This window comes from Marmota monax, unplaced genomic scaffold (assembly GCF_021218885.2).
Source record: "Marmota monax isolate L192 unplaced genomic scaffold, Marmota_monax_Labrador192_F-V1.1 WCK01_AAM20220418_F8-fsc00012, whole genome shotgun sequence".
NCBI classification, from domain to species: Eukaryota; Metazoa; Chordata; class Mammalia; order Rodentia; family Sciuridae; genus Marmota; species Marmota monax.
Genome location: NW_026695227.1, coordinates 23775824 through 24064181, shown reverse-complemented (window position 1 = coordinate 24064181; position 288358 = coordinate 23775824). Strand labels below are relative to the sequence as shown.

General features: G+C 37.3%; 2 protein-coding genes and 1 non-coding gene across 12 annotated transcripts; 2 read left to right on the top strand and 1 right to left on the bottom strand.

The window, feature by feature from the left end:
* Positions 1-2309: 2309 nt before the first annotated feature.
* On the bottom strand, positions 2310-2443 carry LOC124087500 (small nucleolar RNA SNORA70). The gene has a single exon (XR_006850089.1). It is a non-coding gene; the product is annotated as a small nucleolar RNA SNORA70 (small nucleolar RNA).
* Positions 2444-51668: 49225 nt separating this feature from the next.
* Yaf2 (YY1 associated factor 2) lies at positions 51669-123233 on the top strand. 9 transcript variants are annotated; one of them, XR_006850030.2, is made up of 6 exons: positions 51669-51880; positions 52307-52432; positions 53999-54377; positions 75271-75342; positions 75436-75535; positions 120639-120777. XR_006850030.2 is itself a non-coding variant. In XM_046436136.2 (5 exons), exons 1-5 carry the CDS (start codon positions 51855-51857, stop codon positions 121668-121670), a joined length of 615 nt encoding a protein of 204 aa, XP_046292092.1. In that variant the 5' UTR covers positions 51686-51854; the 3' UTR covers positions 121671-123233. The 9 variants fall into 9 exon arrangements, 2 of the variants coding, with proteins under 2 accessions (XP_046292092.1, XP_046292094.1); XR_006850029.2 differs by having other exon boundaries at positions 75210-75342; XR_009225951.1 differs by lacking the exon at positions 120639-120777 and adding an exon at positions 119853-120621 and having other exon boundaries at positions 75210-75342.
* A 9040-nt stretch (positions 123234-132273) lies between these two features.
* On the top strand, positions 132274-176246 carry Gxylt1 (glucoside xylosyltransferase 1). 2 transcript variants are annotated; one of them, XM_046435997.2, is made up of 8 exons: positions 132274-132536; positions 143120-143212; positions 151551-151722; positions 154547-154672; positions 155769-156020; positions 160772-160895; positions 161173-161345; positions 170069-176246. In XM_046435997.2, the coding sequence occupies exons 1-8, from the start codon at positions 132316-132318 to the stop codon at positions 170228-170230; spliced, it is 1323 nt and encodes a 440-aa protein (XP_046291953.1). In that variant the 5' UTR covers positions 132274-132315; the 3' UTR covers positions 170231-176246. The 2 variants fall into 2 exon arrangements, with proteins under 2 accessions (XP_046291953.1, XP_046291954.1); XM_046435998.2 differs by lacking the exon at positions 143120-143212 and having other exon boundaries at positions 132275-132536.
* The last annotated feature ends 112112 nt before the right edge of the window (positions 176247-288358 follow it).

Here is a 288358-nt window from a genome sequence, read left to right as displayed (position 1 = left end):
CCAATCCAAAAAAAAAAAAAAAAAAAAAACAAAGGCTGAAGGTTCTCTCTGATAACTGAATGCTGATCCATAAGAGGGGGCGGCGGCATGGGAAAAATGGAGGAACTTTAGGCAAAGGGGAGAGAGGAGTGGAGAGGAGGCATGGAGGCAGGAAAGATGGTGGAATTAGAAGGACATCATTACCCTAGGTACCTATATGACTGCACATATGGTGCAACACTACACAGTATACAGCCAGAGAAATGAAAAGTTGTGCTGCTATTATGTACAATGATCAAAATGCATTCTGCTGTCATGTATACCTAATTAAAATTAATTAGGTATATATGACAAATGTTGCTGGGACAATTGTATATCCACACACAAAAAGTTAAATTTAGACCCTTATCTCATATGAGTTATAGGGACTTAATGAACAACTTGAGCTCTATTGAAACTCTGGAAGGTCCACACCTTATGAGTAAAAACCAAGTTCCTAAAAAAGGATATGTGTCTCAGGACAAGTCCTAAGTGGACCTACACTAAATAAACTGGTAATCAAGACTCCAGAAGATCAGCCACTAATCTAGTGCTGAGATAGAATGTCCAAGAAAAACTACACCTCAAACTCCTGCCAGCAACGGGCTAAGAGAACATAGCCGTAACTCACCAGATGACACACAAATCTCTCTGTTGCCACATGAATGGAACTTTCTAGAAATCTACAAATTTACTGGAAATCTGCACTCTAAGATTTTAGGGAAAGTTGTTTTCCAGGAGGCACTCTGCTATAAAGCTATCCAAAAAAGAGAAGCTGCTGGGCACTGGCCGCTGCTGGCCAACATGCACTGTAGGAACCTGGTAGTGGAAAGAGGGCAAGGGCCTGTGGCTGGAAAAGCCGAGCACACTGCAGGAGTTTCAGGAGTAAGCGCAATGGAGTCAGGAAGTAAAAATCCTTTTTTTTTTTCCTGTAATGGTTCTCTAGCACCTTCTACAACAAAGTTTCAGTGCCATTTGACAAAGGAAAACTATTGGAAAAGCCCAGAACCGTTTTCTCAGAGCAGGAAAAATGGGTGACTTGGGAACAGAGTGCAATACTAAGCATCTCACGTATATATGAATACATACGAATATATTTGTATATATGATAGGATGGGTACAAGCAGGAATGATGGGAGTTCCCGGGGACACAGTCACAAAGGGAATAGAAAAGCAGCTATCTCAAGAAAATAGGATGCACAGTCAGCTCTCTCAAAAGAACAAGATGTCTCAACCCTGATCACAGGCAGGGGAGTCTACAAACCACAAAGGCAGAACAAGGACATCCCATACACACATCCCCACATGCAAGACAGGTTTTAAAACATACATCAGTCAACAATTATCCCCATGCAAATTTAGCATTTAAAAAGGGACCTATGAGGGGCTGGGGTTGTGGCTCAGTGGTAGAGTGCTCACCTAGCATGCCTGAGGCACTGGGTTCCATCCTCAGCACCACATAAATATAAAATAAAGACATTGTGTCCACCTAACACTAAGAAATAAATATTAAAAAAAAAAAAAAGAAAAGAAAGGACCTATGAACATACCACCTTGGTTTTTCTCAATTAGGTCCACAGGCCTGACAAAACCAGGAACTATGTAGATAGGATTCCCAGGAACACAGGTGCGGTTCTCATTCTGGAGACAGACCTTTGGGCATCTATGCCGAAAGTATTTTGACTTTGAATATACCTCTGATGTGTACAGCTGTCTCTGTGTGTGTGCATTCATGTGTGTGCATGCATGCTCTGTGTATGTGTGTGTCGTCAGTTATCGTGATAGATCGGAATGCATGAACCGAGAAACTCCCTACCTCCTTCAACATTCTCAGAATCCCCACAACATATATCAGTTGCACCCAGCCTCTACCCGGGCATTGAACCCAGAGCACTTTACCACGGAGCCACATTCCCAGGCCTTTTTACTTTTGGTTTTGAGACAGGGTCTCACTAAGTTTCCCAGGCTGATCTCAAACTTATGATCCTCCTGCCTCAGCCTAAGCAGCTCGGATTACAGGCCTATGCCTCCTCCACCCCCTGACTAGCCTAGCTGACCATTAAACATGCTGGTGACCTTGTTCATCTGGGTAGATTCTTGGTCTGTGGCATAAATGATGCAGTTCCTGGCGGAGCATTGCTACCACAAACTCTCTGGCTCGGTTCTGCATGTCCAGGGCAGTTCTAAATGTCAAGGCAGCTGCTCCTCCTGCCTCCTCTAGGAGCAAAAGCAGAAAAAGGAAGCAGGGCATCTCCTTCCCACAGAGATATCTCCAAACTTCTACTTTAATGGGCTGTCTCCAGGATCCCTTAGGGTAACCCATATAAGCAACAGGATGCCAATACTAGGGAGAAGGCTACTGTTTACAGCCATAGCATTCCAGATCCCCAGGACTAAAAAGGAGCCCCAAGTTGTATCTCTGTCTTTGGTTTTATATTCTACATATTCTCTTACAGTTTTGTCTTCCAGATCACTAATTATTATTTAACTTTATCAAAATTCTGTGAAACCCATGCACTGAGTGTTTAATTTTGATAAAAATGATTTTCTTTTTTATATATTTATTTTTTAGTTGTAGTTGGACACAATACCTTTACTTTGTTTATTCATTTTTATGTGGTGCTGAGGATTGAACCCAGGGTCTCGCATGTGCGAGGCGAGCGCTCTACCACTGAGCCACAATCCGAGCCCCAAATGATTTTCATTTCTAGAAATTTTTTTTCATATCTGTGGTTGATAAAGACAGCTGCAAAACCAGCATGGTGGTGAATACCTTTAATCCCACCTATCCAGGGGGCCAACGCAAGGAGGTGGCAAATTGGAAGCCATCCAGGACAACTTGGTGAGACCTTATCTCAAAATAAAAATGAAAAAGAGCTGGGGTGTAGTTCAATGTCCCTAGGTTTAGTTTGTCTGTCTGTCTGTCTGTCTGTCTCTCTCTCTCTCTCTCTCTCTCTCTCTCTCTCTCACACACACACACACACACACAAAATGCAAGGATAGCTACGAATTCTTTGTTACTCTTCCAATTCCCCTCTCTTTGAATCTGGACTGACTTCAGTAACTTGCTTGACCAATAGCATGCACTGCAAGTTATGCTCTGGACTCAATCACAAGAAATTTGTGACTTGTCACGGGGTTTTTAAAACCTTGCTCTAAGAATGCCAGCACTCAAGATGCTCCCTTTAAGAGCCCAGCCATCATGCAATAAAAGGTAAAACACAGAAAGTCACTTGTCAGAAATTCTAGGTGGGCTACCAACAGAGAGCCTGCACCAAATCTGCAAATAACCATAGCCCCAGTAGACAATTCCAAAATTTGTAGTCAGACTTGAAAATAGATTAGGATCAGTGCTTCTCTTTCATGCCATCTTTTATCTATCTCCTTTTGTCTTATAAATTCCCAGAATTCTGTCCCTTTTGCTGCCACTCTTTTTCGCTTGTTTTTGATTTTGGTATTTTTGTTTGTTTCTTTTGTTTTCTGGAGGCAAAGAGGATTGAACCCAGGGACATTTTATCCGTGTGCTATATGCCCAGTCCTTTTTATTTTTATTTTGAGACAGTTTCTCATTAAATTGCTGAGGCTGACTTTGAAATGATTATCCTTCTGCCTCAGCCTGAGGAGTCTCTGGGACTACGAGCATGTGCTACTGTGCCCAGCTTGCTGCCACTTTTATTATTCTTTTTCTGGACATGAAAGAATCCATTCTAGACTATAAAGAGGGGATGGGAAATGGGGCTAAATGCATTTTCATACAATTGGAATTCATAGAAGAAAAAATTTACATAGAATGTGCAAAAGATTGAAAAGAGTAGCTTTATTTTTTAAAAGCAAAATTTACAAAGTTATCCTACAGAGTTAATAATGAGTGATTTATAACTTACACAATCTAGAAAAATAATTATGCCAATCATACTGATGCAGTGTGTTACAAATCACTTGCCTTACCAAACATAAATAAGCAGAAATTGGTATTGGGGATAAAGATGTGTTAGCCTAACACAATAATATTTGATTTTCAGGGACATATTATTTGACCCATATTATAATGAAAGAAATAGGGCTACCGGGTATAGCTTATTGGTACAGCTCATGCTTAACATATGTAAAACCCTTTGGGTTTAATCCTTAGCACCAAAAAATTAACTTATTAATCAATGAGGTGTTGTTTTAAGATGAAACTTTTTTTTTTTCAAAATATAATTTCTTGGAAGAAATAATATTACACATGCATACAAATCTAAGTTCTAACAAGCTATTTTATAATGGAGTTTTCACATACTTATAATCTACAATGAAAGGGTTTTTTTTTTTCCTTATAGAAGACTTTTTAAGGAGCTTCTTGATTTGGGAAGAAGTTAAAAACAATGAAGTATATGAATTATCACTAATTTATATATTATGTATAACATCTTAATCTTATTATATTTTGTTTTCTAAGGTTAATGGGCTTTAACTGTATATTAGTGAGTGTTGTCTTAATTGTACATTGAGTATTTTTCAGAATTTTTATTTTTATTGTTTAGGAAACATAAAATGCTTTCTTTGAATTTTAGGTGGGTAAATTCTAAAACAGTATGCCCTTTATTGACATCCATATGACTATGTAATAAGCCATTATTCCCCATACACTTCTACTTCTACTGATAACATATATTGTACATTGAGTGCTTACTATCTACCAAGTACCATTCTAGGCACTTTAAATTTATTTTTAAATTTAGTCTTCACAAAAACCAAAGTAGGGAGCTGTGGTATAACTCAGTAGTAGAGCACTTGCTCAGCATGTATGAGGCCCGGGGTTGGATCTCCAGCCTGGAAACAAAAACAAAAAGAATCAAAGGTGGCATGTCCATTCTACAGATGAGGAAAACAAGTCACAGATAAGTCAAATAACCTATATGTTTTGGCAATATTAGAAGATGCTTAAGCCAATACAGAATCCATATAAATAACACTTCTTATTTAAACTTTATGTTAGATTGGATTTTATCTTCTCTCCTTTTCTATTACCTTTATTTTAGTAACTTAGGGCACTATAGTTAACTTCAATGAATGCCAGGTGCTAACACCCAGAGGTTATGATAGCTTTAAAGATCAAATTGACTTATTGGGAAAGACTAGCCAATAAAAAATTTCAGAGTAGTGAAGAAATATCTTATAATCCTGATATATCTTACTGGACTAGTCTTTTAGAACTTGCATTTTCAATAGGGTGTGGTGGCACACACCTGTAATCCCATATACTCCAGAAGCTGAGACAGAAGAATCACAAATTCAAGGCCAGCTTCTGGCAATTTAGCAAGAACCCATCTCAAAAAATAAAAAGGGGTGGGGCTGTCACTCTGGTAGAGTCCCCCTGGGTTCAATCCCTATTACAGCCAAAACAAAACAAAATAAATCCTACAATTTCATTACCATCACAAACATTAGGAATTCCAAAGTTGGACTTAAATGTTCTATGACCACACTATTACAGATAATAATCTATGTACAGTTTCTTTCAACATTCTACATTTGTTTTATACTTTCAAAAAACATAATTGGTTTTTAAAATTGCTCACAAAGATATGTATCTGAATTTTTTTAATATTTACTTTTTAGTGTTTTAGGTGGACACAATGTCTTTATTTTATTTTTATGTGGTGCTGAGGATCAAACCCAGTGCTTTACGCATGCCAGGCAAGCGAGCTACCACTTGAGCCACATCCCCAACCCCATCTGAATTTTTATATTATACGTTGTCTAAATGATAGTTTAGCCTGGAAAATGTCAAGCCACTACCTGTGCCTCATTTTACATAGGAGAAAACATTATGTTCTTGTATTCCTTCACTTCATTTTCATCTGATAAACCCAGGTATATATCTTTAGATAGTATATGCCCTCTCCACCACACCACTTAAAATTTGAAAGAATTGGGGCTGGGGTTGTGGCTCAGCAGTAGAGAGCTTGCTTAGCATGTGCTAGGCCCCGGGTACAATCCTCAGCACCACGTAAAAATAAACAAAATAAATGTATTGTTTCCAACTACAATTTAAAAATTTTTTTTTTATAAATTTGAAAGAATCAAATTGCAGAAACACATGTTCATCAAATCGTGAACTGTGTCGGTATTTTGAAAAGAATCTTTACTTGAATAGGCTAGAGAGATGATGATTCATGCAGTAATTTTATCTCATGAAATGATAGCAAATCTTTTTTGGCTAACATCCCAGCCAAACTCCAAATATGACTTAAATCAAGATGGATCATAACTGTCAAATGCTGTATTCATTTTAAATTTTTAAGTCTATGTCCACATACTATATGTGACCACCTGTAACCACCAATTACAGACAAAACTGAACATAAAATCACTTTCAAATTTTTAAATCTTAGTAGTTAATCACTTTTGCTACAATTCTGGGAGATGTGATTATTATATCAAGCAGCATATAATTTTCATTTTTTCATTCATTTTTGTGTGTTTCTATATCTAGTGTATAGGATTCCCTTTAAAAATAATAGCAAAACAGAGAAAAATAGCTACAATTTCAAGTCCTACTGTGTGCCATGTACACATTATTGACAATCATCTTCACCATCTTGGAAGATAGGTATTGCTCATGGGCAAAGGTAGCACCCTCTGTCTTTTGATCTGATGATCCACAATTTTTTTTCTCTCTCTCCCTTTTTTTGGGGGGGCGGGTAGTGCTGGGGATTGAACCCTGGGCACTTTACCACTGGCTACATTCCCAGCCCTTTTTATTTTTCATTTCAAGACACAGTCTTGCTAAGTTGCCCAGACTAATCAAACTTGCATTCTCCTGCCTCAGTTGCCCAAGTTGCTGGGTTTACAGGTGGGTGGCACAATCCCTGCCCACAAGGAATAGTTTATTTGGTTTGGTTCGGTTTATTAAATATCTCATTGGCCATAGTTGACAGCATAGTGCATGGCCATTTATCAAATATCCTAACAAACTGTGAGACCAGTAAGAGCTTTTTCTGTATCTTCAAACACAGCCAGTTATTTCTTTTCATTTTAATTCTTTGCTCTTTAGGTGGTGGAGGGAAGGTTTGGATCCTGATAGAAGCCTAAGCCTCCTCCTCTTTCTAAGGGCTCATTTTGTCTTTTTTCACATAATCAAGGTCTGTGTCTTACCATAGCTTGGAAGGTTTGGAGTGGATAGCTCTATGATCAAGGAATACTTTTTTTCTTATTATTTTTTTCCTTGTTTTCTAACTCTAGCAGGTGACATTTCCATACTACTGGCATGGTGAATTTCAACATTTGAGTGTGAATGAGAAGATGAGGAAGGAAGGAGACAAAAAAGTGTCATTTGACTGGCTTTGGGTATTGATGTTTGAGTCCTTCAGCCAAAGAAGGGAATTCTCCCTTTCTGGTTCAATTCTCTTGGGCTTTATATTAGGGTTTAGAGACAAGATACAGCTAACAATAATTGTTTGTCTTATTTTGCCCCTACTATACATATAGTGCCCTCAACATTATCACATATAGGAGTAATCGGCCCAAGACCAAATTCAGATATTACTGGCTAAAGATCATCCAGCACTAACATGATAGTAAGCCATTATTATGATTTTAACAAATTATAATAGCTAAAGTATTTACTGGCTTGAATGTAGGTCAGTGTTAGAATACGTGCCTATCTTGTGTGAACTCTGGGTTCAATCCCTAGTACCTCAATAAAAAGTCTGTTATGTATTGGGCTCCATTCCAATTGATTCATCTTCACCACAAACACTTTGCCTCTGAAATGAAAGAATCTATTAAGAGCTTGAAAAAACTACATGCTGAATATTTACAATAGTGAAGGAGTTAAAATATATAAAATGTTAATTTGTAGAAATTCAGGACTTCTTCACGAACAGTTTTAGCTGAGACAAAGTGAGAAAATTATAAAGTCACCTCCCTAGATGTATGCATGGTGTCATTAATAACTTGAGGGGAAAATATAAGGTTTCCTTTTTTGGATTTCTATCTCTTAATAGAGTTGTCATTCCACATTTGTTTTGTGGAATAATAACTTCAATTTTTTTTAAAAGGATACTTCAACTTAAATTAGTTCAGTAAATTAAACACTTTCCACCACAAAAGACTTAGCATTCATGTTAGAAACATTAAGGATGGGAACTGAGGTGATAAATGTTATTTTCTTTCCATCCTCATCACAAGATTCTTACTTAAAGAGCATAATCCAAGGCTGTCAGCAAGCCTCAGCTAAAAAGTCTACAAATGAAATCATTTTAGTAGACAGGAGGTCATGGGGGCTAACAAAACCAGCTAATACCAATCTAATGTATCTGTCTATATATTGTGTTGTATTGTAGATCAAGGTCTCTACAGACTGTCAGGGAAGAGCTAAAATAAAAGCAGGCCAAAAGTTGAAACTAGATACAAAGAACACAAGTAGGTCAATGAGACCTAGTAAAATAAGGCAAATGCAGAATCAGAGATGTGCCAAGGACAGAAATCAAGTTGCCCAATAAAAACCAGTGGAGATAAATAGAATAGGTAGAGGGTCCTAAAAGATAATTATGATCTAGATCAGTTTAAGCTAAAAGAATTACGGGCGAACAGAAAAAAGACCTCTGTGGAATCTAACAAAGATGTGCTGTGGCAGCCTCCATTTTGGAACATAAAGTCTTACAGATGTTCCTCCATTGCTTTTGAAGGCATAGTGCTCCACGCTGACCTTTTTTTTTTTTTTGGTGGGAGGTGGAAGGGGTGTGTGCATACCAGGGATTAAACCAAGGGGCACTCAAACACTGAGCCACATCCCCAGCCCTATTTTGTATTTTATTTAGAGAGGGTCTCACTTAGTTGCTTAGCATCACACTTTTGCTGAAGCTGGCTTTGAACTCGCTATTTTCCTGCCTCAGCCTCCTGATCTGCTGGGATTACAGGCATGTACCAACGTGCCTGGCTAAGCCTGACTTTAATAGAGGCTAACATCAGACTCCTGTGGGTCATGTGACTTGGTTTTGCTCTCTAAATATAAACCTCACCCTTCTGTCACTTATACACATTCAGGTGTGTGCAAAACCTCTGAGCCAGAAAGCACAAGAGTGGGTGTAAATCTATCTCTGCTAATAAGAAACAACTCAAGGCACATGATCCACCAGCATTAACAAGAGCCCTAATTTGTATTATGTTACCAAGAGCAGGAACTGGCTCATTTGCAAGGTTTCTGCCAATTGGCTCTTCCTAAATGTAGAAAAATATTTATCACCATTCTTGGGATCATTTGGATTATTGGCTCTGACTTCAGATAAGTAGAATGAAAAAACCCTAATTTCAGTGGAAACTACTGCTGCATTCTTCCATACTGGGCTCTCACAGCTGATTCTACTTTAGAATGTCTAGTGGATTACCTATATTTGCTTATTTGCTATTTTCATGTGTCTGTCTTCAAAAATACCTAGTCTGATGAACAGCATTCAATGCTGTCACTGAATATATTTTCAATACTATTTGCTTTATTTTTGGCAGGACTAGTCAACTCACTGGCAAATAGGGTTGCCCATGGATTTAATTTTGATGTAGTTTGGAAAATGGTCAAATACTTAGTTGACATTTTTAAAGCATCAGTGAATTATTTATTTAAATAATTTTTCTCATTTTAGCTAACTTATATGGGGGGATGGGAGAGAGGGACCAGTAAATAGGCTGATTTCACATGATTTTGCCAACAAAAATTACAACATAGGAAAAAAACAAAAGAGTATTCAGATTTTTTCTTTCTTTCTTATTTATGTATTTGGGGAGGGAAGGCAAGGGTACTGAGGTGCTTTACCTCTAAGCTACATCTCCAGCCCTTTTTATTTTATTTTTGAGATAGGGTCTTGCTAAATTGCTGAGGTTGGCCTAGAACTTGCAATTCTCCTGTTTCAGACTCCAGAGTTTCTGGAATTACAGCACCATGCCCAGCTACTCATGAACCTTTGAAATGCAAAATGAGCATGCATGAGCAACCCAGGCCATTCCTTGATCTGTGCCCTTGACCCATGCCTCTGCTTGCAAAAAAGTAACATGAGAGCAATACTCGAGCAAGTGCTAGAAAACCTGGCACATAATTGTAGAACTCTGCCCTGATTCCACCTCTAGTTCAGCCCCTATTTACTGTCCCTCTATATTCAAATATTCATACTGTAGACCAAGGGTTTGCTGTCTCCCCTCTGGAGATGTCCCATATTCTCCCTTAAATGTGTATGTATCCTTTGCTTTACCCCCAAAACTTTGTTCTCTCAACGTGGATATGGTGTTTGTCTCTTGCTCTAACCCCAAAAGACATCTGTCTTTCAAGATTGCCTGCATTTTTCCTTGAATGTGTATCTGCTTTGCTTAATAAATCTGTCTGTGTGTCTGACTGAAGTGTTTAAATTCTTTCCTGTCATGTAGCCAAGGACCTCACTTGTTCTGAGTTCAGGTCCCTTTCTCCAGGAACTCTTCTGGTATAAAACTGATTTTTTTTATTTTTGCTCATTTTTTTAATTGATTTTATCTTTTTAAATACATGACAGCGGATTGCATTACAATTCTTTTACACATATAGAGCACAATTTTTCATATCTTTGTGTATAAAGTATGTTCACACCAATTCATGTCTTTATACATGTACTTTGTTTTTTTTTTCATTACAATTCTTATTACACATGTATACCACAATTTTTCGTATCTCTGTTATAAAACTGATTTTTGGATTTAACAGGAAAACTTCAGTAAGTGGTAAAGGGGAAAAGCAAAATATAAAATTTTAGAAGGTAACAAAAGTTGACACAATGGAGACATACTTAGATAGACATATCTATCTAAGTATAGATTCTTTCAAGAGGCTATAAAGGTGTTGTAGAGAGCTTCTAAGATGACTCCCAATCATCCCTGGCACCTAGAGTTCATGTTTTTGTGTAATATCTTTCCATCGACTCTGAGATGGATTTAGTGACTTGCTTCTAATAAATATAGTCAAATAGAGTGTCGTTTTCAAAACTGGTTTACAAAACACTGGATTCCATCTTGCTTGCTCTTTGTTGCACTCTTCTCTCATTGTGATGGAAGCTAGCAGCCATGTTGTGAAGTATCCTAGAGAAAGAATAACATGGCAAATAAATGATGGGATGGAGACTTGTAGCCAATAGGGTACTGAGGCCCTCAGTCCAACTGAATCCTGCTAACAAGCAGATGAATTAATTTGGAAATGGATCTTCCCCTAAAGAACCTTTGCAATGACTACTGCCTGGCTGACTCTTGATTGTGGTCTTGGGAGACACTCTGAATCAGAGCACCGAGCTACGGTATGCCTGGATTCTTGATACACAGACACAGCTATTTTTAGCTGCTAAGCCTTAGCATAATTGTAATGCAGCAATGAATAACAAATAGAGAAAGCAAGATGTGAGACAGGGTGATGACTTAAGAAGAAAAGATTTTGGAAAGGACCCTCTTTTGTAGTGGTGGATATCAAACCAGGGCCTTGTGCATACTTGGCGAGGGCACACCACTCAGCTACATCCCCAGCCCTTTTTTAAAATCTTATTTTGAGACAGGATCTTGTTTAGTTGCTCAGCCTGGCTTCAAATGTGCAATTCCTCCTGCCTCAGCCTCCTAAATAGCTGGAATTACAGGAATGCATCATTTTTTTAGATAAGAGAATTTTGAATATTTTATGTGCTTAACAGCCAGTAAAGAGAGTTTGAAAATCAAGAATAAATGATCATTAGGAGAACAAAAGGAGATGAGAAGAAACCAAACAACAAACTTTCTACTCAAGGTGTATTTTTGTGGGCTAGTGGCATTAACATCACATGTTACAAATGCACAATGTCAGGTCTCCCCTCAAAACTACTGAGTCAAAACCTGCATTTAAACTAGAAGCCCTAGTGACTCATATGCACTGACCCAGACCACAGTGAACAGAATAGATTCATCCAGGAGTACAATAATTTCACTTGAGACTAGAGGAAATAGGGAAGGAGATGGGCACATTAATACATTTATAGATGGAACTGAGAAAGAAAGAACTTGGTCACAAAAATCACTTTAGTATTTTCTATGAAATATGAATTTATTCAGGGTACAGAGCTTGAAATGAATGGCAAAGAATGACAATAGCTACTAAAGTGACTGAAACAGGGAAATGACCTGAGAAAATATATAAAAGAGGCACTAGAAGTCCAGCTGAGTTTGGAGACCAGGTATTTGCTAGGTGTAGGGGTAAGTGATTTTTCTTCAGTATTACCCAGCAGTCTGCTATAAAACTAGAAAAGGCAGATACTGCTATCTGGAAACGGTACAGGAAGTTAAAATAATGTGCTGCAGTGTTTTGGACAGAAAATAAAGGGTATCCAAGCTGGGAAAAATCAGAGGGTTTAATGGGCTGATGGCTAGAAGTTTAAATGAGGAATAGTAAGTAAGAGTATTGGAAAAACAGTAATTTTCAAAAACCAGAACAAAGGAATATAAGGTTTCAGAGACAAAAAGATTGGATTATTCAAACACTCTACCATCTTCTCCATTTTAAATTCCTGGTAATAACAAAACAGATGTAAGAATAATAACCATGTCATTTAATAAGCCCAACCTAAGGACTGCATTTAATAAACTAATTTTATGCATTTGACCACTGGATCTTTAATTTATTAAATGAGAGAAGAGATTTGCTGGCCCCTGGAGAGTTCCAGGAGACCACTATGACTTTCTTTTTTCCCCTCTTTGGGTACTGGAGATTAAACCCAGGGGCACTTTATTACTCAGCTATATCCCCTAAACCATTCTAGCCCTTTTTAATTTTTTCCCCCTGGTACTTGGGATTGAACTCATGGGTACTCTATCACTAAGCTACATCGCAAACCCTTTTTATTTTTTGAGACAGTCTCACTAAGTTGCTGAGGCTGGCCTCCAGCTCATGATCCTTCTGTCTCTCAGCACCACTCCCCCAGTCTCATGTCACTGAGATTACAGGCACATGCCACTACACTCAGTGTAAATTTTATTTTGAGATGGGGTCTCACTAAATTGCCCTGATTGACTTTGAACTTTCCATCCTCCTGCCTCAGCCTCCTGAGTAGCTGGGATACAGAAGTGTGCTACTGTGTCTGGCCCCCGTGACTTAGGTTTCTCTTAGAAAACACTCTTCCATTCACTTTCAGCCACAAAATATAGCTAAGTGCAATGGTGTATGCCTGTAATCCCAATTACTTGGAAGCTGAGGCAGGAGAATTGCAGGTTCAAGACAGCCTGCCCAATTTGACAATGACTCTATCTCAAAATAAAATTAAAAAGGATGGAGTTGTGGCTTGGAGATGGTCACAAAACACAGTCTGAAAGTGGAAATTTGTGTGACCAGTTCTTTTTAAGAATCATAATGAAAAAAATTGATTTAGAATGAAATCCAATCCTCTCCTGCAGTCAGAGCCTGCATCATGCAGCCTTCCCACTCCTGGAAGAGGAGAGGAAACTCTTTTTCTCCAATTCTCCTCCCTCAGCTAGATACTCACAGCTTCTGAGCCCCTTGAGGGCTGTAGCATCAGGAGATACGAAAGAATAGGGGACACAGAAACACAGAAATTCTTACCTGCCCAATACTGTTATGACATGTTCTCTGGGCCTCACAAGTATTTAGAGCAGACAGGTTTTTGTTTGTTTGTTTGTTCAGGTTCTGCACGTGTGTGATGATTCACTTTTCCCAGAAGCCACTGCTTCTCCTGTTGATTCTCAGTCCACTTACACAGACCTTTTCTTGAGGTGGGGAGCAGTCTCATTTGGCAAAAACCCTATTAATCTGGAGCACTTTCTTTGGTAGGGAGGCAAGTATTGGGGATTGAATCCAGGGCTGCTCTACTACTGAGCTACATTCCCAGCTTTTATTTTGAGACATCTTACAAGTTGGGGAGGCTGGTCTTGAACTTGTGATCTTCCTGCCTCAACCATCAAAGTCATTGGAATTAGAGGCATGCACCACTGCACCCAGCAGGCTGCAGTGCTTTTAAAATGACCCTTTGCTGATATTTGTCCCAGGAGTTCCACATCTTATCCCTGATAGCTATGCACTCTGCTTTGTGCCAGAGATGAATACAGTCACTTCTTAAAGCAAAAGTGTCTTTTTTACTTGATACCTCCATGGCCTTTGTTTCATGGGGTGTGAGAAGATGAACAACCCCTTCTCAATTGTAGTTGTAGTCAGCATATGTGTGATAAGAAGGCAACTAGTTGAAGACAAAGGGAAGAGGAGGCACATCCAGTAGGGAAACTGAGATAGAAAGTATAAGCATTAGATTTGACTTTGGTCATGTATAACATAATCTCATGCTATAGCAGATTAATCAAATTAAGGAATTTATTGATCTTATGATATAAAAGTCTAAGAATAAGCATTTCAGGGGTGTTATTGTTGAATCTTTCTGAGAAGATCAGGGAAGAATCCTGCTTACTTCCTGTGACATCATTCTTGAACTGTGGCTTTCACAGTACCAAGATGACTCCCCTAATGCCAGCCATCCTGAACAGGAAGAAGTGAAAGCAAAAGGGTGTGCATGCTTGAGTCTTCCCCTCTTAACAGTAAAGTGATAGCTTTCCTGGAAACTCTGAAATAAACTTCTCTTTACATTTCATTTACATATCAACAGACTACCCCAAGCTTGAAGGGAGGCTGAAAAGTTACAGTTGTTTGATATGAGGCCCAATAATGTTTCAAGTAAAATGAGTGTTCTGCTAGGAAAGGAGAGGTAATAGATTTTGCATAGGCAATTAGTGCAAGCACTCGACAATTCACTTATTATAATTTCATGTTTTTCTAAAAAGTACCATGGAGGTTTTACAAAGATGTTAACAACATGATGAGTTTAAAAAAAATAGAGGACTGGGGTTGTGGCTCAGTGGTAGAGCACTCACCTGGCATGTTCAGAGCCCTAGGTTCAATCCTTGGCACCACATAGAAATTAATAAAATGGAGGTATTGTGTCCAACTACAACTAAAAAATAAATATTTTTAAAAAGTATTAGAGATAATGCAAAGGAACAAGATTATAAGATGGAGAAGGAAGCAGAGTTCCTTCGCAAAAGTGGCCTTAAGTTTTCTAGCAGGCAATTCAACTTTTTTTTTTTTAATTGGGGATTAAACCCAGGATTGCTTTACCACTGAGCTACATCCCCCGGCCTTTTTCATATTTTATGAGATAGGATCTTGCTAAATTGCTTAGGGTCTCACTAAGCTTCTAAGTGCCGCAGTCTGTTGAGAGCCACAGCCGAAGGGGCCCCAGCAAACTTCCAGCTGCCAGCAAACTTCCAGCTGCCGGCTGATGATTGGCTCACAGCGGCCCAAGCAACATCTAGCTGATTGGCTCCTCGGCCCCAGCAACATCTAGCTGATTGGCTCCTCTGCGGTGATGCTCATTGGGCTGTTTCCCTGCCCTTTCAGACCACGGAGCTGCTCATTGGGGGAATTTTTTGGCTCCGCCCATGTGACTCAGCCAATCGGCCTCAAGAGCAGGAGGATAGTGGGAGGTGGAGAGAATCTTGTGTGGGAGAGAGAGGCTTGTGAAAAGCCGGTGGTGGCAGTTGAGGCTCTGAGGGTTTTTCCTGAGAGGCTGTTTGTTTGGCGTGTGTGGTTCTAAAAATAAAGTTCGTTTCTTTTGACAAGTGGCTCCTGATTGTGCCCAGACTGCGGCATTTGGTGGCTCGCACGGGGAGCGACTGAGGGTAAGTGAACTGCTCGCCCCTGAGGGCAGGGCGAGAGGATGGGTAGCCATTTTAAGATTCTTCTTTTGTTATTTTGTTTCACTTTTGTTTTAAGTTGCCTGTCCCTGGAGATGTGTAAGATGGAAGAAAAACCGCTCACATCTGAGGAACAGATAGGGAGAAAGGATGGATGGACATTTCAGGAGGCTATTATAATGATTTTGTGTTGTTCCAATTTTGTTTCACTCAGTTTCAGTTTTGTTAGGCGTTATCTTGTTGGGTTGTATTATAGTAGAAATATGGGATCAGACATTAGTAAAAAACAAACTGAAAGAGTGTTAAGTAAATTGTTAGAGGAAGGAGGCATCTCAGTAAAATCAAGAACAGTCAGGGCATACGTTGATACAATACAAAAATGTAGCCCATGGCTTTTTAAGGAGGAGTTGTTAAATATATCACAATGGAACCATCATGGTGAAGATTTAAAAAGAATACAAAAGAAAAGCCCAGGGACTCTGCCAGATGGCACATTGCCATTGTGGACGTTCATATCTTGTTTGCTTAGTCCAAAGCCTTCAGTTCAGACAATGGTAGAGGAAGGAGAAGACATAATGATTCAAGTAAAAGAGAAGGTCTCTCAAGTTAGTCAGACAGAGGAAAAGATTCAAGTAAAAGAGAAGGCCTCTCAAGCTAGTCAGACAGAGAAAGAAAGTGTAAAACAGAAAAAGCCATCAGGGGGAAAGTTACAACAGGAGACTGCTACTAACACCTTTCTATCACCAGAGGGTGTAAGTGTCCAACCAACAGCACCACCTCTACAGGAGACTGCTACTAACATCTTTCTATCACCAGAGGGCGTAAGTGTCCAACCAACAGCGCCACCTCCATATGCTGAGAGGCCCCCAATCCCCGCAGTTGATAGTTGGGATCCTGAGACAAGATCTCAAATATTAACATGCCCTGTATTTGAGGCAGGAGGGCAGCGATTTTACCAAGTTTTAAATTTCAAAACAGTGAAGCAGCTAAAAGAGGCTGTAACAACCTATGGTCCTCAAGCACCCTTCACTGTAAGCATGGTCGAATCCATTAACAACTTGAACATGACGCCAGCAGATTGGGCTAATATGTGTAAAGCTGTGCTAAATGGAGGACAATACCTGTTATGGAAGGTTGCCAATGAGGAATTTTGCAAGGAGACGGCTAGGCAAAATGCAGCAGCTGGTTATCCTCAGAGAAATCTAGATATGTTGTTAGGAAAGGGACCTTATGAGGATCAGCAGCAACAAATTGCATATGATCCTGGCGTATACGCACAAATTGCTGTAGATGCAATTAAGGCATGGAAGACTTTACAAGGACATGGAGGTTTACAAGGTCAATTATCTAAGGTAATACAAGGAGCTAATGAACCTTATGCTGAATTTGTAGATAGGCTTATTCAAACAGCTACCAGAGTTTTGGGGAATACAGAACAAGCAATGCCATTACTAAAACACCTGGCTTATGAGCAAGCGAATCGTTGGTGCAGAGATATCATTAGACCATGGAAACATGAAGATTTAAACACATATATTAAATTATGTAGAGACATTAATGAACAAGAGCAAGTCGTGGCAGCTGCAGTCAAACAGGCTTTAGATGCCAGAGACATTAATGAACAAGGGCAAATTGTGGCAGCTGCAGTAAAACAGGCTTTAGATGCCAGGCCAAGAACATGCTACAATTGTGAACAAACAGGACATTTTAAAAGGAATTGCCCCATTGGAGGAGGGTTTAACAAAACTAGGTATCAAAGGAGTAGAATACCAGGTATTTGCCCACGATGCCGTAGAGGGAGACATTGGGCTAATGAATGCCGTTCTCAAACCACCATAGAGGGTACTCCATTATCAAAAAACGAACAAGGACCAGGTGTTTATCCACGATATCGTGGAGAAAGGCATCGGGCTCCATTGCCAAAAAATGGACAGGGGGGCCCAATGCTCCGGGGCCCAAAACCACAAAAATACGGAGCACTGGAGGAACCCAGCAACCCCATCAGGGTAGTGCCCAGGACACATTGTCCATCAGATCCCTCATCAGACAAACCAGAGGGAGCGCAGGGTTGGACATCTGCGCCTCCGCCAGAGCAGTACTAACTCCAGAGATGGGAGTTCAAATCATTCCCACAGGGGTGAAAGGACCTCTTCCCAAAGGAACAGTAGGCTTATTATTGGGACGCAGCTCTTCTACTCTAAAAGGACTTATGATAAGTCCTGGGGTAATTGATCCCGATTATGAAGGTGAAATAAAAATTATAGCCAGTTCTCCAAAGGGTATATCAGTAATTTCACCAGGAGATAGAATAGCACAGTTACTAATAATACCCAGCCTACATGATAAATTTTCCAGTCGTACTGTAGAAAGAGGTTCCAAGGGATTAGGCTCCACAGGTGTAGATTGGGCTATGCTTTCTTTAAATTTAGATTCTCGCCCCATGCTAAAACTAAATATTCAAGGACATGAATTTAATGGGCTACTGGATACAGGTGCAGACCTTAGCATCATCTCTCGTCAAGAATGGCCAAAACATTGGCCATTACAACAAGCCACTCAAACGCTTCGAGGCCTAGGAGTGGCGACTAATCCCCATAGAAGTGCAATGGTATTAGATTGGAAGGATCCTGAAGGATGTGAAGGAACTATACAGCCATATGTATTGGATCATCTTCCCGTAAATTTATGGGGACGAGATGTCCTAGATCAATTAGGTTTGACATTAACAAATAACATCAACCAAAATGCACCCACTATTATGACTAGACAAGGTTTTAGGAAAGGAAAAAGATTAGAAAAACAAGAACAAGGTATAGCAGCACCAATACAAATAGATCAAGGAACAGAAAGACATGGGTTGGATTTTCAGAAAGGGCCACTGAGACAATAAAAATTACTTGGAAATCAGAAAGACCAGTATGGGTTCCTCAGTGGCCCCTGACTAAAGAAAAGATACAAGCAGCCCATGACCTGGTCAAACAACAATTATCGGAAGGACATATACAACCTTCTGTATCTCCCCATAATACTCCCATTTTTGTCATCAAAAAGAAATCTGGTAAATGGAGATTATTGCAAGATTTAAGAGCCATTAATAATGAGATGGTTATTATGGGACCTGCTCAATCAGGGATTCCTCAGTTGTCTGCTTTGCCAAAAACCTGGTATGTTTTAGTTATAGATATTAAAGATTGTTTTTTTTTCAATTCCAATTCATCCTGAGGATAGTCCACGTTTTGCATTTACTATCCCTGCACTGAATCATGAAGGTCCTGATCAGAGATATGAATGGAAAGTACTCCCTCAAGGGATGGCTAACAGCCCAACTATGTGTCAAATTTATGTTAACAAAGTAATCCAGTCACTTAGAAATCAAAATCCTGAACTACAAATATTTCACTATATGGATGATGTATTATTAGCACACAAAGATAAAAACACATTGCTAGAATGTTATGCCACACTTACAAACTTATTAAAAAATTATAATCTAGAGATAGCAATAGATAAAGTACAATTAAATTTTCCAATTAATTATTTAGGAGTTCTATTATCCTCAACCATGGTCCGTCCACCAAAAATTCAAATACGAGTAGATCAACTGAAATCACTTAATGACTTTCAAAAGTTGTTAGGAGACATAAATTGGATAAGGCCTTATTTAGGTATACCAACAGGAGAGTTGGGACCTTTATTTGATATCCTAAAAGGTCCATCAGATCCAAATTCACCCCGAATGTTAACGCCTGAAGCAAGAAAGGCATTAAAAATCATTGAAACATATATGGAAAATATGCATTTGGATAGAATTGATATAAGTTTGCCTTTATTATTTATTGTACTACCAACAAAAAATATTCCTACAGGAGTATTTTGGCAAGAAGGTCCATTATTATGGATACATTTATCTTATTCTCCTAACACTATTCTTACTAGGTATCCTGAGGCTGTAGGACAATTAATACTCAAAGGAATAAAAGCAGCAAAGGGAGTGTTTGGAATTTCTCCCAATAAAATTATTACTCCATATACTATGAATCAAATTGATGAGTTACTTAATGAGTTAAATACTTGGGCAATAATCATGTGCAAATCTAATGTTTCATTTGATAACCACTTACCATCTAATCCTTTATTGTCTTTTTGGTCATTGCATCCTGTAATTTTTCCAAAAATGACAAGAAAAACACCTATCATGAATGCTCCAAATATATTCACTGATGGGTCAAATAATGGTACAACAGCAGTAGTTACCCCTGATCAAACTTTTACATTTTTAGTACCCAAACAATCAGCTCAAAAGGTAGAGCTTAATGCAGTTTTACAAGGTTTTGTGATGTTTAAAGATTCTGTATTTAATTTATTTTCTGATAGTCAGTATGTAGTTAATGCTATAGTATCTCTTGAAGATGCTGGTAGGATTTCCCCTTCTTCTACTGTTTTCTCTTTGCTTTCCACTATACAAAGTCTAATCTGGGACAGAAAAGATCCATTCTTTATAGGACATATCAGGGCACATACAGGATTGCCTGGAGCCCTTAGTTTGGGCAATGATTTAGCAGATAAAACTACACATGACATACATATTTTCTCTACACTAGAAGAAGCTATAAATTTTCATAAAAAGTTCCATGTCAATGCTAATACTTTACAAAAGCGTTTTAAAATAACTAAGGAACAAGCTAGACAAATAATAAAACAATGTCAAAATTGTGTGACCTTTTTACCACAAGTTAATCTTGGAGTCAATCCTAGAGGATTGATACCTAACCATATTTGGCAGATGGACGTCACACACTTGCCAGAATTTGGAAAATTAAAATATTTGCATGTTACAGTTGATACTTCTTCTGGATTTTTGATGGGCTCCCTTCATGCCGGAGAAAAAACTAAAGATGTTATAGCTCATTGCTTACAAAATTTTGCCACTGTGGGTGTTCCAAAACAGTTAAAAACAGATAATGCCCCTGGTTATACTTCTACCTCTTTTAAACAATTTTGCTCAACATTTGGCATTACTCATATAACAGGAATCCCATACAATCCACAGGGACAAGGCATAGTTGAAAGAGCTCATCAAACTATTAAAATGTACTTATTAAAGCACAAAGAAGGAATTGGGATGGGGTATATATTCCCCAAAGATAAACTTAAAATAACCCTTTTTACTCTAAACTTTTTAAATTTGGATTCATCAGGACTTAGTGCTGCGGAAAGGCATATGTGTCCAAAAAATGTGCATAAGCCCAAGGTACTTTGGAAGGATATTCTAACAGGACAATGGAAAGGTCCTGACCCAGTAATTGTCTGGAGTCGGGGGTCTGTTTGTGTGTTTCCACAGGGAGAACAGCAGCCGATTTGGATTCCAGAGAGATTAACCAAGGTCCTGACCCAGTGATTGTCTGGAGTCGGGGGTCTGTTTATGTGTTTCCACAGGGAGAACAGCAGCCGATTTGGATTCCAGAAAGATTAACTAAAGCGATTTCTACAGACCAAAAAGAAGATGATTTGGCTCAAATCCATAACAACTGATATCCAAAACTCCAGTTTGGCTATTCTTACATCTGCAACAGAACCAGGATGCTTTTTTCAATATCTATTTTATTATTGCCCTTTGCCATATCATGAAGTTCTATTTTGTTTTTTGAGCTCATACAGACCTAGGTTAATGTTTTGCTGATCAGTTCTATTTTTTGACTATAGAGTTTTTAAACATTGCAATGGAGATTTCACCTGTAAAAAGTTATAAGGCCTTTACTATAATGTTATGTGTTGTATGTATTATATTATGTGTGCACACTTGTGTTTTGTGTTATATGTTTGAATGTACGTATGTCCATATATCATATATGATGAGCGCTCATGATAAAATGGATCCAAATATTTTTTTTTCACGTGATTTATATGGTTTAATTTAAATTGGGTAAACAACTGTTGAGGATTGTTTTAATATGTAAACAAAAAAGAAGGTTAACAGATCTGTTTGTTTACTTTCACCTATCCTTTTCATTATATTTAATAATTCTCTTAAAGATAATGTAAATTGTTAAGAAAATTGTTTTCTTTTAGTGCCTTCTGGAATGTTACATAATTTTTTCTTTAGCCATTATTGCCAGAATTCCTATCTTCATCCCAGTGCTGGTGAAGTCAAAGATAAAACCAATCTACAGCTTCTACAATAGCCATCACTGAACTGCTTGCAGAACTTGCCTGGACACATTGTGAGCTCACCTGTATGCATTGTGAACTATCTGTTGGTGCAGCGACTTGTGGTAGTGTTGGAGTATTTTTGCTGATGATGTCATTGGTGGTACAATTTTTCCAAAAGGAGCCGTCAATTGGCTTGGTGTATCTTCCTCCCTTCTGCTTGTCATGATCGTGCAGCTAAAATTTGGGGGCCAACAGAGGTGAGGCAAAGAACCTCACCCCCCCGCTGGTACAAAGACCTCTCCACAGGTGTGGCTGTATACTGGACCGGTAGTCAGTGACGGGTAAGATCCAATTGCAATGGTACCAACCTAAGGACCATATGTACTATTGGACAACCTAAGGCAGGCATGGTCCCTAAGCCACATGCTTGTTGTTTAAACAGAGAGGGGGAGATGTTGAGAGCCACAGCCGAAGGGGCCCCAGCAAACTTCCAGCTGCCAGCAAACTTCCAGCTGCCGGCTGATGATTGGCTCACAGCGGCCCCAGCAACATCTAGATGATTGGCTCCTCTGAGGTGATGCTCATTGGGCTGATCTCAAATATTAACATGCCCTGTATTTGAGGTAGAAGGGCAGCGAATTCACCATGCTTTAAATTTCAAAACAGTGAAGCAGCTAAAAGAGGCTGTAACAACCTGTGGTCCTCAAGCACCCTTCACTGTAAGCTTGGTTGAATCCATTAACAACTTGAACATGACACCAGCAGATTGGGCTAATATGTGTAAAGCTGTGCTAAATGGAGGACAATACCTGTTATGGAAGGTTGCCAATGAGGAATTTTGCAAGGAGACGGCTAGGCAAAATGCAGCAGCTGGTTATCCTCAGAGAAATCTAGATATGTTGTTAGGAAAAGGACCTTATGAGGGTCAACAGCTGGGCACAATCAGGAGCCACTTGTCAAAAGAAACGAACTTTATTTTTAGAACCAAACACGCCAAACAAAACAGCCTCTCAGGAAAAACCCTCAGAGCCTCAACTGCCACCACCGGCTTTTCACAAGCCTCTCTCTCCCTCACAAGATTCTCTCCACCTCCCACAATCCTCCTGCTCTTGAGGCCGATTGGCTGAGTCACATGGGCGGAGCCAAAAAATTCCCCCAATGAGCAGCTCCGTGGTCTGAAAGGGCAGGGAAACAGCCAATGTTTTGGCCATTCTTGATGAGAGATGATGCTAAGTTCTGCACCTGTATCCAGTAGTCCATTAAATTCATGTCCTTGAATATTTAGTTTTAGCATGGGGCGAGAATCTAAATTTAAAGAAAGCTTAGCCCAATCTACACCTGTGGAGCCTAATCCCTTGGAACCTCTTTCTACAGTACGACTGGAAAATTTATCATGTAGGCTGGGTATTATTAGTAACTGTGCTATTCTATCTCCTGGTGAAATTACTGATATACCCTTTGGAGAACTGGCTATAATTTTTATTTCACCTTCATAATCGGGATCAATTACCCCAGGACTTATCATAAGTCCTTTTAGAGTAGAAGAGCTGCGTCCCAATAATAAGCCTACTGTTCCTTTGGGAAGAGGTCCTTTCACCCCTGTGGGAATGATTTGAACTCCCATCTCTGGAGTTAGTACTGCTCTGGCGGAGGCGCAGATGTCCAACCCTGCGCTCCCTCTGGTTTGTCTGATGAGGGATCTGATGGACAATGTGTCCTGGGCACTACCCTGATGGGGTTGCTGGGTTCCTCCAGTGCTCCGTATATTTGTGGTTTTGGGCCCCGGAGCATTGGGCCCCCCTGTCCATTTTTTGGCAATGGAGCCCGATGCCTTTCTCCACGACATCGTGGATAAACACCTGGTCCTTGTTCGTTTTTTGATAATGGAGTACCCTCTATGGTGGTTTGAGAATGCCCAATGTCTCCCTCTACAGCATCGTGGGCAAATACCTGGTATTCTACTCCTTTGATACCTAGTTTTGTTAAACCCTCCTCCTATGGGGCAATTCCTTTTAAAATGTCCTGTTTGTTCACAATTGTAGCATGTTCTTGGCCTGGCATCTAAAGCTTGTTTTAGTGCAGCTGCCATGACTTGCTCTTGTTCATTAATGTCTCTACATAATTTAATATATGTGTTTAAATCTTCATGTTTCCATGGTCTAATGATTACTCTGCACCAACGATTCGCTTGGTCATAAGCCAGTTGTTTTATTAATGGCATTGCTTGTTCTGTATTCCCCAAAACTCTGGTAGCTGTTTGAATAAACGTATCTACAAATTCAGCGTAAGATTCATTAGCTCCTTGTATTACCTTAGATAATTTACCTTGTAAACCTCCATGTCCTTGTAAAGTCTTCCATGCACTAACCGCCTCTGCAGCAATTTGTGCGTATACACCAGAATCATATGCAATTTGTTGCTGCTGATCCTCATAAGGTCCCTTTCCTAACAACATATCTAGATTTCTCTGAGGATAACCAGCTGCTGCATTTTGCCTAGCCGTCTCCTTGCAAAATTCCTCATTGGCAACCTTCCATAACAGGTATTGTCCTCCATTTAGCACAGCTTTACACATATTAGCCCAATCTGCTGGTGTCATGTTCAAGTTGTTAATGGATTCAACCAAGCTTACAGTGAAGGGTGCTTGAGGACCACAGGTTGTTACAGCCTCTTTTAGCTGCTTCACTGTTTTGAAATTTAAAGCATGGTGAATTCGCTGCCCTTCTACCTCAAATACAGGGCATGTTAATATTTGAGATCCTGTCTCAGGATCCCAACTATCAACTGCGGGGTTTGAGGGCCTCCCAGCATATGGAGGTGGCCTTGTTAGTTGGACATTTACGTCCTCTGGTGATAGAAAGGTGTTAGTAGCAGTCTCCTGTAGAGGTGGTGCTGTTGGTTGGACACTTACGCCCTCTGGTGATAGAAAGTTGTTAGTAGCAGTCTCCTTTTGTAACTGTCCCCCTGATGGCTTTTTCTGCTCTAAGCTTTCTTCCTCTATCTTTGTCTGAACTGAAGGCTTTGGGCTAAGCAAACCAGATACGAACGTCCACAATGGCAATGTGCCAACTGGCAGAGTCCCTGGGCTGTTCTTTTCTATTCTTTTTAAATCTTCACCATGATGGTTCCATTGTGATATATTTAACAACTCCTCCTCAAAAAGCCATGGACTTCATTTTTGTATTGTATCAACGTATGCCATGACTGCTCTTGATTTTACTGGGATGCCTCCTTCCTCTAACAATTTACTTAACACTCTTTCGGTTTGTTTTTTACTAATTTCTGATCCCATATTTCTACTATAATACAACCCAACAAGATGACGCCAAACAAAACCAAGACAGAATGAAATAAAAATGGAACAACAAAAAATCATTATAGCCTTTCTATCCTCCTGAAATGTGTATCCGTCTTTTCTCCCTATCTGTTCCTCAGACGTAAATAGTTTTTCCTCAGATGTGAGCGGTTTTTCTTCCGTCTCATTCATCTCCAGGGACAGGCAACTTAAAACAAAAGTGAAGCAAAACAAAAGAGGAATCTTAAAATGGCTACCCATCCTCTCGCCCTGCCCTCAGGGGCGAGCAGTTTACCTTATCACTTACCCTCAGTCGCTCCCTGTGCGAGCCACCAAATGCCGCAGTCTGGCTGGGCACAATTCAGGAGCCACTTGTCAAAAGAAACGAACTTTATTTTTAGAACCACACGTGCCAAACAAAACCACTCCTCAGGAAAAACCCTCAGAGCCCCAACTGCCACCACCGGCTTCCCACAAGCCTCTCTCACAACCACAAGCCTCTCCACCTCCCCCACTCCTCCTGCTCTTGAGGCCGATTGGCTGGGTCACATGGGCGGAGACAAAAAAAGTCCCCCAATGAGCAGCTCCGTAGTCTGAAAGGGTGGGGAAACAGCCCAATGAGCATCACCGCGGAGGAGCCAATCAGCTAGATGTTGCTGGGGCCGCTGTGAGCCAATCATCAGCTGGAAGTCTGAAAGTTTGCTGGGGCCCCTTTGGCTGTGGCTCTCAACAGCTAAGTCTGTACTTGAACTTGGGATCTTCCAGAACTTGCCTCTGCCTCACAAGTTGCTGGAATTATGGACAATGTGCCATCATGCAGGCAATTCAAAGAGGAAAACAATTTACAGGAAATGCAATGTTCTTGAGAAAAGGGTTTACTTGTGGAGAATGCTCCAAAAGTCACAGTAAAAGGGGTTAGAGTGGGTGGGAGAATGAATTACTGGGGAGAAAGTATACTTATTCCTTGATATCCCTGAGGAATTGGTTCCAGGCCCCCCACACTTGTGGATACCCAAATCCATGGATGTTCAGGTCCCTTATACAAAATGTCATGGTATAGTTTGAGCATTCCTAATCCCAAATGCTTGGGACCATAAGCATCAAATTTTGGATGTTTTTTTTTAGATTTTAGAATATTTGCAAAACATATAGTGAGGTATCTTGGAGATTGCACCCACCTAAAGATGAAATTCATTTATGTTTCAGATGCACTTTGTAGCCTGAAGGTAGTTTATATAATATTTTTAGTGCACCTGTGTTTTGACTGTGACCTGTCAGGTGTGGAATTCTCCACTTTTGGCATCATATTAGTATTCAAAGTTCCAGATTTTGGAACATTTCAGATTTCAAATTTTTAGATTATAGATACTCAGTTTGTATTGTGTATAACCTATGCATATCCTCCTGTATGCTTTTTTTTTTTTTATACTTTGTAGCTCTGCCACTGAGCCATATCCCCAGCCCTTTTTATTTCATTTCATTTTGAGATAGGGTCTAACTAAATTGCCCAGGAGGCCTTCCAACTTGCAATACCCAGCCTTAGCCTTCAGAGTCACTGGATTTAAAAGGCCTGGCTCCCCAAGAAATTTTGATCTACAAGTGGTTGAATCCAAAGATTTGGTATCTGCAGATAAAGAAGATCAACTGTAAAAAGCAGTGGTATGACAGCAATATTTTGAAAGAGAGTATAGAATATAAATGTTGGTATAGGAGGTAGATCTTGATTTGCAATTATGAAGGTGGTGAAGATGATAGAAATGAATCAAATTTTAGGATTAATTGGCTTTGAGATTCAAAACAACACCAGGGCTAAGACCTCAGATAATGTCAGACCAGATAAGGCTGTCTTTATCACTGTCAAGAGTCTTTTATTTTTGCATGGTTCATGGTTCCAGGTCTTCAAGAAAGATCTGGCCATAGCCAGACATGGTGGTGCATGCCTATAATTGCAGAGGCTCAATAGGCTAAAGCAGGAGGATTACAAGTTCAAAGCTAGCCTCAGTTGTAAGACCCGTCTCAAAAAAAAAAAAAAAAGGAGCCAGGGATGCAGGGATTTGGCTCAGTGATTAAATGTCCCCTTCCTTCAGTCTCTGGTACCAAAAAAAAAAAAGAAAGAAAGAACAAAAGAGGGGCTGAGATTGTGGCTCAGTGGTAGAGCGTTTGCCTAGCATGTGTGAGGCACTGGGTTTGATCCTCAGCACCACATATAAATAAATAAAATAAAGGTCCAATGACAACTGAAAATTTAAAAAAAAAAGAAAAGAAGGAAGGACACAAGGAAGGTCTGGCCAGATGGGAATGACATGGCTCTAAAATGTTCTTTCACTGAGTGGCTGAAAGGGGAGGATATATTAATTTGAAGAATGCTCATCCTTCAACATTATTTGGGACCCAACATGACTGTCTGTCCAGAAACCAAAGTTTTTGGGTACTTTGTACCACTTCTGTATTTGGTGATGATATAAGTACTATTGCATCTAAAGAGCCAGGAACTTTTTAAATTTATCTAACTGGTTGTTTTTTAAAAAATATTTTTTAGTTGTCGATGGACCTTTATTTTATTTATTTGTATGTGGTGCCAAGAATCGAACCCAGTGCCTCACACATGCTAGGCAAAATCACCCCAAAATCAGTCAAAATCTCAGCAGGATTTCTTGTAGACAACAACAAGCCGATTCTAGAATTTATTTGTAAAGGAAAAGGAACTAGGATGGCTGAGACAATTTTGAAAAAGGAGAAAGTTGGAAGACACACTATCTGATTTCAACATTTACGATAAATCTACAGTAATCAAGACAGTGCGGTTTTGGCAAAAGGATAGACTCAAGATCAATGAAACATAACACTGTCTAGCAATAAACCCTCCAAAATGTGGCCAATTGACTTTGATAATGGTGAAGAGGCAAGTCAATGGAGAAAGAATGGTATTTTCAACAAATTATATGGGAACAAATGGATCCATGCAAAAAAACATAAACTCGATCCCTACTAAAACATCAAATAAAAGTTTGCTTAAAATGTATCATATGCTTAAAGGTAAAACCTTAAAACACATAAGAGAAAACCTTTATGACATAGGGTTAAACAGAGTTCTTAAATGTGGCATCAAACCACAGTCCTAAAAAGGAGACGGATTCACTGGACTTAATGAAAATTAAAATTTAGTCTGCCCCCTTTTTTAATATTAATTTTTTAGTTGTAGTTGGACACAATACCTTGTTTCACTTATTTATTTTTATGTGGTGCTGAGGATCGAACCCAGGGTCCCACACATGCAAGGAGAGCACTCTATTACTGAGCCACAACCCCAGGCCTTCCCCCCGTTTTTTAAATCCTACAAAACTGGGGATCAAACCCAGGCAGGGTCTCAAGCTGCCACTGAGTTATACTACCAGCCCTAAATGAATTCTTCTTTGAAAGACCTCAAGGAAAATAAAAAGACAAGCAACCATCTGGAGAAAAAATTTACAATTATGTATCTTATAAGGGACTTGTAAATATAACATAATAAAGTTCTTAAGATCAATAATTAAATCCCAGTGGGATATTATTCAGCCATAAAAAGGAATGCAATTTTGATATAAGCTACAACATGGATGAATTTTGAAAACATTGTGTTCAATGAAATGAGCCAAACGTAAAAGCCAAACATAAAAGTATTGTATGACTTCACTTATGAGTTGCCTAGAACAGGAAAATTACTGGAGATACAAAGTAGAATAGAGGTTATCAGAGATTGGGGAGAAGGGGTTATTATTTAACAAGTACAGATTATTGATGGGGATGATTAAAAAGTTGATACGGATAGTTATACAACATTAGAAATGTATTTAATGCCACTGAATTATATACTTACAAATGGGTAAAAAGTTAAATATTATGCATATCTTATCTCCATTTTTAATAACCTCAGTGATAAAAAGACAACCTAATTTTTTTAGGTAAGAAAAAGTTTTGAATAGATATCAAACCAAAGAAGATACACAGATGGCTAATAAGCTCTTGGAAAAATGCTCAACGCAGTTTACCATAAAGAAAATACAAATTAGCTGAGCATGGTGGTGCAAACCTGTAATCCCAGAGACTCAGAAGCCTGAAGCAGAAGGATCACAAGTTTGAGGTCAGTTTCAGTGAGTTAGTGTCTCAAAATAAAAAATAAAATGGATTGGGGATGTTTAAAATGATTGTGGTAAATGTTGTAAAATAATTCAATAGAAGGAAGGAAGGAAGGGAGGGAGGGAGGAAGGGAAAGAGGGAGAGAGGGAGGGAGGGAGGAGAAAGAAAAACACAAATTAGATATCACAATAAGATACTACTACATATCCATAAGAATGACTATAAAACAAAACAAAAAAAGACTAACAGTACTAAATGTCAGTGACTATTTGGAACATTTGGAACTCTCATACATAGCTGGTAAGAATGCAAAATGGTATAGCTAGTTTGTAAAAAAGTTTGACAGTTTCTTATAAACCTAAACATAAAATACTATGTGACCCAGCAATCCCACACTAAAGTATTTACACAAGAGCAATGAAACCTTATATTCACCCAAAGCCCTACATACAAATGCTTTATCCATAATCACCAACTCCTGGAAACAACAAAGATGTCCTTATACTGGGGAGTGGATAATCAGTAGGGTGCATACACATGGTGGAATATGACTCAGCAACAAAGGGGAACAAACTACTGATAGAAGAAACAACATTGAAGAATCACAAGTTCATTATTATAAGTTAAAAAAATAATCACAAAGAGGAAAAGGCTACATTCTCTATGATTCCATTTGCATGACATTCTGGAAAAGGCAACTAACTCTTAAGAGTGGAGAACAGATCAGTAGCTGCCAATGGTTAAAGCTAGGGGAAGACTTGAGCACAAAGCAGCAGCATGAGCAAAGGTTTTTGGGTAGTGGAACTGTTCTATATTTTGACTGTGGTGGTGATTACATGACTGTGTGCATTAGTCAAAATTTATAGAAGAGGGCTGGGGCTGTAGCTCAGTGGCATAGTGCTTGCCTAGCATGGGTGAGGCACTGCGTTCAATCCTTAGCATCACATAAAAATAAACAAATAAAATAAAGGCAATCTGTCCATCTACGACTACAAAATTTTTTAAAAAAAATCATAGCAGAGAGCTGGGGATTAGCTCAGTTGGTATAGTGCTTGCCTCATATGCACAAAGCCCTGGGTTTAATCTCCAGCACCGCACACACACACAAAACACACACACATACACACACACACAAAACAACAACAAAAAACCCATAGAAGAGTGAATTTTATTATGTTGAATTGGTATATAATTTTTTGAAATCCCATTTGTGATAATGACAGCTGGATTAATAATAATCTCGGAGACTTATTAGGATGACTTGTAAAACAATAAATATATGATGGAGAAATTTATCAAAACAGATGTTTCAGAGGAGATGAAGAGATGCGCTTTTGTATACTAGTATGCCAGGCATGATAATGTTGTTTTTCACCAAAAAGTGTCTTTCAAATATGCATTGTAGCTAGGCATGGTGGTGCATGCCTGTAATCCCAGCGGCTTGGGAGACTGAAGCAGAAGGATCTACAAGTTCAAAGTCAACCTCAGCAACTTAGTAAGGCCCTAAGCAACTTAGAGAGACCTTGTCTCAAAAAAAAAAAAAGGGGGGGGGCTGGGGATGTGTTTCAGTGTTTAAGTGACCCTGGATTCAATCCCTAGTACCAAAAACTAAAAATAAATATGTATTGCAAGTTGATCCCTATATTGCTACAAAGTTAAACCCAAGTCATAGTACTTTAGATTTACCACTACATGATATACTAGGAACCATAATAATTGATGAATGAAGTTTGCCAATAGATTAGTCATTCTTCTATTTGATAATAGTAAAGATGCAGTGAAAAAATGCCTTGCTATTAAAAATATCATGGAAATTTATTGGGGGTTGGAGAGTATGTGACTCTGGCAGAGGAGCCAAAAGCAAATGTGGAAACTCAAAACCATCAAAGTAAAGCTGCTTATCCTCCTAGCAACTGACATGACTTCATATACATGAAATCTAACTTGAACATCTTATCAGCTAGAAATGCTTTGATGTCAGTTTGTAATCAAGGACTTCTACATGCTTACCAGAGATTCCCATCTCCACAAATTATTATTATAAAGCTCTTCTATTAAAATAAGACTGGATTGATTATATAAATAATCACATCTTGCATTTGTAAAATATAATAACTCTACAAATAACTTTTAGATACATATGTATTTCCTCGTTTAAACTTAAAATGTGAGCTTGGATTTGTAAAGAGTTTAGACGCTTTCAAGCCTATAAAATTTTGTTATTTCAAAGTAATTCAGGAGTTTTACATCAATTTAGTCATAGAAATACATATATTCAGACAGTAGAATGAAGTGAACATAACTTTCCTATGTTTATATATGAATACATGACCAGTATAACTCCACATCATGTACAAGCTCAAGGATGGAAGTTAAACTCCATGTATGTAAAATATGTCAAAATATACTCTATTATTGTGTATATAGAAAAAGAACAAATAAAATGAATAAAAAAGAAATACATGTATTCATAAAGATCACAATTTATTTTTGGTCATTTTCTTCCCCATAACAAGAAATTAAAGGATTTGTTGAGAATTACAGTTTAATCAGCTGGTACTAACAAAGGTCTTGATTCAAATAGAAAACTAAGATTCCATCTGACTCTGTTTCTCAGGACACACCACACCCAAAGACCATGTATCATGTAGATAGAATGCTAGAATTTTAGGATTGTATAACTGGACGGGACATGAAAGATTTTTGAGAACAATCTTCTTCAGCTGTTTCTTCTTCCTCTCCCTCTTCTTTTTCCGCTTCATCATCTTTTCTTTCTCGTTTGCTTTTGTCTTTGCAATACTGGGGATTGAACTCAGGGTCACTCTACCACTGAACTACATCCCAAACCCTTTTTTTTATTGTTTGTTCAAAACATTACAAAGCTCTTGACATATCATATTTCATACATTAGATTCAAGTGGGTTATGAACTCCCATTTTTACCCCAAATACAGATTGCAGAATCACATCGGTTACACATCCACATTTTTACATAATGCCATATTAGTAACTGTTGTATTCTGCTACCTTTCCTATCCCCTTTTTTTAATATTTATTTTTTAGTTGTAGATGGACACAATACCTTTATTTATTTATTTTTATGTGGTGCTGAGGATCGAACCCAGGGCGTCGCATGTGCTAGGTGAGCACTCTACCACTGAGCCACAACCCCAGCCCATCCCAAACCCTTTAAATAATTTTTTTAAATTTAAATAGGGTCTCACTAAGTTGCCTAGGCTGTCTTCAAACTTCTGATCCTCTTGCCTCAGCCTTCCAAGTCATCAAGATTATAGCCATATGCCACCAGGCGTGGAATATAGTTGTTTGTTTTAGTTGCTTGGAAGGGGGAATAGGAGACCCTAGGTAGAAGAATTCTGGCAGTTGGCTACCCCATGCTGCATTCAGTGGGTTGAGGGGAATGGGCTATCTAATAATTCCACTAAACTTTGGGCTTTCATGACTCAGGGGAACAAACAAACAATGATTTTTTCAAACCGAATAGGCACTCAGGTGAGCAAGGAAGGACTGCTGGCAAAAGCAAATGTTTGTGTAGAACTTACTGTGTATACACCAAATATTTCATGTATACAAACCCATAATAATTCCAAGAGGCACATACTATTATCATGCCCAATTTCTATGTAGGAAAACTGAGGTACAAGAAGGTTAAGTAACTTGTCCTGTATTATTTAGATAGTAAATTGTGGAATGGAGATTAAGAACTCTATCTGGCTCTAGTCATTCTTCTGAGCTACCTCAGAAAAACCCCTGGCACTTAGATATTATTTATGAGTGCTGGGCATCGTTTCTGATTACTTTATATATACTAGTTGGTTTAACACTCGTAACAATCCTATAAATATGTACTGTTATGAACCCCATTTTATAGATGTGAAAGCTGAGGCATACATTAAGTAATTGCACAAGGTTACAAAGCTAGTAACTTATAGAGTCAGAATTCCTCCCCCATTCTTGGTATTGCATGGAGGAGCTCTCTACCACTGAAGTTACATCCCCAGCCCTTTCCTTTTTTTAATATTTATTTTTTAGTTATAGGTGGACACAATATCTTTATTTCACATTTATGTGGTGTTGAGGATCAAACCCAGTGCTTCATGCATGGTAGGTGAGCACTCTACCACTGAGCCACAACCCTAGCCCATCCCCAGCCATTTTTACTTTTTATTGTGAGACAGCATTTCCTTAAATTGCAGAGGCTGACCTCAAACTTGCAATATTCATGCCTCAGCCACGCAAATCGCAGAAGCATGTGCCCCTGCACCTACTACTAAAGTCAGAATTTTTATCCAGGTAATCTAGTTATAGACAATGCCCTTAACCACTGGATCTTGCTCAAAATTTTATTTATATTAAACTTATTTATCTATTTATGTGTTTATTTATTTAATCTGAGAAATGTTAAGTGATATATAACATGCAAAATTTTACTTGAGCTGGACACAGTGGTATATGCCTAAAATCCCAATGGCTCAGAAGCCTGAGGCAGGAAGATCACAAATTGAAAGCCAGGCTCAGCAACTTAGCAAAGCCCTAAGTAACTTAGCAGGACCCTGTCTCAAAATTAAAAAAAAGGATGGAGATGTGGCTTAGTGGTTAAGTGCTCCTGGGTTCAATTCCTGGTACAAAAAAAAAAAGTGTGAATTTTTTTTACTTGCATGATAAAAATATGTTTGTTTCTAGAATACAATATAGTAATGAAATGTATTATTTGAATGGCAGTGTGTTTGTTGTAAGAAATTCTTATAAGAATCACTGGAGTTTTATTTATATTACTGCAAAAACTGATATTAGTTCCATCTTTTTCTTATGAAGATATATCTGACAACAGATTGAAATTTCTCCTTAAATATCACTCTCCAAGATTATATCTCAAGGAAATATTTTCCCTACTGAGAAATTTGATATTGCAGCTGTGTTTGTGCTATTTATTGGCAGAGAGATTTTAGATGCTTACAAATTTTTCATATGTGTTACAGTAGACATTTTTGAGTCAAGCATATTCATATAAGAATATTTAAAATATATTTGACCTTACTAGGGGTTCTAAGGGTAGCTACAATACTTAAATTTTGTGCTGGAAGCTTATAAAATCACTTAATATATCATTAGGGATAAAATCTTTATAACTAGAGTTTATTAAAATGCTGTTTTTTTTTTAATAAGAAACACACCACCATTAGCTTTCTTGGCTGTGGGATTTGTACACAGAGTTGCTCTCCCTAAACTCTAAAATATCTAAACATGTAAATTTACCAGGACACTCAGAGTTGGTGATACAGTGTAATTATAGAAAACCAATAATTTTTCATTTTAAGACCCTTTTTGATTTTTAGGGATATTGAGCTTATAATTTTGGACTTCTCAGCAACTAATCTAACTATACTATATTACATATTCACATATACTAAGGTTTTTTCTTTTTCCATTGGGATCCTATAGGCTATACAAGGATAAAGATGAAAATCTGATCCCCAGGGCATGTGCTAAACACTTTAAATGGCACTAATACAAGGTAATAGAAATAAACTGTAATTAATAAGAAAATGCAGAGAGTGAGAAAGAATAGGAAACCTAAGGAGAAAATGGTGTGTTATATAGAAAAACCATAAAAAATATGGAAAAGATCAATTGAAAAGGCAAGAAGAGTAAAATACAAAAAATTCACATAAAATAATAAGAATAACACACAAAAATAGACTTTTGATCAAGCTCAGAAGATAAAAGAACATAGTTTTAACAAAAGATTTCCAACACGAACATAAAAGTTACTAGTGAGAATGGTGATACTTAATATTCAAATAAGGATGCACATAAATTCACTTTATTACATAAGCAGATATTCTTGCACCAAATAAATTAATAGTGTAGACTTTAGGGCTTTGGAGCAAATCTATGTCTTTTCTACAGAGGGCTCTCTTCAGTTGTTGTTGAAGATCGAATGCAGGCCTAAGGCATAGGTAGGCAAGTGCTCTACTACTGAGCCACCACTGAGCCACATCCCAGCCCCAGATGACTGACTATTCTTTTAAGACAAGCTCACATCTTCTTATTTGCCCAGTGTAGAGACTGAATGCCTGACCTGGGGATATCAATTCAAGTGACCATAATAACTGAGCTTTGCTTTCTGAATTGGGAATTATCTGAACCAATCCATAAGTTTGCATGTCATGGAAGCAATCTTCCATGGAAAAAATAGATAAGATCTCAGACATAAGAAGAAATGGAAGGCAAATAATTGCATGAAGGATCCATAAGGAGTGACCCTTCCTCTTCTTCAGTCCATATCTATTGTTTTATAAGGAGTTTTACGACTGATTGATTGAGCATGGGGAAATCCCAGACCTGGTTTACAAATGGTTCTGCACGATATGCTGCCACCAGTCAGAGGTGGTTCCAATGAGAAGGAAAATTCTCCCAAGGAGCATAATTCAGAGCAATTTGTCTACTTTGTCTGGACTGAAACATGGTCAGAAGTATGCATCTGCACTGATTCTTGGGTGTTGCTAACATTTGAGCTAGATAGCCAGGCAACCAGAAAGGACAAGATTAAAAAGTTGATAGCAGGTGTTCAAAAGAGGTATGTGAATGGATCTTTCAGAATGGGCAACAGAGTGTGAATGTGTTTGTGTCCTATGCAACTACTTACAAAAGGACATCATTTGAAAAGAAATCATTCAGTGATTAATACTCTCCCCTCACCCCCAGAAACTGAACCCAGGGACACTATACCACTGAGCTACATTTCCTGCCCTTTTTATACATTTATTTTTATTTTGAGATAGGGTCTTACTTAATTGCTGAGGCTGGCCTAGAACTTGCAATTCTCCTGCCTCCCCAGTTGCTGAAATTAAAGGCATGAGCCACTACACCTGGCATGATTCACTTTCTTAATGTCAGTCAATCACTCTCCTAGTCTCTCTGGTCCTTTCTCAATGGATTCAGGCACTAAGTGGTTGCGTTATTCAGAATAGAGGCTGTGGGAAGACATCCACGAACTGTGATTGAGCTAAAATGATGCTGAAGCCATTAGGCAGGAAAGCCTAGTATCAGAAACTCCTAACAGCAACCCTGCTGGTTTGAGAATGCCTGGTTCATGTGGCTTCCTACCTAACTCCATCACAATTTCAGTACAGCACTAGAGATGAGGCGACCTACTGCAGTCACACAGCCTCTTAGAGATGGGTGTGGCTTGCCAAAATGCCAATCAACCTGTTTACTGCAAGCCCCCTGCAACACCGAGAAGCAAGTACCAAGACTCCTCCTGCTGAAACCTTACCCCTGACTTTGATGTAGTTCCCCTTAAATAAAGAATCTGGGGCCCTTTTTCAGTTGTTCAGTTCCAGATCCTGTCAGGACTGGAAAACCTATCAGGTGCTCCCCTTTTTATCTAATTTCTGCCTCTGTCTTTACTTCTTACTAATTATTTCAGACTTTTTACTTCCCAGACAGCTCACACCTCCTGAGCAGAAACCTACCCTGGTGAGGTGCTGGTTACCCGACAATAAGAGGCTTTGCATGGGCTACCTAATACCATCTTCTCTCTAACACTGAACACTGAGCCTCCTATTTAGTGCCCTTCCTTGAAGGATACAAGCCAGCCATCTTGTGATTGGTTGATTACATTGAAATATTTCTATCTTGGAAGGAATTTCATTAGAACGAATACAGATTCTGGATATGGATTTTCCTTCCCTGCCTATAATGCTTCTGCTGGCACTACCACTCATGGACTCATAAAATGCCTTTATTCATTTTCATCTTATTCTGCCCAACATTGTTTCTGATTAATGAATTAATTTCACATTAAAAGAAATGTAGCGTGCTGTGGTTGTGGCTCAGTGCTAGATTGCTTGCTTAGTATGTGTGAGGCACTGGGTGAGATTCTCAGCACTGCATATAAATAAATAAAGGTCCATTGACAAATTAAAAAAAACACCAATAGCTATAATAAAAGAAAGGAAGGAAGGAAGGAAGGAAGGAAGGAAGGAAGGAAGGAAGGAAGCAATGGCCTCATGCCCAGAAAACTTACAAGTCATACCATATACTCCATCTACCAGAATTACCTGGCCTAAAAGAACAGTGGAATGGTTTACTGAGGATACAGTTGATTTGGAGAAAACATCCTGAAACAAAGTGTGATGCTGTTTTACAAGATGTAGTGTATGTTTTCAATCAAAGGCCAATATGTGGTGCCGTCTTTCCCATGGGCAGATTAAATACAGGAATCAAGAGATGGAAAAGGGAGGGAGTGACTCTTCTCACTATTATACCTACTTATAAAATTTTTGCTTTCCATACCTTCAACATTGAACTCTACTGAGATTTTGATTCTCAAGGATGAGATGCTTCCATGAGTTTTCAACAACAAGATTCTATTGAATTGGAAGCTGGTCCCCCCAAACTCTGTACTGGGAATTGAACTCAGGAGCACTTTACTACTGAGTTTACATCCCCAGTCCTTTTTACTTTTTTAAAATTTGAAATAGGGTTTTGCTAATTTGCTGAGGCAACCCTTGAACATACCATCCTTCTTCCTTAGCCTCCTAAATTGCTGGGTTTATAGCCATGCACCACCATGCCCAACAATTTTGGAAAATAAAACAGTTACTTGGATATTTAGTGCTCCTTATACTACTGAACCAACAGGTAAATAAGGGAGTTGCTTTATTGGATGAGGTGGTTGAACCTGACAACCAAGATGAAATTAGAGGTGGCTCACACCTGTAATCTCAGTGACTTAGGAGGCTGATGCAGAAGGACATCAGGTTCAAAGATAGCCTCAGCAATTTAGTTAGGCCCTAAGCACTTAGAGAGGCCCTGTTTAAAAAAAAAATTAAAAAGGGTTGGGAATATGGTTCATTGATTAACTACCCCTAGGTTTAATCTCTAATACAAAAATAAAAAAGGTAAAATTGGCTTGCTGATATCCTGCGAGGGTAAAAACGATTATGTCTTTTGCCCAAAGGGTTCCTGAAAGTACCTCCTAGTACTTCAATGACGAGTAGTAAAAATTAAAGAGAACTTTATCAACTAAAGCAAGTCAGGACCACTGAGCATTCAAACTCTTCAGGAATGAAGGTCTGGGTCATCTCATCAGGTAAAGAACTCAGTCTAGCTAAGTGCTTGACTAAATGAAAAGAAAACATGGAATAGCTGGTGGGGAAAAGTTTTACATATCAACTATAGTCCCATGATAAGTTACAGAAAGGAGGATTGCAGCAGCTACATACATTTTCTTCATCACTTTTTATGTATGTGCATGTACAAGTATTTGTAAATATGAACTCTTTTCTTCTTCCTCTTTTTCCTTTTATTACTTAATATAAGTTCTGTTAGAGGTTACTTTGAAAATTTAGTCCTTAGGTAAGAGAAAACAAGATAATACTGTAGCTGAATTTAAAAAATAATTAAAATAGTGTAGAGATGGATGATGTGGTTGCTTCCAGAGATGGGTAGAATGACTATTGGGATGTAGTGTCTCCTTACTTTGGTGAGTAGGTGAAAATGCCTTTATCCATAGGATGGTTGCATATAGGGGGAAAGGTAGAGAGTTCATGTTCTATAGAAGTGCAAATACATGTAGAAAAGTTTGTGGGGATGCTGAGCAGTCACAGAAAGTCATCTCTGCCCCAAGCCCAGCCTCTACTCTACAGTCCACTTGGTATGGTAAAGGCTGGTGCTCTGCTTTATGAATTTGTTCCTTCTGACTCTGCCAGTAGCAGGTGTCAGAAGTAGACAGTAAAGTTGGAGAAAAAAGGGTCTATGCTTCTTTGCTATCTGCTTCTTTTTGGCTTTCAGTCCTTTTCCTGTTCCTTGGAGCATCCCCACAGCACAGCAATTCTCTCTTTGGCAGAAGCTGCTTTCTTTTGCAGTTTGCAGTTTTCCCCATACTTGCAATACAGGCTTTATATGACACTATCTGAGATATCACCACCAGTGGGTCAGTGCTCCTTCTTTATAGGTGTGGGGTAAAGTCTTTTGGGGGGGTGGGGTGGGTAACCAGGGATAGAACTCAGAAGCACTCTACCACTGAGCCACATCCCCAGCCCTTTTTTGTATTTTTTAAATTTAAAGTCAGGGTCTCATTGAGTTGCTTAGTGCCTCACTGTTGCTGAGGCTGGCTTTGAACTTGAAATGCTTCTGCCTCAGACTCCCGAGCTGCTGAGATTACAGGCATACACCACTGCACTTGGCTAAAGTCTTGAAACAAAGTCTCCCAACTCTCTGTTCAAGGTAACTTTCAGTGATGAATATTATGTCCACTTCACACTACTTTCTGGATTTAAGCAAGGCAGATAAGAGCCAATTATGTCAATAAGAAACTATCTTGAAGCTAGGGCTGGGTTGGTTTGTAGTAAAGAGGAAAAGCAGGAGGAATGCAAACCTGGTCTGTGATGTTGTTAATTAAGGCCAGACCCTGGGGTGAAATAGAGACCTATTAGAAAGGAGTAGACTACAGGGAGAGAGGGAGTTAAGAGTAAAGAAGGTACAAGGGCTGGGAGCAAACTTCAGAATAAAGGAGTCTTAGTGTAGTGAAAAAAAATCAAGAGACTGACAAACTACCATAGTATCTTAGTGTGTTTTCTTGTGAGTTTTTTTGCCGCAGTCTGGCTGGGCACAATCAGGAGCCACTTGTCAAAAGAAACTAACTTTATTTTTAGAACCACACACGCCAAACAAAATAGCCTCTCAGGAAAAACCCTCAGAGCCTCAACTGCCACCACCGGCTTTCCACAAGCCTCTCTCTCCCACACAAGCTTCTCTCCACCTCCCACAATCCTCCTGCTCTTGAGGCCGATTGGCTGGGTCACGTGGGCGGAGCCAAAAAAGTCCCCCAATGAGCAGCTCCGTGGTCTGAAAGGGCAGGGAAACAGCCCAATGAGCATCACCGCAGAGGAGCCAATCAGCTAGATGTTGCTGGGGCCGAGGAGCCAATCAGCTAGATGTTGCTGGGGCCGCTGTGAGCCAATCATCAGCCAGCAGCTGGAAGTTTGCTGGCAGCTGGAAGTTTGCTGGGGCCCCTTCGGCTGTGGCTCTCAACATCTCCCCCTCTCTGTTTAAACAACAAGCATGTGGCTTAGGGACCGTGCCTGTTAGGCAGTCCAATTCAACATATGGTCCTTACCCGTCATCGGATGAACTGACCTCTAGGCGTCAGCCTCCTGTCTTAGGTTGGTACCACTGCAATTGGATCATACCCGTCACTGACTACCGGTCCAGCATACAGCCATACTTGTGGATAGGCCTTTGCACCTGTGGGGGGGTGAGGTTCTTTGCCTCACCTCTGTTGGCCCCCAAATTTTAGACCATCACTAGTAGAGGAGGATGCAAAATGCCATGACATTAAGCCTATTGAGGGCTCCTTTGAAAAATTGTACCACCGGTGACATCATCAGCAAAAATACCCCAACACTACCACAAGTCGCTGCACCAACAGATAGTTCACAATGCATACAGGTGAGCTCACAATGTGTCCAGGCAAGTTCTGCAAGCAGTTCAGTGATGGCTATTGTAGAAGCTGTAGATGGTTTTATCTTTGACTTCACCAGCACTGGGATGAAGATAGGAATTCTGGCAATAATGGCTAAAGAAAAAATTATGTAACATTCCAGAAGGCACTAAAAGAAAACAATTTTCTTAACAATTTACATTGTCTTCACCGGCACTGGGATGAAGATAGGAATTCTGGCAATAATGGCTAAAGAAAAAATTATGTAACATTCCAGAAGGCACTAAAAGAAAACAATTTTCTTAACAATTTACATTGTCTTCACCGGCACTGGGATGAAGATAGGAATTCTGGCAATAATGGCTAAAGAAAAAATTATGTAACATTACAGAAGGCACTAAAAGAAAACAATTTTCTTAACAATTTACATTATCTTTAAGAGAATTATTAAATATAATGAAAAGGAAAGGTGAAAGTAAACAAACAGATCTGTTAACCTTCTTTTTGTTTACATATTAAAACAATCCTCAACAGTTGTTTACCCAATTTAAATTAAACCATATAAATCACGTGAAAAAAAAAATATTTGGATCCATTTTATCATGAGCGCTCATCATATATGATATATGGACATACGTACATTCAAACATATAACACAAAACACAAGTGTGCACACATAATATAATACATACAACACATAACATTATAGTAAAGGCCTTATAACTTTTTACAGGTGAAATCTCCATTGCAATGTTTAAAAACTCTATAGTCAAAAAATAGAACTGATCAGCAAAACATTAACCTAGGTCTGTATGAGCTCAAAAAACAAAATAGAACTTCATGATATGGCAAAGGGCAATAATAAAATAGATATTGAAAAAAGCATCCTGGTTCTGTTGCAGATGTAAGAATAGCCAAACTGGAGTTTTGGATATCAGTTGTTATGGATTTGAGCCAAATCATCTTCTTTTTGGTCTGTAGAAATCGCTTTAGTTAATCTTTCTGGAATCCAAATCGGCTGCTGTTCTCCCTGTGGAAACACATAAACAGACACCCGACTCCATACAATCACTGGGTCAGGACCTTGGTTAATCTCTCTGGAATCCAAATCGGCTGCTGTTCTCCCTGTGGAAACACACAAACAGACCCCCGACTCCAGACAATTACTGGGTCAGGACCTTTCCATTGTCCTGTTAGAATATCCTTCCAAAGTACCTTGGGCTTATGTACATTCTTTGGACACATATGCCTTTCCGCAGCACTAAGTCCTGATGAATCCAAATCCAAATCCAATCCGTCATCATCCGATGACGGGTAAGGACCATATGTTGAATTGGACTGCCTAACAGGCACGGTCCCTAAGCCACATGCTTGTTGAGAGCCACAGCCAAAGGGGCCCCAGCAAACTTCCAGCTGATTGGCTCTTCGGCCCCAGCAACATCTAGCTGATTGGCTCCTCTGCGGTGATGCTCATTGGGCTGTTTCCCTGCCCTTTCAGACCACGGAGCTGCTCATTGGGGGACTTTTTTGGCTCCGCCCACGTGACCCAGCCAATCAGCCTCAAGAGCAGGAGGATTGTGGGAGGTGGGGAGAAGCTTGTGTGGGAGAGAGAGGCTTGTGGAAAGCCGGTGGTGGCAGTTGAGGCTCTGAGGGTTTTTCCTGAGAGGCTATTTTGTTTGGCGTGTGTGGTTCTAAAAATAAAGTTAGTTTCTTTTGACAAGTGGCTCCTGATTGTGCCCAGCCAGACTGCGGCATTTGGTGGCTCGCACGGGGAGCGACTGAGGGTAAGTGAAACTGCTCGCCCCTGAGGGCAGGGCGAGAGGATGGGTAGCCATTTTAAGATTCCTCTTTTATTTTGCTTCACTTTTGTTTTAAGTTGCCTGTCCCTGGAGATGAGTGAGACGGAAGAAAAACCGCTCACATCTGAGGAAAAACTATTTACGTCTGAGGAACAGATAGGGAGAAAGGACGGATGCACATGTCAGGAGGATAGAAAGGCTATAATGACTTTTTGTTGTTCCCTTTTTATTTCATTCTGTCTCGGTTTTGTTTGGCGTCATCTTGTTGGGTTGTATTATAGTAGAAATACGGGATCAGAAATTAGTAAAAAACAAACTGAAAGAGTGTTAAGTAAATTGTTAGAGGAAGGAGGCATCTCAGTAAAATCAAGAACAGTCAGGGCATACGTTGATACAATACAAAAATGTAGCCCATGGCTTTTTAAGGAGGAGTTGTTAAATATATCACAATGGAACCATCATGGTGAAGATTTAAAAAGAATACAAAAGAAAAGCCCAGGGACTCTGCCAGATGGCACATTGCCATTGTGGACGTTCATATCTTGTTTGCTTAGTCCAAAGCCTTCAGTTCAGACAATGGTAGAGGAAGGAGAAGACATAATGATTCAAGTAAAAGAGAAGGTCTCTCAAGTTAGTCAGACAGAGGAAAAGATTCAAGTAAAAGAGAAGGCCTCTCAAGCTAGTCAGACAGAGAAAGAAAGTGTAAAACAGAAAAAGCCATCAGGGGGAAAGTTACAACAGGAGACTGCTACTAACACCTTTCTATCACCAGAGGGTGTAAGTGTCCAACCAACAGCACCACCTCTACAGGAGACTGCTACTAACATCTTTCTATCACCAGAGGGCGTAAGTGTCCAACCAACAGCGCCACCTCCATATGCTGAGAGGCCCCCAATCCCCGCAGTTGATAGTTGGGATCCTGAGACAAGATCTCAAATATTAACATGCCCTGTATTTGAGGCAGGAGGGCAGCGATTTTACCAAGTTTTAAATTTCAAAACAGTGAAGCAGCTAAAAGAGGCTGTAACAACCTATGGTCCTCAAGCACCCTTCACTGTAAGCATGGTCGAATCCATTAACAACTTGAACATGACGCCAGCAGATTGGGCTAATATGTGTAAAGCTGTGCTAAATGGAGGACAATACCTGTTATGGAAGGTTGCCAATGAGGAATTTTGCAAGGAGACGGCTAGGCAAAATGCAGCAGCTGGTTATCCTCAGAGAAATCTAGATATGTTGTTAGGAAAGGGACCTTATGAGGATCAGCAGCAACAAATTGCATATGATCCTGGCGTATACGCACAAATTGCTGTAGATGCAATTAAGGCATGGAAGACTTTACAAGGACATGGAGGTTTACAAGGTCAATTATCTAAGGTAATACAAGGAGCTAATGAACCTTATGCTGAATTTGTAGATAGGCTTATTCAAACAGCTACCAGAGTTTTGGGGAATACAGAACAAGCAATGCCATTACTAAAACACCTGGCTTATGAGCAAGCGAATCGTTGGTGCAGAGATATCATTAGACCATGGAAACATGAAGATTTAAACACATATATTAAATTATGTAGAGACATTAATGAACAAGAGCAAGTCGTGGCAGCTGCAGTCAAACAGGCTTTAGATGCCAGAGACATTAATGAACAAGGGCAAATTGTGGCAGCTGCAGTAAAACAGGCTTTAGATGCCAGGCCAAGAACATGCTACAATTGTGAACAAACAGGACATTTTAAAAGGAATTGCCCCATTGGAGGAGGGTTTAACAAAACTAGGTATCAAAGGAGTAGAATACCAGGTATTTGCCCACGATGCCGTAGAGGGAGACATTGGGCTAATGAATGCCGTTCTCAAACCACCATAGAGGGTACTCCATTATCAAAAAACGAACAAGGACCAGGTGTTTATCCACGATATCGTGGAGAAAGGCATCGGGCTCCATTGCCAAAAAATGGACAGGGGGGCCCAATGCTCCGGGGCCCAAAACCACAAATATACGGAGCACTGGAGGAACCCAGCAACCCCATCAGGGTAGTGCCCAGGACACATTGTCCATCAGATCCCTCATCAGACAAACCAGAGGGAGCGCAGGGTTGGACATCTGCGCCTCCGCCAGAGCAGTACTAACTCCAGAGATGGGAGTTCAAATCATTCCCACAGGGGTGAAAGGACCTCTTCCCAAAGGAACAGTAGGCTTATTATTGGGACGCAGCTCTTCTACTCTAAAAGGACTTATGATAAGTCCTGGGGTAATTGATCCCGATTATGAAGGTGAAATAAAAATTATAGCCAGTTCTCCAAAGGGTATATCAGTAATTTCACCAGGAGATAGAATAGCACAGTTACTAATAATACCCAGCCTACATGATAAATTTTCCAGTCGTACTGTAGAAAGAGGTTCCAAGGGATTAGGCTCCACAGGTGTAGATTGGGCTATGCTTTCTTTAAATTTAGATTCTCGCCCCATGCTAAAACTAAATATTCAAGGACATGAATTTAATGGGCTACTGGATACAGGTGCAGACCTTAGCATCATCTCTCGTCAAGAATGGCCAAAACATTGGCCATTACAACAAGCCACTCAAACGCTTCGAGGCCTAGGAGTGGCGACTAATCCCCATAGAAGTGCAATGGTATTAGATTGGAAGGATCCTGAAGGATGTGAAGGAACTATACAGCCATATGTATTGGATCATCTTCCCGTAAATTTATGGGGACGAGATGTCCTAGATCAATTAGGTTTGACATTAACAAATAACATCAACCAAAATGCACCCACTATTATGACTAGACAAGGTTTTAGGAAAGGAAAAAGATTAGAAAAACAAGAACAAGGTATAGCAGCACCAATACAAATAGATCAAGGAACAGAAAGACATGGGTTGGATTTTCAGAAAGGGCCACTGAGACAATAAAAATTACTTGGAAATCAGAAAGACCAGTATGGGTTCCTCAGTGGCCCCTGACTAAAGAAAAGATACAAGCAGCCCATGACCTGGTCAAACAACAATTATCGGAAGGACATATACAACCTTCTGTATCTCCCCATAATACTCCCATTTTTGTCATCAAAAAGAAATCTGGTAAATGGAGATTATTGCAAGATTTAAGAGCCATTAATAATGAGATGGTTATTATGGGACCTGCTCAATCAGGGATTCCTCAGTTGTCTGCTTTGCCAAAAACCTGGTATGTTTTAGTTATAGATATTAAAGATTGTTTTTTTTTCAATTCCAATTCATCCTGAGGATAGTCCACGTTTTGCATTTACTATCCCTGCACTGAATCATGAAGGTCCTGATCAGAGATATGAATGGAAAGTACTCCCTCAAGGGATGGCTAACAGCCCAACTATGTGTCAAATTTATGTTAACAAAGTAATCCAGTCACTTAGAAATCAAAATCCTGAACTACAAATATTTCACTATATGGATGATGTATTATTAGCACACAAAGATAAAAACACATTGCTAGAATGTTATGCCACACTTACAAACTTATTAAAAAATTATAATCTAGAGATAGCAATAGATAAAGTACAATTAAATTTTCCAATTAATTATTTAGGAGTTCTATTATCCTCAACCATGGTCCGTCCACCAAAAATTCAAATACGAGTAGATCAACTGAAATCACTTAATGACTTTCAAAAGTTGTTAGGAGACATAAATTGGATAAGGCCTTATTTAGGTATACCAACAGGAGAGTTGGGACCTTTATTTGATATCCTAAAAGGTCCATCAGATCCAAATTCACCCCGAATGTTAATGCCTGAAGCAAGAAAGGCATTAAAAATCATTGAAACATATATGGAAAATATGCATTTGGATAGAATTGATATAAGTTTGCCTTTATTATTTATTGTACTACCAACAAAAAATATTCCTACAGGAGTATTTTGGCAAGAAGGTCCATTATTATGGATACATTTATCTTATTCTCCTAACACTATTCTTACTAGGTATCCTGAGGCTGTAGGACAATTAATACTCAAAGGAATAAAAGCAGCAAAGGGAGTGTTTGGAATTTCTCCCAATAAAATTATTACTCCATATACTATGAATCAAATTGATGAGTTAGCTAATGAGTTAAATACTTGGGCAATAATCATGTGCAAATCTAATGTTTCATTTGATAACCACTTACCATCCAATCCTTTATTGTCCTTTTGGTCATTGCATCCTGTAAATTTTCCAAAAATGACAAGAAAAACACCTATCATGAATGCTCCAAATATATTCACTGATGGGTCTAATAATGGTACAGCAGCAGTAGTTACCCCTGATCAAACTTTTACATTTTTAGTACCCAAACAATCAGCTCAAAAGGTAGAGCTTAATGCAGTTTTACAAGGTTTTGTGATGTTTAAAGATTCTGTATTTAATTTATTTTCTGATAGTCAGTATGTAGTTAATGCTATAGTATCTCTTGAAGATGCTGGTAGGATTTCCCCTTCTTCTACTGTTTTCTCTTTGCTTTCCACTATACAAAGTCTAATCTGGGACAGAAAAGATCCATTCTTTATAGGACATATCAGGGCACATACAGGATTGCCTGGAGCCCTTAGTTTGGGCAATGATTTAGCAGATAAAACTACACATGACATACATATTTTCTCTACACTAGAAGAAGCTATAAATTTTCATAAAAAGTTCCATGTCAATGCTAATACTTTACAAAAGCGTTTTAAAATAACTAAGGAACAAGCTAGACAAATAATAAAACAATGTCAAAATTGTGTGACCTTTTTACCACAAGTTAATCTTGGAGTCAATCCTAGAGGATTGATACCTAACCATATTTGGCAGATGGACGTCACACACTTGCCAGAATTTGGAAAATTAAAATATTTGCATGTTACAGTTGATACTTCTTCTGGATTTTTGATGGGCTTCCTTCATGCCGGAGAAAAAACTAAAGATATTATAGCTCATTGCTTACAAAATTTTGCCACTGTGGGTGTTCCAAAACAGTTAAAAACAGATAATGCCCCTGGTTATACTTCTACCTCTTTTAAACAATTTTGCTCAACATTTGGCATTACTCATATAACAGGAATCCCATACAATCCACAGGGACAAGGCATAGTTGAAAGAGCTCATCAAACTATTAAAATGTACTTATTAAAGCAAAAAGAAGGAATTGGGATGGGGTATATATTCCCCAAAGATAAACTTAAAATAACCCTTTTTACTCTAAACTTTTAAAATTTGGATTCATCAGGACTTAGTGCTGCGGAAAGGCATATGTGTCCAAAAAATGTACATAAGCCCAAGGTACTTTGGAAGGATATTCTAACAGGACAATGGAAAGGTCCTGACCCAGTAATTGTCTGGAGTCGGGGGTCTGTTTGTGTGTTTCCACAGGGAGAACAGCAGCCGATTTGGATTCCAGAGAGATTAACCAAGGTCCTGACCCAGTGATTGTCTGGAGTCGGGGGTCTGTTTATGTGTTTCCACAGGGAGAACAGCAGCCGATTTGGATTCCAGAAAGATTAACTAAAGCGATTTCTACAGACCAAAAAGAAGATGATTTGGCTCAAATCCATAACAACTGATATCCAAAACTCCAGTTTGGCTATTCTTACATCTGCAACAGAACCAGGATGCTTTTTTCAATATCTATTTTATTATTGCCCTTTGCCATATCATGAAGTTCTATTTTGTTTTTTGAGCTCATACAGACCTAGGTTAATGTTTTGCTGATCAGTTCTATTTTTTGACTATAGAGTTTTTAAACATTGCAATGGAGATTTCACCTGTAAAAAGTTATAAGGCCTTTACTATAATGTTATGTGTTGTATGTATTATATTATGTGTGCACACTTGTGTTTTGTGTTATATGTTTGAATGTACGTATGTCCATATATCATATATGATGAGCGCTCATGATAAAATGGATCCAAATATTTTTTTTTTCACGTGATTTATATGGTTTAATTTAAATTGGGTAAACAACTGTTGAGGATTGTTTTAATATGTAAACAAAAAGAAGGTTAACAGATCTGTTTGTTTACTTTCACCTTTCCTTTTCATTATATTTAATAATTCTCTTAAAGATAATGTAAATTGTTAAGAAAATTGTTTTCTTTTAGTGCCTTCTGTAATGTTACATAATTTTTTCTTTAGCCATTATTGCCAGAATTCCTATCTTCATCCCAGTGCCGGTGAAGACAATGTAAATTGTTAAGAAAATTGTTTTCTTTTAGTGCCTTCTGGAATGTTACATAATTTTTTCTTTAGCCATTATTACCAGAATTCCTATCTTCATCCCAGTGCTGGTGAAGTCAAAGATAAAACCATCTACAGCTTCTACAATAGCCATCACTGAACTGCTTGCAGAACTTGCCTGGACACATTGTGAGCTCACCTGTATGCATTGTGAACTATCTGTTGGTGCAGCGACTTGTGGTAGTGTTGGGGTATTTTTGCTGATGATGTCACCGGTGGTACAATTTTTCAAAGGAGCCCTCAATAGGCTTAATGTCATGGCATTTTGCATCCTCCTCTACTATTTTTTCTTAGGCTTTTTATATACTTTAGTCTATCTTGTATATTCAAATGCACATTCTGCATTTCACAAAAGAAGCACTGTCTTTATTACAAATTCTTCATTTGTGTGTGTGTGTATGTGTGTGTGTGTGTGTAGGTCTGAGGACTACCAATATTGTTTTTAATGTCTGCTTAAAATACAAATTTTTGTTAGATCATAATTCTTGTACTGTGTAATTATTCCCCTTCTAATGAGCATGCAGGTTATTTTCAATGTTTCTTAAAATAACTGCAATGACTATTTCCATGAAGAAGCTTTATATGACTTCTGGTTGAATCGTTAGGATTTATTTACCATGAACATTTTTTGGACATTTTAAACCTTAATCTTTTAAATCTTAATTCTTCCTTAAATTCTTATAGATCCACAATCCTTTAATTCAAAAAGCACTGAAAATTGAAAGCATTTTTATATTTTACCTGACCCATAATCATTTAGCAGCAAATCCTAAGTAGAAATAATGTGAGGAAACTTATGGGCTTTAATTTTCCCATTTAGTGTGAATATTTACATTTTCTCTGAAATATTTAATGTGTCAATTATTGGGCACAAACTCAGAACCCACTCAAAGTGTTAGATAATGATGTAGCATTTGTACTACCTTTTGAAAATCCCCAAATGTCTTACTTACCAAATACATCTAGCTCTAAGGGTTTCAGATGAGCATTGTGAATGTCACAGGAATGTGCTAGATATGTTAATTTAAAAAATATTTGTTGATATTTGAACTTTTTATATTGATATTATAGGCTGGACTGTAATATAATTTCTCCAAATTCATATATTGAATCCTTGCCCTCAGTACCTCAGAATATAACTATATTTGGAGACAGGGTCTTTAAAGAAGTAATTCAATTAAAATGAGGTCATTAAGGTGATCCTAATCCAATGACTGTTGTCTTCATAAGAAGAGATCAGGACACAGACATGCACATAAGGGAGAGCATATGAAGACAGAGGGCCTCTCCCAGCCAGGGAGAGAGGCTTCAGAAGAAAACAACCCTGCTGATACCTTGATTGTAGCCTCTAGAACTGTGAGAAAATAAATTTCTGTTATTTAAACCACCCAGTCTACAGTGCTTTGTTATGGCATTCAAGAAAAGTCACTTAACCCTGGCCCTAAGTTCTTTGTCTTTAAAATGAAGGGTTAGACTACTTGATAACATTCAGTAGGACTCTAAGCCCTTTAAAATGTGCATTTATGTAAGATATACAAAGTGACACACAGTGCTCCAAAAATGTTATTTTATCAGTAAGCACACAACCACCCCCAATAGATGAAAAAGTCAAAAATTACAGAAATTAAGCAAACTTTCCAAGATCTGTCAGGGAACGGAAGAAACAAGGCTAAGAACATGGGACTTCTGGTTGTACTATTTCCTTTTCAATTTAGCTACCAATTATTACTTTATAGGAATGTGAACTTGATGTAAAAACAGAGAGATTGATGGCAATGGAACAGACAGAAGAAGGATATGTTTTATGCAGAAGTAAGCCATATGCAGGAAGGAGGTAGATGAGATTCATCTAGTCTTTTGTCAGAAGGCAGCTTGTCTGATAGCAAGGTAAGTAAAATGCATGTAAGGGTTTTGAGTACCAGGCTGAGGAGTTTGGGAGCCCTTAGTTCTTGATTATAGTGGTGGCATAATGTTAACTGCATTTTAGTTTTAATCTGGTTGTGGATTAGTGAATGCATTGGGGAGTCTGAACTGGAGCTTCTGAGGCCAGTTAGATGGTCGTTATGAGTCTACTACAAAATGAAGGCCTCCAGCATGTTGAGGTAATGGGAGCCAGGAGGAAAGTATTCTTTCCGTTGTCTACACACAGCGTTCAGGGCATATGTAAACTCATTTTAAAGGATTATGAACACTCATTTTCTTTTAAAAGACCAGTGAGGCCAAAAAAAAAAAAAAAAAAAAAAAAGAAGAAGAAGAAGAAAACGCTTTTGGGATTAAAACAGGGTTAAGCGCTTGGCTTTGTCATTTTCTAATTACGTAACCTAGGGAAAGTCACCTAATCTCTCTTGAGCTTCGGTTTTGTTTCTTCTAAATTAAAGATGACAATCCCTACTTGATGCAACACTCGTGGGCATAAAAGCAGACAGCTTTTGAAAGCATTTGGCAATGGCGCTCAATGTGGGTTTTGCCTTCCTTCAGGTGTCCTTGAGTCAGGTCCTGAGTAGCCAAAGGCGGCTGAAGTCAGGGAAGCGTTTCTACCTGGAGATCCTGCGCGGGCACTCCTGTCCCGAGCTGGGATGGCCTCCAAACGCCAGCCTCTCCTCCTACCAAGCTTCGCGCTGGATGACAGAGCATCCCCAATCACTCTCGGGACAGACGCTTCGCCCTCACAAGGGCGCTGGAGCACGCCGCAACCCGGCCAGCGTGGGTGCGAGGGGAAGCCGGGAACTGGGCAGCAAGCGCTGTGGCGCCCGAGGCCGCAGCGGCCACCCCCGCACGGTCCGCCCACTCGCCCGCTAACTCGCCTCGGGTGCTGAGCCGCGCTGGCCGCGTTTGAAGTCTCCGGCGCGGCCGTTGGTTGGCCGGCGCGGGTCACGTGAGCCGGGCAGGAGTTTCCCCGACAGCTGGAGGCTGCGTGGGATCCGGCGGCTCCGGAGCTCGGCGGTGCGGCCTTCCCCGCCCCCCTTCTCTTCCCCCGCCCGCTTCCGCCCGGCTTATTATCCTCCGTATTGACAAACAGAGCGGCCGCAGCGGCGACTCTGGGCGTGCGTTAGTAGCCGAGCGATGGGAGACAAGAAGAGCCCCACCAGGTAACAGCGCGTGGGCCCCGGGGCCCGGACTTGCAGGCCGCGGGGCCTTCGCGCGGGGCTCCAGGCGGCCACTTCGCTCGCCGCCCGGGCACCGGGGCGAGAACGGGGGCGGCGCCGCTGCTGCGCTAGCACTGCCGCGTGAGGGGCCGGCGTCGGCCGCCCCACAATGGAGCCGCGATGGCGGCGGCAGCTGCCCTAGCGGCAGCCCCCGGTGTCAGAGCGGTGGCTGCCGCGGCGAGTGCGGCGGGGCTCCAGCCCTCCCCTTTCCTGGTTCCCTCCCCCTCCGAGACGGAGCGCTGCGCGCCGGGGACCTGCGGGGCGGGGGTCGCAGAATTGGGGCGGGGGGCGGGGGCGGCCGGGGCTCGGGCGCCGGGCGCGGCCTGCTGATGACCCCGCGCTGCGTCGTGTCCGGGTTGTGTCCTGCAGGCCGAAGCGGCAGCCGAAGCCGTCCTCGGATGAGGGTTACTGGGACTGTAGCGTCTGCACCTTCCGGAACAGCGCCGAGGCCTTCAAGTGCATGATGTGCGATGTGCGGAAGGGCACCTCCACCCGGTGAGTCCCGGGCCTGCCCCGCGGGCCGCCGGCTGCCGGGGTCGCGGCGCACCGGACGCCCCTGCTGCTGCGGGCCCCTCCCGTGACACTCGCAGACCCGTCGGGAGCGGGCGAGACCGAGGTGGTGGCCGCGATAGGAGTCGGGTCACATCGATCGCGACCCACGCGATGGTTTGCGGCGAGGGGTAATTGAAGAGGCTGTAACGTTTTTTTCTTTTTTCCTGCCAAGGGAAAATAAATTATTTAGGGAGGCATTAGTTCCTGCGATTTAATTCGTATCGCTGGGTATAATGTCTCCTCCCCACTCCGGGCATAAAAATGTTGACTGCATTGTTGTGTTAGTGTGCGGGGATCAAGAAGACTGAAATCCTCTTTAGGAGCAAAGGATGTAATTTAATTTTGATCCTCATAAAAAAGTATCTTATTGTAGAATACATAATAGATTAAACCGCTTTTTAAAAACGTGTACGTGTGGAAGAGTCAGACCAAGGTTTTGTTTGGTGTGCTATTCCAGTTCTCTAATATTTTCTAAGTAAGTATTTGGAGGTAAACCCAGTCACAGGAACACATTTTTACGCAAAGTATCCAAATATCTTTAGTTTGATTAAATAGCAGCCTGTTAAAAAAACAAGATAAAATGATATCCGCCTATTTTCAGTCTTAGTTTATGGTTTGTAAGCTTATAGTATTATAACTCTGTCTTTTAAAAAGCCACTTAAATGAATTAAGTGGATAAAGAAAGTCATCCAGGAAATTCAAAGTCAGGCGTTCTTGATATGCCAGCACTTAGTTAAAAGAGTTCTTGGCCTTTAGAGGAAGGTGGCCTTTGAATTAATTCATTGTAATCCTGTGATTTATAGCTTAACATTTAGATAAGGTACTTATTTTGATATTTCAAAGTCTATTAGAATCTTAAATTCTCACAGTAAGCACATTAAGTTTACTGTTACTTTTAAAATAGAGAGTCTTTGTAATTTTGACATTATAAATATTCAGTAAAAGTTAGATTTCTAAAAATAAGATATCCTGATGATTTAAACACTTTATTAAATTTTTAAAACATAGGACCAGAAGTCTCAAATTTTAAAGATTTTCTGTGTGAAACGACCTGCTTTTGACATGGTTGTCTTTTTGTAAATCTTAGACTTTTGTAGATGAATTTTCATTTGAATTGGATAAAATATTTTGAACATTTTTCAGGATAACTATTAAAAAGCAAACTTTTAAACATTTGCTAAATTCAAAGGAAAATGAGAGAACATTCTAAAAGAAAAAAAATTACCTACTTGCTATTTTTGGACCCGTGTTTTAAGTATTTTGAAAAGAAGAGCATCATTATGTCATATGAGGTTGGATTTGGTTAAGTGTATACTCATATATCTTTATAGTACTTTGTATTTTAAAAAATTCTCAAGAAGCACCATTTAAGAAATTTCTTTTTTGGCGGCAGGAACTTTAAATCTTAATCTCTGGTACTATATTGTTGCTTTTTGTTGTTCCCTCTCTATTTTCTTGTAGCAATTAGAAAAATACTGAAACTAGAAGAGCCTATATGTTTATTTGCAGGGACAGCAAGGAAGGGGGGAAGCTGTTGTCCTACTCCACAGCCAGTCTTGGGGTTAGAGGAACCCTGAGAAATAGAGTAGGTGGTGGCAGCTCAGAAGAGAAGAAACAGGCTGAATACCTGGCACCTGGAAGAAGAAGGATTATAGTGCACAGGGGAGTTGGCCCAGGACAGAGAAGTGAGCCTACTTTTAAAGAGGCTTGAGGCCCACATGGGAGCCCCTGACATTTTTTTACCAGTACATCTGAGCTCTTGTAGATCCCATTTTTAGTGGTGGAAACATTACTTGAGGAGCACTCAGAGAAGCATTGTCATTTGGATTGAAACTGAAGAGGCTCTGGGCAACCCACCAGAAGTCTAAGGGACACTCTGTTCCTAAAAGTAAGTGTTCTGCACTGTGACACCCTCTAAGCTTCTTCCTTCCTCTCTGAATTGTCTCTTTTCTTTTGACTTTGGCCCTGAGTTAAACCTAAGAGCTCTCATTTCTCTGTTATCTGTTACTTTCCTACTGTTGTTTCTGAAATTAAGAGTGGAATCCATGTTTGGGTAGAACAATGGAACAGGGCATTGTTAATAAGGCAGATATTGATTACACTGCAAAATACTTCCCTCCCCAGTAATGTTAGGAAGACAGGAGTAAAGGACTGCCGAACACTATTGAGAAGCGAAAGTTTCAGTAGTTGAAAGAAGTAATTCTCCATAGCTGACATGATCATTAGCTATGAGGTGATTTCAAGGATAAGGTTGTGGAGAGCCAGAGCTGGGCCTGGATAGCTATACAGCAGAAGGATGCAGTTTGCTGAAGACTTGTTTATGTGACAAACCGCCAGGATTTGAATCCTTTGGGTCAGACTGACCTCTGAACTAATTCTCAGTTGCCAAATATGAGGCCAAGTCTAAGTCATCCTAGACATTTGAAACATTTTTTTTTCTTTTTAAACCTTCAGAAAAGATCGAGTCCATGGTCTCTCTTTAAAGTCTTTACTGACATAATATATATATATTTTTCTTTAAAGAATACCTAGTTCAAATGCTTCACATTCCAACAGAAGACCATTTCCTTTGCCTATATCCTAGGGAGGTCATGTCAAGCTGTAGAATGAGGTTACATTCGTAGCATGTCTGTCAGAATAAAATATGATTTGACATAGTTTCAATTCCTCAATTGTATTCTCAATTATATTCTTTTAAGTTGATGCCATTTCTGTGATTGAATTTCAATTTTGTATTTGGTGGCCTTTATTTAAATTTGGTTAATCTCTTTTAAATCTAGAACCTAAGTGTCCTGAAATTTTCTACATTGTCCTTTTGTGAGAAACAGTAATAAATGTCAAACTGATAGGGTATATTAAAAAGAAAAAGCTATAGCAACAGATTATCATCAAAGGTGCTGCTCAGTCTTCAGAATCTGAAGTTCTTTTTAAGGCAATAAGTGTTCCAAATATAAACATAAGAAAGTAGAAAATTAAGAGCCATTATGAATCATCAGAGAAAATGAAATATTTAGTGTAGTCTGTGTGAAGGTAGAAATGGATATATAACAATTAAAACTGGTATCTTATTGTGTCTGCATTTAGGAATGGAAAATTATTGCTTACTTCACAGAACATATATTTAGAAGTTAAAATGATAGAATTGTTTGTTTTGGTTCTGCACTGTGATCTAAATGCAAACCTATAAAATAAAACCTAGTCTATAGCAGGTTTTTAAGTATAACAGGTAGTGTTATATTTTCTCAGGGTATGCTGTGATAGTTCCATTAGGTTTCTCAAAAGTGTTATTTTAGAAAGCCGCGGAAAAGATGACTTAGAAAGCACTAGGTCTTGTACTAGAAATCTGGTAACTTAAGCTTATATCTCAGAACTACTACAATAGCAAATATTTATTGAGCATCTTATACAAGAGTTGAGCTAGGTATTGGACATACAATGACGAACAAAATATGTTTTTTTTTTTTGTTTTGTTTTTTGCTTTTGTAAAATTTAACGGTTTTCTTGTCAAATGAGAAGCACTTTGAGCTGGGTAAGGTGGCTCCCAGCAGCTCTGGAGGTTGAGGCAGGAGGATTGCTAGTTCAAGGCCAGCCTCAGCAATTTAGCAAGGCCTTAAGCAACTCAGTGAGACCCTGTCTCTAAACAAAATATAAAAAAGGGATAGGGGTTTGGCTCAATGGTTAGTGCCCCAACTTCATTATAAAGTGTTGTTTACAACTTAACACAGTGTTATGGTAAGGATTTGATTATTAATGAAAAGAATTACTTTACCTTCTGTAAAATGAAAATAAACTGTGAAGCTCACATTTCAAAGAATCCCTAAAGAAACTATTATCTGATGAAAATCTTTTCATTATCACCGTTTTCTTGTCATACTTGTTTTCTGTCTTTTAATTTGAGGTTTGTTACTAATTCTCCTAAATCCTTGGTGTGAGAATAGGATTTAAAAAAAAAAAAAAAAAGAGAGGGCCATCTAAATAAGCCTGCCTTTTTTTTTTTTTTTTTTTTAAAGAAATACCTAATTCTGATTCTCGATCTTTTTTTTACCCATCTGAGCTTTCTTACCCATCTGAGGAACCTTTCCAGCAACCACTGATTTGTTTTTCAGAGATTCCTTACTTGCGGTGTGTGTGTGGGGGGAGGTTTCTTGTTTGTTTTCTCTCCTCCCTTTATCTTGGGTTAGAATACTCACAGGTTCATTGTTTATAGGAAAATGTGAAAGTGATTAGTGTTTGGAAAGTCTGTGGTAGTTGTTTTTGAAGTGTGGAATGAGGAACTGTAGGGGTCCCTTAAGCCCTTTTAGTTAATTTATGCATTTCAAACTGTTTTCATAAGAACATGGGGCCATAATTTTCCTTTTTCACTGTGTCCACACATGTAGTGATGGTGCAAAAGCAGTGGTAGGTGAAAACAGCATTTTAGCATGAATCAGGGCAGTGGCACTAAATTGCCACATTCATTCTAATCTTTACCACCATGCCAGTGTAGTAAAAATAATGCCAGTTTCCCTTAAGAATATCCTTTATGAAACGAAGAGTTAGTAGTTTTATTAAGTCTTTGTCTTTAAAATATTCTGATGAAATGAAAAGTGCATGTGAAACACTTTTGTGGCATCCCAAAGTGCAGGGGTTGACTGCAAAGGGAAAGCACTTGAGAAGTTGCTTTTTTTCATAGAATCCCAAAGTGCAGGGGTTGACTGCAAAGGGAAAGCACTTGAGAAGTTGCTTTTTTTCATAGAACATCATTTTTTTTTTGAAAGGCCATCTGACAAACTGGTTATTCAAAATTGGATATTTAGGCTAGGATATATAGCTCAGTTGGTAGAGCACTTGCCTGGCATGTACTAGACCCTGGGTTTAATCCCAGCACCATGAAAAAGAAAAAAAGTATACTTTCAAAATTGGATATTTAGCAGTTAGTGTCTTAAAAATGGATACAGTAAGTTTTTTACTTAAAGGGAACAATTTATACTATTTGTTGTCAATAATAAAAATGACAAATGTAAACTAGAATTTTTGAAAGCTTTTAACTTCAACAGTGAGTTTTAGAGCCTCTGAGTCCTTTCTGTGTATTTTTGTATGTATTTACTGTTTTTGCTGTATTGGGGATTAAACTCAGGGCCTCCCACTTGCTAGGCAAGTCCTCTGCCTCTGAGCCACATTCCAAGCCTTTAAAAATTTTTTAAGTTGCCCAGGTTGTTCTTGAACTTGGGATCCTCCTGCCTCAGTCTCCCAAGTTGCTAGTATTATAGATGTGTGCCACTGGGTCCTGCTCTATTTTTTCATTTTTTAAGTTGTTTTGTTTTTTTCTTTTGAATACTTTAATGACTTTTTCTGATTAGTGGTAATATCAATGAATGTAATTTCTGATATTTTATCATGAAATATGTCAACATTAGGAAGGGCTGCATAACTCTGAACCCATATTTCCTAAAAATCAATATGTGAGAATTCAAAACCATGCATAGATAATTCCTTCAAAACACAAAATAGCAAAGGGTTTTAGGGGAATACTATGAAAACTTTGTTGTGTAGTTTTGGATTTCAAATTGCAACTAAACCTTTGGGGGGAAAAAACTGTCTTTAGTATCAAAGAAGAATATTTACAATTATTTAAGAAAAGGCTACTTAAATACCTTCTCCCTTTTTTTGACTACGTATCTGTGGGAGTCCAGATTTTCTTCATATTCTTGAACCAAAATGACATATTGCAAAAAAAGTGAATGCAGAAATAGAAATGACAATCCAGATGTCATGTATTAATCCTGATGTAAGAGACTAGCAAAAATATACAGTGTCAGAGGCTGGGGATATAGCTCAGTTGGTAGAGTGCTTGCCTCTCCTGTATAAAGGCCCTGGGTTCAATCCCCAGCACCACCAAAAAAAAAAAAAAAAAAAAACAGTGCCAGTTTCACCCAAAATTATTTTTGGAAAATACAGATTTTTTTCAAGAAAGTATCATTTAATTAATGTGATGTTTTATTGTTTAATTTTTTTTTGATTGGAACCTAGGGCTTGGTGCATGCTAGACAAGTACTCTACCATTGAGCTTATATGCCCTTAACCCCTGTTTTTGTTTCCAGTATAATAATGATAGATAAAATCTAAAGAGAACTTGAGTGTGTATGAAGTGATGGTTTAGAATTTTATTAGCTTAGCTTTTTATACAGAAAAAATTGACTTCACCAGGCATTCTTTTTCTTTCCTTTATTTTTTACTAAATGAAGTTTCTCTGATAACTGGTGTTCTTCCTAATTGTTAAACTCATTGGCTGAATCTCAGTCTTCTTTCAAAGTCAACTCTATGGTGTTTGATATTGCTATCTTTGTTTTTAAATTGGAACACTTCTTCTGAATTTTCCTTTTAAGTTTTTTAAATCAATTTCTGCCTAACCATGTTTTACTTCTCTATATTCCTTATCCTGTATGTGGCATAAACTTCTTTCTGGAACCTAAGCTGAAACTATCATTGTCTCAGCTTTGATTCTAACTTCTTGTCATTCCTTATATACATCTGTTTCTCCATCTCAAATCTATTCTTTTTTGAGTTTTTGTAGCTGTAGTTCAGAAGTCATATATTATTTTTTTAACTGAACAAATTGATCTCTGGAATGCTACTAATATTTTTTTTTGAAGACTATCTGGTAATGTTGGTCCCTACATATTAAAAAAAAAGTGGTCTGCTGTGGCTGCTGAATAATGATGAACTTCTAAGCATGACGTTCAAGGCTGTAATAATCTATCCCCAAATTGCCTTTTTGGTGTCATTTCCTGCTGCTTATCCTAATCAGTCCTGTGCTATATCAGCATTGAAGTATATTTATCAGATGATACTCCTAAAGAAACCACCTGGAATTACCCTCTCCCTAACTCCAGTTAGCATTCATGTTGTTTCTATGTACGTATGTATGTATGTATATGTAATTATTCCTAGAGGATCTATAAGTTGTAGTATAATTGTCTAGATTTTTATCTACTCTACAGGGCAGAGACTCTGATTCATTTTGGTATACCCCAAACTAGTAAAGTACCTGGATCATTATAGGTATATAAACTTTTTCAATTAATGTTCCTTTAGTTTTGATTTTCTTTTTTGATGCTGATATTGGTTTTCCAATAATTTTCAAAGATTGTGTTTGAAAAATACAGGCTATTTTGTTCATAAGTTGTAGGTTTATATTAATTGTTTTAGCATTATTTCAATGATAATGTTGTATATGAATTCCTTAGTACTTTGAAGGTGCAGCTTTGGAAAGTTGTTGTTATTCTTATGATCTCATTTGAAACCACATAGGTCTTGTTATGAAATATAATTGTTGACTAAATTGTAAGTTCTCTTGTGAATGACTTTAAATTTAAGATAATTTTCCTTGAGAGCCTATCAAAAACTAAAATATTCTGTACGTAAATTTGTGGTATTTGAGATTAGTTGAAAAATAGCATTTGGATTTTATATTTGTTTGGACTGTACTGAATTTAAAATAAAATTGGAACTAATGGAATTTAATTATAATTAAAATGAAACTAAATTTTATGATTGAGGTAGTAATGTTTTATCTATAAACTTGTACTTTCTTTATGAAGTACTTCAAACTGAACCCAGGGCCTTACATTGGCATTACCTCTGAGCCACATACCCAGCCCCACATTATCGTTCAGTTACATGTATTCATCCATTTCCTTGCTGCTCTTTGAGTTTCTTACGTGAAATTGGAGTTTTTTGTTACTTTTTTGAAGGTGCTTGGCAGAATGCCTTGGAAATAATAAGTGTTCAATAGAGGTTTGTTGAAGCAGGTATATATAGATATTAGGAAAAAACAGGTTATTGGGTTTTTAAAAATACAACCTTTGAAAAAGTGGGAATTCTGATGTAGGATATATAAGTCACTATTTGCCCTTCCATACATATGAGTGCATTATTGGAAGTGGTAATGACAAAATCGTAAAATTCTGCACAAGCTTATTGGGCATATATCAGAGATCATGAACGATGCTAAGATGATAGAACTATGGATGACTCTGTTTTAGGCCTCTAAAGAGTTTGAATTCTGGCACGGACGATAAATGGTATTTGCAAATGATACACAGAAAGAGTTTAAAATAAATTTTCAAACATAGTCCTAGTTTTTGAAGAAGACCCATTCTCAGATTAAGTATGAAATCAGTTTTTTTGACTGATGGAATTAACACATGCCTGTAATCCTAGCAACTCTGGAGACTGTGGCAGGAGGATCAAAAGTTCCAAGCCAGCCTGGGCAGTTTAGCCAGATCCTTTCTTAGCATCATGGCCAATATGCAGTTTGGTTGATTACCTTTCTCCCCTATGAAATTTCAGCCAAATGATAGTCTTTGAAAGGGCTGCTATTTCATTGCTGGTTAAAACTTTCTTTTTTGTATACAAATGTGTGTATATTTCAAAGAAACTGTTATTTTTTTAAGATGATAGTTGTCATATAATTGAAGTAAGATTTCAGTAGATCAAAATTTTCTGCCAAGTGTATTGCCCATATATCTAACCTTGAAGGAAAGAGGAATAAGCAAAGAAACTTTACCCAAGTAGGCTAATCTTAATAAATCTCTTTGTTGAAGAGAAAAGGATCCAAAAATAAATTAGTATTCAGAGAACCTGGGTTTAATCTAGAGTCTAATTCCTCTTCATCATCAGCCATATAGAGTGGCTTGAGGCCAATAAAAGGATATATAGGAGTGCATTTTCAACACAATAAAGCATTACATCAGTGCTTTGCCTATACTAAATTTACATACTAAACACTTTAAAAATAATCTCACAAACCATCCTTTTTTTAAAAAAAATTTGTTTTTTAGTTGTAGTTGGACACAATACCTTTATCCCATTCATTCATTTCTATGTAATTCTGAGGATCGAACCCAGGGTCTCACACATGGGAGGCGAGCCCTGTACTGCTGCGCCACAACCCCAGCCCTCACAAACCATCTTTGAGAAATAATTTTATAATAGGATTACCTTGTTAAGTTTAATGCCTCTTTCTTGTTGGTTATGTTATCAGTCACCTTCAATATGCTATTCAGGAGTTTGGTTTTGTTTTCCTTTTCTTTAAACATAATTATAAGGCCTTTTTATCAGTGGCAGTAAATGGTGACCTTTGCCATTAAGGAATATATTTGAACAATTATTGTTATGTTAATTTTCAGTTATTGTAGTTTGGGGGGGGAGTAGGAATTTACTTGTGTAATGCTTCACTGTGTTCAGGGTGGGTTCCTATTTAGCCTTCATTTGCTTATCAACCTCCCTATGCAGCTAGTGAGGAAGCTGGTCATCTAGTCACAGAAATATATTAGACCCTAGATTGAAACCCAGGTTGTCACAACTACTGGTTGATCTTTTCACCCTTTCTTCCCTGGTAAAGAGGTTTATAAAATTATCCTACTAGGTGAAATGTTTCTTTGCTTATTCATCTTTGCTTCAAGGTCAGATATGGGCCATTATATTTGGTAGAAACATTCTGTGGTGTATCAAGTTTTCATTCAAGGATTTAAGTGGGATTTTCAAAACCATGTATTTCCCTTTAGTAATTATCCCTTTAAAAAAAGTATTAGTAAATAATTCTTTACAGCTTATAATTTTAGTGGTATTGCAAGTATATAAAATATTATGTAATTGTGACTTTATTCATTAAATCAAATATTTGTTGAATACCTACACTGCTTCATTTATCAGCTTTCATGATTACTACTTAAACTTTGTTATGTGAGCTGTGATTAGTAACAATTTACTTTAAAAGATTCTGTATCCATTTGGTAATTTTGTTTATTCTAGAAAGTTATAGAATTATCATTAGAGAATTCTCAAGCAAAGGAGCTTTCCAAGATTCTCCAGAGTGGTCATTTCCTGAGATAGACTACTTACTTTACACATGAAAAAGGATGAACATCCAGAAGCAGTAACACACACCTGTAATCCCAGTGACTTGGGAGGCTGAGGCAGGAGGATCTGTAAGTTCAAGGCCAGCCTTAGCAATTTAGTAAGACCCTACGCAATTTAGGGAGACCCTGACTCTAAATTAAAGTGCCTGTAGGTTCAATTCCTAGTAACCCTTCCTTCCCACCACCAAAAAAATTAAAACAGTCTTCAGAGGGTGGACTGAGGGGTTTGTGGTAAGAATATTGGTATTAAACGTTCAAAATGGGTTGAGATCACTATTGTTTGCAAATCCTTCTTATTGGGATTTTCAGCTACCCTGGAAGATTCTAGTGGTAATGTTTTAGCAATCTTCTGGGTGGGATCTTCTCTGGGTTTTTTTTTTTTTTTTTTTTTTTTTGGTGGGGGGGGACTCATGGCTCTACCTAATGTCCTATTTATAGTAAAAAACACAGGCCAGAAAGATTGTGGCTTGTTCAATAGCTGGTTAATGTGAGGTTCACATATCTGATTAGCCAGTCACTTTTATTATCTTGCTGTGGTAGGAAGTAGGTTTGTCTAGCAAGTATCTCCTTAAGGATTTTTTTTTTTTACAATTTTCCTAAAACTTGATCTAGTGTTGTACGTTTTGATAACTTCTAAAATTAAATCCACTGCTTAGAATAAGAACTACATTGTTCAAATCTGTGAGCAGTATGATAAGTGAAGAACAAAATAACTGTTTTCCCTATGTTAATTGATATTTTGAGTTTAAATGTTAACAGACTTCATTTTGATGTCTTTTTCTTCATTATTATTATTATTATTTTTATTTTTGTAGTGCTGGGGATTAAACCTGGGACACTTTACCACTGAGCCATATCCCCAGCCATTTGACATTTATTGTTTTTGAGATAAGAGTCTCATTAAAGTGCCCAGGCTGGCCTTGAACTTGAAATCAAGTAGCAGGGATTACGGGCATGAGCCACCATGCTCTGCTCACTGGTTTTCTATCAACTTTACATAGCATTTTTCTGTGATGTTCTTTGGAAATTTGCACTATAATTTAATCTTACCATCTTTCACTTAATTTAATGCAGGGTTTTATTATACATTCAAGTTTTCAGTGCAGGAAAGTACCTATTTTACTTGTACATATTTGTTTTTAATTTTTTAAAATATTTTTTTAGTTGTTGATGGACCTTGATTTTATTCATTTATTTATATGGCATGGTGAAAATTGAATCCAGTGCTTCACACATGTGAGGTAAGCACTCTACTACTGAACTACAACCCAGCTCTCGTTTTTAATTTTTATGTGTATTCATTATGAAAATGTAAAACAAAAGAGCAAAAGCAAACAATTTCAAATTTTAGGAGTTCTCTACAGTTATGCGTCATTGTAGTTAAGAGTGTGGACTCTGGAACTCTATTCTGTGGGTTTAAATATTGGTTTCACCATTTACTAGCTATGTAATCTTGTAAAAGTCACACAACTTTTTTTTTTTTTTTTTTTAAAGATAGAGTGAGAGAGGGAGGGAGAGAGAGAGAGAATTTTTAATATTTATTTTTTAGTTTTCGGCGGACACAACATCTTTGTTTGTATGTGGTGCTGAGGATCCAACCCGGGCCGCACGCATGCCAGGCGAGCGCGCTACCGCTTGAGCCACATCCCCAGCCCCCACACAACTTTTTGAACATCAACTGTTTTTTAACTTGTGAAAAATGAAGGTTATGATTACGCCTTATAGTTATTATGAGGAACAGTGTACTTATTATCAGCACAGTGTGTGGTATATAGTAAATCCTCAAAAAACTGTTAGCTAAAGCAATCAAATATATTAGATGTCCATGTAGGGGTATATAACAGTCCAGATTGTAAAACATTTGGGTTCTAGTGGGTAACTTAAAAACCAAAGCATAAGAGTAAGTGGTTTTTACTAAAAATAGAATTTTCCACAAATTGCTTCAAGGATATTTTTATCTTCATCCTCCTTTATATACACCCTGCTTATCACCCCGCCCCCCTGTGTGTGTGTGTGTGTGTGTGTGTGCGCGCGCGCCCCACATGCCTGCTTGTGTTTGTGTGTGTTGCCTAGTGTCCTGATATGGACTGTCACATAAACTCTTGGGCCATATTAGTAAGTTTTAATATGTAGGAAGTACAGTAGGAGTGGGAAGCAGTGTAATGAGTAGACTTAAGAATTCAGCAGGTGAAAGCACCATGTCTATGTCTATTTATTTATTTATGATAGTGGAATGTATTGCAATTCTTATTACACATATAGGGCACATATCTCTGGTTGTATACAAACTAGATTCACACCAATTAGTGTCTTCATACCTGTACTTTGGATAATAATGATCATCACATTCCACCATCATTAATTACTCTATGTCCCCTCCCTTCCCCTCCAACCCCTCTGCGCTATCTAGAGTTCGTCTTTTTCTCCCATGCTCCCTCTCCGTATCCCACTATGAATCAGCCTCCTTATAAAAAACAAAAAAACAAAAAAAAACAAAAAACATTCGGCATTTAGTTTTTAGGGATTGGCTGACTTCACTTAACATTATCTTCTCTAACTCCATCCATTTACCTGCAAATGCCATGATTTTATTCTCTTTTATTGCTGAGTAATATTCCATTGTGTATATATGCCACATTTTTTTTTATCCATTCATCGATTGAAGGGCATTTAGATTGGTTCCACAGTTTAGCTATTGTGAATTGTGCTGCTATAAACATTGATGTGGCTGTGTCCCTGTAGTATGCTGTTTTTAAGTCTTTTGGGTATAGACAGATGTTGAGGACCACAACCAAGTCAAGATGGCGCCTGGCACTTTGCCAGGAGGAGTGGTTTGTGAAGTAACACCAGCGAGCCATTAAGATGATGAGGATTCCTTAATGACTGACTGCTGTATCTAGATGATGTTAATTAAGTTAAGCTGTGTATAATTAATTGGGTATATATACCTCTGCTGTCCCATAATAAAGCGGCTCCCGCTGTTTCAATCTTCACAAGTTGCTTGTCACCTCCCGGTTATTTGCCCAGCCAGACTGCGGCAGACTGAGAAGGACAGCTGGGTCAAATAGTGGTTCCATTTCTAATTTTCCAAGAAATCTTCCATATTGGCTGCACCAATTTGCAGTCTCACCAGCAGTGTATGAGTGTACCTTTTCCCCCACATCCTCACCAATGCTTATTGTTGTTTGTATGCATAATAGCTGCCATTCTTACTGGAGTGAGATGAAATCTTAGAGTGGTTTTGATTTGCATTTCTCTTAATTGGTAGTGATGATGAACTTTTTTTTATATATTCGTTTATTGATTGTATATCATCTTCTGAGAAGTGTCTGTTAAGATCCTTGGCCCATTTATTGATTGGGTTATTTATTTTTATGGTATCTAGTTTTTTGAGTTCTTTATATACTCTAGTGATTAGTGCTCTATCTGATGTGTAAGGGGTAAAGATTTCCTCCCAAGATGTAGGCTCTCTGTTCACCTCACAGATTGTTTCTTTAGCTGAGAAGAAACTTTTTAGTTTGAGTCCATCCCATTTATTGATTCTCAATTTTAATTCTTGTGCTATAGGAGTCTTATTAAGAAAGTTGGGGCCTAATCCCACACGATAGAGATTAGGGCCTACTTTTTCTTCTATTAGACGCAGGGTCTCTGGTTATATTCCTAAGTACGCAGGGTCTCTGGTTGTATTCCTAAGTACGCAGGGTCTCTGGTTTTATTCCTAAGTCCTTGATCCATTTTTAGTCGAGTTTTGTGCATGGTGAAAGTTTTGTTGCATATGGATTTCCAGTTTTCCCAGCACCATTTGTTGAAGAGGCTATCTTTTCTCCAATGCATGTTCTTGGCACCTTTGACTAATATAAGATAACTGAAGTTTTGTGGGTTAGTCTCTGTGTCCTCTATTCTGTACCATTGGTCTACCTGTCTGTTTTGGTGCCAATACCATGCTGTTTTTGTTACTATTGCTCTGTAGTGTAGTTTAAAGTCTGGTATAATGATGCCACCTGCTTCACTCTTTCTGCTAAGGATTGCTTTAACTATTCTGGGTCTCTTATTTTTCCAGATGAATTTCATATTTGCTTTTCCTGTTTCTATGAGGAATATCATTGGAATTTTGATCAGAATTGCATTAAATTTGTATAGAGCTTTTGGAAATAGGGACATTTTGATAATATTAATTCTGTCTATCCAAGAGCAAGGTAGATCTTCCCATCTCCCCATCTTCCCATCTTCTTTGACTTCTTTCTTTAGGGTTCTGTAGTTTTCATTGTAGAGGTCTTTCACCTCTTTTTTTTTTTTTCTTTGCAGTGGTGCAAGCCTTTATTTTTTTCTTTCAGATTAAAAAAAATTTTTTTTTTTGCATTACAGTTCTTAATACACCTTTACACCACAATTTATCACCTCATTTGTTAAGTTGATTCCCAAGTATTTTATTTTATTTTTTTGAGGCTATTGTAAATGAGGTAGTTTTCCTCTTTTCCCTTTCTGAGGATTTGTCACTGATATACAGAAATGCCTTTGATTTATGGGTGTTGATTTTATATCCTGTTAATTTGCTGAATTCATTTACTAGTTCTAGAAGTTTTCTGGTGGAACTTTTAGGGTCTTCTAGGTATAGAATCATATCATCAGCTAATAGTGCCAATTTGAGTTCTTCTTTTCCTATGTGTATCCCTTTAATTTCTTTTGTCTAATTGCTCTGGCCACCATTTCAAATCCGATGTTAATAGAAGTGGTGAAGGAGGGCATCCCTATCTTGCTCCTGTTTTTAGAGGGAATGCCTTCAATTTTTCTCCATTTAGAATGATATTGGCCTGGGGCTTAGCATAGATAGCCTTTATGATGTTAAGATATGTTACTTTTATCTCTATTTTTTCTAGTGTTTTGAACATGAAGGGGTGCTGTATTTTGTCAAATGCTTTTTTTGCATCTATTGAGATGATCATATGATTCTTATCTTTAAGTCTATTGATGTGATGAATTACATTTGTTGATTTCTATATATTGAACCAACCTTGCATCCTTGGGATGAATCCCACTCGATTGTGGTGTGCGATCTTTTTGATATTTTTGTATTCGATTTGCCAGAATTTTATTGAGAATTTTTGCATCTGTGTTCATTAGAGATATTGGTCTGAAGTTTTCTTTTTTGGATGTGTCTTTGCCTGGTTTTGGAATTAGAGTGATATTGGCCTCATAGAATGAATTTGGAAGTGCTGCCTCTTTTTCTATTTCCTGAAATAAATTGAAGAGTATTGATATTAGTTCTTCTTTAAAGGTCTTTTAGAACTTGGCTGTGTATCCGTCCAGTCCTGAGCTTTTCTTGGTTGGTAGACGTTTGATAGCGTCTTCTATTTCATCACTTGAAATTGGTATATCATCCTGATTCAATTTGGGCAAATTATATGACTCTAGAAATTTGTTGATGCCTTCAATATTTTTTATTTTATTAGAGTACAAGTTTTCAAAATAATTTCTAATTATCTTCTCTATTTCTGTAGTGTCTGTTGTGATATTTCCTTTTTCATCATGTAAGTGATTTGAATTTTCTCTCCTTCTCTTTGTTAGCATGACTAAGGATCTGTCAATTTTATTTATTTTTTTAATTTTTTTGTTTTATTTGCTGTAGTTAAAAAAGTAAATGTCTGTTTTTAAGGTAGGGATTGTCAGAACATGGTAATGGTCTTTTCCAGACTGCTGCATCTTCTGTATTATGCTGATTCGTCTGTCCTTTATTCCCCTTTCACAGATTCTTTCTAGGTCTTTATGATTGCCTAGGCATTATCCATCTCAGAAAGAGCTCTGTCCCTAGGCCAGAATAAATGCCTTTTAAATTAATCTTAAAGCATTTTATAACAAATGATGATTGTATTTACACAGTGTACTGAAAATATATTGGTCTTGTTTCTTTTTCCTCCCTGAATTGTTCTTTCTGAGGCTAGTACTCACTAGTCCAAGAATCAAATTTCATTTACACCCATATGGCTTTTTGGCAATGATTAAAGGTGATAAATGATACAGTAAATATAGTGTAAGTCTTAGTTAATCATGATGATTGTAAAAGTTCTCAGTGCCTGTGTCACAGTACCTATCAATGTCATAGGTACTGATAATGCTTAACTGAATTGCAAAGACCTTTGTTATTTATTTGATTCTGCTGTTGTTTTAAACTGTTTTCACTTCTGTTTTTTCCTAAGGAACATTTATCAGAATTAAGTTCTTTCATAATCCTGTGAGTTGGAAGGAGTATATTTAATTGTGCATTTCATATTTGGTTAAAATAACTTACATCAGCCTGTATTACTTGCATGTTCAACTTTTTGGGCAGTTTTTAAAAAAATTTTTTAGTTGTTGATGGACCTTTATTTTATTTATTTATCTATATGTGGTGCTGAGAATGGAACCCAGTGCTTAACACATGCAAGGAATTCACTCTGTCAATGAGCCACAACCTCAGCCCTTCAGCAGTTTTTAAAATGTTTTCTTTTACTATCAGTGCAATGCATGATTGGAACTACCGCCACTAGCATTTAATTCTATCTTATGTCATTCTTCCTTGTTTGTTGAAGCTTAATTACAAGCAGAGAAACCATTTACTTGTCATTTAGTACTAGTAGTAGTAAGCAATTGCAGCAAGCTAGTCAGGAGACAGGAGTGTCCTGAGCAAGGGTAATGCCAGTGAGGAGAGGGAAATGAATGTATTAGATGTGTCTAGGAGAAAATTTATAGGATTTGATGGTTGATTGGATATGGTTATAAAATGTAGGAAGTTGGGTTGTATAGCAGGGAAGAATCAGGATGAGTACAGGATTTTGGCCAAATTAAGTAGGAGCTTGAATCATGGTACTTCTTATTGAGATAGGCCTGGGAGAAGGAAACAGTTCACATTTAGATTTGTTTAATTTTTTGGTGCCTGGAGGAATTTTGAGAGGGAAGATCTCTGAGTTGGTTAGATATGTGGGGATAAAGATTGGGAAAGAGGACAGGGCTATAAATACTTATTTGGTAGTCATCAACATACATATTTGAGTTAAAGCCAAGGGAGTGGGTAAAATAGATCAGGAATACAGTGGGCTGCACAGCATGAGAAGAAAGACTTGGGATGAATATTTGAGAAATATCACTATTTTGGTTGGGGGGGGGTGATAAAAGATGAATGTCCCACAAAGAATAAAAAAATGGATGGAAAAAATAATTAGGGAATGGAAGTACAGGAGAGTATAATATTATAGAAACAGAGGAAAGAGGATGTTTTTAAAAGAAAGGGGGATTATTTAGCCATGTAAATGTCCTTTACTTTGATCAGAGAGAATCTTAATTTTTCTGTCAAGTTTCATGTTATATTTAATAGGTGGACATTTGGATCTACATTTTAAGTTGTAACAAGATAATAATCCTGCATAGTGTTTATCCAAATTTTTTTCTGAATTCTATTTGTAAGTTAAATAAAGCTTTTTAATATTGGTAGGTAAAGGTAAGTAAAATTATGTTAGTGACTAACTATTGCCCAAGGAAGAGTGCTGTAATTAATTATATAGTAATATTTATCTTTCAGCTTGTACTTTGAAAGTTGGCTCTTGATTGTAGCTACAGAATGTAATTGATGAAAAAGATACTTAAAATATTGGGTTTATCTTGGTAAGAATATTTTAAGGGCCAAGGGTATAGCTTAGTGATAAAGTGCTTGCCTAGCATGCAAGAGGCTCTGGGTTTAATTCCTGGTGCTGCAAAATTTATTTTTTAAATTGGTAAGCAAATATATAGTAACTTTTAAAATCTTGGAAAATTGCATAGTTACTTGTGAAGGATCATGTATGAAGAAACTTATCTTCTCTTTTTAGGAGGGGTGAATCATAGAACTCTTTATTGATTAACTAAGCACATCATGGTACATTTTATAAAACCATTTTTGATCTATAAAGCAATAGCTGTCTCTGCAGGACACTGAATTTTGATATAATTTATGATGCTTAAAGGTTCAGGTTTTATGAGTGCTAAGTAAAAAGCTATTTACAGCATAGGCAGTATAAGAGGGAAGTAGCTAAGACTCTAGAACTGAATATCACTGAGGGGTTTGTGAATTTTGAAAATAATTTAACTATCCATTAAAATGGAGATTATGGGGCAGATGATAGGCTAGGTAATGGAGTTAGAAAGGAGAACAAGATATCCCTGCCCTGTTGGAATTTAAGTCCGAATACAGAATACAAGCAAAATAATTGCAGATTTTGATAATAATGGGAATTATTTGAAGTAGGTAGATTACTCTGAGGGGGTGTCATAAAAGCTGAAGGTAAGAGATTTTGTTCATGAAAAGAGTACTGGTTAACAGCATTAAAACCCTTTTTTTTTTAAAAAAAAGAAATTTGTTTTATATGGAGCAAAGACTAACATGTGGTAAGGCAGGGGTGAGTGACATCAAACAAAGCCAGTGAAGTAGGTAGACTACAGATCACAATTTAGTCATAAATGATAATACCTTTAGATTTTGTTGGAAATGTAACAAGAAGCCATTGAATAAAGAGAATGGACTGGAAGGATGCAACAGTGGAAATAGAAAGGTGAGTTAGACTGTTCCTCTAGTTAGGTGGGAGATAATGGAGCATTAATATTTTGAAATTAATTTAGATACAATGGGTTTGTACTTTACTATTATTGATGCTTTAGTGTATGGTTCCATGTAAAAGGTGATTAATGAACATCCATTGAAGATTTTTGAAAAGTGCAGCACGTATATGTACTTTGTGTGAGAGAGAGAGTAAGAGAAAGGGAGAAGATAGATAGGTATGTACATACATGCACACATACATACATACATGCATGCTGGGGATCAAACTCAGGGACTGCCTAGCATGTTAGATAACTGCTCTATCACTGAGCTACCACCTCGAACCTTGCGTGCACTTTTAAAGTGATACTGCAGTTAATTATTTTAAAGTTATTATTAACAAGAGCCTAGTGAAGTATAATAGAGGAATTGCTGTTTTAAAGTTTTTAAAATTCATTTGGAAATGAAAAATGAATAACTTTTAAAGGAAAGAAAATGAGGCATTTAGAGCTACTCTTTAAGTTATAGTAACTATTATTGACTTAAGACTAGTGAAATTTATTATTACAGAAGAGAGCTATTGTTTTATAAAATCAGTCTTACAGAGAAAATATTTTACTCATATTTTAGAGATGATTATTAGGAATTGATTTGAAAACTAATGCAGGGCTTCAAAATCTGGACAGATTAATTTTAATATTATATTGTTTTTCCTATCTTTTCTCTCACGAGGCTGCAGTTCAGGTGTCAACCAGAGTTGCAGTTAACTCACGGCTCACTTGAGGGCAGATCCAATTTCAAGCTCACTTAAGTGGATTTTAGCAAACCTTAGAACACATGTTTCTGTCTTACGTGACTGTTGACAGGTTTGGCTGTTGGTCAGAGACATCAGTTTCTTGTCACATGGGCTTTTTAATAGGGCTTCTCTGAACATTGGCAGCTTGTTTGCCCTAAAGCAACGTATCTGAGACAATAATGCACCCCCTCCCAAAAGGAAGTCACTTTTTATCTACTTTTGGAAATGATAGCAGTTTGGTTTCTGTCTTATTCTAAAGGAATGCTTTCTTGTTGGTTAGCATTATTAGAATTCACACAGGATAGATTTGAATACAGCATCTTAATCTCTGGAATTTTTTTCTAAGCTATTCCAGTAAAATTCATTTTAGCTGGTTTTGTGGAATGAAGACAACCACAAGATGTACTTTTCAGTGCCAGTTTCTAAGTGACCCTTTTGGTTATCTGTGTCTATTCTATAAATATAAACAAACATGTAAGATCTTTGTGCCACATACTTACTCTTCAGTGATTGGAAGTTAAGGAAGAATCTAATAGAAAAATTAACTAGATGACTCTTTTTTATATTTATAATTGGAAATGGAGGTCTTTGTATGGATTAGTCTGTTTCTGTTGTTATAGTGAAATGTTTGGAGCTTGGTAATTTATAAAGAAAAGAGTTTAATTAACTCATAGTTTGTAGGTCAAACATCTATGATTGGGTGGCTCCATCTGTTTGACCTCTGGTGGGGCCTCATGGTAAATTGTATCATAATGGCAAGAACAAGTGCAAAAGAGATCACGTGGTGATATAGGAAACCAGAGAGTAAGGAGGGGTCAATCTTGCTCTTTTTTCTTTTTAATTTCATTCATTAACTTATTTATTTTTAATTTGTTCTAATTAATTATATATGACTACAGAATGTATTTTGACACATTGTACACAAATGGAGCACAACTTCTTCATCTGGCTGTACATGGTGCAGAGTTACACTGGTAATGTAATCATACATGTATATAGGGTAGTAATGTCCCTCTCATTCTACCATCTTTCCCATCCCCACAGCCCCTCCCCTCACTCCCTTCTGCACAATCCAAAGTTCCATCATTCTTCCCTACCTCCCCCCCCCCCCATTATGGATGAGTATCCACTTATCAGAGAAAACATTTGGTCTTAGGTTTTTTGGGATTGACTTATTTTGCTTAGTATGATATTCTCCAGCTCCATCAATTTACCTGCAAATGCCATAATTTCATTCTTCTTTAAGGCTGAGTAATATTCCATTGTGTATATATACCACATTTTCTTTATCCATTCATCTGTTGAAAGACACCTAAATTGGCTCAGTAGTTTAGCTCTCGTGAATTGAGCTGCTGTAAACAGTGATGTGGCTTTGTCAGTGTGGTATGCTGAGTTTAAAGTCTTTGGGTATAAACTGAAGAGTGCGATAGCTGGGTCAAATGGTGGTTCCATTCCAAGGTTTCTGAGTAATCTCCATACTGCTTTCCATAGTGGCTGTACCAATTTGCAGTCCTATCAGCAGTGTTTGAGTGTACCTTTTCCCACACATCCTTGCCAACACTTATTATTGCTTGTATTCTTGATAATCACCATTCTGACTAGAATGAGATGAAATCTTAGATAGTTCTGATTTGCCTTTCTCTAATTGCTAGAGATAATGAACATCTTTTCATATGTTTGTTGATCGATTGTATTTATTCTGTGAAGTGTCTGTTTAGTTCTTTAGCCCATTTATTGATTGGGTTATTTGGTTTTTTTTTTTGGTGTTAAGTTTTTTGAGTTCTTTATATGTTCTGGAGATAAGTGCTCCATCTGAGGTGCATGTGGTAAAGATTTTCTCCCATTTTGTAGGTTCTATCTTCACGTTGTTGATTGTTTTTGCTCTTTTTATAACAACTTGCTCTTGCAGTTAATCCCCTCAGAGGGCACCTCCCCCATGACCTAATACCTTTCCACTTGGCTCCATCCCTTAAATGTCCCATTACTTTTCAACAGCTCCATACTAAGGACCAACCTTCCAGCACATGAACCCTTAGTTCATATATACTCAGACCACATCCAAAGCATAGCACCCCTTTTGGAATGAATGAATCATTTAAAAACTAATGGTTTTTATTATAATACTCTTCAACCCAGATTTATAGAAATATGAATACACTTTTACCCAGAGATGTTTGTATCTTAAACTAAATAGGAATGTAACAATAATCTTGACAAGTGTGTGTCAACCTTTTTAAAGAACAAATATTACCTCATAACAAGATTAAAATGTAAAAATTTCCTTAGAATTATGTTTTGAAGAATGATGACTTTATAGACCATTTTATCCCCTTACTCTTTTTAAAATTTTTTTAGATGTTGATAGGCCTTTATTTTATTTATTTATTTGTATGTGGTGCTGAGAATCTAATCCAGTGCCTCACACATGCTAAGCAAGCACTCTACCACTGAGCCACAACCCAGCTCCTATTTTGTTCCATTACTCTTAAAGGAAAAGCTAGACATTTTCTTTAATTTGTTTCCATAGAAAGAAGAATCATGAAACTACAAGTTTCTCAAAGATAGGGGATAACTGTCTAGCTGGATAATGATAAAGGATTATTAAAACATGTATCTGCATCTAGTACCTACTGTGGCAATGACATCTTTAAAATAATGTGATTAATATACACTGAGTTAAAGGCAATAGCATATCTTCATGTAAGTTTGAAGAGAAAATAAAATTCTGTTGAGGAAGGTTTTTTTTTTTTCCTTTAGGATATTTTTCTTGAGTGCGGTGGCACATGCTTGTAATTCCAGCAGTTTGGGAGGCTGAGGCAGGAGGATCTCAAGTTCAAGGCCAGCCTCAGCAACTTAGTGAGGTCCTAGAAACTTAGTAAGACCCTGTCTCAAAATAAAGAAAAAACAAGGGCTAGAGATGTGGCTCAATGGTTATTCATCATCAGCTGACGTACTGATAAATAACTTTATATGCTTTAATGGTTGGTTTCTTGATAGGTGACAGATGGTTAAAAACTTAGTGATAAATGGGAATTGTACTAATACTTTTAATCTGTAGTCTAAAAAGATTGTTAGTTCATTTTGGTAGCTTCTATATAACAATTAAGTAAATGTTAATGACAAGAGCTAAAAAATGGTAGATTTTGATCAGGAGGAGGAGGAGGAAGAGGGTTATTCTTATGTTAATATTAAAAAATAATGGTGGCATTTCAGTGAAATGGAATAGTTTGATAGCTAATATTTTTGTATGTTAAAACATAACTGTCTTTACAGTGAACATTCAAAAATGAAACTGCAAATCTTTGTGTTTCTGATAATGCTAGAAGTTTCTGTTGATGCTCTGGTTTGCAAATTGTTTCTATGTTTACTTTTGTGTGTTCATATATAATAACCCAATGAATTTTTATCTTTTTCTCCTGTAGTTCTATATGTATTAATTATCTCAAATAAAATTAAATAATCTTCTTATTCTGATAGAGAAGAAAAACCTGGATCACTTACCAGTAACTGGAGTTCTCCTATTGGGTAATCTCCACAGATCCACATTCTTTGAAGTTATTGTGAATGCTTCGAGGACCAAGGAACCGTTGAAATTTCCAATTTCAGGAAGGTAAGCAAGTGCACTGACGCATGTATCTAGCATCTTCCAAATCCCCTACCCCCAACTTTCTTACATATACATCTGTACTGCATGCCCCCTCAGTTCCAGTGGATGCCCATCAGGAAGATTCTCATGCTGGACAGAAGGGCAGGAGAGGTGGATCTGTGAGGGAAAAGACCCAATAGGATAACTCAAGTTACTGGTAAGTAATCTAGTTTTTACAAACTTGAGAAATTTTTCTTCTCAAATTTCTTCTCTTTAGGAGGAATTTGTTTAATAGAAAGGAACTTGTTTGAGATAGTTTTTTTTTTTTTTTATGTCTGTGGATTTTGAAAACTATTGTATGGAGTATATACTGAACTATTAATGGACATATGAATAAAAAGTATGATGGGTATTATTTACATAGTAATTGTTTCTAAAAAATGTATGTTCATTAGCTTTGGTGAATAGGGTAGTTCTAAAGCAGTGTAGAGATATTCTTTCTTTTTTCAGTGCTGGGTATCAAACCCAGGGCCTTGTGCATGCTAGGCAAATACTCTAACACTGAGCTACATCCCCAGCCCCTATTAAATTCTTGTATAAATTTATTTATTTATCATGTTACTTTTATTAAAGTAAATACTGGTATTATAAATTTAATGCACATACCAAATTTAGTCAAATTATTTTTGTACAGTAGTACTGAACAGTAAAAGTAGTTTTATATTAATTGATGGGCATGTCTTCTCTTTTCAGTGTTGCATATTGAACCCAGGTTTTGTGCATGCTGAGCACACATTCTGCTACTGAACTGCATCCCAAGTCTAACTACTAACTAGCAGGGTTTCGTTGTTGGTGGTGGTTTTTTATTTTTGGTGGTACTAGGGAATTGAACCCAATGGGATTCTACCTCTGAGTTATACACTCAGTTCTTTTAAAAATTTCATTTTGAGACAGGTTCTCACTAACTTGCTGAGACTGGCCTTGAATTTAAGATCCTTCTCCCTGAGCCTCTCAAGTAGCTGAGATTACAGGCATGTGCTTCCACATCTGGCTGACTAGCAGTTTTAATGACATAATTTTCAGTATACCTTTAAACTTCATTGAAGATATAAATTGTTTTTCAAATATATCTACCACTTCCTTGTTCCTGACAAAAGTGCTTATTGATTTGAAGTGTAGTAGAATTGGTTCAGTTTGAGTTCTGTGATTCTTCAGGTGACAGTTTTTTGAGTTGGTATATAAATGTTAGCATTAGCTAATTCTTTTCTTTTGGTTTCTTTCTCATTTAGTAGTAGCATCAAATAATTCTTCTAAAAGCATTTTTAGCACATAAAGCGTGTAGGGTGTCCTGCTCCAGCTGTTTTATAAACTTTCATTTATAGTAACTGAGGCCTCTCATAATTCAGTTCCATTCTACTTAGCCATTTCTTCAACTTGAAACTCATGTTTTGATATTACTTGGGATAGTTGTCATATTTATGCTTTGATTGGTTCTTTCCCATTTTCTTGAAATGACCTTCTCCCCATTCTTCTTTTCTGTACTTTTAAAGTTAAGGCATGCCCTTACTCCTATATCAATTCTTTCTCGCTAGCTGTGTTTTCCCAGTGAAAAAGAAGGGTTTCTGTGGCATTAAGTTAATCTATGGAATGTTCCTAGTACAGTTCCTAGCAGCATATAGTAAATGATCTTGTTAGTATTGTAAATAATCTTGTTAGTATTTGATTGTAGCTTGATCTTAAACATGTCTTTGGTTATAGTTATCTGTATGACACAGTTTATCTCTTAACTATTAATGTTAGGTTATATTACTATTTTGTGTGTTCCTTGAAAGGGTTTTATAGTTTTTAATTTTCTTCATTTCTTAACATCAGTGATTAAGATGAAATAATACTCATTGAAAAATTAGTTTTCCGTGTAGATTGATGAATATACTTAGTTTTTCATGTATGAAACATTCTTTTCCCTTGTCAATCCTATGTATACTATATTTTTTGAAAAACATTTTTCCCTTGAAAAGCTTGTATAGTGAAATTCTCATTGGTTGGATTTCTGTGGCATATAAAAAGGAGTGTCTAGTTTTGAGAGTGTTAATTATACTGGCTTCACTTTAAGCTGCTACACAGTGTAAGAAGACAGCCTAGAAGGTGGGTGTGGTGGTACTCATCTGTAATCCCAGCTTCTTAGGAGACTGAGGCAGGGAGATCACAACATGAAGGCCAGCCTGGGCAGTTTAGTGACACCTTCAGCAAAATTAGTGAGGGCCTATCTCAAAACATAAAGAGGGCTGCGGATGTAATGTAAGCTTAGTGGTAAAGTGCCCTGGGTTCAATTCCTATACCTAAATAAATAAAATAAAATAGTGAAAACAATCTGGAAATCCAGATTACTTGATATTTGAGGTTTAATATCCTAGAAGATTATTGCTTGATTTGCAGAAATATTTGTTTTTTAAGAATACCTGTCAAGTGAAGGAGTAAATGAAATTTATTTTGAAGGTCATGGAGGGAAGAAAATGTTCTTTGGTGGATTGTCTCATGGAAATAATCACCAGAGAATCAGTTCAGGTCCAATCATTAGGCAAGCCTAGATAAAAAACATTTAGTCAAATGACTTAAATACTAGCTTTGAATCTGCTATTGCAAATCTGTGTAATATTCTATTAAAGCTCATAGTTTGTATGGTGTTGTAATAACATAATGGTTGTACTGACAGTGTCCTTATTCTTTGAAGATAAATACTAAAATATTTGAATGTGGTGTATCTTAATGGGTTCAGAAAAAAAGGTATATGAATATTTGGATTTGGTGTGTATATGTATATTTAGAGATAAAAGGAAAGATAAAGCCAATGTGGTAAATATTAACAAATTTGAACCCTGGTGAAAGGTATAAGGTATTCATTTTACTGTGAACATTTCTGTGACTTTGATATTAAAAAAAAATTGAGGAGAAAGTACCTTAAAGAGAACTTTATTGTGCTTCAGCTCCTCTAATTCTAAATGGAAATAACAGAACCTGTTCTTTCCATGCCTTGCTCCAAGTAGGCACAGTGGGATGACATTTGGCAGAATAACAGCCAAGAGAACTATAAGAAGTTTTTTTTTCCCTTTTGTCATTAAAAATGAGCTTCAAAATGGATAAATTTTAAATGGAAACTTTTGCCTAAAAGTTTCTTAACTTAAAATATGTCTATTTTAGCCAGACTGCTTGGCACATGCCTGTAATCTCAGCTATACAGGGGACTAAGGTAGGAGGGCCAAGTTTAAGGGCAACCTGTTTAAAATGAAAAGTAAAGAGGATTGGATATGGAGTTCAGTGATGAAAGGCCCCTAGATTCAATCCTCAGTACTAGAAAATATTATTACCTTTTTAAATTGAGGTCATATTGAATTATATTTAAATAAGAACAATTATTTAAAAAATAGTAATTATAAGTTGATATGTAAAGAATTGAAATCTTGAAAATAAAGAATATGATTTTAAAATAACTCCATAAATGAGCAAATAGACACAGCTAAAGGGAGAAGTTAGTAGTTTGAAAATGGAAGTTAGAATTCTTCCAGAACAGCACAGGATATAAGAGATGAAAAACAAGAAAGAAAAACTAAGATATGTTAGAGGACAGGTTGAGAAGCTCCAACATATGTCTAAGTGGAGATTTAGAAGAGAGAATACAATAGTGGAGAAGCAATATTAAAGAAAAAAATGATTAAGAATTTTCAAGAATTAAAAAATGTAGAGCTGGGCATGTTGGAACACTCATGCAGTCTTAGTTACTTGAGAGGCTAAGACAGGAGGATTGCTAGAGCTAGACATTGTCTCCTAAAATAACAATAACAACAACAAAAGGAAATTAATTATAAAATAATTAGAATAGAGTTACAACAAAAGCATTGTATCAAAATTTGAGGGATGTTAGAAAAATATATTGCTTTGATTATATTAAAAGATTGAAACTATTTTGAAAATATTCAACTGAAAAAAAGAAAACAAAAACACTAAAAAAGAGCACAGTAAAACCAAAGAAGGAAGGAAGAAAGGAACTAAAAATAGAATTTGGTGAAGTAGAAAATTATTAGACATAAAAGCAGTATTATGATTAAAGCAAATCAGATCTGGTTCTTTTCAGTTGATTCTGGAACTGTTCATCAAGAAAAGCTATAATAATAAGTAGTAAAATTTAAAAAGTATTACTACAAATATAATAATGATTTTAAAAATAAGAAATCACCATTAAATTTATATGCATATAAATTTTAAAATGAGGATAAATGTTTTTTTTTTTTTGGTACTGGGATCGAACCCAACAGTCCTTAACCATTGAGCCACATCCCCAGCCTTTTTTCATTTTATTTATTTTGAGGCAGGGTCTTGCTAAGTTGCTTTAGGGCCTCCCTAAATTGCTGAGGCTGGCTTTGAACTAGCGATCGTCCTGCCTCGGTCTTCTGAGTTGCTGGGATTACAGGCATGCACCACTGTGCCTGGCACCATTTAGGCAATTGAAGTTGTAGTAAACCTCCTCAAGTTAAGAATAGTTTTTTGTTTGTTTGTTTGTTTTTAATAATAGGGCTGGGGGTATAACTCAGTGCTATAGTGCTTGCCTGGCACGTGGAAGGTTCTAGGTTTGATCTTCATGCCACTAAGTAAGTAAATAAATAAATACAATTCATACACCTTACAATTTTCCCAGTCAGCCAGGTATGATAGCATATGCCTGTAATCCCAGCAATTCAGAAGCCTGAGACAGGATGATCATAAAACAAACAAACAAAAAATCCTGGGATATAGCTCACTGCCAAAACAACCTGGGATTCCATCCTCAGTACTACAAAAAATAAAAAAGAAAGTACAATTCAGTGGGTTCTGTTTTTTACTTTTTTTTTTTAATCTTGAGACAGGGTCTCACTAAGTTGCCCAGGCTGGCATTGAACTTGTGAGATTACCGGCAAGCACCACATTTCTGACTGGCTGACTTTCTTTCCTTCTTTCTTTTTTACAGACTTGTGCCATGATTACCATTCAGTTTTAGAAATTCTTCATCTCCCTAAACCTTCTATCCTTAAGCATCTACTAATCTACTTTCTGTCTTCTATAAATTCATCTTATCTGGATGGTTCTTAAAGTTGAATCATACAATCTTGGGCCTTTTGTGATTGGTTTCTTTCACCTAGCATAATGTATATAAGATTCATCCATTTTGCAGCACATATTAGTGCATTTCATTCTCTTTTAAAGACAAATAATATTATTATATTGTGTACAGATAATATCATATTTTGTTTATCCATTTGGATTGTTTTTCACTTTTGGCTATTGTGAATAGTCCTATTAGGAACATAGTATAAGTTTGTTTGTTTGTTTTTGGATGATGCTAGGGATCAAACACAGAGAAGCACTCTATCATTGAGCCATATCCTCAACTTCTAGGTACAAGTTTTTGTGAAGATATATGTTTTAATTCCCTTTGAGTATATACCTAGGAGTGGATTTGCTGGCTCCTATGGCAACTCTTTAACCTTTTGTGGAATTGTCAGATTGTTTTCCAGAGTAACTACATCATTTTACTTTCCTACCAATAATGTATAAGGGTTCTGGTTTTTCCATACCTTCACCAAAACTTTTTATTATCTTTTTTTTTTTTTTTTTTTAAGTACCAAGCATTGAACCCAGGGGCACTTAGCCACTGAATCACATCCCCAGCACTTTTTCTGTTTGTTTTTTTTTTTTTCCCCCTTGAGACAAAGTGTTGCTAAGTTGCTTAGGACTTCACTGAGTTGATGAGGCTGGCTTTTAACTTGCAGTCCTCCTGCCTTAGCCTCCTAAGCACACTAAGGTGTGTGCCACTGTGCCTGGCTATTATCTATCTTTTTGACTATTGACATCCTAGTTTGTGTGAAGTAGAATCCAAAGAAATAGTATTAGTAGTCATATTTGTAATCATGATTACAGATATGCTTTGGGGAACACACCCCAATTCTATACAAATTGACTAGAGAACTAAAAGAGGGAAAGCAACCTTGACTTTTTTTTCGGTACCAGAAATTGAACTCAGAGGTCCTTAACTACTGCACCACACGCCCAGCTGTTTTTATTTTTTGATACAGAGTCTTGTTAAGTTACTTAGGGCCTTACTGAGTTGCTGGAAGTTTTGCATTTGAGATCCTCCTGCATCATTCTGCTGAGCTGCTGGGATTACAGGTGTGTGCCACCTTGAGTCTCCCCCCCCCCACAATACCTTTATTTTATTTATTCATTTTTATGTGGTGCCGAAGATCAAACCCAGTGCCTAACATGTGCTCTAGCACTGAGCCACAACCCTAGCCCTACCTTGACTCTTTTTTTGTTTGTTTGTTTTGGGTACCAGGGATTGAACTCAGGGGCACTCAACCACTGAGCCACATCCCAAGCTCTATTTTGTATTTTATTTAGAAACAGGGTCTCACTGAGTTGCTTAGTGCCTTGCTGTTCCTGAGGCCAACTTTGAACTCATGATCCCCCTGTCTCAGCCTCCTGAGCTGCTGGGATTATTTATAGGCATGTTCCATTGTGCCCAGCCCCAACTTGACTTTATTTATTTTATTGACTTTTAAAACAATGACAGCAGAATGCATTGCAATTCATATTACACATACAGAGCACAATGTTTTATATCTCTGGTTGTATATAAAGTATATTCACACCAATTCATGTCTTCATACATGTACTTTGGATAATGATGTCCATCACATTCCACCATCATTGCAAACCCCTGCTCACTCCCTTTCCCTCCCACCCCTCTGCCCTATCTACAGTTTGTCTATTCCACCCATTCTCCCCCTCCCTACCCCAGTATGGATCACTCAGCCCAATTGTTAATAAGAAAAATTTAACCTTGAAACCTAGACTGGAAAGAATATACAAAGGAAAATATTTTGCAGTCAATCTTATTTATGGACACAGATATGAAAATTTTAAATGAGTTGAGAACATAAGGATGGTTCAGTATTTAAAATTGTGTTTATATAATTTGTAACACTGGGAAAAATCTAGATGGATTTCATAAAAGTATATGATAGAAACTGTGTATCCATTCATGTTAAAAAATAGATAAATTATTTATGTATTTTTGACACTGGAGATTGAGCCCAGGGGCACTTTATCACTGGGTTACATCCCCAACCCCTTTTTATTTTTTAAATCTTGAGACAAACCTTCGATAAATTGCTGAGGATCTCACTAAATTGTGGAGGCTAGTCTCGAACTTGTAGTCTTCCTGCCTAAGTCTCCAGAATTGCTGAGATTGCACTTGTATGCCACTGCACCCAGCAGTAGATCACCTTCTTAAACCCTAAAAGACAAGTGAACTTTTTTCTTCCAGTAAAGTTTGCCTTTTAAACTTTCTCAAACAGTAACCATCGTGCTCTATAGTGAAACCTTATACACATTCTTGTTAATGTCAAGAGGAAGACAAATATATCTCTGTCAGTGTGTCAGTAAGATGAGCAAAAATAAAAAAATACAAACAATAAAACCCAAAAAAGATTGGAAAGGAAGAGAAGTTAGAACATTTCCCTAGAAAATGTAAGAGAAAGGAACACACTGTAATAATAAGATAATTCAGTGTTCCTGTATACAGGGTTAACATTCATATTGGCAGCAGCCATTTAGAAAATAAAAAAGATATTCTTTATAGGGAATTATATGAAATACCCCCAATTTTATTGAAGGACATAAAATCTGGTTCGAATAAAAGGCGGAATATGCTGTTTGTGGATGGGAAGTTTGTTTAAAATTTATTTAATAGAAAATATTACCAAAGTTACTTCTATTATATGTAGTTTTAAATAATAATCCTGATGGGATTATTTGTGGAAAATGGCCTTCATGTGCAAAAGTAAGGGCATAAGAATAGTGCAGAGCCAGGCAATGTGGTGCAGGACTGTAATCCCAGCTACTTGGGAGGCTGAGGCAGGAGGATTACAAGTTTGAGGTCAGCCTCAGCAATTTAACAACCCTGTCTCAAAATAAAACATAAAAAGAGTTGAGGATGTAGCTCAGTGGTAAAGTGCCCCTGGATTCAGACCCTCATGAATAAATAAATAAATAAGGTAGTTCTGGAAGAAGAAAAAGAATGAGAAGTAACTTGTGTTTGATATTAAGACTGATTGTAAAATTATGGTATTTAGAATGGGCTGTTACATACTGCATAGCAATAAAAAAGAATACTACTACATCAACATAATTTTCTTCTAAACTTAATTTTGTGTGGAAGAATTGAGATAAAATATTACATATTGGTGATTTATTTGCAAGAAGTTAAAAAGCAAGACTAATCTATGTTGAAAAGAGAGGAAGCACGGTTATCTTGGAAGCATGGTACTGATTAGAAAGGGTCACGAGAGAGCCTTCTGGAGTGTGAGAAATGTTAGTACTTGGTTTGGGGTGAAACACATAGTGCTATTTGTGCTTAAAAATCAAGCTGTATGTTTAGTGTTTTTGTATTTTACTATATGTAAGTTATATCCTAATGTTTTAAAAAAACTGTGGGATTTGAAATAATGTAGTATTTATACAGGAAAAGATAGATAAATGTAACACAACAGAAAGTTCAGCAGTGAGTCTCTGGTGAATGCCAGAAGTAGCATTTATTAGTATGAAAAGAAAAAGTAGATGTTGAATTGATTTTATATATGGAGAGAAAACTACATCTCTCCTTCAAGTCACATGCAAGGGCTGAGGATGTGGCTCAATGGTAGAGTGCTTGCCTAGCGTGGGTGAGGCCCTGGGCTGACTTTCAGCACCATATCAAATTGTATGCAAAAATAAATTCCAGTTGAACTAATCAATGTGATACCCTATTTTTTAAAATTTTATTGTGTGTGTGTGAGAGAGAGAGGGTTGAACCCAGGGCTGCTCTACCACTGAGCTACACTCCCAGCCCTTTTTATTTCTTATTTTGAGTCAGGGTCTCACTAAGTTGCTGAGGCTGACTTTGAACTTGTGATTCCCTGCCTCTGACTCCCAAGTAGCTGGGTTTACATGTTTGTGCCACTGTGCCTGGCTGAAAAATTATTTTTTGAAAAGAGAAAAGTGTAGAGAAAGATGTAATTTTGGAATATGGAAGTTTTTAACAAGTCAAGAGGAATGAGCCATCAAGGATAAACAATTTTACTCTTTCAAAAAAGAAGAACTAAAAGATAATTGGCACGACTAGGAGCAGCTGTGTACAGTATCTATAACAGCCAGTGGATTTTCATCCAGGTCTAAAAATTGAAAGAACATGACAGAGATAGAAATAAAATGAGCAATGATATAAATGCACTTTGTAGCAAAGGTAACTGGAAATTGGAATGGCTAATGAACTGAAAAGATGCATACTCTCATTTATAAGGAAATGTAGTTGAAAACATGAACTGTTTGTTTTCATGTATAGAATTGCAAAGCTCAGAATGGGGTTTTGTGTAGTTGAAAATGTGTATACCCCAGTGTCCTGCAATTAACAGCTAGTTAAGATATTAGTCTACTGAAACTTGCATATTTTCTCTAGGAAATTTGTATATGAGTATTCATTTGGAAGACAAAATGTAAATGTTTCTCAGTAGAAGGACATTTAAAAATAATATATAGAATAATTGTATCATGAAGAATTGCCTAGACCTTTTTAGATCATTATCATTAATGATTATTTTAATAAACAAATTACACTTTCTATGCCACTGTTGTTTTAAGTACTTTATGTACATCAATATTTTTAATCCACATGAAAACTGAGAAATAGGTGCTATTATCATCTCCTTTTTAAATATGGAACTACTAAAGCATGTAAAGATAAATAACTGTACTAGTCTTCTCTGTTGCTGTAATAAAATACCTGAAGCTATGTACTTTATAAAGATAAGAGCTTTATTTAGCTCATAGTTTTGGAGGTTGAATTTCTATGACTTAGTGTACCCATCTGCTCTACTTGTGGTCTCATGGTGGATGACATCACAATGGCAGGGCATGTGTGGATACGATTTTATGATTAGCAGCCAGAGAATGAAGAAGGATCTCTTTTTTTTCTTAAATAACTTGTTCTTGAGAGAACACACTCACGCTGTGAGACTAGCATTAATTCCTTCTGAGGTGATAGCCTTGGTGACCTAATTACTTCCACTTGGCCCCCTCTTGAAGGTTTCACCACCTCCAATTTTTTTCTGTATGGTACTGGTGATTGAACCCAGAGGCCGTCCACAAGTGGGAGTTCGGATATGAACCTCAGTTGCCTGATTTTAGAGTTCACCGCGCCATGTTACCTTTTTGTGTGTGTGAATATGGAGGGGCCGTCTTAAAAATGTAAGGAAAAGTTAAATTGCACTGTGTGATGTCATTTACAACACACTCATGATATTGGTTGCTTCTGGATGGGTTTTGGAGGTGAGGGGAATCTGGTGATAGTAGTTGAAATAAAATTGTGGGCTCTGTGTTTTTCCTTAAAGAATATGTGTTATAGCTTTTTTTTAAAAATATGTTTTTAGTTGTATATGGACACAATAACTTTATTTTTATGTGGTGCTGAGGATCGAACCTAGTGCCTCACATGTGCTAGGTAAGTGCTCTACCACTGTGCTACAACCCCGGCCCTTATGTTTTATTCTTCTTATTTTTTAAAAAATAATAACTTCATTTTATTTATTTTGAGTGTGTGGTGCTGAGGATAGAACCTAGTGCCTCACACGTGCTAGGCAAGCACTCCACCACTGAGCCCCAGTCCCAGCCCCTTATTTTCGATGTTAGTCTGTAGTTGAAAAAAAATAATAAAAAAGCAATGGCTCTGATACAATAGCTTATAGACTAGCCTGGTTCTGAGAATGAGTAGCAGATAAATGGTAGGTGCTAGGGAAAGGGAGATGAATAGGTTTCATCCTCTCTTTAAGGAGTTCAGAGAGTTACAGGGAAAGAGAGAAGGAAAATTATTTAATTCAGTTGTTATGTGCATATCTCTTTCCTTCTTCTTCCCTGTATCTCTTATCATTGCCTTTTCCTCCAAATACAAATATAAGAGAAAATACCTTGACTTGAGGCATGAGAAACAGCCACTGAAATATTGATGGCAATATAATTTTAATAATATTTAATTACATTAAATATTATAAAATTAAATGATTATATAAAATATAATATGTACAAAATATATAATATATAATTTAAATAACAATAATATTTAATGATATTAATAATATTGATGGCACTTCCTGTTCTTTTACAAAACTACCAAAGCATAATCTCTGTAGTGTATAGCTTGTTCATCATTTTATCTCTAAAATTTAGTGTAATTCCTTGTGGTTAGTGGACTTCTGGATGCTTGAATGAATAACTTTCATACTTTATTTACTTTTAGCTTTTATACTTTACTCTCAAATTAACTAGCACCTTAACCAACATTTTCCTTAAACTATTTGGTGTATCTTCTGTGGGTTCCATTTACTTCCACTGGTTTCCAAGACTAAGGTAATTTGAATGAGAACACTATATGAAAACTTGAATTGTTTTGTGGGAAAGAACTCTGACTTGAGTAATATTTTAATCTGTAGGAAATTTTGAATATCAAACGTTCATTTTAATTTCATTTTACTAAGTCCAGTACATTTTTTAAAACTAGTACTCTTAAAATCTCATGATAGTACAATTTTTGTTCTCAGTGTTATTGTATTCTCTTTTAGTCAGTGTTGTCTTATAAAACTGCTTATGTTCTGTATTTTATTTCTGAAATTCTTAATATCCTAAAACCACATTCTTTCAAGTTTCCAGATGGACCATGGACTGTTTCCAGATGATACTAGTTTGTTTGTAGTAATAGAAATCCTTTTAAAATCTGTCATGGTATCTCATAAATAGTGGTGCTGTTATTTCATTTCATCTTAGGGAGAGAGTTGTATTTTCTTTGATGGTAAATTGGATTGGAATTAGCGTATGTGAGATCCTCCCCAAAAGGCAATTTTAAGTATCTGAACGTTGTCAAGAAGGGACAAATTTGTACAAATTATAGTGAACAGTGCTTGTAAAAAATTGAATTATAATGGAGAAGAACCTAAAATAAAGCATGTTATTATGCTGGATGGATGTGAAGTTGGTCAACTCCTGTTCATGTGTATATGGTGCTTTTTTGTTACTGTGTAACCCTTTTACCAGAGATGATATGAAGGGAGTGTGGTTACCTTTTGGTTGGAACAACGCTGCTGTCTTAAGTCTCTGTCCAGAAATTTTGATTGTTCTCTTTTTTGACAGCCTGATAAGATGTTTTCACCTTAAAATCAACTTATCCAAGATATACTCAAGAGGAACTTAATATTAACTAAAGAAACAAACAATATTAAATTCAGTAAAAGTATTAAAATAGCCATATGCATTTAAGACTTTACATTAGTCATGGCTAAGTTAGAGTGGCACTGTCCAATACAAATATAATGCAAACTGCAACTAGAGTTGTAGCTCAGTAGTACAGTGCTTGCTTGCCTAGCATGTGTGAGGCCCTGAGTTCAATCCCCAGTACTGCAAAAAACTTTGGTGGGGGAGCCATGTATGTAATTTAAAAAGGTAAAGTGGAACAGGTGAAATTACCTTATTTCCCTGCATTTTTTTATTCATACATTATAGTTGTACATAATGATGTAATTTGTTTTACATATTTGTACATGCAATATAATTTGCCAATATCACTTCCTAGCACTTTGCCCCTGTTTTCCTGGCTCCCACCCCTTGGTCCCTTTTCTCTGCTGATGGCCCTTTGATTTTCTGTGTTCTGCCCCCATCTCTCTTTTCCTTTTTCTTCTCTAGCTTTTGCATATGAGAGAAAACATAGGAACCTTCACTAGCTAAGTCTAACAATTTCAGTTAACATTTGGTCTGTAGTTCCATCCATTTTCCTGCAAACAACAATTTCTTTTTTCTTCATGACTGAATAAAACACCACATTTTCTTTATCCATTCATCTGTTCATGGATACCTAGACTGGTTCCATAGTTTGGCTGTGGTGAATTGTACTGCTGTAAACATGGATATGTATGTATCATTGTAGAGATGACTTTAATTCTTTAGGGCAAGTACCAAGGAGTGGTATAGCTGGGTCATATGGTGATTCCATGCCTAGTCTTTGAGGAACCTTCATACTGATTTCAGGTGAAATTATCTTTAGTATTATATTTGTTTAGCTCAAAGTATCTAAAATGTTCTTTCAGTTATTAGTGAGATATTACAATATTTATTTCATACTGAATCTTTGAATCTGGGATGTATTTTACATCTAAAGCACATCTGATATTGATCAGGCATGTTTTAAGTGTTCGGTACCCACTTGGTTTCTGTATTATACAACACAGATTTAAGAGTGTCTGAAAAAGAAATGTGGTTTTATTTTTGCCTATTAACTTCTCATTTAAGATGCTTTATATATCTTTTTTTTTTTTATTGCTTCACCTGTTCATGGATACCAGCTCTACTGTTGATCACTGGTAATCTGAAATTGTGCTGTTTCTGTACTTGATAGCACATTTAAGTGCTATCAGGTGGTCTGTGATATCTAGTCTACTTAATTTCTTTATGTGAAGTTTATAAGCTTTTGGAATATTGGCTTCTACTTTTTATCAGAATATCTTGACTCAAACCTCCATTAGCTAGAGAATGTAGGATAATTGTATATTATTATTCACTAATGGAGCAGGATAACAAATCTCTCTTGGTTTAAAGTCATTCCTCCAAATCAGAAGGATTCCTTTTATAATGATTTCTTTTTTAAAAAATGAGATTCAACACTTGCTTTATAGGGATAGGGTTTTCTTTCCCTAGTTACTAAATGCTTTTCAGAGCAACTCATTTTTCTCTACTTTTGTCCCTGGTAAATATTATTTGAAAGTTAGTATATTGTGAAATAGAGCCCTATGGTATAACACATATGCCTTAACATTTTGATAACTTATTGGTTTCATCTTTCTTAAGGTAAAGGGCATTTAAGAGTATTATTCTCAGTAAATTAATTTTTAACCTCTAATACTGTTTATCCCTGTCTCTTAAGTGAAGAATTTCTATAGACTGTGTGAGATTTTTCTCTCTCTCTCTCTTTTTTTTTTTTTTGTGGTGGGGTCTCCCTATTTTATCTAGGTTGGCCTCAAACTTTTAGGCTCTCAAGTGATTCTTCTTCCTCAGTCTCCCCTGTAATTGGGAGTACAGGAATATGCTACCACACTTGGCTACTCCTGTGAGATTAGTTGCAGTCTGGATATATAAATGTTTAGATTTTGAAGTTTGTTGGGCCACCTGTTTTGTTATCTTAATTATTGCTTAATTTCTATACCTGTTCTGAGTTTCCAGTCTTTCAGCCTGCCTCCTTGTCACTCCACCTCCATTCTAGCAGAATCTCAGATATTACCCTATTATTCCTTCTGAATCCTGCTGTCCAGGCATATCCAATATTGTTGTCAAGCACTGCCAACCACAGTCAGTGCAGCATTTGTCTGTTGGTAATCCCCAATAAGATAGCAATTTTAGCATTAGTAATAACCTTAAAATGTAGGGTATGGAATTAAGAGTTTCTGGCTTGGAGTTGAAGTCAATCAAAGAATTTTCTTTGCCTGTTCACTGTGAGCATTCATTTTATTTAATTTCATTGCCCTAGCCAAATGACAGCTGATAGTTGCTTATAGTGGTCATTGGTGAGTTGCAGCTAGTTATATGGCCAAAGAAAGGACACTAGGTAGCATAGACAGACTGCTGGACAGCATGTGCTTGCTAGCAGCTGAGAGTGAGCAAAACTAAAAACCTGTAGAAGAGCAAATTAGTTTTCTTATCTACTGTCATGACACTAATTTTCAGAAAATTCCAGTTTTTACTTCATTACTAAACATTTGCTGAGATCAGTTAAATGTGAGTTACTTTCTCAGAAGTGAACAAAATGGTCACTGTGACTTGTCAGGCTTTGGTTACTTGTCATCCCTGTTTAAATCTTCAGGAGCATCCATCTCTGTTTAAATCTTCTCCTTTCCCACTCTGTCAGAGGTTCTACAAGATCTGGTGGTACCAGTTTGGCTTATAGTCTTGTTTGTTTGGTCCTCTCAATCATTGTTGACTTGTGCCATGTTTTGAAGAAATGTATTTGCCATTATTGAAAAAATCAAGAATACCTGGGATGTGACTCAGTGGTAGAGTGCGTGAGGTCCTGGGTTCAATCGCAGTACTGAAAAACAAAGACAAAAATAAAGACAAATAAAAACATAAAGAGATTTCTCTTGAGACCTACAAAAACATCAAGAGATTTCCATCTTCTTAAGATTAGCACACTAAGTTACATTTATTCGCTGCAATAATTTGCCCAAACTTAGTTATGGCTTGGTTTCCACCTTTCTCATAATTTCCTGTTTTTTTCTTATGCTTGCTTCCCTTAACTTAATGTTTATTACTAATCTAGTCTCTGAAGATAGTTCTTCTTACAACCCTTGTTCTAGATAATCTGGTTCCTTGCTACTTTAAACTTCCTTTTTTAAAAGTTGTGTGTGTATGTGTGTGTGATGTATTACAATTCTTTTAAACATTTAAAGCACAATTTTTCATATCTCTTGGTTGTATACACAGTATATTCACACCAATTTGTGTCTTCATACCTGTACTTCGGATAATAATGATCATCACATTCCACCATCATTAATAACCCCTAAATTTCTTTTTTTTGTGTTATGAGACTTTTCGTACAGCCTAGGAGACATTCTTAGGATAAAGCCCACACTCTTTAAAGTGTATTACATATCCTTTCGTTGTGTGGTTTCTATTTATTTTTTTAGTCTTCACTCTTGCCATGCACTCCTAAAAAGTTATACCCTGCCAAATTACCCACCCCATTTCCCCACCCCCCATGGTCTGTTCTTTCTGGCCTTTGCACATGCTTTAATCTCTGTTTTATCTTTTCTCCCATTTTCTGTCTCTCAACCCCAACCCTGACCTATTCCTTCCTCCCAGTTTAGTTAATTCCTATTAATTTCATGTCTCAGTTTAGTTGTCAACGTCTTTCAGAAAGCCTTCTCTAGGGGATCTGTCTAGGTAACTATCCTGTATATTTCTGTAGCTGTCTGGATTTAACTCTCTTTAACACATCATGACTTCTTTGATAATCCATACTTCACACTGTTTTTTTTTTTTTAATATTTATTTTTTGGTTGTAGTTGAACATAGTACCTTTATTTTATTTATTTATTTTTATGTGGTGCTGAGGATTGAACCCACGTGCTAGGCGGGCACTCTACTGCTGAGCCACAATCCCAGCCCCACACACTGTTTTTTTTTTTTTTTTTAAATGTATTTTTTAGTTGTTGATAGATCTTTATTTATTTGTGTGCAGTGCTGAGAATTGAATCCAGTGCCTCACACTTGCCAGGCAAGTGTGCTGCCACTGAGCCACAGCCCTAGCCCCTTCACACTGTTTTGTAGACATTTTAAAGACAGATGACATTGTCTTCATTTTTGATTCCCAAATCCTTTAATAAAATGAGTACATAGTAAATATTTTTGAATGGATGATTCATTTCTCTAAGTCTTTTAATAATTCCTAATTCTGAGTATTTGTTTATGTGGTTTCTATTGTATGGAATATTCATTTCACCCTTCCAACTCATATTCATTCTTTTAAGTTTCAGCTTTTGGGATATATCCCTAACAGATTTTTTTGGCCTATTTCAGTGTCTTATTTACTTTTTTCAAGTTTAGAAATACTTTTTGGAAATTTTTCATTTTAGCATTCGGCATTGTTTTATGAATGTTTCTTTAAATTAAAGTTGTGTTTAAAGCCACGATTTCATTTTAAGGTGTTAAAATTTGATTTATTTAATAGTAGAGAGCTAGCTAAAATAATTTATTTGATTATATTCATTCATGAGTTGAATCTCTATTACTTTACTGATTATTCTTCCTCATTTCTTGAACACTCTTAACATCTAGTCAAGTTTTTATATTTACCTAAATTTCTTAATCTAATTTAGACTTATCACATAATAGAATTTAATGCATGTATTTTAATCACTTGTGAATTTTTCTATTTTTTCACACTAAATTGAAGATTGAAACTATGTGTCTTGTGTTAAAATTATCTGTCATATTATTTTAACTAATATTGTTATTTTGAAGATCTCGTTACTCAGTGTATATGTGTTTCTATTTTCTTTTTCTTTTTTCTTTTGGTACTGGGGATTGAATTCAGGGGCACTCGCCCACTGAGCCACATCGCCAGCCCTATTTTGTATTTTATTTAGAGTCAGGGGCTCTCACTGAGTTACTTAGTATCTTGCCATTGCTGAGCCTGGCTTTGAACTTGGGATCCTATTGTTTCAGCCTCCCAAGCCACTGTGATTACAGGCGTGTGCCACTGTGCCTGTCTTGTGTGCATATTTAATGTGTGACTGAAAAAAAGTGTTTTCAATGAGATATGTTCAAGAAATGAACCCCATTTTTTTCATATGGGAACTACTAGGCAGTTATTTAGGCAACTCCACTTGTATGTCTTCTAGGTGTTAAATCTAACATGTAAAATGGAACATAGATTCCTCTCCCAGTTTTCCTTTCTTGATCCTCTTATTTAACCTTGTATTTCTCATTCATCTGCAAATCCTGTATGCTGTACATCTAAAAATATACTTCATCAACCCTCTACTTTATCATCCTAATATAAACTACTATCATCTCTTTCCTGATTATTGCAATAAATTGGTGATAGTTTCTGCTGTGACACTCATCTCTCTGGATTATCTTATCTCAAAATAGGTGCCAGGTAATTTTTTTTAACATTTTTTTTTGTTGTTTTACATGGACAGAATATCTTTGTTTATTTATTTTTATGTGGTGCTGAGGATCGAACCCAGTGCCTCACATGTACCAGCCATAACCATAGCCCAGTGCCAGGTAATTTTTAACTTTCATCAGATCATATTATTCTTCTGTTCAAAACCTTTCCATTCTAGTTTAATTTCCCATCCTAACTGGAATAAAATTCCAAATTATTTCCATTGTCTGATAGGAAATCCTTATAAAATTCATTCTTGACTGCTTCTTTAAACTATTTTTACCATTTTTTTCTCTCACTGCAGTTCAGTTTGTCATCTTAGTGTAGCTTGAATATGCAGGCCTCTTGCCTCAGGGCTTTTAGATTGGTCTTGCTTCCCTGCACTGTTTCACATCCAGGTTCCTGCATGAATTATTACCTCACTTCATTCAAGATTCTGCTAAAGTGTAATCTTTTCAGAAGGTCTTTGTTTGTTTCCTTATAGAAAAATAGCATTTCTGTGTAACACTTGATTCTCATTTCCTTCCTTATTTTTCTTCCGCTACTACCTAATATGTGTGTGCATTTACCTTTATTTATTTATTTTACTAACACGTATGCTTCCATAAAGGGATATTTCTCTAAACCTGTAGCATGGGGCCTGGAACATAGATGACATTTAGTAAATATTTATTAAGTGAATTAATGACTACATAACACCAAAAATTTTTTATATTACTGATTTAGAATATTATTGTAGGACATAATCCGATATATAAGAAGGCTTAGCTTTGTTTTGTTTCATAACTTGTGAGCTTTATAGGGCTAGGGTTTTTTTGTTTGTTTGTTTTTTGCTATATACCCATTCCCAGATCATTATTTGTCAATAATTATATACTTAGTAAATATTTACTGAATAAATAAATTTATGGAAATGAACAGATGTCTTTATTATATAAAAATTGTACTGTATGTAAAAATAACTTTAGAACTACAAGTAAACTTCATAACTTAACAATTGAGTTTTAGAAGAGCTAGACTGAATAGTAACACTTTGATTAAAATCATTGGATCTATTGGCTTCAGCCCATTTATTATTTGTCACCTACTCCAAGCAACCATCATTTCTCATCTGAACTACTCTAATAGTGTATTACTCTCCCATTCCCAGTTTTATATGTGTCATCCTTCAGTTTATTCTCTATACAACATTTTAAAAATAGAAATATAATGGAAGTCACTTTCCTCTTTAAAAGTATTTCAGGGTACCTGTTGTATCTAGATTAAAATCCAGGTTCTTTAACATGACCCATAAAGTTTTACCTCTGGCCCACCTACCTCTCAGTTAGTTATTGCCCCTCATTCAATATTTTCCAGCCTTATTTTCAGTTTCTACAATATGTCACATAGAATCTTCCTTCACCTTATCCACTGCAGCTCCTATTCCTGTTAGAATCTGTCATGCTGTTGGGGTGGGATGGAGAAGGCCTTGCACATGTTAGGGAAGCACTCTACCACTGATCTATAGTACCCCCCACTTTTTTTCTTTAATTTTGAGACACGGTCTTACTAATTGCCTAGGCATGTCTTAAATTTGCAATACTCCTGCCTCAGACTCCTGAGTACCTGGGATTACAGGTGCATGTTACCATTCTCTGCTTGAAAAAAAAATCTTTATAAGTAGGTATATTATTTACCACATATTCTACAAAGAAATTTTACATTAATAGCAAAAGCAAGAGCTGGAAAGTAAACCATAAAGTCTTTCCAAACCTTAAAACAAAAACCTCAGTTTCTTGAGTTGAGAAAATGTGAAAATATTCTCCTTAAAAAAAAAAAAAACTCATATAACTCAAAGCCAACCTCAGCAACTTAGTGAAGGCCTAATTAACTCAGAGAAACCCTGTCTCAAAAAAAAAAAAAGCTTACATCAAAGTTCTGAAGATATTATAAACTGATAGTTGCAGTCTTGTTAGAAAGTAATTACAATAAAAATTAAATACATAAAATATATAAATAATGTAGGTCATGAATGAAATTTTCCTAATTATTTCATTAGTAAAACAATGAAAATAAGTTAAATATTCAGCTAAAGAATTTAATAAAAGAACAACAAAATAAACATAAGGTAAAAAAAGCAATTAATAAAGATAGCAAGAATTAATGAAGATAGCAAGTAATGAGTTAGAAAAGAGAAAAAGTGGTTGAATAAAACAGAGCTTTGCTGAGAGCCATTGCCAAGTAGGTATGACGCATGGCATGACCCAGGTCATTTGCAGTGACATTGCATGTAAGGTGACCTTGCTCAAGGACCAGGGCGGATCCAGGTTTAGGGTGTACCCTGCTGGGAATAGGGCGTATCCTGCTGCCTCAGGCACACCCGCTCCTTGAGTTTCTTGAGTTCTCCTGGGATTCAGAGAGTATTTGGGATTCAGAGCCCGGTGGAGTGTGTGGATTTTGCCCAGAACGTGTGTGTAAAGTGCCGGTGACAGTTCGAGAATAAAGAGTTGCTGTTTGAATCTACAAGGTGTGTGGTGGCTCGTGATTTTGTGCCCAGCCAGACTGCGGCAGAGCTTATTCTTTGATTAATCAAGGAAGTAAGAAGACTCACATTTTTCTTTTGAATCAAAGTAAAAAGCACAAAATGAATTTAGGATTATGAAGCAGGATGCAATGGTGCACTACTGTAATCCCAGGGTGGAGTCAGGGGTCTAAGGCAGAAGGATCACAAATTCAAGGTCAACTTGGGCAACCTAGTGAGACTCTGTCTCAAAATAAAAAATTAAGAGGGCTGGGGATGTGGGCTGGGGATGTGGCTCAAGCCGTAGCGCGCTCGCCTGGCATGCATGCGGCCTGGGTTCGATCCTCAGCACCACATACAAAACAAAAGATGTTGTGTCCGCTGAAAACTAAAAAAAATAAAAATGAATATTAAAAAAATATAAATACATAAAATAACGGCATTGTATTTAAAAAAAAAAAAAAAGGGCTGGGGATGTAGCTCAGTAGTAGAGTGCCCCTGATCAATCCCTAGTGCTAGGAGAAAAAAGGAAAAAAAGACGATGAAGAAAAAAAACACTTTGCGTGTAATTGCACAGTTAATCTACAATAAAGTGCACAGATCTTACATGCTTGGTTCATTTACATTTAATTTTGAATATTAATGTGATAGTACCCTTTATTTGCAATCCTCAGAGTTCTGTAATCACCTCTTCCTCTCCATCCATCTTTCCCCTGCTAGGTTCTGAAGTGCACCATGCAACTCTAAAAATTACAACTCTGTTCTTTTTAGTAATTTTGTTTTCTGTGCCATAGTCTGTAATATTAGTGTGAAAGAACTGTTTTATAAACACAATCGCCAGTTTGATAAGATCTTTTTCTTGGCAACTTTAAAGTTCTTTTCTGTTATGATAGATATTAAAAGCAATTTGGGTTTGGTGTTGTGAATGGGATGATGAAGGTTGCGAAAAGCAAACATACAGAAAAGTAGTATCAGACGGCAGGCTAGGAGGCAAAAGAATCACGGGTAGAGTGACACAGCCTTCTGGAACTGCCATTTTAGATAAGGCCAGATGGCCCCAAACATCTTAATGTGACTCTAGAGAGAGGTTCCAAATGATGGTTCTTAGTCATCAGGACAGCACAGCATTGTGACATGTAGGATGGACTTTAGAATTTGTCATATCTGGGGTTGAACAAGAGTTGGAACATGATCATGGCAAGTTTCTTGAACATTTTGGCCTTAGTTTCTTCATCACCTAAAATGGAATTTAAAATTAATGTGAGCTAAAGAGCTCACATGAAATGTGAAGCTAAAGAGCTTAGTATGATCCTTTGTACACAAAGACACCCTTCAAAATTAGTAGCTCTTGTGTATTATAGTGTTTACTAATGCAGTAAAGCCTGTAACACCTTCTAGGAACAAAAAATAAAGGTTTGGTTTTTAACAGTTTATACTTTGGCTTATGGGAATCCATTTTATCAACACTTCTTTTTTCATTACTCATAATTGAAGTCTTGCTATGTTTAATAATAACAATAATAACTTTTTGTTGTTGTTGTTGTTACCATCATAATGGTACTAGAGATTGGATCCAGGGGCATTCTACCAGTGAGCTACATATATCCAGCCCTTTTTATTTTTTATTTTTTGAGACAGAGTTTCATTAAGTTTCTCAGGCTGGCCTCGAACTTGAGATCCTCCTGCATCAGGTTCTCAAGTAGCTGGTATTATAGGTGTGTGCTACCATGCCTGGTGCTACTTAAATTTTTAATTGACATTAGAAAACACATTGTATGGCCAAGTGTGGTGACACAAGCCTGCAATCACGCAACTTGGCAGTAGGGTGTGGTTTAGGGGGAGTCCTGAGGCAGGAGGATCACAAGTTCTAGGCCAGCCTGGGCAACTTAGAGAGACCCTGTCTCTAAATAAAAAGTAAAGAGAACTAGGGATGTAGCTCAGTGGTAGAGTGCACGTGGGTCAATCCCTAAAGAGAAACAAACAAAAAAGACAACGAAAAAAGAAAACACATTGCATGTATGCATAATTAATCTACAATAAAGTGCTCAGATCTTACATGCTTAGTTTATTTACATTTAACTTTGAATGTTAATATGGTACTATTCTTTATTTGCACTGAAACTGTGTATTAGTGAGCTGATACAGTTGATAACTGAAATAATTTAGTTAATATTATGTTAACAAAGCTTCAATAGAAAGCAAATATTATTTCAAAAAATTTGAGTTAACATTGTAGACAATGTTGGTCTGTATTAACTGAGTAGCATTGTTATTTAGCATATTGTATTTATTTGTGGCCTTGTCTAGTAAAATTTCTGGTTACAACTTCCATGTATTAGTACATAGTAAATATTAACAGGTGTCCTGTGTAAGATTATGAAGTTTGTCCTAAATTTCTCTTTTATATCATTTAGGGAACCTAATCCTGGAACGGTTCCTTACTATCTTTGGAGAGAGATGTTGAACTCTAACAGATAATGTCATGTGTCATTCCTCTATTAGGACTCTGTTCATCAACAAAATCTCCTTTCTATTCTTTTTCTCTACTTTGACTTTAGATAAACTAATTTTAATGCATTTTGTTTATATCTGATATTTAAGCCCTAACTCCTCCTTTTCAGTTATTTTGAAATGTTTCATTATGACTCATTCATTCAAAAAAAATTTTTTAAAGAAGTTTTTTTTTTTTTTAGTTGTGGATGGGCACAATACCTTTATTTATTTTTATGTGGTGCTAAAGATTGAACCAGTACCTCACAGGTGCTAGGCAAGCACTCTACCACTGAGCCACAACCCTAGCCCCCTAAATTAATTTAGTTCACTTCTCTACAACCCAAGTTGGTGACTTATTAGTTTGTGGTATAGTGTAACTAATTAGAGCTACACCTGTTATAGCAAACATAAATGTTTATTTTCATTTAGAATATTGTTTTTATTCTAAGAAGTATACTACTTTGTTATAAACTTAGTATATAACTATTGATCTGGAATTTCAGAGAAGGCTGAATTAAATCTTTTCTTAGCCAAAAGATACCTATTTGTTGATTTCTTATGATTCTTAACTGTGAAAAATTAAATATATAGTATAATCAAGCCAGCTATGGTGATGCATGCCTATAATCCCAGCTACACAGGAGGCTGAGGCAGGAGGGTCACTTGAATCCTCACAATTTGGAGTTAGCCTAGTCAACATAGAAAGACTTCATATCTTTAAAACAAGAAAGGTTTAAATTTAACCCTCTCAAAATTAAAGGTAGCTGCTTTTATTATTTAGAAAGCAAAAACTGTAGTAATACATACCAAAATTAAAGGTAGCTGCTTTTATTATTTAGAAAGCAAAAACTGTAGTAATACATACCAAAATTAAAGGTAGCTGCTTTTATTATTTAGAAAGCAAAAACTGTAGTAGTACATACATTACTATTATTTAAGTCTTGAGATTGATTATTTTATATGAATTATTTAAATGTTCTACAGTAGGGTAATTTCCATCTCATACTTGGCATGTATTTATCTTCCCTATCTGTAGCGTACACCATCAGTTGGTACTTATGAAAGGCCATCATATATTAATATTAACCTAAGAAACATAAGGATCTCTAAAGATTTTAAAACTGCTGCAAAACATATATATTTTATAATAATATATCTAATATCATATTTAAACATTACGTTACATATAGATACGTTTATACAGGTAGTTTCCATTTTATGATGGTTTGACTTAATTTTTTTTTTTTAACTTAATGACAGGTCTGTCTGGATGTAATCTATTGTAAGTCACATCTGTGTCTGTGTATGTGTACACACACACATGTGAACTCACAGATGCATACACAAGGCCAAATACCCAAATCGAACATTTCTGCTATTGTGGTATCATTGTGTTCTCAGGCACCTAACAGTTGTTGTTCACATCTGTGCCCAATGTCCTTGCATTATAAGCCATGAGTATTGAAAATGGACTGAATTTTTAAAACTTTTCATTATAGAATATTAGAAATATATGTAAAAATAAAATATTTCTTAAAATCCCTATATGGATTAAACTTATGATAACTCCCCGAGTCCTTCAGCATTGAATCCAGGTTCCAGGCTCCTTAATGTATCCAGCTTAGCTGGGTAGTTCTGGCTCTGGATTTCTTCTGAGGTTATTATTAAGATGTCAGCTAAAGCTACAGTCATTTGAAGGTTTGACTCAACTGGAACATCTGCTTCCAAAATGGTATGTTCACTCTGGCTGTTGTTGACAGGAGGCCTTATTAGTTCCTTGCCATATGTACTTCTCCAGAGGGCTGCTCAAGTGTCCTTGTGACAGCAGCTGGCTTCCTACAGAGTTAGTGACCCAAGAATGAGCAACATTAACGTGACTTTTATGATCTAGTATCAGAAGACTCACTCTCATTTCTATAGTATCCTGGTAATCAGGTGACAAATACAAATAGCATTTGTCTAACCCTTACTCTGAAATTGGGAAGCACAAGTAAGATGGAGAAAACAAATAGCTTTTATTTTTTCTCAGATTGTGACATTAGTGTAGCATTGCCATTTTGTTTGCAAATGACAAAATTTGACTTACTAAACTCTTACAAGATGCATTCTTAAGTCAGGTTTTAGTAACATCTACACATATTTACCTTCATATTTTCATACGCTCAATTGATAACCTTAAGAAATAAAAACAAATAATTGTTTATTATTTATTGATATTTAGTAACAGGTATGCATAAGAAAATGTATTGAGGCATTTATACAATGTGTAGTTTTTACTCCTCATAATGACTGTCTTATAAATGAGACTCTTTTGGGTTTTGTTTTTGCAGTAATGGGGATTGAACCCTGAGTCTTGAGACTGCTAGGCAAATGCTCTACCATTGGGCTACACCCCCAGCCCAAGAAATGAGATTTTAATGGAATATTAGAGTATGATTAGAATCTAGTGATTCTTACTTTGGAATCAGACTCTTAAATAATATGCCATTATATCTCAATCATTTAGTATCCTTGTAACAGAAACTAGATAAATTTAAAAAATTATCACATCAACAGTAATAAAAATAAAGAAGTTATTATTCATAATAAACCATATCTGTGAAAAGAATATTGTTTACTGGGTTCTGTATAGGACTCATGAGTTTGAACTATAGATCAGGTTCTCCATTAATATATTTATTTTTTGTCTTAAATTCTACTACCTTATATGCTAATTTAAGATTATAGATTGCTGAGTTGGTAGCAAGTACTGGCTTGCTAGATAATTCTGTATATTCAGATTGGACTTGCCCTGGAAATGTAGGATAATTTCTTACTGAAGGCTGTTTCTTATACTCTTGGACTTTTGATGAACTTTGTCCCATTAAAGTACTGGAAGTTTGAGGCAGTGGCAAATGTTGTGTTAATCAGCTTTTTACTTATTCTTGGCAGGAAAGTCACTAAGTGGTAATCAGCCCTAATAATTTACTGCTTTAAAAAAGTTAAGGGCTGGAAGTGTAGCTGAGTGGTAGAGCACTTTCCTAGCATGCATGAGGCCCTGAGTTAGATCCCCAGCACTTAAAAAGAAAGAAAAATGTAAAATTATTGTATTATGCCCATATTGATGCTGTTCCAAATATTGTTCAGATATGAATACCACTTGAGCAAGGCTCTAGAAATTGTAGAAGCGATCATTTCAGATGTTATCAATGTCCTGACACATGAATACATTTTCCTGCAAAAACTAGTTTATACTAAGGTGGGAAATTGAATATTCAGTAATAGTTTCTTTGTGTAGGGAAAAAAAAACCCACTATGATCTTTCTTACTCCATTGAGTCAAAACTTGGAGGTGTATTTTTGATTGCCAATAACTTTTTATCTCCATAGATAGTATTTTATTAATATTGATACTAGCCCACTTAATCCAGTTGATATTAAATTTGGTCTGTTATAGTTTTACTGTACTGGAAATACCTTATGTCAGTGATAAAACCAACAAAAAGTTATTGATTTTCCTTTTAAATAGATTGCCTATCTAATGAGCTGTTGGCCATTTTTCCACATTTGTGGCATTTAAAACAAATGATCTGCTAGTGTGCACATGCAATAGTTTTAACTTCTCCACATTTTATGATACTGACAATATACAATGCCCAGCCACATCAAATTAAAAGAATTTTGTGTCTTCTGCTTTCTCATCAAATGTGTTACTAACTTTGTGATATTTTTTTTATAAAAACTTCTCTTTCAATGATGTCTTTGTAATTTTCATTTGTTTTTGATGACAGAAATCATCATTTCTATATAGAAAAAACTGTTTTGCTCTTGTTTTTTAAAACTTGTTTTTTCAGAGAGATGCTTATTTTTAAAAGTTATTCAGAAGCTTTGATGCTTCATGTCACTATTTGGGATTGAGGCTGAAAGATGGTATCAATATACTTCCCATTTCAGATACTTATCAATATCCTCCCATTTATACTTTACCAGTTAACTTGTGCATAAACATTATCTTGCAGATTCATTGATACCAGTTGTACTCATTAACATTCCAGATTGCATTGATGCTCTCTTCAGAATTTTACATCATTGTTTTACTTTCTGCATTTGTGGAATTCTTTTCACTCCTTTTATTTTTTAGTACTGAGGATTGTCACTCCACCTTTTATGAGTTAAAATAATTTTTATGGCTTTAGATTACACATTGTACAATAGCAAAGCTCCATGAAAAATCATAATTACTTTTAAAATTTGTTATTATACCAGGTTGCCTGTGGAACACTTGGTACACTGACAGAGCCCACTAGTGAGTGGTGTACAGATCATGCTTTGAGAGTGTTGCACTTAGCTCTTCCAGGAGCAGTTATTAAAGAGCTATAGATCTTATTTATTTATTTATTTATTTGAGGTGATGGGGATTGAACCCAGGACCTTGTGTTTGCTAGGTGAGTGCTTTACTACTGAGCTACATTCCCAGCCCCTAGATCTGATTATTATACAAGAAGAAACAGGTCTGTCTGATAGAAAACAGTGGAGTGTTAGAATGAAAGGAGCAGTGCCACTGCCTGCTGATAACTATGAGAACTAATATCTTACTTAACCATGCAAAGTAGTAGAGGAAAAGGAATAGTGCAAGTACTAAGGAGTGATAGTACAAAGTAAACTCTGTACAGGAATGAGCACAGAAAAAAAGGTGGACATTATAAAGGAGTAAAACACATACTGGAACAGCTGTATTAGAAGTAATACAGTAATGGGCAAATCAGATATTTACTTTAATAACTTCAACCAAAACATAACTTGTCCTACACTACAAGTACTCTAATCTGATGGATGATTTGTTATAGTACAATGTAAATTATGTGAGTCCTATAACTTCTGTGTAACATATAAAGATCCAGTTGACCAGAACTAGGTGTATAAAAGAAGCCATCCTCAGTGCATGTATGAGTTATCTACTGCTGCATAACAAATTATCCCAAAACTTAGCTGCTTAAAACAACAGCCATTTATTGTCTTGGTTACTGTGGATCAGGAGTCTAGATCCTCTGATTAGCTAGGTCTTAGCTAGCTTAACTAGGTCCTCGATTCAGGTTTCTCATAGGCTGCAATCAGTGTTGTGACTGGGACTGCAGTTATCTCAGGGACCCAGGGAGGGGGAATTTCTTACAGGCTTATTCAGGTGACTGTTGTCAGGCCTCAGTTCTTCGTTGGCAAATGGACTGAGGAACTCATTTCCTCATTGATCTCTTGGTGGTAGGGTTCATTCAGTTCTTTGCTATCTGACCCAGTCAATAGGGGAGTTCACAAAGCAACAGAGGATAAATAGTTAATTGAATTGAAAAGGCAGGTAATTCTGTGAGCAAGAGTTCTTCATTCAGCATTTCTTCATTCACTGTCCAGTATGTGCATAGTACTTGTGGGAGATAAAAAAGTATAAGTAGTTTAAAAGCAGGGGTATGATAGGCTGGGGATGTAACCCATTGAGGCCCTGGGTTTGATCCCCAGTGGGAGGGAATAATGGGAGTAAGCTATATTTCATCATAAAATTTGGGTGCTCTTAACTTTTCTAAAAGTTGTGTGTGTCTGTGTGTATTTTTCCACATATGCAATACATTTTCAAAGAGGGGATTGAGGATTATAAAATAGATAAAAAGGAATCTGAATGTTAAGATAGCACAAAGCCAAATGAAGTGCTTTGCTTCACCTGACAGATCCAGATCTTGGGGTCTGATATGGAGAAAATTGACAGTTCAGGTACCATTTGATCTTATTTGGTAGACCATTGACTGCACAATAGGAGCAACTGAAGAGCTTTGAAAAATACCTACACCAGGCTATTCTTGTACTGTTTTATGTCAGGTTAGGGAGCTTCTCTGGCAATTGGCATTTGAATAGAGATCTGGAAGAAATGAGGGAATGAGTAGGCCCAAGGGACAGCAGGTGAAGCACTCTTGGAAGAGATAGATAGCCAGTGAAGCTGGACACTGTGGATTAAGTTGTATCTCCAGACTTCACATGTTGAAACCCTAGCGCCCAGTGTGCAATGTAACTATGTTTGGCGATAGCCCCCTGCCTTTGGTACTGGGAATTGAATCCAGGGACACTTTACCATGGAGCCATATCCTCAGTCCTAGTTTTTAATTTTGAGCCAGGGTCTTACTAATTTGCTAAGTCTAGCCTTGAACTTGATATGCTCCTGCCTCTGCCTTTGAGTCACTGGGGTTATGGGCAGGCACCATTGTGCCCAGCTTAGAAGATAGGGCTTTTAAGAGGCAATGGTAAATGTGTGAAGAGTGAGATCCCACTCCCATAGAATTGTAGGCTTACAAAAAAGAGGAAAAGAGACAAGTCTTTCTCCCATGCGTGCACTGAGGAAAGGCCATGTGAAAACAGGTGTTCTGCAAGCCACTCTCATCAAAAACTAAACCCTCTGGATTTTGATCTTGGACTTCCCAGCCTCCAGAACTGTGAGGAAATAAATTTCTTTTAGTTAATCCATCCAGTCTATGGTATTTTATTATGGCAGCCAGAGTAAAGACACTGGAACAGAGTTCCAGAGGGGAAAGTATAGATCAGGTGGGGACAGAGTTTAAGTCATGTTAGGGACTCATGGACTAGAGTAAGAATTTTGGATTTTCTTATTGTTGTGTACTCTGGTTGCCAGAGTACAAGGAATGGGGGTGGTGGTTTGGTGGAGAGGAAGAGTGCATTTGTGATGGTTAATCTTGGTTATCAACTTGACTGCATTAAGGGTTGCCTAGAGAATAGTAAAGAGAGAATGGTAAAGCAGACTTCTGGGTTTGTCTGCTATTTGCCGAGAAGATTGGCATAACCCAGTAGGGAAGCTCTGCTCTGCATGTGGGCAGCATCATCCACATGGAGTAAAAAAAAAGAAAAAAAGGAGAAGCTAGCTCTCAGTTGTTTTCTCTCTCTGAGAGGATGTGTTTTTCTCTTGCTGTCTCCCATGGAAATTAGACCAAGTTCTTTAGCCTTTGAATTAGAACTTGCACAAGGAGCTCTCTCAGACTTTGATAGGGGCTGAATCATTGTTATCTTTCTTGTTTGGTGGCTTTTAACTTCTTGAACTGAGTAGTTACTGATTTCCCTGTTTCTCCAGCCTGTATGCAGCCATTGTAGGACTTTGAAGCTTCTCAATTGTATGAGTCAATCTAATAAAGTTTCTTATAATGATATATACTCTGTTGGTTCTGTTTCTCTGGATAAACCTGGATAATACACTATTGGATATTTTAAACAGAAGAACGATTTAGTCTGATTTACATTTGGAAGGATTAAAGTGGCTGCTTTGTAGAATAGTCTGTTGTAGAACAATAGAAGAACATTAGTTTTGAAGAATAATAAGGGTGATTATCAGTGGAAGTGGTAATAGATTATTAGTTTCTGGATATATTTTGAAGGAAGGGTGGAAAGGATTTGCTGGTGAGTTACATGTGGGTCTGAGAGAAAAGGGGATGAATACTACTTCTAAGAGTTTGGTCTGAACAACTGGAAAAAAGTGCTGTTTACTAAGATAGGAAGATGTCAAAGAATGAAAGGTGTACAAAGGGAGCAACTATGAGTATAATTTTTTAACCAGGTACATATTATTTTGAGGTGCTCCTGACATCCAACTGGACTTGTGACACAAGTACAAGATATTAGGATTGGTGACAAAAATTTTGGAGTATCAGTGTATAGTTCAGTTTCCCAACCTTGGATGCACATTAGAATCAGTTTGGGAACTATAATAAAATTTGAGCCTGGTTCCATATCCCTTCAGATTATTCAAGTGAGACCCAGTATTTCCTGTTTTAATTTGATTAGCAGTTAGGTTAAACATGTTTTTAGACCATTTTAATTTATGTATAATTGACATAACAAATAACTGCACAATTAAAGCATGCATTTTTGATACGTTTTGACATGTAAATACACCTATGAAACCATCACAACAATCAAGATAATGAAATTATTTTTCATCCCCAGAAGTTTCTTTATGCTGCTTTTCAGTTCCTACCCCTGTCCCTTGCTTACCTTGACTTTCATCCCCATCACTAGACAACCACTGATCTCCTTTGTCATACACATTAGTTTGCGTGTTCTGTGATTTTACTTAGATTCATACAATGTTTTCTTTTTTGTCCGGCTTCTTTCACTCACATAATTATTTTTCATCTATGCTGCTGATGTAGTTGTCCTGGACAAGGTATCCAGTGGGCAGAGAGGGATGGTTTACTTAGGAATATAGATAGGATGAAGTATTTTAGTTGCATAGCTTCTCTTTTATCTGTGAAACATTAAGTTTACCCTTGGTAAAATGGAACACAATAATAGTAAATTTTGTCTACTTTCTGTCCCTAATACTTATAACAGTGAATGGAATATAATGAGTGCTTAATAAACATTTTTAAATATACTGAGGCAAGGAAAAATAATCTTGGATTGAAGGGGAGAATAGGTAAAGATTAAGGTAGGCAGTATAGAGGCTGCTTTGAGGTTAGGATAGGGTGGTATTAGTGGCAATGATAAGGAGGAACTGTTCCAAAATAGGAAAGAAACTTTGAAAGGACTTGATGTTTATTTGGCTAAGAGAAAGGAAAATTGAGAGTGTCCTATTTATAGTTCTGAAGATTGTCTTTCTTTATTCAAGTTAAGTAAAAAGCTAATACCGCTCTGGGATGCTGTTTAAGGATGTTAGAGAGTTTTCAGAGTTAATTGCTTAACACTAACTTAGCTTTTATAAAACCGATCTAAGGGGCTGGGGTTGTGGCTCAGTGGTAGAGTATTCGCCTAGCATGCGTGAGGCCCTGGGTTCGAGCCTCAGCACCATGTAAATGTAAAATAAAGATATTGTGTCCACCTAAAAAAACTAAAAAATAAATATATATTTTTAAAAACCTGATATAAGTAATCTATTTTGTGTGTGCTCACCAAGGACTATTCCAGTGCCAAAGAATGGAGTCTTCTTTACTACCATGTAATTTCCCAGGAATTTATGGAAAATTGTGTTCTGGTCTTCTGTAAAAGTGTTTGGAGTTAAAAATTACAATATAAATAGGAGTTAAAAATTACAATATAAATAGGAGTTAAAAATTACAATATAAATTGGAATAAAAACTCTTGTGAGTATTCCAGCATAGGTTCTTGAAATAGCAAAAGAGATTCTTCCTTGCATTCTGTCAGTACACTTAGGCAATTGACAAGAAGGAGAACTGTATTGAACCTGAGGGATAAGTTTAATTGCTACAGTGTGGTTACCTTGGATCAGCAGTTTTCGAATTGTATTCCACAAAATCACCCCTGAGATTACTGAGAGATGTAGGATAGGTACCAAGTAAGTGGGGACTCAGAGATCGATACCTCAGCTTCATGTGTAAGGTTTTTTTTTTTATAAGTTTTATATATCGAGAATTCTTATAAAATTTTGTTAGCATAATTCTGCTGCAAAAATAATAGTTTAAATATTGCTACTATATATTTGTTTGATTTTTTTATGAAAGCCAATAGTGTTAATATTAACAGAAATAATTTCGATATTTGTAGGTGGAGAAATGACTTATGGCTTTTTAGTAATCAATTTTTATGAAAAAGTAAAGATGTTCCTTAAATCATTCCATTTTCATGAAGTAGTGACTTAAAAACAAGGTGGAATAAACAGTTTTTTCAAGAATGGATCTCTGAAAGTTGGCACTTAAGTAAGTGTTCACATTATTAACAGCTGTATTTACACATTATATTTAACTGATATTTATTATGATCATCAATATCAAGAGATGTTTCTTGAGCATCTAATTCATGTAAGATGTGCTGTATTAGGTGCTGGGGTACAAAAGTAGGTAATATATAATCTTTAGAGATTAGATCCCAGATGGTAGGGAAAGAGAAAACAACCATAAAAGACAAATACAAAGTACAGGAGTATGCAAGACTATCTCTTCTGCAGAGATTGTACAAGGGTCCTGCAAATGCACATTTCTTTTCTAAATATTTTTACCATTAAAAAAAAAAGGGGCGGTAGGGGGTGTAGCTCAGTGGTAGAGCACACTTGCCTAGCATGTGTAAGGCACTGGGTTTCATCCTCAGTACCACATTAAAAAAATAAATAAAAGTATTGTATCCATCTACAACTAAAAAAATTAAAAACACAACAGCCAGGTATGATGGCACATGCCTGTCATTCTAGCAACTCAGGAGACTGAGGCAGGAGAATCACTAGTTAGAGAAAGCCTCAGCAACTTAGACCCTGTCTCAAAATAAACTTTAAGAAAGGCTAGGGTTGTAGCCCAGTGGTACAGCAACCCCCAGGGTTCAATCTCCAGTACAAACAAATAAAAATAAATCAAAATAGCATGTTCTATAAATGTGTTCTGTGTACCAAATTTTAACATTTATAGTGGGAAGCCCACTTAAGCTAATTAATATATTTTGCAGATTAATTAACTTAAAATTAAAAAAAAAAGGAAAGTAGCAAATACTTTTTCAAGCTTGTTGAAAAAAGACAACCCTGGCAAAATAAGTTTTTGTTTGTCTGGTACTTGGGATCAAATTAAGGGGGACTAATGCTTGCTAGGCAAGCAGTCTACCACCGAGCTACACTTCCAGCCCATGGGTAAAATATTTTTAATAATTGTCTTCCACATCTGCCCTCATACCATAGTTTTGCTCTCACACTCTTCAAATCCTCTCCAACCCTACAACAAAGCAAAACTTCTTTCAGCTTTTCTTTTAACTTCATTTTCTTTTGATTTTCTATCACAAAAATCTCGGAATCTGATCTATCAAAAAAGATACACCTCAGGTTGGGGCTGCAGCTCAGTGGCAGAACATTTGCCTAGCATGTGTGAGGCACTGGGTTTGATCCCTAGCACCACATAAAAATGAAACAAATAGAGCATGCTAGCCATCTAAAGATGCACTTCAGAAAGTCTAGGAAAGGAAGACACTGAGGCCAAGTTAGGATGGTGTCTGAGGGGAAGGGAAGCAAGAAATCCAAGACATTTGATTGATTAACTTGGCTATTGTGCATCCAACGATGCTTGTTAACCCTTTGTAGGCTGGTTGGCACTAAAGCCCTGTCTCTCTTTAGTTTAAGGGGCTCCAAATGCAGTTTTAAAAACAGCTTATTGAGATACAATTCACATACTGTAAAATCCATTTGAAGTATGCCATTCATTGGTTTTTAGTTGGTTCATACAGTTGTACATCTACAATCCAATTTTAGATCACCACAATCTAATTTTAGAATATTTTTGTTGGCCCAAAAAGAAACTCCGTATCCACCAGCAGATCCCTTCTATTCCCCAACCCATTAGTCCTGGGCTACTACAGATCCTACTCACTATTTCTTGGATTTACCTATTTTGGACATTTCATATAAACGGAATCATACAATATCTGGTCTTTTGTGACTGGCTTATTTCAATTAACATATTTTCAAGATTTATTCGTGTTGTAGCATCTGCTAATTCTCCATTCCTTTTAGTGACTAAATAATATTCTATTTTATGAATATATGCCATAATTGATTTATCTATTCATAAGTTAATGGACATTTGATTACTTCCACTTATTAGCAATTATGGATAATATTGCTATGAACCTTTGTGTGTAAGTGTTTAGGTGAACATATGTTTTAATTTCTTTTGGGTATATGCCTGATTAGTTTATTACTGTGCAAACCTCAGAATAATATTTCTGCTATTTCTGGGTTCTGTTTTTCAGTCTCTGAACTATGTCATTAGTTAAGAATATCTTAGCACTGTGCTAGATTTTTTTTTTAAATTGGAACCCACATGGCTGACAAAATCATGTGGCATATAAATTAATTCACCCCTGTAGCATACACATGCCTTAGTCAAAGCACATTTGAGAAGGGTTTAGTCCATCTGTTGATGGTTCCTGCTGTCGTCATGGTTTAGTGGCCATATATATTATAATGGATGAATTTAAAATATTCCAAATCATGATAATTCATAATTTTGTATGCCTGTTGTTATTTATTATGACAAACACTATAAGTGGTATTGATAACTTTATACCAAACTTATAGCAACTTACAACTTTTAAGAAAATTGTCTCTATTTTTCCCCCCAGACTTCTAATTTACTTTAATTGAAATGCTTCCTAAGAGTCAAAGTGAAATAAAAAGATATAGTTGTTTTAACTATAGTAGTCCCAACCTTATTCATGATTCTACTTTCTGTAGTTTAGGTTACACATGGTCAACAATGGTCTGAAATTATTTCAATCTCATAAGATATTTTGGGAAAGAGGGGGAGACTATAGTCACATAAATTTTATTGTAATCTGTTCTGGTTATTCTATTGTACATTATTCTAATTATTCTGTTTTATTGTTAATCTCTCACTGTGCCTGATTTATAAGTTAGACTTTATCATAGATATACAAGGTTTAGTACTGTCTACAGTATTAGGCATCCCCTGGGGTATTGTAACATATTCCCCAAGTATCAGGAAGGACTACTATATTTATAAGGACTTCCTCAGCACTATACAGCTAAAACACAGAAAGAGCATCGTGCCTTGGAGTAGCAAAAACCACAGAGAACATTAACGTTGACAATACAGTTAAGAGGCTGGTTTGTTAAGGAGCCTGAATGCTTGTTTTAAAACATTTGTTTATTTAAAAGAATCATAGAACTTGCTGATAAATACAGGTTTTTGGGTTCTATGCCTGAGAGTCAGGTTCCTTCAGACTGGAATGGGACCTGGGAATCAGCATAATGAACATTTGCAATGCTGTGAGGACTGTTCCTATTGTTGAGCAGAACTGATTTGATACTAGTATATAGAAAATGACTGGATTTCCATCAAATATGAGATTTATGTTCATTTTTCTGGTACAGGGGATTGAACCCAGGGCCCTGGGCATTCTAGGCAAGTACTCTACCAGTGAGCTACATCCATAGCCCCTTTTTTTAAAAAAAGTTTTATTTTGAGATAGAGTCTCCTAAGTTGCCAGGGTTGGTCTTGAACTTGTGATCTTCCTACCTCAGCCTCCCACATGGGCTAGGTTTACAGGTTTGTGCCACCGTGCATAGCCAGATATGAGATTTTTGTAACTAGAAACGGACAGGAATAATATACCTAGTCCTGGCTCTTTTGCTTATTGTTTGTAAGAATTATAAGAAATCAGTTGATTTTATTTTAAAAATTAAGTATGTAAGTAACACATTTACCTACTCTAAAATATTAGACTATTTTGGATAAAACTAAATTATTGCTTACTTTTTATTGCCTGCCTCCAAATAAAAAAGACTGGGAATGTAGCTCAGTGTGCAGGGCTCTGGGTTTATTTCCCAGTACTGCAAAAAAGAAAACAAAATAGAGAACCAAAAATAGTTATTCTAATATGGTGGCATTTAAAGAATAGTTTTAGAGAATGTGTATTGTTTCTAGTTTATAGATGCACAAATGTTTTTTTTTTGTTGTTGTTAAACTGGGCCCAGTTTTAGCTCTTGAGTTCATTTTGAGAAGTTCTGTTTATAAGGATTGGTTTTTATGTTTTATTCTTTCCTTGAAGTCTTCAAAGGATGAAAAGAAAATTTGCTTATTTTTTATAATTACTATGTGGATCTTTTGGGACTTTTAGTGGCTAATATGTATAGTAAATAGGATTTTAGTAATTTTATTTTTTTCTCTGTCATGGATTAGTTTGCTATTTCATCATCCTAGAAATTATTTCTTTCATCTTTACCTATCAGTTATTCCCAGCTATATTTTTTTAAAAAGACCAAACTAGTACAAAAACAGAAAAATGGTAGAATAAAAGGTTGATGCAGTTGTGAAATAGCTCATAGCTATTGTTATCATCTTTTAAGAAAATAGCAAAGAAGTCTAGAGATACTGTTTTGGTAGTCTTTGTTTCTATTATCCTTTAATTTTCTATGAACACATTTGAGAATTCACATTTTTTTCATTAACAGTTTATAATGACAAAGAGAAGAAAATCAACAAAATAAGCTATTTCACAGTTATTAAATAAATTAGATGAATACAAAGAGATTGAGGTTAACACCCAAGATTATAATGTCAAAATTAACCATATAAGGGAAATCTCAGATTATGAGTCTTCAAATGACAATGTAGGTCAGCTTTTCTCAAACTCAAGAACTGATAAATGAAGAAATACTTCTGAGGAATATATTATATATTATATATATATATTTTATATATATATATATATATATTATATATATATTTTCTCATAAATAGTAATTCAACAGAAAGTTTTGTTTTGGGGAAGCTGGGGTTTGAACCCAAGGCCTCATGCACACTAGGGAAATACTTTTATCAGTAAGCTACATCCCAGGCCCTGTTCTTTTTGGTTTTTGTTTGTTCGTTTTAAAGAAATATGTGTATACGTTTATTTGCCCAGCAGGCTGCTTGAGGAGTGTGAAGGGAAAGGTGTGGGTAGCTCCAATGCTGGGAACAGGCCATGTTGCAGGAATAGAAAGTATTTTATCATGTAATATTTTGAAATAAGAACTTGGACCATCCTGTTTTTCTTTAAGAACTGATATTTTTTCATTTTATATATTTGGCACAAAAGTTTACTTGATACAGTTCATAAGAACTGACAGTAGATATTATACCTCATCTAAAAATGAAAGTGGTGATTTTGGAGCAAAGAAAATTTCAGCTATCCTCTTTTCAAAATTATGAGCAGTCACGATTTTCCAAAGTAGAATGTTTGCTGATGGAAGTGCAGGAAGAGGAAGTGGAAGTAAAGATAAGTTAAAATCTATTTCAAATGTATTTGAAATCAGGAAGGGGTCGTACAGTGGTGCATGCCTTTAATCTCAATGGCTAAGGAGGCTAAGGCAAGAGGGTTTAGGTTCAAAGCCAGCCTCAGCAATTTAGTGAGGTTGTAAGCAAACCTGCTGAGAATCTGTCTCAAAAACAAAACAAAATAAAACACTAAAAAGGGATGGCGATGTGGCTCAGTAGTTAAGTGCACTTGGGTTCAATCCCTGGTACCAAAACAACAACAACAAAAAACCCCACACAACAAAAACAACCAATCAACCAGAAACCAGGAATCCACATTTACAAGATATGATCCTAGGAGTAAACTTAACAGCTGATGAGGAGTTAGTTCACATTTGAGAAAATTCAAAAAACAAACAAAAAAAAGTTTTAGGGCTGGGGGTGTAGTTCAGTGGTAGAACCTGTGGATGGTATGCATGAGACCCTGGATTCAATTCCTAACATCATTTGAAAAAGAAAGAAAACCTTTAGTCACTTCAGGTTTAAGTAATCCCCCTTCTGCACCCATGAATCCAAATGGATTGATTGTCAGGGGGAAAAAATTGCCTCTGTACTATGTACAATTTTTTTATTTTCATGTTATTATTTTTTAAACATTACAATATAATGACTATTTACATAACATTTACATTTTATTAGTATAAGCAACCTAGAGATGTTTGAGTATATGAGAGGCCAGGGCTAGTAGTGGACACCTGTAATCCCTGGCTGAGGCAGAAGGATCTCAAGTTGGAGGCCAGCCAGGGCAATTTAGTGAGATCCTATCTAAAAATTGGATTGGGAATATAGCTTGGTGGTAAAGTGCCCTTGGATTCAATCTTCAGTAAAAATAAATAAAGAATATAGGAGGATATTGCTGGGCATAGTGGTATGTACTTACAAAGCCTGCTAAGAGGCTGAGGCAGGAAATTGCAAGTTGGAGGCCAGCTTTGGCAATTTAGGGAGACCCTACCCTGTCTTGAAATAAAATAAAAAAGATGATCAGGATATAGCTCAGGTGTTTCCATGAGACTATGGGTTCAGTCCATGGAATTCCCCCCACCCCCTGCCAAAAAAAATATAAGAGGATGTACTTAGGTTATATGCAAATATCATGTCACTTTATGTAAGGGACTTGGATTTTGATAGCCATGAAGGGTGATGAGGTCCTATAACCTATCTCATGCAGATACTAAAGTACAATGGTGTACCTCCTAAGCCAAGTTATTATAATATTACAAATTGGGTTTACTGTATTTTAAAATCTTAAAATTAAAAATTTAAAGACATGATTTATTGTTCCTTTATTCTGTAAATTTCATAACGTGATAAAATATTAGATTTCCAAGTTCCATAGTGTGGTTAAAGGGCAAAAGTTTTTTTATGGCTGTTTTTTGTAAGTCCTCTGGTTTTCTAATCACAGCACAGTTTTTTTTTTTTTTTAATGATTTTCTTTTGTGTGGTTCATTTTATTTTATTTTTTTTTATGTTTGTGATAAGTAAATTCCATATGCTAAGTAAATTTCAGGAGGGCAGGGATTATGTTTTGTCTTGTCCATGGTTAATCTTCAGCACCTTACCTGTGCCTGGTACTGTGAGTGTGCAATACATTTGTCAAACAGGTGGCTTCTTATAAAATCTTATCTTGATTATGGGAATTAAAGTCATCATACTACAGTGATACTTGCATATCCATGTTTATAGCAGCACAATTCACAATAGCCAAACTATGGAACCAGTCTAGGTGTCCATCAATAGATGAATAAAGAAAATGTGGTGTGTGATATATACACATGCATACACACACACAATATAGAGTTATTCAGTCATAAAGAAAACTGAAATTATGCCATTTGTAGGAAAATGGATGGAAGTAGGGATGATTTATGTTAAAAAAATAAGTCATATTCAGAAAGTCAAGGGTCCTGTGTTTTCTCTCATATGCAGAAGCTAAAGAGGAAAAGGAGAAGAAAAGTGGTGGGAGAGGAATCTCATGAAAATCAAAAGGAGAGAAGTAGAGGGTTCAAGAGATGGGAAGTGTGGAGGGAGGGGGAAGTGTTGGGGAGTGATAGCAGCCAAATTATATTATTATGTTGTGTGCAAGTATGAATATGTAACAACAAACCCTATCATTATGTACAACTACAATGCACCAATTAAAAAATGTGGAAGAAAAGAAATCTTTCCTTGGTTAGAATTTTGGGCTTTTGTTAGCAATGTATTACCAGATTCACAACAGATTTGGGTTTAATTCAGCCTTCTTTACCCATTGAGATTTAGTATATTACTTCAATTTGCCATATATTTTAGTTTCATTAAACAGATTACTTCTTTCTGACCTATGAGTAGTACTGTCTTTTTTAAAAAAAAAAAATAGAGAGAGAGAGAGAGAGAGAGAATTTTAATATTTATTTTTTTAGTTTTCAGCGGACACAACATCTTTGTTTGTATGTGGTGCTGAGGATCGAACCCGGGCTGCACGCATGCCAGGCTAGCGCGCTACCGCTTGAGCCACATCCCCAGCCCAGTACTGTCTTTTTTAAGAAAAAAAATCAGTTACTTTTTAAAAAAAATATTTTTTAGTTGTAGATGGATACAGTATCTTTTATCTGTTTACTGAGGATCAAACCCACTGCCTCAAAGTGCAAGGCAAGCACTCTACCACTGAGCTACAGCCCCATTTCCCAGTTACTGTTTAAAACACACACACACACACACACACACAGACACACACACATATAGATGTCAATAGACATGACAAACTTTATGCAGTCTTTCTGGGATATATATGAAAGACTCATAAGGATGCTTAAATTTGTAAATACCATATTTCACAAATTACAGCTTAATCCTCACATAGCTTAGTAAGTGGATGATGATGGCATACAGCTGAGCTACGGCTAAATAGCACTTATTTACTATGTAGATAGATGATCTTTTTATTGTACATCAACTCCTTATCACTGAACATTATGTTACTCTGAATTTGTAAAAAGACCATAAACTTATGTTCCTACTATCCTCAGTGAAACATTTTTAAAGTTCATTCAGCCCTAAGAAAGCAGCAGACATTTCAATACTTAAACTACACACACACATGGAAACACAATTTTTGCTTCTTTTCTCCCAAAACTGAGCCAGGCCTAGAAATGAGGTGTAAATTTTAATCTTTAAGTATACATTAATTCTCATCATTAAAGAATAAAAGAATGGAATTTTATACACATTTAAGTAAGTCTAAGATAAAAGAACAACAAAAAATATTATTCAGGAACAGAAAAAATAACATTTTCTAAAGTCAAAAAGGACCACTATAGAAATTTTTTTTTAAATTTTTTTTTAGTTGTTGATGGAGCTTTATTTATTTTTTATGTGGTGCTAGGGATTAAACTCAGTGCCTCACACATGCTAGACAAGCACTGTACCACTGAACTATAACCCTAGCCCTAGAAAATTTGTTGATGATTAAAAATTAATAAAATAAACAACAAACAATACTAGTACAGAGATTACATGATTACTTATCACATCACTATTCTCATGCTTCCAGCTTTTCTTTCATGTTACAAAATTTCAAAGTTCAGCATATCTAACAAGTTGGTGAGTCTCAGAGAACTGTTCTTGGCTTGCTGTACTACTCTCTCAGATTCCCTTATTTCCTTCACTTTAATGGCAGGTGTGTGTGTGTGTGTGTGTGTGTGTGTGTGTGTGTGTGTTCTTTAGCCTTCTGTATCCAGGTACAAAACAGAAATTATTCTTCTGAACTGTCATGAGGTTCACTGTTTCCATTCCATTCTGACTATACCACAGTGTAGATCCTTATAGCTATTATGTCATTTCTAGTTTGATGTGGTAGTCTTCTGGCTTGTCTCTTTGTTCTAGTCTCTCCCCTGACAAGTTCTGCTATGTGTTCTTTCCATGTTGGTTTTTGCCACCTAGAAGAATGTACTGGGTTTTTTTTTTTTTAGTTGTAGATAGACAAAATACCTTTATTTTATTTATTTGTTTTTATATGGGGCTGAGAATCAAACCCAGTGTCTCACATATGCTAGGCAAGCATTCTACCACTGAGTTACAACCCCAGCCCAAGAATGTACATTTAATGAGTATTCTATTCATAAGTTACACCAAGAGTGTAATACTTTAGAAGAATTAAAATACTTTAGAAGAACTTAACATAAATTATTTAACTCAGCCTTATGGTTTTATGAAGTAAATTATGTTTTACTAATATACTTTTTAAAAAATATTTATTTTTTAGTTTTAGGTGGACACAATATCTTATTTTTACATAGTGCTGAAAATCGAACCCAGTGCCTCAGAGGCGTGCTAGGCGAGTGCACTACCACTTGAGCCATATCCCCAGCTCCATGACTTTTTTTTTTAATATTTATGTTTTAGTTTTGCTAATATACTTTTAATTTCAGATTGATAAGACATTTTTAAAAAGGAAAAATGACTCTAGGACGATTCTGAACATAGAAATGTGTGAAAAAGACCTGGTGGCAATGTATTGTAAGATTTCTGAATCTGGAAATTAGGGTTATCCTTGCTTACGTGAAAATGGGAGGGAGATGTTGAGGAATACTGTCACAACAGAGGGGTACCAGTTAGAAACTATTGATGGAGGAGGGATGGGGAGGGAGTGATTATGTTATAAAATATTCTGTACCTAATTACAGCATAATATAGTTACATTCCTGAAAAATCTTAATGTTAGGTACTGAGGTTAGAAAACTATTTGAGTTTTACTTAAAGGCAGCAGTAAATAAAGTAGGTGTAAATAAACTTTGTACAGTTTATTAATTATAACATAAATAACTTTAATTCAATTTCTATTCTAGGTTCAAAAGAATATAAATTTATTTTAATGTTTGCAGTTTTATTTATTCTGACATTTTTATAAATTCATTTTGCTTTAATTTTTGAGATAGAAGGAATGACAGTACAAAGTGCAATAGGTGAAGTTGGCATTCATAATATTATGAAAACTCAAAAATCCACAATAAGTTGTGAGACAAAATGGTAACTACTGAGTTGCATTGTATATTTTAGAGTGACTCAATTTTAAGTGACTGTTCATTAGGCACTAGCCTAAACAACTCTTTTTTTCAACCTTGCCATATCTTTAAGCTTTCTTTCTCTAGCCATATTCCAGTACAACTAAAAAAGAAATTAAATTCTTATTGTTCTTTTTCTTCTGTAGAGTGAGTGGTTAATCCTGACCAATAAGTAAACTTTGAGGCAGTACCCCTTTTCTGAATGAGATACTTCTGAGGTGACAGATATGCCAATACCCTGATCTGATCATTATCATCCATTCATTCATTAACAAATAAGGGTTAGATATTTAGTATTTTTTTCAATACTGTATCAAGTAGGTAGTAATTATACAATGTTGCAGAAAGCAGATACTTCCCTTTCCTTGTGGTGCTTATAGCCCAGAAGAAATGGTAAAGTTAACATTACAATTCTTTCTTACGCCCCATTTGTTCCTTACTTAATTTTCTATTTACCACCTATCAACATTTAAGAATTATTTCTTTTTGTTTTGCCCTCGATCCCACTGTCTTTGTCTTTTTGGGTTACCATAACAAAATAACAAAGACTGGGTAGATTATGAACAACAAAAATATACTTCTCAGTTTTGGAAGCTGAAAGGAGCAAGATTAAGCAAGGTATTGGCAGATTCAGTGTTCAATAGACTCACTTTCTGTTTCATATGATGGTGTTTTCACGTGGTGCATGGGACAGAGCTGCTCTCTGGGGCCTCTTTCATAAGGGTGGTGATCCCATGCAGGAGGGCTCTGGTCTTATGACCTAATTACAGTTACTTCCCCACTTCCTGATTCTATCACATTAAAGATTAGGTTTTAACATAAGAATTGGGGGTAAGGGACACAAAAATTCAGACTATAGTATTCACCCACATAATGTTAGATGATAACATGGATTTTGTGATGTTTTGCTTAAGGAATATTTGTAGGTTGAGAAGTGAGGAAGGCACATCTAAGTAGTCAACATTTGCTTTTTCCGCCTGACTTAACTTCTTTGTTGCTTCCTTATTTTAGGTGTTACTTTAAATTTTTATTTTGAATTTTTACCTGGAAGCTTCCTGGAAGTTTCCCTACAATATCTTCAGATTGATGATACTTTGTAAAATTTAAGTCTAAAACTTTCTATCATTTAAGGGTAAATCATGCTCCTTAGCTTTTCATTATTGAATATTTTCCTATTTATTCAGTCCTTTTTTTTTTCTTTCCCCCTTCATTTTTCTGTTGCTCTCTGCTTTCAGACTACTCTTCAGTATTCACCAAATATAATATAGCACAGATTCTTTAAACTTCTTTTTAATATGGTCCCTGGACCAGAGACATCAGCTTAACTTAGAAATTAGTTAAAAATACAAATCCTTTAGCTCCATCCCAACGCCTATTGAATCAAACTCTGCTTATAGGGCTCTGCAAATTGAACAAGCCTTCTAGGAGATTTTGATATACCTTGAATTTGAGCATCACTACCTTAATCCTTTTCTTTTTTAAGCTCATTTCCTTACAAGTCAACCATTACTTAACCATACATTCAATAACACTTTTATTTTGATCTTTAGATCTCTAGATCTAGCTCTCTAACCCTGATTTCTGTCAATCCTATTTTTTAAATTATGCATTAGACATCTGTCCTGGATGTCCTTCCAGTACTTCATATTGTATAGGTTCTAAACAAAGTTCATGATTGGTCTCCTGAAATCTGTTTTACATCTTGTTTCCTATTTCCTTTTAGCTTTGAATGTTAGATTTTGCAGTATTTTCTCAGTATTTTGTTTTGTCTTGCTATAGAAGAACAACAACAACAAAATTTTTTTAAAACTATACTACCTGCAATAGGATAAGGATTTTCTAATCAATGAAGTTACTATTTTTCGTAGACTAAATGTTGAAATATGATTTTATTTGTTGTCCATACTTCTTCCCCCTCTGCTCTCTCCCACTCCTTGCCTTTCTTTCTCTCTTAAGGGCTTCAGGGGCCTAAGTTCTATACCTGTGATCCTGGGCCAATATGGTGATAGCTTATCTTGCACCAAAGGGTGAATCCATGAGACATTTAAAATACTTCTGTGTAAGTCCTGCAGTAGTTTCTCAATATTCTTTTTAAATGAGTAAGTAGTTAAATCTCAAAAGACTGAGCAGATCTTTAAGGTCAAAAAATGCATAATGAGATTGTGACCAAGGTCATAGGAGTTTTAAGGATTTGAGTAATAAGAAATGAGAAATTTTGAACTCAAAATATTAAGTGAACAAATTAAAGGTTTTAAAAGGAAAGAACAAATAGTCATTGTCTTGGATAGTTAGATATTTCGTTCTCTGAGGAGGAGGGATAAGTTAAAATATTATTTCAGGGGTTGAGGGTGTGATATAGTGGTAGAGTGGTTCCTTTGTACAATCCCTAGTACCAATAAAATAAAATATTATTTCAGTGAAAACCTTAAAGTTTAACTTTTTAAAAATTCATGTTTATTTATATGTATGCCTCCCTATGAACATTTAATGATGTACATTTAAATGATGTCTCATGTTGCTTTGTGTACAGTTATATTTTAATATTTTGACCATATATCTTACACTATGAATTTTAACCATTATTATAGTTTGTTTCTATTTTTGTTGAACAGCACAGTAATTTTATTTTACATATGAGGATTTTATACTAGAAATTCTCATAACATGGGATACTCTTTCATAAAACTATATATATATTCTTAAGTTATAATGCCAAAACCTTTCTTTTTAACATGCACACAGGAAACCTCGACCTGTCTCCCAGTTGGTTGCACAGCAGGTTACTCAGCAGTTTGTGCCCCCTACACAGTCAAAGAAAGAGAAAAAAGATAAAGTAGAAAAAGAAAAAAGTGAAAAGGAAACAACTAGCAAAAAGAACAGTCATAAGAAAACCAGGTAAATTTGAAGAGTGTTTTATGGCATTGTTGAAGTAATAAAATTATCTATATTTATATTCTTTTTTAACATTGATATATACAAAAAGTGAAATCAAACCCAGAGGTCACAAATATAAGCTTAAGGATGAGGATGGTTTTCATTTTACAAGACTTTTAATAGATATTTCTGTCTGTTCTTTTTTTTTCTTCATAAAAAGAACTATTTGAAAAGCAGGAGAATGGTAATTCCTTTGCATGGGCTTTGACCAATCAAAATGGTTATGGGTCTGGTACCAGTGGAATAACAGCCTCGCATATAGCTCAGCCTCATCTTTCATCAATTTCCTCTGTGATACAGCTATTTTCCTTGATTTTAAAACATCTATCTTAATATAGTATAAATTTAAAGCATAATTAAGAGACCACTAAATCCAGGCTGTTAGTTTTTTGTCATGTTGAAGATTCACGAATGATTGGTTCAATTAATGTTAATTATTTGAAGCATTTAGTGATATTTTTGTGGCTGGTTTCACATAAATCGCTTTAAACATAGATGTATTCATTTGGTTACTTTTGCCTAGTTTACTATTTAGTGTGTGTGTTCAGAAATTTGGTAGAGGGACAAGCTAGTTTAAAAAATTCATCATTTTTTATGTTTAGGCCAAGATTGAAAAATGTGGATCGGAGTAGTGCTCAGCATTTGGAAGTTACCGTTGGAGATCTAACAGTCATTATTACAGACTTTAAGGAGAAAACAAAGTCACCGCCTGCATCTAGTGCTGCTTCTGCAGATCAACATAGTCAGAGTGGCTCTAGCTCTGATAACACAGAGAGGGGAATGTCCAGGTCATCTTCACCCAGAGGAGAAGCCTCATCATTGAATGGAGAATCTCATTAAAATTTATTTTCTCCAATTTCTTATCTTAGTCACTTCTGTCCTACCATGCAAATACACAGATTATGCCAAGAAATACCACATTTTCATGACAAACACATTTGTGCACAATCCATAATTTGAGTTTTACATAAAATTAAAATTTTGTCAGAATTTGTTAGATTTTACCGTAATCTATGCCTACCAAACATTTCCTGACCTAACATTTTGGTCTCTGCGGTTATGTGCCATGAAAATGTGGTTGAATTATCATTATGCAGTGTTATTGGTAAGTCTATTTTCACTTTTAGTTTAGTGAATTCTAACACATGATTCTTGAATTCTCTACTATTGGCATGTAACAAGTTTAAATTTTTTATAACATAGTGCAAGCTGCCTAAATATGTAATATTTGAGAATTGTGAAACAAATAGTTATATGTATACAAGTCAAAGATCAACTTAATCAACTATTGCTGCAACAGGATTTTCTTAATGGTTATCCTCTTAAATACACCTGCTGGTACTTGGTGTGGTTAAATAGGAAAGTTGTTATTAAATAAAGAATTTGTTATGAACCTTTGCCAATGTTTTTGACACCTTTTACTAAATTATTGTTTCTGAATTATGCTTCTGGTTTTATCCATTTTTGTTTGTTTGCTTATTTTTCAAAACATTCATTTATTGTAATGTTTACTAGCAGACTAGTAAAGAATAAAACATTGATTATTTAGCTTTATAATTCAGGTTTGGTGATATTGTCATTGAACACTGGTATTTTCTGTATAATATAAAACATTAAAATTCAAATAACTATATAAAACATTAAAATTCATTGGGCAAAAACAGAAAAGAAACTTTCCATATTTTAAAAGTTGCAATTTTGGAAAAGCTTTAACTTAATGATAGTTTTATCACTGTTTTCTTGTCCCAAACTTATTCAGGGTTATAGATATATGAATCTAATTAACACAGAAATTGGAACTGTTGCACAGAACTGGGAAATAACTAATCTTATATCAGTTTAATTGGCTTCTTATTAAATATGACAGTTCTTATGAAAATCATATTACCCTATTTTCAGATACAACTGCCAATTTATGCATTTATCAATATCCTGAAATTTAAAAAGTATTTACAGCCCCACTCATTATTATGTACAATTACCAATAAAATATTTTTATGACTACAGATTTTGCATTTTGTTTACAACTAATAAAGTGTTTTATGTTGTATTTTGAAATCCAACTTAGAAACCACATATACTTAAATTCTCCTAGGGTCTCCTGCTTTCTCTAACCATTTGCTTAGTATACATCCACTTACAGGAGACTTTTGATGTGTAAATCAACTTAAAAACATAACTTCGGTACAAAATATCACATTAAAAACATGATAACATATGAAGAAAAAAAATGTAGACCCTGACAGTTGTGATATTTGGTGGTTTCTTGTGGTAATGTAATTTTCTGTTTAATTGCAGTACTTTATCCAGGCACAATGGTACTGTCCTTTGTAAGATGCTAGTTGTGAAATACAGCTAATTGCATACAGTAAAAGTCTGTGATTAAAACATTCATATACCTCATTCTTCAGTGTTGTCAAATGAAACAATTTGTGCTTTTATTATAAGATACTTTGAATGGAATACCAACTAAGTGATTATGTTCTTTTAAAACAAGATTTTTTGTCTTATCCTGTTTTTTATAGTTCAGATGTTTTATGTATTCATTTTGGGGATAGTAAAAATTAAAAACATAGGGCAAATATTCTAGTTTTTAAGTCAAAATTATGCTTTTAAAGCACTGCATCTTATTAAATACTTTCAGGATATATTTTAAGTAAACTGCAAGAAAGAAAAATTTGACAGAAGATGGGATTTTACCTGAGTAGGACATAAATGTGAAGACACTGTGGCATGGAGCTTGAGTGCTAATTGATGTTTGGTATCTGAATCCCTGTTGAAGAACATAAGTTAGTTTTATTGAGTAAATTACTGAAGCTCATCTCCCATCTATAAAAGAGGAGGATATATGATCATATTTAACTCAGGTTTGTTAAGAGGTCAAATGTCAATCCATGTATGATTCTTAACAATTACCTGACACGTTTTGGTTGCTTAGTAAGTGTGAGCCTTTACTATCATTGTAGGTAAAATCCCATTACAAAAACACAAAAATGTTTTTTGTAACAAAAATTCTTCCTGTGCCCTCTTGGATGACCTAAGGGAATAGTGTTCTATAGGTGACACTAAATTTTCAATGTAACCTCAGATGTTTGTTCCCAGAAAGAGACCATCTTTCCATAATTAAAGAACCTGATGGTATACACTATGGAGAAATGAATTAAGATACCTAGTTTGAACTTTTGTTTTCCTTTCATTAATCACAATCATCTATACCTGCCTTCATTTCACTCTACCTCAGCTATATTTCCACACCAGGAAAACATGCAGATTCCTTAAACACTTGTACCTAATGTTAAAATATGCAAAAAGATTTCAGAGCCTGGGCTTTAGGATCTATTTTTAGCTCTGTTTAATGAATTAACAATGTGGGGTTTTTTTTGTTTTTTAACCAAATTCTATACAAAAAGAATTTGGAGCTGGGTGGGAATGTAGCTCAGTAGCAGAGCACTTATCTATGATTTGCAAGACTCTAGGTTTAATCCCAGCACAACAAAACAAATAACAAAAGGCAGTAACAAAAAATTTTTGGTGTTTTTACCTTGCTTTCATGTAAGAAAGAGTGAAGGTATACTTTGAGGCACACAAGAATATATAATCTTAAAACCTTTTGTATTATGTAACAGAAATAGTGGACTTAATAACTTAAAAGTTTAATTTTTTATTAAATGTTTTCCTAAAATTATAGTGATAATAATATACAAGGTTAAAACTTTAAAAGAGGGGTGGCAACCCTCAGTATAAGTCAATAGCATATATGTTAACTTTCTTTTAGATACATATCTTTGTTGCCTAAAAGAATGTGGTTTTGGTGTATGCATTAATGGTAAATGGTCTAGAAGTTTTAAGTTTCCATTGGGGCCCTTAATTTACTTTGTTCATCTGCAATTATCTATTTTCTGGAGTCTCTGAAGGACCTCATGTTGGAATTAGGCCATATAGTAAGCCATTCATAGACATTTCTATACTGTACTTTGAAAATTAATTGAAAAGAGAAGAATGTGTAAAGAGAAGATAACAGTAAAATAAGGGCTTGATTTCTTAGCACTCACCACTTCCACTTCACTCCCAGTTACCTTCAGTTGGCTGGAACAACTCATGCAGAAAAATAGAAGTGCAGAAAAGTCATCAGTGACAAAAATATTTGAGCAGAATCAAAAGACAATGAAGGTTATAGAACACAGGATGTGACTTATCATTTTTGAAAGCAGAAGGAAAATCATGTCTTCTCTGACTACTGAACAGGTGATGAAGAATAACCCTCACTGATATCAAGGGCACGAAAGGATAGGAGTGGAAGAAACGGAAGGAGAGAAAGAGGAAAATAAAGCAGAAACAGTGGCAGTGAGCAGAAGGATGCTCTTTAGGTAACAGGAGAATCACTGAGAAGGGAGAGAGAACAAATAACTTACAGCATATCAATATTTGAGGACATGAAGAGTCATCTTCATGTCAATGTTTCGGTTGTATTTTGTAGAATGTTTACAGCAATGTGTGTGATACTTCAGAATGATTTTCATCAAAACCAGTTCTCTTCAAGAAGCTGTCGTAGAAAAAAGTTTTCACTGACTTACATAGCTTCCTAAATGGACATCCCCAATAGCCCAGATCAGTTAAGTATGTTTTTAATGTATTAGTTAGGCTTTGTGTTTAGTCAGTCCAGATATTTCTGGGACCAGTTCTGGATAATATAAAATACTATGAAAGGACCACATACTTCAGTGGAAAAATCAGAACTCTGGAGCCATCACTCTGGGATGTTTCACTGAATCTTTTTTTGTTTCCCTTTAGTGGGAGTAGTGTCATTTACTGTTGTAATACTTTAGTGGGAGTAGTGTCATTTACTGTTGTAATACTTTAAGTATTTTCCTGATTTAGGGTTTCTTTACATAAGTATTATTTAACTCAGTGAACATTTAAGGAGTATATTTTCGGTGCTAGGCATTGTCCTTAGGGGTTAGTTACCAAAAGGACAGATGTGGAACTCATCTTAGAAATCTAATTACAGTGATACTACTGCAACAATAAAAATATGTATAAGATACAGAAATAGAGGAGCTTGCCACCTCTTTGTTTCCAGAAAATTCACCCAAGCCTAAGTATCCACTGCAAGTCCACATTGAAAATATTAGGACTTCTTTGATGTTTACAGCTGATAGTTACTGGATATAGCCATTAGTTTTAGTGAGTCACTATTTTATTACTCCAGCTGGAATTTTCAAAAGCTTAAGATTTTAAGCTATGTAATTTGAGATAACTCATCATTTTCCTCTTTTTTATTGAGACAGTTAAATTCCTTTTTGTGAAGATGTTCAAGAAACATTGCTTTGTCCAAATGAGGAATTCTATTTTTTTTTTTTTAATTTTTTTGTGTGTGGTGCTGGAGATCAAACCGAGGGCCTTGTGCATGTGGGGCCAGCACTCTACCAACTGAGCTATATCCCCAGCCCCCCAAATGAGGAATTTTATTCAGACTCATTTCAGGAAAAACCTTACCTCACCTAAGAAACCAATTTGCTCTTTCCTTCTAGACAATGCAGATCACCAGTTGATTGTCTTCAGTTTTTTCTGTAGTTGTGAAAAATTTCAGATTAAAATTGGACTTAATTTGAATAATTTATGTAGGACCCAGGGCCTGCCTCTCTGTAACTTCTTATTTTTGATCTTCTATTTTTTCCCAGATTCTTTTTTTTCCTTCTGTTTTGATAAACTATTTAAACTCTCCTGTTTAAGGCTGAGTAGTAGTGATTTTTAAAAATTACTTTGTTTCAGGGTATGATGATAAGCCCCAAGGGAATCTTAGGGATAAGGATCCAGTGAAAAGAGATGCCTCCCCAACTGGAATTCTTGAGGAATGGGAAACAATACTAATTATTTTTTGTTTTTTCCTTTGGTATTGAGGATTGACTCCCAGGGGCCACTGAGCTACATCCTCAACCCTTTCTTTCTTTCTTTACTTATTTATTTTTTTTAATTTTATTTTGAGAGGGTCTTGATTAAATTGCTGGGGTCTCACAAAGTTACTGAGGCTGGCTTTCGTTAGGTTCATGTAGGTTTTCATTATCCTCTTTTAGTTCATAGTAATTAATAGTAACAGTGAAATTGTCCTGTGTTTAGTTTTGAAGTAAGAATGTGAATAATTGGAAAACTGTGAAACTAGCTTGGGAGATGACAACTCTTAAAGGACAAAACAAAATTGTGATGAACGTACCTTTAAAAAAGGAAGTAGAGCCCGGTGTGGTGGTGCACGCCTGTAATCCCAGTCGCTTGGGAGGCTGAGACGGGAGGATCCTGTTCAAAGCCAGCCTCAGCAACTCAGTGAGATCCTATCTCTAAATAAAATACAAAATAGGGCCCGGAATGTGGCTCAGTGGTTGAGTGCCCCTGAGTTCAATCCCTGGAACACCCATCCCTGCCAAAAAAGGAAGTCAGCTGAGTTCCCAAAAGAACAGAACAGAATGACTTAACCTCAGACTTGAAAGATAATTTTGGTCTTTAATAGAACATAAAAAAGTCATTAAGTTTTTAGCACAGAATAAGATGAAAGTTTAAGGGAACACTTTTAATTAGAGGCAGAAAATCATTTTTTTACTTTATTAAAATATAGAAATTTATAAATAAGCCAAATATAACAGGAACACCTAGTGATGTAATTTATAGAAAAGAATATGAGGTGATAACAAGAATTCTGAATTCAGTTTTTGGCTAAGCACTGGACTTTTGGAAGGATGAATCACAATTCTTTATTATTTTGAGCCTTCAATTTTGAGGAATCTGGTCAGAAAAACTTGGTTAACTGGTCCTTAACATTGTAATTATGAACCTTGATTGGTGACAGGTTTTGTAGGATTTGCACTTTGGTGTTTATTTTTTATTTTTGGTGGTATGGGGACTGAACTGGGCCTTAGGTGTACTAGGCAAGTGCTCTATCCACTGAGCTACATCCCCATTCCTTTTTATTTTTTGAGACAGGGGCTTGTTAAATTGCCCAAAATGGCCTTGAATTTTTGATGCTTGTAATTCCTAGTAGTTGGGATCACAGGTGTGTACCACAGTGCCCGACTGGGTATTTTAATTAAAAAAAAAAATCTTGGGAAAAGTAATAATAGATTATAGGGCTGGCATGTAGTTCAGAGGTAGAGCATTTGCATAGCATGTGCAAGGCCCTGGGTTTAATCCTCAACCCAGCAGAGGAGGATTATTATGATCTATTGTATAAATGGAAATGGAAGATTCCTGAAGATTGAATCAGGAAGAAATAAAGGTCCATAGGTTATTCATTGTTCCCTTTTCCACCTGGCTTCCCTCCCACCCCTTTCCCAAGCTGAAAAAGCCAGCTACTTTCTCAGGTCAGGAGCATAAAGTGTCCCCTTTCCTTTGATTTCTGTCACCTCTCTAATCTTGCAGCCGATAGCTCAGTGTTTTGAGAATGAAGAGAATTCCTTTACCCTTTCATCCAACCCCTGACACCACTCTTTCCCCAGGTTTACTGATCTGAATAAACTTTTAAAATGAAATACTTTTTGTTTGAACTAACAGCATTATTTTCCAACTTTTCCTCCAGTCCAACAAGGTCTATAGGAGTTGGACTATGGAAAATGGAGAAATATAAGCCAACTACAGGTGAGAATAAATTTTGATTTTAGTCTGAGTTTCTGATTCTTTGTGCTCAGCAACTAACATGATGTATATTTCTTTTCTTTTGGAATGGGGATTGAACCCAGGGGTGCTTAACCACTGAGAAACATCCCCAGTCCTTTTTATTTTATTTTGAGACAGGGTCTCACTAAATTGCTGAGGCTGACTTTGAACTTTTAATCCTTCTGCCTCAGCCTCCAGAGTTTCCGGGATTACAGGCATGAGTCACCTCTCCTAGCTAATGTGACACATATTTCTGATTGTAAAGTTCCTTTTAGTCTTTAAGACTAGTCAATGAGATTTTCATATAACATCCTCTTTCTGTTTCCACTTCTAATTGGCATAATTTGATGTAGCGATTATTTCTTCATTGTGAAATGACATAGTAAAATGGAAAAACAACATGCATCTTGGATCTTCAAAAATTTCAAATTATGGATCTTCATTATTAACCATGTGGTTAAGGAACCTCTCTGAATTTGAGATTGTTTCCTAAAAAAATAACATCTCTTCCTGGGTATGTTATAGGACTAAATTAGATGATGCAGACATTTACAAAAGCAGAAGTTATATTAAAAAGTCTTTTGAGTTTTACTCTCGGTACAGAATTCAACGGTTTTCCCATAGGATGTCTTTTTTATTTTATTATATTTTTAAGAGTCAATTCAAAGGTAGAAATGAGAAAATGCTGAGCAGGATCCCAAATGTCTAGTGATTTAGAGAAGACATTTTAAAAAAAGAACCCGCACCCTTAATTGAATGCCCATTATATATCTAATATATAATAGCTATAAAAAATTCAAGGTTAATGTTTTAAATTTAAGATTTTTGGGATTTGGTTTAATCCTGAATTATAGAATTTTCCAGACCATGGAGATCTGTTTCCTAATTTGAACAACAAATATTGCTACTATTAAATTCCATTTCCTTCACTTAAATCTTCTCTTTTTGGTAGGATGAAGGAAGATCAACAAGGATAAAAAATTTAGATCTAGCCAGCCTGTGATTAGAGAATTAAGAGATGATCTTAATTCTTTTTTGGGGGGTGGTGGTGGTGGTAATTGAGGATTGAACTCAGGGGCACTGTACCACTGAGCTATATCCCTAGCCCTTTTTATTTTTTATTTTGAAACAGATCTTAGTTACCAAGGCTGATCTTGAACCTTCAATCCTCCTGCCTTAGCCTCTTGAGTAAGTGGGATTACAGGTGTGTACCACTGAGTCCAGCAACAGACTGGTTTTAAAGATGAAAAATAGACTTAGGAATACATACACACAATACTTAAAATTAATTTTATGAATACAGACATACAATTTGTGACTTCTGGAAATGATCAGAATTTGGGACACCAGCCTGCACCTCACTCCTTACACTACAAGAAAACCAGATGAACTAATATGTGGGTAATAGATCATTTCTAGATAGATAGATCATTTCTAGATAGAATGCCCTATGTACCCTTTCCTCAAAATTTCTTTTATAATTACAGGATTAAAGGGAACCTAAAGGATGATACGGTCCAGAACTCTGATGTGAAGTAAATGAATGATTATTCTTTTGGATATGCTCTTTCCACAAATTGTTGCAGAAATTAAAACTTCCTGGCCTTCCTTTGTGCCATTTCAGTATTTTAATCTGGGTGCATGGGAGTACAAAAGTTATTCTTAATTTTTTATTATAAGGTAGTTTCTTTACTGGAATAGAGAACAATTGCAGTTTGCATCTTTTAAACATTCTTTGAGTACTCTTACTCTAATTTCTTGGTATATCCTCAACTCCATAAATTTTTCATTCTTATCAATGCTTTTATTACTATTCTCTGTACTTCATTAAGTTTATCTTCATTTCTCTAAGAATTGTAAGGTATAGTGGAAAGATTTATTATTATTGTTTTAACCAACCTGTCTCCCCTCTGAGGGAAGTACACTCCTTTATTTCTGAATACTGTGCATCTGAGCCCCTTGTCTGGCATGAAGAAAATATTCAATAAATGTTTATTGAATGAACAAGTGTATCGTTTTATTCTCTTTATACATCGTGATAGCATGTTAATTTTCATTTTTTGCCAGGTAAGGAAGAAATTGAATCTTTATTGGGGAAGAAACTGAATCTTAAATTTGTTTAGTGACTTTCCCATAATCACAGGATGAGAACTTTTTGGTGTAGAAATTCATAGCTACTTCTATGTAGTATTGAGTTTCTCCACCCTGTATTTCATAGTCAAACTTTTCAGTGCCTCAGATGTAATCTGAACAATTTAACAGCATGATTTTTCTCCTTGGAGTGTGTGTGTGTGTGTGTGTGTGTACTTGCGCTCGCGCCTCTTTAAACTTCCCTTTTTGGCACTGGAGCTGCTTTCTCCAATCTCTTAAATCTTTGTTCCAGCTTCCACTGCATCCAGAATCTGCTCCCTAAAATGCAAACGTGATCATGTTACTATTTTACTTTTAAAACTCTTCAGTGATTCACCATTGTTTGGTAGATTAAGTTCAAACTCCTGGGTAAACTAAGCAAGGCACTCAAATATCGGGCCTCTTCGATTTCTGCTGCCTTATCACTCATCTTATTCTCTTGTTTTCACTTAGCTGGTGGTATCATAGGTTTCAGTTCCCTAAACACAAGAGCGTGTTTCATTGACCCCTTAGTCTAGAATTACTTGCCTCACCTCTCCCCCCAAACTCCAGAGCTAACTTTGCTTTGAAGAAGTCTGTTTTTGACTACGTTTTCAGGTCTGATTACACCTTTGGATGTGTGCTCACACCCTTATAAGTCTGTATCCCAACGTGTCTAATGTTTCATTCATTTCCGAAGTATACACCTTCCCACTCACATAACCACTAGGCTTCATTATACCTCAAGGTACTCACACATTGCTGGGCGCGTAAAGATGCTTATAAACGGTCAAATCAAAGAATGAACTGGGTGGAAACAGCTGAAGAAGAGAGAGAAGAAACGCAAAAGGAAGGAGAAGGTTTTTGGGGAGAACACTAATTTTGTTTTGGATATGCAAATGGTGAGTTGTAAGTAAAGCCAAAAGGATGTCAGGTAAAATTACAGCCCGTTTGGAGGCAAGATAGGTATATCGCATTATGAACTTTAGGAGGCAGAAAGGTACTTGAGTGAAATGGCTTCTACAGACCCTATAGAAACCTAGAGGCCAAGGATGACCTGCTAAGGAGGACAGCACATGAAAGGGCTTAGTTAAGCGCCCTCTAAATATTAGACTTCTAAATGTTTTTAACGAGTTCTAAACAATTCCATCTTTACAATCACCCTATGACGGTGACAGTATCTCCATTTGAGAGGCGAAGAAACATGCTCAGAGAATTTTAGGTTGCTCAACGTTACAAATTAAAGTGTTAGAACCAGAATTTGAATTTAGGTCAACTGCCTCTAGAGCGCTGTTACTTTCTCTACACTTCTCTCCGGCGCTGTTCAGAGCTTTCGCACTCCCTGCCAGGGGCTCAGAGACAGCCCACACCCCGCCGCAGCGTCCCGCGTCCCGGGCACCCGTGCGCCAGTCTCCGGCACCCATCGCGCTGGCGCGTCGGGCCGCTCCGGGGCCGCGGGGCGGGGCAGGGCCGGGCGCGCGGCGGCGGAGGAGGCGTCCCGGCTTCCGGGCGGCTGTCGGCTGGCTGGGGCGCCGCGGCCGCGCTCTCTTAGGTGGTGGGCGGGGAGGTAGGGGGAGAAAGGAAGGGGGGCGGGCTCGGGGCGGTGGTGGAGGAGGAACTTGTTGCACCCGCGGCTGCGCGCTGCTGTTCCCTCCGCTCCAGTTCGCCCGGGCGGGCGCGGCGGCGGTGGCGGCGACGACGGAGGCGGCCGCGGCGCGGGACTGGGACCGGGGCGATGCGGCGCTACGTGCGCGTCGTGGTGCTGTGTCTGGCCTGCGGCTTCTGCTCGCTGCTCTACGCCTTCAGCCAGCTCGCAGTGTCCCTGGAGGAAGGAGCGGGCGGCGGTGGCTGGAAGCCGCAGGCCGCAGCGGCTTCCTGGCTCGCGGACGGCGGACGGGGTGTCGGGAGAGGGGCGGGCAGCGCGGGCCCCGCGGCGCGTCCCGGCCGGTCGGACAGGTACGGGCCACCTCGGGTCTTGGGGCCGCGACTGGGCGGCGGGCTCGGGGGCTCCGGGCGCCGCCTGGCCCGAGCTGCTTGAGGGTCGGTCTCCGCCTCCCGCTTCTTTGCCGCGGGCTCGCACCCCCTTCACTCTTTTCCCTCCTTCCCCTCCAGCCGGGGGTGAGCCCGGCGCTGCTCCCACCTCCGAGAACCCCACGCTGTTTGCCTTTTGACCCAGTCTTTATGTGCTTTATAAGACAAAAATTAGAAATCGAATTTAATCTGCAACTTTAAAAAAGATTTGTTGAAAATAAATGGTGCTTTCACTTATTATTTGCTGTTTTACTAGTGGGAATTCCCTCTTGTTTCCATGGAGTTGAAGTTGAGATATTTAAACAGACTGGCGCCCTACTCAGTACCTCCTCCCCTCCAAAAGGATTGTCTAATTTTCGTGTGTTAATGCATGGAGTTTTCATTAATAGAGACGATTAGTTAAATCTGGAGATGGCATGTGTGCACGTTATGAATTTTTTTTAAACACTCGGTTTATTCTTAAACTTAACAGAAAGTTAAAAATAAGCGATACTTAGCAGGCTCAAGATACTTGTGGGATGGAATGAAGAAACCTCTCTTGAAAATCCATGTTTGTGAAGCAGCGACTCTGGCAGATTTGCACAAATCACTGCCAGAGACATGAGATTTAAATTGAAAATAGAATTTTTTTAGCAGCATATTAATACTTAAAATCTGAGCGTTTCGCACTCCTTGATAGATGGGCACCCACACTTCTCTGGCAGTGACCGGAAGGTAAAAGCTTTTATATGGCAAGGTGTAGGATTAGGAGGAGGGAGTGTAGGTCAACTTTTAAGCTCTTGTGGAACATCTTCTGAGAGGTGTTGGTCATTTCCGGGATGAAAGGGGGATGTTTAGGCAGAGGAGTAGCATTGAAAAAAATGGATTATCACATTTTTACTCTATGATTTGATGAGTCAGAGAAGTTCATAGGATTCAGGACTTGGTATTCATAAGCAGAACTACTTCCAGAGCCAGGTTTACCAAAATTGGGTTAATGGCTGAATATTTGAATCAGCTCATGAAAAATGATAGAGGGAAGCTAAACTATTTCTGAACTATTACCTTATTATGAGGACTTTAAATTATGAAATAGTGGATAGGATTGTAAGGCTGCAATTTTTCTTTTTCTTTTTATTTGAACTGCGATTGAACCCCGGGTGCTCTATCACTGACGCACATCTCCAGCTCTTTTTTATTTTTAAAAAACAGGGTCTTGCTAAATTACCCACGTCGGCCTCGAATTTTTTAAAAAATATTTTTATTAGTTATTGGTGGACCTTTATTTATTTATTTGTTTATATGTGGTTGAGAATCGAACCCAGTGCCAGGCAAGCGCTCTTCTACGGAGCCACAACCCCGGACCCTGGCCTCAAATTTTTGATTCTCTTGTCTCAGCCTCACAAATCTCTGGGAGTTGCTGGAATTAGAGGCATGTGCTACATACAGTGCCAGGCAGGATGCAAAACATTAATCAAACATTAAAAAAACTTCAAAGTATAATATTAGCATTTCAGTTTGATAGAGTAACATTCACTTTTATTACTTTGTCTCAAATATTTGTGACGGATTTTTATGAATCTGCTTGTCCAGATAATTTTAACAAAATTACTTTATTAGAAATTTAGAAAAGCTGGGCGTGGTGGCTCATGCCTACAATCCCAGTGGCTCCAGAGGCTGAGGCAGGAGGATAACAAGTTCAAAGCCAGCTTCAGCAAACCAAAGGCCCTGAGCAACTCAGTGAGACTCTGTCTCTAAATAAAATAGGAAGTATGGCTGGGGGATGTAGCTCAGTGGTTGGGAGCCCCTGAGTTCAATCCCTGGTACCAAAAAAAAAAAAAATTTTTTTAGAAAGAGGCTTAGTTTTAATAAATATTTAATAAAGCTAAGTTTGATGTGTGAAAGTTGAGTCAGCTGAAATGCTGTACTTTTTTTTAACATTTTTTTTTTTTTTTTTAGTTGTAGATGTATGCAATACCTTTATTTTTACGTGGTGCTGAGAATTGAGCCACAACCTCAGCCTGTGAAATGCTGTACTTTATAGGTCCTCTTGTAGCATTACTTCTCTCTTCTTTTTTTTTTTTTTTTTGTGTGTGTGTGTGTACTAAGGATTGAACCCAGGGGCACTGTACCCTTGAGCCACATCTTCAACCCTTTTTATTTTAATTTTTTAAAAAATATTTCTAGTTGTAGATGGAAACAATACCTTTATTTATTAATTTTATGTAGTGCTGAGGATCAAACCCAGGGCCTCACACATGCGAAGTAAGTGCTCTACCACTGAGCTACAATCCCAGACCCTTTATTTTAAATTTTGAGACAGGGTTCTCCCTAAGTTGCTTTGGGCCCCTCTAAGTTTTGAAGGTTGTCTTCGAATTTGTGATCATCCTGCTTTAACCTCCCAAGTAGCTGGGATTACAGGCATTCGCCACCACGTGGGACTTTACTTCTTGTTTTAAATGAAGTTTAAGTATAACTTAAAATTAAATGTATATAAATCTTCACACAAATTTGGTGAAGGTGCTGGGGACAGTGACTGCAAGTTGGAGACCAACCTCAGCAATTTAGGGAGACTCCATCTCAAAACAAAACGACAACAAAAACAAACCAAAAAGGGCTGGAAATAAAGCTCAGTGCTAAAGGGTTCAATCCTCAGTACCAGGAAAAAAATAAAATAAAATGGTAAAGAATGTTTCTCTACATTTGCATGCAAAAGAGTCCTGTGGGCAGAGGAACAACATAGAAAAGCTGAATTGTCACATTTTTACCCATGATTTCATTAAGGTCAGGCAAACTCCTAAGATATTTTGACTCTTTTATTATTATTTTGTGGGCTGATCCTTGAACCCAGAGCCTTGAGCATCCTAGGTAATCACTCTACCACTGAGCTCCACATCCTGATTCAAGACCCTGATTATTTACTTTTGCATTTTTATGGTTTTTATTGGTGCATTATTATTATACATAGTGGGATTCATTGTGACTTATTCATATACACACATAATTTGATTAGTCTCATTTTCTGTATGTCTCTTCCTCACTCCTCCTGGTCCTCTTCCTCTGTTCTACAGGTATCCCTCTGTTTTTCAATTGGCACATTTAAATTATACATAAAATGGGGTTCTTTGTGATGTTTATATGTGTATATAACATAATTTGGTGGATTTTATTCCTTAATACCTCTCCTTTCCTTTTCTTCCCTTTGATCCTCTTCCTCTAATCTATTTTTTAAATTGATGCATTATAATTATACATAAAAGTGGGATTCATTTACATGTACATAGCTTAATTTTCATTCCCTAGCATTGCCCTTTCTCTCCTTCCTCTGCCCTGGATCTCTTTCCTCTCTTCTACTGGTCTCCCTTCTATTTTCATGAGATTCCTTTTTTTCCTCTAGCTTCCTCAGATGAGAGAAAACATTCAACACTTGATTTTCTGAGTCTGACTTACTTCACTTAGCATGATGTTTTCCAGTACCAGCTATTCCAGCAAGTGATATAATTTCATTCTTTTTTTATGGCTGGGTAAAACTTCATTGTGTACGTATACCTTACTTACTTTATCTATCTATCTATTTTTGGTATTGGGGATTGAATACAGGGGTGCTTAACCACTGAGCCACATCCCCAAACCTTTTTATTTTTTATTCTTTATTCTGAGACAGGGTCTTGCCAAGTTGTTAAGGGCCTTGCTAAGTTGCTGAGTCTGGCCTTGAGCTTATGATCCTCCTGCCTTAACTTTCTGACTTTTTGGAATTACAGATGTGCACCACCATTCCTGGGTTTATATCACCTTTTATTTATCCATTCATATCTGTGTGTGTGTGTGTGTGTGTTTTACTGGATATTGAACCCAGGGGTGTTCTGCCAGTGGCTACATTGCTAGCTCTTTTTATTTTTTATTTTGAGACACTTTCTCACCAAGTTACTGAGGCTGGCCTCAAATTTGTGAATCTTCTGTCTCAGCCTCCTGGGTTTATAGGCATGCACCACCAATCAGCTCCCATTAATATTATTTAGTGGAGTTACCACTTTGAATGTTGAACATCTAGTATTCCATTTTGAGCAGTTATAAGCCTTAATAACCAAAACCTACTATTTTAAAACATTATTATTATTATTATTATTATTGTTACTACTACTACTATTACTACTACTACCTCCACCACCACCCTGCAAGTACAACCACTGTGTTCAGATTGGTTGCTTTTCCTAACTTTATTGCTTGTAACAAGTTACTGGTACATAGTGAATTCTTTTTCAGTTTCTACTGTGTCTCAATCTTCAAAACCATTGTTTTCATGAGTGTGAGAATGGATATTTGGGAGTTAAGAAACTAAGCAAATGATTCCACTTCTTGTCAGCAGTGTTTGTTTGTTTGTTTGTTTTGGTGCTGGGGATTGAAGTGAGGGCCTGTGCATGCTAGGCAAGCACTCTACCAACTGAGCTATATCTCCAGCCCCAGTAGCTTAGTGTTTTATGATTTTTTTTTCTTCAATGGTGAGCAGCCTGGGTATTTTACTGCATATTTTCTTGTTTTTTCCCCTTATGTTGAAAATTTACCTTGTTTTATCACTGAGTTACATCCCCAGCCTATTTAATTTAATTTTAATTTTTTGATACTGGGAGTTGAACCCAGGGGCATTTAACCACTGAGCCACATCCCAGCTCTTTTTTATGTTTTGAGACAGTGTCTCACTAAGTTACTTAGGCCTTGCTCAGTTACTGAGGTTGGCTTTGAACTTGTGATCTTTTTGCCTCAGCCTCCTGAGTCACTGGGATTACAGGTGTGCACCACTGCATCCTTATTTTATTTTTTGAGACAGGGTTTTGCTACTTGCTGAAGCTGTCCTGGAGCTTGTGATCCTCCTGCCTCATCTTCCCCAGTAGCTGGGATTACAGGCCTGTACCGCTATACTTGACAAGTGCATATGTTTTTATATTCCATTAAAGAAAAGAAAATTTTTTCTTCATTCTGTATTTTTTTTCCTGCTATGTAATTATGGTCAAGAAATTTTACTAAAACTTGACTGTTTCTGTGCAAATTTGTCTCCTGTGTGGAGTTGATCCTCATCCCCCAAAGAAACCCTGTATTCATTAGCAGTTAACTCCTCATTCCACTTCTCAAGTCCTCAGCCCTAGGCAATTGCAGATCTGCTTTTTGTCTTCATATGTTTGGGGCATTTTACATAATTGAATCACACAAAATGTGGCCTTTTGAGTTTAGCCTCTAAGTGTTTTCTTTTATACCTTTATTTTATTTTATTTATTTTTATGTGGTACTGAGGATTGAACCCATTGCTTCATGTGTGCTAGGCAAGTGCTCCAGCCCTCTTAGTGTTTTCAAGGTTCAACTACTGTAGCATGTATCACTTCATTCCTTTTTATGGGCAAATAATATTTTATTGACTGGACGTACCACCTTTTGTTTATTCACTAGTTAATGGACATTTGAGTGGTTTTGTACTTTTTGACTCTTATGAATAATGGTGTTCTAAACATTCATGTGTAATTTTTCTGTGAACGTAAAATGTTTTTAGTTCTTTTGAGCATCCACCGAAGGAGTAGAACTGATGGATCATGGCTACACAACTCTGTGAATATAATAAAACCACTGAGTTGTATAATTTTTAAAAAATATTTTTTGTAGTTGTTGATGGACCTTTAGTTTATTCATTTATTTATATGCGGTGCTGAGAATCCAACCCAGTGCCTCATACATGTGAGGCAAGTGCTCTACCACTGAGCCACAACCCCAGCCCGAGTTGTATAATTTAAAAGGGAATTATGACATATTATTATTTTTTGCTTTGTAAAAACTCTAAACATCAGTTTCTAACAACATTTATTTATTGTAGCTGTTTACATGTTCATGGCTATGACCCTGCATTATGTATCATCTTATCCTAGGACCCAGACTGAGGAAGCAGTCTATTGAATATTCCTAGTTTAATGGCAGGGGAAGAGTGATTTGCTGGGTTGAATTTCACAATCTGATTTGAAGCTTCTGCTCTAATGCTGTGATATCTTGTCTGTTCACATTACATTGACGAGAGCAAGTCCCTGGAAAAAGGTCAAAGTCAAAGAATGAGGCAAAGGTATTTACTTCTCCCTTTTAGAGACAGGCGGGTCATGTGGTGATGAACATGTTTGTATAATAGATAGGAGTGGAGGATGAATGATTGTACATGTGGATATTGATTAAGGAGAAAAAAGGGCAAGGAGGTCTTTACAGACTCCTCTGAGAAGATGGCCAGTAGAGTGGAATGCATATGGAGTTGATAGTAACCTGAGGGGCAGTCCAAGGAGACAGTGAGTTTATAGTTCCACTAATCAGCATAGTCATTCATTAGTTGTTCGGTAGTCACCTGAGAAAGCGAATGAATGGATTGGTTTCAATTTGGGATTTTAGTGGAAAGGTATGGTTAAAGAGTGAGGTAGAAGTTGTAGCTATAGGAAAGTGAACAGATGAGCTATATGGTCTAGTCTGAGTAGGGACAGAAATAAGGACAAGAAGGAGCTTATACTTAGGAGGCATGTGAGTGGAAGTGTGAGTCTCTAATGGAATATGGAGAATTAGAGTAGACACTAGTCTGAAATGAGATATTGGAGTTTAGGATTGCAGTTTCAGGTGTTGACAAAGGCTAGGATATGTTATTTTTAACTGAAGGTAATAGGAAGTACAAGTCCTGGAGTTGAAGAATTGGGTATTGGCTTAGGTCTCCCACAAGGCAACATCCAAGATGACTCTTATTCTCTACTGAACGCAATGACCCATGCCCATTTTACTCACGATTGTGTTTCCATTGTTTTGCCTGTGTATGTGGTCATGCCGTAGATTTTTATTTGTTGTGTGATTGTATGGAGGAAATTGGAGCTTGGCGTTGAGAGGACGACTGTGATGCTTATGTTTGATTGGGATGGACCTAGTAGGTTGGTAGATGAGAATGATGCAGCAAGTGGCCCTCTCACATGGCTGGCAGTTGCTGCTGGCTTTTGGCTGAGAGCCCAGCTGGGGCTGTTGACCTCCATCCTCTCAAATGACTTCTCCACGTGCCTTAGACTTCTTAAAACATGGAGACAAGTGTGTACCAGGAAATAGGCAATGGATGTTGCCATGTTCTTTAGGCAAGGGCGTAGGAATTGACACTCTGTCCTGTCCCGTCTCTGTTTGCTAGTGCAGTTAGTCTCTGTTGTGGGTGAGGGGAGATAGAACCTAACTCTTGATCTAAGTGTCAGCGAGTTTGTGACCACCCTTAATCCACCATACTTGGCTCCTAAAGTTTGATGGTAGCAAACGTCCAGGGGTCTTGGTGTGGCTCAAAGCTTCAGGAAATTAAACTCATCATTAAGTTGTCTAACACATTGGTCTTATTGAATTTTATTCTCTAGTTTATGTCTTCTCCATTTTGTATCATTTTTTGTTTGTTTTTTATGTACTGGGGTTTGAACCCAGGGGTGCTCTATCAGTGAGCTCCATCTTCAGCCTTTTTATTTTATTTTGAGAAAGGGTCTGGCTAAGTTGCTCAGGCTGGCCTGGAACTTGTGACCCTCCTCCCTTGGCCTCTGGAGTAGCTGGGATGACAGGTATGCTCTAACATTCCAGGCTCTTGAATCAACTTTTTAAAAACTCTGCCTTACACTGTAGTTTAATTGTAAAACTGCAAAGGATCCCCTGAGTTAGAAGCTCCCTGGTGGGTGCAACCTTATGACAGGTTTGGGGTGTGCTTTCCAGCTCACAGGCATGTTTCTTGATTCTAATGAAACTTGAGTAATTTCAGCAGCTTCTCCATGTTGGCAACATGCCTGAGAACTTTTCCTAGACAAATATTTGTGGGCAGAAATTTTTAAAATATTGATAGCAAAGATGTCAAAATGTTAACAGTGGTGGGTGATTTATTAGGCTTTTACATTTTTAAAAATTGTGCTTAATGAACATGTATTGATCGAAGCATTTATAAATACACAAATTTTAAATTTTAAAGATCTATGTAAGTTCTAGTAAATAAACAGAATGATAAAAGTTGTATCAATACCTTTGAGGAGCCAGGATGTGATGCTAGGCATCACACCTGGGGCCTCTTGCATACTAGGTAAACTAGTATCAATACCTTTTTTTCCCCTAATATTTTAGTTGTAGATGGATACAATACTTTTATTTTGTTTACTTATTCTTTTATGTGGTGCTGAGGATCGAACCCAGGGCCTCACGTGTGCTAGGTGAGCACTCTACCACCAAGCCACAACCTCAGCCCCCTCAGTATAAATACTTTTTTTAAAAAAAATTTTCTTTTTTAGTTGTTGATAGACCTTTATTTTATTTATTTATACACAGTGCTGAGAATCGAACTCAGTGCCTCACACATGCCAGGCAAGTACGCTACCACTGAGCCACAGCCTCAGCCCCAAGTATCAATACTTTTGATTAAAAATTCCAACTTGACTCTAGATATCCCATGATGAACAGTGTTGCTCATTCAGGTCTGACCTTAAGACTTATCTGGGGTATTAGTTAAAAATTCAGCTTATCAGGCCATTCATCTGGAGATTCTTGGTTAACTAGGAGTAGGATCCTGTGTCTCCATTTCTAACAGGTAACCTTAGGTTCAGGTAGATTTGGAAACAGGATGGAATAATGTTTAGTTATAATTGTTTTTTTTTTCATAGAACCAAGTTGCATGTTGTTCATTGTAAATAAATTGTACATTTGTTGAAATAACAACATGATGATGTCTGTATCTGAAAGGTGGAGATAATTATCTAACTTAACAGGTTTGTTTGATGCGTAAATAGATGTGAAAGCACTTGAATGTGAAAGAACTGTGTTAGTTGTTAAGGTGCTGCTGAGCTTGACTCCCTGGTACGTGAGGTTTTAAACATATAAGACCATGCCCAGGAGGGCACACAAACAGGTTTTCTAATCAAGTGGTAAGTTTTACTGATATGTTCACATTTTGTTTTCCTGACTGATCAACCTTTTAAAAATATGACTTTTTGTTTCCTAGAAAATGGTGTCTTTCAAAGGAAAACAAATTACAGTTTAACTTTTTTCTATTGATTTTAAAATTCCAAATTTGTAGTTCTTTATGAAATAGTATACAGAATTTCTTGGCATTTTAAAAACCACCATTGTCAGACCCTGTTTTCAGAGATTTTGATTTCACTGGTCTGTGTGGGGCTCTGTGAGTGTTTATTACACCTTCAGGGCTGAGAACCCCTTGACAGTTCTCGAGAAAAGTGATTAAAGGTATTGGCAAACCTGAAATTTTATAGACCTTTTGATACAAGAACAGTAATTTATAATTGAATAGTGAGAGAAAGCAAAGCTACATGGTAATGAGTTTGGAAATAGCCTAGTTGAGTGTTTCACCCTGACTTCATACACACATTCTCAGTACCCAGACCTCCATTGTAGTGAATTTTAGATGATTGTTTTGAAAACAAATAATGGTGAAGAACATACTTTTTGTAACATGGGGCTTTTTTAAAGCTCTACCCTATAATCTTAAGAAGGAGGACCATACTTGATCCTCCATTTTAGCTGTGTGATATAGTGAAACCGAAATAATGTAAAAATGAAACTGAGCCGTGAATATTAGCATGATTTCTTTTTTTTTTTTTTTTTTTTTTTTTTTTTTTTTTTTAAAGAGAGAGAGAATTTTTTAATATTTATTATTTAGTTATTGGCGGACACAACATCTTTGTATGTGGTGCTGAGGATTGAACCTGGGCCGCACGCATACCAGGCGAACGCGCTACCGCTTGAGCCACATCCCCAGCCCCATGATTTCTTATTTTTTAGTTTAAAACACCATGCAAGTAGCTAGAGTTGAGGGTTCATTTAAAAGTGGTTAAAGATCGTTTTTTCCCTTTCCACCAGAAATTTGGGACATTTTAATTTGAATTCATGATAAGCAAAAATTTTTTGGATGAAATGGATTTTGTTCTAGGTTTGTATGCATAGTCCATGAAGAAAAAATTAGGTATTGTCTGTGTCATCTGAGGGGAGAATTTTAATATATGAAGAGAGTTCCTGATTAGGAAACTGTTTTCCATTTTGTAGTATAATCTAAACTAAAGGTTATAAAGTTTTATTTAAAATAGTGGTAACTTGCCAGGCACAGTGGTACACACCTATGACTCAGGAGGCAGAGGCAGGAAGATTACAAATTTGAGGCCAGCCTCAGCAAATTAGTGAGGCCCTAAGCAACTTAGAGCCTGCCTCAAAATTAAAAAAAAGAAAAAAAATTAAAGCGATGTAGCTTAGTGGTAAAGCACCCCTGATTTAAATTCTCAGTACCAAATAAATAAATAAATAATAGGACCCTAAATAAGGGAGAAGTCAATTTTCTAGAAAAAAAATAAATCTTCAAGTTCACATAGCAACTTAGATTTGCAGGTTTTTTTTTTTGTTGTTGTTGTTGTTATTGTAAAATAGAACAGTAAGTTATCGTGTTACTCAGTAAATTCCTTGTTAGTTACCAATTGAAATACTCACATAGGACTCTTATTTCTGTCTTGCTCTGTTAGGTGTAAAGATTTCTCTCTGTGTTACTGGAATCCCTATTGGATGCTGCCCTCTGATGTTTGTGGAATGAACTGCTTTTGGGAAGCGGCTTTTAGGTAGGCACTTAATATTTAATTGATAGATCAGTGTAGGTAAGATTAGATAGTAAATACTAAAACCTCACACTGTAATAGAACATGAAAGTGTTTCTTTTCCTGTAACTTAATATTATACAAGTAAATAATTCATTTCTGATTGGATTTTCTATTCCTTTTTCTTATTTATGGTTATCACTAACTTTTAGTACATTCTATATAGAAATAGTCTAAATATTTTTAGATGTTATTAAGGTAAACCATTATTTTTAGGAGAATTTATGATCTAACCTTAGATAACAGGTGATAAACCGGTGTGTGTGTCTAGATATATATATACACACATACACATGGTATGCACATATATATTGCAGTTACCTAATTTAAAGCTGGTGTATTGAAAAAACATGGGTGGATGGGACGATTGGGAAGGATTATATTAATTTTTAGCAGAGAGATTGAATATAGGGGAATGTGATGATAAAGACAAATTTACTGAAGGAGTAAATAATATGACATCGTTTATTGCCCTTTGAAATTATTGCAGAATTTGGCTTTGTTAACTTTTGTATAAAGAAGGTACTGGATTGGCTGACCTCTTGGATCCATTCCTGTTCTAATCTTCAATGAGAGAAACAAGTATTGATAGGAATAGGAATGGGATAAGGCAGTAGCTTTCAGACTATTTCCCTGAGATAGTAGTAGGGCTAGTGAAAATGCCCTTCCAGAGAGTAAATTTCTTTTGAGAGTCATCTATTATTATTATTATTATTAGTAGTAGTAGTAGTAGTAGTAGTAGTAGTAGTAGTATTGGGGATTGAACTTAAGGGCATTTAACCACTGAACCACATCCTCAGCCCTTTTTTGTATTTTATTTAGAGACAGGGTCTCAACCAGTTGCTTAGGGCCTCACTACATTGCTAAGGCTGGCTTTGAGCTTGAGATCCTTCTATCTCAGCCTCCCAAACCCCTGGAATTATAGGCATGCACCACCATGCCTGGCTATTGTATTTTTATTATTAATTTAAACTTCAATTCTACTCATTCTGTTTATCAGACTCTATTGTTGGTACTAATGACTGCTCCTGAGTAAGGTTAATGTGGGTCCATCCTTTTGGAGCTTTCATTCTAGTGTATACAGTAGTGAGCCTGAAATTACATTAGAGGGAGATAATTTATAGCTGTGATGAGTCACAAGACATCAGGGAAGGTTTTCTATAGTGGGAGACCAGTTGATGAACAGAAAATTAGCCTGGTTCAAGGATGGGGGAGGTAAAGATTTTGAGGTAGGAAGAGTTGCATTTAAAATTTTTAAGCTTTTGGGCTGGGGATGTGGCTCAAGTGGTAGCGCGCTGTCCTGGCATGCGTGCGGCCCGGGTTCGATCCTTAGCATCACATACAAACAAAGATGTTGTGTCTGCCAAAAACTAAAAAATAAATATTAAGAAATTCTCTCTCTCTCTCTTTAAAAAAAATTAAGCTTTTATTTAAACTAATAATGATTATTTCCATTTAAAGGGTACAATGTGATGTTCTGATCTGTGCATAGGGTGTGGAATGATTATATCAAGCTAATCAACATCTGTCACCTCACATTTATCATTATTTTTATAGTGAGAACATGTAAAATCTTTTAGCAATTTTGAAATAATAAATTACTAGTAGCTGTGGTCACTTTGCAGTGCAATTAATCTTGAAACTTTTTAATCCTCTCTGGCTGGAACGTTGTACCTTTTGATTAGCATTCCTTTCCTCCCATCTTTGCTAAACTTCAAGCCTTTGCCAATTTATTTTGCCCATCGCCAGGAAACTTATAAGAGTACCCACCTACTGGCTTTCTTTATTTAAAAAAAACAAACAACAATAGCAAAACTGGGTATGGTTGTGCATGCACGTAATCCCTGCTACTCAGGAGGCTGATGCAGGAGGATCAAAAGTTTGAGACTAGCTCAGGCAACTTCGTGAGACCCTATCTCAAAATAAAACATAAAAAGGACTGGGGATGTGGCTCAGTGGTATAGTACCCCAGGGTTCATTCTCTAGAAACCAAAAAAAAAAAAAAAAGAAAGAAAGAAAGAAAAAAGAATAAACTTCCTATCTAGCTATTCATGAACATAGACAACTGATGTCTCCACTTCAAGTTCCTCTCAGGGACCAGTATTTCTAGCTGCATGTTGGTAATTTTTACTTAATGCAGGTTCGGATGTCTCAGAGACTCATTTTCAAACTTGAATTCGTGGCCTAGCTTCTCAGATCTTCCTTTTCTGTGTTTTAAATTATGGTTTGTGACTGGTTTTGTCCATACATAAGCACTCATTGGTTCTTCTTGTGTGTCTGCTTTAATGCCACTGCTTCTGGCTACGTCTGCCCTTCTGCTCCCTAGCTGTTGTGCTGTCCTGCTCATCACTTGGTGCCACACTGTGTCATCTTCCTTCACTGCTGACTGTACTTCCCTTTTCCACATCCCCTGAGCTCTTACACTTTATCTATTGTAATTATGAATCTTTATCCACTTCTGCCTTTGGCCGAGTGATAGCACGTGGTGTTGAAACCCTATGCCTAGAAAGGTATTGGGAGACCAGTGAATACCATGATCAAGAGGATCGTTGCTATGGGACAGTTTCCCCAACACTTTGAGACTGGTTCAAGTGTTTGTGTAGTAAACCTCCTTAGTAGTCCTGGGTGTTTTCTACTTAAGCAATTCCCATGCTTTTTAAAAATTTAATTTAAATTTAAAAAAAATGGTACTGGGAATTAAACCCAGAGTTGCATAACCACTGAGCTACATTCCCAGTCCTTTTAATTTTTTGAGACAGGGTCTCACTAAGTTGTTTATGATTTTGCTAAGTTGCTGAGGCTGACCTCAAACCTGTGATCCTCTTGCCTAAGCCTTCTGAGTCACTGGGATTACATGTATGTGCTACAACATCCACCAAGATTAAATATTTTAAAAGAACTATTTTTTTAAAAAAAGTTCAAGTCATAAAAAAACTAATATATTGAAACTGATAAGAGTCTGTTGTAATGAAAAGGTAAAAAATCTAACTAGGAAATATAAAACATAAGAGTTAAAAAATTTGTTAAAAAGAATGAATGAGAACACACTAAGTATGTTATAAAAAATTTCATGGATACAAGTCAGCACCAGCATTATGTGTGTACTGGGGTCATCATCATAACCTTTGCATTATTGGATGTCATAATTTTGCCACTTATTAGAATAAAGTGTTAGCTTATTATTTGGATTTAGTTCATTATTGCTTGATGGTATTTCCATACTTGTTTAGCTTTTAAAAATATTTTGTTATATATATTGTCTGTATTACTGAGTTTTTAATGAACTCTTAGAACAATATCATTCTGTTTTAGCCATTGATAACAAATATTTTCTTTACACTATTTAATCTTTCTTGAGTATTATGGGAATTGATTTTTGGATTCATGGAGTCTGTGGTCAAAGGTGGGATATTTTAAACCACTATTTAAGATTTTATTTTAGAAGTTAATGCTTATTTATATTGCATGTTAGATTTTAAGATTTTCTTTTCATGATTTATGTATAAAAATCACGAAGAATTTTGGTAAGTATTTTGTTTCAAAAGTGATTTATATTCAACTCCTTAGTTTACCTTGTATGATAATTCAAAAGAACGCCCCCCCCCCCCCAACCTTTTTCTCCCTTTTTGTGGTGCTGGGAATTGAACCTAGGACCTCATGCATGCTTAGGCAAGCACGCTACCATCCCTAGCCACAGTTCCTGAGCTATATCCCTAGCTATAATCCTTTTTTTTTTTTTTAATATTAGTTGTTGATGGACCTTTATTTATTTATATGTGGTGCTGAGACTCAGATCCCGTGCCTCACACATGCTAGGCAAGCTATCATTGAGCCAGAACCCCAGCCTCAGAAGTCCTTTTTTTTTTTAAAAAAAGAAATTGTTTTAATTAGTTATACATGACATATGTATGCATACAGTAATAATGTCTGTTTCATTCTACTATCTTTCCTCCCCCCATATCCCTTCCCCTCCTCTCCCATCACTTCCCTCTACCTAATCCTAATCTAAGGTAATGCTATTCTTTCCTAGTTGGTGAGGATGTGGTGAAAAAAGTACCCTCATACATTGCCAGTGGGACTACAAATTGGTGCAATCACTGTGGAAAGCAGTATGGAGATTCCTCGGAAAACTGGGAATGGAACCATCTTTTGACCCAGCTATCCCACTTGTTGGTTTATACCCAAAGGACTTAAAATCAGCATACTATAGTGATGCAGCCACATCAATGTTTATAGCAGCTCAATTTACAAGTCTTTTTTTAATAGGAATTTTTTTTTAAAGTTAGACCTTAAGGATATTATTGTTAGTGTTTCAAAATCTGGTTTTCTTTTCTTTTTTTCTATAATTTTTTTTAAAAAATTGCTCTTTTTTGTACATGATAGTAGAATGTATTTTGACATATCATACATACATGAAGTATAACTTCCCATTCTTGTGGTTATTCATGATGTGAAGTTACAATGGTCATGTATTCGTATGTACACATAGGAAAGTTATGTCCGATTCATTCTGCTGTTGAAAATATGGTTTTCCATTTGTTCAATCACAAGTATTTAAAGATACATGCAGGTATTTTTTAGTTTGGGGAGATTGTTATTAGAAATTTTATTTTGTTATTTGACTTTATATACTTCATTTTAATGCTATTTCGTATTCTAAATATTATACATCATTTATTTATAGAGAGCATACTAACTTAATAGGCTACAAGAAAACACTGGAAGCCATCCATGCTGCCTGAATAAAAATTGAGAAGAAAAGTTGTTATAATTCCGCTAGTAGAAATTTTCATAAACTTAGAAGGCAATTTCTAAGGGTTTGAAATCTGTTAACAGTATTTGTATTAGAATTTGTCATTCAAAACATTCTTTAAGTACTAACTTTTTTGTGTGCTCCCCCTCTCCTACTTTTTGCTCTGAGAAGTCTCAAGTCCACAAGGTTTCAAGAATAGTGTAGTGAATACATCATGCATCCTTACTTAGTTGTTCATTTCTTAGTCACATTTTGACGTTTTCTTTGGCTAGACCAGTTGAGGGAACTGTAGCCATATGGCCTACCCCTAAATACATGTAGTTAACATTTATCTTCTAAGAACAGGGGCATTTTCCAATATAACCATAATAAAATTGTCACTTCACATTATTTAATACTGATAGAACATATATTTCTTTTTTCTTTTCTCTTTTTTTTGGGGGGGTGGGTATCAGGGATTGAACTCAGGGGCACTTGACCACTGAGCCACATGCCCAGCCCTATTTTGTATTTTATTTAGAGACAGGATCTCACTGAGTTGCCTAGTGCTTTGCTTTTGCTGAGGCTGGCTTTGAACTCACGATCCTCCTGCCTCTGCCTCCCGAGCTGCTAGGATTACAGGCATGCGCCACCACGCCCGGCTAATTGCCTTTATAGGTTTTCCTTCCCATTTAGTACCCTGTCAAGGATCATACATTGCACTCGGCTATTAGATCTACTTGGTATTCTTTATCCTAGAACTATTCTCTGGCCTTTTGGGCGGTGTGGTAGTGGTAATGGTGTCTTTTGTGATATGACATTTTTGTTGTGTTTTGCAGAATGGCCCTTAATTTGTATTTGCCTGTCTCCTCATGGTTAGATTTAGGATTGGGGACCAGTTTACTGCATAGGAGATAGTCTTCTTTGATCATACTGTCAGAAGACAGCTGATGTCATGAGCTTAACATTTATTGGCTAGATCTGATCACATGGTTGCAGTTATATTCTCCCGTTTCTATACTGTAGCAGTATCTTTATCCTCTTTGTAATAAGTGAGAAAATACCTTGTTGCTTGTGGCTTAGCTCAGCGGTACAGTGCTTGCCTAGCACGTGTGAGGCCCTGGGTTCAATCCTCAGCACCACATACAAATGAATAAATAGAATGAAGGTATTTAAAAAAAATGATTGCAAGATAGTGATTATATAATTATGTCATTCTTTCTGCTTTTATTGTTTGGTGTTTATCTTTTTTTATTTTTTTGTACTGGGTTGAACATAGGAGCACTTGACCACTGAGCCATATGCCTAGCCCTATTTTGTATTTCTTTTAGAGACAGGGTCTCACTGAGTTGCTTAACACCTTGCTTTTGCTGAGGCTGGCTTTGAACTTGTGATCCTCCTGCCTCTGCCTTCCCAGCCACTGGGATTACAGGCAGGTGCCACCGTACCCAGCTAGTATTCATCTTTAAAACAGAAGGTTCCCTCCCCTCGCTCCTTTATCTAATATTATTTGGAGTCATGGCTTCATTTTTTACATCTGATATGTTGCTCATTACTGTAACACTTTTGGTGCTCAGGTTATGCCACATTTAACCATGGGAACCCCTGGTATTATCTTTGAGTTATCCAAAGAATTTCTTCAAATTAAATAGAAAAATAGGTTTGATTTTTAAATTTTTTTGGATAACATTTCTTTAAACCCATAAGGATATTAATTCATACAATGGTTAAAATTAGACTATTCTTAAATAGAGTTGACCATTCTGTTGGTAGAATGGTTGGTAGACCATTCTTCCAGAATGAATGGCTGCTTCCCATGACTGTTAAGATAAATTTTAGTTATCGCTTCCTTAGTGTAGAAGCTTAGATTGCTTTTTTCCAACCCCCTGGGGGTTGAGCCCAGGGGTGCCCTACCTCTGAGTACTCCCCATCTCTTTTTATTTTTTATTTTGAGATAGGGTCTTGCTAAGTTGCTGAGTCTGGCCTCCAACTTGAAATTCTCTTGCCTCATCCAAAGTCGCTGGATTGCATGTGTGTGCCACTGTGTATGGTTTATTTTATATTTCTTCGAGTTACAATTGAGTTTCCTCTTCTTGGGGTGTGGGTAAAGACATTTTAAAAATATGTTTTGTTTTGTCAATGTAAGTGTTGGAGTCTGTGCTATCATTGATTGCTTTTACTGAAAAGGAACACCTAAAGAAAGAAAAAATGTAATGTGGTTGACAGTATCCCTGCAGAGATTGGTAGAAAGAGTGCTGGCAGTGTGACCAAAACAGCTCTTGCTAAAAGGCCTGGAAGGAGTCGTCCCTGGGACTGAGTTAGCGGGGAGTTTTTCCTCTGGAGGAAGGTTTACTAGACTTATTTCCATATGTGGAGAATTTTGTGCACAACATAGGACCATTATAGTTTATGTCTAAAATCTTTTCTTAGTTTTTGATTTGCGGGTTAGATCTTGTTATGGCCAGTTAAGCAATCTGATATAGTAATGAAGATTCTCAGATCATGATGTTTTAATGATGTTTTACCACCAGAGTTGGAGGCAGTTACTAAGGAAGATGAGGTGGCAGAGTTCTGTACAATTATTGTGTTTTGATTTCCTTATCTTCAATTTTCTCTTTGGCTTCTACTTCTTTGAGAGAACTGGGTTCATGTCCCCTGTCATAAATACAGGTTCCATGTTAGGAACTGGTGGGCTCAACAGAAAGAGGGGAAGGGACAGAGGGTACAGACAAAGGAAGGGAAGGGGTCCCACTTGTTTTTAACACTGTTGGTGGGAATGGATGGAGGGCACTAAGCAAGACCCAGCCATACCCACACCAGCGGAGTGAGAGCAGTGGCACAGCAGAGTCAAGGAGGTTTTGGGCCCCTTAAGCCTGGAGTCTGTGCTACTCTGTGTTGGAAGGGGTTGTGGCAATGTTGGCCATGATGTACTCGGGACATCTCTCCTTCCACAAAGACACATTAGTGCTGGTATGTTTTAGGTCTTCTTAGAAATGTTTGCGTCTTGCTGAATATTTGGTCAATGGGACCGAATGTGTGACATTTAAAAATAGTATGTAAAGGAAATTTCTTGTTATTGGCCATGGTTTAAGGCTAGATGTAATACCAAAATATTTATGGATGAAATTATGGCTGATTTGCTTCACAGGGATCTGCTGTTTAGTGGAAGTTGGTGTGGGAAGGGTTTAGATGAAATAAGAATGTTTTAAGGTTTTTTTTTTTTTTTTCTTCCACAGGCTCCTTGAGAGAATTAAGCCCTCAGGCCCTAAGGTATCCAGAATGAGTAATGAATTAACTTATATCCTACATGGCAGAGACAGTGATGCTGTCATGTATTTTTGGGAGAAGTGAGAAAGGATTAATTTTTTGTGTTCAGTGATTCCTAGTGAGCAACATCGGTAGAGAAAGTACAGAAATATATGATTGATTGATTCTGCATTGTAATTTATTTATTTATTTTGCCTTTTTAAATAGAAGTTTTGAACTTCTGTTTTTGAACATGGTTAAAAAACACCATATTCCTGTAAATGTGCTAACACTGTTGGAAAATATGTTTTTCTTTCTTCTTAGGTACAGTCTGAAAATAGAGCCTCCTGAGAAAATGCATCTTGCTGTAGTTGCCTGTGGTGAAAGACTGGAAGAAACTCTGACCATGCTGAAGTCAGCTATCATTTTCAGCATCAAACCTCTTCAGTTCCATATTTTTGCTGAGGACCAACTACATGATAGCTTTAAAGACAGAGTAAGTATTTGAGCCTTAGTCAAGGTCATAGAGTTGAATATTAATATACAGTATACTAGTTTTGTTTTATTCCTTCATTGTGCAAAAATATTTTTTCTGTAACTCTGTCCTCCTAGACTGGAGAGTATTCCTTGTAGTTATCTCCCCTAGGAGTCCAGAGGAAGGTTTGTCTGTGAACAGGAGTAGGCAACTTAAAGTCCTTTGCCACGCATGAAGATTTTAATTTACCTACTACGGTTCCAGGATATTTTGATTAACGAGATACAAGTTTATTACTCTCACATATAAAAGTAGCCTCTGTAGTAGGGGCTCTGTTTTTTCCTGATTTTGGCTGAGTCATTTTCAGTATGAGGCTTCAACCTCATGATCCAAGATGTGTACTCAAGTTCTAGCTGTCACACCTGTAGTCTTTCTAAATGAGGAGAGAGGAATGAGTGGAGAAGGGCAATCCCTTCCCTATCTTTAAGGATACTTTTAGGCAGAGCTGTGACATTTCTGCCAATCCAGTATTCTCTTTGTCTGAATTTAGTCAATATGGCCATGCCTAACTATTAGGGTAGATAATGTACTTTTTAATCAGGGCAGCTTTGTAACCTTAACAAGAACAAGAATTACTGTGCAAGAATTGGAGATCAGGGTCTGGGTTTGTGGCTTAGTGGTAGAGCATTATTAGGTTCAATTCTCAGCACCACAAAAAAATAAATAAATCAAATAAAGGTATTGTGTCCATATACAACTAAAAAATATTTTTTAAAGAAAGGATTGGAGATCAGATACAGGGAGAACATTTTTATTTTTTGTGTTTAAAAAAAATTTTTAAATTTGTTTTAATTAGTGATACATGACAGTAGAATGCATTTTGACACATTGTACACAAACGAAGCACAACTTCTCATTCCTCTGGCTCTACCTGTATATAGGGTAATGATGTCTGTCTCTTTCTACTGTCCTTCCCATTTCTACAGCTCCTCACTCCCCCTCTGCACAATCCAGAGTTCCTTCATTCTTCCCTACCCCACCCTCCAACCACACACACTGTGGATCAGCATCCATTTATCAGAGAAAACATTTTGCCTTTGTTTTTTTTTGGGGGATTGGCTTATTTCGCTTTGCATGATATTCTCTTAAGAGAACTTATTTGTGATATGGTGATATGCTAAAGACTATTAATTCTCTCTCATTCTCCAGCCCCACACCCACTAAATTATACTTTCAACCTTATTTGGATTTTGATGCTTGGTCTATTTTTTTAGTTCATTTTACATGTCAAGGGAAAAATACCACTTGTGATTTCAAGTCTTTTACTTTTCTGTCTAAATCTTTGATTCCAAGAGGTGTAGAAATTTACTTAACTTGAAAATATTTCTGGCATCTACATTTTTGTTACATACTTTAGTGATCTTGATCTCTTTGGATTGTTTTATTGTTTTTAAAAAATAAAAATAAATCTTGTTGTATAAGTTACTGCTACTCATTGTGGAAACACTTGAAAAGGTAATTTTAAAAATAAATCATTAATTCTTTCACTTTAGATGTAGCCTCTATACCACGTTTTGAAATTTAGATTTTCTTTGATTATAATAAGCAATCCTAAAAATGTTTGGTTTTGCTTTTGATGAAAGAATATCAACTATTTGATGGGACATGCTTTTCGTATCAAAAAATAACTAAATATTGTAATGTTAGAAGTTTTCTTTTTGCATTTTGCATTTTCTTTTTGCATTTTTATGCAAAAGATTTTATTTTGAAATTTGTATTGAAAGGGTCTCTAAGTTGGGAGGCAAAATAAAAAGGTTGGTCTTTTAAAATAATCAACAGAGACACCAAAGCAGAGTATTGATGCAGGTATTCACATAAACTATGTTGGAATATATTAATTTTTAAAATTCCTTAAACACAATTATAACTCAGAAAGATCATCTTTATATGGATTGTTTTCTAAAACAACCTGCTATAGAAACTAGTTAGTCTCCTGCCGTGCCATCCCCTCCTCCTCATTGTCTCTGGCTGCTCTTTGGGTACTTTGAATCAACAATTTGAAAGCCAGGCCTGATAGACTGGTGGATGTGCCTGTGGTCCCAGCTACTCAGGGGGCAGAGGCAGAAAGATCCTTTGAGCTTAGGAGTTTGAGGCCAGCCTGGGCAACAGCAAATCAAAATAAAACCCAAAAAACTAATCAAAAACAATTCTGTTAAAGCAAAAGTAATAGATAGTAAGTGCTTACCTGAGTTTGAAACAGTTCAAGGAGTATGTTCATTATAGATTTTTAGGTATATTTTTCTTTTTATAATTTTTAAAGAACTGTCATTGGATGTATAATTATCAGAATATTTTTTTGTCAAGAATTCTCATGCACATTGAAACTATATATAAATGGACAAACTAGTTTTATGTTAGTCTGACTTTGAGTGTAAACATTTTTATTATACATATTTTGCTAATAAGATTAGTACCTAATTTTTCTGACCTTATTTTGTTTAGGGATTCAGAGTATGTACTTATGTAAAGTTAAGGGACATGAAAGCTTGCAAAGCTCTTTCAACTTTCTAATATTTTTGGTTCATACCCTCATAAATTGATTGTGTCTTGGATCTGAAGGGTGAAGTCTTTCTGGCATATTACTATGACTTTTAGGCTTTGAATAAAAACAAGGACAATGACGGAAGAGTTCTTTCTTTTCAATGTATAACATAAGATGTACATGATCTTAATTTTTAGCTCTTTTGTTTTAAACTATTGGTTTATGATATTATGGAGCAAATTGAAAGTAAAACAAATCTAAACTGGTTTCTTTTTAAAGAAAATATTATTTTTTATTTTTCAGCTTGACAGTTGGTCATTTCTACAAACATTTAATTACACTTTATACCCCATTACCTTTCCAAGTGAGAATGCAGCGGAGTGGAAAAAACTCTTTAAACCATGTGCTTCCCAGAGGTTATTCTTGCCAGTAAGTTTTTTCTGCCACAGTGTTGTTGTTTTAAAACTTACTTTTACACTGATTATTTATGAGGAGTTAATATATAAATCTAATTAAACAAATACACATGTGCATGTGATATTTAGAAAAAAATTTATATAGAGTAAGTCAAAACTATAATAAAAATGATGTTAAAAATGAAAAATTTGGGGTCTAGGATGTAGCTTAGTGGTAGAGTGCCTAGGATATGTGAGGTCCTAGATTCCATCCCCGTTCCACACAAAAATAAATAAATTTTTAGTAATTCTTGTCAAAATAATGTTTCTTATAAGTGTAACTCATTCAGTTGCTTTGAATGGTTTTCTCTCTAAGAAGGAATAGAGGTCAGATGTTAATGGAGCCAGGTCTGATGCCAGTGATGTACATTGACAGTATTAACTTTAGGTTGCAGACTGCACATACAGCTTGGGGAATTATCCTTGAACATCTTTGTGGAAGGTACATGTAGGAGACACAGTGTCTCTCAAAAAGTGCAGCATGGCCAATTTTTTTTTTCTTCTAAGACAATTCTTCACCCTTCCTAAGTGCACATTTTCTTTTACTTATCAGGAGATAGTAAGCATGGAAATAAGACCAACGACTCTGGAACTGGAAGGCTGGCTTCCAGTTTGGTTTTATGACTCTTACTAGTTGATACCAAGTGATGTAGGGGTTGATGTCATAGGCTGAGGGGGACAAATTCAGAAGATCTTAATTTGTATTGGTTTACTTTTTCATGATTGGAAATTTAGATTTGAAATAAGAATCTACCATATGTTAATGTTATTTTTTTCATTGTGAAAAACATTCCTTTTCTGATCTTTTGAGGATAATGCTTTTATCTTCCCAATTGTTAATTTTGAATTTTTGGCTTTGGTTTGTTTGCTTAGCTTCTTGAAAGTTGATATGAAAGTTAGCATAGTATCTTCTTTATGTTGTTTTCAAAAATGACAGATTTAGGAAAAATTACTTAAAAAAATTAATGTTAGTTAGCTTATCTCTTTGGTATATTTTCTATAATTAAATCCTCTTATGTTTTTAAATTAAATCAATACATAGTTAATGTTTCAAATATCTCTCCTTACAGTTAATCCTGAAAGAAGTTGATTCGCTACTGTATGTCGACACTGATATCCTTTTTTTACGACCAGTTGATGATATTTGGTCTTTACTAAAGAAATTCAATTCCACACAAATTGCTGCAATGGCCCCAGAACATGAGGAGCCTCGAATTGGATGGTACAATCGCTTTGCCAGGCATCCATACTATGGGAAGACCGGAGTGAATTCTGGAGTAATGCTGATGAACATGACGCGGATGAGAAGGAAGTACTTCAAGGTGAATCGCTGAGGCGGGTGCTTGGCTGATATTTTTCTGGTTTTCTTTTGAAATTATTTGCTTTATAGTTTAGTTTCCTTTTATTAAAATCCAGACTATTCAGAATTTTTCTATTTACATAGAATTATTGAAGAAAAAAGTGGCCACAGTGTGCTCTTTAATGGACTGGGTGGAACTAGATGGTGAAGAGCAGGGGCAGGGTGCTAGACAGTGGGCGCCATCACCCTGGCTCTCCCTGCAGGACACTGGAACCTGAAGTGTGATGTTTTTTAGGGCAACACAGGGTCGTGGTTAAGGATGTAGACTACAGCTGTTGGCCTGGCACCTTTTTTTGTTATTCAGTTATTTTGGTTACATTTTGATTATATCTCCAGGCTTAAGTTTTCTCTCTGTGAAGTGGAATGGTGGCATGACAGTACCAGTGTCCTAGGGCTTTTTGTGAGGATTAAATGAGTGAAAACGGTGGCTGACATATATAAATGTTGTATTATGCTGCTATATTGAAAGTTAAAAACATTCGTGTGTGTTTCTCATCAAATTGTGGGATCAGTAGAAGAGTCAGATTATTTAATTTCACTGATGATGTACTCTGAATCATCACTATGTTCTGAGTAAAGTTTAGGCAGGTTAGTTTGAGTACAGTAAGTTGTAAGTCATTGTAGTTTGTGGACTCTGAAGTCAAATTGGCTTTCTGTATAGCTTTGCCACCAGGGTACTTCTTAACCACTGGCCAGTTAGTTAGCTTTTGAACGTCAGTTCTCTCAGCGAAAAGCAGAGATAGTAAATGGACTTATCTGAGTTAGTTTAAAAGAAATTAATTAAAAATGTTTAGTACAGAGCATGACACATAGTAAGCAGGTTTTCTTTTCTTCTTTGTTTTCTTTTTTGCTGTGCTTGGGGTTGAATCGGGAGCCTGGCCATGTTCTGCAGATGCCCTGCCATTGAGCTGCCTCCCCAGTCTGAGGGAGCAGATTTTAAATGTTAGCTAAAAACAGTACCTTCTGAGCAAATACCCACCATTTATTCCTTTCTAACTAATTAGGACTAAATTAAACATTAAGGGATATTACGTCTTGTGAGTCTCTGTATATGTTTACATGGCTATCTATATGGGCTTATTTGTTATATGGTTTTCTCTCTTCCCTTCTTCCCTTCCACCCCTCCTTTCCTTCTTTCATTTGTCGTTGTTGAACCCAGGGCCTCATGAATGCTAGGCAGGTGTTCTTCCACTGAGCTATAACCCCAGCCCTATCTCATATTTTTCTGATTTCTGGTGGATAGAATTTACATTGTTGAATTTATTTGTCCCTTGTACATGCTGGATTTAAATCTTTGCTTCATTTAGAGTTTTTCCTTCTTTCCTTTGGTATGGGCGGCTGTATGGCTTGTAGCAATCACCACCGAGTGTCAGCGTTTCAGTCTTAGAACTATCTTCTTTCCACCTCACCCAGTACTATGGATTGAACCCAGGGGCACTCTGCCACTGAGCTACATCCCCAGTCCTTTTTATTTTTCATTTTGAGACAGAGGTTTTCTAAGTTGCCCAGGCTGACCTCAAACGTGTGATCCTCGTGTCTCAGTTCTCTGAGTCTCTGGGATTGTGCCACTGTACCCGGCCAGTCTGGGAAGTCTTGATAGTACCGATTGCCCTTACATCCTATTACTCTAGTAAGCCTCATTCTCTTAGCCTTCCAGTTTCTGAACCTTTAGAAAATCTTGATTCCATCTCAGTTTTTTTCTCCCAGAATTGAATGCATTAACGAGACTAGTGCTAGGTGACTTCTGCTCTTTCTTAACACAGAACAAACATCTTTAGGTATCCAGTTTGTTACTGTATTTTGAATTTTTAAATTTCATGGTCCATGATGTGTTACTGAGTAAAACTGGCATTATAACATGATTTTGATTTTGTGATTGTTAGACTATGCTTGGTAATATTATACCAGAAGATGGTGCTGTAAGATTATCTGCTAAGAAATAATGTACTGCTCAGTAACTGCATTTGAAATTTATAGAATTTTGAGAAATTTAGTGTTGCAAAGAACTAGAGATAGTTTATTATAATATTATTTGATTTAAAAAATTAAAATATAGCTATATAATTTTAAGTCCATTACTATTTTTTCTTGCTTCTTAATTAGATGCTGTTCTTAAATACCTCAATTGTTTCTCCCATTTCACTTTTCCTTTTGTTTGTGGTATGTTGTAGCTAGTTAGAAATGTAGAAATGGAGTTGAAATAATCTCTAAACTTTCTTTTCTTCTGTGCATTAATGACTTAAAAAAAAAGATGAGAGAATTGATTGCACACTAGTTCAGTAGGTCCAGTTTACTTCAGACCTACTGCTGTATGTTACAGATGACCTATTATTGGCCTGTGAAACCATGTTCAGATTTGCTTCATTTTCAAATATTGTTGTATTTATGATTCCTGAGATGATTCCATACATTTTATGGATTTTAAATTTATTTTCCCATCTAAAGTTTTATATTTTTAGCCATACAACTGAATTATTTCCAATTACTTCCCATATTGTTACAAACAGATATGTGGATGTCATCCCATAATTCTTATCACATGGAAAGGCACAAGATTACCCCTTTAGGATAAAGATTTTATTTTAGAGTATTTATTTGCTTTGTTATCACCAAGTTCTCACTCTTCATGGCTGGTTAGTTCCAACCTGATATTGTAACATATTTTTATTTTTTAAGGGTTTTTCAAAAACATTTTATTAAAAAATGTTGAATTGACAAAAGTTATTAGCAGTAATAAACTATAAGGATAGGAAACAATGACTAGTTTTATAACTCAATAGCCAGTTGTATATTATATATTTAAGATGTATAACATGATGATTTAATATATGTATAAACAATGTACTGACTACCGCAGTCAAATTAATGCATTTGTTACCACTCAGAGTTACCATTTGTGTGTCTGGAGTGAAAGGACACTTAAACTTTCTCTTCTTAAATTGCAGGTATCTGTGTTAGTATTATTAACTCTAGTCACCATACTGTACTTTAGATTTCCAGAATTTACTTATCTTATAACTGGAAGTTTGCACCTTTGACCACCATTTCTCTCACCTCCCACAGATAGTTACATATATTAAAAAGTGTAATTTAGTCAGGAGGCTGAGGCAGGAGGATTACAAGTTTAAGGCCAGACTCAGCAACTCAGCGAGGCACTAAGCAGCTTAGTGAGACCCTATCTCAAAATAAATTTTTTTTTAAGAGGATGTAGCTCAATGGTAAAGTGCTCCTGGGTTCAATCCCCTGTATCCCTTGCCCCTGCAAAAATTTAAATAGTAAAAATTCTTTTTGTTCTTTGTATCTCTTAATACTTGATAGACAATGATATCACATTAATTAGCTATTACTTTGTATTTTGGGTTATAATATTTGTAATTTTGAATCCTTACTGGAGTATTTCTTTCCTCTCTTTTTAAAAAAAATTAGAATTATTATTTTTTAAAAAAATTAGAGAAAAAACGAATAATGTGAACTAGGCCCTTAGGAACACATTCCTTGTACGTTTACTGTACCCTGTTCCTGTCTGGCTACATATTACTTTGTAAAGTGTTTTTGTCTTCTTTACCTACTGAGGGCAGGTGCATCTCTTGTACAGCTTTGTATTCAGAATATTTAGCACAGTGCATAGAATAGCACCTCAGTGGCTAGTAACTGGCAAAGAACAGTCAGATGAATGTTTTAGAATTGAAAACATAAATGAATTATTGGAAAATATTGGAAAAGAGAATATTTGGTATGAAAAGGGCAAACTATTTTTATGTATTTGAAAGATGTATGTGATGGAGTATTTGTGTTGATGTAGATAGCCATGTGAGCAGAGTAATACCAATGAGCATCTTGCCAAAGGGTGTGGATTAATGAATCCTGGGAAACTAATGAGTTCCCAGTTTCTAGCATTATTGGAGCATAATATGAATAGACACTTGTAAATTTTATATTTACGGGTAGGCCGACAATGATAATGAATCTATTTCCAAAAGCATACACAATTTTAAAATGAAGCTCATTGGTCTTAATGCAGTATTCATTTTGGTCATAGATTTGCTGAAATTAGAACTGGATTTTTCTGGTTTTAGAATTTACAAAGCAAAATTATTCTTATAAACATTCAAATAATTCAATGTATGCAAAGGACAAGTGCCTACTCTGCTCTCTCTCTCAAGTTTCATGCCTTTGTGAGAAGTGACACTATAAACTTTGTTGTATATTCAGTGGACCTTTTAAAAAATGTATTTGAAACAAGTGTACATGTATATTAGTATTTATAGTCATTAAAATTTTTTTCTTATTAAGTTGAAAACTTTCACCTTTTCATGGTCCTCCTCTTAAAATTGAGATGTAGGACTGGTGATGTAGCTCAGTGATATTGCACTTGCCTAGCATGCATGAGGTCCTGGGTTTGATCACCAGCATCACAAAAGAAAAAAAAAAAGTAGTGATTAAGTTATAATTAAACTATTACTATTTTTTCTTTCCTGGATTTTATTAGTCTTATTACTCCTACATGTAACTTCAGATATCTTTTGCTATCTTCCACTCTCCTACTGGACAGCTCTTCTCACAATTAGGGTTATAAATATCACTTGGTTTTGTAGCAGAAGGAGTTTGCATTTCTCCTTGTGTCTATGTAATGGTTGCTAAAGGAAGAATCAGGAACTATCATGATGCCATTTAAAATTGGAATTCTGAGACTCTTTAATGTTTTATCAACAGAATGATATGACAACTGTACACCTAAAATGGGGAGATATACTTATGCCATTGCTTAAAAAATACAAATTAAACATCACGTGGGGTGATCAAGATCTACTGAATATTATGTTTTTTCATAATCCAGGTAATCATTTAAATTTCTTTTGTTCTTTGCATTTGTAAAAAAAAATCACAGAATATTGATATTGACTTATTATTGGTTGTTACTTATATTTGAGACAGAGTAAAACTTTTCTTGAATATGATTTAGTTGGAGAGATTTAAATGCCAACTGTATTTTATACTATTTTAAGTCTTATTTTGTAAGGGTTATATTTTTAAACTAAATGTTTTGCAAAATGTTGATTCTGTAGAATTAGTATTTGTTTCATTTTTGTTTGTTTGTTTGTTTTAAATATTAGAAAGCCTTTTTGTTTTTCCGTGTCAATGGAATTATCGACCAGATCATTGTATATATGGAAGCAATTGCCAAGAAGCAGAAGATGAAGGAATCTTTATTCTTCACGGGAACAGAGGTGTTTACCATGATGATAAGCAGCCAGCATTTAGAGCTGTTTATGAAGCACTGAGAAATGTAAGTTTTTTTTCTTCCCCATTTGGAAAAACATACAAACTTACTATGGAGAGTTGACAAAAAAAATGCAAAGAATTTTCATAAATCCCTTATTTAGGTTCATCACTTATTAACATTTTTGCCTTATTTGCTTTGTCATTGTTTTTTCCCCCTATACATTGTGTTTTTCTGAACCATTTGCCTGTTAGCCTCTCACCCCCAAAAACCTGTGTGTTTTACTAAGAATAAGTTCTCTTATTAACCATAATACCAATATTAAACTCTGAAAATTTGATTCTGGTATTTCATGTGTCTTTATATATGTACTCTCTGTTGATCAAGGAACAGTTTCTCACTGTCCTTTAAGATATTGGCCTTTTTGGAGAATAGCGCCCTTTCGCTGCCACTACCATCACTCTTTTTTTAAATTAGAATTTTCTTTATTTTGCTTATCTGACGCTCCCTCTGATTAGGTTCAGGATGTGCACTCCTGAACAAAGCACCATGTGACATTGTGTTGTAGGTGCAGTCACCTTTGTCTGCCCCTTGTTGATGTTGATTACTCCATCAAAATGTTGTTAATTTCTCCACAATATAATAATTTTTCCTCTTGCAAGAAGTTTGTAGGGACAGTCTTAAAAATCATGCAGATGTTCTGCTTTTTATCACAACTTCCCCCTCCTAGATTCCCTACTAGATTTAGCATTCATTGTTGGTTCTTGCCGAGATCAGTCTTTACTCTGGCAATTGCATATTGATGATTGTCCAGTTCTAGTACTCCTTCCACATATCATTTGGGTTCAGCCTTCTTCTGTAAGGAAGAGCCTAGCCCTCCCTTTTTGCCCTATTATTCATTTATATGTAATTGGTATGAATCTTTGGTACTTATTCCCCTTCCCCCAGTGATTTATAATATTCTTCCCTTCTGTGTTGGTGCTGAAGCTGTTTCAGATTTTGTCCTGGAGAGCATTTTTTGGCTACTTATTGTGCCATTTTGACATGTCCCAATAGTTTTTTGAGTACCTTTTTATTTTCTGTCCCAACAAAATACTCTAGGTTTATCTAATACTTTCCTTGCCCTATCTCTGAAATTAGTCATCCAACAAAGGTGCTCTTGTGCCCTTTTGTGGCTCTGGATATTAGGCTTATTTATTGCTACAAGAGTGTCTTTGCTTTGAAGCCCTTTCAGTGACAGTAGGAGATGTGAGCTCAGACATGTAGTCAGGTGTTCTCATTGATTCTCCACTTGTAGCCCGTTCCTTCAAGCTCTTTCTTGCCTTCTTCTACCCTATATTTTATACCCTTTTAACTCTACCATTAGAATCCTGGCTTCCTTTTTTTTTTAGTTGTAGATGGTCACAATATCTTTATTTAGTTAATTAATTTATTTTTATGTGGTGCTGAGGATCGAACCCAGGGCCTCACACATGCTATGCAAGCGCTCTACCGCTGAGCCACAAACCCAGCCCCTAGAATCCTTACTTCTAACACTAATACACTTCCTTATTTGCTTAACCCCATAATATATTTAAAGTGATTTCAGAAATGTTTCATTCTGCCATTACCTTCACTTCCCCACCCCGCAAAACCAAACTGCTGAAGTGTTCTGGATTTGTTTCCAGCCCTTTTTCCTCCTCCCCTGCCCCTGAACAAGGGTAAACACTCAATGCTGTGTTCAGAAGTTACCTGAAGTAATTCTTTGTCCTTCCCTTTCAATGTAATTATTTTATTTATTTGAAGGAAATTTGGGTCCATTTTTTCTTTTCAGAAAGTTTTTAGTTTTAGCTTTTATTTTCTACTCTTATTGATACAATATTTTTGATATATGGAATATTAATACACTTCAAAAAGTGAAAGCCACGTAAGGGTTTACTCAGATGTAACACTTCTTTCCTTGTCCCTTACCCACCAACCCTCTTCCCCCACAGTTTCCTGTGTCGTTTTCTGGCTTGTGTGCCTAGGTTTCTATTTGTAAGAAGGGAAGATGTGTGAATGCTTGTTTTATAATTTTATAATTTTGTTTTATAATTTCATAATTTTTCTTTTCTTACATAAAGGGTAGTATATGTATTCATTTGTTCTTTGGGTTTTATTTTTCCCCTTACTTAAAATATTTTGGAAATATCTGTACCAATCTCTTTGTTAGGACATTTGGTAGATGCTAGTGTTTTGGATTATAAATAATGTAGCAGTGTGCAGTGGCCTTGCTGTGTGTGTATGTGTATTTGGGAGGTGAATCTTCAAGGTAAATTCCTGGAGTGAGATTATTATAGTGAAGATACTGCCTGTTTCCCCTCTGTAAGGATTGTTGGCATTCCTGCCAACAGTTCATGCCCACATCCTTATTAATAGAATGTATTATCAAGATTTAAAAAATGTGTCAGTTCAGAAACTGAATCTTGGTGGAGTTTTAATTTGCACTGGTCTTATTACAAGTGAAGTTGAATATCTTTTTATATATTTAAGAACCACTTTAATATTTTTGGGAATGAATTTTCTTGTCTTTCACCTATTCTTCTACAGGTTTTTGAAAAATAATTTTATTAAAGTATGGAGTTCGCTTATTTCAAGTGTATAATTCAGTGATTTTTAGCATATGTACAGAATTATACAGCTATTTTCATAAGGGAGTTTTGATCCTCCCTTTAATTGTTAAAAGTTCTTTGTATATTGTGGGTGTTAGCCTTTATCTGTGATATATTACTGTGAATATTTTCTCCCAATTTGACTTTGCTGATGACATTTCATGCCCTTCAGAGTTTGTTTAAAAATTTTTATGTAATCAAGTTTATCAGTCTTTTCCTACCTACACTTGGGAGATAGAACCAGTTATAGGAGAATTTCCCATGCACTATTTCATTTATTACCTTTACTCTTTTGTTTTGGATGAGGAATGGATACCATTTGATCCTTTTCCAAAGGGCTTCCTTGTTGTCTCAATACCATTTATTTAAAAAGTTTATTTATTATCAAAGCAAAGAGTTGAGATACTGACTTTATCATATACTGCAATTCTCTTTGTGGTTTCTGTATTTTCTGTTTTGTTGCTTTGGTCTATCCATTTGTGTGTCATACTGTTTTAGTTATTATTATGTTTTAAAATCTGGTAGGGCTATCCTTTCTTCATAGCCTGTCCTTTTCAGTGTTTTCCTAGCCACTATATATTTATTTTCCCACAAGTATCAACTTGTTTCACTTGATAAGAGAGCTTGAGGATAATTTTATTGGGAATATATTAGCTTTATACATTTACTCGGGGAACATTGAATTTGTTGGTTGCTGTGTGTTGGATGTGGTTCATCCCTGTCAAAACTCTTATTGAAATGTAATTTTCAGTGTAATGGTATTGAGAGGAAGTAGGGCCTTTGAAAGTAATGAAGTCATAAGTGCTTCACTCTCGTGAGGGATTAACAGTGCCTTGTGTGTGAGATAGTTTTCTTTTGACGTACTGGGCATTGAACACAGATGTGCTCTATCACGGGCTATATCCCCAGCCACTATTATTGTTATTATTATTGAGACATCTTACTAAATTGCCAAGGCTGGCATCACACTTGCAATGCTCCTGTCTCAGACTCCTGTGTCTCTGGAATTACAGTTCTCACCTGGCTGAGATGAGGTTATTTTTTGAGAGGGCTGGTTGTTAGAAAGCAAGCCTGGCTCCCCTGACCTTCTGCATGTGCCTGTTTACTCCTCCACTTTCCTCCCTGAGACCCTCAATAGAAGTGTAGCAGATGTTTGCACTATTTTCTTGGATTTCTAGAATAGTGAGAGGAATAAACCTCTTTTCTTTATAAATTAACCCAATCTCAAATATTTTATTATAGGAACAGAAAACAGACTGAGACGGTGTTGTTGAGACATCTTAACCAAGAACAGCAGGCTGCCTTTCCATTGATCTTTTAGGAATGTTTTGTAATTTTCATATTATACATTTTTAACATATTTTGTTTATTCTGAAGTATGTTCATACTTTGTTTATTTGTTTACTTTATCTTTTTTGTTGCTTTTGTAATAAAGTTTATTTTAAGCACGTGCTTTATAATGACTTGGGGAAAAAAAAACTATAATGCCTTCTTCTTCCCTTATCCCAGATATCTGTTCTTCTGTGTGTTTTTCTTGTTTTTATGGTCTCCTTTTGGGTAATTAAAGTGGATTGAGAAGAATATTATACTACATGTACTTTTAGATGAATACAAATATCTAGGTGAAATTAATTTTTTTTTTTTTTAATTTGGTAGTGCCAGGGATTGAGTCCCTTGTATGTGCTAGGCAAGTGCTTTACCACTGAGCTACATCCGCAGATCCAGACAACACATTCTTAAATACAAATGGATCAAAGAAGAAATCACAGGGGAAAATAGAAAATACTTAAAATGAATGAAAATGAACCAGGTCTCTGTGAATATGCTAAAGACAAGGCTTGGGCAGATTGAGACAGCTTTGGATTTATGCTGCAACAAGGAGCTCTCCACGTCAGCTCATTCACTATTAGATAGGGAGTATGTGTGACCACTGAGCTCTCATGCAGATGTACTGCCTGCTCTGCCAGACTGTACTTAGTCTTAGGTGTGAAGACAAAACATTAATAAATAATAAGAGTGCTGGTTTTGTTTAAGTGTCAGCGTTAGAAGAGATTATGACCCCTATTTACAAGGTTCTCATTTGCTTGTGACTGAAAACCTCTTGTCTCATATAGCCTCACAGGTAGCAATAAGAATAAAAACACTATGATCCATTGTAAGAGAGACTGTACTAGAAAAAGAAAGCTTAGCAGTTTTGTCCTGAAGGGCCTGGGGAGGCCTCATTGAAGAGGAGTTATTTGAATTGGGTCCTGAGGAATGAGTATGAGTTTGCCAGGTGAGTGGGCCAGTCTGCACTGAGAACAAGCTTCAGAGGCTGTGGAAGGGTCCTGGGGAGGTCAGGATGGAGCTGTGCAGTTTGCCTGGTAGTGAAGGTAGTCAGTGGGTACGCAGCAAATGGACGAGGAGTGCTGTGCCATGTTGGCATGGTAGTCCACCACGATGGGGAATGGAATAGAGCTTTCTGCTGGAAATCAAACCTGGTGGTGGACAAGGTGCCAACAGCATTGAAGGCCACAATTTTCAGGTACTATTTGCTAAGTTTCTTGTCCTGTAGACTTGACAGATAAAGTTGCTAAATAATCACTTATCGTGATATGACTATACTTGCTAAAGAATTATGAAGTGTAGTGTTGATTTTCACTTTAATTTAACAGGCCTTCTATACCTTCAGAAACTAATGTTGTATTTTAATAATGTTGTATGACAGATTGTCAGAAGATAATAAAAATGAATAAAAACATTAATAGGGGTTTGAGATTTTTGTACAGAATAGAAAAGAAATTCATTCCTGTAAAAACACAATTCTTTTGTCTTGAGCATTTAAAAACAATCTATTATTAGTAAGTTAAATCTCTTCATTCTTGTTTGGGTGTTTTCCTTTGGTTTATAAATATTTATCCTTAAAAATATGAGTAATAGTTTTAAGTTGATTAATTACTTTTGGTTTTTAAAAAATAGATTTTATTTTTTAAATGATTTCGAATAGTAAATGAATGATTTTTTGCATTTGCTTTGGGTCTGTGTTAACTACAGTTTGTATTTATCCATTTTTCAACTTAATGAAGTTAATCAGTCTTTTATGGTGCTCTTATCTTCCCTTATCTATAATTCAGTAAGAAGTGTAATTTTTTAAAGAATTGCATACAGACAAGGGTATTTATGCAAGTTTCAGACAGTAGCTTAGTCATAGCCATGGAATGCAGTGAATAGTATGAATTATAAAGGATATGAACCAAGTTTAAAATGCAAATGCATAGCTATGTATGCCAGCAAATCAGTTTTTGTAGTCCATACATATTTGTTAAATATTAGTTTGTTGAGTGAATAAAAATTATTTAAAAATTACAAATTCAAAATGGGAACAAAACATTTTATGACTCTATGAGGTATTTTCTGCTTCATGTATTTCATTCAGAGTTATATTTCCTTGGTGTTTCTGTGTTAACTTTGATTTACTTTACACACCACTTATATTAGCATAATTATGTCTGAAAAGGAGTTTTGCACAGTACCTCCTTGTATTGTGTTGACACTCAAGGTTTTTGGATCGAACTGCCAGTTTGCCATACTTTTCATGAATGTTTTATTCTGTAAAAATGCCTCATATTGCCTAATCATGATCATCATTGTCTCATGATTTATTTTCTGCTTTTCATCTATCTATCTATCTATCTTCATGATCTTCTAGAAATTTGTGTACTTCTAGAAATTTGGGTACTATGCCAATGAAAGGAGGGAATGATTAACTGCATGGGGTGAGGCTTCCAGAGGAGCTGGCATTTGACCTGAGCCCAAGGATGATGAGTACTAGGTTCAGAAGTAGAGGGAAGGATGAGTAAGGCATAGTTTGCAGTGTGGAAAGGGCCTGCCATCCAAGTAAGGCACACACATGTGGCTTGGGACTGGGACACATAGGTGCAGCTCATGTGACTGACAGAATGCAGTGTCTTTAGGCTGTATACAAGTTTGATAATTTATATCCTTCATTAAAGGTCAAATTGCTGTGTCACACGGTGGGCTGAAGGAGTTCTAATTTATGCAACTTTGTATTTTATTTCAGAAAATATTTATCAGAAATTTTTTTTTCTACTGGTGAGGGAATAAAAATATTTAACCAAACATTCAGATTTAAATCCCATGAAAACGACTTAACCAAATCACAAGTACTATGTAATCCTAGGAATCAGCAGTCTTCCCCTAATTCTTAAATGTTTCATTTTACTGTTACAGAATAGTTAAAAAAAATATCACAGTTTGGTTTTCCCATAATTACTTGCCTGTCACACAGTCATTCAGGTGTGTGTTTTGTACATGTTGGGATGTCACTGGACAATGTCGCCTTCAACACCAGACACATTTAGGCATATCTATATATAGCACAGCACTTTTCTCAGTTTCCCATTGTTCATTGAGGTTCATCCTTTGACAATAGTTTTGAAGACTTAAAGCATTGTTTTGTTGGCTTATTTGGAAAAGCATTGCAGTATTGTGGTTCAGTGCTTGGACCTTGGAGTTGGGCTACTGGGGCAGAATCCTGGCTTCACCTCTTACTAGGATTGTAACTAGGAAAATTCTTACTCCTTGCCTTGGTTGCTTTATTGTGAAATGGGGATATTGTTATCTATTTTGTAAAGTTGTTATGAGGTTTATATTTATTAATACATATGAAACTTTTAGATTGGTATCTGGCATGTAGCAACCACTTTTTGTGCTGTTACTATTTTCATTACATTGTTCCTAGCTAAGCTTTTCCTCTTCCTTTTTTTTTTTTTGTGTGTGTGTGTATGTTCAAAACAATTTTAGATATTTATCTTCAGTATATGTGATTAATTTTTAAAATTAATCAACCTAAAAGTTATGGTCTCATGCAGTTTATGTTCACAGTCTTGTTGCTCAAGCGGTGCTGAGGTGTAGGATCTCTTGGCATCTCTTCACTGCTGAATCCCATGGCTTCCCACAGACTGACTCGCTGTGCTTAGGTTGGGGCTTTCGTTTCTTCTCCCTCCCTCAATGTACTAGTGAAACTCAGGTGTAATCTTAGGTCATGTGGATCTCTCAGATTTCAGGTTCTGAATTTACTTTGTGAGTTTGCATTTTTCACTGTCTTCAAATTTTAATGTAAACTTTTATTTTCAAGACCCATCCGTTTTTCTAATTAAAAATATGCCTAATAGAAAATACTGAGTTAAAAAATACACCTAATGAAAATCCTATGATTACAAATTATTTTCTCTTAACTACTACCATACTGTTCCCAAATATATTCATCAGGATGTTAATGTATTTAATTTTTTTTTTTTAGTTGTAGGTGGACAGATGCCTTTATTTATTTTTATGTGGTGCTAAGGATCGAACCCAGTACCTCACACATGCTAGCCAAGTGCTTTGCCACTGAGCTACAACTTCAACCCTGTTTATAGATTTTTTAATGATGTATTTATTGTTTACTTTTTGGACTTTTTTATGTGAGAGTATGAATCCCTATGAAAACTGCATAACATTTAGCAATTCTCAAATGTAGTTATTGTGGGGATCTTTTTGTGCAGATAGGGCTCTTTGGGAAATGCTAAACTATGTCATCATATTGCATTCCTCATTTTCATGCATCCCATCTTTCCTTTCTAATTTAGCCTCAAGACTGTTACCAGAGAGATTTTTGGAAGGTGGAATGGGGTGGGATGCTGGGAGCCCAAAATTTTAACTTATTCTTCATTACATGAGTACACTGCTCATTTAACTTCTTCAGGAAAAAAATTACTCTGGAAATGAGTATTCCTTCCTAAATACTTCCCAAATCCTTTTAAAAAGGGATCCCTTTTTAAAGTGAGTCCAGCTTAAATAGTTTTTACCAGGTATCTTCAGAGCATTGCTCATCTTATATCAGTATCTCTGGGTCTTCTCTGCCTTTGGACATGTTCTTCCCTTGGCTTGGGATGCTGTTTCTGTTACCCTTCTCTGAAAAGCTTTTCCTCATTCCCCCAGGGGTTTGCCATCTCTAGTAGTTCAGTATAATTCATTGGAAATATTTGTTGAACATATACTTTCTGTGAGATATTAAATGGAAGTTATTAATATTAAACTGATTGACGAAGTTGTTTGGAAAATAATTAAGTTTTTATATGTATCATTGCTTTTTTTCTTCTTTTTTTCCCCCTCTAGTGTTCTTTTGAAGATAACAACATCCGTTCCTTATTAAAACCTTTAGAACTGGAACTGCAAAAGACAGTGCATACATACTGTGGAAAAATTTACAAAATATTCATCAAGCAACTAATGAAAAGCATACGAGATCGTTATGACAGACCACCAAAGGAAAGGTGATTCTTGGTGACTGCTAAGTTAAATGGATGCAAACAACAAAGTGGCAGAAGATAAGTGTGAAGGAATAGTCTTGAATGAAATGTTTAGGAAGGAATTACTCATTTCCAGAGTAATTTTTTTCCTGAAGAAGTTAAATGAGCAGTGTACTCATGTAATGAAGAATAAGTTAAAATTTTGGGCTCCAATGATAGACTTTTTGATCTCTGATGTTTCATAACATTACTTGCTGTCATTCCAGTGTTGATGAAAATATTATAGTATAGCCTGCACAGTTCCTCTGGCTCCTACTCTCAAGTGAGTAAGAATGGTAGGGGTGTATGGATGGAAAACGTACCTCATACACAGGGTGGACACTCAAGCTGTGAGTATAGCAATAATTTTATGTCAGCACTAACCTCACTTTAAACATGTGAGAAAAAAATTGTTTACAGGGACAGAAAAGGTTCTGTTTCTCAAGAAATGTGATGTAACCAATGTAACCATTGACAATCTATGTACTTTATACATTTCATCTCCGATCTACAATATTTTTGTGACAATCGTGTTGAAAATTATTTTTAGACTATAACTAAGCTGCACGAAAAATTGAGCTGTATAAGAAAGAAGAAAAATAGTGAAAACTCTGAGGCATTATTCTGTGTGTGTGTGTGTGTGCATGTGTGTGTGGTGTGTGTGCGTGAAAGGGGGAAAAAAAGTGTTTTTGTTTTGTATGTATTATTAAACTGTCTTGCCAAAACTGGGTTCTAAGGTATTTGGGGAAGTTTTTTGTTTTGTTTTTTTAAATCACTTTAAGTGAAAATTTTCAGCTTTACTGGGCATTCTGGAAGCAAAAAATTATGTTGATAATAAAGTGATAACCTTAATAGTAATGCTAATCTGATGGTGGAAACTGCAATGGGCCAAAATATGTAAGCTATATACTTCCTGGATCAGTAAGTTTAGTTACAATGGAGTAGAAAAAGTGGTTCATTTAAACTTCTTCTACCTCAAAATGGCTTTGCAAGGTATTTTTGAAAAGCAAATGTATAGAGCCTTACTTAAGTAAATTAGACAACTTGGTGGATGATTTGGATTAGAATAATGTTACATCTAACTACAGAAAAAATAATTTTTATTGGGTTAATCTTGCCTTGTTGAACATCACACACTTTTTTTTTTTGTATCAGGGATTGAACCCACAGGCACTTCACCATTGAGCTACAACCCCAGCCCTTTTTAGTTTATTTTGAGACAGTATCTTGCTGAGTTGCTCAGGGGCTTGCTAAATTGCTGAGGCTGGCTTTGACTTTGTGATCCTTCTGCCTCAGCCTCCCAAGTTCCTTGGATTATAGGTTTGCACCATCACACCTGGCCAGGACAGTTAATTTTTCAAAGCAAGCCTTGAAGTTGAGAAAAATATTACTCTTGGTGTTCTTGACTGCTATGTAGTTAATTATAGATTCTGAATGTTAGTACATACCATGCTTGGGCACATATCTCATTTTACCAAGCGCTATGTGCTATCTTCTTTTTCTCTCTTTATATTTTAATGCTTAAATAGAGAAGGGAACTCATGAAGGAAAAATCATGCTGTTTGGCCTACACAGTGTCCTTTATGTAGATCAGGACTTTGTAGAAAGAAGTAGTCAGTACTTTGTTGTCTGCTATCTTGTGTAGTCCAGTCAGGTACAGATTGAGAGAGGAAGGTTTAAAAAGGCAGATTATTAATTGATTCTCACCCCCCCCCCCAATAAACAAATAAAAATATAAGAGAACTGGATAAGCAGCCCAGTACTCTTAGAACAGATGGGTTGAGAGAGCAGGAGCCCACTTCCTTGGCAGAATGCCTTGGTGGAATACCTGAACTGTGTTGAAATTGAGCTTGCTGAGAAAATGAGAATCCTAAAATTGCAAATTTTGGCTGATGTATATAAGACCCTTTCTAAGTGTCTACAAATGAGACCATTGCTTAGCTATATAAGACTCTTTGGGCAGCTTGTTAAAACTAGATATCCTGAGCTTCACCCTTTAGAGACTGATATACTCTCTAGGATGATGTCTGTTAAAAAAAATATTATAGAAGAGATTTAAAAATTACAAAAAAGTAAGGAGCACATAGTTCAATGGTACTCACCATTCCAATCTAATACTGGGCAATATTTGAGTTGTTTAATTTATTTCTATTTTCCCCCACTCTGCTGAAGTATCTTAAAATCCCAGACATCACTGTGAATGCTTTGGCAACTCCAGAGTCTTGTACCTAATAAAAGTAGCAGCAGTCCTCTGGCCTCATCTGATATCCAGTCCTTAAGCAGATTTCCCTGATATCTCCAGTATGGCATTGTTTAGTTGGTTTGTTAGAATCAGGGTACAAAGACAAGTTACATGATTATTCTGTTTTTAACAGGCACCTCAGGTGATTTCGATGTTGACTAGTCTGGGAACCACTGGAAATTATTTGCCAGCCTTAAGGTTGAAGTTAGAGTGCCACAATTCCTGGCCTAGTAGATCAATTATAATTGTGATTTTGAAATAAGAAAAAACTATGGGGTTATTGACAAGATATGAGTCTATATTAGTAAGTTCATTAAGATTTGATTTTTCTCATTGAATGGATTCTCTCAGCCCTATGGGCTCCAGTGTGAGGATGGCTGTGTGTAGAGTGTGGTCATGGTTTAATCCAACTGGATTGTGTGCTGTGGTCTCCTTTGTATTGTGGCTTATTTATACTGTCCTGTGGCCTACGTTGTGGACCAGCTGGAAGGTTCTTCCTCTGGTCTATTCAGACCTGAACTAATTGAGGATTTTACCGTAAATTGGGTTATGGTGAAAACTGTCTTTTTTTTTTTTTTAAAAAAAACCTAAAGTCAATGGTATCACAGAACGTCTATAACAGTTTTAAAGTGAATTTTCTGAATTTTATCTTTAAGGTAATTTTTTCCTTGAGAATTCTTAAGAAATGAAGTGCTCAGATCTAATAAGGTTAAATTACAGATGGATAACTTGGAGAACATAATATGTTTTTCAGTATAAGAAGTCTTTCAGAAAACATAGTATATCTATGCAGTTGACATAAATTATACTACATATTCTTTGAGGCTGTGTGTTAAAAAAAAACACAGTTTTGACCTCAGAATTATCTCTGGGCTACAGTATCACCAAAGTGGAAAGATTAAAAGGTAGTCGAACTTCATTTGTATAAAATAGTCATCTTAAATGAACTTGGGAAACCTTTAGAAATATATTTTGTGATTTATATTTTAAGAAAATTATTTTTTCCTCATGAAGAAGAGTTCATCATGCATACAGTAACCAAGTGATTTGGGGACATTTTGAGCCTGCAATGTTATTACTGCCTACGCATTGCTGCATTGCTTTCAATCAGATGGCAGTGTAGAGTGACAGGAAGACCAGGCTGAGAACAAGATCTGGATTCTCTTCATGGTCAGAGGCCTCAGGTATGCTGTTTAGACTTCACTAAGCCTTAGGTTTTTAGGTGGAGCCAGTAGTGTGCCCTTCGAGCCTCACAAGAGAAGGTGAGACTTCGAAGAAAGAATGGATTTGAACACATCCTGCCTGGTCTGTTACACCACACCAGTGTTAGCTCTAGGTTCTGTTTGGCCCTGGTGGTCCTATCCTCAGGCCAAATGTTTTCTGGCATATATCTCCAATAAGAATTTGCTTATATTATGTAAGGAAGAGTTTTTCAGGAAGAGAAAGTAGAGAAGAAAGATGTAAATGAGTAATCAGAAAAGAAGGAAAAGAGAGGAAGTGAGAAAGGGAGAGGAAAGAGAAGGGAATAAGAGAAGGACAAAAGGCAGAGTAAAGGAAGCATGGAATGAAATGGGAAAATTGAGAAGTAGAGATGGAGAGGAATGGTGTGGAAGCCTTTTCTTTTGGAGTTGTGCCCCCACCCCCACCCCAGGTCACTGTCTGCCTTAGTCCTGCAGGTCAGGAAAGATGCTGGTTACGTGGCAGGAGGCTCAGGGCCTCGGTTTGTTGACCCTGCAGATAGATGCTCACTGATTTTTCAGTACTAGTGATTCAACCTTTTTTCTTTTTTTACTGGATCCCAGTGTATGATCTGGGACCTATGGAAACAATATCTTCCATTTTAACTTTGCCCTTTGGATTTTGTAATACTAAATTTGGATTATGTAAGACTAACCACATTCACCAGGGGAGGCTGGGGTGGAGGGACTGCTTTATCAGGTCTGGAGGGCCAGGAATCTACCATAGTAGTTTTCCCAGATGATACTGATAGGAGCTGAGTTTGGGAATCATTGCCTCATCTTGAATGGTAGCTTCAACAGTAGATCACATTGTTTTATTCCTCAGTAGAGAGGTTTTCAATTGAACTATTGTGGCTGCATTAAAGAGAACAGGAGATGGTAGAAACACTAATTAAAGAGGAAAACCTTAAGAGGAATTTTTTTTTTTTTTCGTTGGTACCGGGGATTGAACCTAGGTCCTTATGCCTGCTAGGCAAGCACTGTAACACTGAGCTGCATCCCTAGTCGTTGCTGTCTTCTTTTTTTAGACACTTATAATTTAAGTAATAAATACCATAGTTATAATGTTTCTAGAAAGACCACTGATCTGTTTTTATAAAGTAACATTTTTGATTCCTTAGAGTAAATAGGAAATAAAAGTAGGGGTGCAATATGTCAGGTGTGGGGCCAGTTATCCATTTATGAAATGCAATTTCAAGTATCTTGATGTAATCATTGCCTTACTGCATTTTAATATTTAATAAAAGTAGATTAATGATTTGTACTATAATAGTTATCCTTTTATACATTGCCAAAGCAACCCTTTTTTGCTTATTAAAGTATGGCTAAACTATTCTGATGTTTGTTGTTTCTTAATTCATTGAACATAAAGCTAGATTTTTTAAAACTAAGTTATATAAACTTAAGACAAGTCTAAAAGGTGGCATAAGAATCTAAAAGAAAAAGCTATGAGTGAATAGGATGTTATTCAAAATCTAGCAATTACAGGATTATGAAAAATAATAGGATAGCATAAAGAATAGCATATTAGCCTGGGCAGTTTAAAATCTGTAATCAATTTGATCTGCAAATCAGTGTCTGACTTTGAAAAAATTGTTTTATCACCTCATCTCTAATAATTCCAAATGTCTAGGGGAATATTTCTTTAGAATTTTCTATAAACTTAGTTTTCAAACAAAAGAGAGCTTTTGCAAAGATTTTCTCTTATCTCTCTAATACTGTGAACACTAGTTGGAGGGTCTGTGCTCAGACATCTTAATATCAAACTTAAGAACTGATGTGCAACCTTTGATTAGATTTAGTTTCATGTACAATTAGAATATGTGAGCATATACACCCATAAAATACATCATAGCAACCCCTTTTAAAAACTGGTGAAGAGAATGCAACAGTGAATATTCTGTTAAAAAATAAATTGATTTTGACTATGATGGACCGTAGCTGTTTTCAATAGTCATATAAAATCTCTTCAGGGAATATTGGAATGTTACTTTTGTTGTGCAAAAATAATCCAGGGCTTGTAGTATTTTTAAGGAATATGCCATCCACTCAAAATTATTCAGAACTGACTTGTGTCCACATGCATTGTCACCAGTATTTGAGAGTTGGACCAGTGGTTTTTGAGGGTGCTATAACAGATTTGAGAAGGAGACAGTCAGAAACTGCACCAGTTCCTGAAATAAAAAACTGAAAAAGGTTGAAGATGTCTTAATATTTTGAGTAACAGTTCCAAAGTGGCAGGAAGGCATCATGGTATACTGCAATATGTAGAGATTATTGCCCTGTAACTGCTTTTTACCTTAACCTACTTTGTTTTGAGAGAAATGTGAATATCTTCCTCCAAGTATTTTGTGTATTTTGGGAGTTATTAAAGGAGAGTATAGAATTATACATTTGGTTCTAACTTGAGAATAATGAAAAGTTGTTTTATTCAGTTTTGAAGGAATTCGGCATATCTTTTTATTGAGAAACTGTTGCTGTTACTAAATAAACATGTACTCAATAAAATGTTTAATTTTTTTGAATGATGTCTGAATTATTCTAATAAATAGTCAAAAACAATTTTAGGGGGGCTGAGGATGTAGCTCAGTGGTAAAGTGCCTCCCTGGCATGTACGTGGCCCTGGTTCAATCCCCAATATTGGAGAGAAAAAAAAAGTTTAGGTAGTCAGTGCCCAGCATCAAAACAGAGAACAATTGTATGGTCTTTAAGTGGGGATGCTGGGTCACTAGGAGTCCAGGTGGAGAGCAGTTCCTCAGTTGCCTAATTTATCAAAGACCTTGATGCCTTCCTTGTCCCCATTGCCATTCTCACCCTGTGATCTTGGTCTTCCCTCCTGGCTCCAAAGTGACAGTAGAAATTCTAAGTGGCAGATAACAACCAGAGGCTGAAATAAAATTCATTTTTATGAAGAAGGTTTCACTTTCCCTTGTAGTTACAGCAATACCTATCTAACAATTGCTTTGCAAAGGGAATCAAGTTCTTCTGATTGGTTCAGACCATGAAGATTTGCCACTAGACTTAAAAATGGGTTCCTCTTGAAGAATGGCTACTCTGCGGAAGGAGAGCAACATCAGAGATCTGGAGTTGTTGGGGTAGAAGGACAGAGAGTTTGGGCGATAGCTATTGGGTGGGCAACAGGCCATCCCTTATTTTACTAACTAAAGCATTTGCTGTAATTTCGGAGGGGATCAAATTTCACATCTAGAGAAGAGTGCCCTTTTTGTATCAGGGACTAATTTCGTTTTTAAAAGCCAGTAATATTATTATCTAACATTTTTTCAATTTTGCATATTTTATTATATCGTAGTTTTTCGTCGGGGAGGGTCACAATCGTAGTATAAAAGGTTTGGGAAGATTGTTGAAGGTGATGATGGCTTCTGATAATAATTTAAAAATCCCTTTAAGCTGGTGATGAGGAGTTTATTAATATTAGCAATATGTTTTAAATTAAATTTGTAAATTATGAAATGTCCTCATTGAAATAATAAATTTAAAAGTATATGAAGTAAAGAAACAAAAAACCTTCCTGTTCGTCTACAACTAAAAACATTTGGTGTGCATCCTCTCAGTTTTTATTTTTTTGGTGGTGCTGGGGATTAAAACCAGGGCCTTAAGTAGGCAAAGCATTCATTCTACTACTGAGCTACATCCCCAGCCCTCTTCCGGGTCTTTTGTGTCACACATACACATGGTTCTAAAAGTGGCTCCTACCTTATGTACTCTTCTATACGTTGCCTCTTTTCACATGATATATGAGATATTTCCTTGTCATTACATTAGATCCACCTCATTCTTTAGAGTTACATATTATTTCAGAGTGGTATCCTTAGGAGAGATAGTACACAAACTAGTGAAGTACAAAAGTATATAGGCAATCAGTTTCAACTTGATAGGGAAAGTAGTAGTTTTCCCATTTTCCAGTTAAATGTGATTTAAGGAACATTAATTTGGGAATAAAATTGTATACCTCAAGCATTCAAGTAAGTGTTAAACTGATAAATTTTTTTAATTAAAAGTGAAATTTATTTCTACAGATTATTTGGTACATATAAATAGAAATATTTGTATTTTGTGAGATTGACATCTCTGTTACTTCAAGTTTCTCTTCCCTTTTTATTTTTTAAGGAATATCTTGAATATGTAAAGAATATTAAGTTAAAGGAAATAATTTGTGAAAATGAACAAAAATTCTCCACGAGATTTGACTGTGCCTGGCCTATTGTTCTTTAGTTTCTATGTGTATTAACTGGTTGATATAGCTGATTAAAAGAGGTTTTAGAATAGTGCTCTCCTGCAGAAATATACATACTTGAAATTAATTCCAATAACATGTTTTATTTAATGCAATATATCCCAAATATTATCTGGACATGTAATCAATATAAAAATGTCAGATATTTCACATTTCTCGTACTATACTTCATATAGCATTTTTCATGTATAGTGCATCTCAATTTGAACTTGCCTATTTCAAGTGTTCAATGGTCACTTGTAGCCAGTGGCTACCATGTTGGATGGTGTGTATCTAGAATGTAAATTCTGAAGGCACTATCTGTTTTCACTGTGGTATGTCTGTCAGTACTGTAATTGTACATGATAGATGCTAAAATTTATTGAATTAATTTTAACTGAGAAATGCTTTTTTCTTTCCTTGTTTTTTTGGTAAATTTGGAAAAGGGTTTGAACTCTTGCCAATTTCTTTATAAAAGCATTAAATAAAATTCTCTAATGTCTACTCTCATTAATGGTGAAAGATTAAAATTAAGCCACAATAGGTCAATTTTAAAAATCCTAATGAAAGTCTTTTTGTTTCAGAAGAAGCTCATGAAGTCGGTTTACAATCAACACTGGGACTACCTATGTGCTCAATGATAGGGAAATGATTAGGTAAATGATGGAATAGTTGTCACTTGGTATATGAGGCACATCGGATCTGTGACTCCCTCCCCCAAAAATCCGTCTCAACATCCTTATATAAAATGGCGAATTTGCATATAATTTACACACATTCTCCCATATTCTTTAAATCATCTATACAATATTTATAATACCTAATACAATGTAAATGCTAAATTTACATTTTAAAAAATCTACATGTTCAATATAGATGCAACTTTCTTTTTAAACTCTTCTTAATCCATGGTTGGTTGAATCTATGGATGTAGAACCCATAGGTATAGAGGAAAGCCTGTACATTATTTTAGATTAGTGGGTCTTATCTGGAGACAGTTTTGATCCCCAGTGGACACTTAACAGTGTTTAGAGTCATAATTGACTATCACAAACACAACTGGGGAGTGGGTTGGGGAAGAGGGTGGGTGTTACCAGCACCTAGTGGGCCAAGACCAGAAGTGCTACTAAACTTCCTGTCTCAGGTCAGTCTTCCATAGCAAAGGATCATCTAGTCCAACATGTCAGTAGTGCCACTGTTGGGATGCAGGTAAATAAGCAATTAAATATAAGATGCTCTTTGATAATTGGTAAACAGGATGCTAAACAGTACAGAGAAGTCAACTCAAGGTGGCAGAGGGAATGCTTTCTTGGAGGAAGTAACATCTATCAAAATACATAGGAAAAGTCAGCCAGGCAAGAAACGTGGTAGTTTTTTAAGAAGGACTGACTACAGTGCCTCAGGTTAGGGAGATGACTTAAGTTCTGGAAACCAAAATAAGTTTTTTTTTTTTTTTTTTAAATTTTAATATTTATTTATTTTTTTAGTTTTCGGCAGACACAACATCCTTGTTTGTATGTGGTGCTGAGGATCGAACCCGGGCCGCACACATGCCAGGCGAGCGTGCTACCGCTTGAGCCACCTCCCCAGCCCCCCAAAATAAGTTTAGATTGTCTTGATCCTATTTCCACACCCACAAGTTCCTTTCCAAGCCATTCTCTAAAATGTAATCAGAATGATCTTCCTAATGCAAGATTCAGTAATATTGTCTTGCTTAAACCCTGCCATGGCATTGGTAGTGATATGCAAACACAGCAGGTTTTTCCTCTTGATTTCAGATTAGTGAAAAGGCCCTTGTTGAGAAATATATGTACTGTGAGAAAATAGTATGGGCACTCTGACACATCAGCTCCAGAGCCAATGAATCAGGTGACCCTTGTGACGTTGAAGATGTTTCCTGTAGAACTGGGCTATATCCTGAGTTGGACTTTTGTGGAAGACATTGAAACTATCAGGAGATAAAGAGAGCCTAGGGGTTTTCATAAAGGCTGCAATTTGCCAGAATTGAGACTTCCAGTAGAGGGAAAGTACATAAGATGCAAAAATCCCAATTTTCCAACCTATTGATAGGAGGAAAAAGCCTGTAGTTGATACAGTGCAGATATAGGGTGAGACATCCATTATATCACCCACTCCCCCTCTATGTCATGATAATATTAGTGTCCGGCTCACTATTACTCTATCCAAAACAACTGTCACATATTCTAAGTAAAAAACACATAAGTGATCCTTTAAATAGCTTGAACTCTGTACCGTATGTCAACTACTTGTAGTCACAGTTTAATCCTGACAGTATTGGCTATAACCTCTCCATAATTTCAGCTTTATATACCTCACTCCCTGATCCAACCTCCTCTTTTATTCTGACTCCATCTGTTTTCCTATTCCATGGGAACTCAAGTCTACTGATTCTACCGTTTTCCATTGTGCCACATCCCCCTTGATGAGGTCCTCTTTCCTTTATCACCACATTAAATTCCATTCAATCATAATCATTTGCTTGCATATATCTTCAACCCCTCTGCCCTCTCTCTCACTTTTCATACAGTTTGGCAAAACTATTAGTTAAATCCAACTCTGCATCATGGAAGCTAAAAAGGACTAGAGGGAAACAAAACTGATTACTGGCCCTGCTTTAAATTCATACCTGTGGAGGCTGAGGTTGTGGCTCAGAGGTAGAGCACTCACCTAACATGCGTGAGGCACTGGGTTCTATCAGCACCACATAAATATAAAATACAGATATTGTGTCCACCTATAACTAAAAAAATATATTTTTTAAAAAATTCATACCTATGAACTCACGTGGCTTTTAATGCAATAATTATGTGATATATTTCCCTGATCTACTTTGTATGCATCTCCTATGATATTTTACACCTTCCCCTTTCTCTTCAAATCACTAGCACCTTTCCCTCCATCCTCAAATGACACCATTGCTTCTTCTTTCAGCAGTTAAAAGAGAATTTCCACATGAATCCACATTAAATCTGTCAATTCCAATGTCTGAGACTGCTCCATAGATTCCATCTTCGCCTGTTGCTATATGTCCCATTCTTTCTTTCTATGTCCCATTCTTTCCTTCTACAGCTTCTGGTCAAAAAAATGATTAAGAATGGTTCCCATCTGTAGCCACTTCATTCATCTTGCTCTGGGCTCCAGCCTGTCTACATAATCAAGAACACAGCTCTGTTATCTTACAAACTTTTTTTCCTACTCTGCTGGATCTTTCTCAGGAGATTCTTTAAAAGAGTTGTCCATATGTTTTGCCCTCAGTTGCTCTCTTGTCAAGGTCATCAGTGTCATGTGTTGTTGATTTCACTGTCCAGGTGTTAGCCTTCATCTCTTTTGACCTATCAGCAGCCTTTGACATAATTTAAAGAAAAGCACTTTTTTTTTTCATTGAAACACCCCCATTTCATCGTACTCTTTGTTTTTCTCTTTCCTTCTTTAATACTTCTTTTTAGTCTTCTTTCTGGCCCTTCACTTTATTGTCACCCTCTTAATGCTGGAATATACCAGGGTCTCTCCATGAACTCATTCAGTCTATGCCTTTAAAAACATAAACCCTCTTCCAAATATTCTAGATCTTATTTTGGTGGTGGTGGGGGGGGAACAGGGGATTGAACTTGGGGCCACTCAACCACTGAGCCACATCCCCAGCCCTATTTTGTATTTTATTTAGAGACAGCATCTCTCAGCACCTTGCTTTTACCGAGGCTGGCTTTGAACTCATGATTCTCCTGCCTCAGCATCCCAAGCTGCTGGGATTAGAGGTGTGTGCCACTGCGCCTGGCAAAAAAAAAAAAAAATATATATATATATATATATATATATATATATATATCCCCACAGTATTTATTGTCTTGGGGAATAACTTGAGTACTTTAGTCTGCATATACCGAAGAGAGGGTTCTTAGATCAACGTCAGTCTATGTCCCATTCTTTCCTTCTACAGCTTACAGCTTCTGGTCAAAAAAATGATTAAGAATGGTTCGTTACTCAGTTATTATATAAATAGATGTTCTATTCTTTAATCATTTAAACGAAGTTATTATAACTCACAGTCATTATTTTAAAAAGAAAGTACAAATAAGTAACAAGCAAAACAAAACAAAACCACTCATAAGTTCAGGGATAACAAGGGTTTACCTTTGGTGTGCATCTTTTTAGATATTCCTATATACAGAGGTATATTGTGAAGAGGTCCATAATATACTGGCCCCAAATATGCCATTTTGGCATAAGGAGTTTTTTGATCTGAAGGCAATTAAAAAACAACTGATGCAGAGAAAAAGCTCTTCGCCCTCCACCTATCTGGCTAAAAGTAGGACGCAGATTTTCATTGTAAAGGTGTTCCTCCTCCATTGGTGTTGGGGGATGGGGAGACTCTTCATCAGTGCCTCTCTCTTATCCCAGAGATGCACCCAGAGGAATCTGCATGACAAATCCTGCTAAATAATCCTTCTCTCCTACTAATTTCCTCATGTATTTACCTTCCCACAATTTGCCATCCTGAGATAGTTCTTTCCCTTTTTCTTTATCTTATCACATCTCCATAGTTAACCACTCTTCCTTGAAATATCATATAAGCTCTCAGGTCTTTCTGCTTCTTTGGGTTTATACCTTTTATATTAAGGCCTCTGTGTACACAAAAAATACTAGCATCATATAAAATTTATTTGCCTTTTCCCCTGTTAATCTGTCTCTTGCCATTTTAATTGGCAGGGCCTCAGTTTTCAAACACAGAAGGGTAGAGGAAAAGTTTTTTTTTTTCCTCTACAGTATATCAGTTGGGGTTTAGTCAGGGAAATAAAACCACCATGAAAGTTATAGAATAAGGGATTGATTATAGGAAGGAGACTTTGCCCAATGTGACAGAATTTTCCAAAGAAGGGAGTTGGAGGATCAAGCCACTAGCCAGTAGTCCTGAAGCACTGGTGGGTGTGGAAACCTGAGAAGCCCCACCACATTCCATCATAAAGAGGGAGCTTGTGTTGAGTCCTCTGGGATGCTGCTGCCTCTGTGGACCTGCCTGCCTCCTTGCAGGTGAGGAATGCAGAGTGGGGTGCTGTGGCAGAAACAGCAGAGTTGGATATGGAGTGGAGAAGAACAAGGACAAGTTGGAACCCCAGGCAAATCTGTGTCTGTCACCATATCTGACTGAAAGTTCCTTCAGAGAGAGAAAGAGTATGGCTGCTGACTTCACCCGAGAGCTGAAAGGGAAGGGGATTCTGGGAAACAGATCCCAGGTTAAAAAAGCTGATAGCAAGGACTGTGGTGTGGTGTGTGTGTGTTTGAGAGAGACAGAGAGAGAGAGAGAGAGAGAGAGAGAGAGAGAGAGAGAGAGAGAATTCAGACTATTGGGTAGTCTAAAGTATTTTTTTCTTTTTTAAAAACACTGAATATTATCACTATTTGTATAGATTCTTAAGCATAATTTTAATGCCTGCATAGCCTCTCATTTAGAAGATTTATTTGATCTGTTTCTTAATTTTATTGATTGTTTCGTATTGAAGGTTTAGTCTGGGGTGCTTCTGGTGACGGACTGAGTTTATCAAATGAAGGACAAGAGAATAGCCTGAGTGGTGGTTGCTAAGTTGTAACTTTTCTCTCTTTCTTTTTGTATCCCCACCCCCACACATTTTATTTTATTGGTGCATTGTAGTTGTAGATATTGATGAAATTTGTTGTTACCTATTTGTACATGCACATTATACACAATGTAACTATATAAATTGGTAAATATCACTCTCCAGCACTCCCCGCTTAACTTTCCATTCTTTATAGTACCTTTAGCCAATTCAATTATTATTTAATCTTACTACATTTTCTCTAGGTACTATTATAAAGTTCAGAGAAGGAGACCATTCCTCTGATGAAGGAGTGATGCAAACATCCTTGTCATCAGGGACAGCAGCACAAGGACATGAAGAAACCAAAGCAGAAGAGACCAAAGACCTGCTCCTGGGCACCCATGATGTGGCGCTCTGGGGACCTATCAGACATATCTGGAGCACACATAGGAGAGATTAATTTCCATCTATAAGGCCAGAGGATGGGTGCTAGGGGGATGTGCCTTAACAATTCCCTTTATGATGGAGGGCATCACAATGTATTTTATTTGACAGTTTTCTTTTATATTGACTTTGAATTGTGACCAATTAGAAGGCATAGGCCATATTGGGCCACCTTTGTCTTCAGTGTGTAGAATATTGAACCAAGTTGTAATAGCACTGGCATCAGATAAAGAATCAGGGCATACCCAACAAATTAGGGGACAGGGTAGGAGAAATAGTGAAGGACAAGATCCTGGCCAACAACAGAGCTAGCTGATTTCTGGAAGGAGCCACTTTGAAATGATACAGAGATTAATTGGCTATAGCCTCAGTTGAAGAAATACATCTATCTGTATGCAAAAAGGAAAGGAACTTAGGAATTCGGGATCAGGAAAATTCAAATTTATCTTGACATTTTAACTGAAGTTGCCTTTCAGCTGGTTGTTTAGTAAGAATCTTTGAAAGAATGGGAGTTTGTCAGGGTTGCAGAAGGTACTGAAAATATATCCAAATTAGATAACTGGGGAGAGAGGTAAGTGAAGAAGCTATTTACAAATGTGTGAATAAGATTCAAGGAAACAACACAGGACAGTGGAATGCTCCAGGGCTCATGACAGTGGGGAGCTGTTATCACTTGCAAGCCCAAAGGGCAAGAGGAGGTAGCAGTTACCAGAACCTATTCAGCACCTCCCAGTTAAACACTTGTGGAGACCAGAGAGATGAGAGCCCTTTAATGGTGTGCTTGGAAGTCAGACTCCCAAAGATCCCTCCTAAGAGAGGAAGTAGGTGGAAAGGAGATCTGGAGGGGCAAATGGGAGATTCCCAGCACAAGTTACCATTAGATACAGTAAATCCTGAGCTACCCAGTGTATGTGTTTATTATACCTGTTGTTATGAATTTTAGGTACCTTCAGATATTGCCATTTCAAATGAAAAAAGTTATAAGAGTAGTATAAGGGACTCCAGTGTACTTCTTACTATTTTTAAAATTTGTCTTATGTGAGGCACTGGGTTCGATCCTAAGAACCACAGAAATAAATAAATAATAAAAAACCACATAAATAAATAAATAAAGATGTTGTGTCTACCTACTACTAAAAAAGTATTTTTTAAAAAAGAAACAATGATTCAATTCTATTACTTATGGCACAGCTCATATTCAAATGCTTATCAGTTGTCCTGATTTTTGCAGCTCCAGAACCACTTCTGGTTCAAGATCCAATTCACGTGCATACATTGCATTGTCATGTTAATTACATCTTTAATCTAGCACTTTTCCTCAGCCTTTTTTGGTCTTTCTTTCTTTCTTATTTTTTTGGTACTGAGGATTAAACTCAGGGGCACTCAACCACTGAGCCACATCCCCAGCCCTATTTTGTATTTTATTTAGAAACAGGATCTCACTGAGTTGTTTAGTGCCTTGCTTTTGCTGAGGCTGGCTTTGAACTTGTGATCCTCTTGCCTCAACCTCCTGAGCTGCTGAGATTATGGGCATGCGCCGCTGTGCCTGGCTCTTTTTTAGTCTTTTTTTAAGCTTGACACTTTTTTTTTTCTATTATTATAACAAAAAATGTAATGTTATGTAATGGTATAATTTTTTATTCATGAAATCATAGTTAGGTTTACAGGAGTCTTTCCTTCCCACCTCCCTTTTTCCTTCTTAGTTTCTTTTTTTTTTTTTTTATTTTTGCTAAAGGCAAAGAACTTTCCTATGATGGTGAAAAATGTAATGGTTTCAAGGATTGTTTGCTTGAGACTAGAACAGTCTATTAAAAAAAACTACGTTTATAGAAATATTTATTGTAGGAGGAGGCCATTGGTCAAGCTGTGTTAGAGGCAGGTAAGTGATTTTACTCCTAAACAGTGGTGGTAATTGATTCATGATGATATCACTGATCTGACTATAAAGAACTCCTTTCAGTATTAAAAATGGTGCAAATACTCAAAATTAGAAACATAATTTAAAAGTTTCTATTTGTGAATTCTATTTACAAGGAATAAGTTGATAACAGATTAATTTTAAATATTGTAGAATTCTATTTTGATAGGTGGCAGAGCATTATAACAGTCCCTATAGCAATACTGAGTGCCAGATACTTTCATAATTATATAATTTAATCTTCACAATAAACTTGTAAAGGTATATATTATTCAACATGTTGTACAGACGAGGAAACCAAGGCCCAGAGAGAGTAAGTAACTAGTACAGCTTTCAAAAAACAAAATTGGTCCTGGATTCTAGAGCATTTTGAGTCCAAAAGCCTGCATTTGTAATCAGCATGTTAACAAGGCCAGAGTCAAATAATTAAGAAAGTATAGGCAAAATTACATTGTTTTCTTCATTGTCAGACTTGTGGGGGCTTTTATTATAAAGATGAGCATTGGAAATTTTCAAGAGGGGAAAGAGCTTGAGGCCATTTCTTAAACTTGTATATTCATAGCACTCTCCCAATCCCATCTCAGAATACTTTTCTTATCTGTGGCACTTGCCAACATTGGCTTAGGAGGTGGAGTATACATGGCTTGAAGAAGGTGGGAGTACCTAGCTATGGTTGGAAAAAGAAGATGGAGGACTAGTTACAGAAGAATGGCCAAAGAATTATAGTTTTTATGAATTAACTCTGTCTGGGTCTGAACAGCCCTCTTTGCATGGTTTCCTCTTTGCTACATCTGTCTGCAGCAGGGCTACTCCAGGTACTGTAGCTAACAGCCCTTAGGGAAGTTTTAAAATTTCTGTTTGAAATGCTGACTGAGAATATAAATTTATGGAAGAAAATAAATAAATCAAAGAAAATAAATTTGTGGAAGAGAAAGAAGAGCTAAGTAGGCCAATATGAGTGCTGAGAAGGAAGCAGAGGGGGTTAGGTAGGAGCCAGAATATGAAGAGGAGGAAGAATGGTGATGGTGAAGCAAAGAAGAGGATAACTGGCCAAGGCTAAGAGGGCCAGAGGTGGGCAGGAGTGGGGAGGGACAGAGCTGGTAGTGATGATGAGACAACAATGAAGGACAATTGCGATAGTCAAACATTTTGTCACTGTGATCAAAATAATCAACAAGAACAACTTAGAGGAGGAAAGTTTATTTTGGCTCATGGTTTCAGTGGTTTAGTCTCTGGTTGATTGACTCCATTGCTCTGGGCCTGCGGTAAGGCAGAGAATCATGGTGGCATGGCATGGCAGAGGAAAGCAGTGGGGGAGAGAGAGACGCTAGGGACAGGATATAATCCCTAAAAATGTGTCCCTCGTGACCTGCTTCTCCAGCTGCCTCCACTGTCTATAGTTGCACCCAGTAGTTCATTCAGATTATTAGTTCATAAAATGGATTAACCCACTGATGAGGCTACAGCTCTCATAATCTAATCATTTTACCTCTAAACATTCCTGTATTGCCTAACGTGAGCTTTTCAGGGAACATCTCATGTCCAAATCATAACAAAAATGAAATGGTGTTTTCTTAAAAGGGCATAATTTTATGAGGGCAGGGGAAATGGGAATTATTTCTTAGAGTTTTAGTTTTGCAAGATGAGAAGAATTCTGGAGACTGATAGCATGACAATGTGAATGTACTTTACATAGCTAAACTGTATACCTAAAATGGTTAAGATATTATATTTTATGTATTTTTCACCACAATTAAAAAAAGTATACAGTGATATTCACAGTTCTAGTCTTCCCATGCAGAATCCAGTTGGAGTAGAACCTTAGCTTTATTAGCTGAAAATTTCCAATGGAGTGGAAAATTTCCAATGGACAAAATTCCAAGGCCAAGTTTGCTTTTAAATATTACATTTAAAAGGAAAGTTTTATTAGTAGTTTACTTTATATGACATAAATTTATACTTTAGGTTTTTAAAATTAAAGTATTAAGAGTTAGGTTGATGGGCAAAACATCTTTGAAGTCTTCTCAGTCTTACTCAGATATTCCTTGTGATGCATCCATATTTCTTATAATTTTAAAGAATGGGTAAAACTTATTTTTTTAAAAAAGAAAAAAAGGACTAGGGGTGTAGGTCAGTAGTAAAGTGCTTGCCTAACATATGCAAGGCCCTGGATTTGATCCCCAGTACCACTCTCCCCAACCCTACACACAAAGGGAAAAAAACAACAACAAAAAATATAATTTTATTCAGAGCATTTTGATAGTATTTTAACCCCTAAGACTAAAACATCTAGGATTCTTTCCTCTTTCCTCCTACTTCCACCACCAATTCTCACTGCCCCAAGGCAGCTTTATTCATATGTCCCCAGACAGCGTTGTAATTGCAAAGTTAAGGCCCTATGTGTGTATTTTGGCAGGTAGCCCAATGGATATGAGGCCAGTACAAAAGGTACTGGCCTTAATAGCAATATCAGAATAATAGAAACAGTTACCATTCTGTTAAAAAGAAAATCACTGTGACACAAATGAAGACCTAGAAGGTCTAACTTTGGGTAACATATGGAAATATTTCACTTTACAAATTCTAGAGAAGTATCATAATTTTTTATGCTCAGTAATTATTAAGTAACAGAGAGCACATTGTGAAGTAAGGGCCAAACACAGTCAAGACTTTAGAAAGCACTTCCTTTCATCAGCATAGAAACAGATGGAGCCAGGTAGCAGACATAATGGGAGCCTTTTAACGACTAAATCAGCACAATACCACGGAGGCATATTTGCAACTTCCCAGTTTCTTCTGAGGCCAGATTAAGAACATATTAATAGGGCATCAATTGCACATTTTAAGTTCAAGGGAGAAAATCCCAAAATGTAATGAAATGAGAGGTAAATCATGTTTTAGAATCAGCAATAAAGGAGGCAGATGCTCTGACAATAATGCTGATATATCCAGGGAGGCATCAAGGATCGGGATGCTTCTTCCTTAGATTAGCACTGCCTAATTAAGAATAATTGAATTATAGGCACTGCTTGTGAGGCTGATCTCATTTGTCTTGCTGATGGTAACTCCAAAACACACCCACACTTGAATTAATTCACTGGCAGTTACGGGAAGAGGAGTGAAATATTTCAGCAGCTTGATCAGAAGGGATGGACTGCAGTGCTGTCGTTTCTGTGAGATAGCTTAGCTGTGTTCTGAAATGCATCATTAGGCTGGTCAATCAACCCTCTTCCTCAGTTTCTTAAGGGTGATGCTGGACAGCACACGGAGCTCAGACCTAGTTAGCTTTCTGGTCTCCCCGATTATGCTCTTCCTGATAACCCCTAGGGAGCCCCAGTGTCAAGTGTGTGGCCCCGATTCCACTTTGATCACGTAGAAGCAAAAAGTGACACTGTGCCCTGCTTCCAATATGATTCAGCACTTCACATATTTCACATAGGACAGTCGGGGGAAAACATGTAGTTCAGATATAAACCCCAAATAACCTGGTCACCCTGACTGGCCACGGGCACTCCAGTGGCAAAACCTTGACTATTTCCTGGAAACCATTTTCTACTAATGATTGCCATGCTGGTGTCTGAACATTTGCCAAGACCTTTGTGAATTTTATAACCATATAGCTGGGCATGGTGGCACATACCTGTAATTCCAGTGGCACAGGAGGCTGAGGCAGGAGAATTGTGAGTTCAAAACCAGCCTCAGCAAAAGCGAGGTGCTAAGCAACTCAGTGAGACCCTGTCTCAAAATAAAATACAAAATAGGGCTAGGGATGTGGCTCAGTGGCTGAGTGCCCCTGAGTTCAATCCCTGGTATCCCCCCCCCCACCACAAAAATAAGCATTTTATAGCCACGTGAGAAAGCTCCTGTTTTTCCATCATGAATAGACTAATATTAACTTGGTAACATTGGGTGGTGTATTTGGCCAGCCAATTCTTCTGAAGTATGACTTTCTTGCCCTCTTGGAAAATGAATGTTTTATTTCCTTTTCTAAACACGTCTTTCTCTGAATCTTACACTGACAATCATCTAAAAAGCTTTTGTGGAAAACCTCCAGTTGTTTCTTACTACTTATCCAATCCAAAGTCCTTTGAATGATATGTTACCTCCTTTAAAATCTGATTTTTAACTTCTCCAAACTTATGTCGTTTTGCTCACATGAATAGCATAACAGCCAGATAGACCATGATGCCTGGATTGTCACCTCTTCACTTTTGCTCACATTTGCTGTCTTCCATCTGCAAAGCCCTCTGCACATCTCTCTCTTTTTTTGGTTATCTATTTATTCTAACTTGTTATACATGATGGCAGAATGCAATTCATTTCATATTACACATATAGAGCATAATTTTTCAAGTCACTGATTGTTTACAAAGTATTTTCACACCATTTGTGTCTTTATACATGTACTTAGGGTAATGATGTCTAACTCACTCCACCATCATTCCTACCCCTTTTCCCCTCCCTAACCCTCTCTCCCCTTTGCCCTATCTAAAGTTCCTCCATTTCTCCCATGCTCCCTGCCCCCCAGTGCCATTATGAGTCAGCATCCTCATATCAAAGAAAACATTTGGCCTTTGGTTTTTTGGGATTGGCTTACTTCACTTAGCATGGTGTTCTCCAACTTCATCCATTTACCTGCAAATGCCATGATTTTTATTCTCTTTTGTTGCTGAGTAATGTTCCATTATGCATATATGCTACGTTTCTTCATCAACGCAGTAAAGGGTTTTGATCAGGTGGCATCCAGCCTCTCTCCAGCTCTACAGAATTGCTCCCTGCAAGTATCCATTCATCTACTCAAGGGCATCTGGGTTGGTTCCATAATTTAGCTATTGTGAATTGTGCTGCTATAAACATCGATATAGTTGTGTCCCTGTAATATGCTGTTTTTAAGTCCTTTGGGTGTACACCAAGGAGTGGAATAGCAGGGTCAAAATGGTGGTTCCATTCCAAGTTTTCCAAGGAATCTCCATACTGCTTTCCAGATTGGTTGCACCAATTTGCAGTCCAACCAGCAATGTACGAGTGTCCTCTGCACATCTCTTTATCAATGCAAATAAAGTCTCTCTCTCTAGTGCAGCACAGATCCTAAGTGGTTCATGAAACCCTGGCTGGTAGCTCTCGGGGCTTTTCCATCTCTCAACTCAATGTTTGCCACACAGCATTTAGTCATTAGTCACTATGCAAAGTATTTTGCATTCACATTTTATGCCTGTGTACCCCATCTCTCTGGGTAGATTATAAACTTCAGTCCGTAGGTAAAAATATTTTTCCAATGCAGGTCTGATATCAACTTGGGGCTTGAAAACTGAGTACTATTTCTGTTTTTCACAATAATGCCACTTTGTTATGGAGTTGTGAAACAAACTGGGGTGTGAACTGCTTTTAAGAATTCTGTGCCAAGTCCCACCTTTCAATCTCCTAAGAATAAACTGGAGAGCTCTCATCATTCCCTGATTACTTTCTGTTATATGAAATCAATCAAGTCCAGTTAAAACTTCAATTTCATATCTAATGCAAAACTCTTCCCCAGTGCAGGTCAGACTCTTACTCTTCTATTATTCTCTCTTGAACATGGGGAGGGGATGAGAGAACAGGACAAATACCTCTTCTTCTTTGGGTGGGACTGCAATCTTCTCCTTATTGCTTTTCTGGTAACACTGAGGACAGATGATGTGCTCTTGGAGAGCATGTGCTCTGGCTTCTCATGAGGCTCTTCACTGCCATGTTTTCTGTGTGGGAAACTGTTTCCAGATCCACCTCTTCCTTTGACCTCCTCTTACTGCAGGACCATTCTCCAGGCCAAGGGCTCCCTTGCCGCTGTACTGGTTAAGTAACTCATGCTCCACTGGACCCCCGGGAGAGTCACATGTTACCAAAACCACGAGGGACAAGTGCTGACCCTTTCATTCTTCCCTTCTCTCAATCCTGCCTCTTTTCTTTCCTTCTCTTTCCTCTGCACAGGATGGCCTTGAAACAGATACTGCTAATAGTTTTCCTCTTCCAAAACTCAAGTTGGAGTTTAATCCCCATCGTGCTATTTAATCTGACTATGCTATTTAGAGGTAGAACAAAATGATTCACAAAATGATTAGTATTAGATAAGATAATGTGGAGCCCCCATGATTTAATTCTGGTGGCTTTATAAAAAGAGAGAGACCCAAAGACAGGACACACACACACACACACACACACACACAGTCTTTGTCCCATGATGGCCTGTGCTACGTAGGGACCTTGTTAAGAAGAAGGCTACATAACCAGAAGGGGGCTCTCTTGACCTTGAATCAGAACCATGAGGCAAAATAAACCTCTTTTCTTTATAACACACCCAGTCTTTAGTATTATTAGTATCAGAAAATGGCTTAGAAACTACTTTTCTGTAGCAGAAGCTCTTTGCAAAAATTATCCTTGTTCAAAATTGTAAAATGAATAGCTGTTTCATTTCTAAATCTTTAATGAGGGCTTAAAATGTCCTCAGTCACAGAATTGTTCATTTCATTAAAATGGGGACCATTAAAACAGTTTATTTTCCATCTTACATTTTTCTAAAAATTGTAATATACAAATTTTATTCTCTAAGATGCAGTTGAAACATAACTAAATTTCAGACATTTTTCAGAAAATTTATATACTCACATACATTTACATATATGTTTATACACATACTTTTTTTTTTTTTGGTACTAGGGATTGAACCTAGGGGTGCTCTATCATGGAGCTACTTCCCCAGCCCTTTCTTTGTTTTTTTATTTTGAGACTGGGTCTTGCTAATTTGCTGAGTTTGGCCTTGAACTTGTGATTCTCCTGCCTCAGCCTCCTGAATAGCTGGGATTACAGGCCTATACTACCATGCTTGACTTAATCTATATTATATTTATATAATTCTATATTATAATTTATATTCAACCATTGCCTTTTTATTTCAGTTTAAATTATTTCCAATAATAATAATTCTTTTTCTAGTCCATCATCAGTGTAATCATTTCAAGATTTTATTTTTGACACCTTACATGCTGCTTTAATGCATTTTTGTGTTCTTTATCTGCTATTTCTAATAGCTGAAGTCCTTGAGGGCCTAATTTCTTATTTCTGCTCACTTTCAGTCATGGAAGCTTGTCTGCTGATGTGTTTTATAATTTTGGATTGTGGGATCATATTTGCCTGAACTTTATCTGTTGATGTCTTGTTTCAGAGTTCTGGAGGCTGAATGTTAATCCCAACTGCATGAAGTTTAGCCCAAAGTTATGCATCCCAGGAGAGGCTTTTATTTTTAAACACCCTGAATCTGGGTCAAGACAGACAAATCTCCTGTTCTCTCTCTTTGTGGTAAGCCGCCAGACTTTCCCCAGCCTTCTCCTTAACTGAACGTGAGCACTTTATTGTGAGACTTTAATTCCAAATCCCTTCCTCGTATGAGTTCACAGCTTTGCTTCCTGTCCCCAAGCAGCCATTAAAACACAAGACTTTAGATAATGAAGCAAACAATGGCTTTGAGGCTGACTGCACTTTTAGTGTCAGTCTAGACTGGGGTTACAGTAGCTAGCTTTTTAGCCTTGACCCTCAGGAATGCTGCATACTCTGTTTTTGTGTTTTTAAAAATGAACTAAATTATATATTAGGAAGGACTAGTGTTATATTTTATTTAGTTTGTCTAAATATCTATAGAAAAAAAATTTTGAAAATATCTAGCCTTCTATTCATTTAAATTTCAAATCCTACCTATTTCCCCCAGGATTTTTCTTATATCTTTTTCTGAAGCAATGGAATAATGAAACCTGTGTTTGTTGAATTTCTTTTATGTGTCAAGTGCTTTCTATCTGTGATCTCATTTTGTCATCTCTACTGTAACACTGATCATCCTATGAATAGAATGATCCCTATCACTCTGTTTTTACTCCTTTTGTGTATCCTGTACAATTGGCATGATGTGAATATTTATTTTTCTGCTTTCTTATTTTCCTATTCCATTGTAACTTAAGTTCTATGTCTATCTTGGGGGACCATGTCTATTTTTCTTTAATTTTTTCTTTTTGGGGTACCAGAAATTGAACCCAGGGGCCCTTTACTACTGAGCCACATCCCTGACCCTTTTAAAATATTTTATTTAGAGACAGGGTCTTGCTGAGTTGCTTATGGCCTTGCTAGGTTGCTCAGGCTGGCTTTGAACTTGCGATCCTCCTGCCTCCGATTCCTGAGCCACTGGGATTATAGGCATGTGTCACCCTGCCCAGCAACTGTGTCTATCTTGTTCTTAATTGAATTTCTAATATCTATGTGAGTGGCACCTGGTAAGATCTTGCTAAGAACTTGCCATAGAGATTAACATCATCTGTGATGGAGGTAATATTGTGCATATTTTCAAATGAGAACCTGGCCCAGAAAGATGAAGTGACTTGTCCAAGGTTATTGAGATAGTCAGAGGTATGTGATATAAGATCAGATGCCAAAGTTCATTTTTCTGTAATTTGGGAAGCCATTTCTTTCATTAGTTTCTGGGTAGCCAAGGTGAATACCTGTATTATAAAAGTGTTTTGATTAAATGACAACCCTAATAAATTGTTCACATCATTAATTTCAAATTACATTTAGTTTTAATACTGTTAGATGCTATTATATAGAATTATGGAAATTTCACAGAGTCAGCATCTCAGGATAAATTGTTCAAGCCCTATTGATTATACTTTGTGCCAATTTTTTTTCTTACTTCTGTAAACTGGATAACTCATTTGTTTTGGGAAGTGTAATTTGGATTCTTACCTCAGTAAAGAGGAATATTAAAAATCATTCCTCTTGCTGGGTGTGGTGGTGCACTCCTGTAATGGCAGTGGCTTGGGAGGCTGAAGCAGGAGAATTGTCAGCCTTAGCAACTTATCGATGCCCTAAGCAACTTAGTGAGGCCCTAAGCAACTTAGTGAACCCCTGTCTCTAACTAAAATAGAAAAAGGGGTGGGGATCTGGCTTAGTTGTTGAGTGCCCCTAGGTTCAATCCCTTGTATGTATGTGTGTGTGTGTGTGTGTGTGTGTGTGTGTGTATGAGGATCGCCAAGTTCAAGGTCACTCTTGGCAACTTAGTGAGACCTGTTTCAAAATTAAAAATACAGAGGGCTGGGGGGTGTAGCTCCATGGTAGAGTGCCCCTGGGTTCAACCTCCAGTACTGTATAAACAAACAAACAAAAACCCTCCATACACCAACATGTGTGTGTATGCGTGCATACATGTATATATATACAGGTATATATATATACATATACTTATAAGTACATATACACACATGTAGACACATAACTTTTTTTGAGGCAGGGTTTTGCTATGTTGCCCAGGGTTGCCTTGAACACATGATCCTCTTGACTCAGCCTCCTGAGTAGCTAGGAAAGCTACATTTTTTAAATTGGAGAATATTTTCTGCAATAGAGACTGGACAAACTGGTGACCAATGTTCAGTGAATATCATGAAGTGTGGGGAGCCACTCTGACTCAATCCTGAAGCGAGAGGCTTTGACTGATCACTACATTTTATAGTGATCTGGGCATTGTCCTGGGTCAGGAAGTTGAGGGCGTGTCTTCAGATGTAGGTGATGCCCCTTGGGTTGAATTACTCTCACCTGTCCCATGTAACCCTGCCCCTTCTGGCCTTTTTTGGATGAAACTTTCTAAGAACAAATATCCCCCCAATAAAAGCCCACTTCCAAACGCGCTCGCTCTCTCTAGCCAGCCTCTCATGTCATTCTCTTGCTCTCCAGATTTGGGGAGTGGAGGAGCCGTCTTGAAGCTTGTGTAAAATACAGTGTGTGTCTGTGTTTTATTTGGTGTCCCTGGAAATTCACACAAGCGACCTTAAATTCAGCTTCCTGCGCGGGTCGCGGGGCAGCAATGAAGAATATCCATAAGCTGGAGAAAATATGCACCAAAGACGAGATCCTCACATAGAAAAGTAGCTATTATTGTTTGCTGAGCAGAAAGGCCATTTTGGATCTTTTGAGGATAAATCGGTCTCTAAGAAATTGTAGGTTGCCACAGCTATGGTTCATTCTCTGGTGGAGGTTGAAAAAAATGAATGTATGTGCTGTCTCAATATAAAGACTTTGACCTATTGTGCCTTTTCAGCTTAGTGCTATGAAAAAAGTGGCTCCTATTGTCTGAAAGAGTCGTTTTCTGTAGAGCCTGGAAAACATTCTTACACTTTTAATGGTAATTTAAAAAACGTTGTCTACAGGGTTCTATATTGTATAGCTGGAGGCAAAATCTGAGTTCATTTCTCAGAAGGCTCAGAGCCTGGACTGTTGGGCGGGTTCCCATGGTGGTAAGCACAAAGCACAGCTTTTCAATCTTAAAAGAGAGAGCGTGGGTTTGTTTATGTTAGGTTGTACATCAATGCTATTTTGGAAATAGTTTTTTTTTTCTCAATACATGAGATATCATAAAAGCCAGTGTTTAGGGAAAATAACTTTTCAAAAATAGCACACTTTTGAGATAAAGTAAAAATATAATTTGTGAGAATTTCCATGTAGCTATGAATATGGAAAATGATAACAGATTGTGAGCTCTTAGGGGCACACGTTTTACTTTTTCTTTTTTGGGCAGTACTGGGAATTGAACCAAGGCACATTTTACTACTGAGCTACATCCCCAGATCTTTTTATTTTACTTTGAGACAGGATCTTACTAAATTGCTGAGGCTGGCCTTGAACTTGTGATTTTCCTGCCTCAGACTCCTGTGTAGTTGGGATTACAGGTGTGCCCCACCATGCTAGAATCTCTTAATAATTCTTTTTCTTCCCTTCCCTGCCATCTAGTCAACCCCCAGATGAAGGTCTTTGGAGATACCCATCCAAATGATCACAGGTGAGCCTCTACATGAATGGGTTCCACAGGGCACCCCATTCTGGTTTCCACAGCTTCAGCAAAAATGTCTTTTTTTCTTGAGTGACCATGAGCTCCCTCTTAACTTACCCTGAGAGATCTGTTCTCTGAAGCCTTTTTTGAATCCCCCCTTTTTTTCCTGTCAAAAGCCATTTAGACAGGTAAAAGAATATAAGTAACAATAAATATTTGCAAGGATGTGGGGAGAAAGGTACTCTCATACATTGTTGGTGGGATTCCAAATTGGTGCAATCACTATGGAAAGCAGTATGGAGGTTCCTTAGAAAATTTGTAAAAGAACCATCATTTGACCCAGTTATCCTACTCCCTATACCCAAAGGACTTAAAAACAGCATGCTACAGTGACACAGTCACATTTATGTTTATAGCAGCTCAACTCACAATAGCCAAGCTATGCAAATAAACTAGGTGTCCTTCAATGGATGAATAGATAAAGAAAATGTGGTATATATACACAATGGAGTATTGCTCAGCAATAAAGTAGAAATTATGGCATTTGCCGGTAAATGGATGAAACCTGCGAATATCATGTTAAGTGAAATGAGCAATCTCCAAAAAAACCAAAGGCTGAATGTTCTCTCTGATTTGTGGATGCTAACCCAAAACAGGGGAGGTTGGGAGGGGAATAATAGAAATTGATTAGACTGGACAGGGGGTAACAGAGGGAGGGGAGGGGGAAGGAAAATAGGAAGGACAGTAGAATTAATTAGTCATAACTTACCTAGTCCTTATATTTGTATACATGACCAGGGTAACTCTACATTATGTATGATCACAAGAGTGGGAACCTAATAGAATAAGTTATACTTTATGTATGTATATTGTGCCCAAATACATTCTACTGTCATGTATAACTAAAAAGAAAAAGAAAAAAAAACATGTAGACATTTGAAGGCAGATATGACATAACGTCTTAACATGATGTGGCAGGCACCAGGCCATAAAGTCAGATTGACTTCTCCCTTTCAGAACACGCTGGATCTTTTCACTACCGCACCCCCACTCTGAGGGGGAGAGAAAGAACTCACACTTGCCTGAGGCCTCTTTCTGGTTGCAAATTAAGACTTCTACTTTAACATCCATTTCACCATGTGATTCTCCCTCCAAGACTGGAAGGGGAAAGCTTTTTCTCATGCGTGGATAAGGAACACTGTGAATTCTTTATCCAAATGACCATGAATTTAGAAAATGATGTAAATGCTTACTGTAGCAGAGCATGCAGTGTCTGTGGAGTAGTGAAATATGGAAAGATGTTTGGTTAGGCGAGTAGACCTGGAACTTGGAGAGGGAAGGGGGAGAGGAGGTGTAGGAGTTGTCAACATAGTGGCAGAAGTAGAGAACTATATGTGCTGGGTGTTCTGCTAAGCATTATGATAAGCTATGTGCACTAGTATGTGTTTCCACCTTTAGAATTTGTATCCAATCATTGGAGTTTCAGAGAGAACAGGTAGATCAGGTAGAGGAGATAGTCTAATACTAATAACTAAAAAGACATGCTTATTCTTGTAAATAAAATATAACTTTCTAATTTTTTTAGGAATTGAATTATAATTCTGTTATGACAAATGGCAATCTGTAACTAAAATTTAAAAATAGCAGTTGTCATGTCTAAAATTTGAGAGGGGCTATTTAAAAATATGGCATTTAAATTTATACATGAACTGAAAGATGAAGCAAGTCCTGTCATAATTTGACAGGCATAATCACCTATCCTGTGATGCAAACGGTAACCTAATAGCAAGATGCTAATTGTGCCTTGGTGCAGGTGTTGCTAATTAGCCATTGGATTAGGCGGCATCATATTCTTCCTCTCACCTATGCATAATGTTTGTGCAAAATGCAAATGTGGAGTTCTACACTGAAATGTTTAAGTGCCAACCACAGGACACGGGCTGACCTTGAAACAATGAGAATTTTCAATTGAACGATAATCATGGTGTAGATGTAGTTTAGGGCTCAGTCTGATTCCAAGTTCTCCTCTCAGTTGTCGAGGTCTACTCTCAGACAGGAAGTTAGGTCAGTTTGGGCTCCAGCCAAGTAACTAGGTGAGAAGACAGAAGCCATTTCTTGTTTACTTTTCCTAACATTTCTAGTAGTTGGATTGCTTTGGGAGAACAGTAGCAATTACTGTATAATTAAGGATCATTTGTTTTTCATTCAGGACATATTTATTGAATGCCTACCATGTACCTGCACTCAGTATGGAGTAGGAATGATATAAATGTTTGTTGAATAAAAAATAATCACTGAAAGTTACAAAAAGTGTTTTGTAAATACTTTTTAAATTTTGGAATTACCTATTGGGAGGAAATTGTTTCTATTTGGGTAATGGGAGGGTAGAAGAGAGTCCTAATACTCATCGAGTTATTTTCCCTACATTTTAGGTAGGAAGAAAATACTACTTCTGGCCAATGAAACTTGAATCTCCCTCTGGGCTGAGACGGTGGGAATTCCAGGGATCTGGAAGGAAGCTACATCTCCTGATGATGCTATTGAGCAGAAGGCTTTGCTGGATTATTCAGGATGTGTAGCATGAGTAAGAAATAAAGTCTTATGTTAAGATAATTTGAATTATTTGTTATTTTAGTAAAGAGTTTTGAGATTACTTTTGTCCTTTTAAAAATACCTTTATTTATTTATTTATTTTAATGTGGTGCTGAGGATTAAACCCAGTGCCAACATATGCCAGGCATTGCTCTACCACTGAGCCACAACCACAGCCCCTTGAGGTTGCTTTTAAAAATTTATATTTTATTTTAATTAACACAATTGTGCATGCTTATGGGGTACAGTGTGATATTTTAATGCATATATACAATGAGTACTGATCATATTGAGGTGATTAGCATTTCCATCTCCTTTCATAACTTCGTGTTTGGGGCCTTATGAGTCTTTCCTTCTAGTTCTTCATAAAATATACAACAGATTATTAGAAACTATATTCATCCTATTGTGCTGTAGAACACTATAACCTGTTCCTGCTATCAAATTGCATTTTGGTACTTATTACCCAACCTCCCTCTGTGCTCCCTGACCATGTTGGGGTTGCTTCTTTAATATCACATTACCTCATGTATCCTAATTCGAGAATTATAATATAATCCTATTGTAGAGGTGTTTTGTTGTTGTAGTTATAGCATTATTGTGAGAAATGATAGGAGACAATTAAATTATCATTACAAACAAATGGCTTAGATTAATTATGGTATCCCATACCAGGGAATATTAGGCAGCCATTTAAAAGGTTTTGCTAATTTGGAAGTATCTCTAAGATATGTTGTTCTAAGAAGGGAGAAAAAAGTCAGAGCAATGTTCGTAGCTTCAATTAGTATAAAGAGTGAGCTCTATCTATCTGTATGCATAGGGCACATACATACAAACATACATAATGGTTTTTTTTAATGATGGAAAAATACACCCAACATAAAATTTAACATTTTAATCACATTAAGTTTACACTTCGGTGTCATTAAGTACATTCACATTGTTGTGTAAAAGTCAGCACCATATCTTCTTCTTCATCTTCTCAAATGGAAACTCTTTACCCATTAAACCTTAGTGTCTCTTAGCCCAGCTGCTGGCAACTAGCATTCTACTCTCTGTAGCTACAAATTTGACCACATTAAGTGTCTCATAAAGTAGATATTTGTTCATACAATATTAGTTCTTTTGTTCTTGGCTTATTCACTTAACATTATGTCTTCTAGTTTCACTTGCGTTGTAGCACATGTCAGAATCTCCTTTTTTCTAAGGCTGAATGACATTCATACAGCATGTGTTTATGATATTTTATTTACTCATTTGCTTGTTTTAAAAAATATTTTAGTTGTAGATAGACACATACCTTTTATTTTTAAATTTATTTTTATGTGGTGCTGAGCATTAAACCCAATGCCTCACACATGCTAGGCAAGCGCTCCACCACTGAGCTACAACTCCAGCCCTCCATTTACTTGTTGATGGTCACTAGGATTGTTTCCAACTTTTGTCTGTGAATAATCTTCTATGAACATGGTTACACATATATCTGCTTAAATCCTCGCCTTCAATACGTTTGGTTATTTACCCAGAGTTGGAATTATGAGAGCATATGACAATTCTATGTTTAATTTTTTGAGTGGCCTCTATGCTGTTTTCCATGGTGGTTGTACCATTTTACATTCCCATGTGCAATGAAGAGGTCTTGCAGTTTTTCCACATTTTTACCAACACTTGTTATTATTTATTTGTTTTTAAAATAAAGATACCTTAATGGGTGTGAAGTGATATCATTGTGTGTGTGTGTGTGTGTTTTCTTGTACCAGGATTGAACTCAGGGGCACTGGAACACTGAGCCACATCCTCAGCCCTAGTTTGTATTTTATTTAGAGACACGGTCTCACTGAGTTGCTTAGCACTTTGCTGTTGCTGAGGCTGGCTTTGAACTTGTGATCCTCCTGACTCAGCCTCCTGAGCTGCTGGGATTACAGGCAGCACCACCATGCCCAGCCTCATTGTGGGTTTGAATTGCAATTCTCTAATGATTATTGTCTAGAGGATTTAAAGGTTATAAACAACGAAGGTTCCCCTGAATATTGTTTTCGGTTGATACCTTAATTTCATTCTTTTTTGAATTATTTATTTTTCAGTACTAAACTGGAAAAGTATTTACAATTTAAAAAGTTGCTTTTCCATTGTCACCTTCTTTAGATGCAGAATAATGTCCTGTATTTGAATAGTTTTCATTTGCATTTTGTTCAGTGAAAGTTTTCACATTTTCCTTCATGTTTGAGTGCTATAATTGTGTAGTGGTTAAGAGTATGATTTCTAGAGCCAAATAATTTGTGTTGAAAGTCTGGCTTTGCCACTTACTAGCTGTTTGGACAAGCTACTCAACCTTCCTGTGCTTCAGTTTCCTTTTTCTGTAAAATGGGGACAACATTGCTACCTACCTCAGGGGTATTGTTATGTGTGAATCACTTGGAGCAGTTCTCAGGACATAGCAAACGTTAAATGTGTAAGTTATTGTTATAGTTACATTAAACTGTCACGAATTATTCGGTACTAGCACATCATGTGTATATATGTATGTGGGAAAATATGCTGCCTGTGTTATGTAGTTCTCAAGAAAGGGGATAAGACTGTCTTGATGACTTCTGAAGAAGAGTCTAAGGCTTTGAGCAGAATGTTTATCTGGTCTGTGTTGGTCAATAAAAAGTAGCTGAAAGTCACCTTCAGTACTTCTTTTACAAGTAACTAATCTTTCGACACCCTGGGGCCTTGAATCAATGGTTGCAGATCAATATTTTCTATATTCAGTTATTGTTTCCTTCACCTCATACACTATGGGCTGAAAATCAACACACTGTAGACTGAGAAAATCAATGGAGTACATTTGTGGTTTAGAGAACACTGGATAGGAGACATATGTCCTTTTGGAAAACCCATACAAAGGAAATTATGTAGACACTTTCTCAGAGGAATCCTGAAGTAATTGCTGGATGAATTTGTGATCCAAGAGGTTTCTCCTCAATTACACCGGGAGAGCACATCAATTCATTTACCCTGCAGTAAACAGGCTAGCTCAAGAGTCCAAATAAAGACACCATGATTGTCCCTACTAGAATAACTGGCTCTGGTGAGCCCAAGCTCAGAATTTACTGTTTCTCATTTCTGGCCATTTGGTCTTGATTTTCAGTGATGGTTACTACTTATTGCTTTGAAAAGAAGCTTATTTTCAACAGAATCAAGGAAACACGGCTGAATGGGTTTGAGCTGTATCTTAGTGAAAGCAGATGAATTACTCTTAAAGCTAATGCACATTGTGAATTGTGCTACTTTTGCTAAAGAGGCATGCCCTCCCTCTCGGAAAATTAAGGAAGCCTTGGCTTTAAAGTCAAGATCTCTAGTGTTGGTTGGCTCTTGTCCTGGGGAGCTAGCTGTGGATGGCTTCAAAGAAATAAGCACATTTCTGGCGTTGGGTTGTGGTGTGGTGTGGTGTGTACTTCAATGCTGTGCTTTCTGAATCCCCAGATACCATTTACCAGATGAGACCTGTAGCAGAAACATGTACTACAAGGTTTTCTCAAGTGGATGACCACTCGGTTCAAATAGGAGAAAGCTGGAGAGGCTGAGTTTAAATTTGCATTTTCTGAATGTAGTAGAATACGAAAGATGGGATGCTTATATGGCCATTTGCAAATTATAGTCACATTAAAAAAAAATAATTATATACAAAACCCAAAGCTTTTATTTCCAAATAAGTAAATAGAATACAGAGAAAACTGGCAAGAATATTTTTAACAGAAAAAATGAATGCACAACATTATAAATTTTAAGATATAACCACAGTTATGAACAATATTTAAATCATTATAAGTATATCATCTGTGTTTTTCTGGCAATAAACTTAATGAAGAAGAAATTGAACATGTTTCATCCAAATATAAAGAGCTGAAATTTGCTGAAGAGTAGCGTATGTAAGCCAGTGATTCTCAAATTTAAGCATGTATCAGAATAATGCAAAAGGCTTGTTAAAATGCCAAATTGCCAGCATTTACATTTTTTGGTTCAGCATGTCTGAGATGCAGTCCAAGATCTGCACTTCTAACAAGGTTTCAGGTGACCCCAGTATTGTTTGTCTGATGTCACACTTTGAGAACCACTGCTCTCAGCATATAGCCAAAGGTAAAAAAATCAATACTGTGGTAATAGAATTGCCAAAGCTGGGGTCTATTCAACTTACCTATCATATAGCACACATAATCCTAATATTAAAAAAAATTCAGACTAGATATTTTAATGGGAAGTTTTCCCAGTTTATTTTATATAGCTAGCATTTAGCATTTAACGTAAGTATTCTTAATTATAGACCCACAAAATATAAATACAAAATTTATAAACAAAAAATTAGCAAATAAATTCAAGTAGTATTTTCAAGGCCAAAAAGCCATTGAACAAGTGGGTTTTTTTAAAATTGGTGCATTATAGTTGTACATAATGATGGTATTTGTTGTTACATTTTCATAAATAAATACAACATAACTATATAATTTAGTTGATATCACTTCCCAATACTTCCCTCTTCCTTCCTCTCTTCTCAGCCCCTGGTTTGTTTCCTCTACTGATTTCCCTGAGATCCACCATTCTCCTTTCTTTTCCTTTTTCCTCTCTAGCTTCCACATATGAGAGAAAATATCTAACACTTGACCTTCTGAGTTTGACTTATTTCACTTAATATAATGGTTTAAAGATTAATCCATTTTTTCTGATGACTTTTCATTTTTCTTTATGGATGAATAGAACTTCATTAGAACTCTATTGTGTATACAAACCATATTTTCTTTATCCATTCATTTATTGGTAGACATCCAGGCTGGTTTCGTAGTTTGGCTATTGTGAATTGTGCTGCTATAAACATGAGTATGTATGTATCACTATAATAAGATGTCTTTAATTCTTTAGAATAAATATCAAGGAATGGTATAGCTGGGTCACATGGTGGTTCCATGCCTAGTCTTTTTTTTATGTTTATTTTTTTAGTTAAAATATTTCTATTTTATTTTTATGTGGTGCTGTGGATTGAACCCAGTGCCTCATGCATGCTAGGCAAGCACTCTACCACTGAGCCATAATCCCCAGCCCGTGCCTAGTCTTTTGAGGAAATTTCATACTGATTTCCATTGTGGTAGTACTGATTTACAACCCTACCTGCAGCGTTAAAGTGTTCTTTTTTCTCCACATCCTCTCCAGCATTTATTATTGTATGTATTCTTGATGACTGACATTCTGATCGGAGATTCACAGAAGTTTTTAATCTTATAAATTGAATTTAAGGTTAAAACATATCCCTACTTCTCTGTGAAGCCGTCAGCTAGTATCTGAGCTAGTTAAGCTATGCCATATTCTAGCCAAGACATTGGGAAACTCATTTTTTCATTGTGTAATATACTGTGTGTTGACTGGCCAATAGGAGATGGGTATACAGTGGTGAACAAAACAAAATTTGGTCTCTCATGGACTTTATAATCTAGTTGGGAGAGTGGAATTGTCCTAGTCCTGTCCTAGATGGCTCTATCTACCTTTACAAAAATTCCACAGATTGTGTGGCTTACATAGTTGAAATGAATTTCTTACAATTTTGGAGGCTGGGAAGTCCAAGTGCAGGTGAATTCTTTCTTGGTGAAAGTTCTCTTCCTGCTTTGCAGATGGACACCCTGTGCTGAGTTCCACCTGGCTGGGGGCTGGGGTTAGGGGAAGAAAAACTCATCAATGTTTTTCCTCGTAATTCCATCATGGAGGCACCATCCTTGTGATCTCATCTAAATCTAATTACTTTTTAAAGGCCCCTTCTCCAAATGCTAAATGCATTGACAGTTAGGACTTTAACACATAAATTTGAGGGGAGGGGTATACAATTCAGTTCATAGAAAGATATAAAATACTAAGTAAGCATATAACAGGATAGGTACTATGGACAAAAATAAAGCAAGAAGAGAGGAGAGTGTTGATGGGACTGCTGATTTGTATAAGGTGGTCAGAACAGGCCTTTCCAATAATGTAACATTTGTAAACTCTTTGATTTTCCTCTTGACTGAAATGTAGAACCATTGTAGAATTTTAAACAGAGGAGTGATGTGATCTAATTTAAGCTTTAGGTGGATTCTCCTGGCTTCTGTATTGGGAACAGACTTGTGGGTGGAGTGTGTTAGAAGACCATTGCAGAAATCCAGGTGGAGCGGGGTTGGAGGTGTCACTCAGTGGTAGAGTGCATGCAATCTTAGCATGCAAGAGGCCCTGGGTTCAATCCCCAGTATTCCGTACTCAGGTGGGGGTTTACACAGGGATACAGAGGTGAAGGTAATGAGAAGTGGTCAGATTATTGACATATTTTGAGCACAGAGCTGACAGGATTTGGGATGAATTGAATGTTCGATGACAGAAAGAGAAGAATGACTGTTGATATGAGCAACTGAAAATATAGAATTGCTTTTTGTTGAGATAGGGGATACCAAGGGAAAAATTTTTCCTGGTGGTCTGGATCAAGAGTTTGGCTTGTGCCATTAAATATGAGAGCAGGAAAGCCAAGAGGGTACTTGAATACACCAGGCAAGAGTTTTAGAGTGATGAGTACTGTTAGATATAGACTGTACGGGGTAGCCAACTGTAGTTTGTTCCACACCCACTTTTCTGTACTGAGTTCTGTACTCCTGGACCTGGGAGTATGCAAACTACATCTCCAAGTCTCCCTTATTAGCTGGTTTCCTGTTTGGTTCTGCAAAGAAGAGTCCAGGTGAATGACTAGAAGTTCCAAGAATATGGATGAAGTCCTTGCTCCTGGCCCAGGCAGTGTGGTAGTTGCTGATGATGGCTGACAAATACTGTAGTGGTGGCAGAATTCTGATCTCTGACTTAGTAATAGGCATCTTTTCAGCTGTTTCAGGTCCAGAGATGCAGTAGTATCTCCAAAAACACAGCTGCAGCAGGTGCAGGCCCTACTCTAGGGGTGTCAGCTGCTTCTGGTCTCAGATTACCATGCCATCTTCCGTTTTTCTCAGGGCTCCTTGCCCTTTCGCCCTTCTGCTATTTCACCTGTTCTGAGACCATTCCAACCAGTTTCTTATGATGAATTCTTTCCATTTGAAATACACAGTAAATTTTTTTCCAAATGAACCTCAAAATGATAAAAAGGCCATTTGCTAGTATTGTATTCACAAGAAAAGATTTTAAAACAGTGCCACTCTGTCAGGGAATGGTTAAATAAATTATGGGACATACAGAAAATGGAATACAATCTAGATTTCAAAAAGACTAATGCACTATAGATGTCAACACGAATATTCTCCAAGTTATTATAGTCAACAAAAAAGCAACAAGGTACAGAATACCATGTATAGCATGGTACCGTTTGTGGCTGATCTCTCTTTTAATTGAGTTTTTAGCTCATGTTCTGGCAAATTGCCATGGTCTAACTGGCTCTGTGGCCATGAGGAAGAAAACAAAGCCCCCCAAAACAAAACCCCCCAGAACAAAACCTTATCATTTTTTTCTTTACCATTTCTTCTGCTTCTTTCCTTTCCCATAAAGTATTAATTTCCTGCCATTATCTATGAGTGATAAGATGATTAATGTAAGTATAGAGTGTAATATGATTAAATTCTCAAATCATTTCTTTTATTTGGGATCCCATAAGAGACAGGTGTTCAAAGCATAAGCTGTTATTTGAGATCTCTTGGTCTGAAGATTTGTTTGTATTTTTAAAATTCCATGTATGTGGGGCCGATGCAAAGTTTTTATATGTTGATGATCTTTGATACTTTGAGATATAGTAAATGAAGATTCCTTTTTTTAAATTCTGGAGTAGCGTTCCAGGGTAAGACTTAGTAGTACCCCATGGTATCTAAGGAGTAACCAACCCTATTTATAGGACAGATTCATCAAGTAGAATTGCCCAGTCATAGTATGTGTATTTTAAATTTTGAAAGCTATGATCTAATTGCATTCCCCAGAAGTATGTTTGAGAATGTCCATTTTTCTATGCCCTCTCCAAATAACTGCTTACTCTCATTTGGTGAAACTGGTACTATATTTTACTTTAGCGGTACTGGAGATTGAACCCAGGGGCACTCTACCCCTAAGCTACATCCCCAGATCTTCTTATTTTATTCTGAGATAGGATCTCACTACTTACTCTAGGTTGGCCTTGAACTTATGATCCTGCTGCCTCTGCCTCCTGATTAGCTTAGGTTACAGGTGAGCGCCACCACACCTGTCTTAGAACTGGTCTTTAAAACCATATTAGTCTTGTTCCAAAGCCTCTGGTCTCAGCAAACACTATGCTTATCACTCATTCTTTAAAATGCCTGAAATCCCCTTACTTAGGAAATCACAGTCAATCATATTTAAGTAAAAATATTACTATTATAAAACTATAATAACAGGGAAGGGCTAATCCCCTCCATCATTTTCTCACATAGTCCTGAGTTAGTTCAGCAGCTCGCTGATTTAAAGGAAGGTGGAAGGTCTCTGGGGTAGTTCTAAGCCTTGCCTGGCGCTACTTGCAAGGAGCAATTCTGTACAGCTGGAGGGAGGCTGGATGCCACCTGATCAAGACCCCTTACTGCGTTGATGAAGAAATGTGGCATATATACACAATGGAATATTACTCAGCAATAAAAGAGAATAAAATCATGGCATTTGCAGGTAAATGGATGGAGTTAGAGAAGATAATGCTAAGTGAAGTTAGCCAATCCCAAAAAACCAAATGCCGGGTGTTTTCTTTGATATGAGGATGCTGACTCATAATGGCCATGGGGGAGGGGAGTATGGGAGAAATGGAGGAACTTTAGATAGGTCAAAGGGGAGGGGTGGGAGGGGGCATGGGGTTATTAATGATGGTGGAACGTAATGATCATTATTATCCAAAGTACAGGTATGAGGACACGAATTGGTGTGAATATACTGTGTATACAACCAGAGATATGAAAAATTGTGCTCTATTATGTATAAGAAGAATTGTGATGCATTCTGCTGTCAGATATAAATTTAAAAAAAAGAAAAGAAAAAGGGTCAGAGAGGTTAGTGCCTGGTGATCAGAGCAGAATGAGGAGGCACGCAGCCAGAGAGGACTGGATTTCCTGACTTCTGAAGGGGTACCAACAAAATCAAGAGCACTGGAATTTTTTGGAGTTTTTTTTTTTTTTTAATGAAACATTTTACAAAAAAGTTGTTCATCATGGGAAAAACAAGTGCTCTCTTATACTTAGGTGATGACTTATTATCACTTTTATTTTTTAGTATATATTGGTAACAGTACCACTTATGTTTCTGGTCTTTGTAGGCCCTCTTTCAACCTCACATGTGGGCCTTGTGAGTCTTGGTTCCTTGTACTTTCCTCCCCAATGTGCTGTCACTGATTGAGCACCCCTGGTCACCATGACATACCAGAAGAAAGTGGCACTGCTGGTACTTCAATATGCATTTTGCTTTTAAGTAAAATGAACACTGAGATTCACATGTCACCTGTAGTTTATTTTAAAAAAATTTTCAGGATTCCTAAAAAAATTGAGGGGGGGCTCAAAACTTTGCACATTTCAAACAGAAAAAGTATAAGTGTAAAAATCTCAATAAAATTTATAAAATTGTGAAAATAATTATTATAATTATATAAGTTAATAAATGAAACATTTAATACCTTACTGAAATAGTTAATAGTTAATGTTACAGACATGAACATTAATCATAAAAGGCAAAATGAAACATCTGTTATATAATTTATAGTTCTTGAGTAAGTTCCGACTTTCATAGTCAAGATATGGAATCAAAGTACGTTTCCATTAACAGATTGATTGGATAAAGAAAATGTGGTCTATAGACACAATGGAATACTGTTCAGCCCTAAAAATGGACAAAACCTTGTCATTTGAGGCAGTATGGGTAGGACATTTCATTAAGTGAAATGAGCCAGGCACAGAGATGCAAATATTGCATGTTCTCACTCATCTATGGGAACTAAAGAAGTTGATTTAATGGAAGTAGACAGTGAAATAGTGGTCACCAGAGGCTAGGAAGAGGAGGAGAGAACAGGGATAGAGGGAGGTTGGATCATGGGTACTAAAAAACAGCTAGATAGAAGGAATAAATTCTTAGTACAGCACAGCACAGTGACTGTAGTTCATCATAATTCATTACATATTTTATAAAGAAATAGAACAAAGGAGTTCAAAGGCTTCTAACACAAAGAAATAACAAATGCTTAAGGAGCTGGAAATGCTAGTGACCTTGATTTGAACATGATACATTACATATGTATAGATTATCACACTGTACCTTATACTTATGTGTAATTAAAATATATACAAATCAAAAGATTAATAAAAGAAGGAGCAACTTTAAAAAAATGGGGTCAGTGGCTGCAGCAGTCATTTCAAGGCTATTTTTGTCCAACATTTTCCAGCTGCTGACAATGCTCATTCTAAGTTCCTCTGTGCCAGGAGGTGGTTTGGAGCAAGCTATAGCTAACTGCAGACATTTTCTTTTGACTCCTTCATCTTCAAATAACGCCATCACTTTGAAGAGAACTTTTTGAAAATTTTGATACTTTTTTTTTCTTCTTAGAGTGAAAATCTTTTTAGTATGGCAAGCTGTACTATTTTGTTTTGAAGAAAGCTTTTCTGGTTTGTCTTTGTCTTTCTTAGCTTCCTTCTGTACAGATTGAGACTGACACTTGCCCTGGAAGCTTTGCAATTGTGCATCTGGCTGCTTACTGCCACCTTCCTGGGTGTGGTCCCGTCTCCTGTCAAAACATGAGCACATATTTGTTTGGTGCATTAATTAAAAATTGAGTCATTGGGGTTTGAATATATAAAGGAATCAGATTTTGAGTTCTTTTCAAATAATAAAATAACAGTATGATTCAGAATTAAATATGTCTATCAGTTCTTAAAGATTACCAGAATACTGGAAATGGTATCACAATCACTAAGAGCCACACTGTCACTTTTTGGTTCTTTTTGTCTTATTGATTTCTGGGCTCGTAAGGCAGGTGTGTAACATAATCATAATGTGACTGAATTGTGCATTACATAGACTCTCATGATTCAACTTGGGAACTTGACAACTTTTTAGGGGTGCTTTTAGATTTCTTTGAGGAGTTGCTTATTTGCTTAAAAATGGAGGTTTGGAAAAAAATGGACTTTTGCAACACAGCAAGTCTACTACTTGATGAAATGAATATGCTAGGTTTATGAATAGTTTTATCTCTTTATATGTTACAATAAGAAAAGTTTGACAGAGGGCTGGGGCTGGGGCTCAGCGGTAGAGCACTCGCTTAGCTAAACGTGGAAGGCCCTGGGTTCAATCCTCAGCACCACATAAAAATAAATAAATAAAACAAAGGTAAAAATTAAATAAATAAAAAAGGAAAGTTTGACAGAGATTGAACTAGTAAACAATGTTGAAGACTTGCCTTAATAACTGTGGTTTGGATAAATGTCCTCCAAAGGCCCAGGTGTTAAAGGCTTGTCACCAGCCTTCAGCTTGTGGGTACTATTGGGTGGAAACCTTTTAGAGGCAAGGTCTACTGGAAAAAGTTAGGTCATTGGGAATATTGGAGCATTGGCTTTTTTTTTTCTTTCTCCTTTTCTGTGCGTCCTAGTCAACATGAGGTGAACAGGCTTCCTCTGCCATGAATTCCCCCCATGATATACTGTGCTGCCACAGGCTCAAAAAACAGGGTCAAGCAACAAGGCACTGATAACTCTGAAACAGTGAGCCAAAACAACCTTTCTTCCTTTTAAGTTGATTATCTCAGGTGTTTTGTCACAGTGATGCAAAGCTGACTAATGCAATTAAATTGAGAGCCCCATTGGAGTCAGTACATTCTGATAAATGATAGTGTTACTTTCAAAAATTCAATATAACAAGCAAAAAAATTTGTTCAAACAGGTTCTCTGCTATAAACATACTTTGCAGTTAAAAATTACATTTGCAAGGAATATTATTCCCTTAGTCATATCCATGTCTGTGTACCTAACTTCAAGTTTCCTAAGTATTAGAGTAAATCATATAAAGTGGCTTTATTTTAGATACAAATAAATAAGTAGCAGTATTTTTTTTATGATTCAACCTATAATTTGTTTCATGAAGGTGCTATTTCTGGCATCTTGTTCTCTACCAATACTATTGGAAATATTTGTAATAAAACAGAAGGTTAGTCACCTTTGGTTGTTAGTCATCAAGTTATCTCAAGTTATAAGATAGACACTTCATTAGTAAATATTGACTGGAATTGATGTTGGGAGAAAGGCCACAGGAAGATACCTCTGGGCACCCTGGTCCAGGTCCCTGGTGTGGTGGTGACCCAGAATCCCAGGGATGGTATTACTGTAGGTAAGGATTCTGATCACCATTTTTTCCTAGTTATAACACACAGGCTCTAAATCAGCCAAGCTAGAAAATCCATATCAGGTCTTAGCTAAATGATACTTATTCATTCCTAGTTGAAAGAATCCTAGTAGCCCACTGGCAACTGTGGAAATAGACTATTAATATAGAATTACATCCTGAGTCCAGTTAAGGAAAAGAATCAGGACACTTTGTGCAAAGTTTCAGCTATTTTAGGAAATCAAGATGATTTTGTAACAATTTTTTAACAATATGTTAGTTTAAAAATGTTTACCTTAATAATTCAAATGTGCTGTTTCTTCTATAATATTGTTTGGATGCTTTCATTCTTCAACAGTCCCCTTCAACAATTTGTATACGTATCAGCTTCTATGCATGGCATTAATTTCAAGATACTTAGAATTAATGCAAATAAAAGCACTATCATTACGGTCAGATACTTAATTACAAAATGCTGTGGTTCTATGAAGTGAATAAATTAAAATATAAACTAGGTGTTTGAAGTTTATTTTTTCCTGAAATAAAAAACATTGTTATCTAAAATATCAGGCAAAATAAAGCAAAAATATATACTAAAATTCACACTGTAACAAATAAATTTCACCTGTTCTCTTGTAATGGAGAAAATGGCTTTGGAAAATGTGAAGTTCCATTGGAGGAACCTCTTTAATACTTGGTAGTAATTCCTTAGCATCCTCGACTCTCCCTTTGGATGGACAGCAGATGGCGCTGTGCTTCCCCTTTTGCGCGCCTTGGTGACGGGACAGGAACTGCAACTTTGGCAGAGCTGTGCTGAACATTGTAAACACTTTATTCAGAACTGGGTGGGCAACTGAAGTAAAAAAGCCTACACGTTTAGAATCATAATTTACTTCGCTTCATACCGATCTGTGCTCTTGAGGACATACAGTTTTATTATCTTTCATGGAGGGGGCTTTGCGTATTGGATTAACCCGTGCTCTTTTGCTGTTAAGGGGGTGGGCTGCTTGTTAGGAGAGAGGATCCCATTGTTGCTGTGGCAGATTGAAAGAATGCCTCAGCACCATCCAACAAACACCCAGAAGTGAACACTCTCTTCTTTATCCTAACCAATTTGTATTCATTAAAAGTCCCTTGGTGCTCACTAGTGGGTTGCCCCTGAGAGGATGTGATACAGAACTTGAAGTCTGTGGTCAAGAAGGTGACCCATAGATATTCTGTGGAAATGACCGTCTGCCCATAGGTTGCAGACAGACGGTTCATTTTGCTGTGACCCTGTGCTGTGACGATTGTGCTAATTGTACCCATACTTACCATCAGCAATTTCCCCTTTCTTGTGTCTTTTGGTTTGTGTCTGCTTTTTTCTTCTGGGTCTGCTACTTTAGCTAAATTTATATATGCTGACTTTGGCAAGAGGTATATTTAACTTTTTTAAGAAACATTGTAGAAATACTTTTATTGATGGGGAAAACTATGGCCACTAAGTATAATAATCATAGTTTTCAGCTAAATGAGATCTTGGAGATTACTTAACCCAACTGGCCAAATAATGTGGTGAGGAGGTGAAGTCTGAGAACATGCAAGCACCTTGCTCAAGTCCACATAGGTGCAGGGTGAGGACTCTGATCCAGGTTTCTTGAGGATTAGGCCAACAACCTACAGGTTCAGATTGTAAATGTCAAGGTTAATTTGTTTCACTGATGTGCTGACCATGGATGGACTGTGGCTGGTCACACTTGTCACATAGCCACACAGGCACACCCTCCTCTAGCTTTCCTGCCAGGCAACGGCTCAGTTCTCTTTGCTCCTATTCCCTTTTGTTCACACCTGTGCTTGGCATTGGTCTGGAATTTGTTTGTTCTTCAGACTATGAGGTTGTTGAGAAGGGGCATTTTGCCTAATTCATGTTTGTGTCCTTTGTGCCTTCACAGTGCCTGACCCCTCAAAAGCACTCAAGCGTGTTGACTGAGACTGCCCTGAACATGGCAAACCTGGGTACCATGGGAAGCCCCCTTGGGCTCTGAATACTGAATTAAATATAGCAAAAGCCTTTAAATGTATAGCTGGGCTTGAAAATGCTATGAAAGCAAAAGCTAGCATTCAGAGTGCTGCAGAGGGGGAACAGAAGAGGGCCTGTGCAGGTGGCAGGGAAGGCATGTTTGGATGGATGATAGGAAGTGAGCTTCTATTCAGAGGCTCTACATGATAGGGAGTCATTTTACATAACTCAGCTGAAATTTATATTTTTTTTCTTTAATCTTCAAAATCCCAACCTTCATGATAAATGAATAAATACGAAATACTGAAGGGGAAAGAAACAGTTTTATAATTTATATCTTGATAAAAAGTCCTAAGTCCCAGGCCCAAGAAGCCATTTAATGACCATGTACCTTAGGAACCATTTCTGTCGGAGGCCTCCAAGGTGCCACAGAAACTGCTTTGGCCTCATTAGTTTGGTGACAGGCACTGGAGACAAGCAACCTCATAAGTCAGAAAAGGATGGGGTCCCCCAAAGTCACTTTAAACAACTGTAGTCTGTAAACAAAGGGAGAACCACAAATTGGCCACAGGCTGCCTTACAAACCAAGCATCTCATTCCAAAAAGGGTAGTTCTTACACCTCAAACCTGTGTTTTATGGCTGCTGCCATGGGGCATATCTTTAATTCCAGCCATCAGGAGGCTGAGGCAGAAGAACCACAAGTTCAAAGTGTACTCAGTCAACTTAGCAAGATGCTTAGCAACTTAGTGAGACCCTGTCTTAAGTATAAAAAGGACTTGGGAGGTAGCTCAGTGGTAAAGCAACTGTGGGTTCAATCCCTAATACCAAAAAAAAAAAAAGTGCTCTTGAATGTTCAGCATTTAATTTTTTTTCCCTCTGTCATGTAGTGGGAAGAAATTTGCAATCACAAAATGAGATCTGCCAGAAATGTCAAATTTCTTCATTTCAAAAAAATGCCAAAATACACTCTACTGTCATGTATATCTAAAAAGAACAAATAAAAAAATGCCAACAGGAATGTGATTGTGAGTACCTATCTCTCAAAATCAGTGGTATATTTGTTTTTTAAAGGCTGGGGTGTAGCTCAGTGGTAGAGTGCATCAGACCCTGGGTTTTCTCCCCAGCAACACACACACACACACACACTACACACACACACACACACAATTTATTTATCATCATTACTGTGTTGGGACTTCTTAGCTCCCTTGGGTTGTACAAAAACCTATGAGATTTACTGGTGACTTGCTTTGTGGGGAAGATCATCCAGTCTCAGTTCAGCATATTTTCAGCTGGCATCTGCACAGTCCAAGCCATGTGTCCTAGAGGCAGGCAGCTCTGTGAGTTCTGGACCAAGCCTGGGCACTGCCCAGCCCTGGAAACCCCACGCCGAGAAGCCTGATCTGAATGAGACTTGACAAGCTCTTTCCTGAAGCTTAGATGGATGGAGGGGGGAAAGAGAGAGAGAGAAAGAAAAACAGTGTCCTACTCCCGACAATGTGATGCCTGAAAATATTCTCCTGTCTTGCCCCAAGAGGGGGACATCTACATCTGTCCTACCTCTCTCTTTCTCAGGGTTGTTAATGGGATTGGATGAGCAGGGTCTGTGGACTGCTTCCTTATTGTTGCATACTAGATGGTGGAGGAGCCACCGTTTCCATGGTAGTCAAGCCTTGGGGAAGGTAAAGCAACTGTGGGTTCAATACCTAATACTAAGTTTTTCCCTCCAACATCTGGCATGTTTCTTGGATTGAGCACCAGATGAACTAGTGTGTTCATTTGTATGTTGTGATCATGTCCTCAAACACATGCCTTTAAGTCTTAAATTGAACTTGCAGAGGTAAGAGGCTGTCAGGAGAGTGTGTGAGAGCAAGTACATCGAACGCATGGTGGATGGTATTTTCATGCCTCAGAGGGCTTGCTCACCCCATGGCACACGTGCATTGAAAACATGGGTCTGAGGTGTTGCCTGCAACATTAAATGGTTCCTTCTGGTGTGCCTGTCCGTATGTGTAACAAATCCCATCAATATGTACAACCACAATGCACGAATAAAAAAAGTGGGAAAAAATGGTTCCTTCTCATCTTTTCTTCTCTTTGTTTTGCACCCCTTCCCACCAGGAATTGAACTGAATTCAAGTTAATGTGAATATGAGGTGACTCTGTATTAGAGAGAATTACAAGGTTTGAAATCAAAGGTCTTGGATTCCATTCCAGGTCTGCCCCTGTGTGCTGTGTGATCTTGACAAATCATTTAACCTTTCCCAGGGCCTTCTTCTCACTTACACACTTTGGGTTAATGATACCCACCTCACTGTGCAAAGTGAGGCCATAAGTTTGGAAACACATTGTGAATGCAAATTGCTTGACAGGAGTCAAGTTATTGTGGCTGATTGTGCTTTCTGTGATTTTTTGGACTTGACTGTTTGATAGTCTGTGACCACTGTACAACAATTTGTTAGATTATCTTTTGTTTTGTATCCAAGAATGTTATGATCATCAAAACCAAATTAATTTTTTTTCCTTTGGGTACCAGGGATCGAACTCAAGGGCACTCAACCACTGAGCGACATCCTCAGCCCTATTTTGTATTTTATTAGAGACAGAGTTTCACTGAGTTGCTTAGGACCTCGTTAATTGCTGAGGTTGGCTTTGAACTCAAGATCTTCCTGCCTCCACTTCCTGAGCTGCTGGGATTATAGGCATGCACCACGGTGCCTGGCAAAACCAAATTAGCTTTTAAGTACACATGGAAAGACTTTCTCTAAAGTAAAAGTTAATATTTTGAGTTTCTTATAATGACTGGGTTCCCTGTTAAGAGCTGGGTTGAGAGAATTTAGAACTCTCCTGTGAGTACATGCTCCCTCCCACCTGAGGAAAAGGGGCTTTGATGAGGGTCCTGGGCCAAAGGAGGCCCCAGAGATACAGTGGGGCTCAAAGGCAGGGCTTCCCTTCCCTGTTAGTCCTGGGGGCTGGTGTCAAAGGACATCTCCAGCTGCTTCCAGTCTGGCTCAAGATACTTGGAGGAACTCTCACCTTGTAATTCCTGAAGGTTGGATATCTATGGGATTGATCCAAACCTGAACATAAGTAAGGAAAGTTCTATTATGAATCCCTATGCCCGGACAGGGTTGCCCTACCAGGGGTGTGGGCTAGGGGAATTGTGTCCTCCTCTTCTTTCCCTTGCCTGCCCTTTTCTTTACATCTTTCCACAGAGTGGTGAAATCTCGGGAGATAAGAAGACAAGATGTTGGGCCCAGGGGAGAGGCCCCAGAAATCTCCTGTTGTGGGCTTTGGTCCAACTACACCAGATTGGACTTTTCATACTGTAGGCTTTCAGCAAATACTTAGGAAGGAACAGAGGCTGTCGTTACCTTCTGCCTTCCTCAGGGTTCCTTCTAGAGCTAGAGGCTGACTGGGGCAGGGTAGGTATCAGAGGTTCTAATTTCCTTTCCATTTACCACAAGTTGTACCAGGCTCCCTTATTGAATTATAAATTATAAGAGCTCATGCTTATCAAACACTGACATTGCAAGTTTGCTCAGCAGTTTACAAGGATTATGGATTATCTCATACAATCCATACAACCATTCCTCTGGGGAAGTTACTGTATCTATTTTGCAGATGAGGAAGCTGAGGTTTAGTGGATAAATTGCCCAGCCCACAAAGCCAGTAAGTGACAGATCCAGATTTTAATTTGGGGCCTGCTTTTAGAGCAGGCTTTTAACTACCACATGGTCAGTCAGAGGTACCATCTTGTAGGTGCTTGCTGCCCGCTAGAGACAGCAAAGTACGGGGCGCTGTAGAAAGCACTGTGATATAGATATCCACATTGGCATAGGTGCTGGGGACAGGGAGCAAGCCCTGTGGGAAGAGGAGCTGAGAAAACTGCAGAGATGTGACATTTTTAACCTTCTCACCTTCTCTGTGTTGTCTGACTTTTATCTCACTTCCCAGGAAACCTGTTTTCTCTCACTTTCCCCTTTGGTCTGTTGACTTGCCTGACAATGTGATTTACTCCTCTCGGTGACTCCTCACACCTCTCCCTAAAGATAGGAACTACATGAAACTTGAGTGTGTGTTCTCTTGAAGCTGGATGCTGGGAAATATGCCAAGGCAGAGGGGACTCAAACAAAGTCGGGTGTAGAGAGATGTTTATTAAGAGTTTCAGGCAATGTGATTCTGCAATCTGTATACGGGGTAAAAATGGGAGTTCATAACCCACTTGAATCAAAGTGTGAAATATGATATATCAAGAACTATGTAATGTTTTGAACAACCAACAATAAAAATTAAATAATAAAAAAAAGAGTTTCAGGCATTTTGTGTGAAAATATTTTCACACATTTCACTAGGTTTGCCTTCCCAACCAATTTCCACTGGAATCTTGGCTGGAAATGTTTTAAAGGCTTGACCATTCTCTTATTTTTAAACAAACTACAACGGCAAAAATAGACACTCAAAGCACAAATGCATCAACTTACGAAATTTTGCTCGTATCAAACATTTACAGATTTTTTTTTTTAAAGTAAGAGATGGGTCAGAGTGGTGGAAGACAACATATTTTAAATTAAAGCACATCAACTGGGCTGTTTGTTAAATTTCAGATACCTGTTCTCAATCTAGGAGTGGAGTTCAAGAATCCATATTTTAGGGATGGGATTATGGCTCAGTGGTACAGTGCTTGCCTAGCATGTGTGAGGCACTGGGTTCAATCCTCAGCACCAGGATTTATTTTGAAATAAATAGTTATTTTTTTTAAAAATCCACATTTTAAAAATATTTCAGGTGATTTTTCTACAGCCAACTAAAGTGTAAGAACAACTGCCTTAAGTTAATTAATCAATCAAATCTAGTCAGTCAGTAGTTATTAAACTCTGTGGTGTGCAAGTCATTGCATGTGTTATGAAGACATGATCCCTCCATTTCCAGAATGTACATTTCTGCTGTGACATTGTAGGGAAGGTCAAAGGGGAAGTAAAATCACATTATGTAATCACTCTAGAAATTCTGGAATCTATGGCTGACTCTGGAGGTAGTAGCCTCTATGAGGACCTACTAAATTCCCTGGAAGAAATTTTGGAGAGAATTGTTCTGTTTGTTTATGAAACAGTGAGAGTGTGTTTTCAAAGCAGAGCCCAGAGTGAGTCCTGAATTCTAGAAGCAATGACCAAGGTAGGCAGGGTACTCATTAAGGTAGCCTGGAATGTGCTACCAGGGCCTGGGCTGCAGTTGACCAAAAGAAGGGTTCTGTGCTGCCTATCAAGTGTCTCCTGGTCCAGTGCCAGATGCCAGGGGAACTTAAAAAGACATGAAAGAGCCAGGCTCCTCTTTTGTGGAAATTCTGGTCAGGAGAGACTTTTTCCCCACAGTGGCAAGAGAAAAGCAGCTGCCATAGTAGTGATGGGAAGCCACTGAGGGCCTTTGATTTGCATGTGTCCACAGGCATCGGTTCAGTTCAGTGAGCTGATAAAATTGATTTTCTCACTGCATTGACTGGTTGTCATACTGAATTGCTGAGGTGATTGGCTGTTTCAGCATCTTGCAAATAGAGCCACAAACTCCAATGACTCCATCACATTCTCAAAAACAAATTCAAAAATGCTGTCTGCTTTCTTCACCAGGTTCTGCTCATTTAAGAAAGTTGGGCATTTGCTAAGAAATAATGTTCTCTTATTCGATGTCATTGATAAACACCTGGTATAGAATATTCGAGGTCTCAGCAACAGGAAACTTGGCTAAACTTCAGCCCACTTTGACTTTGAAAATTATATGAGTGATAAGTAAAAAAAATATCCTATGTTGTATCCAGTAGGTCAGCAGGTTTTTTTTTTTTTAACCTTCCCGTTTTAATTATCTTCAAAGTTTGTGAGACAATGTATTATTAATTAAAGGTTGGGACCAAATTGGGAAGAGCCTTCAATCCTAATCAACAGGATAGTTTTTCCATAAAGCATTTTTTTTGCCTGAATTGCTACAAACTATTAGCAATTTTCAAAGTCTGTGTGGAAAACAAATATACTCTGCCTTCAAGAAGGATATGCATGATGAGAACTCTCAAATGATATTAGCGCCACTCATATAGCATTAGTGAAATCCCTGTCATTAGGAAATGTTATTTTATATAAAAAGTTGATAATAGGATACAAAGATGCTAATATGATTAGGTGATGAGCTGATAATGGGAATTTTTTTTCATATCAGTGATTTTCATTCGTCACCAGCAAAGCTGATTTCCCTAATATGATATGATATTATAATAAAACCCAGGCAGAGAGTCAGCAGTGAAATTTATGATGCAAAAGAAAAGTCAATAGCATTATAAATCTTATAAACTGATTATATTTCAGCTGTCAATGTTCTTGGCTGGGAAATCTCCTTTAATTCCCGTATCTTAGTCCTATTTACCTGAGTGATACTGAGCAAGGAAATGAAATAGATTTAAATCTTTATCTTAAGGCTAACTTTAATGAGTGACAGTCAATTCCACATGGCCTGATGACCACAGATCTGCCACCTTTGCCTGGCTAAACTCCCATCCAATTAAGTGCACATTTAAATGCAAGAAGTTGGCAGGATGGAGTCAGCAGAATTTAATTCTATGAGATAGAAACCAAATTTTCTGTGATATAATGGTTTTAAGCAGCAAATGATTGCCTCAGAGTGTGGGATAGCCATAGGAGTACCATCAAAGGATGGTAAGACTGTGTCATGGATAAGAGAAGGGTGGTCTTTCTTTGCATGAAAATACAGTCTAGCCAATGAGAAAAAAATCATCCCTCTGGGAGAAGAGGTGGTTAAAAGCAATGGGATTCAGTAGAGCCAGCTAATCATTCAAGTACAATCTCTTGGGTTTAAATAAAAAAAATATATAATAGCATACATATATAACATATACCAGAGTAGTGGCAAGAGGGCTTCCATGACTATCAATGTATAGGAGAAACTCTCAAAGGGAAGCAAGCTGTTTCATGTTTGGTGGTACTAACAGAATATTAAATGTAACATCAGGAATGTGAAATGATGGCCCTTCTAGTTTATAAATTAAGAATGGTTTGTATATAAAAGTTGCTCTCAACAGTACAACAAATGTAGCAATAAGATGTAAAAGTCTTAGAGTGAGTTTAATTTCAGTGTCTAATGCATTTTCTATAAAATCCATGGTTCAACATTATTAATATATAGTTCCAAACATAAGAATGATGAATACAGGCAGTTCAGAAAATTTCTAAGTACAAACCAAGGACTGAGAGAAAAACTACCACTGAAAATGCTTTACGTACTAGGTCTTAATATATAATATGAACTTCTACAGTGTGCAGTGAGGTAGGCAGATACTTCTAACTACCTTTTTAGAAAGCTTTATGTTGGGGCCACTCGGATACAAAAACTTATCAAAATAATTGTGCACCATGATCAAGTAGGATTCATCCCTGGGATGCAAGGCTGGTTCAATATACGGAAATCAATAAATGTTATTCACCACATCAATAGACTTAAAATTAAGAATCATATGATCATCTCGATAGATGCAGAAAAAGCATTTGACAAAGTACAGCATCCCTTTATGTTCAAAACTCTAGAAAAACTAGGGATAACAGGAACATACCTCAATATTGTAAAAGCAATCTATGCTAAGCCTCAGGCTAGCATCATTCTGAATGGAGAAAAATTGAAGGCATTCCCTCTAAAATCTGGAACAAGACAGGGATGCCCTCTCTCACCACTTCTGTTCAACATAGTTCTCGAAACACTGGCCAGAGCAATTAGACAGACGAAAGAAATTAAAGGCATCAAAATAGGAAAAGAAGAACTTAAATTATCACTATTTGCAGATGACATGATTCTATACCTAGCAGACCCAAAAGGGTCTACAAAGAAACTATTAGAGCTAATAAATGAATTCAGCAAAGTGGCAGGATATAAAATCAACACGCATAAATCAAAGGCATTCCTGTATATCAGCGACAAATCCTCTGAAGTGGAAATGAGGACAACCACTCCATTCACAATATCTTCAAAAAAAATAAAATACTTGGGAATCAACCTAACAAAAGAGGTGAAAGACTTATACAATGAAAACTACAGAACCCTAAAGAGAGAAATAGAAGAAGATCTTAGAAGATGGAAAAATATACCCTGTTCATGGATAGGCAGAACTAACATCATCAAAATGGCGATATTACCAAAAGTTCTCTATAGGTTTAATGCAATGCCAATCAAAATCCCAATGGCATTTCTTGTAGAAATAGAGAAAGCAATCATGAAATTCATATGGAAAAACAAAAGACCCAGAATAGCAAAAACAATGCTAAGCAGGAAGTGTGAATCAGGCGGTATAGCGATACCAGACTTCAAACTATACTACAGAGCAATAGTAACAAAAACAGCATGGTACTGGTACCAAAACAGGCGGGTGGACCAATGGTACAGAATAGAGGACACAGAAACCAATCCACAAAACTACAACTACCTTATATTTGATAAAGGGGCTAAAAGCATGCAATGGAGGAAGGATAGCATCTTCAACAAATGGTGCTGGGAAAACTGGAAATCCATATGCAACAAAATGAAACTGAATCCCTTTCTCTCGCCATGCACAAAAGTGAATTCAAAATGGATCAAGGAGCTTGATATCAAATCAGAGACACGGCGTCTGATAGAAGAAAAAGTTGGCTACGATCTACATACTGTGGGGTCGGGCTCCAAATTCCTCAATAGGACACCCATAGCACAAAAGTTAATAACTAGAATCAACAAATGGGACTTACTCAAACTAAAAAGTTTTTTCTCAGCAAAAGATACAATAAGAGAGGTAAATAGAGAGCCTACATCCTGGGAACAAATCTTTACTCCTCACACTTCAGATAGAGCCCTAATATCCAGAGTATACAAAGAACTCAAAAAATTAGACAATAAGAGAACAAACAACCCGATCAACAAATGGGCCAAGGACCTGAACAGACACTTCTCAGAGGAGGACATACAATCAATCAACAAGTACATGAAAAAATGCTCACCATCTCTAGCAGTCAGAGAAATGCAAATCAAAACCACCCCAAGATACCATCTCACTCCAGTTAGATTGGCAGCCATTATGAAGTCAAACAACAACAAGTGCTGGCGAGGATGTGGGGAAAAGGGTACACTTGTACATTGCTGGTGGGACTGCAAATTGGTGCAGCCAATTTGGAAAGCAGTATGGAGATTTCTTGGAAAGCTGGGAATGGAGCCACCATTTGACCCAGCTATTCCCCTTCTCGGTCTATTCCCTAAAGACCTAAAAAGAGCATGCTACAGGGACACTGCTACATCGATGTTCATAGCAGCACAATTCACAATAGCTAGACTGTGGAACCAACCTAGATGCCCTTCAATGGATGAATGGATAAAAAAAATGTGGCATTTATACACAATGGAGTATTACTCTGCATTAAAAAATGACAAAATCATAGAATTTACAGGGAAATGGATGGCATTAGAGCAGATTATGCTAAGTGAAGCTAGCCAATCCCTGAAAAACAAATGCCAAATGTCTTCTTTGATATAAGGAGAGTAACTAAGAACAGAGTAGGGTCGAAGAGCATGAGAAGAAGATTAACATTAAACAGGGATGAGAGGTGGGAGGGAAAGGGAGAGAGAAGGGAAAATGCATGGAAATGGAAGGAGACCCTCAGAGTTATACAAAAGTACATACAAGAGGAAGTGAGGGGAAGGGGAAAAATAATATAAGGGGGACAAACGAATGTCAGTAGAGGGAGCAGAGAGAGAAGAGGGGAGGGGAGGGGAGGGGAGGGGGGATAGTAGAGGATAGGAAAGGCAGCAGAATACAACAGACACTAGTATGGCAATATGTAAATCAATGGATGTGTAACTGATGTGATTCTGCAATCTGTATATGGGGTAAAAATGGGAGCTCATAACCCACTTGAATCAAATTGTGAAATATGATATATCAAGAACTATGTAATGTTTTGAACAGCCAACAATAAAAAATTAAAAAAAATAAAAACAAAAACAAAAACAAAAAAAAAAAAAAGAAAGCTTTATGTTGGGGACACCAGCAAAGCTTCATTGGAATCATTTCACCCATGATGTGCCAAAATTGTGTCATCGGAGGGAGGCCCTGACCATTTAACTTTTACATATATTTTTACTTATAGGGTTTCTAAACACTTAATAGATTCCTCAGTTCCTCTCATACGCATAACTCTTGTTCGCTTTAGATTATAGGGGAGGAACCTCACACAGTGTGTGCAGGGCCAGTTTACTCTTCATGAGATTATCACTTGCCTAGTTCAGGGCCAGAGCGCTCCCTTCCTTCCTTCCTTCAAATAAAATACTTGAATTTAGCAAAAATTTTCATTTAAAAGCTTGTGTTGCTCTCTTAGTTTACCACAACTTGGACTAAGGTCAGAAGCCACATAGGGCTGTTTTTCACTCCAGCTAGGAATAGGTTGTTTGGAACAGGTGAAAAGAGGAACAACCTCAGGGAGACAGCAGAATTCTTTCCATGAACTTCATTGCTTCTGAGATTTGACCTTGGGTTTCTACCCAGTTTGATTTCCTGGCTCCCCTTTATTTATACTGCCTTTGTTCTTCTTGCTGCATATGATGCTTGCAGAAGTTCTGGTATCTGCTCTGTGTTGTCCTGAATCCCCTTCTGTACCAGCTTTTTTGACGGGGGACCTAATCTTCCACTGAGACCTATCTGACAGCAGAGCTTGAACTCTTTTAAATCATACTGTTAGATTGCTTATATATTTTTATGACTTGATTGGAAAAATAGTAAATGACTGAAATTTATGAAGAATTCAATATGCCTTTCAGTACATTTGTGTTTTATCAATTACGTATTAGAAGACACTTAATAATAGCATAATCCCATTAAGTACTGGAGTCTAATTGCCCTCCCCTTGAATCCCAGGCTGGCCCTGTGAGTTGTTTGACCTATAAAACAGTGCTGTGTGACTTCTGAGGTAAAGTTGTGAGCAGCCTTGCTGCTTCCATCTAGCCCTTTAAAATACTCCCGTTTTGGTTGTTACTCTTTGCAGGCCAGCACAGTGAGAAGATTCCTTTACATGGGGACTCCACTTGTAGGTGTTCTGGCTGATAGCCTCTACTGAACTCCCTGCTAAGAACCAACAACAGGCAGCCATGAGAGTGAGCCATCTTGGATGTGCCAGCCCAAACCATTCCCGGAGGAACATAGCCTCCAGTTGATGGTGTCTGGACAGTGGGAGCACCAGTCAACCAGTAGTGTTAAGAGAGAGTAAATTTTAAGTTTCTAAGTTTTAGGGTGTTTTGTTATGCAGTAATAGAAACTGAAACACACCTATACATGGTAATACACTGTAAGTAGTCTGCACACAGTGAATGATTAATTCAAGGATCTGTGACAATAACCCTGCCCCATGAGGGGCTATTTGGGACTGGACAATAGTTTCAGGAAGTTTCCCATAGTGATACATCTGGGCTTATTGGCTGCCTCCAAATCTGTTTTGGTCCCACAGTATTCCCAAATGTCTCACCCGGGAAGGAAAATTCCTGTGAGGTGCCATAGAAAGTTGAATTCTCACACACACACACACACACACACACACGCACACGCACACGCACACGCTATTTAGATGACCACAAATGAACACTATGTTTCTGGGTAGCATTTGAAACAAGCAGCCATTTGGATTTCTTTCTTCCAAAGACAAGAAACAGGCTAAATGATGCATCAGAAAGTGCCTTCCACAGACATTCTTAATGGCTCCAGTTTATATGCCTATAATTCTGGCATGGGATTTCAGAATGCAATAAACAAAGTGCAACCGTTTTATGATATTATTAAAATAGTGCATATAATTGTTGTCTTGTAATCAGAATATTTAAAAAGATACTTGATTATAATGAGTGCTGATGTTTTAAATATTTTTCTTCCCTCCACATTGGTTCACCTATATAGAAAGTTTTAAAATTATTTTGTTAAAAAACATGATCTAGACCTTTAGGACTCATTAAGTTTTGGTTAGGCTCTTTTGGTTTTAATGATCAAGACTATTTATTGAGCCTGTGGGTGCCCTGCATCGTAGTAAATTCTTATACAACCCTGTAACGTGGTTGTTACTATCCTCTTTATAGATGGTGAAACTGAGGCTTAGAGGATTTAAATCACTTGCCCGAGGTCTCTCAGCTAGTAAACGCAGAGCTGGGGTTTGAACCACAGTCCAAATTTGATTCCAAAGCCACATCCTCATGCTACCTTATTGTGACTGGACCGCCTATTGCCCTTCTAAAAAGCTTGTGATTCAAAAGGCAATTTGTAATAAAGAGCTAGACTGGAATTGAGGTTTTAAAAGCACTGCCTGCCCTTTCAGGTATAAAACATTTTGTTAGGAGCAATAACAGCATAATTATAGCAAATGTCTCCGCTTTCACTGTCACTACTGCACACAGGTCTAGGTTACAAGTTCGAAATTTCACTGATTATTGGTGTGTAATTGGCTTCATGTAGATGATAAATGTATTACTGATTGATTATCATGACTTGGTCATATTTGAAATGTCAAAGTAGAAAATTGAATTGTCATATTATCGCATGTACTCATTCAAGCACCAGATAAATATTACAAATGATGATTTTCTACTGAGTACTATATAAAGAATTTATGGAATATTAATAATACTGTTATCCACAACCTTCATGCTTGGTGGATGACCCCAAACTGAAATCATGTTTGACTTTTGAGGAATAAGCCTTAAGAACGACCTGCTTTCACCCACTTTGCTGCCTAGAGTTTTATAGGGTAAATATTCCTAAGGACAATTCCTGACTCCCTCAGTGAAAGTTGGACGTTTATGACCTGTTTGATATTGCTTTTCGCCTCGTCCTTTTACTACACCACATTTTATGCCACCAGAGTTTCCTCTGGGGTGACATCACATCTTCGTAGAAAGCCAAGGAGTTGCTCAGAGGTAGTTGAGACTCAGTCCCCAATTCCAAACCTGGTGAGCACCTGACAGCTTTCAAAAATGCTGTTGTAAACCATCTGCAGAAACCCAGTTTTCAGTGTGGGCTTCCTGCTGGCCAACAGGTCTATCTTTCTGCTTTTGCAGGGTGTGGGGTCCCTATTTTCACACAGTTAAGAAAATCCTGGAAGGAAACCCCTTGAGACAATAGGCTGGGCCAAGAGATCACAGCCTGTGGGACTCCAGCCTCTGCTCCAGGCCCTCCATGATTAAAGAGATCTTTGGATTCCTAAGTTGTCTGCAGACTGAGTACAGCACATGACTTAGCCACTGTTTAGATATATATAGAATGTAGATACTGCAATGTTTCATAAAATGGTCATTGTTTTAAGATAATACTGAATTAACCATATCTTTTAACAATATATATTTCTTAATAGATAATAAGTTATAATGCAATAAATAGGTTTTAAAAATTTTTAAATGAATTTAAATTTTAACTGATGCATAAAACATAAATTTTTACATATTAATGTGGTACTATGTGATGTTTCAAAACTACTACATGTATTTCTTAATAGATAATGATAAAATAATAATGTAAAAGGGGGAATTCATGGATTTTTTTTTTCTTGTGAGTTTCTGGGGACATTGCCTGGGCCAACGAGCCATTTGTATGATTAGAGTCATGCTAGAAAGAGAGAAGGATGGTCAGGAGGTTGTAGTTTCTGCTCACTGAACCCTGCCATTGATGAAGCAGTTGAGGAATACTTACTTTCACACTTTTATGATTCCTTTGGTCAGACTGAAGGCAGAAACTCCCTAACTGCTCCCAGTCTACTCCAGGACTCAGCTCAACCACTCTTTCCAGAATGCTCATCCTTGGGTCTCCATGACTACAGACTAAATATTTTTCAGATCTCTGTTTCTTCTTGTGCCTGTCAATAATAGGTGCTCAGCCAGTGTTCATTAACAATGAAGAAACTGTTTTACTTTAACCACACCTGACATCAGTCATCCTGGTTTAATCATGTTCATATTCATGGTAGAGACTTTGAAGTGAATGGAGTATCCTTGGGTTAGAAGGAAAAGAAAAATGTTTCTCTTCTGCTCCTTATTATTAAGAATCAAAATATGTTATAATTTGAATCACCCACCTGGTTTTTGGAAGTGGTTTCTTTGAGGGCTTGACTGAAATGGTGGGTATCTATTTTCATTTTTTTCATCCCTCTCTATGTTCAGAATGGAAATGCCATGAAGGCATGTACTCTTTGTATATAAGAAGCTAATACATGTGAAGTATTTAAAACAAGGCTTGCACACCACCAAATGCCACAGTCTGGCTGGGCACAAAATAACCGAGCCACCACAAAGCCTTGTAGATTCAAACAGCAACTCTTTATTCCCCAACTCTCACGGCACTCTACCCACACTTTCTGTGAACACACTGCCTCCACTCCACTCTGCACACCAATTCTCTCAGAACCCCGTGAGAACTCAACGGGAACTCTGAAGGAGCGGGCGCCTGAGGCAGCAGGATCCGCCCTAATCCTGGAGCCGTCCTATTCCCAGCAGGATCCACCCTAAACCCGGAGCCACCCTAATCCCTGAGCAGGGTCACCTTTCAAACCAAAATGCCATGCATCATTCCTACTTGGCTATGGCTCTCAGCAAATGCTCCGCAAATGCTACTTAATATTATTTTATGGATGTTTTTATCATTTTGGAAATCAAATTTTATTTATAGAGAACACTTTTTTTGGGGGTACTGGGGATTGAACTCAGGGACACTCAACCACTGAGCCACATCCCCAGCCCTTTGAACTCTTGATTCTCCTGTCTCAGGATCCCCAGCCCTTGGGATTACAGGCTTGTGCCTCCTGCCGGGGAAGAAAATTCTTCTTGGGATTTTTAGATTAATCTCAAGTCTCTAACTGAATACATCTCTTGTCTTTCACTTTTTTTCTCATCCTGAATCTTTGGTTTCTGAGTGAGGTGCTTGCAGGGTTCTCCCGAACTTAATCCAGAGCACAACACTTGCTGGGGAGTTTCTCCTATAGCATTGCCACCTGATGATGCTGATCTGCATCACAACACAACCTCACCAGGTGTGCATTATCATTTCCTGTTGAAGATAACTGTTGAAGGTCACATGCCTAGTAAGTGGCTGAGACTGCTCTGAAGCAAAAGCCATGTACTACAGTCTACCTTGACAGCTCCCCTTTCTTTCAAATCCTGAGACCCTTGCTGGTCCTTTCTTTCAAATCCTGAGATTCTTGCTGGTCCTTCCTGGCCTCCACTCCCTAGAGTAATGCTTATTTCCTCTATGGCTCCATTTGGCCTTGGACTGCCTATTATTCTGTCTTATCTATATGCTGTCTTTCTAAGAGACTGAATTTCCTTGAAGAAAGGTTCTATGGTATCCTCCAACAGTCTCTTTGTAGGTCAGACCTAGGGTGGTAATTTTTTGTTAAATGGAGTGTAATATGCATGTGTATTAGTTCCTAGAGCTGACATAACAAAACCCCACGGTCTGGGTGCCTTAAAAACAGACATTCATTTGTTCACCTCTCTGGAGGCTAGAGGTTCATGGTCAAAGTGTTGCAGCTCTGGTTTCTCTTGAGGCTTCTTTTCTTGGCTGCATTGGCTTCCTTCTTGCTGTGTCCTCACATGGTCTTTCCTCTATGTCTGCACATGTCTGGGGCCGGGCTGTTGTATCCAAATGTTCTTTTCTTAAAATGATGCCACTCAGACTCCATTAGGGCCCACCATGATGGTCTCATTTTGACACAATAACCTCTTTAAAGGCCCTATCTCCAAATACAGTCACATTCTTTGGTACTGGGGGCTTGGACTTCGACATACAAAGGTTTTTGAATTCAGCCCATAACAGCATGTGTGTTTAACATAACTCACAGTTGTACTGAATGTGGAATGCTGATCAAAAATTTAGGATGTTCTATAAATATATGATCTCATGTTTAGGAAGATTTAATGGAAATTAATTTCAGAATTTATCAGCCTTGATTACAGTAATTTCCAGGTGTCCAACGGAAAGCTGATGGTAACTATGTGGTCTGTCTAATCATAGGTCATGACCCATTTGCGATTTTAAAATAACATTTTATTTTATGTGATTAATTCATGCATATGTGGGAGACCAATAAGGCCTAACCACCCACCCACCTCTACTCACTTCTTCCAGGTGTCACATCAGCAGGTGTGAATCAAATTAGTAATTTGTGATGAAAAGTGAATGCAATCAATTACACAATTTGGAGCTGTTCAAATTTAATCCATTAAATTATGTCATGAAATTGGTCCATCATGAAGTATTGAAAATAAAGTGGAAAAAAGCATGAAGGTCTTTCACTGGGAAATGCTATGATGAAGAGGTGAGTTGAATCCCCCGGCCCCGGGCGTGAGTCCTAGCTCTGTCATTTAGTAATTGTATGACTTTGGGCAAGTTTTGTATGTCGAAGTCCAAGCCCCCAGTACCAAAGATTGTGACTGTATTTGGAGATAGGGCCTTTACAGAGGTTGTTGTTTCTTATCTTGACTGAGGCTCAGCTTCCTCACCTGGAAAATGGCGATAGTAATGATCGCCGAATGTGTGTATTCTGAGAGTTAAATGAGATGATGTTCAGGTATGGGACCAGCATAAAAGCAAGGACTTTGTCTCTTTGTTCCCCTGGATCCCAATGTTTAAAATAGCCCTGGAAAATTGTAGGTGCTCACTAAATACTTATTGAATATATTAATGAATAAATGAATAAAACAAGAGAAGCAATAGTGGCAATTCTCATGGACAAAGGCAGTGGTTCTTGAGTCTGTCTGAACATTGAAACTTCTTGGGGAAATTTCAAAAATGCCAATGGCAGGACTGCCTCTTGCCCCACAGTCTGCTATGTTGATTTGCATTTGGTGCCAACATTGAGATTCTTTTTCCATAGTATGTAACATCTTCTAACATACCATGTAGTCATCTATACACATACCATCTTACAGTATATATAACATATTAAAATAATACAATATTATATTTATTGTTTATAATTTATTTCTTTCTTCCAGTGTGTAAGCTTCATGAGTATAGAGATTTTTTAATATTTTATTTCTTTATTTAGTGAAAGTACCTAGAATATATTTGACACAGTAGATGATTCTCAATGAATATTTGATAAACAAATGATCACGATATGTGATCCAAGTAATTTGGAGATTTGGAGGTAGTTGAAATTTTCTTTCTTTCTTTCTTTCTCTTTTTTTTTAAGTAACAGATTTTACTGCTCAAAAAGAGATAAAGAATCAGTCAGGTAGGGCTTGGTGGCCCATGCCTATAATCTCAGCAACTCAGGAGGCTGAGGCAGGAGGATTGCAAGTTCAGAGTCAGCCTCAGCATCTTAGTGAGGCTATAAGCAACTTAGTGAGACCCTGTCTCAAAATAAAAAATAAAAGGGCTGGGGATGTGGCTCAAGCGTTAGTGTGTTCACCTGGCATCCACTGGGCGCTGGGTTCGATCTTCAGCGCCACATAAAAATAAAATAAAGATGTTGTGTCTGTGTCCACCGAGAACTAAAAAATAAATATTAAAAAAATTTTCTCTCTCTCTCTTTAAAAAAATAAAATAAAAAATAAAAAAGGGCTTGGGATGTTGCTCAGTGGTTAAGTACTTTTGAGTTCAATCCCTGGTTAAAAAAAAAAAATCAATTAGTTGGTAGCAGGAGGTGGATTGCGGGAGGAGCTATTACCATGGTGGCTAGTGCTGGAGGAGGGAACCTGCATCTCCTGGATGTGTCTCTGGCAGAGGTTAGACAAGGGAAAGCCTAGCTGAATCTGGGTGAAATTCTGGAGCAAAGATGTTTGTGCTTTGTTGTCTAGGTGAAATGTGAGAAAGCAGAAACCCCCTTAGACCCAGAACTCCCTGCCTCAGTGGGGTCCCCAGTAGATTAAAAATGGCAGAGTGATTTGTGTTGACAGGGAAGAGATGACAGCCCACTGTCATCAATGGAAAAATGGAAAACAGCCTGAATAAAGACCTTTCACTGGGAAATGCTATAATGGAAGAGATTTTGGTGTCCTCCAGACCTGAGTGAGAGTCCTAGCTCTTTCACTTAGTAGTTACCTGAGGTAGTGCAGGAGACTAAAGATTTCTGTACCCTTGAGATTGGGAGTGGCCAAGAGACCAGAGAAGCCTTGACATCCACACAAAAAGGATCCAGGTGACCAGCATGGCCCTGGGGCCCAGAGAGTAGCACAGAGCCTGCATGCACAGTCAGCAGCAGCTGCAGTGTGGTTAGTGCCTGCAGAGCACAAAAATCCAGCCAGATGTGTTACCAGTGGATACAGCATGTTACCAAGGCACATTGTCACGGTAAAATTCTGTCTCTCAATGGGTGCTGCTTGAACCTCCACAACTGAAGGAATCTCTAGGGGAAAAAAGTTAAAGCAGAGGGGGAGAATTGATTAAAATTTCCTGAAAGTGACAAGACTAAATTTTCTGCTTCAGGTAAAATAGGGTTTCAAACTAAGGTAGGAAAACAACTAAGATAGGCAATTTTTTAAGTTCTTCTTCTTCTTTTTTTATGTCTCAGCTTGTGACTGCAAAATTTATATCAGTGCAGTAACTATCTTATTACTTTTTCTCATTATATGCACTTGGCTCCTGGTTGGGTCCTATTCAGTGGCTACACATCAAACCAGTCTCCACAGCCTCATCATTATCAGCAGAACATTGACATGGCTGCTGGGCACACATTCCTGATCATATGGCCCAGTGCTAAAAATTCCTGCCAGGGTCTGCCCTGTGTGACATTTGTGGGTCTTGGGCGGATCTTACCCCGTAGTACCCTCCAAATAGCAGCTTGTTGAGCAGGTCTCTGTGTTGTGTCTCAATTTCTCAGCCAATTTATGGAATCTGTTTGATTTCTGTGGCCAAATCTTTCTAAAACTCCAGGATGGCTTTGGAGGATACAAATAGCTTCATGGAACTGCACAGGAGCCCAGTTATGATTCCAGAAGAATAATAAGCTGGGTCTCATGCAAACACAGCTCTGACCTGGTATTTAGGCACTATATACAGGATCTGTAAACATTCTCTTGAGTACACATGAAATTAATTGATTTATTGGGAGTACCAGGCTCTCAGCTGTTTTTTATATTGGCTCTGTTGATTATTCTCTACTACATCTTTTCTACTCCTATTCACCCTTCAAGTTCTGGGTCCGGTGGCACTTTTTTTTTTTTTTTTTTTGGTGGTGCTGGGGGTCAAACCCAGGGCCTTGTGCATGCCAGGCAAGCACTCTACCACTGAGCTATCTGTCAGCCTTTTCCTCCTTTTGGAAGACTTTCTTAACCCTAGGCCGAGTCCAGATGCTCTTCCAGTCTTTGATATATGTTTCCTCTAAAGTACTTTTCACTTTTCACATTGTTCGTTAGTTATTTATTCTTGTGCTTATTTCTCCACTAGTCTGCGAGTTGTTTAAGGGGAAGCGTCGTGTATCTAATTCATTTTGGATTATTTCTATTATGCTCTGCATCTTCCTGCAATGTGTGTGTGTGTGTGTGTGTGTGTGTGTGTGTGTGTGTGTGTGTGTGTATAGAATGCTCTGGGAAAGAGGTAGCCCTTGAGTGATGTGATTGGGTCTGGTACATTTTGCATAGTCCTTGAGCACAACTGCTTCCCCACCTCAGTTCCAAGAAAGGCTTGGTTCCTGAGAACCTAGATTCATTGGTCCCAGTCTGGTAACATCAGCATCGCTGAGGAACTTCTTAGAAATGCAGATTCTCAGGTTCTGCCCCAGACCTGCTGAACCAGGAACTCTGGATTGGCCCCCTACAACCTGTGCTTTCTCACACCACCCTCCAGGAGACTCCCTGCATGCCAGCCCTTTCTTGGACTCACTCTACTGTCTCTGTTGCTACACAGGCAGGACTGGGGATGTCAGGTTGTGGATGAAGGCTGTGATGGGTGGAGGAGGGGACTTGCCCCACAGTGCCTCTCACTAAGACAGAGCTGATGTAAGAACCCATGGAATAAATTGTCATCCTCTGCCCCACTTGTTGCCATTCTGACAATCCTTACATTGCAGCATTTTCCTTAAAATGAGAGCCCTTTAAGGAGGAAATAGAGAGCTCTACCATCTCTCCACGGATAAAATTCATGCTGAAGCCTTGATGGATACAGGGAAACCTCAGTGCAGGAGCACTGGCAGGCTTCAGGGTGTTCTCTGTTGTCAAGGCAGCGCCCGGATCCAGCCTGTGGAGAAGGCTGAGGGGAAACTGGGGCAGCTCCACCACCCCAAGGAGACACACCACACCGCTCTTGACAGGCAGAAGACAGGGAAGTGGATGCTTTAGTATTTTATAAATCATTTGGAGGAAATTATGTTTTATTTATGTTCATTTTTGAATGTATTTGAATTTTTATTACAGATATTTTTCAAAGACACGAGCATTGGAAGCCATCCTGGGGGAACACACACCTCAAAAGAATGTGGCAGGGGCCGACCCGATTGGCTGAGGGGGTGAAAATTATTCATGTTTTAAAGAGCAGTCTGAAGTTGGCTTTCAGAGGGACCAAATCTGGGGGAACTCAAAAGTTTTAAATTGTGACAACGAAACATCTGGTTTTAAAAGGAAGATTTAGTATAAGTGACTTGCAATGCCACCTGAGTGAGGTGGAGAGGAATTTGGACTGAGAAGGGGGAGGAGAATTAGAGGTGAATCTCAGTTAAGTGGCTTGATTAATTGTGAGGATCATGCCACTGGCTACTTTCTCAAAACTCCCCTTTAGAGTGTGTGTGTGTGTGTGTGTGTGTGTGTGTGTGTGTAATCCCCTGGGGATCACTCAGCCTTGGAGTCTTTCTATGGACTTACCCTGGGGCCAAGTCTGCACTTGTGCCCATTTGTCATCCCTGGCCCGAGGTTGTGGGTACCAACTCTCTCTCCTCATTATCTGCACAGAACATCAGGGCTCTTCCCCAGTGGGATTGATTGTGCAGCTTCCAGCACCAGTCAATGAAAGGGGACAGAATGATTGTATTGTATGTGCTATAGCGAGGTCCATTTCATGTGGAGATAGGACTGCTGTCCCACTCCTACTGGGATGGCAAAGGACTTAGTTGGAACAGTTGGAAAAAAAATGAAATATGACATTTTAAAAAATTCTGTGATGTCACTTCTACAAACAGGTATAACTTTATTGAGTGTTTATAAGAATGTTGAACTTAGGGACATAATTTCCCTTTTCCACGACGGTGTGAAGTGAGTCATGGGGAAAAGAATGTTCTCACTAAATGAGGAATGCAAATAGAAATGAGGAGTGTTTCTTCTGCAATGTAGCACTGACACAGAACATGGAAAAATATTTGATGGTAAAAGGGTATATGCTAATGCTGGGTGCTGGTATCTACTCTTTCCTTGTATCTAATTTAAAGTTCTCCCTATTTTGGGACAATGCAATAAAAAATGGTGCAGGAAGGAAACAATAGCTTTGTGATTGAAGAGCAAGAGTTGAATATGAACGGTGTTGTGGAGTGGCAGAGATGGTACGGAGATAGGAAGTGAAAACAAAGTCCAAAGGTTTTAAAAGGCATTTTGAATAATGAAATTACCTGCCACTTACCAGAACTTGGTGTTTATATGCTGGTTAATTTAACACCTATTTATCGACTTACTGAAGTGTGCCAGGTGCTAGTGTGTGCTGTGATGGTTAAGGAGCCAAACTGGGCATACTTTCATACAATAGGTAAAGTGCCTGTGATGTACAGCTCACACTGAGGAAACTCAAGCTCTGGGTCATGAAGTCCGAGGTTCTCAACTCTACTGTATATTAGAATAATCTGGGGGTGGGCAGAGAGTCCATGTGGTGGGGCAGGGGTGGTTTTGAGTCTGATGTCAAGATTCTACCCTATATCTATTAAATCAGAGTTGCTAAATATGGGGCCAGGGGTTAGTATATTCTTTGCAAGTTCCCTTTAGGGTTCTAATGCATGGCGGGGGGCTTAGGGACATGATGCAAGGTCTCACTGGTCTAGCAGGGACGGGAGCTAAACCACAAAGCCAGGTGGATGTAGCCCATTAAGGACAGAATGCAGCCTCTGAGCTTGGGTGTCATGATTCCAGAGCCAGCTGTTGTCATCAGGAGTGTGTTCTGAGGGCTCATCGCTTCTCTGTACAATCTGTGCTTCAGGCCTCCCTGTTACTTGAAAAGTCTTGTCAAGGTCTCCACTTTGAAGACAAATATGTGATCCTCCGAAGGCTTCTCACTTAATAGACTACTGCCCGCCGTGTAGCATGTGTGCTTTGTAATTTCACTTAAGATGTTTGTTATATATATTATAGTAATAGGAGTGGCAGAGATAGTGCTGAGATAGATAGAAGGCACTGCTGAAGGCTCCCTTGGTCCTCTCAGAGGATAGCAAGTTATCGCTTTGTTTTCAAATAATGCGGTTGGTAATAAGTTTTTGGATGTGTGTGAGCTGTAAATCGTTCTGAAAATTGAACTGAAGATACAATATCGTAAATCTCTTCCTTGGTGGTAGAATATTTATGGGGAGAGCAATATAATCAGTTATGTGGCTATGCCATGTCTGACATCTGACTGAATGGGACTCTGTACTGAGGATCTATGGCCTATTAGAAAATTCCTCCAGGTGAGCATGTGTGTGTGTGTGTAAGTTGGAAGACTCCTTTAAATGGGAGTGATTGGACAATTTCTTGATGAAATAAACCTAGTATGCATTAGTGAGGCATTCTGGTGGGGATGTTTGGGGCAGGAAGGGCTAGGAGATGCATGTTTTTATATACAGTTTACCTTCTTGGGCAGCCTCTGCTCCTGGTATCTGTGTGATTTGATTCCTTGAATCAATGCTTGTTTATTCTGGGAACTCACAATCCTAAGAAAATGCACATTTCATTAGATTTGTTTTGAAACTCATTATCATCACTATAAATACCTCTGTGTGGAGGGTAATGAAATAGAACCAAGAGAAGTAGTGAAATGGTGGCCAGCTGTGAGTAGTGGAGAATCAAAGGCAGTGGCATATAACATTGGCATATAATATTGGCATCATGTTTCTTTTGGATGATGACAATTATTTAAAAGAAAAAAATACCTATAATCACTATTTAATGGTTTTTAGACTCTTTTTCTTTGGTTTGTAGGAAAATGATTTTCAAACGAAATCTGATGTGTAGCCCCATTGTATAAAACAGGTGGAGGATTGAAGGTGGGAAAGTGACTCAGATCTTTGCCTGCTTAGTCTCTGGTGTCATCTCTCTCCAGGACCCCCATGGCCCCCATCACCTAGGGTGGGCTCTCACAGGTCTGTAATGGTTGACCCAGCCCAACCCTCTCCTTTCACAGATGAAGAAACCAAGTCCAGAAAGGGTCACCTGGCAGGGAGAAGACAAGGATTCTAGAATCCACTCTTGTGCTGCTTCCATTATGCGGCGCCACCTACCGACAAGAAGAACAGTGCTGCTTTGGGTGAAAGGATTTGTCAAGTTAGCTATGATTGATTTCACTTCCTTCAAGTCTTTGACTTCATCTTCTTTTTTTCGGGGTGGGGTACCAGGGATTAAACTCAGGGGCACTTGGCCACTGAGCCACATCCCCAGCCCTATTTTCTATTTTATTTAGAGATAGGGTCTCACTGAGTTGCTTAGTGCCTCCACGTTGCTGAGGCTGGCTTTGAACTTGTGATCCTCCTGTCTCAGCCTCCCGAGCTGCTGGGATTATAGGCATGTGCCACTGCACCCGGTTTTGAGTTCATCTTCTTTACCCTGATTATACCATTTAAAATTACAAGTTTCCTCTGGTTCCCTATACTACTTAAAATGTTCTTTGTATATATTTTTAGATCACTTATCATCTCCTATCATGTGATATCATTTATTTTTGCTTGTTTTCTGACCTCTTCTCCAACCCTCTACCTACCTCCCAGAATCTAAACTTCATCGGAGCAAAGAATTTTTTCCTAGTCTTTTTTTGTTCACTGATGTATCCCCAGTATCTAGATCAGTGCTTGGCATATAGTACACGCTCAATACATATTTGCTGAATGAATGCACTTTATGAAGACTGATTATAGACTCATGAGAAGTCTCCATAATCTATCTATGACTATCTCATTTATGTTGCATGTAAGTAGGTGTTCCGTAGCCTCTGCTACTCCGGAGATGGAAAAGGCATGTCAGGGCCAGCCCAGGGGTGCTTCATTCAGGGAGTCCATGAGCTTGGATGGGGAAAAGCTACATCTTTGTTTTGATTAACTTCTAGCTGAAACTTAGCATTTTCTTTGAGTACAAATGTAGGCATCAAACCTCAAGAAATGTTGTGAACCATAGAAATCACCGATTTTTAAATTTCACATACTTGTAGATATAGATTTTTTTTTCATTTATTACCACTTGAAAATTATTTGTATTATTGCACCTGTCTTCAGATTTTATTATTTTATGCAATAGTACAGAATCATTGACTGCTTCCAATCGGGTTTGGGCATCAGGATGAGAGGGAGGTCAGGGTGTGTTTTAGCTGTCACCCTCTGTGTGAGTAGGTGTGCAGGATAGTGCCCCTCTCTGAAAGCCGTGGCCTTGGCTCCTGTCAGAGTCTCTCTCCACAGCTCTCTCAGGCCCCTTCAGCTCAGAGGTGATATTCCTTCTCTGCTGTCGCTACCCCTGTGGTGCTTCACCATCTCTGGATGCTTTTCTTACTCTGCTGTACACCTTTGTAGATGCTTATTTCATGAGTGCTCCTCTATTATCCTGTTTGAATGTGCCATCTGTTTCCTACCAAGATCCTGATCAATACAACCCATACTAGATAAAATCCTCTCTCCTTTAAATCCCTTCTCTCTGAGGGCACTTCCAATAGTCTTGGATTTCCCTTTGAGATAAAAAACACCTATTGAGCACTTGCCATCTCTCAGTCACTATTCTGGTTGCTAGGGAATACAGAGATGGACAACACAGAGTCCTCCTCAGATTGAACTAAAATAATAACACTAGGGTTTCATAAGTGCTTACCATGGGCTAGGTACTTTAAAAAGTCTATTACATGTGATACCGTAGTTTCCCCCTATGCAGTGGTTTTCCTTTCCATGGGTTCAGTTACAATCTGAAAATATCATATGAAGAAATCCCAGAAATAAAAATTCATAAATTTAAAATAACTTTTTTAAAAAAAATATTTATTTTATTTATTTATTTTTAATTGTAGGTGAACACAATATCTTTACTTCATTTTTATGTGGTGCTGAGGATCGAACCCAGGACCTCACGTGTGCTAGGCAAGCACTCTACCACTGAGCCACAACCCCAGCCCTAAAATAACTTTTATTAGGGTATATTATTATAGTTATTTGATTTTATTATTAGTTGTACCTAATTTCTAAATTAAATTTTATCATAGATATGTATATAGGAAAAAACAGGATACTTAGGGTTTGGTACTATACATGGTTTCAGGTATCCACTGGGGGTCTTGGAATATATCCCCAGTGGATAAATGGGGACTACTGTAACTCATTTCATCCATACAACAACCACATGATACATTTACAAATAGGAAACAACCACAGAGAGTGAGTAATTTGCCTAAGGTTGCACGGCCAGGAATTAGCAGAGTTAACCTGCTAATCCCAGGTGGCCTGACTCAAAAGCTCATGCTGTGAAGTACGCCACTGTATTGTCTCTTGCTAGCTTAGTGTCCTTTGCAATTACTAGTGTGTAGCTGACACTCAGCAGATATTTGTTGGGCTGAATTGAATAAACAGTCCCTTTAGGAAAGGAAAATAGCAATGAATTATGCTTTCTGTAAGTTCAACAAAGGTTTGACTTTAATACCTTTCAAGAATAGTTTGGTTTTCTTTTATTTTGTATTATTTTCAAGTGTTCATCTGTAGGGGGTAACAAATATTCTCTTCCCCACTTAACTGAGCTAAATATCTGGTCACATGGCTGAATCTTTATCCCACACCAAACTGTGAGCCCTAGGCCTCGGTGGCAGGCTGCCTCCCCTGTGACACAGCCATGTTCAATGGATAGCACTTGCAGCTAATGTTTAGTTACTACAGAATGGCACCCAACTTGTAATCATTAGCAGGATCCCGTGTAAGGGTTCACCACAACTATGACTCCTACTACTGGTGAATCATTCTGTTTGAAATATAATGTACTCAAAAAGCAGCAAAAACTGTGGTTAGAAATCACTGTTAATGGCTTTCACGAAAGCTATCGCTAATTTAGGGCCCAATTAAAACTAGAAATCCAATTATTGCTGAATAACATAATTGCAAGAAAGTAACTTGAATTGCACGTATGTCAGTAATTAAGGAGGAAGCTTTAATAACAGAATCCATCTGAACCATTACAAGGAGGGGCCCAAGAGCCTGAGCATCAGCACCAGGGTGGGGCAGAGCAGGAGATACCTGAGGAGCTAGCTGGTGCTCCTCAGCTGGGAATCTTATAAATGCAGAAGTTAAGAGCAGTATGAGGTCAATGTCTGAATCCACATCCTATGAAGCACCAGGCATGTTGTGAGCCCTGAGAAATCAAACGTGGGGAGATGCTATAGAAAGCGGTTGGCGATGTGAATGTCAAATGTTGTACTTTAACAGTTCAAACTCTGATTGTGACCTTGTGGTTAAATTCACTGCATTGATTCTGTTGCTTGCAATAGAGTGGCTAGGCTGCTGGGGCACTGGGCTTGGAGACCACAGACTGGGTGCAACCAGTGTGTCAGCTATGAAGAGAGCTCCTGTGGTTGAGGCAGGATTTTGCTGATGGCAAAAGTTAGATTTATTTCTCTTTCTATCTGTGGTCTGCAGAGGGCGCTGGCAATGCCTTGTGCAGACTCCAAATCGGTGATTGATTTTACTGTAGAGGTTATGAGGTACTGTGAACTCTTGCTGAAATAGGGGGCTGCAGGAGTCCCCCCACACCCCTTGCTTCTTTGTTTGTTTGTTTTGGTTTTCTAGAAGCAGGTCTTGCTGTGTTGCCCAGGCTGAACTCATACTGCCTCATTGCCATTGCTGGGCTGGTAAAATTCCAAGTGATGGGCCACAAGAATCTGCATTTCTAATAGGCTCCCAGGAGATGTGGTTTCCTGGACTGGAGACTACACTTTGAGAACTACTGCAGTAGGATAGATGTGCCAGGTGGGTCATACCAGGGAGGAGGTGAAGTTAGGAAGATGTTAGTTTACTGGGGCATAATATAAGTACTGTGCAAAAGGAAAGGATGGAATCAGAGGTGGGCAGGGGGTGCAGTAACATTGTAGTGGGAAGTAGACTGGTTGAGATGCAGCAAGAGGCACTCAGAGAATAGGAGAACTCAAACTTTATTTTACACTAGCGGACCCAGGGGAGAACAAACTCGAAATTCTTAGCACAGTTCTTTGTTCTCAGAATCTTTTATACAGTACAGACGCCCAGGTTTTAAGACTTTCTTGCTCAAGCAGCCCAGATCCTTCCCCCTTCCACAGACAGCTCAAGTTCTCACCACAGCAGTTGAGAAAGCATGATTACTGTGAGCAGGAGCCGTGAACAGAGATTAAAACAATAAAAAGAGAAAGAAACATCCAAGATGGGGGTTGCCACTTCAGTTCTTTGTTTGCCATAAGAGGTAATACATATTTCTATTCTATTTTAGGCATTTTATTTCTATGCTACAGAGTAGCAACAATGTTACAACTGAGTTGTTGAAGGCTCACATTGATACTATGATGTCATGTTACCTTTTCTTGTGCTCTGAGAAAATCTCTACCAGAAGATCATGATATAGACCCTGCAATGTCAGCTTAGGGGGTCGATTTCTTCAGACACATTGATATGGAGTTCTGGTTTTATTACTGATTTACTGCCCAACCTTGGGAAAGTCAGGTGTTATCTGGGAAATGTTCCCAGTGTAGGAACATTTGTGTGGCTAATGACACACATTACTGGTTATTAGGCCCCTGATGCATGCCCAGCTTGCATGAGTGCCACACAGCATAAGACTGTTTGTTTCTACAACAGTCCTACCAGGGATATCATTCTCATCTTTGGAGGAGGAAGCATTGGCTCAGGAAAATGTTAGTAATTTTTCCTAGGTCACACAGGAATGGTGGGGAAGGGTGCAGGGACTTAGATCCCAGAGAACTTTCTCCAAATCAGTACTTTCTCTACTGTGTAAAGTCCAGTGGCTTCTCTCTTCCCTTTGGATTGGTAGGCAGGTAGCAGCCCAGCCATTGACAGGTTCTAGGGCACATTCATCCTTCACTGGGGTTTAGAGGCAGGGACTCATAAGCATCTGTGAAATCACTACAGAATATATTCTTACTTTACCACTCATCAATCTATGTCTTTCTCCTCTAGCCATTTCCTTAGCATTGTTTCTATCTTCCCCATCCTCCCTTCCCATCAGGAGCTGCTAGTGATTTTTATTTTTTGCAGTGTTACTTTTATCTTTCACCCCTTGCCCTTTCTGTCTTCACCCTGGTTTGGTCTGGCACTGTCTTGTGCAAGAAGCTCCTTATCTGTCTAACCTTTCCATCATCCCATTTATCCTTCACACAGCTGACAGAGTTATCTTCCTGCACTCAAGTTTGAGAATGCCATTTGCTTGCTTAGAAAACTTTTGTGACTTTTCATTGCCTATGGAATAAAGAAAAATAAATAAAAACATTTAGGATATGAATAACACATTGGTATGGGCTAGTGGTTGCTGTAGTTACCAACCCAAAACAAAGCAAAACATAGCATCCCATCTTTTCTGTTGTGTTTGGCCCTGCAGAGGTCCTACCTGAGCTGGAGGGAGAGCTGCTGTTCTGGACATGGTGTAGCTGAGGCTGATCAGGGGAGTTTGTTTTTGTTGCTTACTACCCCGTGTGAGAGGAAATCTCTAGCTTGCGGAGATTTTTTTTTTTTTTTTAATGACACATTACAATTTTGGTGATGGTGGTGGGGAAAATGTATTAATGCACTTCTTGCTTTGTGCATTGCTATCATTTTCACTGCCATTCTTGACAAGAACAGTACAAAAAACTTGTTCACTTGCCTTCAGTATGGAGGGAATGGCCTATCTCTCCTACTTCCCTTTGATCTCAATATACATTTAAGTTTAATTTTTTTATGAGACTGGTTTGATTTAGAATTCACTTCTAACCAATGGTGACAGTCATTTGGTTAAGGCTTAATTAGAAAGGTTTATTAACTTGGTCCTTCTTCAAACTTCCCAGTAGAGAAGGACTATGCTAACCTGAGGTGCCCTTGTTCAGACCTTCCCTGAAGCAGGGATGCCCATTTAGATTTCCGTAGGTATCCATGCTGGGCAAGAGCCCCTCCAGAGAACAGAGAGAAAATAATTGCTGCTGATATCCAAAGATTACATCTAAACTGTTGTTTCCAAGAAAATACATCAACAATATATTTGGATTGTTTAATCCACCAAAAGGACCTTCTTGGGAAACCTCCTCTCTCAGGTGTATTTCATTCTAGGTCCCAGGTGGCAGTGATTGGGGGTGAGGGGGAAGTCAGGAACACAGATGACTGAAGAGTCTTGAGCTCCAAGCAATAGCTGCTAAAGGAACAGAACTTTCTGATGTTCTAGAGTGTATTCCAGGTTTCTCCAGACTTTTCAAATTCCAGGGACCTATTTAGTAATTGACACCTCTCTCATGGACTCAGGTTTTGTCTATAAAATGACTTTATTAAGCAATGACTAGTTTTTTTAAAAAAATTAATCATCACCATCAACACATAATTGTGAGTCTTACTATCTGAGGAATGTAAAAGTTGACACAATTGCATCAAGAGTGAAGCTTTCTCTGGTTGCTTTTGGCTCGTGCAGATGTATTATCTGATTTGTCTTGGACTTTCAGAAACAGGGAAATGCTGAAGGTCCTTATTTCTACTTTCCCCCGCTGCTAAGAGTCTAGGAAGCTCTGGGATTTATATTAGGTTGTTTTATAATTTTAGACAATAACTATCCCCAAATACTAAAAAGGGTTAAGTGTTCCATTTGGGGTGTTACAAAGTCATGTGATAGACTTCTTTGGTCCGACGACCCAAAGATAACTGAATTATGAGCACTTAAAACTAATCTGTGCCGACCTGTCAGGAGGAATTTATGATTTCATTTCTAGAAATAGGTTAAAGAAATGAAATAAAGTCTAATTCCAGTGTGCAAATTAGGGAAATCAACCTCTTCCCATTTGGTCTTGAATAAACTGCTTCCTATTTGACATGCTCAAGAGCGCGGTCTTCCCTTTCAGACACTTCGTGAAGTAATTGCCCTGGTGGAAATCAGAAACATGCAATGTAATATATTAGTTTTACTCAATGATTCTTGAGAGGTGATACCTCAATTAACAAATCCTTGGGGAAAGAGGCAGTGTTGCAAAGAAAAAAAAATATGCTCCAATCTCCTTCATAAATCAAGCCAGGCAGAACTGCCTCTAGGCATTGGCAGGACAAAAAAATAACTTCTGAGCTGAGTGGCTCTCAGCCCTGCCCAGATATAGGCCAACAGCCACCCCTGGGCCATATATGGAATGTTCCAAAGTTCTCTGTTTCTCCACTTTCCATTTTTTGTTACCTTTTAACAGACTGCCCTTGCCCCTGACTGAAGGAATCTGTGTCTCCTTTTTTTTTTCATTCTCTTTTTTTCCCTTCTCAAATACAAAGTGGTTTTGTATCATTTATATTTGTTGATCAATGCACAGAATTTTGATTTAATATGAAAGAATTTTAACTGATATGGCAAATCAACCCAGCCTTTCAATCCAAGCTGTTTAAGATCCTTGAGAATCCCTGGACGAGTCTAGATCAGTACCTGGCTGTCAAACAACAAACTCATGCAGAGTAAATAAGAAAGACTTGGTTCTTTCCCATGTGAAAGAGTGCTAGCCTAAGGAATGAGAAAGGGGAACACTTGGGTGGTGCAGAGAAGGGGAGGATTAGGGGAGTGGGTGAGTTGAAATCCTGATAGGTCTACACTGTAAATCAACCTGAGTCAGTTCCCTTAGGGTGTCTGATGAATCTATCAGTGATGGGTGGGGTTTTTTTTTCCCTTCTACATCCCAGCTTTTGTGTATCTCTGGAGAAAACAAGGGGAGACTGTGGCTCCTGAGGGTAAGGTGGAATCTCCTAGAATCTCCTTTCATAATCATTTTGTTCAAGTTAGAAACAACTTCATAACTTTCCAGGTTAGGGGTAAAATGCAAGCAACAGACTCCTGGTGAAGGGTTGCAATCCCTCCTATACTGCTGATGGAAATGCAAAAAAAAAAAAAAAGCGGATGTTTTAGAAAACAGCCTGGCAGTTGCTTCAAGTTAGAGTTGTCATATGATCCAGCAATTCTCCTCCTAGGGATAGACCTGAGAGAATTGAAGACATGTTTACACAAAAGCTCTCAGGGCCATCCAAGGCTTATTGACTCAAAACCTACAGGCAAATAATAAACTTTTTATATGAAATATATAATCAGAACTGTAACAAGAGCCCCTGATGATTCACAGGCACTTTCAAGCTCTGTTGACCTGATGTGGAGGACAGATGGTGACTCAGTTGACAGAGAATCTGGGGTCTGGTCTTGGATTTGCAACTAGTTGGCTGTGTTAACTCAGACAAGTTGCTTACCCTCTATGGGTCTCACTGTCTTCACAAACAAAACAAATTGGATTTTTACAGGTGGTGATTAGTGGATTCCTGAGTATTTGTTAAGTGCATCCAGATTTGAACAATCCAGATCTACCAAACTCCCAAGTCAAACACTATCATGGGTCATTTCCCAGCTTAGTAACTTTGATCAAATGGCTTTCAGTTTTCTCATGAATGGTTACTGTAGAGACTAAGTGAGGCAAATAGAATTTACAAAGTTCCTGGCTGAGGAAAGAGTCTCATTACATGGTAGATATTTTTTTTGTATTCTTAGAATTTTAGCTTCTTGATAAGATTGTGTGCTTAGAATTTATTATAATTAATATAGTTGGCTCTGAGTATCTTTTCATCTGGTGTTGAAGATTGTGTAGACTCTTGGTGTTGGTAGACTGTATTTAACTGCATGTTTCTTCTTATTTACATGTTTTCAATTTTGTAGATTTCCTAAAAGTCCAGTCTGCATCTACCTAACACAGTATAGAGCCATCAGTTACAAAGAAAAAAATCAGTAGAAACATCTGCAAATAGGGTGCATCAATATGGTTTCCATGGTTAAACAGACCTAGCTTTGATTTTTGAGACAGTAGTGACAGTAGTTGAGAGCTTCGTTTTTTTTTCTGCAGACTGGGATTTTATCAGTTAATGGATTGACAGTTCTGAGCTTCCAAGGTCTTTGTTGGATATTTTTTGTTGTTCTTTGGTCCCAGCACTCCATCAGATTTACATGTTGGAGATATAATTAGCCATAGACTGATTGCAAAGAATCAGCCATAATTTAAAAATATGAATTAACATAAAATGGCAAGCATTAAAAGTTAATGTTAACTTGATGCTCATTTATTTTTGCATCCAAATGAGCCTTATTAAGTTACTTAGTCCATCTAAACATCAGGATTTTTTTCTTAAATGCTAAGTTGTGATAACAATTTCTTATATGCCAAATTTTGATGATACTTTTAAAAAGCTCAGGTCCAGTCTACTGGTGATAATCAGTTTTCAGTTTCTTCCGTGACCTGGTTTAAACTGGCACCACTACCGTTAGACATATTAAAGTTCAGAATGCTTTCTAAAGTGATTTCTAATGGAAATTATATTTTGACTGTTAATGCTCCACGGTTTCCTTCACTGTCAGCACAATCGATAACTTTGGGCAGGTGGATGGAGTGCAGATGGGGATGGATCATGTGGAAATGTGGCAGGCCTGTGAGATGTGGGTTTAAATAAGCAAATCAAGCCAATTGGTTTAGAATTATGATGGTTGGCTTTCTAATGCATATTCAGGGAAGGCTGAAAAAATGTATGAAATTTAATTGTACCATAAAGCTGTCACTAGAAAATATATACTGAATATCAAGTAGGTAGCACTTCATCTGGAGAGTTAATCTGGGAAAGTTAAAAAAAAATAAAGAATGTTGTAGTTGAATAAGTAATAGGAAGAAATAGGTGGTGCTAGGGAGCAGTTGTTGGAACAAGACAAGAATCGCATAAACTCGAATTTAATGGGTGAAAGATATTTGATATCTCTTTGGCATTAGCAATTTCCCTGTTGAATATGTAAAAACAAATCTGGGAAAAGGAGTTTAAAAGTGATACTATGTTAACAATTCATATGCCAAAGGTTTAATAAAATGTATCAACAATATTTAGATAACCATTAATATTATGATAATGTAGGCATTAGCATCAGCGAGTGGAGTTTTGCTCTTTTATGTTGAAAACTCAGTGTTTCTATGAGCCAGATGGAAAATTCCTGAGCCTTGATACAGGTTGTTTCTCAAACTCTAATGTCATTATGAATCACCTGGAGATCTTAAAATCCAATTTAATTTTTTGCATTTAAAAAATTGTGGTAACATTCACATAACATAAAATTAATCATTAACCATTTAAAGGGTCTGATTCAGTGGCACTTAATTTATTTTCAGTGTTGCCCAGCTATCATCTCCATCTGCTTCATCAAGAGACTCCAAGCCCATTAGGCCATCATTTGCTCTTCCTCCCTCCCCACCCAGCCCCTGACAGCCACCAATCTGCTTTCTGTCTCTGTGGATTTACCTTTTCTCAATATTTTATATGCACAGTGTCATGTAATATCTGACCTTTTGGATCTGTCTTCCAACAAAAAGCAGACTTTGGTTTAGAAAGTTTGGGATCAGAACCTGAGATCTTAAGTTTCTAACATATCTCCAGGTGGTGTATCTGGTGTGAGGATGATTCTTGGGTGGGGCTGGGGCTCCTAGGTGATGAGTGATGGGCAGGGTGGACCAGAGCATTGATTGACAGGATGACTCCAGCAGGATAACCAGCCTATTGAACCACTTATGGAATCCGATGGACTTGCTGGTTTCCTTATGCTCAGAGACATTGAGGATCCCCTATAGATCTTTTCCATAAAATGTGTAAAACTTCAGAACACGTGCTCTGCCATGTATGCTTTATTTTGGTAAATTACTTTTGCCATAAATACCAGAGGTTGACAAACTATGAGCCTGGGGCCAAATCCAGCCCACAGCCTGTTTTTGTACAGCCCACCAAGTAAGAATGGCTTTTATTTCTTTAAATGGTTAAAGAATTGTAAGGGTAAAAGAAATTGAAGTTAAAGCATAAAAGTTAAAGGGTAAAAGACCGGGTATTGTAAAGTTTCTAAGCTGTAAAGTCTGAGTTAAAATGTAAAGGATTAGGTATTGTTAGGTTTCTATGCTACCTGCAAAACCTGAAATCCCTGTAGCTGTTAAGACAATGCTTGGAACCGCCCAGTAAATATTCCCCCTGACTGCTTGGTTGTTTAATAATTCAGGGCTCTGTGTGATCTCCCATGTAGGCCTTGCAGGGCCTAAACCAATTAGTTTGAATGTGTACCCCGTTTAGAACTGACCTATCACTCCCGCCTGACTTGTTCCCGCCAATGAATGAACTAATCATGTTTAGGAGTTGTTGCTTGATTTTCCCGCGGTGTATGATGATTTGTTAAAGGAGACTGTGATGTATGTAAAATCCCCGCCCTCCCAGAAAAAGTGTACTTAAGCAGTGCTCAGCCCCTGCTCGGGGCTCTGGGCTGTTCTCCCTTCTTGAGTGGGCACGGAGCCCTAGCATGCTAGATCAATAAATCCCCTTCTGCCAATTGCATGAATGGTCACTTGGTGGTCTCTTTCTCCGACGCTTCGCTGGACCCTTACAGAATAATCAACAAAAGAATAATATTTTATGGTACTTAATATTATATGAAATTCACGTTTCAGTGTCCATAATTATAGTTTCAATTGAAACACAGAAGAGTCCATTTATTTGCGTATATTTACCAAGGGTTGCTTTCATGCTGTAGCAACAGAGTTGATGAAGACCAGATAGTCCACAAAACCAAAACTTTATTGTATGGTCCTTTATGGGCAAAGTTTGCCTACTCCTGATCTATATGATGACTTCAGAATGTAAGGAGAGAACAAATACATGAAGTCCTTGTGAGGAGAAAGACATCCAGAGTCCCCCCCATTCCCCACCCCCTCCCCCCGCTTCCCAACAACAAAATAATCAGCTCATAGATATGAGTTTTACAAAGCAGAGCTATTAAATAAATTATAATTTTTTTAGCCAAAACATAGAGCTTAAAAATTAGACTTTCCTTCTGATCAAATATTAGAACTTTTTTTTCTTTATCATTTTTTTTTAAAGCTACTCTTGGCCATATCTTGTGAGCCTTCTCACATTTCCACGGCTGTAAAGCTGTATGTGAAAATGTCAAGTGCTTTTTAAGAATGGATTTTACACTTGCCATTTTCAAGTGCAGTGGATTTACACTTCAAAAAGTCAGACACGACTTCATAATTGAATTGCACCTGATCTTTTCAAGTGCAAGGTACTGGAACTCAGAGTCAAGGACAAGCTCAGAACTAGACTTGAGTTTTTAGAGGTTGAATCCATTCTGAATTCAAGTCCTTAAAATGAATGACAAATGACTTATGTAGGTAAAATGCGAGCAAGAAGGAAATACATTTGCGTTCCAGCCTTAGTTGTTGTTGAGGTGCATGGTGTTAATTTACCTGGATCAATTTTTGACACAGTGGGTTGGATCACCTAGGATTTATGAGACACGCACATTTGACTGCTGGAATCACTCAGGAAATATCTGAGGAAATGTTAGACTAAGCTTTAGGGATTGTCTCAAGTTTTTATACCTTAAAGATAAATGGACTAAAGGATTCCATTGTGAAAGCCCAAGGTGGAGCCCAAGGTTTCCCCTAGGAGTAGTGGTAACTAACCAGGGTCTTTATTAATCCGAATGCAGACTCTCACACACATCTAAATATTCACAAAGGTGGAGTTTTTGTGGTTCTTTTGAAAAAATAGAATGTGTCTAGACCCTGTTTTTCTAGGAGCCGTTTTTTGTTTGAAAAGACTAAATCAGAAAACTTAATTGAAACATTTTTCTCTGACTCACCAAAAAGCTGTTGGCCAAATATTTTTGCAAAGTTTGTGCTGATTGCATCAAGGAAATGCCTTGATTAGAGGATTTGAATCTTTATTTGCCTTTTATATATTAGAGGAGAAAAAAAATAGTATACATTTTTCTAAAGCAGTTAAAGATAAAAAATTAAAATGTTTGTAAATGTGCCCTGAGGACATATGTTTGTTAGGATCCTGTGCAGTTATTCCTTCTGTTAACCTGTGACATTTGGATCCAGAAGCAGCAGCAGGAGAAAAAGGGCCAGAGCATGAAGTGTTATGGAAAATTTGAGAGTTGAAATTTCACCCACACTTTGTCTTCTCTTTTTTTCCTTTTAATGCTCCCTGCTTGGAGCCAGCCATCTACAAGTTCTGAGGGCACAGTTCTCCAAAGGATCACCCTCAGTACCACCATCACCACCACCCCCCCTGCCGCCGCCTTCTTCTTCTTCTTCTCCTCCTCCTCCTCCTCCTCCTCCTCCTCCTTCTTCTTCTTCTTCTTCTTCCTATTCTTTTTAAAGAAAAATTTTAAAAAATGTTTAATTTATTGACAGACTCTGATGAGGAAAACTTATTTTACCCTCACTTCCGTGGCAATTACAAGTTCAGGAGTTTCCCATAGTGCAAGTGCAAGGTACTGGAACTCAGAGTCAAGGACAAACTCTGGTTCCATAATTCCCTAGAAATATAACAAGGCATTTGGCAGTCAGGTTCTTTGTCTCACAAATTTTAGGAATAAAATTCATGGACACAAGGATGAGAGCAAAGTAACAGGATTTGCTGAGAGCCATAGTCAAGTAGGAACGACGCATGGCAATTTCCTTGTCAGCCTACCCAATGTTGCTTAGAGGGAGGACTCTCCATTGTGGAAATGGGCTTGCCTTGGACCCAGGTCATTTGCAGTGACATTGCATGAATGTTTGAGAAAGGTGACCCTGCTCAAGGACCAGTGTGGATCCGGGTTTAGGGAGGATCCTGCTGGATTAGGGTGGGTCCAGGTTTAGGGTGTATCCTGCTGGGGATAGGGCGGTTCCAGGTTTAAGGTGGATCCTGCTGGGAATAGGGCGTATCCTGCTCCTTGAGTTCTCGAAGGATTCAGAGGGTATTTGGTATGCAGAGCCCGGTGGAGTGTGTGGATTTTCCCAGAACGTGCGTGTAGAGTGCCGGTGACAGTTCGAGAATAAAGAGTTGCTGTTTGAATCTACAAGGTGTGTGGTGGCTCGTGATTTTGTGCCCAGCCAGGCTGCGGCAAGAATTTATTAGGGTAAAAGGAAGAAAACAGAGTTCCTGAAGGAGTGGATTCCCAAGAGAGGGATACCAATGGGTGTCTATTGACTAGGGATTTTTAAAGGCATATCTGATATCTAAGCGTAGGTGATTGGTGGGGTGAGGGATGCTAGTATCATGAACTAACCAAATTTTCTAAGCTCTGAGTTTAGAAAGCCAATCTGAAGTACATAACTTCAATCCTTAATTTACATAATTAAGAAGATAGGTCCAACCTTGTGGTTTGACACATCTGTTGGGGAGAGGAAGCACTTTGGGTTGGGGCCTACTTTGTGGCTGGCCATTGCTAGGGGTAGGAGCAAGGGAACTAAGGAAGAGCTGTTCTGGTTGAAGCTGTGAGGAACACAAACAGGTGTTCTAACCCAGAAGAAGGCACTGTGGTTAAAGCTGTCAGGGAGTAGTGATTCATAGGATGTCCTCCAGACCTGATGTCTCCTTTCAGGTTGGGGTGATGTCCCCCTCCCTTCCTTTCCTTCTCCAAGGCCCTTAACCTACCTGGCTGCCTATAGGAAATTTATCTTCCTGCCTCAGAAAGACTCATAGACCTCACTCAGACTGACAATACCTATTCTTATGGTTTGTCACAGGGAAAGAGTGCAAGTTAAAATCAGCCAAAGGAAGAGATCCATAGGGCAGTGTTTGAGGGTTGCAAGCAGGAAGATTTTATTTACCTCAGAACTCATTGCCCTCTTGGTTTCAAATGTGATGACGCACCAATCAGGAATTGCCCACATGAGCTTTGGCATCCAGAGTTTTTATTGAGGCTTCATTACATAGGTGTGATTGGTGGATTGTCATGTGTTGAAGTCAGTCACCAGGTTGGGTGATCCCATTTCCTACCCTGTGTCGCATGGTTGGTGTTTTTGGCACCGTCAGCTCCCAACCTGATTGTCAGGTGTGGCCAGTTCCATTCTCATATGTGACATAGATTATTTCCCATAAGCAAAGATCAAAACAAGGCACAGGCCAGACCTTTTTTGAGTAAAATACCTTTATTTATTTTTTTTAATTATACATTCCATTTTAAAATGAAAATGAAAAGAAAAATTTCAGAACCAGTATTTAATTTTTTAAAATAATTCTAGATGGACAACATGCCCTATTTGTTTAGTTTTTTATGTGATGCCAAGGATCAAACCCAGTGCCTCACACATGCTAGGTTAAGTGCTCTGCCACTGAGCCCCAGCCCCAGCCTCAGCTCCTCAGAACCAATATTTTTAAAGGTTGAAGTCTTTGGGATTATTGCTATCCTATACTTCCATCAGCTCTTTGCTTTAAACTTGAAATTAATGAATGAATGGAGAAGAATTAGAGTCTGTCCCTCACTAAACCCCTCATCCATATACCAAAGACAAGGATTTTGGCTTGTTTATTTCTTTAGAGAATAGTAAGACTTTTCATTCTAGGCAGATGGTTTCAAAGACAACTGGAATCACTACTGTAAAAAATGTAGAGATCATCCACTGTTCTAAATCCTTTAGGATTACATGTTCAAAAGAAAATACAAATGAAGCTTTTATCCTTTTCCATTACTTACAACTTTTTGAGAGTAGTTTTATTGTTTTTGAAATGATAATACATGCTTATTACAAAAATTTCAAATAGTAGAAGAAAAAAAGAAACTCACACATTTCATTATCCATTGATAACCATGTTAACAGTTTTATTTTCTTATCAATTTTAACAGACTGTAATTATTATTTTTATGTGCTTTATTGTCTGTCATCTTTATTAGATCAAGAGCTTTATTAGGGCAGGAACCAAATCTTTTTTGTTTACCACTGAATCATTAGCCAATCACAGCATAATATCTGCACAATTCCCCAAGATCCACTTAATGAATGATTGGTGAAGGGCCATCAAATCATGCTGTTCATAGATAAACGGTTACATAATGTAAGATCTATGACGTCAGAATTTTTGTATGTTTTGTTTCATTTGTATATTCCAGTTACCCAGAACCAGGTTTAGCAAATTAATAGCCAGGATCCAAGTCCATGCAGCATCCCATTTATTTTTGTAAGTAAAGTTTTGTTGGAATACAGCCACACCCATTGGTTACAGATTGCCTATGTCTGTTTCCATACTGCAATGGTGGAGTTATGTAGCTGTCTAGGAACTTTGCGGCATACAAAATTTACTATGTGGCCCTTTGTAGAAAAAGTTTGGTGACCTCTGCTTTAGAATAACTCCTCTTACTAAGTGCATGACAAGTACTTGCTGCATGAAAGAATTTCATATAAATTCTGTGTATGGTACAGGTATTTCTTATTTCAACTATTTCAGGTGTCCGAGTCACACAGTTGTTTTGAATCTTTGCATTGCAGTTGACTTGCACACCATACTGTATTTGACTATTGCCTTTTATTACATAAAGGTTATTTCCTTCTTTTTTTTTTCCTGTTGTGGACAGTGACACAGTGAATGTGTACCTGTTTCTGTGTGTGCCACTATCTCTGGGTAAATTCACAGAAGTGAGATTTCTAGGTCAAAGAATATTCACATTTTTGATATGTTTTGGCAGATTGTGTCCCAGAAAGGTGCCAACATACACTCTGACCAGTCCAGTTTCCCATAATTGAACCGACACTGCTCATTAAGAGCAGGATTATTATCCAGGCAAGATATAAACATGGAAAAAAAAATCAGATGGCAAGTCAGGTTACTTCTAAGCTTCTTTTGGTAATAAAACTGACTTGTCCTGCCACAGCAATGAAAGATATAAATGGTTTTCACTTGCCAAATTAAAAGCATGGTGGGGCCCTTGATTACATTTACATTTACCACTAATTCCCTGAGCTCCTGAACACAGGGGGAAAATCATTATGATAATGAAGGTAGCTATTTTTAAGCAAATGTATGCATGTACATTTTGGAAATAGAAACGTTTATGTTCTTCTTTAGGAAGTGAAAAATTCTTGCATATAATTCATTCATTTCTGGCAAAATGTAATGTCCACAAAAAAATAAAACTTCTTCTTCTTCTTCTTTTTTTTTTAAAGGACTCATTTCACCTTTAGAAAAGAATGAGGTGGCAATCCAATTTCTGGACTCCTGGATGGCAGGCTAAAAGTGTGGACTGACAGTGATGTATTTGGAAATTACTCTGATTCAAGAGTTCACAAAATCAGAGCCAGGATCCTTACATTTCACCAGGAGGAGCTTGCTCGTTAGTCTTGTTTGGAGGTGTATAAAATGCCTAGCTACAGCAGGGTGGTGGAGGAGCCATTCTGTCCTCATCAGCTTTTTTGAAAAGCCAGCTGGAAACTGAAATGGAGCTCCATTAGACGTGCCCTGGGAGGGCATGGAGGTTAAGTTCCTAGACCTGAATGCTAAGCTTCTTATGTCTTAAATCTTCTGTCAAGAAGATTACTGACCTTCCCTTTGAGGCAATGCAAAAGTGAGCAGGTTGAGTAGTAAAATTTCAGAGCTTTTAGTCACAGATAAAACTAGCTATTCAGAGGGAAGAAAAGCTTGCCTGTATGTTGAACTGAGGAAATGGATAACTTTGTTGTGCAGCCAATGGGGCCCTTTCTCTCCTGTTTAATGGCTTAAGCTGTGGATGCAAATAGCCAAATGGCATGTAATGGAATTAGGTAGCTGTGAAGCAGGTAGGGGACAGTGGAGAAGTTACAGGGAAGGGAAGCTTAGTACCTCTCTGTGTGGCTGCAATACATGGCTCGGTGGCACCCAGCTTTCTGTCCTTCACAGGATTAGCACTGCAGAAAATGAAATGGAGGATTGGAAACTAACTGGTGAATAAGGCAATGAAGAAATACAAACAAGGCTCTTCAAAGCTGGAGAGCTTTTTGAGCCATTGCCACAGTGCTGAAGCTCCCTCCTCCCCATAGATGTGAGTGTCCTAGCTTTTGTGAGGTGGAAGTCTAAGATACCAGCATTTCCCTAGAAAACGGACTTGTTTTCCTTGTTTGGACTTTTCAGCCAATTCTTAGTCTCACTCTATAGATATTGCAACCAACTCATTTAGATAGAAGAAAAAAAATCACTGAAAAAAATAAAAGGGACTCTACCTCAGTGGATCACCATCTGAATTCAAAGGATGATTGTCACTGGCACTGGACAGTGTGCTCTGAGGTCTGGCATCACAGAGTGTGTATATTTCAGTTTTACTTGTGACTGTCTCTATTAGGCAGGATTCTCTAGAGCAGCAGAACTAACAGGATATATATATATATATATATATATATATATATATATATATATATATATATATATGCAATTATAAAAAGGCATTCATTATATTGGCTTACATGATTAGAAGCTGGATAGGCCCACAAGGACTCTGCATGGGCTGGAGAGCTGGAAAATTCAGTAGTTGCTCAGTCCAAGAAGTGGGATCTTTAGAACAAAAGCAACTAATGATGCAGCCCCAGTTAGAGACTGAGGACTGGAAGCTCCCTAGAGAATCATTGGTGAATAGTCCACATTGGAAGACTGAAGAAGCTGAAGATTGATGTCCGTAGGCAATGTCAGCAGCAATAGATGTACTTGCTTAAGTAGAATGCAGCTGGTACCCCAGAGGCTTTCAGCATATTAGACAGTGCCGCCCACCTTCAGTATGGGTCTTTTCTTTCAGTTCGCTGTCCCATGTGCCAATCATTTCCAGAAGCACTCACACACACCTCTTAAACCTATATATTTCCTAGGCATCTATCAATTCAATCAAGCAGACAACCCAAAGTATCTATCACTTTGTCTGTATGCTAGAACAAGAAAAAAAAAAACATTAACAATCATTTGGAAATTTTGTCAATGGAAAGAGAAAATATTCTGATACATATCTGACAGGTGCACCCACTGTATACAAAACCCAGATTAGCTGGATAATTGCCATTTTTGTTTCTAACTTCCTCCAAGTTTCTTTTACAAATTGCAATTGACAACTAGAACTTGACCAGAAAAGAAAATCCATATGATTGCTGATTAGATCCCTCAGGAATAGGGAATATTTATTTGTTAAATGACTTCCAAAGGTTATTTGCTGAGAGATAACTGCTAAACTGAAACTTCTAAATCAGGATTATTGACTGTAACTCTTAGGCTCAGTCCATTAGAAACATGTCAGTGTGATAAACTAGTGGATTATTATTTCAGTTATAGACTAGATGGTGGATATATGGGAAGAGCTCATTGTAATGAGATGCAAGTAGTGGAAAATTATTCAGTTACTTTTTTTGTTAATTCTGCAAGTAGTTTATCATGGCAGGTATGCCCCAAAGTGGCAAAGAGTTAAGTTAATTATTCTATAGATGTTTTATTGTGATTGATTTTTGGGGTAGCATCTGCCTTTTTCAGTTTCTGTTTTTTCCAGGTTAAATTTGTGGCCACACAATTTATTTTTTGAGGAGAATATTTTTACCTCAGTGCATGCATTTATGTCATCTAGACAACTCAAAATGACTTTCAAAAGACAATTTTATTCCTGTCCCCAAATATTCCTTTATCTCACCACCATGTGAAGATAAAAAGACCTTTCTGTGGTTTTTAGTTTTTTTTTTTTTCAATTTTCACCTAAGAATGTTAACTCTGACCTTAGTTCAACTGCCTGTTGAATGCATAATGATCTTTACTCAGTTGACAGTACCATGTAGCTGTACTTCAGCTATTTTTGAGTAGTATAGTGTTAAACTCTTTGCCATATATATATATATATATATATATATATATATATATATATATATACACAGCAGAGACTAACTCGTATTGACCCTCTGCAGACTTGCTTTTTTACTGACTTGATGTTAGAGTTGTATCATCCCCAGGGCCACCAACTCTCCTCGTTTACACCAGCCAGTAGTGAACTGAAAGTCTCATGTCCCGGGAAACTTCTAGACCTAGATAAACTTAGATGGCCGATCATCCTACCAAACAATCAAACATTTTGTGAACCTCACCTTTGCCTCTCATGTGAGGTAGTGAAGATCTTTATACGAATTCTCAGGAGGTATTTCTCTTTGGAGTTGGTTTCTTCTTAGCAACTGTGTATTTAACTTCTTAAGGTTATTGGGAATTGTAGAATTGATTCTTCCTTGTGTTGGCCAAAAAAAAAAAAAAAAAAGTCCAATTTCTGATCCAGCTAAGAGAGTAGTTTTTGTGTTAGCTACATTCCTGGTTCCATTTTATATCTTTTCTATTGTTTTATTTATTTTTTTAATCCTTTCTCTATTATCTCCAACATGGTAGCCTGTTATATTTTACACATCTGTGAAAACTGCCTTTGATGCTTTTTTGGGAAAGAGTAGAAATAAATAAAAATTGCTGTGCTACCATAAAAATGATGCTGTGGGTCAGGTTTTCCAAGAAGTAGATCCTGTTCTGAGGATCCACATCTTGGAGGAAAGGGAAGGATGGAGGGAAGGCAGATGAAAAAGTGTCCTGCATCACAGTCACTGCTGGGCTTCAGCCAGCCTGAAGGAGCTGCCTGGATTTGGGCCAGGAGAGTGGCTCTCATAGTCCCTAGTCCCTCTGAATTATAGCAAGTGAGCTGTTCCACCTTGGGACATGGTTCTCTTGAGCTGAGGACAAATCTTAGGTCCTACAGTGAGGGTGCAAGCAGCAGCTATCCCAGAAGCTCTGAGAGAAAGTCCTCTGTAGTCACAGTATATCCTACAACCTGCATTTCCACTTCTCCACACGACCTGCTTGACTGAATGGCTGAGTGGAGTAGGAAGAGCAGGGAAATGTTGACTCTTCATCTGTAAGATGACAATGATACCTCCTGTATGGTTTGAATGTGGTGTTCCCTTCAGAATTCCTATTGCAACTTAATCACCAAGGTGGTGGTTTTGGGAGGTGGGAAATCTGGGTGGGGATTAGGTCATGAGGCTCCTTCCTCATGAATGAATTATAACAAGGGCCTGTGGGAGTGGGCTCACTCTCTGCTATGTGAGGACTCAGCATTTGTTGCCTTTTGCCCTTTTGCTTTCCACCATGTGAGGATGCAATGAGAAGGCACATTCCAGATGCCAGCACCTTGTTCTTTGATTTTCAACCCTCCAGAATTATAAGAAAACAAATTTTTGTTTTTTATACATTACCTACCCAGTGTATATTGTTATAGGAGTACAGATGGACTAGATACCTTCATTGCAGAATTTTTTTTTGTGAAGAATTATATATAATCAGGGTTTATATATAAACTTATATATAAACACTTATCACATGATGTGCCATTAAGTAATTACTAAGTAAAGTTAACCCCTATCATTTTTCTCTCTCTTTACACATGAGCTTAATGGATCAATGTTCACCAAATGCATCATTTTACTGAATCATTTCATTTTGCATGAAAGTAGTTATAGCAAAATTTAGGTTAAGAAAATCCAAACAAGACAAAAACATTTCAGAACAAATCTGTCCTAATAGTAGAAGTTATACTATGAAAGACTTTCTGTAACAAATTAACAGCAAAATAAAAATGAGAGAAGATGTTCTAGCTAAATTATTTGAAGGTACATGGCATAGGATTTCTTGTGAGTCTCTTCGAGTCACAGGAATTAGAAGCCAGAGGAGCAGATGTGAAAGTGGTGGCAGCTTTGATACTTTGCTGCTTGTAATATGGATTCTTTCCATCTTAAACATTCCTACAATCCACATTTTTTTTTTTTTTTTGGTCAGGCACTGTGAAAACAAGAGAACAAGAATAGAAAAGTTAGAGATGAGGCTAAAGTAATGATACTTAAAAAAATAAAAGAATTTTAAAAAGGCAAGACAGTCTTAAAGCTAAAAAAAATTAAAAGTAAGCTACACTGTAACATACTTTTACATAAAATATTTAAAAAGAGATGAGTGTGAGAAGATTAAAAGGAAGCTAAACCCATGAGGTTAACAACCAATAAAACCATGCTGAGTTAAAAGTAAATGTGAAATTAAATTTAAAATGGGATAAAATAGAACAAAAGAACAGAAGTTTTTGAGATTTTTTTGGAACAATTAAGATATAACACGTCATACATCTGGGATATAAAGAGTTGATTTATAAATCTAAGGTCAAAGGCATATAAACTAAGACTCTAAATAATCTACTTAAATTTAAGGCCATAAAGAAGTCATTTAAATGTATTCACTTTGTTAAATAATTTCAAATTGAACATCTGGGCCTTTAAGGAGTAATTTGGTACCATTTATGTACAATGTGAATTTTTACCTAGAAAACATGAATGAAAAGTAGCTAAATGTAGGCAGAATAACATTATGTCTAATTCCCATAAAGGATATTTGAAAGCTGGGAAGACATTTAGAAAATATAACTTGTCTCAACCATTATTACAGCCCTTTCTCTTTCTTTTACACACACACACACACACACACACGCACGCAGATTATTCCTAGATAACTGGGGTGCTAATCAAAGGACCCTATTGTTGAATACCTCTTGAGTTTACTGAATCAGACTTACTGAAGCTTATACCTGGGAATATGCATTCTAACATGTTATAGGTAATGCGGATGCCTGCTAAAATTTGGGAATCAGTATTCTAAATGACAGGACTAGTAACCTTAGACTAGGGAGGCAAGAACTGGTGACATGCTGTCAGGGCAGCTGAGAGGCAGTGAAAAGGGTTTTAACACTCCTTTTTGAAAAATCAGCTGTCTCCAAGCTGAAATTGACACAGAAAAGAGAAAATCATATAAGGGATGCTTATCAAATTTGTAGACAACTCAATAGGAGAAGGGTTAACATGATAGATGATAGCATTAAAGCTCAAAAGGGTCTTGACAGGCTGTGAAATAGGATTGAAATTAAGATGCTGAAATGTAACTGGGATAAATGTAAAAACCTATATTTGGGTTGATAAAAAAAAGAAATCCATTGCATAAGGTCAAGATGGAAGAAAACAACTTGGTAAGAATTCATAAATGAGTACTCAGGAGATTTTGTTGACTCTGACCATGATAGAAACCTCCAGAATGAAGAGGCTGCTAGCAATAGGACAATGTGAGGGAGAGAGGCAGAGTAGTGAGAAGCTGTGTTGAGCTCCTCCAAGCTGCCAGGGGTGTGCTTCTCCCTGCATGAAACATTTGAGGGGAATTTGGATGAATCACAGCTCAGCCAGAGGAAATGGTCAGGATGAGAGGATCTCATAATAATGTTCAATGAGGGATAACTGAGATGTAACTGGGGAAGAGGCAGGTGTTTCAAGTATGTGAAGGTTCTTGTCATTTATAATAGGGAACAATCAAAGAATGGGTGCAACACTGAGATCTTCAAGGAGCTGAGGGCTGGGGCATGGAAGATTGATTAGAAACAAGTAGAGCAGAGAGATCTAGGAGAAAAAGAACTGGGAGAAGGAGATTTGATTTAGTATATATACGTTTAGTTCAGTTGAATGGTGGATACCAGAAGATTGATTGGAGATCAGAGAGGAAGTAGGTGGTGAGTATATGGAGGCCATATTTGTGGACAACCAATTCTAGAATTTTGGCAGAGAAGAAAGAAATTGAATGAGTCTCTGAAAAAGGCAAAAGATTTAATTGGGAAGATATGGAACTCCTATGGGTATTTGAAATGATTGGATCAAGATTGGCAGATTTATGCTTGTTGCCCTGGGGTATTTTTAATATGGTGTTCCTGTTCAGTCTTAAAAGTATCCTGGTGTGGGTGATAAATCCCATGGTGGCACAGAATTTGAGGGATGAGGGAGATGAGCCAGTAGAGAGAGCATGAGATTGAAGATTTGGTAGTGAGCATGCATAATGAGGAAGCAAGTCCTGCCAGGTCCTGGCTGGGCAGCAACAAGCCTGGGCTGGCCAGGGAGCTGGGCTGGGAATACAGTTGGATAGAAGAGGCTCTGGCAGGTGCTGTGAATCCAATGGCCCGCAGCCACATCAGGAACTCTGTGGGAACTAGCAGGGCTCAGGCATTCAGTCTGGCAGTGATGAAGACTTTTGCATTTTAACAGAGGATTCTGGAGAAGAGAAGCCTTCAGGGCTTCAATGGATACACTCAGAGATACTCTGGGGCAATGTCTGCCTGGGGCCAGTCTGCCAGACCACTCAAAGGCCAGCTACAGAGTCTGGTATTTTCAAAGGTGAGCTGCCAGAGCTCATCTAGAGTCCCTCTTCTGCTGGGATTTCTCTTTCCTGAGTGGTATAGGGAAGATCTTGCTTCAGTAGCAATAGAAAAAAGAAACATTAAACCAGAGTGAGTTGGGTGAGTTTAAACCTCAAAACTGGATAAATACACCATCTATGTAGGCTGCAGACGTGGGTCCTTTTCTGGGAATGCATGTAGAACACATGGATTTGTATGAACTGAGGAATTCCCACTTGGAATTCCCACTCAGGGCCCTGGGCTTTTCAAATGCAAGGGAACCCTGGATTGCCAACCATCCTTTTAATTTTTTTTTTAAATTAACCTCTTTGGAGCTGTATTTCTTTCTCCAACCTGAAGGATAAATTGGACAGAACAGCTCATCTGTGGTTAGGAACACATACATTGTGGTTAGAGAATTTCAGCTGGAAGCTCCCTTCCATTCCTTACCACTGGCTGTTTGCCTGTGGACATATGACTTCAGTTGTATCTGAGCCTTAGTTTTTTCATATGTGCAATGGGATAATGATAGAATTTATGTGGTAGAGATTAAACGAGGCAATGCAAGTTAAGTGATTAGCATGTTTGGCTTATTTAATAGTTAGGAATAATAAATAGCTGCTATTTTATTGTTCTTTTCATGCCGCCTTCTGGGTAAGATGTTAGAGGAAAACTCAAGCATAGTCAGAGAGTGCTTGGGTTTGGATATATTCATTAAATATTTACTGAACACTTCATATGTATGCAAAGACTCTGCTGTCCAGGAAAGGTGGTTCTCAATAAAGACCTTTACCCTGTGCTAGTCTAGGGGTTACTGTTTGTGTACTTTAAATGAACCACATCTTTCATGGTACAACTGTGGATTTATCAAATGATATTTAATAATAACAACAATAATACATACTGTTTTAAGATTGTATAGTGCACGGTCCCAGGTCAGGCCACTACTGACTACCTAATGTCGTCAAACAAAAGTGTGTGTGAGCACCTATGTCACACCTATGAGTGAGTGTGTGTGTGTGTGTGTGCGTGTGCACAAGTGTGCATTCATGTGTGTAAAGGCCATTACCTCACCATAGTAGTCATATTGCCATGGGCAGAACAGATGTTATTCTTCCATCCTTTTAGTTGAATTCAATTTAGTTTGTATAATTGCTTTTGAAACAGTGTGTATTGAGCAGCTTTTATGAGAATAGACAAGATTATACTATGCTTATATTCTTACTGCTTTTTTTTGTTTTTTTTGGAGAGAGTTATGAGTTCAAATTTGGTGGCAAACAATCTATGATGCATGACAGAAGAGCAGATTAGTTAAAAATATGACTAAGCCCTACAGTGTTGGAATTAGCAAAATTTTATCACTTCTTTTTACTCTTAGTGTTATAAGTGATTCACTGGCTGTCAGCACTGATAGCTTTAGAAAACACTGTCTCTTCTTTCCTTCTCTGTCTCCTTTCTTTTCTTCTTCCTGTTCCTCCTCAAATTTGGTTTCTATTATGTGCAACTAAGGGTTGGACTGAACAGGTCAATGCACTTTGTAAATATACTTTGAATATTTCTTCATGGACCCATTTATCTTTGCAAGTAGCCCAACTTCTTTTTTTTCTACAGGCTTAGTTTGTGGTTTGGGGACCAATTTACATAACTGATTAAAACAAACCTAGATAGTTTGTGACCCATTTTTTTAAAAGAAGTTTCTCCCCACCCCGCTCTCAACTACTACCACAGCAATTAAGTTAGTTTACACTAGCCTGGCTAATGATTTTTGGATTTGAGTCTTGGTGAACTATGGGCATGAGGTTTTTAGAAATGCTTAGAATCACTGAGTCTGAGTTCTTTCATCTGCAAGATGACAGTACTAACATTCTACTGAAGTATAGGAATTGAAATGTAGTTTGTAATTATTGGTTGATGGCTTTTTAAAGCCCAAACTTTAGCCTATATAATTGGCCTTTAAAACAAAATATGACTAACTTGATGACAAAGATTTCTAGGCTCATCATTGACATTCGTTAATAGTGGCAGTGCTAGTAGTGACATTGGTACCAGAGGTGGAAAAAGATAGATGGACAAAGACTTATAACTCTACCAGCATATAATTGACATATCACCAGCAGTCTTATGGCATTACGGCTTAAGGTAATAATGAAAATGTCATTTCAAGTTATTCTATCATTTATTAGGAAGATGTAAATGAAGTCCTCAGAATACAGGCTAAGATCAATGGGTGTTCTTTGAGCCATTAGCTGCAGGGTCATTTTAACTCTAGTTCATACAGAGGCCATGTTGTCACTCTTCTCCTACTCCTGAGCACTTTGCTCTATAGATAGTAGTTTCAGTACACTGAGCTTGAGCTTTGGAATCAGTCACACTAGTGTTCGACACTAGGATGGTTTTTGTTACTTACTTAGCTGATGTGGACCCTGTTTTAGACAATGTAAAAATGAGGGCAATGATGCTTTCCTCAGAGTGATTGAGAAGCTAAAAGTGATAATGTATAGAAGTTTGCTGCACAAAGATTTGGTGATTTATTGAGCACCTATGTCATGATCATGCCTTTATTTATTTTACTCCTCAACTCTCCTAGATGATACTTTTATTTTCATTTTAGTGATGAGAAATCAGAGAGGATAAGTGATTGATTTGTTGATGTTTCCTAGTAAAGAACTTAAAATCTGGGTCTACAATTTCCACAGCATAGGCCTTTAGCATGTTCCCTCCACATGGTATGTCTTCAACAATGGGGGTTCTGCCCCTTCCATGAAGGTGTTTGACTGAGGGTCTGTAAGAAGTGATTTCTTCTCAGTAAGTTTGCAGATTTACAAATATTTGTGAAAATAGAAGTATGCAACCTTTTATCCTGGCACGATATAAATTTAAGCTGTTAGTCACTAATCCTAATGGTGTAGCTCAGAATTGAGGCTCCTGCCATGTGTATGTGAAATATTACATACTTTCTCTTCTCTAGGATCACTACCTTAGAGTAAGTTGAAGACATTAGCTATACCTTACTCCTTTACTACTACATGTTGCAGTGTGTATTTCCTCTCAACAGGAAAACCTCTTATCATAAAGTACAATAATAAAAATCAAGACTCGTAACACTGACACAACATAATGATTGAATCCAGAGTCTATATTCACGTACTGCAAGTTCTCCAAGCGTAGTTTGGGATCATTCATTGTCTTGACTTTGAAATTTTCACTAGTATAGGTCAGTTATTTTGTAGACTATCTCTAAATTGACTTGTTTGATATTTCCTCATGATTAAATCTGAATTATACATTTTTTGGGAAGGAAAACCACAGAAGTGATATTATATCTTTCTTAGTACATTATATCAGGAGACACATGATGTTGTCTTATTCCAATACTAGTGATATCAAATTTTGTCACTTTGTTAAGATGGCATCTGCCAGGTTTTCCACTGAAAGTTGCTATTTTCTTCTATAATTAATAAGTACTTTATGGGGAAATATTTAAGCTCTCATATATATTTTTACTCCTCATCAAATGTTCACTCACTAGTTTCTGTATCCATTAGTGATTTTTTCACATCCATTTTGCCTTTTATATGTATTAGCTAGTGTTTTTCCTTGTTCTCCACTTATCTAATTATTTATTTTTATCCATATGGACTCATGGGCTCTTATTTTAGTTGTTGATTTATAATTCATTACTATTATTATTTTGATGTTTGTTAATGGAAGAGTCAGAAGCTTACTCTTTGTATCTTTTTTGGTATGTTCCCACCATTTTTTGAAGCACTTTCTTACTTTCTGGCACAAAATGTTTTAGGATAATCTTGTACTTTCTGTGCCCCAAACCTGGAATTGCTCTTCTTTGCAAAGACTGCTCTTGTGACTCCTTGGAGAATGCTATGTAGAAATCAAGATATGGCAGTCATTGGTACCAAAGTGTTATTTACTACTAGTGTAAACATCTCCCAGTGTACAGAACTAGGAATCACACCCACCTACCCTTACACACACAATCTTCTCTTATTTCTCTCTTAACTATCATCTAGATATTAAAATCGTGAGTTATTTCTGACATTTCCAGTTGCAACTCAACACCACAAGGTTTTGTTGGATAACTCCTTTATCTAACAGTGAAGAACCTGATTCCCACTATCCCCAAATGTTTACTACAGCGCTCAGACTCATAATACACAGAAACTAGTTTTAGAATTATTAACCCATCCCACTGCAAAAAGCAAACCTATGCACTGAGCTCAATATTTATTTATGTTTTTTTAAAGATAAAAGTTATATACAACAAAAGATATAGGTCTTGAGTACAATTTCATGAGTTTTGACAAATGTACAGACCTGCATATCCCACATTTCATGAAGATATAGACATTTTCTCATATTCCGGAAAGTTCCTTGGTACACTTTCTAGTTAATTTCCCCTACATAGACCAATATACAGATTTGTTTCACTATAGATTAGTTTACCTCATAAATTGAATCATAGAGTATGAATATTTATTGTATTCCATTTTAAATTCTTCTAGATTTTAAACTGTAATTCTTTTAGTATTTTTCATGGTGTTTTCATAGTAGGTCTTTTTGATTATTCCTAAATTTAATGTTCACCTTCATATTTAAATGAAACTGCTTCTATTTAGTAGGATTGTTAAAGCAATTATAGTGAGACATAGGTTGTCTCACTATAAAGAATGGCAGTAAAAGAAAGAAATCCTATTGATACTAAACTAAAAACTTTTGGGTGGTTTGAAACTAAATTTATAAGAACTAGTTTAAAATGATTGTATAAATGAGCTTATAATGTTGCATAATGCTATGATTATCATTCAGATTCCTCAAAACCTGCATTAATTCATTAGATGTACATTCACTTATTCTGGCATTCATTCACTTATTTAGAAATATATATTAAGGGCTGGGGATGTGACTCAAGCAGTAACGTGATCGCCTGGCATGTGTGGGGCGCTGGGCTCAATCCTCAGCACCACATAAAAATAAAATAAAGATGTTGTATTCACCAAAAACTGAAAAATAAATATTAAAAAATTCTCTCTCTCTCTCTTCTCTCTCTAAAAAAAAGAAATATATATTAATCATACTACAAAGACTTTAACAATTGTTGAAGATATAGCAGTGGAAAAATTAGGTCATGTTTCTGTTCTTTTTTGTAGTTTTTTAATTTTAATTTTTTGGTTCATTTTAATTGTACATAATGGTGGGATTATTTATTGTTATGTATTTGTACATGGCAGTGTTCCTATTCTATCAGAGCTTCATGGATTCCATTTTCAGTGTTCTATAGTTTTTTTTCTTTTTGGTGTTGATTTCAAGTTTAAGTCTGATATTGTTAAGAATTAAATATTTGTGTTCACCTCATCACCCTGAATTTATATATCAAAGCCCTAATCCCCAATGTAATGGTGTTTGGAAATGGGTCCTTTTAGAGGTAATTAGGTTATGAGGATGGTCCCTGGTCTGATGGGATTACTACCCTTAAAAGAGTCAACACCAGAAAGCTTGCTCTCCTCTTTGCAAGGACAGTGTAAAGACTCAGTGAGAAGGTGGTCATCTGCAGGTAAAGAAGTGATTCTTCACTAGATTCTGAACATGTGGTTATCCTGATCTTGAACTTTTAGCCTCTAGCACTGTGAGAAAATAACTCTCTGGTGTTTAAGCCATTCAGTCTATAGTATTTTATTATGGAAGCCTGAGCAGACTAAGATATCATATCATATTCCTTGTGTCTAAATGACTTTTAAAAATTCTTCTCCTCCCCCTCCTCTTCCTCCTATTCCCCTTCCTCCTTCAAATCCTTCCCTCCTCCCCCTCCCCCTCTCCCTCCCCTTCTCCTCCTCCTCCTCCTCCTCCTCCTCCTCCTTCTCTTTCTTCTTCTGATTGAACCCAGAAGCACTGCACCACTGAGCTACATCCCCAGCCATTTTTATGTTTTCTTGAGATGGGGTTTCACAAAGTTTCTCGGAACCTCACTAAGTTGCCGAGGCTGGTTTTGAATTTGTAATCCTCCTGCCTCAGTCTCTCAATTTGTCCATGCCTGGACCTTTAATACTTTTTATAGAGTAGGTCTACAGGCAATGGTTTTTCTTAGATTTTATTCATCTGAGAAAGCCTAATATATTGAAGCCCTAATCCCTAATGTAATGGTGTTTGGAGATGGGTCCAAACATCTTTTTGTGTATGCATGGTGCTGGAAATTGAATCCTGTTCCTTGAACATGCTAGGCAAGTATTGTACCACAGAGTTATACTCCCATTCCTGAGAAAGTCTTTATTTCTTACTTTTTTTTTTGAAAGCCTGAAAAAGTCTTTATTTCTTCTTCATTTTTGTAAGATATTTTTGCTGGGTATAGAATTATGATTGGTACTTTTTGTCTTCCATCACCTTAAAGGTGTCATTCCTTTGTTATTTGGTTTGCATGTTTTTTGGTTTGTAATAGTCAACTTTTGGTTTCTGTGACCAAAATACTGACAAGAACAACTTAGAGCAGGAAAAGTTTACTTTGGGTTCACACTTTCAGAAACTATGGTTGGCTTTCATTGCTCTGGGCCTGAAGTGAGGTAGAACATTATTGTAAACAGTTGTGGTGGAGGAAGGCTACTCAGCTCATGGTAGCTGAGAACTGGGGGTAGAGGTGTGGGGAGAGGGGCCAGGGTATAAATGAACGCTTCCAGGGCATACCCCTGGTGACCTACTTTCTCCAACTTCCTGTAGTCCACTGATATATTAATGCATTTGATGGATTAAATCACTGATGTGGTCAGATCCCTCATGATCTAGTCACTGACTAAAACCCCCATCTGTGAATCTTGCTGCATTGGGGACCATGTTTTAACGCATGAACTTTTTGGGGGTGCAATTCCAGATCCAAGTCATAACACAAGATTTCTGACAAAGAATTGGCTATAATTGTCATATTTGTTCCTATGAATGTAATATGTCTCTTTTCTCTGGCTATCCTCAGGATTTTTTCTTTTCAGCAAATAGAATATGATGTATCATTGAGTAGCACATAAGAAAAACAGAAGTTTATCTTTCCTGTATGTGGCAAGAGGGTTCCTCCAGAAGTTCCCCTGCTGTTTGACTTTGCTGATCCCTTGCCTATGGTGCCCTACCTCTAGTCTGATAAAATCCTATTCAGACATTAGGAACAAGCTCACCACCTATCTCCCCGAGGCCTTCATGGCTGATGGGTATCATTCTGTTCTTTCTTGACTGCCATACTTTCTCTTCTTTGCCTAAACACATTTTAGATTAAACTCATTCTTTTGCTTATGAGATTTAACAATGCCTCACTATCCACGACTTGGCTTTAGAAAATAGTCTCTTTACTTCTAAAACATTAGCCCATGATATAAGCAGAATTTTTTTTTCTGTTTTGTTTTTGGCCCATCATTGAGAAAAATCCTTCCTCTAGGAGAATAAAGGCCTTTTCCCTATTAATACAATTAATTTCAACTCACAGGTTTGCTTTAATTAAGTCATTTTCCCTCCCGGGTGGTTGGGAAGATGAGGGAGATGCTTCAGGCATGGCAGGCTAGGCTTCATTGGTGTGCAGCCTGTGTGATTCATCACACAGGGCTCAGGCCTAAGAGGAACCCATGCTTGGATTCATGCTGTTCTACTGCCGTCTTGAAATTCTTAATAACATTTGAACAAAGGGTCCTGCACTTTCATTTTACTTGAGTGGTCATGAGAATTGTGTAGCTGGGTCTTACTTGGGACTTGAGACAATCAGAAGCTGGTATATAGTGCCGGTCTTGGGAAGTCAGGAAAGAGAATCCAGGAGGCAGAAGCATCCCAAAGGCAGCATTCCAAAATATTGTTCTTTAGGCTATTTCAATTACATGCAAACAGATATTACTAGTCAAACAAACTCCCCAAATGTGTACAAGAAACCTAAATAAGTTTTGTTAGAATAAAAATTTTCCATCATTAATTGAATGAACAGCCTTGTAATTAATCAAAATGTGATTTAATTTCCAAAACTTAATTTCCTTTGGCTACTGATCTGTAGGTACAAGTGTTCTTTGGATCACAGTTTTGGAACATAGTTTGGAAAAGGGGGACAGTAATTCCAGGTTTCCAGCATGAGGAGATAGATCTCTTTGTACCAGACAGCTTTGGGAACTAGGCTTATTGGTTGTTTAGCAGAGGTTCATTGATCTCCAGTGACAGAACAAAGACATCATTATATGCATGAGTCTGGGATTGGTTTTATCCCTGTCTCTATCCCTAAATGCCTCCCAGGTGATACTTTTCCTCATTAAGATTGCCCTTCTTGGGCTGGGGATATGGCTCAAGCAGTAGCGCACTTGCCTGGCATGTGCGGGGCGCTGGGTTCCATCCTCAGCACCACATAAAATAAAATAAAGATGTTGTGTCTGTCGAAAACCAAAAAATAAATATTAAAAAGTTCTCTCTCTCTCTTTAAAAAAATTGCCCTTCAACTTACATCTTAGCCAATTTTTATCTTTATGAAAAATTAGAGGTTATATATCTATTAAATCATATATACGAGTCTTTCATTGTGTATGTCTTTCCTGGAAACTTTGGCGGAATATTCCAAGGAGCACAAAAAAGGAGAGTTGGCTTCTGTACCACAGATATTTTTTACTAAATGACTAAAAAGCATAGTTAGAGCCTGAGTCCCTTCCTCTTTGGGGATCCCTGTGTTCACAGGCTCTGAGCATCCCATTATACCAACCCTGGCTGGAAGCCATAGAAATGACACTGGAAGTGATCCCATATTAGCCTCAATGTAACAATCAGCCTTACTCTATAAATCAGCTGGAAAATGAGCTTGCACTTAAGGAGCTTGTGCCTAGCACACAGGAGACCACTCAGAAGTGTGTCAGTGCAGGCGGGGAGGAGTAACTGGGGAACACCCACCAGGAGCAGTTGACAAGTTGGCACAAGTTAGTGGGTAGATTGCCAGGGAGGCTTTATTATGTGCGCCTTGCTGCCAGATCATATTTGATATTTAATAGTGACATGGTTTCAAGCCTTGGTTCTCAATTCTAGCTCAATCACATATAAACATTTTTAAAAGTTACGTTTCTCAGATTTTTTTCAGATGGTATGGATCAGTTCTAAGAATCTAAATTTTTAAACCAATACTTTCAGAGACTTTGAAGCAGGATGCCAAAAACTAAATGTTGAAAAATTATGTTGTAGGCAATAGAGTAAACTTTAGTCAAAATACACTTAAATAAAATTGAAATTCATAGTGTCTTGCCTGAGAAATGGCAGATTGAAATATAATCGGAAAGTCTTTGCATTCTTTTTTTGTTGTTGTTGATTCTCTGCATTCATATAGAGTATTTTTGGTGGTGGTAAAAGAACCCAGCATCCTCCTTTGAGGTTGTCATCGTATAATAACACTCTTTTAGTTATATTTTTATGTCATTATTATGATAACTTTAAAGAACTGTTTTTGTTGAGTTTTTGCAGAACAAAGGTTACTATGCAGTAAATGATACTATAAATGCCTATGATGTGCCAATTAAACTTTAAAAGGATGTATGTATGTGTGTCTATGATTTTAAAAAAAATTGTGCCTTTCATGAATTGTCCTCTGCAATTACTATGAAGTTTTTCTCTCCCATGAGTTTTTGCAATTCAATTTTATATCATTTCAAATTTTCCAATGTTTTTATTATAAAAACATTGTATTTTACAGTGAATTACTCATATCCCTACTGTCTAGATCCTCATATTTACATTTATTCTATTTGTCTTTAACACATAGCTAGGCAAGTATTCTCATCTCTTAATCCATTTTATTTTTTGACACATTTCAGCACACTGCCCCTAAATAGTCTGAAATATTCGTTAATGGATATTTTTTCTTTTGATATAAAATTTACAAAGAAATGCATATCTTTTTTTTGCCTATCTGAAGTGTATATTTACTGAGTCTGTGACAAATAGCAAAACTCTATGAAATGAAATCCACATATAGGACAATACCACCACTTCAGAATGTTCCCTTGTTTCTCTTCCCAGGCAGCCCTTACCTTTGCTGTGCCAGAATTTCATATGAATGGAATCACATGGTGTGTGCTGTTCTCCTTTCAGTCAGCATCATGTTTCCAGCCCCATCTATACTGTGATTTGTATCAGTAAGGTGTTCCTATTTATTGATGAGTCGTGTTCCATTTGATGAATAATCACAGTATATTCATCTGTTTCCTGTTGACATCGGTATCATTTCCAGTTTGGGGCTATTATAAGTGAAACTGCTTTGGATATTCTTGTTTAAATCTATCTGTAAACATGTGTTTTGTTATTCTCAGGTGGAAACCCAGAAATAGAATGGCTGACACATAGGGTATGAGAGTTCTGTCTCTTCTACATCCTTGCCAACTTTTGTATTGGTAGTTTTTAAAATTTTAACACTCTGAGTGGTTGCATAGAGAACTTTGTTATGATTTTACTTTATATTACTCTGATGTTTAATGATGAACTGTTTTCTATGTGTGTGTGTGTGTGTGTGTGTGTGTATTCATTTATCTTCTTTATAGTGTCTGTCCTAATCTACTGGACATATTCAATCTGTATTTTATTGGATTCTCTTTTTATTACTGAGGTTTAAGAGTTATTTAAATACCTTATGTCTTAAGACTTTGTCAAATATCTTTTTTAAACATTTTTCCCAATCTGTGGCTTACCTATTTAATATAATTTTTAAAACTTACATATTAAATAAAGAAGTAAAAAACTAATTCTATAAAAATGCAAAGACATGGTGATGTATGGCATTGGTATGTGAAATTAGCATCTTCAGGAAGAGGCAATCAATGGACAGGGGAGTAGGGAAGATGGAATGTGGGAAATACAGCTCATATTTTAGAGGGTTTCCTATGTATCATTTGACATACATTATCTGATTTAAATTTCTCAGTATCTCTAATAATATCTCTAATATCTCCATATTCCTAAAACTTTGAGAGTTTTAATAAGTTGTTCAACTTAATTAGCTGCAGGGTAAGTACTCTGGCTCTCAGGAAGGTCTGTCTGACTCTTTTCTTGAAAGACCTACCATTTTCTCCTCTAGTAAAGAAAGAAAGCAGTATGCCTGTGGTGCTGTTATGTTGAATAATTTTTGGAAACCCATCAGTAAGCTTAGGTTTCTAACATGAACTAAATGAGCAGCTGGGAACTCCAAAGACCTTGTTTGTCTTCAGCAAGCATTAATGCCACATTGTCTTACTGCTGGAGCTGGGGCTTGGGTCTTTTCCTGCCTTGAGACCCAAACAGAAATGCTGGCTTTTCTTAGATCTCCAGACTTTGGCTTTCAGATTGGAGCTTACACCATCTGTTCTCCTGGTTCTTGGGCCTTTAGACTCCGAGTAGAACTACACGTTGGCTCTCCTGTGTCTCTAGCTTGTTGACTACAGATCTTGGGACTTAACAGCCTCCGTAATTGAATGAATCAATTCTTTATGATAAAACTCTTCATATTCTCCCCATCTTCTCTGTAGACCCCTGATAAGTAGTAGGTAGCTATCAGAATTTAATTTAATTTCTTAAATAATATTCTATTATATGTGCATTCTACATTTAAAAAAATCTGTTCATCTGGTGAGGAACATTTGGGTTATTTACACCTTTTGGCTATTGTGAAAAATGCTGCTATGAACATAGTATACAAGTATCTGTTTGAGTCCCTGCTTCATTTCTTTTGGTTATGTATTAAAAGTGAAGTTGTTGGATAATATGGTAATTCTGTGTGCATTTTTTTTGAGGAGCTGTCAAATCATTTTTTACAGTGGTCATTATTCTTTTTGATGCTAGAATTATCCTACATTTGGTTAGTAGGATAATTCTTTTGGATTATAACTTACAAATAATTGTCAATAATTGTGATTATTAAACTTTTATGTGTCATCTTCACTGGGATAAAGGCCCCTATAGCTGGCAAAATATTATTTTGGATGTGTCCATGAGGGTGTTTTCAAAAGGGATTAGCAGTTTAATTGGTAGACTGAGTAAAGAAGCTTGCTCTTATCAGTGTGCCTGGGCGCTCTATGATCTGTTGGGACCCTGTTGAACACAAAGGCAGAGGGAAGCCAAGTCTCTCTTTGAACTGGGATATAGATCTTCTCCTGGCCTCGGACAATGAAGCTTGGGCCTTTCAACGCTGGGACTTAACATCAGTGGCCTGTCCCCCATTCTCAGGTCTTTTCATTTGATGGGGAGTTATGCCATCAGCTCCCTTGATCCTCAGGCCTTTGGACTCAGATTGAATTATACCACTAGTTTCCTGGTGCTCTAGCTTACAGATGGCAGGTTGTGGGGATTCTCACCTCCATAATTGCATGAGCCAATTCCTAAAATAAATTGCTATAATATGTGTCTGTCTATATATGTTTTGTTCATGCTGTTTCTCTGGAGAACTTGATTAATTTAGTGGTTGTAGGATGTTAGGCAAAGTTATTTGCAAATAAGTCTGGATGTGGCTTGGGTCTTCCTGTATCAACTATGAAGCCACAGAGTTCTAAGGGAATGCCAGCCTACTAATCTGGCTATGTGGCTCTTAGTGTGGCTCTCAGTGGAGAAATGATGGTAGATTTCAACATATAAAGGCAATGTAGTCTTGGCATCAGAAATCCAGATTCAAATCTATGCCTCGCCCCATTGTCTGTGAAAATGTGGCAGACAGCTTTGTCTTACCCAGCTTCATTTTCTATTAAGATATGAATTTACTGGAAACAAGGCTAATGACTAAAATTTTTGATTTCTTTGTGCCTGGCATGGTATTGGAAATATAATGTATACATTATAAATGTTGCTTCCTCTCTATTCCTACCCTTTTCCTTTTTTGATATATACCACTTCCCTCTTCAGACATGATTCCTCCTATCTCAGGAAATATGTCTAGAAAATATTTATAATAAATTCACTAGGTGCCATGTGGCTAACATTTATTTGGTTCAGTTTTTATCATCCATGAAGCAGGAATAACAAGGTTGGGCTGACTTATGTCCTACATATTCAAGGATAAAATGATATCACATATATGGATGTTTCTGGGACATGCTAGATGAATGCTAGTATAATTATGTCTTTTATTATTATAGATAAATGGCAGCAACAGAGGCCTGCTATGCGTACTATCAAGTAACTCCGTCCAAGAATTCTCTGCAGGCTTAGGAATTCCCGGATCTGGTAACACAGGATAATCTTGCTTTGCTTTTCTGAGAAGGAATATACTGATGGACAAGGACATGGGCAGTGGATCTGTCTTGAAGCATCCACCCTAATTGGTGTTGAAAACCTTCTTTCTTACTGGGTGGGGAAAAAAATTTCTGGAGAAACAAAATCTGAAGTTGTTTGCTTTATGAAGTGGTGAGGGGAATTTTAAGAAAACTGGACCTTTCAGAAATCAGAGGCATGCTAAGAGCTTAAGCAATATATAGATCTCTTGAATGTTCAAAGTATATTTAAAGGAAAGAATGGTAGGGTATGATGTTGACATGTACTTGAACAGGCATAGCAGTCTTCCCATCTGTGGTTTTTCACTTCCTGAGGTTTCATTTACTTGCCATTAACTGTGGTCCAAAAAATTTAAATGGAAAATTCCAGAAATAAACAATTTTTTTTAAGTTTTAAATTACACTGTTCTGAATAGCACGTTGAAATCTTTCTTGGTCCCTCTCCATCTGCCCAGGATGTGAATCATCCCTTTGTCTAGTGCATCCATGCCACATATGCCCCTCGCCTGTTAACTGATCAACTGTCGGGGTATTGCTATGCTTGTGTTCAAGTAACCCACATTTTACTTAATAATGGCTCTAAAGTGCAAGTGGAGCCATACTAACAATTCAGGTATACCAAAGAGAAGCTATACGGTGCTTGTTGTTATGTGAAAAGATGAGTGCACAATAAGATATTCTGCGGGAGAGAGAGAGACTATGTTCACACTCACATACATTCACATAACTTTTGTTACAGTGCATTGTGATAATTGTTCTATTATTAGTTTTTATATGATAGATTATACCTTGTCATAGGTATGTATGTGTAGGAAAAATTATAGAATATTGATAGGGTTCAATAGTGTTCTTGGTTTTGGGCATCCCCAGGGGTCTTGAAGTATGTTGCCTGTGGATAAGAGGGGGCTACTCTATTTACTTGAACATGGATTGCCTACCGTGTAAGTAGCAGTTGAAAAATTAAGGCTGTGTTCAGAAAAGCACTTTTTATTTCTGCTTTAGGCATATTTGAAATTAGATTTTTTTCTTCTTTTACTTTTTCTGTTACTTCAAGTTGGCTAATTTTTCTGGGTTGATTGAGAATAGCATTTTGGACATTGAACTGCTTACTGGACCTTGTGTTGTTTGGGATGCCATACATCTCATACACACTTTTTGGTGGCATTTTATTATACATACTTAATTACAACTAATGTATAATCAGTTAAAAAATTTTTTTGCAATAAAGATTTTCTAATACCCTGAAATATTGAATTCCCTTAAGGATTTATATAGGATGCTTTGAAATATTGTGTTTTACCTTAAAAATTCAGATAGATATTTACATTTTATAACATTTCTCTTGCCTTCCATAAAATGATAATATATAAATTGCTTATGATCATGGTAAATTTATTTTGACAGAAAATTTTTACCAGTATGTTTAATACCAGATGAAGAAAGATGGATATAATTTAAAAATCTAATTGCCTCAAATACAGAGAAAAACATGTATGTAATGTATTAGACTTGTTGCTCTGCATATTTAATATAAAAATATATATTATTATTTATGAAGCCATATATGTGAGGTTTTTAATTGTGGACTTAAAAGTAGACATGTAGGTATTTTTAATAGTATTGTTTGGTAAATAATATATTTTTGACCACATAAAACATTTCTCATGAATTTAATATCCAGATAATTAAGTACTTAGAAGTTATATTTCTTTTCCCTTCCTCCATGCCTTCCAGTAAAGAGGGCTACTCGCAAGAAAGAGCATTGTGTTCATTTACACTGTGGCCATGCTCCCTGGAGGAAATGCACGAGATGGGAAAGGATTCATAATTGTGTTTTCTATTGGATTTTTATTCAATAAAATACACCATACTTTTATTAGCAAATTATTATACTGTGCACTAATGATAAAAATCGTGAATGTTTTATTAGGTGTCTAGTTTATTCCCTATATGAGATCCTTTACATGCATTATCTCATTTTATCCTTCTGCAAACCTTATTACATGTTATCTCATTTTTACTTGCCATTTTAAATATGAAGAAATAGGTTTGAGTAAGCGAAGTAGCTTGCTTGTGGTCACTGAATTTGTAAGCTGAGGAGAGAAGATTCCAACAGGCAGACAGCTCTACACCCACATGCTTGATTGTTAGCAGAGAGATAGCAACCCTCTCATCTCATTGTACCACACATTAAGGTGATTTTGTTAGTGTGGAAGGAGCAAAAGTAATGTGTGGAAGCAAGCAATATCAGTGTTGGGCAGAGGAAACACTTGATTTTATAATTCCCATCGATTCTTTTAAACAGCTGCCTTTTCCCAAATCTCGAGTTTTCCCTGCATTCCACATATAAGACTACTGGAGGGTCAGACTGGCCTGAGTCTGGCTGGCCACCTTTTGGGTTGGAGGGCTATGCAACCCAGTGCTCAGAGGTCATTGATTTCTACAGCTTCCTGTCTCACGGCTTCCTATTGACAGGAATGACCCAAAACCCAGGCTCTGGGATTTATGACTCCAGTAGGACGAGAACAGCCTCCTGAAAAGAGTTTCTCCCTATATTGAGAAATTTTCCATTTAGATCTCACTGAAGATGCTCCTATGAGAAATATTTTTTAAGTTAATTGTCAATATGTGTTTGTTTAAATCATTTACAGCTATGTTTTAAAAGGCATTGCCAAGTAGAAGTGGATATCTACTTTGGTTAACATCAAGATTTATTCTTCTGAGAAGTTTCAGATATATTGATTAGAATGAGGCTGTGATACTTGATTCATCTTAATACTTTAAAAACTCCTGCTTAAGAACCTACCAGGATTCCCTGCTGAATACTGCATCAGATCAATGTGTCTGACTTTCTGGACTTCTAGGGCTGCTCCACAGACCAGTCTTTCCCCTCATCACTTCCCTGAATAAACTATGCATTCTGATAGGACTCTTTCCTCCCTGTCTTACAATACACCTGTCCTTTCCTGCCTCCTGGCTCATGTGGCCCCAATTCATTCTCTAGGCTCATCTAGAATAGGCCATTGCAACTTAGTCCCACCTTTCAATATAGTGATTAAGAAAGTGAACCTTAGATTTAAATACATTTGTGTTCAAATCCTGGCTTAGTTTTTGGCTGGCAGTTTACTTTGCCCTTTTTAGTTCATTTTTCACCTGCGAAGAGAGGATGATAGTAGTGTCATATGTAGATTTTGAAGTGGCTTCCACCATCTCTACTCCTGGTGTTCATGTCCTGGTGTGTCCTTCCCTCCCTTTGGTTGTGGTGGAATCCCATGACTTGCTTCTGGCCAGCAGAATATAGTAAAGGTTACAGAATATACATGATTATGTATACATGATTATGTTATAAAGGCTCGCAACATCTGTTTTTTTAATGGGAAACTTTCTTTTTTCACTGGCTTTGTAATCTTTGTTTCTAAAGAGAGAGAGAATTTTTTAATATTTATTTTTTAGTTTTCGGCAGACACAACATCTTTGTTTGTATGTGGTGCTGAGGATCAAACCCGGGCCGCACGCATCCCAGGCGAGCGCGCTACCACTTGAGCCACATCCCCAGCCCTTTTCACTGGCTTTGAAGAATCAAGCTGCCTTGTGGTATGAGCTGCTATATAGAGAGGGCCATGTTGCTGAAGCAAGCAACAGTTATCCGAGGTCCCCAGTCTGGCCATCTGGTGGAACTGAATGATGCCCACAATTGTGAGCTTGGAATTTGATCCTTCCTCAGTCAAGCTGCAGATGAGAACCCAGTCCTGACCCACACCTTGATTACAGCCAGCAGAGGAAATAACGAAGTCATGCCTGGGCTTCCAGTTGTGAGAGTAAATGCATGTTTCCTTAAGCTGCCAGTTTATGGTAATATTGTTTTGTAACAATTGATAACTAATAGACACTATCTGCCTTATGTGATTGTTGTGAGAATTAAATAAAAGAATGTATATAAAGGCCCAATACTGTTCTTGGTACAAAAGATACTCAACAATTAAAAGGTTTATCTTCTGAGTTCTACCCTCTGTCTTCTGATTTTCACTGAGCTATCATTATTTGAGTTCCTGAAGCTCATATCAATGTTCGAAAAGATGTTTAAGTTTATTCCATCTTCCAGCTGGTATTTTCATTTCTTTAAAAATTTCCCTTTTAGTCTAGTGTTTGCTTAAATAGCTGTAGTAACAGGCAGCTCACTGTTGAGGCTTTTTCTTTTATAAGTCATGGCTCCAGCATCCTTTGCAAATCAGATGAGCAGATATACGGTTTTTTTTTTTTTACCCTTATTTTATTTTTATGTGGTGCTGAGGATCAAACCTAGTGCCTCTCACATGTTAGGCAAGTGCTCTACCAACTGAGCTATAACCTCAGCCCCGAGCAATCATATCTTGATAAAATGAAATCTCATCTCTGCTTAAACAGATCTATTGGAATTTTATTATCAAAAAGAATATTCAAGTAGCCAACGAGTATATAAAAAGTGTTCGGCATCATGGGTAATTAGGAAAATGCAAATTAAAACCATAATACATCACCAATATAGATACAATTAAAAGACTGATAATACAAATATTGTCATCCATGTGAAAATCTAGCTCTGGTGGGTGCGTTTGGTAAAAACCACTTGAAAATTGGAAGTATCTGCCAAAGCTAAACGTATACCTACATGTGTAACCCTAATAGGAAGGTGTGCTCATGTCTACCAAAAGACACATACAAAGATGTTTATAAGCACTTAATTCACATTATTTCAGACTGGAAGAAGACCTAAATGCCCATCACAGGAGAATGGTCCCATGAACTATATGATATGTTCATCAAATACTGCTATGAAAAATACAAGCTATAAAAATGCAACATGGATGAATGAATTTCCTAGACATAATGTCGAGCGAAAGAAGCCATATATAAAAGAATAAAGTACTTTATTTATATGAAATTCAACAATCAGCAAAGCTAATCTGTTGTAGAGAAGGCAGACAGGTGATTGCTTCTGGGGCAGTGTTGACTGTGGGAACATTCTGAAATACTGGAAATTTCTCTTTTTTTTTTGTCCCACATTTTTTTCTTGATGCATTAAGTTTGTACATAATGATGGGATTTGTTGTTACATATTCATACGCGCACACAATGTAATAATACAACCTGGCCAATATCAATCTTCAAAACTTCCTCCCCTCCCTTCCTAATTCCCACTCCTTGGTCCCTTTCCTCTACTGATCTCTCTTCAGTTTAATGAGATCCACCCTTACTTTTTTTTTTCTTTTTTCTCTCTAGCTTTCACATGTGAGAGAAAACATATGACCCCTGACCTTCTGAGTTTGACTTATTTCACTTAACATATTGATTTCTAGTTCCATCCATTTTCTTGCAAATGGCATCATTTTCTTTTTCTTTATGGCTGGATAAAACTTCATTGTGGATATATATCACATTTTCTTTATCCATTTATCCATTGATGGACATATAGGATGGTTTCATAGTTTGGCTATTGTGAATTGTAGTGCTGTAAACATGGATATGCATGTATCGCAGTAGTAGGATGATTTTAATTCTTCAAGATAAATACTGAAGAGTGGTATAGATGGGTCATGTACAGGTTTCATGCCTAGTTTTTTGAGGACCCTTCATACTGACTTCTGTAGTGGTTGTACAATCTCACCAATAGTGCAAAAGTGTTTAATTTTCTCCACATCTCTCCAGCACTTATTATTGTTTGTATTCTTGATGACTGCCATTCTTACTGACTGGTGTGAATGAAATCTCAGTGTCATTTTGATTTGTATTTCCCTAATTCTAATAATTGAATATTTTTTTCATATATGTTTTGCTATTTGTATTTCTTCTTTTGAGAAATATCTGATTAATTTATTTTCCCATTTATTAATTGGGTGATTTGATTTTCTTTGGTGTGAAATATTTCGAGTTCTTTATTTATTCTAGATATTAATCCTCTGTCAGAAAAGTAGCTAGCAAAGATTTTCTCCCATTCTGTAGGTTCTCTCTGCACATCCCTAATTGTTGGAATGATGGAAATTTCCATATCTTGATCTGTGTTGTGGTTTCATATGATACAAGTGAAAAGTTCACTGAGCTAAAGAATCAACATTTTTGCATGCTACAGTGTGTAAGTTATATGTCAATAAAAAAGCATTTAGAAAGGTCTCTCTTGGGTACTAAGCATCTGAAGTTTTTCAGCCACCAATCTGGGGGATAACAGATTATTGCTGAAGGAGGGATAGATAATTCTGCAAAACAAATAAATAAATTTTTAGTATACAGATTTTCAACATTTATTTTTAGATATAACCTCAGAGTTCTATTATCTTCATAATAAAACAAAAGGTGAAACTTAGAACTGGGTCACTTGGCCATTTCTTTTCTTAGCTCCTCCAAGTTCAGAATGCTTGCATGTGTAGGTAGTCAGCATCTGTTTTGGTCTGCAGCTGGACTCAATGACTCAAGCCTCAGCATTTTCAGCCTTTTGCTGGAAAACTGGTTCATCTGCCCACCATAACCACTCTGCTTCTTGTCATAAAGCCATTTTCCCTGGGCAGGCAGAGCATCCTTGCCCTTCTTATACTGTTACTTTGTGAGGTTGATGCTTGCCACATTTCTTATACAGTCTGATAGGTTTAAGAATGTTTGTAGGAGCTCGATGGCATGGGAAGCTCCTTAGTTTGATGTAATCTGTTGTATATCCCTGATCAGGGATGTATATTGTCTTTGCTGTATTATTAACAAGTAAGAGACCATTGACAAATATTCAACTAGCTCAAAACATATAGCAAAGGGCAGAATGTGTGTATAAACTCGACTGTGCTTCCTTCAGGGAGATACCAAAGAAAGGCACACTTTCAGTGTCCTGTGGCTCAGCGGTCACCTCCTGGTATACAAGAGTCTCTGTCTGAAAGCACTTGTTAGCTTTTTAAAATATAATTTTATTTAAAATTGATTTAAAATGAAGTGATATTTTATTTATTTAATCCCCAAACATGCCTGCTTGACTACACACTGCTCATTTAAATATCATCGGAGAAGGCGGAGATACAGACAAACTTAGCTTCCCTTCCAAGAAACTTGGAACATGCTTGTTTCTCAGAAACAAATGAATGTAGGACAACCCCCAACAAAATCCAACAAGGAAAGGCTGGAGTCAGTTCTCAGATCAAGGTTCCACATCAGTCTGTTCCTAACGGCACTAAGGCTTGTTGGTTGTGGTTCCTGAGCCACAGCCTAAGTACTGGTAGCATAAGCACTACCCAAGAAGCACATGCAATGGGGACTGTAACAGCAGGGGCTAGTTCTATTTGGTTCCCTTAGCAAATGAATGCACTGGAGATTTTAATGTCTGTCCTGAGATTCTTTTTAACAGGGAGCAAAAACAAAATCCATTTCTTGTTGGCATGTGCATATCCATCAAGGACTCATTTGGGGTACTTGGAGCCTCTGTGTATCTATTTCCTTGCAATCTCAACTATCACAATGGTAGGATCTATAGGGTAAAGGGACTTTCTGCTCAACTGAGCAGTAAGTAGAAATGGGGCAGAAGCCCTCCCTGGGCCCCTTTGGGTTCCTCAGGGATGGGATTCCTTTTCTGTGGTTACTGTTGGATTTCAAATTCCCTGACTTACTGCCAGTGTGGATACAGACTCCTATGGAGCCTGGTGTCATCGTTCCATTAGCATGTTTTGCACATTTTATTGCTAAGCAACAATTAGCAGTGTGAATCCTGCCTTCTGTGATTTCAATTTGGGTTTCACACATGGACTTGTGCTTTCATCTTCACAACACAGCAACAGTGTTCACTGTTCAGCTAAAGCTGCTGAGGAGAACCTGAGAGAATAGATTGAGAAGGTAACAGCAGGTATTCAGTCATTTAGTGGTCTGGTTTTGAAATGTTATTTATGAAAGAACCTTCTCTAATTAGATACCCAATAATATGAAAGTAATGCTAAAGGTTGTAGATAAACTCAAAGCAATTCAATTTGGCCTTAAGGGGGAACTGATAACACTGAAATAATTATGAAAATCCCAAATGAGAGCAAACTAAAGGTCCATAGGAAGGAGAATGAAATTTATTACCAGAAAAATTTCTCATGATAATATTGAAAGGAAATGCTTTTCTTCTAATTTCATACCAGGCAGAATTATTTTTTATGGAATTAATGGCATATCATGAAAACTTAATGGGAACAATAGATCTAGAAGAATAAACAAGTGAACAAGTAGAAGAAATTGGATAACAAAGACAAAAACAGGAAAGTAAGTAAAATGTAACCTAGTTCTTTCTTATCCATAAGAGAAGAAAAATGATCATGTTTCAGCTTAAATATTGCTTTCATGAAAGTGTAGCTTCTTACAAAACATCCTGGTTTGAGAAGTAAAAGTAGCAATGTTTAAGAACTTGGAAAACATAAAACACACTTATTTTTTTTCTAAATGTATGTCATAAGAATATTACTTAAAAATTCTACTGGGTAACTATATTCATCCTGTTTTGAGGAAGAAGGAAGGAAATTCTGGATAAACCATTTAAGGAAATTAGGACACAGGGATTTTATTCTTTTCATACAAGAGGTCTGTTTTCTAGTCTGTTCTTAGAATCCTGAAGAACTATCCAGGGAGGATCATAATAGAAAGGAGCCATAAGAATAGAGTATTAGATTTTTGACTCTGTCTAGTAGCTCTTGAAAAAAAAAACACAAAAAAATGTTGTTTGAAGTGGAACAAGGATCTATAGGGAATTAAAAATTTAAAGTTAAGAAGTATTGATCATGGATGAGCCAAATTCTCTCATGGTGTAAGAAACTCTGAATAAAAATCTTTGATTAAGAACTCTTTGACTTTAAAGCTGGTTAATTCACAAGCACTTGGTTCTACTTTAAATAGCAATTTTGTAAATCTTTGACTTTGGTTTTATTGACCAAAACCTGACACCCTTAACTTTATATCCATTCAGTTTGACAGATATCTATTGAACTTATTATGAAGTCTCCATGCACTTTTCTAGATAAATAAAAGCCTTCTTGTCCTCAAAGATCACACAGTCTAATGAGCAAACCAGATAAGTAAATAAAGTCATGTATAATGCTTAAGTACAAAGACAGAGAATGGCTCTAGAGAAGCATTTAGAGGTAAAAAGGTCAAGAAGGGATTGCTAGAGGTCATGACAGTGGCCTGCTTGGTTTTTATATGAAACTACAAATAATGGATCTATGTATGAATGCATCTGGAGTTGTTAACTTGGAGGAGAAGAGCTGGAGAGAGGGAAGAGGCTTAAACAGAGACTGCTATGGTTTATTCTGTCTTCCTATATTTTTAGAACATTTTATAGTGAGAATATACTCATATATAATAAAGTATGTACAAAGAGATAAAGAGAATTTCTTTTCCTTTAAAATGGCCTTTCAAATATGTGAAGATGGCGTCTTGCTCCAGGCTAAGTAAACCTTAGCTACCAGAATGGAATGGTATAAGATGCATGAAATGCTCTCAAAGTGCTTGTCATAGGTCCTAAATAACTGCTTCAACCCTCATCTGTTTCCTTCTGTCACCTGAAGGAGACCAACCTAGCCTTTCCCTTTTGTTTTTAGGGTCCCTTTAAACATTGAACATATTTTTGGGGGTTATCAATGGACCAGATTTGAAAAATTGCAATCATATAGTTAGCTGAAGAGAGTTAACTTGAGGCTTCTAGTGGTGCACAGTGTGTTTCTTTGGGTAGCTTAAGGTTGTGGAAACAGATCCCAGAAATCAGTAAATTAAAGGAGCAAGAAGCTGATTCCTTTTTTCCTGTAATAGAGATGAACACTCTAGTTGGTGGGTAGTGCTGCCTCACATGGTCATTTATTGATTTTGTTCTTGCTGGCATGTTGTTCTACCATTCTCTAGGACCTTATAATCCCCCTTTTGGTTGAAGCCAGGTAGCAAACATGTACTTGTTCTAAAGATAGCGAGAAAGAGGCAGAGCCATTACAGGCTCAGAAGTGGCATACATCACTTCCAGTTTGATTCCACCAGCAAGAATTTAGAATATGGCTGGCTACAGAGGAGGCTGGGCTAGAGAATGTAGTATAGTTAGGTAGCCATGGGACAAGCTACAATTCAGTTACATCAGAGGAAGGGAAGAGTGGATTTTATCAGGCAGCTAGTGTTTCTGTCACACGCCTCAAAACTGTGTGTGTTTCACTTAATCATTCTTTGTGTCCAGACTGTTTTCATAGGCTAACAAGAAAGTGAGGAACCCATTCTAAATTCATATTATTGGGTTTTAGAACTTAAACTCAGACTTTATGTTGAATCCTAATAGATGTCATATTGTTGGAGTTGCGGTAGAGTGCTTGCCTAGCATGTGTGAGGTACTGGGTTCAATTCTCAGCACCGCACATAAATAAATAAAATAAAGGTTCATTGACAACTAAAAAAAAAATGTAAAAAACCACATTATGTTAAAAATGTCATATTATTGATTTATGACTCATTACATTCATCAATTGGAATAATTTTAAGGACTCATTTTGTCATCTAAAATAATCTTTCAGTTTTATGTTTATGATCAAAGTGGTTTCTGTTTTTACTGGAATGGTTGCTGGAAATGTTGAAGAGGAAACATGTTGTTGTGGGTCTCTTTTCAGATTTAACACATCGATTATTCCTTTCTGCGTTTTGTTAGTCATTACATTTGATTTTATGTATGTGTATTCTTATTGAGCATATATATTTGGTAAAGTGTTTGTCATAGAACCTAACTAGCTAGTGTTGGCTTCAACCCTCTTCTCTCTGTATATTCTGTCGCCACTAGAAAGAAATCATTTCAGCCTTTCCCTTTGGAATATTCTTTTGTTTTTATAGTCACTTAAAAAATTGAGCCCATCCCCATGCGAGGTGGTGCATGCCTTTAATCATAGCAGCTCAGGAGGCTGAGGCAGGAGGATCTTAAGTTCAAAGTGAGGCACTAAGCAACTCAATAAGACCCTATCTCTAAATAAAATACAAAAGAGGGCTGGGGATGTGGCTCAGTGCTTGAGTGCCCCTTAATTCAATCCTGGTACAGGATTCCTTTTACCAAAGGAATACAAGAGATTTTTCTTCATCATAGATATTGTAAGTGATGTTGCTTATTGCTTTAGTGATAAACATCTGTTCATCTGTCATCTGATAATATTGACATATGAGTCTGTATGCCATATGAATTAATGTTAAGTTGCATATGAATGTTTAGTGATGTGGGAAAGGTAATGTGAGCAAAGAATTTACCAACATAATGGCAATGTCCTTAGGGAAAGGTTTCTTATCCTTATGACATCCCAAAAGTTCAAGGAAGCATTCATAGGCTTAATCTAGTTTATGGAACTGCTCAGTGAAATCTTTGATGTAGGAAACCATTAGAAAACTCCTGAAAATTTTTTCTTAGGGTATGTGGTAGGATTATGAACATCTTTTACTTTGAATATTTCTGAAATGTTTGAACTTTATACTTTCATTATGTTTATTTATTCCATTTATTTATTCTTCCATTCATTTGAAAATACACATGGTATGCACTCATGGTACAGTGATGAGCAAAGTCAGATATGGTCCATTTCCATCATGGAACTTGGTATCTAGTGATCAGACAGTATAGCCTAGTGACCAAATATCAGAGTTCCAGACTAGAATGTTTAGATTCAAGTTCATATTTCATTTATTAGTTAGAAATCTTGGTCATCTTCCTTGACATCCTGTTCTTTAGTTTCATTTAAAATGGTATAGTAACTGAGCCTCCTTACCTTCATGCTTAATTGGGTTGTTATGAAGGGAAAACAATACATGAAATACTTGCCATGGGACATGGAAAGTTTTTTTTTTTAAATTATGTATTAGTATTAGAGAGGCAGACATTAATTTTATATTCATACAAATAAGCATGAAGTAGTAATTGTGATTGGTACTTTGTGAGTCTGTGTATGAAAGATCACAGATAGAGGACATGATTTGGTCAGGAACATGTTACTGAAGAAATGGTAAATGAGCAGAGATGTGAGTTAATTATCAGAAAAAAAAATGAGAAAGATATTAAGATCCCTTCTAAGAAATTCCACAGAAAAGACAGGTAGCAATGAAGGCTGGTTAATAGGCAGTCTGATTGTCTTTAAGATCTGCTGGTTGTCTGAACTTTTATGCAAAGTGGTGAATAACATCAGATGAAAAATAGAACATGGCTCAAGAAAAAGGTCAGAGGGAATAAAATGAGAATGCCATGGCCCCAGTCTGTTGACTGTGGAGGGTGGATTCCATGCCATTTGGGCAAGTGTATACATACCCTCTTGAGGTTTGATGTCGAGGCCACAAACTGATGCTCGTAAGAGCTCTTGGTGTCCAACATCAGGATATTAGACTGATACAAGAGCTGTATACCATTTCTAGGCCATGTGCGTTACCGGGGAGGATGCTATATTAGAAGTATACTTACATGCAACAGAATGAAAAAAAAAGATTTTATAAAAGTTTATTAAATGTGGTCACATTTAAACAAGTGTCTTTTTGTAAGCATTTTCAGAACCTTTAATATACTAATAGGTATTGTGAACCTCTTGAGGGGTTTCTCAAATTTTAAAACATCAGTACCTTTGGTCACAGAAAGTCATGGTGTGTCGTGCAGGGCTAGTTAAGAGATGCATGCATTGGGATATAGCTTAGTATGTTAATCAGGGCTGACTCAACTGCCCACTGACAAAAGAGCTATGGAAATGAGAGACTGGATGGAACTGGCAGGAGGGTTGGGATGGGGCTGACAGGAGCATTGTTGGGACAGGAAGAGGCCAGCAGGGGGAGACTGTCAAATGCTAGGAGGACAGGGAGGGTGATGTGGGAAGGAAATGTTGGCTTTAGAAAGAAAGAGACCTTATGTCCTGACTCCCAGATGCCTTCAGTTGTAACTAGACTGGGTTGGGACCCAGATAGCACAGCGCTGGAGCTGTGGGGGCCCTCTGTCTTGTTTCTACTAGGTTTTGTAATTGTCATGAGCAGGCAAAGCTCACGTTTAGGGAGTGATGGGGTGGAATAAAGCTAAACCTACTTCTTTTCTATCACCTCATCTGGGTTTTCAGAGCTATCAGATCAGGGCTGTTTCTGAGATACGGTGCCCAAGGGTTTAAGATTCCCATTATTTTGAAAACCAGAGCTTTCTGGCCTCTTACTTAGTGTTTACGAGTCCTTAGCTGTCACTGATACTGATTCCCTGGTTGCAATTCCTGGACTCTTGGCCTCATGGGATACCAGCTGCTTTACAATAGCCTCAAGTATCTTGAGATTCTTCTTTCTGATTTTTAAAGTAACAAATATTTGTTATTTGAAATTTCATAAAGATATGACATTCAGGAAAAAATACTCATATTCTTACCAGAGGCAGCCAGTATCATTGTGACATGTAGCCATCTAATATTTCTGCTCTGAATTTATTTTTTCATAAATCAAGATTATTTGTGATTCAGTTTTGTATCCTGCTTTCTCCCCACTTAATCTTATGTTATGTGTTTTTCCGTGTCATTAAAATTCCTCATAAACATAATTTTTAGTGGCTGCCTAATATGCTAAGGATGGTAGTATTGTAATTTACTTAGCTGTTCAATTTCCTTTTAACCATATTTGTTCTTCTTTCCCCAATCTGAATGTCTTTCTTTTTGGTGGAGGCAGAGGCTATTAAGGACGTGTGTGCTGTTTTTTCTCTGTCATATATTACTATTACCCAGTCTTTCTCTAGAAGTGAGTTTATGCCTTGTGTTTTCATTGATTTACTGAATGTGGTTAACCTTTGTGTTGTCTTAGCATTTTCTTCTAAGCTTTAGCTTACTGTGCTATTTAACTTTCCTGTACTAATCTTACACATGGTACTAACTTGCCCTTCTTTCTATCTTTGGTGCATGCCCTTTCAAGGCATCAATCTATCAGAGTTTCCTGTACAGATGCTTTAGATGACTTAAGTTGGTGCTGAGAAGCCCACAGCCTTGAATGACATTGCTGCCCAACTGGCTGAAACTTTCAGCCATTTGCCATGTAGGTTCCTGCATCTATAAAAAGATGGCTCTTAGGCAAGTCATCACGCAGGAAACTTGAATTTGCAGCGACTGAATATTTT

Coding starts and splice junctions, on each gene's coding strand:
- Yaf2 (XM_046436136.2), top strand. CDS start 51,855: ATGGGAGACAAGAAGAGCCCCACCAG. Junction 51,881..52,306: donor GACAAGAAGAGCCCCACCAG/GTAACAGCGCGT, acceptor TGTGTCCTGCAG/GCCGAAGCGGCAGCCGAAGC. Junction 120,792..121,432: donor AACAGTCATAAGAAAACCAG/GTAAATTTGAAG, acceptor TTTTATGTTTAG/GCCAAGATTGAAAAATGTGG.
- Gxylt1 (XM_046435997.2), top strand. CDS start 132,316: ATGCGGCGCTACGTGCGCGTCGTGGTGCTGTGTCTGGCCTGCGGCTTC. Junction 154,673..155,768: donor CCCAGAGGTTATTCTTGCCA/GTAAGTTTTTTC, acceptor CTCTCCTTACAG/TTAATCCTGAAAGAAGTTGA. Junction 161,346..170,068: donor TTTATGAAGCACTGAGAAAT/GTAAGTTTTTTT, acceptor TTCCCCCTCTAG/TGTTCTTTTGAAGATAACAA.